At 38.6% G+C, this 277,765-nt stretch overlaps 4 protein-coding genes and 1 long non-coding RNA gene across 7 annotated transcripts in view; 3 read left to right on the forward strand and 2 right to left on the reverse strand.

The window, feature by feature from the left end:
* dsp.S overlaps positions 1-13,944 on the forward strand; it is a 56,692-nt gene extending 42,748 nt beyond the window's left edge. The window contains exons 22-24 of one of the 3 annotated variants that reach the window (XR_005962256.1): positions 5,109-5,207; positions 5,825-8,119; positions 9,963-13,944. This is a non-coding gene — a long non-coding RNA (desmoplakin S homeolog). The remainder of the gene's footprint in view (positions 1-5,108; positions 5,208-5,824; positions 8,120-9,962) is intronic. The other 2 variants (XR_005962257.1, XR_005962258.1) reach the window with 2 other exon arrangements.
* Positions 13,945-28,677: 14,733 nt separating this feature from the next.
* LOC108720058 (collagen alpha-1(IX) chain) lies at positions 28,678-67,511 on the forward strand. The gene is made up of 29 exons (XM_018269423.2): positions 28,678-29,003; positions 36,712-36,817; positions 37,607-37,951; positions 39,190-39,313; positions 40,203-40,596; positions 40,686-40,763; positions 41,191-41,202; positions 41,317-41,418; positions 41,517-41,570; positions 43,810-43,863; positions 44,507-44,560; positions 45,572-45,625; positions 46,072-46,125; positions 47,003-47,056; positions 49,375-49,428; positions 51,015-51,068; positions 52,674-52,718; positions 54,464-54,517; positions 55,092-55,145; positions 55,349-55,402; positions 55,918-55,989; positions 56,153-56,188; positions 58,288-58,332; positions 60,163-60,195; positions 61,363-61,509; positions 62,789-62,965; positions 64,334-64,424; positions 64,515-64,592; positions 66,075-67,511. The coding sequence occupies exons 1-29, from the start codon at positions 28,983-28,985 to the stop codon at positions 66,269-66,271; spliced, it is 2,697 nt and encodes an 898-aa protein (XP_018124912.1). The 5' UTR covers positions 28,678-28,982; the 3' UTR covers positions 66,272-67,511.
* A 43,557-nt stretch (positions 67,512-111,068) lies between these two features.
* bmp6.S (bone morphogenetic protein 6 S homeolog) lies at positions 111,069-202,361 on the forward strand. The gene is given in 7 exon segments (NM_001095921.1): positions 111,069-111,838; positions 162,656-162,848; positions 178,495-178,643; positions 184,638-184,835; positions 194,197-194,273; positions 200,592-200,702; positions 201,851-202,361. Coding segments are annotated over 7 exon segments (1,326 nt in total). The 5' UTR covers positions 111,069-111,390; the 3' UTR covers positions 202,001-202,361.
* A 6,553-nt stretch (positions 202,362-208,914) lies between these two features.
* On the reverse strand, positions 208,915-226,462 carry txndc5.S (thioredoxin domain containing 5 S homeolog). Its single transcript, XM_018269422.2, has 10 exons — positions 226,175-226,462; positions 221,784-221,933; positions 218,145-218,250; positions 217,442-217,547; positions 216,915-217,030; positions 214,616-214,702; positions 213,769-213,909; positions 212,623-212,705; positions 211,531-211,660; positions 208,915-209,850 (listed from the first exon to the last, which is right to left on the reverse strand). Exons 1-10 carry the CDS (start codon positions 226,345-226,347, stop codon positions 209,728-209,730), a joined length of 1,215 nt encoding a protein of 404 aa, XP_018124911.1. The 5' UTR covers positions 226,348-226,462; the 3' UTR covers positions 208,915-209,727.
* Positions 226,463-236,020: 9,558 nt separating this feature from the next.
* LOC121395124 (targeting protein for Xklp2-B-like) lies at positions 236,021-240,180 on the reverse strand. Its single transcript, XM_041567730.1, has 4 exons — positions 239,871-240,180; positions 239,210-239,331; positions 236,879-237,036; positions 236,021-236,798 (listed from the first exon to the last, which is right to left on the reverse strand). The coding sequence occupies exons 1-4, from the start codon at positions 239,897-239,899 to the stop codon at positions 236,433-236,435; spliced, it is 675 nt and encodes a 224-aa protein (XP_041423664.1). The 5' UTR covers positions 239,900-240,180; the 3' UTR covers positions 236,021-236,432.
* Between the last annotated feature and the right edge of the window lie 37,585 nt (positions 240,181-277,765).

A 277,765-nucleotide genomic window follows, 5' to 3' on the forward strand; every position in this document is an offset into this window, starting at 1 on the left:
CTCCTCGTCACGCTGGTCTACAGCCTCATCTGTCACTCGTCGCACGGCACGCTCCAGGAAGAAAGCGAAGGGTATTAGGTCGCTGATGGTGCCTTCGGTGCGACTGACCATATTTGTCACCTCTTCAAAAGGTCGCATGAGCCTGCAGGCATCGCGCATAAGCACCCAGTAACGGGGGAAAAAAATCCCCAGCTGTGCAGATCCAGTCCTACCACCCAGTTCAAAAAGGTACTCGTTGACGGCCCTTTGTTGTTGCAGCAGACGTTCCAACATAAGGAGCGTTGAATTCCAGCGAGTCTGGCTGTCAGAAATCAAACGCCTGACTGGCATGTTGTAGCGCTGCTGAATGTCAGCAAGGCGTGCCATGGCTGTGTAGGAACGTCTGAAATGGGCCGACACCTTTCTGGACTGGGTGAGAACGTCCTGGAATCCTGGGTACTTGGAGACAAAACGTTGGACTATTAAATTTAACACATGTGCCATGCAGGGCACATGTGTTAAATTGCCTAGTCTCAACGCTGCCAACAGATTGCTTCCATTGTCACACACCACTTTTCCGATCTGCAGTTGGTGTGGGGTCAGCCACCGATCGGCCTGTGACTGCAGAGATGACAGGAGTACAGATCCGGTATGGTTTTTGCTTTCCAGGCACGTCATCCCCAAGACAGCGTGACAACGGCGTACCTGGCACGTCGAATAGCCTAGGGGGAGCTGGGGTGCACAGGTGTGGAGGAGGAGAAGGAGGACCCAGCAGCAGAGTAAGAAGAAGAAGAAGACGAGGTAGAGAGCGATGGAGGAGTAGAGGTGGTGGCAGAACCGCGTGCAATCCGTGGCGGTGACACCAACTCCACTGTTGTTGTTGAGCTACCCATTCCCTGCTTCCCAGCCATTACCAAGTTCACCCAGTGGGCAGTGTAGGTGACATACCTGCCCTGACCATGCTTGGAGGACCATGCGTCAGTAGTCATATGGACCTTTGGCCCAACACTAAGTGACAGAGATGCGGTAACTTGGCTCTGCACATGTTGGTACAGGTGTGGTATTCCCTTTTTAGAAAAAAAATTGCGGCTGGGTACCTTCCACTGCGGTGTCCCAATTGCTACAAATTTGCGGAAGGCCTCAGAGTCCACCAGCTGGTATGGTAAAAGCTGGCGGGCTAAGAGTGCAGACAAGCCAGCTGTCAGACGCCGGGCAAGGGGGTGACAGTCAGACATTGGCTTCTTACGCTCAAACATGGCCTTCACAGAAACTTGGCTGGTGGCAGATGACTGGGAATGGGAACAGGTGGTCAAGGTGGAAGGCGGAGTGGAGGGTGGTTCAGACGGGTCAAGGAGAGCAGAGGTAGAGCAGTAAGATGCTGGACCAGAAGGAGTGTGGCTTTTAGTTTGCCTGTTGCCTTTGAGGTGTTGCTCCCAAAGTGCTTTGTGCTTGCCGCTCATGTGCCTTCGCATAGAAGTTGTACCTATGTGGCTGTTGGGCTTACCAAGGCTCAGTTTCTGACTGCACTCATTGCAAATTACAATGCTTTTGTCAGAGGCACACACATTAAAAAAATCCCACACTGCTGACTTTTTGGAAGTGTGCGATCTGGCGGTAACAGTAGAAGTTGGCGGAGTTGGCGGTATTGGCGGCAATGGCGGGTGCGTTGGCCGGCTGAACACAGGTGCCGATACATGTTGTTGCCCTGCTGATCCCTGCGGGCTGTCCTCCCTGCTTCTTCTAAGTCTTATTCTCCTACTGCCTCTCTGACTCTCCGTCTCTCCATCTGAACTACCCTCCTCTTGCTCTCTTCTACTAGGCACCCACAAAACATCAATCTCCTCATCATCATTCTCCTCAGATGCATCAATTTCTTCTGACACATCACAGAAGGAAGCAGCAGCGGGGACCTCCTCCTCATCACTCATTATGTCCATCTCTATCGTGTTCTCTGCCAGAATTAAATCTGGTGTAAGGTCCTCATCTCCTTCATCTTCTTCTGGCAATAATGGTTGCGCATTACTCAGTTCAAGAAACTCATTGGAAAATAACTCCTCTGACCCCAGTGAAGAAGGGGCACCGGTGGTGGAGGAAGTGTTACGTGGGGTGGCCATAGCAGTGGAGGATGAGGAGGATGTTGTGGTAAAGTTAGAAACGGTAGAGGATGGGGTGTGCTGTGTAAGCCAGTCAACTACCTCTTCAGCATTTTGGGAGTTCAGGGTCATTGGCTTTTTAAAACTGGGCAATTTGCTAGGGCCACAGGATTGCATAGCAGCACGGCCCCTAGCACGGCCTCTGCGTGGCGGCCTGCCTTTGCCTGGCATTATTTTTAAAAAAACAACAACAACAACAAAAACTCAGTTGGTTTTTCTGGAAACGATAATACACACAGCTAGATGGCGGGTTGAAGAAAACACTGTGCAAATAATGCCTACAAAGTCAACGTATACACTACTACAGCGGTGGATACGGATTACGTAAAATATATGAATGCTGCTTGAAAAAAAGTAACTCAAGTGGTTTTTCTAGAGACGATAATATTATCAATATTTAGACAAAATGTGAACAAGCTCACACAGCTCGATGGCGGGTTGAAGAAAACACTGTGCAAATAATGCCTACAAGGTCAACGTATACACTACTACAGCGGTGGATACGGATTACGTAAAATATATGAATGCTGCTTGAAAAAAGTGACTCCGGTGTTTTTTCTGGAGACGGTAATATTATGGATATTTAGACAGAATGGGAACAAGGTCACACAGCTCGATGGCGGGTTGAAGAAAACAGTGTGCAAATAATGCCTACAAGGTCAACGTATACACTACTACAGCGGTGGATACGGATTACGTAAAATATATGAATGCTGCTTGAAAAAAAGTAACTCAAGTGGTTTTTCTAGAGACGATAATATTATCAATATTTAGACAAAATGTGAACAAGGTCACACAGCTCGATGGCGGGTTGAAGAAAACAGTGTGCAAATAATGCCTACAAGGTCAACGTATACACTACTACAGCGGTGGATACGGATTACGTAAAATATATGAATGCTGCTTGAAAAAAAGTAACTCAAGTGGTTTTTCTAGAGACGATAATATTATCAATATTTAGACAAAATGTGAACAAGCTCACACAGCTCGATGGCGGGTTGAAGAAAACACTGTGCAAATAATGCCTACAAGGCCAACGTATACACTACTACAGCGGTGGATACGGATTACGTAAAATATATGAATGCTGCTTGAAAAAAGTGACTCCGGTGTTTTTTCTGGAGACGGTAATATTATGGATATTTAGAAAGAATGGGAACAAGGTCACACAGCTCGATGGCGGGTTGAAGAAAACAGTGTGCAAATAATGCCTACAAGGCCAACGTATACACTACTACAGCGGTGGATACGGATTACGTAAAATATATGAATGCTGCTTGAAAAAAGTGACTCCGGTGTTTTTTCTGGAGACGGTAATATTATGGATATTTAGACAGAATGGGAACAAGGTCACACAGCTCGATGGCGGGTTGAAGAAAACAGTGTGCAAATAATGCCTACAAGGCCAACGTATACACTACTACAGCGGTGGATACGGATTACGTAAAATATATGAATGCTGCTTGAAAAAAGTGACTCCGGTGTTTTTTCTGGAGACGGTAATATTATGGATATTTAGACAGAATGGGAACAAGGTCACACAGCTCGATGGCGGGTTGAAGAAAACAGTGTGCAAATAATGCCTACAAGGCCAACGTATACACTACTACAGCGGTGGATACGGATTACGTAAAATATATTATGGCTGCTTGAAAAAAGTGACTCCGGTGTTTTTTCTGGAGACGGTAATATTATGGATATTTAGACAGAATGTGAACAAGGTCACACAGCTCGATGGCGGGTTGAAGAAAACAGTGTGCAAATAATGCCTACAGGGCAAATAATGCCTAAAAGGTCAACTTATACACTACTACAGCGGTAGTAAAATAAAAAAAAGTAAAATAAAAAAAAAATGAATATTAAAAAAAAAAATTAAAGTTGGTGCTGCTGAACTACTAGGAGCAGCAGATTAGCACACCAGTCCCACTCCCCAACACTGCTAGACTAATAGCACTGGGCTCTTATAGTAGTAGTAGTAGTAGTAGTAGTAAAACAACAAAAAAATAAATAAAAGCAGTCCTTACAAGGACTACTGTTATTGCAGCAGTCAGCAGATGAGATCAGAAGCAGGACAGCTGCCCACTGCAGCTACATACAGAGCACTGCAGTAGAAGGTAGATTACTAGCCAGCAAAGCTACCTAAGCTTAAATGTCCCTCAAACCCCTGCAGACTTCTGTCCCTCCAATAACAGAGCAGTATCAAAACGATTACTAGCCAGCAAACTTTCAACTGTCCCTGAAATCACTAACAGGCAGCAGCTCTCTCCCTACACTATCTCTTCAGCACACACAGGCAGAGTGAAAAAACGCTGCAGGGCTTCGGTTTTTATAGGGAAGGGGAGTGGTCCAGGGGAGAGCTTCCTGATTGGCTGCCATGTACCTGCTGGTCTGGGGTGAGAGGGCAAAAAAAAGCGCCAACAATGGCGAACCCAAAATGGCGAACGTCGCGCGACGTTCGCGAACTTCCGGCGAGCGCGAACACCCGATGTTCGCGCGAACAAGTTCGCCGGCGAACAGTTCGCGACATCTCTAGTGGGGTTCATTTATAAACACTGGGCAAATTTGCACATTGTCAGTAACCCATAGCAACCAACCAGTGATTAGCTTTTTTCAGTCCACTGCAGGGTGAACACTGAAAGCAATAACCTGATTGTTTGCCATGAGTTACTGCCCAGGAGCAAATTTGCCCAGTATTTATAAATGAGCCAGTCTCTGTAGGCAAATAGCTTATGCAACTTTTGTCTGGTTATGAACTACCTTTTCAAATACATGTTAAACCTGAAACTTCCTGTAGAAACCAGGATGTATAATAAATGAATAATACGAAATACATTTATATAGATATTGATGTAATAATGTGCTTAAAATACAAGGATTTAAAATAGGCATCTGAATTCCCTTTTGCTACATAAGACATATTTTAATTATATATGATATCCTATAAACACCCTGTAATTTTATTCCATTTGTTTTTAGTCTGCTGAGATTCAAACCCGTTACATTGAGCTTCTTACCAGGGGAAATGATTACTATAGACTTCTGCATGAAACATCAAAGAGCTTGGAAGATTTAAAGGTATCACAATGCATCATAATGTATCATTATGACCCTATCAAAAGGTCATAATTTAGTTTATCTTGTTGGTTTATATTAGAAATCATTTAGGGGTTATATTTATCAAGAATCAAATTTGTGAGTTGTGTGGGTTTTTCTACCTCGGATGTTTGCTTATTTATATAAAAATCAGAATGTCAAATAATGAAAAACGATGGGGAAAAACTCTACTGATTGAATTCATTTCCCAAAAAACTCGAATCGATTGAGTTTTCGGATAAAAGAAACTCAAATCAACCACAAAAACTTGAACTTTGCCTAGTACAACTCCCATTAACTTCTTCATGGCCTCAATAGCTTTTAAATGGCAATTTTTTACATTAGAATTTTCAAGGTTTTTTTTTGTTTATTAACACAGACATTTGAGTTTTTGAAAAAATAACTTGAATGTGTGAGTTTGGGTGCAAAATAATTTGAATTGTTGAAAAGAATCACATTAGATTTTTTGATAAATCTGCCCCTTATTGTACTTACTTATTGACTCCTGTCAATGGAACAGGAAGGAAGTAATTATTTACTAGATCTGCACTCATAAATTGTCTTACAGTGGTGTTAAGTATTTTTATTTGTTTTTTCAGATGAAAAATACTAGAATTGAACTTCTAGAAGAGGAGTTGCGACTTGCAAGAGATGCAAATTCAGACAATTCCCAGAAAAATAAATTTCTTGATCAAAATCTTCAAAAGTATCAAATCGAATGTAATGACTATAAGTCCAGAATCCTCTTGCTAGAGGATATAAAGAGGAAAGCAGAAATGGATGGCAATTCTGCCAAGCAGAATTTAGAAAAATACTACAGCCAGATATCTGAGCTTAATGACAAAATAACTCGATTAACTTATGAAATTGATGATGAAAAAAGAAGGAGAAAGGCACTGGAAGACAGGTGTGACCAGCAGAAAAATGAATTTGACCAAATGCAGAAGAAAAAACAAAATGACCTAGATGCTCTTAACAGACTGAAGCTAGAGACTGAAAAGAACTTCAAGGAGAAGGAGTACGAAATAGAGAGGTTGAAGATTCTTCTTCAGGATGAGGGCCAGAGGAAGCGGGAGTATGAGAATGAGCTATCAAAGGTAAGGAAGCAGTATAATGACGAGATCAGTAGTTTGAGGACCAAGTATGAATCAGAAATAACCATTACGAAGACAACAATTCAGCAGATATCTACACAGAAGGAAGAAGACACATATAATCTTAAATCTCATCTTGAGAAACTTGCTCGGGAAAATAGAGACCTGACTGCAGAAATTACAAGACTAAATGATACTATAGTTCAAATAAATGTGCAACGTTGCAAAGCAGAAGAAGAGGCCTTCCAGCACAAAGCTTCTGGTTCTGAACTATCCCAGAGAAGGCAGCATTTAGAAACTGAGTTACAAAAGTTAATTAATATCCACTCAGAAGATACTACAAGATATAAGATATCTCTAGAGGAAGCTGCTAGGACAATTCAAGAGAGAAATAGCGAGGTTGAAACGTTGAAGTACCAACTACAAGAGGAGACTGCACGACAGAGGCAATATGAAAATGAACTTGCTAAGGTAAGGAACAATTATGATGAACAGCTTATAAATTTGAAAAACAAGTATGAGACAGAAATTAACATCACAAAAACCACAATCCATGAAATAACTGTTCAAAAAGAAGACAATATCAGTGACTTTAGAAAACAGATTGACAATTTAGCAAGAGAAAAAAGAGATTATCTGGCAGAGATCGATAGACTGAAAACCACTATATCACAAATGACAAATAATCTGAGGAAAACAGAAGATGATGTCCACCAGCAGAAATCCTACACATCTGAGATGTCTCAGAAAAAACAACAGCTGGAGATTGAGCTCCGACAAATCAATGATCTTAAAAATGAACAAGAGCAAAAGTACAAAAAATCACTAGAGGATGCTGCCAAAACTATTCAGGATCGTAACAAGGAAATTGAGAGACTAAAAAAGATCATAGAAGTTGAAACTGAGCAAAGAAAAAAAGTGGAAGATGACAATGTCAAATTGCAAAGAACACAATTTGATCTGCAAAAAGTCAACAGCAGTGCCACAGAGACCATAAGCAAACTAAAAATTCAGGAGCAAGATTTAACAAGACTTAAAGCAGATTATGAAAAATTATCTCTAAAAGATCAAGATAAACAAAGTGAAATTTTCAAACTTCAAGCCAACTTGAAAGAATTGCAAACACTGAAACTCAAGCTTGAAGAGGAGATAAGCAGACAAAAGAGAATTGCAACAGATGAACATACAACTAATAAGAAATTAGAAGATGAGCTGGAAAGCCTGCGAAGAACTTGCAGTGAACAATTAAAAAAGATCACACACATAACACAGCAAATAGAACAAATTACCGTTGTTAAAAAGCAAACTGAAGATGATCTGAGACAGCAGAGGGAATCTTTAGATAGTCAACTTAGGGACAAACAGAGAAACATTGATGAGCTGAGCAAATTGGTAGCTGAGGTGGAAAATCTACGTCGGCAGCTACAAGTAGAACAAGAAAACTTAAGGCAGGCTCATGGGCGTAATGAGCATTTGCAAAAGACAATTGAAGAGAGAAACAAAAGCCTAAATGAGTGTAAAATAGAAATAGAAAGGCTTCAGTCTATAACGGAAAATCTGACAAAAGAACACTTAAGGTTAGAAGAAGAGCTGAGATACATAAGACTGGAACACGATGAGGTGAAGAAAAGTAAAGATGAGGTGGATGGTGAAAAAACCGCAACTATTATAGAATTAAAGAACCAGCTGCAAACAAGCAACAAACGCTTATTGGAGCTACAGAGCCTGATAAATGAGTCACAGAAAGAGAGACAAAATTTGAGACAGGAAATTGAAAAATTCCAAAAGCAAGCACTAGAGGTATTCAAATACAAACGCTCTTAATTAATGTTTTGTAAAATTTAGAGATGTACTGCATATTTATTTATCTATTTACTGCTAGAGAAAATTATGATGCATTGATTTTACAACATCTAGGTTTCAAAAAAGAAAATAGTTTATCCTTCGAGAAGCACTTGTCTAAAATGCTCTTTTTGTTGCCCATTGTGTTTTTATGAGTACACATACATTTATTTGTAAAACTAAACACTAGAGTCCGTATCGTTCAATATTCCTGCGATGCAGTTACATATAAGGAAGGGTCAATATTAATGTTAATCACAATTACTTTTAAAACAACATTTATTTTGATTATCCAAAAAGAGGTTTACCACCAGATGAAATTGCAGCAGTTTGCAGACATCAGCAAATATATTAAGATATTAGCCATAGTTATTACAGATGTGGAAGCCATAATCTGTAAACCAATTCTAGAATACAGAAGTTCAATTTCCATAGTTTCCTATTTAAACAAACTCTTTTACTGTAATAATGAGGCAGTGCCTTTTACTTGATTTTACTGGTTTGATTTTATTTTGGCATGTCCTTTAGAAGCCTTAAGCCTTAAACCACGGTACTGCTTATTATGAAAGGATCCCTTATTCAGATATTCCCAGAATAATCCTACTGGTTTGATTTTATTTTGGCATGTCCTTTAGAAGCCTTAAATCATGGTACTGCTTATTATGAAATAATCCCTTATTCAGATATTACCAGATTTTAAGTATTCTAGATAATATATATCTGTATTATGTCTCGATGCCTTATTACATAGTACAAGATTTTTAAATAGTTAAAGTTATCCAGCAATTTGTCTGATAGTGATAAAAGTGATAAAACATAGAAATATAAACTTATTATAAAGATTATAGTTAAAGGTTATCATAAATAGAAGTTAAATAATAGTGTGATTAATTTATAATGCTTATATTTCATTAGGGGCACATTTACTATTAGTCGAATATCGAGGGTTAATTAGAAGTCGAAGGATTTACCGCAATTCGTTCGTTCGAACGATCGTAGGAAAAATCGTTCGATCGAACAATTAAATCTTTCAAATCGAACGATTCTAAATATTTTAATCTATCGATCCACCGATTTTCCTTTGATCCCAAATTGCCTAGAAAGCCTATGAGGACCTTCCCCATAAGCTAACATTGGTGCTCAGTAGGTTTTAGGTGGCGAAGTAGGTGGTCGAAGTTTTTTTTAAAGAGACAGTACTTCGACTATGGAATGGCCGAATAGTCAAACGATTTTTAGTTCAAATCGTTCGATTCGTAGTCGATGGTCGAAGTAGCCAAAAAAAACTTCGAAATTCGAAGTATTTTTTATTCTAATCCTTCACTTGATCTTAGTAAATGTGCCCCTAAGTGTTATGTGTGTTTGTAATACACTGTCAGAAAATCCACAATGATCTTTTAATCAGTTATGTTTGTCAGTCTCCCCTAATAAATTTGTTTACACATATTTTAACACTGCAGTAAGTATATTCCCAAAGCCTAAAACAGAAAAATAATTTCAATAGACATATGTACATTATCAGACCTTGTCTGGATGTTTTCAATATGCATGAAACATTCCATTGTGTATGCACTTGACTGTAATTTTACACTGAATAAAGTCCATATAATGTTTTTGGGCTTTGGTAAATCTAACTCTAGGTATTGCAGTAGCTTTATATGTTCTGAATCTGAAATAGCAAGACTTTGTTACGGATCATTAAACTAACGGCAAACAAACCTTGTAGCTTTCATAACACAATGTAATGTATTCATGTTAATAAATGGCAAAATTCATATTCTTCAAACTTTTTTCTCTTATCTAGGCATCCAGTAAGATACATGAATCCAGTAGCAAGTGGTCTGAAATTGTGCAAGAAAAGGAAAGCCTTCTCGTGAAAATAAAGCTTCTTGAACAAGATAAAGGAAGACTACAGAGGCTAGAAGATGAACTTAACCGAGCCAAGGCATCATTAGATTCTGAAAGTCGAAATAAGCAGCGTCTAGAGGAAGAAAAGAACCAAATCCGAAATGAGTTTAACCAGTGGAAGAGTCAGTTTACTCGCAAAGAAGACGATGTGAAGAGAATCGCAATTGATCTTGAGCGATGTGAAAGAGACAAGCTTGGACTAAAAAGTGATATTGAGAGGCTACAGGCAGAGATAAGGTCCATTGAAGAAAGGTACAAGCGTAAATTAGATGATGCCAACAGGACATGTCAATCAGAAATGAAATCACAACGACTAGCTCTAGAAAGTGAATTGGAAAATCTTAGGAAACGTCCACTTGGGTCAGTTAAGCAAACTCAGACAGATGAGGATATGTCATTTGATCCTTCTAAATTTTTATTTGATGGGCTACGTAAAAAAGTTACAGCACATCAGCTGCTTGACTGTCAAATAATAACTAAAGTGACATTTGAAAAATTAATAAAGGGACAAAAATCCCTTGAAGAGGTTGCTGCAGAGGTAGAGCCCTATTTGAAAGGTGCTGGGGCAATAGCTGGAGTATCTGTTACACCCAAAGAAAAGTATTCCCTGGTGGAAGCTAAACGAAAAAAACTAATTTCACCAGAAAGCACAGTGATGCTTCTCCAGGCTCAAGCAGCTACAGGAGGAATAATTGATATTGAAAGAAATGAAAAGCTAACTGCAGATCATGCCCTGGCTAGAGATCTTATAGAGTACTCTGATAAAGAGGCAATTTATACTGCCGAAAAAGCTTTAACTGGCTTTAAAGATCCATACTCAGGAAAAATTGTTGGTGTTGGGGAAGCCATTAAGAAAAACTTAATTTCGCAGAATGATGGTATTCGACTTCTAGAAGCACAGGTAGCTGCAGGAGGCATTGTAGATCCAGTAATCAGTATCTACATACCATTGGATGTTGCACTCTCTCGTGGCCTGATTGATCAAAATCTGTATAAAATCTTAAATGATCCCAGTGATGACGCAAAGAATTTTATTGATCCAGTCACTAAGAAGAATATCAGTTATGTACAGCTTAAAAAGAAATGCAGAGTTGAACCTCATACAGGATTTTTATTGATACCTGTAATGAAGAAAAGTCTGTCATTCCAGGGTATTCGACACCCGGTTCCAATGGATGAATTGGTTAAATCTGGAATTATACGTCCTGATACAGTGATTCAACTGGAGTCTGGACAGATAACTGTGGAGGAAGTTAGTGAGCGCATTAAAGACTTCCTGCAGGGGTCCAGTTGTATTGCTGGCATTTACAATGAAGCCACAAAAGAAATACTAACATTCTATGATGCAATGAACAAAGGCTTGCTAAGACGTGGGACAACACTTGAACTTCTAGAAGCCCAAGCAGCAACTGGGTTCATTGTGGATCCTGTAAATAATCTGAGACTTCCAGTGGAAGAAGCATACAGGAGAGGGCTTGTTGCAAATGAATTCAAGGATAAATTATTATCTGCTGAAAGAGCAGTCACTGGGTACAAAGATCCAGAAACAGGCAATATCATATCTTTGTTTCAGGCGATGAAGAAAGAACTAATTGAGAAAGGCCATGGCATTCGCTTGTTGGAAGCTCAAATTGCTACAGGTGGAATTATTGATCCCAAAGAAAGCCACCGTTTGCCAGTTGATGCTGCATATAAACGTGGTTTTTTCAACCTAGAGATGAATGGCATTCTTTCAAATCCAGATGATGATACCAAGGGCTTTTTTGATCCCAATACAGAAGAAAATTTGACATACCTTCAACTAAAAGATAGGTGCATTGTGGATGAAAAAACACATCTTTGTTTGCTGCCTCTGAAAGAGAAGAAGAAGGCAGTTCAAACATCCCAAAAGAATACCTTGAGAAAACGCAGAGTTGTGATAGTAGATCCAGATACTAACAGAGAAATGACTGTGCAAGAAGCTTACAAAAAAGGTCTCATTGATTACAATACCTACATTGAACTTTCTGGACAGGAATGTGAATGGGAGGAAATAACCATTACAGGATCAGATGGCTCAACAAGAATTGTCCTTGTTGATCGAAAATCAGGAAACCAGTATGATGTTCAAGAAGCAATAGAAATTGGCTTGATCAACAAATCTCAACTTGAACAATATCGTGCTGGTTCCCTAAGCCTTACTCAATTTGCAGATATGATCTCCAATATAAATCTGAGTGATGATGTGTTAGTTTCTACAAGACAGGATTCACTATCTTCTCCAAGGCTTCGTACCAGTTCATGGTCAAAAAGTGGCTCATATTCAGATACATTAGAGGAGACAAGCCCCATTGCAGCCATATTTGATACAGAAAATATTGAAAAAATCTCTATTTCGGAGGGTATTAATCGTGGCATTGTTGACACAATTACTGGACAGCGTTTACTAGAATCGCAAGTATGTACAGGAGGAATTATTAACCCTGTCACAGGCCAGAGATTATCCCTTCAGGATGCTGTCACACAAGGCATAATAGATCATGATATGTCATCAAGATTAAAACAAGCTCAGAAAGCTTACTTTGGATTTGATGGAATCAGAGGCCAGTCAAAATTATCTGCAGCTGAAGCAATGAAGGTAAACTGGCTGCCTTATGAAGCTGGGCAACGCTTCCTTGAGTTTCAGTACATAACAGGAGGTCTAGTTGATCCAGATACACAAGGAAGGCTGACCACAGAGGAAGCCATCAGAAAAGGTATGATTGATGGCCGAGCAGCACAGAAACTTCGAGATGTGAGCAGCTATCCTAAGATTTTAACCTGTCCTAAGACTAAACTTAAAATATCATACAAAGAAGCAATGGATAGATCTATGGTTGAAGACAAATCAAGCTTGCGGATGTTGGAAGCAGCTTCAGTTTCTTCTAAAGGCATTAGCAGCCCATATAATATGTCCTCTGCGCCAGGATCACGTTCAGGATCTCGATCTGGTTCTCGAAGTGGATCACGAAGGGGGAGTTTTGATGCTTCTTCTGGCTCATCATCTGTGTCTTACAGTTTTTCTCAAAATACATTTAGTAGCAGTTCTTCAGGAGGAATTTAGTGGTTAAAGGGCTTGAATAGTTTCTATATTTTTAGCATTTGTCTGAAAAAAGGAAGGGAGGTTGCTTTTAAGTTTTAATCTTTTATGTTAAATGTATGAAATATGCTTTTAACAGCACAAGGCTTTAATGTTTTTTTCTAGACCCTTCAAAATGGAATTTGTTAAATATATTATGTTTAGAGGTGTCTAATGTGTATTCTGGCATAAACCTGCTGTATCTTTTCTATATGTTGATCCAGTATGGTTTTAAAATACTCTTTTATGATAAATGTAAATTTTAGATATCAGTTTTACAATGCAAGTTTGAATCTCAAATGTATTTAGAGTAACTGCATTATCTTGTGCAAAGACTCTATATTAAATAACTAACAGAATATTATACTCACTGTGCCAGATGCAATGCCCGATGGGGTTCCAGGATAATTAAAACCCTTAAACATCATAATAATAATTTAGGCTGACAGTATTAAGACAGAGTACAGCGTTTCTGAATTCTTATACAGACAGTTGTCCCAAATATCCCTCCTCACTGTTTATATGGGCTGCTTAGTAACCTGGTCTTCCAAACCAGTGACATCATATGCATGTGCACCAGTTACTGTCTGCCCAGGTCATGCATTGTCTGTTAATAATGTATGTCTGTGCCATTATTATACTAGTGCTTTATTAATCTTTTAATATACTGTTTTACTGCAAGATTATATGCTTTCCCCATGGTGTCTTGGGCAGTTGTATATTTTTGTACTCGGCTTGTTTGTTATTTGTCATGCTGGCAATAAAATTTATACCATTTCAAGCACCTGTGTTAAGTATTCATATATCTGTAGGTTGGGATACAGGATAACATGAGTAATTTTTAATGACCTATCATGTCATATTACGTTAACAGATTAGTTTTTTTTATGTATGCCCATTCATACAGTATATACAGTATATACAGTATATTGTTCTAAAATCTGGTTCAAACTTAGCAACTATAGCATGTGGTTAGTGAGAGGACAAATTAAGTTTGTGTATTGTTACTACCAGTGGGTCTCCTGGTAGTTCTCTAGACCAGTGCTGTGCAATTTATATGGTACAGAGGGCCAGAATTTTTCTAATCCACATAGTGGATGGCCGATAATGGAAGCCAGTGTTGGCCACTCCCTGTTTTAGACCACACCCATGTTACCGCAAGACCATGTCCACATTAATAGCACACCAAAAAAATAGATGGTTGGTGCTTACTGCAGCGATCAGGGCTGCAGGGGTGGAATCCCCCTCCTTCACATTCTCCCTCTTGCCAGCAAGTAATAGCTCCTTCTGTGAGGTGCGGCAGTGCAGTGCGACGTGCGTATTTGTGTCAATAACGTCACTGATGCGGTTGGTTGGCAGAGAGCTGGCGGCCTGCTTGGTGTGGCTCGCGCTTGCTGCTCTCAGCCTTGCACAGTTGCACTGAACTGAAGACATTCTTTCTTTCTATTACTGTGAAAGTGTGCAGCTTCCTGCTGGCACAGCCAGTACAGATTTGGGCCCATATGTTTGCTGTTGCTGCTGGGCACTGGCACAGGTACATAAATACTTGGGGGCAATATGATGTGATCAGATTTATTTTTGGCTGCTGCTGACACAGGTGAAGATTGGGGGTAATATTATGGCTGCTGGAGGGCTGTATGATGGATGGCTGCAGAGCTTGCTGGTACAGGTGTGTGGGGGGCAGTATAATGGATGGTTGCTGGTACAGGGGGGGGGGCTGTATTATGGATGGCTGCTGGGCTTGCTGGTACAGGTAGCAGTAACATAAATGATAAAGTGTTGTACATTTTCTTGCTTTCTTTATTTAAAAACCATCATGGTAAGGAGGTAAATGGTAATGCAGGTCTGATTGAAGCTCTTGCCTAGGGTGCCGAACGACCTTGGCCGGCTCTGGCAGGGATGCCACTGAAAACAGTTGTCATATTAAGACATACCCTTAAATCCATATGCCTCCTCCTCCCCTGTGTATAATACAGTACCTCCAACATATGAATAAATACCTTAGGGGCCACTAACAATAATTTTCAAATGCTAACAAACCCCTTGAACAAAGACCAGGCTTATGTTCCATAGGGATCATAGGTCATGTAGAGTATGGCAAACACTGGGTACAAAGAGCAAGCAGAGTATGACACACACAGGGAGCATAGGGAAGGCAGAACAGAGCAGGAGACAGGAATCAGGACCAGTCTAATATCTACTACATACACTGACACAGTGCTGGTGCCCTATTAGCATTTTGTATAAAGTGTGAACAGGTGAACAATGTGGGCAGTTTCAGTCTGGGTCTCCGGTGAACAGTACAGGCCTTTAGGATACAAACAATAGCGGTGTCACAAGTGTGAACAATGCAGGGGAATTACATGTGTAAAGAATACAGAGGATTAGTTTGAATTTGAGGTTTAAACAATGCAGGGGCCAGTTAATCTCTGTAGTGATCCCCTTTAAAGTTTACAAATGGTAAACAGACACAGCAGGCAGTCTTTGATGCGGAGGGCCACATAAGGGGGGGTTGTGGGCCACCAGTTGGACAGCCCTGCTCTAGACATAAGGATTTGAACCAGTTTATTTGAAAGTTACTAAAAAATTTTTTTTTAGATACCAAGCCATAACTAAACTGACCTCGGAGGCTTATTTAGTAATATTTATAAAGGTATTACCCATTACAGTTACCCAGTTAAAGGTGTTCTAACCCCCCAAAAAAATATTTATGTAAACGTAAAGTTCAAAATAGAGTCTCTCTATTTGACTTACACTTTCTGTGCTTTTCAGGTATGACATGTTTTAGACCACTGATGGTCAAAGTGGCAGAGACCCGTAACCCGTTGACTCAAATGATCTCAGAAACTGTTTGTGAACAATATAAAAAAGGAAACCAGCACAGTGTAGGACAAGTGGGCTAACACCCCAACATGTAGGGCAATCACCCCTACTTGTTTTTTTTTTATTATATTGCAACGTTTCAGGGTATGCCCCTGCTCATACTTACTACACTTTACACTTATTACAAAGGTATCACTACAGAGATTAACTGGCCCCTGCATTGTTTCCTCTTTTATACAGTTTCATTTGGTAGGGCCATTTGTGTCATCTTTATAGCGTTCCTTATTCGGGATGTAGAAGTACAAAGCCTCCCACTAGTGACATGACCAGTGATGGTCTCCAGTGTTACACCATATATTACAGACATGACATAAAATTGGGGAAAAAGACAAAGAAATTAAATAGTGAATCTTTGAAAATCACAACAGGGTGGGTTAGAGATAAATGTGCAGATAATGTAATCTGCACAATTAAATATTTTAGGACAGCTAATCCTACATTAACCCAATTTCTGATCATTAGGCCTGGGAGGGGAACAGTAAAGAAAATCCAGGTTTGGTGGTGATGAAAATGTAAATGTGAAAGCCTTACCTTGTCACACTGAGATCAATAAAAGATCTTGCTGTCACAAAATCTTCACCTTCATAGAGAGGAACTGTGGCACCCAAGAAACTTTGTATAGATACAAAAGATAAGTATATATTGAAATTAAACTTTTACTTGGGAAAACAATTGCATGCTCCTTCCAGGTACTCAACATCACAATTATTTATTCATATAGCACCAGTATGTTACATCCTTTTAAGGGTTACAAAATTAAATCCTAGGATTTGCATGTATGCAAGGGCTTATACTCTAAGGGCAATGCCACACAGGGTGTTTTGTCACACATGTGCATGCATTTCAATTATGACAAATTGAAATCACCATGGGTATTCCTGAAAAAACTATTACTTCACACATCCTTGACAATTTCAATGAGCCGCATGGAAGGTCATTTTCAGGTGTCATTTCTTCTGTACAATTGCCCTAAAGGCAAGGGGAGTCATTTTTGCAGGTTGAGAGAAACAGATACACTCCGTGCCCCATCTGCATTCATCTAAGCCACTTCCGCTTACATGAAGTCATGCAGTGCAGCAGAGGTTGGCCAGATAATGACTGCATTTTGTGGGCTTATTATTCAAATCAGCGGAGATGGTGCACTGCTGAGAGAAGCTGAGCCTACACTCTGTGTGCCCTTCCCTTAAAGTAATGGGGAACAATTGACATTGTTTATGGTATCAAATTAGGCTCATAAACACCAAAAGCTAGATGTAATAGAGTATTCTCATGTCTCAAAGTGAAAAACACTCACCAGCTTGGGGAGCGGATAACCGTTTGTAGAAATTGAGCAGGCACTTCTAGGAACCAGGCTTCCAAACAGACTTTTCAATTAAAAAGTATACATTTATTTATTGGAGAACACTATGACACAACCTAACGCGTTTCGTATCAACAGGATACTTAATCATAGGCTACATATTATTCTTCCCACAACATATTTAAAACCAGAGAGGACCAATTGGCTTTGTGAATACTAGAGTTACACATGTGGTGCATTAAAGCACATAATCATTGGAGACCTTCAGTGTGACTTCACTCTAGTTAGACCCACTATTAAAGGGTTGGTTAACCGCCATCTTGGGATTCTCATAGAAGTCAAATCAAAACAAAAAACTTTATACAAAATAACACAATATAATAATAAAACAATATATCAATTATATATATATATATATATATATATATATATATACACACACACATGGATAGCAAGAATCATAATGATAAACACATTTTAGACGAAGTTTAGAGTGTACAATATACACTTTTTTAGGGAGAAATTTAAATATTTGTTGTACATAGAGCAATGCGCAGTGTGTTATACACAATATAGTGTTCTATTTCATTACTCTATAGATATCAACTGCGCATGTCTCTAAGGCAACAGTGAACAGATTCATTAGAAATAACACGTCACATAATGTTCTTTATTTATGCCCCAGGAAATCTAGTACCTAATGTCAAAATCCACCTAAATGTAGAAGTTTTTTGGTGATCTCTCCCCCTCTCTGATTCAGAAAAAACTTTTTCAATACCTCTGATGGAAAAATATTGAAGTTTATTTTCAAAACAGAACTGAAAATGTTTAGCCACATTAGTTTTTTTTTGTTCTTTATATTATTTATGTGCTCACGGGCTCTTTCTTTTAAAGTTCTGCCTGTTTGCTCCAGACCAGAAACTAGATATTACATTACGTGTATTACAGTTAATATATTGCCTACTAATTCTGTGTGTTTCTTTTGTGGTGAGTGATAGAAAAGTGTTCCCCACTACTACATATTGGCAAGTGATGCACTATGTAGTGCCACATTTAAGCCTTTGTAAGTGAGCCATGCTGGTTTTTTTCTTCAGAATGAATCATACTTGGGGACAAGATATTTTTTAACGTTCTAAATTTCCTAGGGACAAATTGACAGCCCTCTCCTAATATCAAAATTTAATGAATACCTATGGACTGTTCTCTACAACATGTCAACTGACAAATCGTCTCCTCAGGAATGTCCTACTTTAAAATAAAATAGTTAAATGTTACACAAAGTGAATTTGGAGCTCCCTGGACTGTGGAGACTTAAAGCACCATAATTACGAGTAATTAGATAGTGAAGGTGGATGGTTTGGAAAGTTTCTTGCAAATTAGCTAGAACCTTATAGATATGTTTTAATTAGATGTTTATACAATTTTACCACATATATAGATATTAATGTTGGACTAATAAAGATATATGAAATGTAAAAACTTTTTACTGATCTACAATCAAAAGGAAAAACAAGAAAGACCAACAGATAAAAACTTTGGTATAGGAGCCTGATGTAAGCTAAGCAAAGAGAATGATTAAAGGTAGCTTGGTGTAAAAATTGCACAAAAATCTTGCATTGCCCTTTAAAGTAAAGATCTGTGCTCCAAAAGATGCCGCAGTACTGCTGATTCACTGCACATGCTCTGTGCTACTGTCACTTACTGAGCTTAGGGACCAATTTAAAATATACAGTACACATAGAATAGAAATGACACAATATAAGTAATTAATACAGATAATTACTACATGGCAGCACAGAAACCAGTGCAACTAGAATCAGAATTTAATAATCAGCCTTATAGCATCAGCTTATATTACAGACCAACTGCTTGATCATTTACAATGACCCCTAAGTTTAGCTTCTCACCAGCTCACTGAGCATGTGAGTGTCGCAGACACTTTGCAAGATGGTGACCCCCTGTGACAAGTTTAATGTCCTGGATCATTGCTGCTAATGAGAAGCTGAAACTTTAGGCTGGTACAATAAGTTCATTATATAAAATATGGCATTTGTAGCCATATTAATTTTTAGGGTTTAGTTCTCCTTTAAGCACAGTTTGGGTATAGCAGTGTGATCCCTTTCTGCTCATGATTCCGCATGAGAATTACATAGGGGGTTATTTACTAAGCTCTGAATACCCGAAATTGCCGAAATCCGTTTTTTTGTGTTATAATAGGCTTTTAAAAAGATAATCAATTTATTTTTAATTTATTAAACCCAGAGGGCTAAAAAGCACGAATATAAAAACACGGCATCTCAAATCTGTCAAGGTTGCATAAAAGTCAATGGGAACAGTCCCATTGATTTCTGGTTGTGTCGGGCAATTTCATGATGTTTTCTGAGCTTTTGGGTGAAAACTCCGAAAAATTCGGAGTTTTCGGGGAAAATTCACAAAAAAAATCATGAAAATCTGAGCTTTTCCCGCAAAGGTCATTTTCGGGAAAATGTAATAATAAATAAGCGTTAAAAACCTGAGCGGCTTAGATCAGAGTTTGTAGCAGCCGATATTGAGATAAATTCGGACCTTGATAAATAACCCTCTACGTTAACGTTGCAAGGCCACAACATGATTCACCTGAAGAAAAAAAAAGAGACTTATAATGCCAGTTAATGAAGATTCAATAAATTAACATTTTATACAGCTTTTCACTTAGCATTTCTATCCAAAATTGAATCCAACGTATGCACCTTAAATTCAGTGTTTGCTTCACCCACGTGACCAGAGTGGAACGTCCTGGATGTTTGGATAGAGCTCCCACCCTGCCCTACATGTGGAGTTCGTTTGTGTGCGCCTCCATGCTTTCCAACTATAGTCATACCTTACTCCCAATAACTGCACAAGGAAGAGTATTGGTATCTAGGGATGGGCAAATTTGACCCATTTTGACAAAAATTGGCTTCTGCTGAAAGTTTGCTGATATGCATTAGTCTATGGCCCTAATGAGTTAAAGGATCAGAAGGGGCGGATTTACATAGTGGACGCCCCTGCTGTTTGTCCCCCCTGTCCCCTACCCTTTATTCATGCAAATTTTCATGGAGATTGTATCTCCTGCGCATCCCCAGTGTTTTTGAACCAATGTGGGTGTGGTTGGCCAGCATGCCGCCCCCCTAAAATCCTGCCACCCTAGGCCCGGGCCTAGGTGGCCTTCCCACAAATCCGGGCCTGACTGTCCGCATGGCTGCACAGGTTGTTATTGAAACAATTGTAGTCTTTTTGAAGTAAACACCTTGTTTATGGTTTTTTGAATTTATCAAGATTTTTGTTCAATAACTCTCCAGACTTTCAGAAACTGGTTCTTACTAGTGATGGGCGAAGTTCTCCCATTTCGCTTTGAAGAAAAATTTGTGAATTTCCCGCGAAATTCGCAAAACGGCGAAAATTTTGCGAAATTCTGACTATTCTGATGCTGGCTATATTGTGATGCCCATTAAAGTCAATGGGCACCTAGAATTGTCGCCGGCATCGAAATTGTCGCCAGCGTCAAATATATTTTCCCTGGTGAATTTTTACGGCAATTCCGCAAATGTATTCGCCGGCGGCGAAATGCAGAAATTCGCCACAAATTCGCAACCTGCCGAATAAATTCGCCCATCACTAGTTCTTACAGAACAGTTTACCTGATTGACCAGCAGAGTGGAAAATTAAGGAGGTGCCTTGAGAAGTAGTAGGACATTCTGTAAAATACAGGGTAATGGCACTTAATATAGGTGTGTATAGCATGGCTACCCGGAACTGGTAGACTCCCATCACAGGATAGGTGACTATACAGGGCTTTGCTTTAGAAAGTACACATCTCACAATATAATGTGATGAACCAAGTCACAGATTTAATTATGTCAGCTTTTTACAAGTACGTCTTGGTACAGATTGGAACACTGGAAGCCAAACTTAGAGAATATCAGTTATACAAATAACCACTTAGCCAGAGGATCCTCACACATCCTAATATGCACGGTGTTCCCTTACCAGAAGCCTCCAGTGTCATTGTCATGTGGGAATGCACTAGCAGAGTGCCACTCCGATAATGCTTATTACCCCACTTTTCTGTTGTGTCCAGTATACAGTGTAAAAGTTTCTCCCAACCCAGCACCACAGAGCGATCCTTTTTCTGCGGTGAGTGAACATAGATCTAGCAATAAAAAGCTGACTTTTTCACTCTACTGAGCATGCATCGGCTCTGGGATTTTGAAGAATGAAAAAATAAAAGAGGTGGATTGCTCCGTGGTACTTGCTGAGAAGAAACCCTGGCCAGGGCACTTTTTAGCTAACAGGGTATAAGATCATATATTATAATCACTTGGGCAGTGCCTAAAATTTGGTATCCCCAAAGCATTTGTGAGAAGAAAAGGAACAAAGAAGAAGCAAATGCCCCAAAAATAGTACTAGTTATCTAATAGTAGATCTGATAAGTAATCTAAAGTACATCCGTAATGTATCTATTGGCCCATCAAAATTATTGGTGTTTTTTTTTCATGAATAATCTTAGAGCCATATACAGTAGAACAAAGTATTAATTGGCTCTGGAGTAAACTGTAGAGCTATGCAATGCATATTTCAACCAAATAATAGCCGTAAAACTTAAAGGCAGACTTGCATAATAATTTCTGTACACATCTCAAATACACTGTATATCTGCTAATTAGTAATGGTTTCAGCATCATGCTTAAAAGCTAAAAGTCTGTAGTTTAGCAATCCAGTATGATTATTTTATTTACTGTTCTATAAGGCCATGCCAGACAAGCAGTCATGACTACATTTGTATATTCCCAGAGCTTCTGATAGGGACATGCTGTAGTCTAATATGTATCCCATGTAGCTAAGTGTATGCAAATCATAAATAAATGCATTGTTTCCTGCTACCTTTCTACTATGATTTGGGTGCTGCAAATAGGCGCAGCACCTATTTTATAGGCATCTCCATTCTAAGATTAAAGAGCTGAACAAGTCAGTATTTTTTGTCCATTTTGGAAGTAAGACTTATGTCAAACAGCAGAAATTAGTGGCTTTATTCAAAACTACTGGGCCGCACCCAGTGTTGAACTAGGACACCAAGGTCCCACCAGAAAACCTGATCTCAAAAGACCATCAGGCAGAGCCATGTTTAAAGGAATTGTTCAGTGTAAACATAAAAACTGGGTAAATAGATAGGCTGTGCAAAATAAAAAATGTTTCTAATATAGTTAGTTAGCCAAAAATGTAATGTATAAAGGCTGGAGTGATTTGAAGTATAACATGTCAGTCAGAACACTACTTGCTGCTTTTCAGCTCTCTTGGTTTACACTGTCTGGTTACCCTGGCTACCAGGCAGTAACCAATCAGAGACTTGAGGGGGGGCACATGGGTCATATCTGTTGCTTTTGAATCTGAGCTGAATGTTGAGGACCAATTACAAACTCACTGAACAGATATGTACCATGTGGCCCCCCTTCAAGTCGCTGACTAACTCAGAGTTATAGAGCTGAAAAGCAGGAAGTTGGCTGTTTTATTAGACATCTGTTCACTCCAGCCTTTATATATTACATTTTTGGCTAACTACTATATTAGAAACATTTTTTGTTTTGCACAGCCTATCTATTTGTACAGTTTTATTTTCACACTGAACTATTCCTTTAAGAGATTCATTGTTCTGATTAATATTGCCCAACAACACTGTCCACCATAAGCCAGTTCACTGAAGTCTCTGTGAAACATTTTATACAAAGAGATATCACAACAATCAATGCAGAGCTTCCAAAAAGACCCATTTAGGGCTAATTGTATATAAGCACGAGCTTTTCTTAGAGATCTTTCATTAGTATTCAATTCTGCCTATCGACGCTTCGTTAGTGCTCTTACACGTGGATTTGAATTTGAATATTAGAGATGTTGGTGCAAATGCTTGAAGTGACAACTTATTATTACAAATGTCCAAGGAAGCATAATAAAGAGATCCTCTAATGCCCTAGACATGAGCCCACCCTAAAACAAATGTGGCATGTCCCTCAAATTGGTTACAAAGATTAACACAAAAATATTTAGACCTTTTGAAGACAATCCCGCTTTAAAAAATTTAAAAACGCCAGCATTTTTTACAACTTTTATGAGATTCCAACATACAGGATATGATGTCACTGACATAAGATTGATCTTTCTAATTCTGTCCTTTCCCAAATCACAGACTGTCTCTCTGCTGTCTCCTCCTGGATGTCACAGCGCCACCTGAAACTGAACCTTTCTAAAACAGAACTCATTATATTTCCTCCAAGATCTTCCCCTGTCCCTCAGATATCACTCACCATAAACAACACCACCTTTCATTCCACCACACAGGCACGCTGCCTAGGAGTCATCTTAGATTCTCATCTGTCTTTTTCACCACACATTCAAACACTTGCAAAATCTTGCCGTATTCAACTGCGCAACATTGCTCGAATACGACCATATCTCAGTTCAGAATCAACTAAAACACTGATTCAGTCTCTTATCATCTCCCGCCTTGATTACTGCAACTTACTCCTCACAGGTATTCCAACAAGTCACCTTTCACAACTCTAATCTGTTCTAAACGCGGCCGCTAGACTCATTCATCTAGCTCGCCGCTCAACATCAGCTGCTCCCATATGCATGTCCCTTCACTGGCTCCCAATCTCTTCTAGAATCAAATTCAAATTACTTACACTCACATTCAAGGCCCTTAATAATGAAACCCCTCCCTATATTTCATCTCTAATCTCCAAATACACTCCTTCACGAAACCTACGCTCTGCTTCTGATCTTCGCCTCACTTCTCCTCTGGTCACTTCTGCCCATTCTCGTCTACAAGACTTCTCTTGGGCTTCTGCTTTTCTCTGGAACTCTCTGCCACAAGCTGTCAGACCTTCTCCTTCTTTCCAAACTTTCAAGCGCTCCTTAAAGACCCATCTGTTTAAAGAGGATTATTCGATGTACCTTAATTAATCATTGCTGTATCAAAAATGACAAAGTGTTTATATAACCCTAATGTCTCAATTGTTCCCTAACCTTTTAGTTTGTAAACTGTAATCTCTAGGTCATTCTAACCCTATTGTACTCTGTAATCCTTGTTTGTCATCCACCATTTATTCCCTGTTTGCTATAACTGCAGTAAAGCACTGCGTATCTTGACAGCGCTATATAAATAAATGATGATGATAAGATTGAGGAGGAAGTAGCTTCAGCTTATCAGATCGTCTGGTCTAAGGTGGTGAAGGGATTTGTGGAGTAACGATTATTCGCCTGAGCAAAAACTCCCCTGGTGATAGGGTGTGAAACTGCACTAGCAATGGTCTCTTGCTCTAGTGAATTGTCATCTATTCCTGTTATTAAATTGGCGATGTCCCTGTGGATGAGATTTCTGGCAAATTTTTGTCTAGCGCTGGCCATTTCGCCCGTTATATCAATCCCCATTGTCTGCAAAGGGTAGAACTGACAGAATGTGTGCAGATGGATGCTCTCTACTGCCTTATTGTTTACAGTCCAGGTTCTTTTAGATAATCTATTAGCTATTGCCCTTTCGTTTAAACTTTATAGATTCTTCCTGAGAAACTCCTCTTTGCCATCCCTGTATAAGGAAAAGCCTCCCTCGATTCTCCTGCTTATCTGTGGCAATAAATTTAGCCATACATTTTTATATATTTAAACTAACTCTTTTCTATCTTTCTCACTGCTGGGAAAATACAAAGCATAACCAGAACCTGGTAAAGGTCAAAAAAGAGAAAGGGGCCATAAAGGCTGTGCCAGTCCAACTTTGTGCCACACGGTATAATTGACTTTAAGGGGGTTATTTATTAAAGTTTGAGTGTCAAAAACTCAAAAAAATGAAAGTTTTTTTTACTTTAAAATCCGAATTTCAGTGGAAAAAACCTTGATTTTTTCGAGATTTATTATAACCGAGGCTGCAAAAAGTCAGAATCCAAACATCCGCCATCTCAGACATGCTGAGGTTATATATAAGTAAATGGGAGAGGTCCCTATCCAAATTGGAAGTTTTTGTGGTCTGCGCTGGATTTAGGCCGAAAATCCGACTATTTTGTGCTTTTGAAAAAATTCTCATGATTTTGATTTTCGGTCGATTTTATTGAGTTTTCCCTTATTCGTTAAAATTGAGCTTTTTAAATAATAAATTAGTTCAAATTGTGGATTCTAAATTTGTCAGACTTTATTTAATAAAATAATCAGAAAAAAATCATATTTTGATAAATAATCCCCTAAATTTTCTTTAAACTGAGAATCGATTTTTTGAAGCAGACCCAATGGTTGCCAGAAGAGTGCTAAAGTGTCCTGACAGATTCACATTTGTAATATACAGGTATGGTACCTGTCATACAAAATTCTATAATCCTTTTGGATTATAATTATTTAGTTGTGTTGCGTTTATTTATTTAGCCAGCACCACAAACTGTGGTAAACAGTTACTACAAATTAAACAGAATAAATGCTTAAGTGCTAGGTGTTTCATCACTCTGTGGGAATGACGTCTTTGCCATGAAGACCTCCCAACATTTTTATGAAAGGGTATTGCCACCCAAAAACTGTTTTGCATAATGAAATCAACATTCCAATACAGGTGTGGGATCCGTTATCCAGAAACCCGTTATCCAGAAAGTTCAGAATTACGGAATGGCCTTACTCCCGTAGACTCCATTCTATACAAATTATGCAATTTTTTTAATAAGATTTCCTTTTTCCCTGTAATAATAAAACAGTAGCTTATACTTGATCCAAACTAAGATATAATTAATCCTTATTGGAAGCAAAACCAGCCTATTGGGTTTATTTAATGACTTTCTAGTAGACTAAATGCATGACGATCCAAATAACGGAAAAAAGCCATTATTCGTAAAACCGTACAAAACCTTTATACATTAATTAAACATTTTCAAATTATTTTCAAAAATTGAAAGCAGCACCTGTATATAGTTTATATTCACTGCACTCTTGGTTAGTAGCAGATTTACACACCTGGAGGAGAACTGACTCCTGCTACTTCTTCTTTGAATTACATTTACAAATAGCTTTAAAACCATGGGACATTTTTGAATGTATACAGAATGCTACTTTGTAAATATGCATTTACAAAACAATCCTACTAGGTATTTTTTGAGACCTAGTGCTCCAACTTATAGAAACACTCCAGAAAATCCCTCTCCTCCAGAAAATATATTACCCACCTGTATAATTTTCAAACCTTGTTGTATTTTACTAAATAGTAGACTTAGTTTCCAGTCTTGGATTGAGATTTGCTCCTGGCATTTTATGACCTGGAATATTTTATGGTAACTGTTTGCACATTCTTTACACTGCAAAACACAGCACATATATATCACATCCAGGCTGGTGCACAAATACACAAAAGTATCAATTGCCTGGGTTATGGTTAAAGATGCCAAATCCCAGCTTTACAAAACATAAACCAAAAGTTGTGATTTACTTTCTGCTACAACACTTGAGCCGTCGAGCCAAAACGTTGAAATAAATCACAACTTTTGTTGTTTTTTCATGAAAGTATCTATCTATCTATCTATCTATATCTATATATCTCTATATCTCTATATCTCTATATATATATATATATATATATATATATATATATATATATACTTGGTGATTTCCTTCAAAGCACTTAATAATAATTTTATACGTCTTTTATGTTGCTTTCTTTTTCTTCATTTTTTATACTATCATTTTTGACATTTTTTTTGTAAAAATTTTTTTTTTGATAATTTTATATACACTGATAGTGCTTAATTTGGCATTGTTTGATGCTAAATTCGTTATACTGTATATACATGACTGTATGACATTATGCTGCTATACCTTAATGTCATGATATAGGAACAGGTAGCAACTGACACACTTGGGGTAAATAGTTTGAGGGAAATATGTTTCTTTACACACATATATTATATGTCTATCTTGGGATGTCTCTGTAACCCCGTGTGGGGTGATGCACCGGTTAATATAACCACACATAATTTTTTTGGTCAATAATGACATTAATGGTTAGGTTGCTATGGGGGAGGTACTTAGCAACAATAGCTATTTGATCACGCTGCAATAGAATATAGACAGCATTTTATCTACCGCTTTGGAGAGAGCATAAAATCAGACCTTCTACCTAGACTCATATTTGTTACTTTGTAACATTACCAGTATTTCCTAGTATTTTGATACATTTAAATAGTTGCGAGTGAGATTTACAACTGTTACAAAGTTTGTTTTTAAGTATCCTCCTCTCTCTTTAACAAGGGGTGTTTTAACAGTGATATGTGTATCTGTATTTCTTAGTATTTCTTAATGTTTAGTATTGATGTATTTTGAGTTATGCTATTGGATGCATTGTGATGATGACAAGGATGACATGTCAGCCAATTAATTTTTCCAGCCATCATGGGTATTTAATGCATTTTTCATTGTCTGTTGTTACTTTGAGAAAGGCCGGAGAGGCCGAAACGTTAGTCTTTTGTTAATAAAACATTATCTAATTTTTGAGTCCTGAGAGTGCGGACCTTCTTTACTGAATATATATATATATATATATATATATATATATATATATATATATATATATATATATATATATATATATATATATATATATACAGTATATATATTAGGGATGTACTGAATCCAGGATTCGGTTTGGAATTCGCCCAGGATTCAGCCGTTTTCACTTTTTCAGTAGGATTTGGATTCGGCCATATCCTTCTGCCCGGCCGAACAAGAAGCATATGCAAATTAGGGACTGGGGAGGGAAATCGTGTGACTTTTTGTCTCAAAACAAGGACGTTTCCCCCCCCCTACCCCTAATTTGGTATTCGGCCAAATCTTTCGCGAAGGATTCAGGGGTTCAGCCGAATCCAAAATAGTGGATTCGGTGCATCTCTAATATACATATATTTTACAACTTAACCCCAGCACTCCAATATATAGCCCCCAGGGAAAACTTATTTTTGCAGAACTTAAAGGTAACATTAAGTAAAAAGAGATACTTTTAGTTAAAAAGTTTGCTCAAAATATGCATAAGTGGATGCACCCTGTACAGTGTCCATGCGCCAGTCCTATCTAAGTGAAAAAATATATATATATGTATATATGTGTATCTATCTATCTATCTATCTATATATATATATATATATATATATATATATATATATATATATATATATATATATATATATATATATATATATATATACTTGTTTAGAGTTAGAGTTTATAGGGTGTTCTTTAAAAAAAATAAAAAGTCCACATGACCAAACTATCTCATAAATCTTGTGTTGCGTGAACTTGGCAATGTAAGCTTAACATATCTGGCAATATTTGCATTCGCTAGGTCAGGTATTTCTCACCAGCCTGGGTTCCTTAAGATACTGCTTCTAAGCCTGTGAGATCAGTGGGACTGCAGTTGAATGAAGAGGGCCCTTGGGATGCTGCTGCGGAAACAAGACCAAGACTCCAAGATTTTGGCTTAAAACTAATGCTAAACTATAGTATAAAATAGTATGATTGCCAAAAGGAAATCTAAAGAATAAAGAGTTTGCAGTGTCGAAAACTTTCATTGTGCAGCAGTAGTCAGAGGCTCACTTCACTGCACTATGTCTTGCTCCAGTTCAAAGGTAAGAGATCCTCTCAATTTTTTCTCTAATTCCTTTTACAATAAAGGCTGAGTATTGTATTGCTGTTTAACTTCTATTTACATAGTTTTAAAATGTATGGTCTCGTAAAGTAAAGAAGTAACATTCAAACATCATAATAATTCTGCTGACATAACATTTACCCTCAAAATGAAAAATAAAGAAAAATGATACGCTAAAATAGTACATCCCTCATAATATGTGAAATAACTGTATTTTTATCCATAAACATATATCGCCATATTAATCAAAGAGTGAAGTTAGAGATCAACACAGTCTGCTAGAGTGAAATTCTGTCGCTCTCCAGTATATATCAATGGGTGAAAGTAAATATGCCTTTAAAAATGCTATAGAAATTAATGGAGAGTGGCGGACTGTTGTGATCTCTACCCGGGGAGGCACATTTATCAAGGGTCGAATTTCGAGGGTTAATAAACGAAGTAAAATCCTTCAAATTTGTATATCGAATTCGAAGGATTTTAGCGCAAATACTTTGATCGATCGATCGAATAAAAATCGTTCGATCAAACGATAAAATCCTTCGAATCGAACGATTCAAACGATTTTAATCGAACGATCGAAGGATTTTTATTCGATCAAAAAAAAACTTAGAAAAGTGCTGGGGAAGGTCCCCATAGGCTAACATTGCACCTCGGTAGGTTTAAAGTGGTGAAGTATTAAGTCTAAGTATTTTTTAAAGAGACTGTACTTCGATTATCGAATGGTCGAATAGTCGAACGATTTGTATTTCAAATCGTTCGAATCGAAGTCGAAGGTCGTAGTAGCCTATTTGATGGTTGAAGTACCCAAAAAAATACTTGGAAATTCAAATTTTTTTTCATTCGAATCCTTCACTCGAGCTTAGTAAATGTGCCCCTCAGTGTTGTCTTCTTTTTTTTACATTTGTTTGGTAGTTTACTGGCATGTGGCATGCTAAATTATTATTGATATATGGCAACAAATGGGCTTCCAGGAAGGGGACTTCAAAGTACCCATGACCATTGTACTCAAACGTAGAAAAATGTGGCATTCACTTAAACCATTAGTAGATTTACTATACTAACCACTTTAAGGGGCAAATTCATCAAGGGTCGAATTTCGAGGGGTTAAATCCCTCGATATTCGACTGGGGAATAGAATCGAATAGAATCGAATAGGCAATTCAGGCGAATTTACGCGCTGGCGAATAGTCGAATTGGCTAATATTCGCCAGGCGAATAGGCGCTCGATCGAATATTCGCTCGAAGGATTTTCCTTCGATCGAATGCCTTTTTATTCGATCAAAAACTTGGAAAACAAGCCTACTGGACTTTCCCATAGGCTTTTAAAGCAATTCGGTAGGTTTTAGGTGGCGAAGTAGGCAGTCGAAGTATTTTTAAAAGAGACAGTACTTCGAATAGTCGCAGCGTTTTTGCGCTCGATCCAGTACTTCGACTATCGAATGGCGAATAGTCGCAGCGTTTTTACGCTCGATCTATTCGAATCATTCTACTCAGGCGAATTTACGCCAATTCGATAGTCGAGGAGCACAAAAATTCGAAGTTTTTTTACTTCGAATCCTTCACTCAAAGTTAGTGAATCGGCCCCTAAATATTTACAGTATGCACAACTTGCAGTGTAAAATCTACAAAATGCAAAAAAAAACCCCAAACAATTCAATGTGTAAAATGCTCAAAAACTGAATGTAATGTTAGTATCTGCAAAAAAGCAAAACAAAATTAAAACAGAATGTGTAAATGCTGTTTTTTTAACAACATGCAAATGTACGTGCAGGTCAAAACGTTATTAATTATTGGACCTATTTTCCAGAATGCTCAGGACCTGTGGTTTTCTGGATAAGGGATCTTTCCATAATTTGGATCTCCATACCTTAAGTCTACTTAAAATATTTAAACATTAAATGACCCCAAAAGGATTGTTTGCCTCCAATAAGGAATAACTATGCTTTAGTTGGGCACTATTTTATTATAGAAGAGAAAAAGGCAATCATTTTTAAAAAATGTAATTATTTGATTAAAATGAAGTCTATGGGAGAAGGCCATCGCATAATTCAGAGCTTTCTGGATAACAGGTTCCTGGATAACAGAACCCATTGCTGTACTTTATGTAATGAAATTTCACAACGAAGCCAGTCACAATGATACAATTTGATCTTTACTGAGAAAAAATATAGTTATAGTGCTAATATCCGAGAACTTTGTTGTCATATTGTGCAGGTTGTAATGAATAAACATAACTGTTCGAGACACACAGCACATTTTCTACTCAAAGAAGAAGTTTGGGAGTTGTAACATTTAGTTAAATTAACACAAGGGTGTAATGCTACCAGCACGTCGGCTGTAAGAACGTTCATACTCTGCATTATCCTTTAATTATATATTGTTAGCTTCCATTTGAAAGAAACATTTGTCATGTAAATATTTTAAACCATCTATGATGGTTAACCACCCCAATTAAGACAAATAATAATAAATGAAACATCTTTAAACATGCATAAAGTACTAGGTTTGCTTGTACATTTCTAATGAAAAAAAAAAAACACATTTCTGCATTGTATTAGGTTAATTATTGAATCATTTAATATATAATGTTATCCTCATAAGGGCTGTGTGTTAGATTTCTGACTTGGTAAATGGAGAACTGTTTGGTCAGTTTTTACACCTAACTGTCTGTTTCACAAGCTGAAGTAAATGAAAAGGCAGCTGAAGCAGCACATTATGTGCCTTATATTTGCACAATATTTGCAGATGCCACTCTGCATGGTGGAATGTTTAGTCTACCTGGCAACTTATCTTCTCACCATACAATGCACTGACCTGCTAATGCCCTTGGATAGTCATGGAAGCTACATAATGAAGTCCCTGTAAGCGTCAGACTCAGATTTACAAGAAGACCACTGTCACACAAGCAGAGATAACATATAGGTACCTTCATTAATCAATCAATCAGACCTTGAAATATATCATTGCTTTGCTAGCTGGGAACAAGGTCTACATGAGCATCTGTTTTAACACTCTGCAGACCCGAAATAATTTGCCATTATGGATAAAATCTGTAGTAGTGCTTCTGGCAATAATTTCTTTTTATTAGCATTATTAGGGTTTCCGTGGCAGACCTGTCAATGTCATTATGATGTGGGAAACATTCATAGAGAGAAAATAGATCCTGTGCATAAAAATTATCAGCTTTGCATTAATTTCATATACAGGAAGAACATTCTTTCTCTGTATCCTTTAATCTATGTATAAAGTGCAGTATTCATTGTATTGTAGTAGAGCAGGCACTCAAAGACCAGACTTGTAAAATGATTTGTAATTTATTGGGTACATTACGATACAGCCTTACGCATTTCTTATCTCACAGACACGTAATCATAGGCTGTATTCATTGCCTCTGCTGGACTACTAAGTGAACTATAATGAGCTACTGTATAAACACGTATATGTATGGAACAAGTTATGCTTTCTCTTTTTATTGTCCATTTATAAATACCTGCATCCTTTAATTGTAGCTAATAACATAACACAGTATATACCAACTGCCATTATACTGATAAAGCAAATATTTGTAAACTTGTCACATGAAATGCTCTTTGTTTTGTAAAGTAATTGCCACAATTGTATTGTTTATAGGGATTATTCCAGGTCATTTTTATCAGTGACCATACTGTATATGAGTATGCATTGGATTGTAAAACATTTCATTCATAATGAAGACTTAGAAGACTTGGTCACCCCAGGACAGAATTGTATCAGAATTGTTTGAAGGAGTTATGCCTTTGCAAAATAAATAAAATGTCCCTTCATCTGTGCTCGGGGAAATTGGAGGCCATGCTTTTGTTTCGGCTTCATCCCTGGGGAAATTACAGTTTTTGACAAGAAAGTATATAATAGTAATTTTGTATTTAGCACTTGCCCAGACAAGCACTGCAGCATGATAGACTACAGATTGGGCATGCTAGTGCCACCACTGAGGAGAGGAGCAGGGATACATTTGTGTCCAGTAGCACTTCAGTCACTCACTGTTGTATATTAGATTAATTCCAGCTGCCTGAACTCAATGCTACTCAGCTGGGTAACAATGGAACACTGCTGCAAGGAGTCACAGCGAGTTTTACAGAGATAACTGATGTTACTGTTGCCTCCAGATGCAGCAAATGCATTGACTCAGAGTAGGTCATGGTAGAAATTTAATGTTAAACTGACCATTCACCTTAAAACTGCTGCATATAGTCAGTTCTAGACATACCTGGGGCCATGAATTTAAAATCTCCCTGAACTACATGTATATAGCTATCCAAAGAAGGCATTTGCTGATTGTTGTAAAACAGATCAGGTTTCTAGTAAGCGACTGAAGGATTTTGGAATGTACAGTATAGAACAGTACAGCTGTTATTATGATATTAATTGTAAAGGTTATTTAAAAATGCAACTTCAGTCTGCAAAGTGCAATTTTGGACTTTTTTGCAGCATTTCTTCACAAAATTCCAATGTAATTGCAAATATGCTCCGAGTTACATCTGCAACTAATGTGTCTTATTCATCTAACCAGATTGTGTTTTGATGCAAAATGGCTGCAAGTCCTGCACAGTGCTCAGTCATAAGATGCAATGGCCCAAAGTCTGCTGCCCCTACTGAATAGGTTGAGAGTGGGCAGGGTAACACTTTGGCAACCATGATCATGAATTGTACCAATATGCACTCTACATTATGTTGATTTTGGAGCGTCCACATTTGCAGGTGTATCTAGTGTCTTTAACAAAGAAGCTAAAAAAGCCTAAATTTTACATCCGCTTATTTTAAGTTTCCCCATATTTTACATAATTTTTTGTGGTCCCACCAATATATAACAAATTTTTCCAGATTTTACACCATTTTGTTCTAGTCCCCTGAAAAACATAAATGGAGTTCTACTGTATGTTTAATTCTTTCTTTGCTATAACAAACTTTTTTATATTTTTCCATTTCTACTAATCTCATAAAGCTAAATTTCTTATATTTACCCTGGGCAATTCTGCATTAGTAGTTATAACCCCGATTACTGAACCACAGAAAAAACAAAGGATCATATCCCCATATTATATCTATAAGGTACCATGACTATCAAACTCTGGAGAGTTGATCATAATGATTCAATCTTCCATAACCTAACCTTTAGCTAAATGGGGGAGTGTGTAAACCTTGGCCTTTTGAGACACACCTCCCTTCCAAGGTTTTAACACAAAAAAATGTTTTTTTACAAATCTCTTAGGAGAAAACCACAATAGATAGAATAGATACAAACAGCAGCTGGGAGAATTCATCTTGACATAATTTGCATTTCTCTTTGCATTTTGCATTTGTCATTTGCTTGACAAACCAGCACATTTCATTGCATGTATCTTCTGACAAGTTAGGTAGCTGCTTTGTATAGTTCCTAACACACGGGGGATACCAGTTTGATTGCCTAGCCCTTATAGCACAACTAGGGGCATATTTATCAAGGGTTGAATTTCGAATTGAAAAAACTTTGAAATTCGAATTCACAAAGACCAACCGAAATTAAGTCAACGTTTTCTTTGGGTCAATAGGTCAGTTTTCGATCGAATAGGTCCATATTCGGCCTAATTGGAATCGTTTGAATCGAAGGAATATCGCATTCGATTCAAAGTTTTTCCCAAACAAAACTTAGATTTTTCTAAAGTCCACCAATTGACTCCAAATAGGCCCCCATAGGCTAAAACAGCAATTCGGCAGGTTTTAGATGGCAAATGGTCAAAGTCGCATTTTTAAAGAGACAGTACATGATGAATTCCGATATTTGAATTTTTTAATTTTTTTCAAATTCGAATGAAATTTGGACTATTCCCTAGTCGAAGTACACAAAAAATAGCTCGAAATTCGAATTTGTTTCATTCAAAAATTCACCTCGACCTTTGATAAATCTGCTCCTTAATGTTACAAGTCTGTCAAGGTCTGAAGTCTAAGCTTAAATTGCATGCCTAATTGTGCCTTATGTGTCTTTTGTCATTTTCAATTTTGAAAAAATCATTCTTACCATTGTGAAAACAATTAAACTGGAAGCTTCAGTTGCGATTTTCCGTGTAGGGAAAAATCACATAACAGGTCACTTCTTACTCCTCTATTCCGCTACCATCTACAGCATTGTTTTAAAACATATTCCTCTGGCAACTTTCTAATGTTTTTGTCCAGTTTTCCTTAAATCTCAATAATCTTTTCTCCCTGTGAATTATGTTCTTCTACATTGCCTTTAAGTTGTCACATTGCAAGGCCCACATAAATCAATTCATAATGGACTTTTTCACATCTGCTCCATGTTAGGTCAGATATGTATGTTATGCCCACTTTTTTATAGGTATTCCTTTTCGGGAAAAATATGCACCACTTCCCTTACAAATAAGAACTGCAACACATTTTTTTCGCCAGGAAATGTTTGACCTTCTGTAAAAGCATCACTTTTCTGTACCTCCAAAAATGTCCCTGGAATTTCTGTTCTGCTAATTCACAGTACATGCTCTGGGCTGCTGTTATCTGATCTTAGGGATTGATTCACAATATACAAGAGATCTGTTGACAGGTCCCATACCTGAACAATATATTTACATCATAAAATCTATGATAGAAGACTGTAATCAATGTTAGTAATTGCATCAGGACTTATTAAGATTCAGACCTTTAGAGCAGCTTTCCCTTTCTGGCAAAGTTTTGATGATTTCCGATGTCCATAAACAGAAAAGATCTTTCCAGTAAAGATTGTTCATTTCAATACACACGTGTGGAGCTGAATTGTCAGATATACAGGTAGAAACAATAGAATTCTACCTGTATCTGACAATTCAGCACTAACAATGGCCGATGTTCGGGTGCCTTCAAAGTGCCCAATCAAAATTTTCCGGCCAGTCCAAACGACGAGCCAACCAATATCCAGGTCTTATATCAATATCAGCTTTCTCGTCTCCCAACAAACACCAAATATTGTACAAAAATGTGTTTTGTATGATATTATCGGTGGGTCTATGGCCACCTTAAGCTTACCATCTCTACATTGGCCCAGAGCACACTGAGCATGTGCAGTGCCACTGACACTCAAATGATGGTTTCAAATGTTCACAATATGTAGAGCTGCTGAAGGCAACTATGAAGGTCTGGATCATTACTTTAATAGGGCTGCTCTGGGCTGGTACAGTAGGTTCAACATTTAAATACAGCATTCCTAGCCATATTATTTTGTTAGACTTTATTCTCCTTCAGTAACTGATATTAAGTATGAGATATTAATATAACCCAGTGCTTATGGATACTTCTAATCATTGTGATGGATAACACAAAGTCACATATTTCATTTATATAGAGATATATCAGAGGGTGAAATTAAAAAAAAATTACTGACATTACATTGACACGGGTCTGTTTATTCTGATGGGATTTTTAGAATCATATTTATCAATGGGTGAAAGTTAAAGTTGACCATTTTATAAATACACTTTTTAAAATCCCATAAGAATGGATAGAATGTGGGGGAGTTTTTCTGTGATGATTTCTAATTTCATACTTTCATAAATCTGCCCATTAGTGTTTCACATCATGTTAACTGTCAATAAAAGAAAACATATTGTAAATCGACATTAAATTGCAGGCAGGGATGCTATCCCTTTAAATAACATGCAATCATTTACACTTATTTGTTTCAGGGTTCCCAAGGTCTAAGGGAGATTGCAGCATGGCTGCTAGTCATCTCTGTTTTTTCTGTGCAGTTTATTAGCATTCATGGTCAAGAGGGATCGGGAGACTATACAGGTAATGTAACCCTGAAAATACACTGTAAATATATGAGCCTGGGATGTCAAAATCTGATTTGACCACTTCAGACCCAGTTGGCAGCTTATTTACCATCGTCTCTCCCTGTCTTTCTTTTCAAAAGGATATATTGCCAATGGCTAATTAATTTAAGATAATTATCATTAAATCATTACATTGTACAAAGTATAGCATAGTATAGAATAAACAATTGGATTAACTGCATATTTGAATTTTAGTTTGTTCATGCTGTAAGAGGCAAACTCAGTATAATAAAAGGTAAATGAACCTGAAGCAAGTATTTCTGAGAAATGGCACTAGTCTTATTTTTACCAGAAAAACAACATACAAAACTTGTTAGCAAAGCCCATAATTTACGTTTATTTGCACAAAACAGAACGTTTAAAATGAAATGTGCATTCTGGGAAAGTTCAGACTAGACAACCCTAAGAACATATATATATGAGAAAGGTCCCTGTTTTGAATACACTTTCAGCTTTTTTACAAGATGACTCAGTGCTGCTGGTCTTTTTTTGGAAATATATATATATATATATAGTATATATGTTCTTAGCGTTGACTAGTCTGAAGTTTTCCAGAACATGTAAGAACTAGTGATGGGCGACAATTCACCGGCGTCAAAATGGGCGCCGGCATCAAAGTTGTTCACATACACATACAAGCCCTAACATATTTTGCAAGATCTTACACAAATCATCTGCGTTGGGAATTTAGGTTTTTTTATAGTCTGGCCATCTCCTTTGAACTTTTCATTTTAATTGTGCTTAGGTTATAATGAATTTCAGGAAGAGATTTATTCAGAGGAGAATAATTATGATGAAGACTCTAGGTACAATGGCTATGTGTCTGGAGATGATGATTTTGCTACTGCTACAGATGTTCCATCAAGCATCACAGAAGACTTATATACAGAGGAAATAACATATTCTGAGTATGACACTGACACTCAGCTGGTGACAGAGGAGTCAAGACTGTATCCATTTCCGACGGAATCCTTTTTTGCGGCAAGGGATGTAACTACAATTACAACGAGGCTTCCATACCAAAGACCAACCACTCCAAGTGAGAATGAGGACATTCTACAGGCTCCAGATATTTCCAACAATGATGAAGGTATGTGAGATAATTGACTTCATGTAAATATCTCATATGCATATACAGTATGGTATCAGAAGATCCCAAATTCCAGGAAGAACATCTCCCATAGACTCCATTGTACTAAAATAATTGACATTTTCAAAAATAATTTCCTTTTCTCTGAAATAATAAAACAATAGCCTCTCCTTTATCCTAACTAAGATATGATTAATTCTTATTGGTGGCAAAACAGTCCTATTAGGTTTAATGAATGTTAGAATCAATATGCTGATCCGAATTATGGAAAACCCAAGATCCAAAGCATTCTGAATAACAAGCAGATTCGCTCATCACTATTAAACACTCAACAAACTATACAATATATAAAATAGTTCAGGACTTTATATTGACATGAGGACAAATGTGTATATACAGGTTAATGTATTATTCTATATCATTATGTTTTAAAGAAGGCAACATGCAAGATGGTGAAAAAGGTCTAACATTTTATTATATTGCAGTGTACAGTGTGACTAGGAGATTAATTACCAATATTGGCGACAGGAGAACAAAACCCCTTAGATGGCCTTAAAGAGAACAGAAGAACACTAGGTTAGCAAGGAGAAAGCAGTCAGGAATTTCTTGGGTCAGATGGATGACAACTAGAAGCAATCCAAGAGCCTGAGGTCCTGGACTCATATACAACAGGTGTACATGGTTAATGAGCTGAATGTCATAGCTCACCATAATGGTAAAAAAGGGTCAGGCCAGCGAGCAATGGCAGCTCTAGCCAAATAGTGAGAGAGGACCTCACCAAATACAATTTTGTAAGGCCATAGAAAATAGTGCTGGGAATATAGGAACCCTCATGTACTTAATACAAGAAGCCCTAGAAAGGTGTCCAGATGTCCATGATAGAAGTGTCTTACAAGGTATTTACCAGAGAGTGAAGTCCCATTGAATGAGGGTACTAGAGGGTACTTGGATTACCTGACAACTGAATCTTTCTGGATTATACATTGTGAATTTTGTACTCCTGGAGCCGTTGGATGGCTTCCTGTGCTGTGATGTCTGGCAAGGTAGATTCTGAATGATCTTGGGTTCTTGCCTTTATTTGCCTTCAAGTAAGTTATCTCTAACTTTGCCTAGTTCAAAGTTGGTTACACACAGATAAACAGCGTATGAAAAATAATTACAATGTAGAAACATGTTTAACATAAACACTTGAATTATATTTTGTGTAACCTAGTCCATTTATGTCATTTGCCTTTCAGTGACCAATTTAATTGAAGAATTTAATATACCCAAGAGTTCAGGCGTGAAGACCATTTCAGGATCAAAGTCTCATATAACTGCATATCAGCTGGGGGGGAGACTGCAAATTAAGCGACTGGCAAGGTAAATAAGAGGCGACTATTTTATTCTTATAGTTACACCACTTGGAGTCTTCCAACATAAATAAGTATAGATTTGAGTAATTTCTTAATAAAGTTTCTTAAAGTACAAAGGGGCATGTTTACTAACATTGGAGATAAATTTCTGGCGAGATTTCTGGAGATGTTGACCATGGCAACCAATTAGCAATTGGATTTAAACAGCCACCTTTTAACTTAGAAAACAAAAGCAAAGATCTGATTGGTTGCTATGGGCAAAATCTCCAGAAATCTCTCCAGATATTTATCTGCAATGTTAGTAAACATGCCCCAAAATATTGATACATTCTGGCTTACTAGTTTTTAATTTGTGTCATGGTGCCTTTATTATAGTGGCAGACTAATGTGAGACCTTTTATTTAAGCCAGAATGTATCAATATTTTGAACTGTATAAAACTTTATTAACATCATACTAAAATCTATACTAAATGCATATGTCCAAAATAACTACTGTTTACTACAACCAGGGGCATTTCTGCTATGTGGCAAGGTGAGTACCTTGCCTCAGGCGGCATCCCCCCCAGAAGTTGCCAGGGGCGGCAAAAAGCCGCTCCTGGTAACTTTAGGAGCCAAATTTCTGGTTTTTAAACCGGCAATTTGGCTTTTCTATTGCAGAGAACGCAATTTCGCTCTCTGCGCTAGAAAAGCACAGCATTACAGGCGGCGTTACAGGCTGGAGCGCGCCTGACTACAACACAGTTATCTGCCTATTATATAGAACTAAGTCTCCTAGAATCTTGTAGTATGTACCATAATAAGACACTTGCAACTCAAATAAATTCAGTTACATAATATTGTACTCATTTTGCTTTTTTTTCACATGAAAAATTGGTTTCCAAACTTTAATTGACAGATTACTGCTCCCTACTGGATTGCCTCTGGAATTCTCCCTTGTTTCAACCTTAAGAATGAGAGAACGGACTCAGGAAGACGTCTGGAACCTATGGGATCTGCAGGCTAGGAATGGGGTTGAACAGTTCAGACTGCGACTTTATGGAGAATTAAATTCCGTAGATGTATATAATGCAGCAGCTACTGGTAGGGAAAAAGTAACTACTTTTAGGAATGTGGACACTTTGTTTGATGGGAAATGGCACAAACTTTCTCTGAGTGTCAGAAGAAATCAACTTACATTATATGTGGACTGTCAACAAGTTGGCACCTCTGCCGTCAATATATATGGCACAGCAAGGGTGGATGGATTCAGCACTGTGGGAAGGAGGATAAAGGATGATACTACAGCTAATGTGAGTATAAAAAGACTTGTGATGCTTGTGGGTATTATCAGTATTGGTTTATTTAATTTGTGATTACCATCTTCTGCTTTTAATTGCAGATTGACATACAACAATTTGAGTTGTTTGCAGATGCAGGAAGATCTGTTGAAGAAACTTGCTGCGATATTCCAGGAGTGGTGAGTGCAGTATAAGCCTCATTGCCAGCAATGTGAATAGTTGTAGTTTGTTTGGTGAATAATGTGCTACAACAGGATTACTATAACTAAGTAACAAAAAAGGCTGCCTTTGGGAAACACAGTAACAAAGATGCAAGGAATGCAAAACAATGAGAACATTTGTTGAAAATTAATTGAGGGAGAGAAATTATGGGAACAATGGAGAGATTCTTTAGGAAATGTGGAAAGAAGAGTATGCTGAACAGTGTTGGTATGCCATGAAGAAGGGAGATAAAGGGGAAAATTCAAGGTAGCCTTTAAAATCAAATAAAACACATAGTCAAAAAACTTGCCAACTGTAGCAAAGTAATCAGCCAAGAATAGACACAATTAGGTATTTAGTAATACAATCAATTCAATATATTTACAGTATCTTTTTTTGTTGCAGGATGATGATAGGGTGAGTAGAACAAAGACTTAAAGCATAAAGCTTATATGGTATGTTATATCCATTCAATGCTTTTATCCATTTAAACAATACATCTATATATTAATAAATCACTTTTTGTTTAAGTGTGTGGATTTAGGTGAAGCTGATTTAGGTGAAGCTATTCTTCCAACTAGCTGCAACTGTTTGCCTGGAGATCCTGGGTTTGAGGGATTCCCAGGAGCAAAGGTAAAAGTTTAGATTTGCAACATTGTAAACATAACTGTGACATCATTTTTTAAATAAATTGTAAATGTATGTAATGTTTTTGTGATGATCTATCTTAGGGCGAAAAGGGCAAGCAAGGTCTTGAAGGGTATATTGGAGTTTATGGTAGACAAGTAAGTAAAATGTCAACTTTTTTTCTTAAAGTCACAACTATTACACTTTCTATAATTTGCTGCAATAGATTAAAGGACACCAGCGGAAAAAAATATTAGAATAGCTGTCATCTTAAATATTAAAGACAGTTCCAGTTTTAATATTGGCTTTTCCTATAAAGGCACACACTAGAGAATTTTATGGCTGAAAGTGCTGGTACTGTCACTATCAAGCATTTCCCGATAAAGTCAACAGTTAGCAGTAATAGGTGATCTAAGTCATGTGACAAAGGCCTATTGTGCCTTAATACCCTTTGAATTCACAATTTATTTAATACTAGGGCTTATCTTTTATTTGCATTTTAAAGAAAGACAGCAAGTAGCTGGTTTCCAGTCATTAAGACTAGGTTGGAGTTAGTAGATTCCCTTGTCTGTGACTTTGGGTCAATGACTCCAGGATTATTTTCAGATTTCACCCTTTTAAAAAAAGGAGGTGCGTGAGGTTGTGTAATGCCTTGCCAGGTGATGCCTATATGACAGATTTTATTAATGTCTTTAAGAGTGGCTTTAAAGATTTCTTGAACAAACAAAATATACGAGACTATAGTGATACTATGATCTACATGTTTGTGAAGATTCTCATTCATGCAGGTTATGGTATATCTGTAGAAATAAATCAAATCAACTGGACTTGCTGTTTTATTCTTGAAGACATTTCACCAGCGATCCAACTGGCTTTCTCAATTCACAATGACTTGTAAATAACATCTTTCTGGAATAAATACCCTAGAATGGTGCTCCAACCATTATAATCAGCATAAGGGGTGTTAAAAAAAGCAATATATGTAAAAACTTAAAAACCTAGTTTGAAAAGAGGCAGGGGATGCGACATCTACCACATACAATGCTGTTTTGGCACCTCTCCCTGGAAGGTTTAATAACACCTCAAACCTCCAATCAAGTATGGGACCTATTATCCAGAATGCTTGGGACCTGTAGTTTTCCTGTATAATGGATCTTTCCATAAATTGGATCTTCATACCTTAAATCTACTAGAAAATCTTGTAAACGTTAAATAAACCCAATAGGCTGGTTTTCTTCCAATAAGGATTAATTATATCTTAGTTTGGATCATGTGCAAGGTACTTTTTATTATTACAGAGAAAAAGGAAATCATTTTTAAAAATTTGGATTAGCTGATTGTACTGGAGTCTATGGGAGATGGCCTTTCCATAATTCTGAGTTTTAGCATACCTCTACAATCAACACCTAAATTCATGACATCAATGCTGATAATGATAAACAGATTAGAGCAACATCCCAGGGCATTTATTCCCGAAATATCTTATTTACAAGTCATTCTGAATTGAGAAAGCCAGTCTGGTAAAAACTTCTTCAAGAAAAACAAAGTCCAGTTGATTTAACTTATTTCTACAGATATACTATGATCGACAATTAGTATCGTTTTTTGTATATGAAGGGGCACATTTACTATGGGTCGAATATCGAGGGTTAATTAACCCTCGATATTCGACCATCGCAGTTAATTCCTTTGACTTCGAATATCGAAGTCGTAGGATTTACCGCAATTCCTTCGATCGAACGATCGAAGGAAAAATTTCTCGATCGATTTGAAGGATTTTAATCCATCGATCGAACGATTTTCCTTCAATCACAAATTGCTAGGAAAGCCTATGGGGACCTTCCCCATAGTCTAACATTGGTGCTCGGTAGGTTTTAGTTGGTGAAGTAGGTGGTCGAAGTTTTTTTAAAGAGACAGTGCTTCGACTATCGAATAGTCGAACGATTTTTAGTTTGAATCGTTCGATTCGAAGTTGAAGTAGTAGTCGAAGGTCGAAGTAGCCAATTCGATGGCCGAAGTAGCCAAAAAAATACTTTGAAATTCTAAGTATTTTTCATTCTAATTCTTCACTCGAGCTAAGTAAATGTGCCCCGAAGTGTTCATATGTAAATGCATAGATGAACTTGATGCACTGTGGTCTTTGTTCAACCCAAATTAACTATGTTACTATGAGAGACAACATTGTATAATTTAGCATTTCTATACATAAATGTAAAGCTACCCATATCCCACTGGCCCTTGTATGGATGCAAACTATGTTATCTCCAACCAATATTTAATCAACAAGTAAATGGATAACATGTATGGCATGCAACATAGTGTAAAAGAGAATGGCATATTTACAATTTAGACTTCATAATGTGATGCAATTTATTTGGTCTTGCTCTACTACTATAGGGTTACAGAGGGGCCAAAGGAGGACAAGGAAGAAGAGGTGATACAGGTTCCAGGGCAAGTATCACCTTAAAATAATTGTATTCAGAGTTAGTCTTGAAAATGTTCTGTAGCTTTGCATGTGAACTTCATATATCATATAATATACACTATTTGGCAAAAAGGATCCTGACACACAATGTAGGCAAAAGTATTTGGACCGCCCTTCTACAGTTGCATGTTTTCAGTTTGGACAATCGCCACCAAGATCCAATAGTATTGCCAGCATTACAACTTTTTGTTTGGTGCATAGGTTTTTTATGGACTTGCAGCCGCCAACATGAATAACATCACCATGTGCAATACCAGGGATTGAGGGGAGTGGTGTAAATGTCACTACCAATAGACTCGGTAGAAGTGTGTTTAAGCGTCACCATAGTAATTTCTAGCTTTCCCAAAAAGCTTTTTTTAATATAGCCAGTAATAAATGTATGCAAGAAAATTTAAAAATAAAAGGTCAAGTTTTGGTAAATAACCCCCCAAGTGTTTGAGAAGAATTTATTTGTTTCCCAGTGATATATCCCCATAGATAATTATATAAATAATTAATTTCTAGACAATATATAATTCTAATGAATGCTGTAAAGAGTGGTAGATAGTTGGATACATAGATATACTCATAAATATACTTATGTTAATATGTTTATATTTTCTACTGCAGGGTGACCCAGGCCCTGATGGTGACGAAGGCCCCTCTGGTTTCACAGGTGATATTGTAAGTATCCATATAATGCACTTGCTTGAAACAGAGTATGCTAAAGCTGATATTATATATATAAGTGCTGCACAGTGGCGGAACTACCAGGGGAGCAGGGGGTGCGAGCGGGCCAGGGCCCGCACCCCCTCAGGGCCCCCTGACAGCTCGCGCGCCACTGAAATGCGGGTCGGAAAATCGCATACGGAAAATCGCTGCGCGTCCCACACCAGGGCCCGCCCCCCTCTAGTTACGATACTGGTGCTGCAAAGACATTTGTCCAATGCGTTTCACTTGTTAACTAAATAGGCTCAAAATATAGCCCAAGACAAACTCTTCAACGATAAAGATGAGTCTATATCAAATTACAATTTACCGGTAAGCAATGTGATCTGTGTTTGGGGTTATAAGACTTACTGGGGGTCATTTATAAAGTTTGCGCAGTGCATATTCTTTTGCAGATGGTTTGTATTGCCCATGTTTTTTCCTGAACTCTAATTTATTGCACTGCTCTACCTGTCTTTCTGGTTTTTGCGAATTTGCATTGTGAATAAATTTTCACAAATGGCGAGCAAAAAAAAAAAGAGAGTTTGTGCGAGGTTGTTGTGCACGAAAATAGCGTTGACCGTAACTTAAATTTGCATTTTGCAAAACTGTTTGCGAATATTTTCTCCACCAGCAAAGTTGGGGCATAATTTAGTCGCAGAGTGTGCGTATAAATATTCGCAATTTGCGTTTTTTGACATATTTAAAAAGCTCTTATAGACATTTGCATTGTAAACATTTTTACGCAATTCTGTTTGCACCACACTTATTCAGGTTTATAAATATAACCATGCACAGAGCAAATATATTCACTTTGCGAACCAATCTGCCTTGCGCGAAGTTTATAAATGACCCCCACAGTGTAATTGTGCAACTTCTGACACACAGCAGTGCTCCTCATAAATGACATATTTGGAGTCACATTTGGTGACACAGTTATTCATTGTAAGATTAACCTTTCCGTAACATATTGTTGTTCCTTTAAAGGGCTATATAGGACTACCTGGAATCAAAGGAGAAGAAGGAAAACCAGGAATTAAGGTAACTCAACTGCCTTAATTTTTTTTTAGATTCAAAATGTGTTATACAAATGTACAATTATAATACAAAGGTTAATAAATTTAAGAAAAATATTTGAAGACGAATGTCGTCCAATTAGAGTGAATGTTTTGCAGATAGCATTTTTTTTATTCCAGTTACATGTCCAAAACTATAGAAAGAAAATACAATTATTTTGTATTGAGCAAAAATATAAAACACATTCAGCAAGTAAAACCCCTGCTGGGTTAAGGGGGACAAATTACTGTACTATAGAGACATTTGCTATACTTTTAGTCACAGATTATTGCAGAAATCTGATTTATTTTTCTATATGATTTCATATAGAGTGGGGAGTAAAAAATCATCATTATAAAATTTTTTGAAAAATATCCAAAATATTGAATTCATCTTACTCAGATATTAAATTCTCTTTCTCATTTTTAAAGGGCGAACTTGGACTGACAGGTCCTAGAGGAGAACAAGGAGAAACTGGAGAGACTGTAAGTAGGTTTTAATATCAAAATATATGACATTTTCATTTTGAATTATGGACCTGATTGACTGATATCTGGATTTGTGAATACGAACAATACAAAGCAACTCTCAACCATTCAAAATATAATTGAAACAATTAGCTAATGCTTTCAGGTGCACTCAAACCTACTTCTCAAACACAGCAAGGGCACCCAGTATTTCTGAAAGGTTAACTACAAAGGCACAAAGATGCTCAGTAACCAGTTATTGAATGGCTTGTCCGGTCAGGAGACTTGCTCTTGCTGCTGTTACTTGTACTCTAAACTGACGACCTACATTTTCTTTAGTAATTAGAATGAAATATGAAAGTTCTTTGGCTCTGAACTGTACTTTCTACTATGAAAAAGACTGTTAATCATGTTAAAGGAATACCTTTTTAGCTGACTTTAGATCTTGTCAGGAATTCTAGATACAGCAGAACCCTGATATTAAATCTTCAGATTTTATGTTTTCCCTTTATGAGTTGATGCCATTTTATCATGGTCCCATTCAGGCAAACTGCATTTTCCCCCTTTGCTTAATGTTTTCCCTGTATTTATGGCATTTTGACGCTATTCATTGGGAAAACTGGGAGGTTCTGCTGTATATACACAGGATCAAAACATTTTCCAAAAGGCTGAGAAGGATCAATGACTCTATCCAAATGGCTCATTACCATTTGCTACATTGCTGACTGGTAGGAAATTGAAGAAATGTAAAACATATGCACTGAACTTATAACTATAATGAAACCAGAACCGCAAATGTGATATAAAGCAAAATATTTCACATAGAGCATCACAATTTTTAAAGTGACAATATTCAGAGAATCTTGAATACCTTTTTTTTTTTGTCTCATCACAGGGTGTTGTTGGAAAACCAGGGAGTGATGGCGTTAGGGGATCTTCTGGTGAAAAGGTATGCAATCCATGTTCCCAATTATAACCTGATTCTGCTGTAAGGAATAGCTATTTCTGCATTATTACTCATTGTATAGAGTAAAAATTAACAGGGGATACCTAGATCTACAACACTATAAGGGCAACAAATGGCCATAATTATATAGTCATCATAAAATAATTGAAGGTACCATGATATTCCACAGACCTGTACTTAATTCAAGAAAACTAGTTTTGCAGTGCATAAAATAGTACAATTTAAGTGAGGAATGCTAAGGGGTTGTAAACTCCCCAAATATTTTTTGCATGGTAAAAAATATTATTCTATTACATATTTTCAGTCCTGCTAGGGGACATGGAAAGTTGAATTCACTTGGAAAAATGATGGAAAAGATAGTGGTAGAGTGCTTAAAGGACAAGGAAAGTTAAACTAAATAAGTAGCTAGAAATGTTGTACATTATGTTTTGGGCTTCTGTACCAGCCCAAGGCAATCACAGCCATTTAGCAGTAAAGGTCTGTGTTTCCAAAGATGCCCCAGTAGCTCCCCATCTTCTTTTCTGCTGATTCACTGCACATGCTCTGTGTTGCTGTCACTTACTGAGCCTAGGCTGATTAGTAATTAATACAGATAATTACTACAATGCAGCACAGAAACCAGTGCAATTAGCATCAGAATTTAATAATCAACCCTGTAGCATCAGCTTATACTACAGACAAACCTCATTTTTTTGCTGGATAATTAGTGACGACCCCTAAGCTTAGCTTCTCAACAGCTGCTCAGAGTCCACTGAGCATGTGAGTGTCTCAGACACTTTCCAAGATGGTGACCCCCTGTGACAAGTTTGAAGTCCTGGATTATTGCTGCTATTGACAAGCTGAAGCTTTAGGCTGGTGCAATAATTGCAGTATATAAAATATGGCATTTTTAGCCCTATTCATTTTTAGGGTTTAGATCTCCTTTAAACAGAAACAACCACAAGCTGGTTCACTTATTGAAGAGGAGGCACTAGTATAGGAAAAAAGTTGAATTCGCTGACCAATTGGCACCCCAGTGGCTTTGACTTTCTTTGTTCTTTAAAGGAATTGTACAGTGTAAAAATAAAAACTGGGTAAATAGATAGGCTGTGCAAAATAAAAAATGTTTCTAATATAGTTAGTTAGCCAAAAATGTAATGTATAAAGGCTGGAGTGATTTGATGTATAACCAGTCAGTCTATACACTACTTCCTGCTTTTCAGCTCTCTTGGTTTACACTGACTGGTTACCCTGGCTACCAGGCAGTAACCAATCAGAGACTTGAGGGGGGGCCACATGGGTCATTTCTGTTGCTTTTGAATCTGAGCTGAATGCTGAGGATCAATTACAAACTCACTGAACAGATTTGTACCATGTGGCCCCCCTTCAAGTCGCTGACTAACTCAGAGTTATAGAGCTGAAAAGCAGGAAGTTGGATTCTGGCTGTTTTATTAGACATCTGTTCACTCCAGCCTTTATATATTACATATTTGGCTAACTAACTATATTAGAAACATTTTTTATTTTGCACAGCCTATCTATTTACACAGTTTTTATTTTCACACTGAACTATTCCTTTAAAGTTATTTGTACATGTAACTGCTATTCAAAGCATCAATTGTCTGTCCCTTGCTTTTCTCTGCACTACTGGCTCTCACTGTTGAAATAATGTAGAGGACACCAGCTGAATAACTGCAAGCAGTACATTGTGGGAAGTGGAGTATTTGCTGAATGAAAGCTGACTTCTGCTATACTATTTCAATAGTCAACACCTACATTGAAGAAAGACAGTTCTCCTACTTTCTATCACTACTGAATATCTCATTACACACAGGCAACCTACCGGAACAATGTCTGTGCTTCATTTACTGGCTTGTCCCTCTTTTTGTGCGACACCCCTTCATATTCTTACTGAGAACTGATAATGATTCCTCCCTTCCTTAAAGAATGCCAGGGTATTCCTGACACAGTGACTTTTTTTTAGCACTATATGTTAAATCACAGTGGGGCTACCAAACATTCTACCACTAAAGAATGGGTGCATCCACCAGTGAGTATTCTTTAGGGTTTAATAAATACTATGGGCCACACTTTGTAGGATTGTCTTCACAATAAATAAATAAGTAGGTGTATTGTCTATTCAAATAGTAAATATTATTCTTCAGCAAGAAGCATTTATAGAAGTTTTTAAAACTACAGCTTTTACTAGTACTGTATATTTTTTCAGTGTGATAAAACAACCACCTCTTTGTTCATTTACTTTCACATTCATAGCAATATTATAATATTTATTCATATTATAATTTTCCACTATTATATAGGGATCAAGAGGTCCACCAGGAAGGGATGGACAACAAGGACCTAAGGGTCAAAAGGTAAATTAGCATTTTACTTTACCTTGTTCTAGTAATTTATGGCATAAAGTGTAAATAGTTAGCCTTGGGCACAAATTTTTTTCTGATGGCCGCTGGAAAATCTAGGAAAGTGATAGCTAAATCAGAATGTAAATCTCCAGGACACAATAAAGATGTTTTTGAAATATATTACCGAAACTTCCAAATGCTGACTTTTTGAACAGACATATTTTCTGTAGCACTGTGGAATGGAGAAGGCCAAATAAGCCAAACTAGCTTGAGATGGCCAATAATCACATCGTTTTAGATCTGAGGACAGATATTTTAAGAATTTCTAGGAAAAAAGCCTAAGAAGTCTTGGATGATTTAATGTGTGACCTGCTGCCCTAACCCAGACAAAACAGGAGAAAAGCAGTGTTGGTTCAGATGATTTTCCCACCTAATTATTATATTCCTCCCATACACCCTGCCAGAAACAGATGCACAGAGACCCTCACATCTAGGGGGTTATTTAGTAAACTCCAAATGCAAACATCACGAGAAATTTTTGATTTTTTTTTTATAAAATCTGGCTTTTAAAAAATCACGAATTTTTTCGGAATTTATTAAACCCAAACCAAATTCCAGCATCTCAGACCTGTCTAGGTTGCATATAAATCAATGGGAGAAGTCCCAATGAATTTTTGATATGCACTGGGTTTCGGGCAATACCCTGAAGCTTTCGGGTGAAAATTATGGAAAAATCATCCTAATATTGCAAGTCTTAAATGGGAGGAGGAAAGTGTTTTTCATAAGAAAGACACACCATCTTCATGCAGTTTCTTGAAGTGCAGATGTTAATTCTACTGCAGTTTGGAAATATTAGTGTACCATTGTACAGAACTAATTTTCATCAATACTTCCCCATGATCTTTCACAATTTTGCCAATTTTTATGAAATATCCCAAATGGGTTTGTCACTAGGTTGTAGGACAGGTTGCAAATTGAAGTTTTCCAGGCATTTTCAAGTCATTTGAGCAGTTGCAATGTCACATTTTTGTCTCCACAAATCAGCATTTTCCCAGGTTTTTCATAACTCAGCCCCTTACCTTTAGCTGATTTGCTTGACCACAACATTTTTAGTGCCCTTTTTTTTTATCTTCTATAGTTTTGCAGAAATAATGGTGGGTTACAATTTTAAATGATTATTATCACTTTTATGCATTTTGACATGTTTATCAACAAACTAAATATACAGGTATGGGATATATTATCCAGAAATATATTAAACACAAGACTATTTTCCATTGTGTCCTAGTTTAACAAACTAATTTTTACCTGCAGAACCTTGTATTTGATGCTAAATTAGACTAAATCTATATTAATTACAGCACAATCCTGTATGATATTTGTAATGTTAAATTATGATAAATTGAATAAGTGTAATGTTGAATTAAGGAAAATTAAATTACAGTTAAATTATAGTATGGCACATTAGAGAAAGATTCATAATCATGAAAATCCCAGTTCCAGGCATACCTGTGATGTCATTTTACTATTATTTGCTAGCACTACTGTCAAATGAAAATAATAATATATTTTTTTATTTTTACTTCACGTGATAACAGGGTAATACTGGCACCTCAGGATTTACAGGAAGCAGAGGGGATCCTGGATACACGGTAATTAATGTATTATGTGTGCTTCATTCTTACTTAATGCATTCAGTCTAGGGGGCAAATTTACTAACCTAGGAATTCACCAGCGACGGCTTTGCTCACATTGCAACACTTCACCAGACAACGCTAATTCACAAAAATTTGAAGTTGTGTCCAGGTCGGCGAGCACTGGCGAAGTATCGCTAACATTACTGCAGCAAGCGAAGTGAAGTTGCGCTAGTGTTGCGTAATTTGCATACGGTGGGAAGTTAAAGTTGAATGGACGTATATGTTGCAGCCAATACATTACACAAGCCTGGGAAACCTTAATAAAATAAAATAGAGTTGTTATATTGCCCTACACATGAGCCCAGTGTATAGTTTATGTGCCATATCTAAGGAAATGTAGGGGGGAAGGAGGGTACCACAGAAAAATTTACGATCATTTGCAGCCTATCACCCTGAAAAATGAAAAGTCGCCAGCGTTTTTTGGGACTTAGAACATTTTTAAACTATTTTTTGAAGAAGTCCTATCTACTCTAATGCACTTTGCCTGGTCTGAGGTGGCGAAAGCAAATCTGGCGCAAGAGGTAACGTTCAGTAAAATCCGCATCTTAGTGAATTTGCGTAGTTACGTCCATTCGCCAGAGCACAACTTTGCCAGGGGTAAGAGAACGAATTACCGCTAGAGTCTATCTCCTTCACTAGCGAAGTTACGCCAGCAACCGTTAGTAAATCAGCTACGTAACAAAATGACGTAGCGCTGGCAAATTTTCGCTAACGTTAGTCACTTCGCTCTTTAGTACATCTTCTCCTAACGATATTCTGTGATAATATTTGCTGTTTAATATTTATTATTTCTATCATAAATTAAAATGTACTAAAATCCTTTTATATTTTGGGGCACATTTATCAAGGGTCGATTATCGAGGGTTAATTAACCCTCGAATTCGACCCTCGAAGTGAAACCCTTCGAATTCGAATATCGAATTCGAAGGATTTAGAGCAAATACTTTGATCGATCGAAGTAAAAATCGAACGTTTCGAACGATTTTAATCGATCGATCGAAGGATTTTTCTCCGATCAAAAAAAGCTTAGAAAAGTGCTGGGGAAGGTCCCCATAGGCTAACATTGTACCTCGGTAGGTTTAAACTGCCGAAGTATGTAGTGAAATTTTTTTTAAAGGGACAGTACTTCGACTATCGAATGGTCGAATAGTCGAACAAGTTTTGGTTCGAAACGTTCGAATCGAAGTCGAAGGTCGTAGTAGCCTATTCGATGGTCGAGCTTAGTAAATGTGCCCATTTATGTGTACCTGCTAAGGGGACTAATGCATATAACAAAGCAACTTTAATTTGCTGTTTCTGTGCCTGCTGTAGATGTAAACTGTTAAATAATAATTCAATGCAATTGTCTCATAGTTTTTTGTTGAGATGTTGTAGAAGATATAGGAGAGTTGCTCAAACCCACTGTCCATATAGAAAGGAGAAATCTTGCATTAATGAGCTTTAATGCTACTGTATTCCCAACCACCGTAATCTGCAGTCTTTTGGTAACTCTTTGGGTGAAATATATTCAGGAATATTATCTTCGTATAGTTGCATATGATGTGTTGGTTTTTCACTCAGGGTTACCTCGGAATTCCAGGAGGTCAAGGAGAGCAAGGATTAAAGGTGAGGGTACAGTATTTAACAATACTGTATACTTATTGCAAATAAATTGTAGGTTTGCAGAAATATGACAGTTTTCAATTAAATACTGTCATAATGATATGTATAAGATGTAATGTTATGACAATTGTATGTTACTGTTTCAATATTATGTGCGCCAAACTAGCACATAACTGCTGTTACCTAGAATTCCTAGAGTCAGCCAAATGATTTTTCATATGTACAGTAATGGGGCCACATATAACCTAACTTGCAGATTTATATTTCTAATAAGTATTCCATTTACTTACACATAACTGCACAATGGACCATTGTTAAAAAGTATTTTGTATGTCACCAAGAATTTTCTGCTGTGAAAAGAAACAGCTTATACAGTAGATTTCCTATATTCCCAAACTGACTTTTATATAGTGGCAATACCCACAATGTATTTCTTCCCTTTGGAATAAGCCTTCAGGTTTTTTTTGTGATAAATACAATCCATCTTGTCAATGCTGTTTTTGAGACTGGCCGACATTTTATTATTTTGTCTAGGAAGTTCCTGTTTGACAGCCTTATATTCTTCATTCTGTTGATTTAGGACCCCAAAAATCTGAACATATGCAGATACTGCTAGATCTCTTTTCGTGGCCAAAACCAGACAGGACTTGTTTCTAAACTGAGACAACTTTAGAAAGAAAGAATAAAAACTGCAGAGCAACTGTTTGGAAGGAACCATCAAAAGATCTTTTTTATGATTGTTTTTTAGCTCAGATAATGCCCACAAATATTCCATATGTTATTTTAAATGATTGTTATGAAGAGTTATGAGTTCCTTGAAGGAATCTAAGATTTAATGAGAGGTTTAGTTATTAAGCTTTAGAAAAATAGTTTACCAGGGGTTTTCAGTTTTGTACTGATAAGCCCAAGTACTGTACATAATGGTTCCTTTGAATACAGATTTCTCTTTATATTCAGGATCTGAGCATTAAATTGATTTAGATGATCATATTCTACAAAGGGTTCAAAGTTGTATACATGGGGCCTTTTATCATACGTTTTCTGGATGTGTGCTGCTGGTATGTGTAGAATATTCAATGTCTTAGTTAGGGTGGTCTTTGGGAAATTTAAACGCCCTTCATACAATTATGAATTAAGTTCAAGTAAATTTTCACATAGTTTGCACTTTTAAACATTTGCCTAATTCCTAGAGTGCTATTTATAGTCAGGGATTTCTGACCACTATCTTAAATTTATACATTCTATAAATATAGCCTTCCATAGAATGCAATAGACTAGTGGGGATTTGTGTAGACAAAAGATTTACAGATATTTGAACACACCAAACAAACAGTAGTAAACGTCTGCTTCAAAGAAGCAATCTTTACAGTACAGAATACAAATTAATGCCAAATAAAAAGAAGATCAGCAGCCTCTACTGGTTTGGATTTGTTGACTCAGCTGGATCCATATTCCCAGATACTATTTAACAGTACTCTTTTATTTGTTCATTTCAGTCTATTCTCTTTCACTTACAATATAAATGGCAATCTTGTAAATTTCCCAAACAGAAAATAAAGGAATTCTTACATATTTGTCAGAGGTTCCTTCCATAATCTATATCATAAAGTTTCTAGATGTGTATATGGATTGTCAAAATGTGAATTAAGCTAACTTTTTGTATTTGAATATTTGAAGTAAACATATAAGAGAGTCATTATGGAAAATATTTTAGTTAATACTCGTAATAATAACTGTAAATTCTGCAGGGCACTAAAGGATTATCGGGGGCTGCAGGCATGCCAGGTATCCATGGAAAGGATGTAAGTTAATTTAAATTATTACTATTTTAAAGGGGTGTTTCACCTTTAAGTCAGCTTTTAGTATGTTATAGCATGGCCAATTCTAAGCAACTTATCAACTGGCTTTCATTATGTATTTTTTATAGTTACTGAATTATTTGCCTTCTTCTTCCGACTATTTCTAGCTTTCAAATGGGGATCACTGACCCCATCTAAAAATAAATGCTCTGCAAGGTTACACATTAATTTGTTATTGCTACTTTGTATTACTGATCTTTCTATTCAGGTCCTCTCCTATTCATTTTCCAGTCTCTCATTTAAATCAATGCATAGTTGCTAGGGCAATTTGAACCCTAGTACCAGTTTGCTGAAATTGCAAACTGAATAAAAAGCTAAATAACTCAAAAAACACAAATAATAAAAAATGAAAAGCAATGGCAAATTCTCTAAGAATATCACTTTCTACAATAAAAGTAAAGTTCATTTAAAAGTGAACAACCCCATTAAGGAGGCAACATTTTTCCCATTCTATTCATTTGTTATATTGCTTCTTAACATATTAGGTGCTCATATTGCATCTTACCTTATTTTACAGGGAAAGATTGGTGTTCCAGGAAGAGAAGGAGAAACTGGAGTATTGGGACTAAAGGTATGTATTTAACATTGTTGAGAAATAGGTTTAAATAAAAAGGAAACTTGTTCTTTTTGAATCATCGAATGCTACATCTGATCTTTTTCATGATTCTTGTAAACTGACATCACCTTCAGGGCCAAATAATATGCCTTCAGAACATTGGAAACACAATGGGTGTTCTGTATATATTAAAAAAATAATGTATTTATTATTTGCAGGGAGACAAAGGAGATCAAGGTCCACAGGGTCCACCAGGCATTGAGGGCATGATGGTATGGAACAGTACTGTATTTAAACAACAGGCAGATTACAGAAAATAAAGAAGTTCAGTAATAGAAGTATGTGTTGTATGGTCTGCTGCAAATGAGCGCACAACTTGCTACAAAATCACAGTCATTAATGCATTTGATGGTTGAATATAAGTAGTGCCCCACCACATAAAGTCCATATACCAAAAAGTCGCTCCAATCTTTACAATTGCCATTTGATTAATATTCATGTCACTGAGGCAATTCAATTACAAATATAATTTGCTACAAGATTTTTTTTATCAGAAAAATATTATATTTTAAGAATTATTACAACAAAAATAATCTAAATTCAGCATTTAATACATCTACATTAATGGCTCATGAACTACTGTTTTATTGCGTTTAAAAAGTTGCATCTGTTTGGAACACTGAATTCCCCCAAGTGTGGCTCTTTAGTACATGTAAGATACATAGGAAACATGACACATGCATTTGATATGGCAGTGAAATATAATTAGATTTATTTGCATATATAGGGACCCAAGGGTGCAAAAGGTGACCCAGGAGTACATGGAGACCCAGGTCCTCAGGGTCTTATAGGACCAAAGGTAAGTATTGCATTTCTATGTGGTTCTTAATGACTCCTTAAACTTTCAGCGTCACTATACTTTACTGTTTTGCAGTAATAGTGAATATTAATTGGCATTAAAACTGGGGTTTGTGGGATATGCTGCTTTCTTCATTGCTGTTGTATTTTTTCTGTTTATGCAGGGCTCAAAAGGAGAAACAGGAGATGATGGAGTAAAGGTAACATGAATGTATCATTTTCCTCTTTTGGTTTCTTTTCTATTCTTCAGTCTACTCTAACACTAAACAAGATTGATCATTCAGCCATGGGCATAAATACTTTTAAATTGTGATAATTTTACTAAAGGTACCATCCTTGGTGACTTGGGATGCAAGCTGTCTGGTAGATGTGGTTAAAGGAATCTTGGAAGTGCTACAGCTACAATGCTTTTAAGAATAGAATTTTAAAGAGAAACTTTCTCCAAGGTTCATTGAAGCATTTTTTTTGGGTTCACTTGGTCACTTGGACATTTGATTGAATAGGTACGACCTGAAATTTTGAATTGAATTTGAATCGTGTTTTCCTACGAAAAAAAAACTTGAATGTCAGGAAGGCAATTAATATCTGCAAATGGTTCAACTGACCTCTGCCATTGACTTCTACATGAACTTGGCAGGTTTTAGGTGGCGAAGTATTGAATTAGAATTGTTTCCAGGGTGATAAATCTCACATTCGAATTCAAATTCGAGCCGTGGTTTTAAATTCGAAATTGTGAGCTTTGACCAAAAAAACAATTAAAAAATTCAAATTTACCATTAGAATCTTAGTAAATCTGCCCCTAAATATCAGCTCCTTTACTCAAAATATTTAAATTTGTTTCAGTGCAATAATCAGCAGCAGCCTTCTTTTCTAACTGACTTGGGTATTGCACTACGGCAATCTCGCCTGGTATAAATAAGCACTGCCTTATAAAGACTACATTTTGCTCATTATAGTAACACAGTGTGGAAATAAATACATCTTGTTGCATAATAAAACTTTTCAATGCAAGGTTTTAAATGCTACTCAAAAGTTGGAAGGATGTGTATCCTGATATTATTATGTCCTCCAAAAGTGCTAGAACACTTTCCAATCTTTACACTGCAGCCATATCTAGAAACCTGATTCCTATTAATTTTGATTAAAATTGATTTTGAAAATGGTTCTCCACTTGACATGTCTAATAATACTTGGGGAACTCTTTGTTGTCATTAAGGGACCAATTTACAAACATTCCTATTTCGCATGTTTTTCACAAATTATAGTTTTTTAGTGAAAATAATCATGGATTATACTAATTACTCTAAACCACGAAAAATTTGTAATTTACGAAATAGAAAAAACATGAAAAACACTAATACAAAATTTCGCCATCATGTAGAAGTCAATGGTAGTTGTCCTTTTCCGGTTGTAAAATTAGTCTTTGATTCAGAGGTTTTTGGGGTCTTCTTTATTTGAATCTGCATCAAAAAAAAATTAGGATTTTGAGATTTCTGTATTATTATTTGGATTAGTAAAGCATTTTTTATTAGGTTGTTTCAATAAATTACTGGCATTCCGGATTTTAAAGAAAATTTGCTTTTTTATGGTTTCTAAAACCACTAAAAGAATGTTAATAAATGGGCCTCTATTTGTTTTATGTAGATATATGGTACATCTCTATAAATGTAATTTCAACCACAACTTGTGGAGCTATTATTATTTGTGTATTTACTAATTTTACCTTCATGAAATTGAGTGTTTTTTTGTTTGTTTATTTTTGGATTATACCACTAAACAACATCAACTACAATAACAAGTGTTTTTGGCACCTCAAGGCTGAAATATTTAAACAATGTTTGGTAATTCAGATTTACATTACATTAATATTAGCTGGATGCTGTTTAAATCTATCCCCTACAACAGGGGTCCCCAATCTTTTTTTTTAACTGTGATCCACACTCAATTGTAAAAATGAGTCGGGAGCAACACAAGCATTGGGGGTGCAAATGATTTTTGTTTCCCTGCACAATGTATTTTACTCTTTTCTCTGTCCATTTATTAGAGTTTTAGCAAAAGATGCTTATGAGTTTTACAATATATTTATAGTGTGTGTATATATGTGGCATTTCCAAATGAAACCCTTTGCTGATCAGGGTAGCAATTAAGGCAAAGGTAAGGTTAGTTCATATAATAATTATAGCTACAGTTATGTGCTGTTGGTCATATATGAAAATACTTTTGGCATACAATGCAGTTTGCTTTAAGCATCATTTTTTATCATTCTTATTTTTTTCATTGTTGCAATGCTTCTTTTTAGGGAGACAAGGGAAAACTAGGATCCAAAGGCAACCATGGCATTACGGTAATATTTTTTCTTTTCATTGTGATCAGTCACTGGTTACTTTTGAACAAGAGGTCTCAGAGACAGTACAATTGCTTCAGACTGAATACATATTGCTACATATGTTGGAAAAATGAGAGTCCTCACTGGGCAAATTTGCCCATTGGCAGTTTACTAGAGCAAGCAATCAGCAATTAGCTTTTTAAAGCCAGCTGCAAAAATGAATGCAGCAATTGGTTGCCCTGGGTTACTGCCTATGGGCAAATTTGCCCAGTGTTGATTAATGACCCCAAGTTGTTTATATTATTGTGATATGATCAAAACATTTGCAAGGTTATAATAGAAAGGCCAGAGTGCCTTTTGAATATTTATTCTAACTTTACACATTTAGTCCAGTCTTTACCTATACCTTAAATAAGTTATCTAGGATCTAATTGGTATTTCGGCAATGTGAATGTCTTTCAGACTCAAGTCAGGATTGGTCCAAAGTATTACATTCTATTCCATTCAGTATTTTAGAGAACATATCAATTTATGTAAAGATGAGAGATGTTGGAATTGCAACAAAAGAGTTGGGCTTAGCCTGCTGTCAAACATCACTATAATAACTTTACAACAACATACCAAGAACAATCTCTTGAGTAGTCGGTAGAGAAAGATACCATAAGTCTTTGCTAGCATAGGTATTTGTTGATTATGCTGCTTCTTTATTTTGATGCAAGTCTCAAGGTGACGTGAGTGCTTCTCTGTGTACCTATTTACAATATTCCCATTATAAGTGAAGGAGGTTTTAAATTATGTAATAAACTGTGCCTTTGTTTTGGTCATTAAAATGGAGGATTTGGTGTACACTGAGAATCATTTACAAGACTAGTAAAATAATGTAATAACACCTCTTGAGAGAGTCCTTTGTTTAAAACATTATTACCTTGCTATACAACTTTTTTTTACTTTTAAACTAGAAAATGTTTTGCCCCTGTTGCCCAACTGCATGAGAAGAATTGAAATATAAAATAGAATATTATTAGAGGGAAGTCTTTCCAGTGAACTGAATGGTGCTTCTATAGTGCAGGGTCCGAAATAAATACATCTATAAATCTACACAAGCGTGTTTTTAGAAAGAAAGTCATATAATTAGGTGAGAAAAATCGGAGCAATTTGCCTACTGCTAAACAAATTAAAATGCCAGTGTGAGAGTAACAAGGTTTATTCAGAAACATTTTTTGACTGTCTGATTTTGTTAGGCTGAAAATTGTATCTGAGTAGGGATGCACCGAATCCAGGATTCGGTTCGTGATTCGGCCTTTTGCATATGCATAATTAGGGGCGGGAAAGGAAATTGTGTGACTTTTTGTTACAAAACAAGGAAGTAAAAATGTTTTCCCCTTCTCACCCCTAATTTGCATATGCAAATTAGGATTCGGATTCGGTTCGGTATTTGGCTGAATCTTTCAAGAAAGATTCAGGGGTTCGGCCGAATCCAAAATAGTGTATTCGGTGCATCCCTAGATCTGAGAAATGAAATTGTGAGTAATTCCTTATCTAAAAATTACTTATCCAACTTTTTCTTTGCAGTTTTACTATAAGCATCTTTTTAGGGCCGATTATAGAGGATTTCATGTAGAATAACAATTTAATGAAGCAACACTAAAGGACAGGATGTATATTGCTAAATGGGACCAAACTATGCATTTTACATGTTTAGTTATGAGTTTAGTTGCCTGCCTTAAAGCATAGGAAATATGAACAAATATCCAGAACTATAGAACCAGCTTATTTAGCATTTATGAATAATCACTTGCATTAATTACACCATGGACTAATTTTATTTGCAATATCTTTTGCATACAGGGCGATACTGGTGACACTGGAGACAAAGGATCAGTGAGTCAACTTAATATGTTCCTTTTTTGTTGAAGAATAATAGTAATAATATTATAATATTCAAATATTGTAATCTGTAATGGCAAAGAGCCACAGTAACCCATAACTATAAAGATCTACACCTCTCAGTTTGTTCCTCATAACTCTCATCATCTGATCTTGCACATGCGTATTGTTATAAGCTACTGATGCCGAATCAACTTCACTGTAGTATAGACTGAAAACATTAGCCCCATTCGGCATATTACCCTATGACATAGAAGGAAAGGATTTGTCTGATTTTTAACAGATGATGTCAAGGTGTCACAGTATAATAGAATTAAGTTATTATTGAGAATATTTCCCAAGAAAGTGAATGCTGCTTCTGTGTAAAAATATCCTGCCCAGAAAAATCTATAAATCCGCATTATAAAAACAAAAAACATATAACTGGATGAGAAATACTGGAGCAATTTCCATTCCATATAATATACCAGCATGAGAGCCCCAATTTCCTGTTCATAAAAGCATCTTACTCTGATTTTGTTAACTGAAAATGGATTGGAGAGACATCAGATGGGGAAAAAAGGCCATGATTGGACTTATGAATTTACATGCAAATTAATCACACGTGTTAGCTTTTTAAATTGGCCCTATAAAATACCCTTGCTCCATGAGTGAATATTCCATGGGTGCATGAAACTGGATGCAGTCCTCAAACTGCATCTAAATGGATAGATTATGAGTCATGCAGCATAAGTATTTTGTAGGAATCTGATCATATAATCATCTTATCTCTTATAAAAGGGGTCTTGCAAGCCAGCAGCTTTTTTAAGCAATGGCACAGCAGCAAGGTCCTACAGGTCCATAAATAACTAGGACAGCAAAGTGGTCACTACAATCTAACCCTACAAATCTACCCCTAACTGCTTACATTTTCAGGTGTGTTTAATAGAACAAATAGGGCTCCCATGAAATGTTATTCAAACTGCCCTTAAGATTGCATAACCCCAGCTACTGCTCTGTGCCCCCTTTCAAATTGTCATATATGTCACTTTTCAGTGTCAAAACTGGGTAAATATATAGTTTCTTTGGTTTTGAAAATTAATATATTTTTAAAGTTTGTCTAAAAATGTAACTTTTCCATTAATGTCCCCACAACATATTAACTGTTTATGTGGCTTATAGAAAGGGAAGCGTGGCCCAGCAGGTCCCATAGGTCAGCAAGGCAGAATTGGCACCCCTGGATCACCAGGTCCAAGAGGTTATCCTGGTCCATTGGGAGAGAATGGAGAGAGAGGGCCTCTTGGATCTCCTGGACTTCCTGGGCCCCAGGTAAGCAGAATTGCAAGGGTTTTGATGAGTGGAGTAAAGTTTTTAGATCATAATCAATTGAACCAATTCTTCCATGCATAAAGCAAATGACAAGCTTTGTTAAGTTCTTTCATAGCATGGTGTCAGCTATGGTTACTTACCTACACACTCATTAACATGCAGAAAGGATAAAATATTGCTGTTTGTAGAATGAATTACCTTAAAAAGGATGTTAGTTGGGTAGTTTTCCTTGTTGTTGGCATTTAATATTATGTAGTATTTCAAAACAATTTTCTATTTAAAGGAGACCTGTCACCTTAAGAAATAATTCCAAATTCTACTTTATGATGTTAGTAAAGCATCACAAAGTTTAAGACTAAAATCTAAGGTCTCTGTCACATGGATTGATAGACAAGGGTCAATTTCATTAGGAGACAATAATTAATTAATATACCTCCCCGTATATTTTTCGAGTGTGGGAGGAAGAATTGAACAGAGGACACCAGCACTGCAATGGGCTTCTATATAAAAAATAAGCTGTTGAGAGGAAGAAAATGTATTAACAGAAGAATATCAGGCATTTCTGACTGACTGCAGTTCTGAGAAATACAAATGAAAATAATTGAGAGAGCATCATAATTAGATTTCAAATACAGCTCAACAGTAGTGATGGGCGAATCTGTCCCTTTTCACTTTGCCAAAAAATTCTTGAAATTATGAAAAATTTGCGAAATGCGGTGAAGTCAATGGGCGTCAAAATAATTTTGACGTGCTACAAATTTTATGCACGTGCCAATTTTGATGTGTAGCATTTGTTTTTTTGTCGTGTTGAATTTTCACCACAGTTTTGCGAATCCATGCCTGTCAAAAATTCGCCCATCACTACTCAACAGGCTATGTGACAGTAATGTGAGAATTGGCTGCAAGGTATCATCATCCTTTACAGCTTGTGCTCTTTGTATCTAGGAAGAAATTATTGACACTGAGACTACAGTTTGGACATTTTTTAAATAATTCTTGTTATAAACGAATAATTTGCTATTTAAAAACATATTTTCTAAGAGCATAACAGAAATAACATGCTGTTGTCACTCTTGCTCTTGGGACGAGGAGAAACTCCACCAACATTGGTCTTTATATGAGTCACATCCACAAAAAAAAAGTTATGTTCCTTACCTTCTGAGAAGCTTTCTTTGATGTTCTGATTACTAAAACTGTCCAGATAGCTTCTCTGGCAGTTATGTTACATAACATCTAAGGCAATGTTACATGAAAACAGGGAACTGCATTTTTATTCTAGGGCCCAGACATGCCTGATCAACTTGTGTATGAGCTGTGCCGTAAAGTTGTTATAGAGCAAACGTCTCAATATGCAGCTGGCATTAGAGGAAAGTGTACTAGCGCCTGTCCTACTGCCAATGTTCAATTGATTGGACCACCAGGACCTCCAGGTGCTCCTGGAAAACTTGGAAAAAAGGTATGACCATTATAAATTTATTAGAGTGCCCATACTACTGTATACACAGAAACCACAAATGCCTTACAAAATATGATTTTCACTTCAGTTGGAGATCACTTATATATTGGTTTGAATAAAATAATTTGTATTATGGCATGGTAATAGCCTGCAATAAAATAATTAAGTGGTGTAACAAGGACTTCTAGTTACTCCGTTTAATTGGGATTGTAAAAAGGACAATAATCCATCAAATTCAAATTATATATGTGTAAATAATAAGCCTAGCAATTGCACATACAGTACGTATACTGTATAGTCCTAGCAATACACTCACATATATAAAACTATATACTGTTTAGGGATCCCTTATCTGCAAACTCATTATCCATAAAGCTTTGAATTACAAGGCCGTCTCCCATAGACTCCATTTTATTCAAATAATCTAGATTTTTAAAAAATATTACTTTAATCTCTGTAATAATAAAACAGTACCTTGTACATGATCCAAACTAAGGTATAATGAATCCTTTTTGGAAGCAGAACCAGCCTATTGGGTTTATTTATTCTTTACATGATTTAAAACCCAGAAATTTGGCTCTTAAAGTTACAAGAGGTGTTTTTTTTACCGCCCCTTGTAACTAGCTGCTCTCTGTTGCCTGAGGCAAGGTTCTCACCCTGCTTCATGGCAGAAATGGCCCTGCCTGTATATATTATGCTTTTCCAAGAAATCGTCCCTGCTAACTCTTAAAGGCATTAATAGATTTAGCCATCACAACATTACGCAGGGGGGGTATTCTAAAACCTCACTGAATACAAAAAGTGATGTGCCAGCTATTGCTCTTTAAAGTCCCACAGGTTTAGACTTGAAATGCATAATAATTAAATTATACAAAGTCATATTATTTTCTGCAATCTTTAAACATGTTTGATCAGGTTTTTTAAGCATTTAAGAAGTTACAGGAGCTCTTCATGATACTGCTGAAATTAGAGTTGCATGAAATATTTTGAAGAACACAGTGCTTCACATGTAAAGACGAAATTATATATTATTAAACAAATTTAGGAAACGTGCATAATCACACATTACTTTCTCATCTAAAAGGGAAGCTATGCTTTAAAACAGAGCACTTGTTGGAGTCCAGCCTTTTGGCCAACTGACTTTAGATTGGAGATATGAAATGATATATTAGTATGCAATTAGTGTGCAAGTATTGATGCCCCAAATTAAATAAACAAATGCCATAAGAATGTATTGCCAAGAGCTTTTGTTAAACCGGTACATTTCAAGTGGTTATTCACCTTCTTATCAAATGGTCTGCATCATATCACTTAGTATAATTCTTAAGGCAATGTTCATTACCTCTAATTCTGAAATTGTTTGAACAGGGAAAAACTGGTACTGCTGGATCAAATGGAAAAAGAGGACCAAGAGGACCAGTTGGCCTTCCTGGACAGAAAGGACTTCTGGGAGAACAAGGTGGCATTTACTGGTCTTGCTATAACAGAACTTACCATCATAATTTATATACTTAAGTGTTTCTAAAACCTTTGTATTATGCTGTTTCAGGTAACAAGGGTGATAAAGGAGAAAGAGGTGACACGGGTATCGGACGTCCAGGTCAAGATGGAATTCAAGGTCCTACAGGTAAAAATAGACTTTCAAAATTTAAAAAAAATGGTTTTATAGAGGAATAGTTAATCAGAATCTTTATGGTGGATTGTAAAAATGTTGCTGCCAAATTTAGTGAAGGGCTTCCATGAATGATTCATAGCTTAGCTGTATTCCTTTTAATGTACATAAATACATTATGAATGGGGGGGGGTCAAATATTGCATGTTACATATGGTTGCTGTGTATTAAAATATTAAAACCTATAAACCAAACTGTTTAATTATGCTAATTATGTCTATGGTAGCTATGTTCTAGAGAAAACTCAGGGTTGTTCACTTTGCTCCTTTGCATTGATCTTGCAATAACAAGCCACTCTTGGCTCTAGGGTTGTCATCTTTTCTGGGGCCAGAAAATGGGCAGGGGGCAGGGTGTAGGACACCAGGGGCATGGCCGGTGACATTGGGGGCAGGACTGGTGACATTGCGGGCAGGACTGATGACATGGCGATCGGCAAATGGCTGATCTCCATGTCATTATTTTCAATGTCCTGTCCGGATTCACTAATTTGGAAATCCAGACAGGACGGTTTCACCTGGACAGCCCTTCCAAATATTGGGCTGTTCAGGTGAAATCTGGACAGGTGGAAACCCTACTTGGCTGGCCACTCTCCCCTGAGAACATGAACCATTTCTCTGAACCCTTACATAGTGACATAGAAGTTCAGCCTTTTTCCCCCAAGTGAATCCATCCTTACTCCTTCTCAATTAAGGTGAAGGTAGAAACATTTCTTCTAAAGCCATCTCTTTTCTCCCTGAATAGAGGTCAGTTAAACCAGTTCTTGCAGCAAAATTGTGCTATGAGTTAATTGTTCCTCCTGGGATGTCATATGATCCATATTGCATTTAGAAGGGAGTACACATAAAACATATAAAACATATACTGATTGATACAGAAGGGAAATAGTGCCCTACTTGTTAGATCAATCATGGTAGGAGTTTATTTCTTATTAATACTAGGCATTCAAATTATTGTGTTGTTTAATTTCAATGCCTAAACCTGTAATACAAATCCACCAGTAAGGAAATACAGGTATGGGATCTGCTATCCAGAATGCTCAGGACCTGCGGCTTTACGGATAATGGATCTTTCTGTAATTTGGATATTCATACCAAAAGACAAGTAGTTAATCCTTTAAACAATAAATAAACCTAACAAGCTGCTATTATAATATTATATTTGCTATTGAACCTCATAACCCCCTTTAACTTTGGTAGTGACAGTTTTATACCTCACAAAAAACAAACGTAGTAGCTTCTGTTCCCCTGGTTTAGCACAAGGGAAAAAAAACCCAAAAACATAGATTTTTCATGATTAAAACAATAGGCAAAAGTATGTTCAACCACAAGTCCTATTCATTAAACATTGAATATTAAACATTTAAGAATGTACTTTAAATGTAAAATGTTTATTCCACTTTTTTTAAATATATATTTTTATCACTATACTAAATTCTAGGATATCTGGGTTACCCAGGAGTTGCCAAGGATGGAATGCCTGGCCCACGGGGCCCACCTGGTTACAATGGTCCAATTGGTCAGCAGGGGCTTGCAGGTCCTCCAGGTGTCCCAGGATTTTGTGAAGCCAGAGACTGCAGTATTAATGCACCCACATTACTGAATGAACAAGGTCTAACGAATGCAAGACTCGACTGAGTATCAAAAAGCAGAATCTGGAAAACAATAAGATGGCAGATGTATGTAGAGTTCTGATAAACAAGTTACTGTTACGAAGAAAGAGTCCTCACTTGTATAGATGCAAACTGAACGATAATTTCTGCCACCATGAAATTCAGATCTTCACTCATTATGTTGTTGTCAAGGACATCTCCTCTAAGAAATATGTTATCTAGTTTGTTTTGACTTTTAATGCCTTTAAAAAGTTACATTTGATATGCCTTTGATACACAGTAGACATTACTGTTGCTGAATCACCATAAACAAACCTCTGATTCCAGAAGACTATCTGATCCACATTGCTCTGCAAATGGTACCTAGTATGAACACAGAAATCAATGGACAAGCAACAAGTGATATGTGGCCAACTGTTTTTTACCAATTGTGACAGTTAAGGGGATGAAATATCTATTATTTTTTTTTTTTTCTTCCAAAGACCCTTAGTCTCTAAACAAAGAAAGACCAGGTATGCTGATTAAAAAGAAAATAAATAGCTCAAAGAAAAATCATTGATTCAATGTGCTGTTATTTGATAATAAAATAACTCAAAATACCAATGTATCGAACATGATTGAACTGCAATAATGCATTCCTTATTCTATTACAATACACAAGAACCTTGAATAACATGTCAAATATATCCCAATATACAACCTTTTGGGTCAGATTTATCAAAATTTGAGTTTGTGGGGAAAAAAGTGGACATAGAAACTTGTGCAACTATTTTATCGAATGTTAATTTTAAATTAAAAAACATAATAAAGAAAGTCACATGCCAGAGTAAAATACATTGGTCAATTAATTTTTAATGAGGCTTAAAATCTATACATCCTTGCCAGTTTTTACTTGCCAAATATTTTTCTGGCGACTTTTTGCATCTTTTTCTGTAATAAATTCTGACTATTCAAGGTATCAGAAAATACTGTTTTTTTCTTCATACTTTTCCTTCTAGTGAATCACTGAATTTCCACTTGGTCACAATCATATCCTTCTTGTTATTGCTCTGTATTACACCCACAGTGCCATTAACTCAGCATTCCCTCAATAAGGACGGTATAAGTTAAAAACCTATTTTCTTAAAATTTAAAATATTATTTTGATTTTCACCATGAGGCTGTCATTGTGATATACATACAGGCATATATATGTATACAGATGTTTTGAAACTCTTGTAGTATATAATTTCATCATACACATACCCAACAATAGTGACGCTGGGCTGGGGGTGGCGCAATCCTTCCATTGACTGATTACGAATGAAAACAGGAATTCAGCCTATGGAAGGATCGCTTCGATCCCAGCCCATCGTCACAGAAGCAATGCAGAAGATCGGTTAGTAGTAGTGTCTGACATGGCGCAAGACATTTTGTCAGTTTCCCAGCTGCCCCAGTCATTTGACTTGTGCCTGCACTTTAGGATGGAATTACTTTCTGGCAGGCTGTTATTTGTCCTACTTAATATAACTGAATCAGTCTCAGTGGGACTTGGCTTTTACTATTAAGTGCTGTTCTTAGATTTTCCAGGGAGCTGTTATCTTGTGTTAGGGAGCTGCTATCTCGTTCCCTTTCCATTGTCTGTGGTTAAGGTGGCCATACACTATAAGATCCGCTCGTTTGTCAAGGTTGCCAAACGAGCGGATCTTAACCCGATATGCCCACTAACGGCTGGAGGCAGCTGTGAAATTGACATATATCTAACCCCATGTCAGATTTCAAAATTGAATATAACAAAATCTGTTTGCTCTTTTGAAAAATGGATTTCAGTGCAGAATTCTGCTGAAGCAGCACTATTAACTGATGCTTTTTTAAAAAAACATGTTTTTCCATGACAGTATCCCTTTAAATGAATATTTGCATTTCACCAGCAAATTACTTACCGTCATTATAGATCCACATAACATGCCACAAAACAACCCTGCTATAAACTGGTGTGCTGCTTTTCTTGGTGGTTTGGGATAGGGTGGTGATCCCCAACCAGTGGCTTTTGAACAACATGTAGCTCACCAACCCCTTGGATGTTGCTCCCAGTGGCCTCAAAGCACGAGCTTTATTTTGAATTCCAGGCAAATTTTGGTTGTATAAAAAACAGTTGTACCACCAAACAGAGCCTCATATAGGCTGCCAGTCCACATAATGGCTATCAAATAGCCACAGTCACAGTCCTTATACTCCCAGGAACATTTTTCATTCTTGTGCTGCTCCCCAACTCAAACTTACATTTGAATAAGGCTCACAGGTAATGAAAGGTTGGGGGACGCCTGGGATAAGACAACATCTAAAGAGAAATAATATATTGATATTTGAACCTACCATTTGCTAATGAATAATGAATAATGTATATTAATTAGCTGGAAAATGGATAACCCTAGTTAATTATTTAATTAATTATTTTTCTAAGAGGTATAAGAAAGCAGAACAATAACCTAGAAGCCATGGACCAAAAAAGAAAGTAGGTAGGGCAAAGAAAATTCATGAATTGTTTAAAGGAAAACAATACAGTGGCGGAACTACCAGGGGAGCAGGGGGTGCGAGCGGGCCAGGGCCCGCACCCCCTCAGGGTCCCCCGGCAGTTCGCGCGCCACTTATTCCCGGCCAGTTCCGTGCGTACGGAGGGGGGCGGGGGGGCCCGGCTGCGCGTCCTGCGCCAGGGCCCGTCCCCCTCTAGTTACGTTTCTGAAACAATAGGTTTAGAATACTTTACCTACATATAATTGTATCATATTACGTGACAAATAAAGGGTACTGGCACACAAGGAGATTAGTCATCCTCAATAAATTCACTATCACGGGTGACTAATCTCCTTTAAATGCTTTCTCACCAGCAATAATGTAAATCGCAGTGGGAAAACGTCCCAAAGTCACCCAAAGTTTGCTAGTGCAGATTTATTTCCTCATGTGGCAGTACCCTAAAGAATCTTATTACTAAATATTGTCCTTTTAACTTGAGCCACCATTTTGTGATATTCTGTGAGACACTCACCAATCACCTGGTAGAATATAATCCAGCTCTGAATTATAGAGGAAGAAGTGCAAAAGTAAAAATCAGAGCTCTGATCATTCATTGGCCAATGTAACCTAACCTATCAGATATGTATGTGCTTGGTTGTATGTAAGTACAGTGTCTCAGACAGTAACAACCACAGGGTAGACTTTTGTACTAGTATAAATCACTAGAATGATATATTTTTCTTGAATATGCTATTTCTATGTAATAGTGTTTTACATACAGTATATAGGCTGCTTTATGTGATATATGTAATGTGATATATTTCTATAGAGACCCACGGTGTTCAGGGGTGTAGTGTCCATTTGAGCAGAAGGATGCTTTCAGGGTTTGGTATTTTTCTTGTATTGTTCTATTTATAAAGGAACATGTATTGGGGCCGGAAACTTAATAAGCTCTGCCTGACGTTTTCTAGAATAGTAGAGAAGAGAGGACATTTTGCTTTACCAACAGACATTATAATGTACTGTAGTCTAATAACACCACGTAATAGTGATTTATGGCTGCCAGGAACTATTATTTTTTAAATGAAACGAAGAAGGTGCATTTTAAAACACTTCTTGGCAATCTGCTTTACTTCCCATTTCCAGTCAACATCTTTTTTATCTTAACCAAAGCAAACATTCAAATCTACATAGAAAGTCTAACATAAGCAAGCCTGTGTAATTGTTACATTTACTGTAAGGGTTACTTTTGTCTAGCAGGCATGATTCAGTAGGCACAGAGTCCTCCTTGCAGATTCATGACCCCTTCAGTAGTCAGTTCTGTTCTAAGTCGACCATCAAGGTCAAGCAAGCAGTTACAAATTCTTCATTGCTGCACCACTGGTGTAACATCTCAAGAGTTGAGTCTTATCAGTACTATGTATGGTTTCATTGTTTCATGGTTGTGGGGCCAGATTGGGAGATACAACTCCTTCAAGGTTCCTATGTACAGGTCCCACACCATTGTTTCATTATTACTGTATTTCTATATTGTAACATGTGTGTTGTATGAAGGGGTATAAAACCCCCATCTTTGTTCTATATTCTGCCTCTTGCGAGAATCCACGCATCTCATGTCAATAAACTTTACCTCAAGTGATCTCCTGTTTCTGGTGAATTCCCACAACAGGATCAACTAACTGAGAAAAACCATTTTGGAAATATGATTCTCCTTTGGGGGCTGAAGTTGTTTTGTATATCCTCCGGTTTTGATCCAGACAGCCTGGTTTTTTGAAGGGCTATTCAATCAAATAGCCCGATTTTCCAAACTAGGAAAATTGGCCGGATTTTCAGAGATCGATGCAGCTATCAGCCGATCGCAATGTCATAGCCCCACCCCTGATGTCATAGTGCCAACCCCTGGCACAGCACTGCCACGACCCCGATGCATCACAGCCACACCCCCATTGCGTCACGGCCCCACCTTCCCCTGATTTCTTTCAGGGAAAAGGTGGCAACCCTATAGAACATATCCAGAGGAATACCTATCAGTGGCGTAACTGCCGGGGGTGCAGGGGGTGCAACTGCAGCAGGAAAGTAAGCAACCAAAAGAAGTTTTAAGCACAGTTTGCGCATACTGGAGCTCCTCATAAGCTTGCAGGCTGATTGTCTGTGCTTTCGCTAAATAAGACTGAAGGAGCGGTCCCACGCGGAGTCTGTGTAGCATCAGCAAGAAGCTGATTGGAGAGTGCCACCGCCAATCTCAGTCTGTGTAGGGAGGAGGGAGCAGGAGCAAAGAGGGAGGAGTAGAGAGGTGGTGGGAACTCTAGTCCAGGCAGCTGTAGACGATTGTGTCAGTGACATTCAGAAGTTATGAGTCAGTGCTACAGCAGCACATTTGTATTTGGATGTACTTATGTATAATATGTATAATAAGATTGCCTATGATAAAATATTCAGTGATGTTTCAACATAATGTTGAAAATAACGTGGTATCTTTTAGTAAAAAAAAAATATATATATATATATATATATATATATATATATATATACACACATTTTTGTTCCGTAGTTCAAGTGATTCGGCCTGGCCCATTTGATTTCTGGCTGTTTTTAACAACCTCGTTCTTAAAAAGGAACAGAGAAGCTGCCCTAGGGGAGAGGTGAGCCATCAGGTGTGGGCATGTGAGATCCTGCTATGTTTCTGGGTGCACAACAGCACATCTTATCCAAATCACTTGTGTGTTATGTATCTGTGTGCCTGCCAAAGAATAGTGTATATCAGGCCCGGACTGGCAATCTGTGGAGTCTGGCAAATGGCAGAGGAGCTACTGTAAGATGCCATAGACAGTCACTATTTATTGGACCCCTGTGGGGCTGTTTGGTCCTCTGTGTATTTGAAATGCCAGGGACTATTTTGACACCCAGTCCAGACCTGCTGTATATTTTCACTGTATGCCTGCCCTAGTATAACTGCATGTCTGTGTGTGTTCCTGCCTAAAAATGTCTACGTTTACAAATTACACTACATCTCCAGGCTTTCATTACTGTTTAACATAAGCTATACATAGTGTTTGTTCAGTTAACATTATTGTGCTATTTGTAAATGTATTCTTTTTTTTTTTTTACACTGTTACATATAATTTATTATGCATGTTATTGGCACTACATTTATACTGTATTCTGGGACAATATGAATCAAGGTGACACTGGCTCATTTATAAACAGTGGATACATTTGCACTTGGGCAGCAACCCATGACAACCAAGCAAACTTTTGCTTTTATTGTTGAACCTGCAGCTTGCTAAAAAATGCTGAGCACAGATTGATTGCTATGGGTTACTGCCCAGGAGCAAATTTGCCATTGTTCATAAATGACCCTGTGTTTTTTTCTACTCTTTTTGTGAATTTTGGTGCTATTTGACTATGAAACAAGCAGTGGAAGATTTACCATTGATTACCCCAAAAAAAAGTAACCCTCTGCCTATACTGGAGCTTTTTTTCCCTGCCCAACTCCCTTTGACAGTTCTTTGGGTGGCTGCTTGCTGTTTATTTATGTTGCCCTATATCTTCAATCATCAGTTTTTGGATAATGTACAGAGAAATTTGAAACTGCCCCCCATCTAATCACAGCAGAGCCAAGCCTGGTCTGCGCAGGGAACAGAAAACATGCAGTATGCCTGGAACCTGTCTTTAGTATTTTAAAGTAAAGCAGGCATGTACAGGGCTTCAGTTCAGGGCTACAGATCTGTATAGGCACAAATCACCACAGGCTAACCTCACTGTTGCACTCCTACTGCAAAATCAGTCCCTCTATCAGTTGAGGTTTTTTGCATGCAGCGGAGGCCCAACTGGAGAGTATTGTCTGTCTATGGTGATTCAGATCAATGCATCTCTGCACAGGATGTAGCCCCCTTTTAAAAACACTACCAGAAAGTTGCAGTGCAACTGGATATTTAAGGGGCGCTTCAGAAAGGGAAAAAAGAACCAGACTAAGGGGAGAAAGGAATATATTTATTCAAGGGTAATGGGAAGCCTCAGATTAGGGAAGAGGAAGGAATTTGGTGGCACAATGGTTAAAAAAACAAGTGGAAGCAGAATAAAAAGCAATACAACTAGGCATGCACTGAATCCAGTATTCAGTTCGGGATTCAGCCTGGAGTCTGCCTTTTTCAGCAGGATTCGACTGAATCCTTGTGCCTGGCCGAACCAAATCTGAACCCTAATTTACATATGTATGACAATTTTTTTTTTGACGTCCATAGCAGTGCAACAAATTTTTTTGTGTCGTTCTTGAGGCAAAACTCTGTGAAAATTTTTGCTCCCTGCTGCCTAGAACATAATCTTCAACGTTTCTGCCCTACTTCTTTAGTTAAGATTTAGTTCTCCTTTAAGGTAAGTGACAATACAGATTTATTGTTGGTTGTAGGGGTTGGAAAATTACTAGATTTTTAAAATGATGTGCCTTATGCAGTGAGTTGGTGCACCAGTGACTTTATCCCTTTGACCATGAAGCTCTGTGACTCCTGAAATGTCTTTCTGAGCTGTTAATACACAACCCAATACTAACATCACCATATATACACAGAATGAGCTGATCAGAATTAGGAGTAAGGGTAATTTTCTTACCCAAGTATATTGCCCAAAGTGCAAGTTCAGATGCAATTCACCATTTTATTTCATCCTAAATGCAGCATTTTCTCCATAATTCCTGTATAATTGTGGCTGCGAGGTTGAGTTGAAGCTGACACAGTTGTGGTCTATTTTTTTAAAACAAACATGCAAATTGTCAATCAGGATTATGTTATTTCCAGCACATGATTCTCTAGGCACAAGCTTGCTGCACATATTGAAGCAGTACAAGATTGTATCCACAATAGTGGAAAAGGGTTTAAGATCAGAAAGGTACATTCATTTTAAAAGAAAAACCCTGTGGACCACCTGCCACATGAAAACCCCATGTCAACTATTGTCACTTTCAGTTATTCTAAGGATATTCTACCTGTGCTTCTATAGTGGTTATACTATATATGATAATTTTTGCACTTTGCATGCTGCTTTTGCCAACTGAAGAACTGCTCACTCCATCATTCAGAAGTGCAAGTTAGATAGCAGGATAGGACACAGGCCACAAAAATCAGCCACTCTCTTGTGCCCCTTATTATTCTAGCACTTGCTTCTCAGGGAAAAGTAAATTAACCTTTCAGACACAATTCTACATCTGCTGGTGCAGCTGCTTTGGGGGAAGGATAGCTAGAGGGTTGGAGAAGATTTTTTATACTAGTCATGGAAGAGGTTATAGTGGGTAATTCTGTGGAGGATAGATTAGATAAGGTAGTGTGGCATAGTAAGGGAAAACAGAGGCAGAGACTTGTTTGGTGGTTGATAATGGCAATGGTTGTATATGCAAAATGTTCAAGGTAGTACTACTATACATTGTATGTGTACTAATAGATGATGATGATGATATAATTGGCATTGCTAAAACATGCTGCCCAGTCAAATTTGGGGGTTATACTCCAGAGGGACAGGGGAAATAGAAAGAAATAGAAAGTCATTATAAAGGAAGTGATGGTGGAAAATGAGGGAGCTGAAGCCATATGGGTAGAGTTTTTTACAGATTGTAAAGAGTGCAGCAAGTAAATTGTAGGGGGGCCTTTAAAGTAAATGAAGAGGAGTAGGCTAAGCTCCTTATGCGAAATAAAGCTCTAGTTTAAGGCAAGTAATTATAATGGGGAAGGGGGGCATGGCTGGGTCAAGCCAAGCGTGCACCCACACAGGGCCGCCATGAGAATTCACGGGGCCCCATACGGCAACATTTTCTGGGCCCCCTGGTCCCCACCCACCACAGATCCTGCCCCCAAGCCCCACCCCCAAAAAACATTTGTGGTCAGGCCCCCCTTCAAGTCAAAAAAATCATTGGTACTCAGGGCCCCCCTATAAATTAAAAAAAAAATATTGGTAGCAGGGCCACCCATAAAAATTGTTAAAAAATCATTAGTGGTCAGGGCCCCCCCTATAAGTTAAAAAAAAAATTCATTGGTAGTCAGGGGTTCAATAAACTAAAAAAAAATAAAAACATTAAGTCCCCCCCCCTGCTCTCAGTGAGCTGCAGAATTGGGTAGGGTGGGCGGAGCTATAGTGTTTAGTAGTCCCGGTAGATCTACACAGGGATTGGATAGGCTTATCCAATAACCATGCGGCTCTAGGGGAACTACCAATAGTTTAGAAGCTGGGGAGGGGAAACACGTGTGAAGAAGCCCCGCCCTCCCCACACGATTCTGCAGCTTCCTGAGAGCAGTGGGGGCCGACTACAGCGTGAGTACAGCAACCGGGCCCCCCTAAGACCCAAAAATCATGGGGCCTGGGACAACTGTCCCCCTAGTCCCCCCTGATGGTGGCCCTGCACACGCATGCACACAAACAAATGCGCACATGTGTATAAACAAAGACACACATATATGCACTTTGCAGGACTTGTTCAGCCATACTAGGGGTAGGCAGCAGGGAAGGTATGTGCCTTGCTCCCCCAAGCTTTGTGTCCTAGGCATGTGCATCTTCTGCCTACCCCTAGTTCCGGCCCTGGGGGTGGGGGGGGATAATTGCCCAGGTATTGACCGTGCAATAGTAATGCCAGGACAGTTTATGGGGGACCAGTTTATGAACTTGTTGCATGACTTTTTTACAGGTTGCCAACAAGTAATCATGCAAATGCGCAAGTGCTTGAACCCTTGGGTAATAGTGACCATAATGTTATATCATTTATGGTGCAAAAAGCAAATATACACTATACACTGCCAAGAAAATGTAAGCTCCTTTTATGCTAAAAACACAGAACAGAAATGGTTGTCATTTTAAATTATATAAAATCATTACTTTCCTCAGTTTATTCTCCTAAGAAGTACATGTAGGGGCATTAGGGCCATCTTAATGATAAATGGTTCAATTCAAAAGTACGGGAGTTAATAGGAAAGAAGAGGGGACATTTAAAACTACAAGTCAGAGGGACCAGAATCTGTGTTAATTAATATACTGTAAACACAATAACAAATGCTGTAAAGCAGCAATCCAGAAAGCAAAGATAGAAAATGAGGAGTAGATTGCAGCAGAAGCTAAGACTAACCTAAAAAGACAGTTTAGTAAAAAGACATGGGTTGAGTGTGTGATAGTTCTTTTATTTAGTGTATACAGTAGAGTAAGAGATTCACGACCCACCCAATAGGGGCACTGATGGCTTAGCTCAGTCTAGTCAGTGGTTGTCGCAGGATGTGGTAAATGAAGTTTTACTCAAAATTAATGTGAAAAAGGCACCAGAGCCAGATGGAATACACCCTCTGTATTTCTGGTATGGTACATATGGATTGGAAGAAAGCTGATGTAATTGCTGTATTTAAAACAGGATTATGATCTCAGCAATTATAGACCATCAAGTTTGACATCCATGGCAGGCAAGTTGTTTGACGGTTTGTTAAGGGATCACATTTAAAATTATGTTCTGGAGAATGGCATTAGCAGCTGCAAGAGCAAAGAGGGTTTTAAGATGTATTAGAGGGGCATAGATTAGCAGGAGGAGAGTGCTGATAAGGCCCCACTAAGAATATGCCATACAGTTTTGGTCTCCAGCATTGTTTGTCACAAACGGGATATTAATGAATTGAAGTCGGTCCAGAGAAGATCAACTAAGCTGGTAAAGGGTATGGATAGTTTCAGTTATGAAGAAAGTCTGGCCAGGCTAGGGTTGTCCATGCTGGAGAATAGGCACTTAAGGGAAGGTATGAAAGCTATGTATAAATATGCAAAGAGATCATATAATAATGTCTCTAATGTTTTATTTATTAGTATGTCCTTTCGGCAAACACAAGGAAGGAAGTTCCATCTAAATATTCAGAGGGTTTTTTTATAGCTGTGAAATTATCTCCATGCAGGGTTGGGCTGGGAAAAATCCTGGTGAGCCCCGGCTCTTGTGGGCCTTGTCAGCCCAGATCCGCTCCCTGTGCCAGAAAATAAAAGTAACATGACGCGACATGCATTCCCACAGGGTTATTGAAAATAGCTCTTAGTACAAGTTGATTCAGGGATTTGAGGAGTCAGGAAGGAATTTTCTCCAAAATGGAGATTCTTCAGAACGGATTTTGTAGCTTCCTCTGGATCAACTAGCAGTTAGGCAAGTTTTATATGGACAGAAAAGAATGAATTAACTTACCATGTTACAATGCTACTATGTAAATACTATATAAATGAATATTCAGAATGAAACCATTGAACTACCAGCCAATGTCTATAAAAACCTCTTTTAAGTCACCAAATAAAGTGAACTATTTTCATGACATAAGAAATAAAATAACGCTTGTGAGTTTTAATTTCATACTGAAAGTGAACCATCCCTTTAAAGTTTAATGTTCCTGTCTCTTGTGTTTCATTCTGGTAACAATTTTACTATTGCATTAAAGTGAAACCTCAATTTTACCGATTTTACATTTCACTAATGTTACACTGTATTTTTGTGGTCTCACCAATATACAGTATATTTTATAATGTATTTCACTGATTTTACATTTCCTGGATTTTACACCATTTTTTTCTGGCCCCCTTAAAAAGGTAAAACTGAAGTTTTAATGTACAGTATGTCTCCCTGCAGGTCCCTGTAACAGACTTAACATCTGGTTGGGGGGGGTAAGTCTTGATAGGTTTAAAGCAAATCCTTGGCTACTGCAACTTAGTGGACATGAAGGTAGAGAAATATTGAGATGTTGGTCTACACTCTACAGGGAAGAGGGGTCATAATTCCAAACTATGATTACTTCATTTGCTAAATGTATTTTTGCTGAAAAATATGGAAAGTGACTACCCTCAGCTGCACTGCACTGATTTCTTGCCCATGCCCATTGAGCATCTACTGTGGTCAAGCTCATATTACACAAAAGGCACACATTTGTGTGAATGCGGGCAGCAACAGAGTTTAAAGACATGTTCTTTATTGTCATGGAGCTGCTGTATTGCTGCTTTTGGGGCACAGCTCTTTGACAAATATACTTTGACAATAACCTTGGCGAAGCCAGTATAATAACAAATTTAGGATTTTAAGTATTATATTTTTGCAGGAAAACAAGGCAATGGGAAAACCCCATATCTTACATCCTATTCACAAAAGGATACTATGCAATTTCTTATCATTGCCTTCACAATTCATTTTCTCTGTAATGACTATGTAGGGGACTGGTAATTAAATATCCCAGTATTATTTAGCAGGCAGTCCCCTAGTGTTATAGACTCCTAAACTGGGTCTTAGAATATATTTAGGAGGGGGACCTGTTTCCTTATTCTGTCTAAAGTTACTATACCCCTGTAGTTCAACTAGTGTCCAGTAGATGACTGTGCTAAAATATATAGTCCTGAGCAGCTATGTGCTCAGGGTCCCTTTTTGTGAAAGCCCTTAACTTAGCAGGCATGAAGGGTAAAGTGGAACCTAGAGGTAAGGTCTAGTCAGGAAAATGACCAGGTCACTATAGGAGTGATAGACAGTGAGGCTATTTAGCTGAGCAGCTTGAGGCTCCGACAAGGAATGTGAGTGATCTCCGCTACTAATTGCTCAGAGTAAGGACTACGTGTACAGAATTATGTAATAATTCCCCTGGGTTCCACTTAGAGAAAAGACTGAAAGCTGGGTGTACTTCATTGCTTCTGTGTATGTTATCTTCCCTGTGGGGACTAATACTAACCACTAGTGTTTGTGAGTATATGCCTAGCTATTGTTGCTCTATGTTCCTGCTTGATCTTTATGTACACTTGTTTGTGGATTATTCTGTTCAATAAATACGTTATCCGGTTAAGTTGCAAGAACCACTGGCGTCTGAGTACAGTGCACTGCACATAGTAACAGTTGTACTACACTCTACCTCCACATCATTGCGAGGGCTTAACCCCTGAGAATTAAGGTCTCATCCGATGCAAAGTATTGGGGTAAAGCTTATAGTTAGAGAACGGTGCCACTCAATTTACTATAGCATTACAACTATATATTTCCAACTCTGTATCCCAACATGTAACAAATCATCTCCTTATTCACTCTATCAGTTTTCTTGACCAGCACCTTGGAACATCTGTGGGACACGCTTTTGATTGTTAGTCTGGGACAAGCTTTATGAAATAATCTACTCTTCAAAGCCACAATCTTGCTATACATAGTAACATAGTAACATAGTAAGTAAGGTTGAAAAAAGACACACATCCATCAAGTTCAACCTTTTTTTGCTAAAAAGCAATCCAACCCCTTCTTAAAGCTATCTAATATATAAACCTGTACAACTGGTTCAGGTAGAGAATTCCACATCTTCACAGCTCTTACTGTAAAAAAAACCCTTCTGAATATTTAGGCGGAATCTCTTTTCTTCTAATTGGAATGGGTGACCTTGTGTTAGCTGAAAATACCTACTGGTACATAAAGCATTAGAGAGATTATTATATGAGCCCCTTATATATTTATACATAGTTATAATATCTCCCCTTAAGCGCCTCTTCTCCAGCGTGAACATCCCGAATTTGGCCAGTCTTTCCTCATAGCTAAGATTTTCCATACCTTTTACCAGCTTAGTTGCCATCTCTGTACCCTCTCTAATAAAATAATGTCCTGTTTGAGTGATGGAGACCAAAATTGTACGGCATATTCTAGATGGGGCCTTACAAGTGCTCTATACAGTGGAAGAATGACCCCTCCTCCCGTGACTCTATGCCCCTTTTAATACAGCTCAAGACCTTATTTGCCCTTGATGCCACTGACTGGCATTGCTTGCTACAGCCAAGTTTATCATCTACAAGGACTTCAAGGTCCTTTTCCATAATGGATTTGCCTAGTGCAGTCCCATTAAGGGTATAAGTGGCTTGGATATTCTTACATCCCAGGTGCATGACTTTACATTTATCAACATTGAATCTCATTTGCCACTTAGCTGCCCAGATTGCCAGTTTGTCAAGATCCTGTTGCAAGGATGACACATCCTGGATTGAATTAATTCGGCTGGATAATTTTGTGTCATCTGCAAACACTGATACATTACTTACAATACCCTCCCCTAAGTCATTAATGAACAAGTTAAATAAAAGTGAACCCAATACCGAGCCCTGAGGGACCCCACTAAGAACCTTACTCCATAAGGATTTCAATTGCTGCTGTTTTCAGAAAAAAAACTTCTTCGCTCATCAAACTCCTTGGTGTGGATTGGGCGACACTGTCATTTCTGGCAATACTGTCACTTCAAGAAGGCTGCACCACTTTTTCTAAGTCACAACAGAAGGGACATAATGGTGTGTACACATATATATACCTGTAGAATTTGGTTCTACGGTCTTTCCACATTCATTATAGGGTGTTTCTATTTTCATGTGAATTCTGCTTTTTGGCCAAAGTAAAGGAAAGCGAGTAAACCACTTTGTCTGCCTTAAGCCACTCTGCTTTATCTCTTTACAGAATGTTCATGATTTGTTATTGTGTTAGTCAAGAGTGGGCTAAGGTTCTAACCAGAAGCTAATGTGCAACTATACAAATGGCAAAACCTTTTTTCAAACAAGCGTCCTTTATATTTGCCTTGGTAAAAATGACAAATGGGATAACCCAGAAACATGGAACTGTTCTCACAATTGGAAGATCCAGAGACAGCTTCCCAGCTCATTCAAGCCTTTAAAGGGGTTGTTCACCTTCCTAAAACTTTTTTCAATTCAGTTGTTTTTAGATTGTTCCCCAGAAATAAAGACTTTTTTCAATTACTTTCCATTATTTTTTTTTTTACTTTTTTTCCAAAATCTAAGTTTAAAGTTGAATCTTGAGTCTGACAGCTCAGTAATTCAGGCGCACTCTAAACTGTTACAATTTTGCAACATTTAGTTGATACATTTATCAGCAGCCTCTCTGGAGTATTAGCAACTATTGTATCAATTCTAACAGCTGCCTGTAATGAAACCCAGAGATTCCCAGAGACAAAGATAAGAAATGTATCAACTAAATGTATCAATTTAGAGCAGTTTACAGGATCAGCGACTCCCCCCCCCTCCCAGAGCTGCTTCAGAAGGAGACACTTTACACTTCAATATTAGAAAAACCGTCACACATAGAAAATAGAAAGTCGTTGGAAAAAGTTGTCATTTCTGGTGATCTATCTGAAACCAACTAGTTGTTTGAAGGTGAACAACCCCTTTAATCAATTTGAGAATGATCCAGACCTGACTGCAGCTGTAATCCATAGAATAGGTACAGACAACTTTTTCTGAGTTTGTGCTGCTGAGTTGAGTACTGCTAAGCTCTAACATGCCAAAAAGCTGAACAGACAAATGCAAATAGATCTGTCTAATTAATATATATATATATATATACACATATATATATATATATATATATATATATATATATATATATATATATATATATATATATAGATATAGATATATAACAATCATAATAATAGCTGTTATCATATTTATATTTATTATTACCTTTGATTTATCTTCTAGGAGGACCTTTCTGTGCTGGGCTTAATTTAAAAGGAAATTGCTCGCAATGCAAGTGCATCTACAGTGAAGAGGAAGATATTTTATTTTTACATCATACAGTGCACCACTGAGCATTCATTTCAAATGAAAAGGTGTAATGAGCCTGTGAATATAGTTACATGTTTAGCCATCTCAGCCAAATAACTAGTAGAATAGCTGTATATAGCCAATAGTGGAAAAAACTTAAGGCTAATGTCATACTGACAGGGCACTTCACAGGCATCTCAGAGTGGCATTTCCATGCAACAATACACTTTTTTACTTATGTGGCTGCTGTGTGTAACATATATATATATATATATATATATATATATATATATATATATATATATATATAACAAAAGCAATAAATAGCCTGTAAATTATATCCTTATAAACAGCTCTTAGTAATGTCATGGAAGCTTAGTGATGTCATTTTTATCACACTACTGATTTATTAAAACTTGTATATTATAATAAATAGAGTACCCCTTGTTGGAAAATATTAAAAGTAACCTTGAAGTTCCATGACCTGCATAAAAGCACTATGATTTTTTATGTTGGATGTTACTGGGAGTAGCTTTTTGCCACCCATGGTATGTTATGTTGTAGCAGGTGCAAAGTGAACTGTGTCAGCACTATAGCGACATAAGACACAGCAAAGGCTGGTGGCACAGCCCATGAAATGTAGTGACATACAATTTAAGGGGACCAAATGCTCCCACCTTGTTTACATTTAAAACAGTAACTGACAGTGTAATACAGAAAATGAATTGTTAGGTAGCAAAGGAATGGCATTTCGAGGTACATTTTACAGTAGCTTTTATACTACACATGAAGTCCTATCAGACTTTGAAATGAACCAGTCCGTTATCAGTGACAATAACCAAATTGTTCACACAGTGAAAGGAATGGGGGCCATCTGGCAGGGATCTGACTGATTTTCTGATAAGCAAAAAGCTTACAGTTTGTTAATATCATAGATCAATATCACAGATACCAAGGAAGAACTATGAACAGAGCACATTCTGGTTACTCTAACAAAATGAAATCTTTGAGAGGTTCAATAGAAAATTCTTGAAAATGATTTTAGGTGGCAATGTTCAGTAACACAAAGGCTGGCAACACAAACAGAATCGTAGAACCTACATGCTGAGACACAAGGGCATTGTCAATAAACAAAAAAAAGAACATTGACACTCACTGGACTTTAGATATGGGCCTTGCTGCATTTGGAGTCTTCCAGCAAGGGCACTGCAAGGAGTTTGTTCCATTGTGTTATCCTTTTATAGTTCTGCTATCTTTTTTTCTAATATGTGTTACCTGCTTTTTACAAGGGACATTGGAGAAAAAAAGGACAAAGGTTCCAAAGGGAAAGTCATTATAGGTCAAATGGGGCTAATTGGTCATTCAAAGCACATAGTGTAGAGGCCCATAAAATATATTTTTGATATTACGGTAACAGTCCTGAAAAACACATTTAAATATCTTGTATGAGTTATAGCTTAATAAATCTAAGATCCAAAATCAATTGCTTTAGAGCTCTTCAAACTCTACCAATGGCACAAGAGAAATTTTGACCACTGCCGTGCTCTCAGGAAATGCCCTGTCCTGCCTATTATCCAATGCAACCATAGCCTTAGGGGGTTATTTATCAAGGTCCGAATTTATCTCAATATCGGCTGCTACAAACTCCGATCTAAGCCACTCGGGTTTTTAATGCTTATTTATTATTACTTTTTCCTGAAAATTACCTTTGCGGGAAAAGCTCAGATTTTCACAATTTTTTGGGGAATTTTCCGGAGTTTTCACCTGAAAGCTCTGAAAACATTGTGGAATTGCCCGAAACCCCCAACACAACCAAAAATCAATGGGACTATTCCCATTGACTTTTATGCAACCTCGACAGGTTTGTGATATTTTTAAAAGCCTATTATAACACAAACAATCACAAATTTTTCGGATTTTGGGTATTCAGGGTTTAGTAAATAACCCCCACAGTGTTACCTTAATGAATAATAATCAGTAGACAGGGAAAGGCATATTTTTTCTCACAGCTTGGTGGCAGTAAAACTCCATAGGCCTAAAGCTGGTTAAACAACTAAAGAGCCTCTTGTCAAGGTCACCAAGTATACGAATGCTTGCTCTCTTTGGCCACATTTGCACTGAGCAAAATTGGGCTGATAGCTTTTACTGGGCCTGTGGAGAGTTGTTAGGGGAGGACCCCATCAACCAATGCATTTCTCGCCCTACAGAATATTCTATGTGACTGATGTTTGTCCAGATATCAGTCAGACAGGCTATCGAAAGGGCCACATACACAGATCCAATTTGCTGCTATCTTGGTCTGGGGGGGGCAAACTGGTAGTTTGTAGAGGCCACAATAAGAGTTCAGGAAGTTTCTCATAGCTGTAATAAAATCTTACCCTGGTGGTCTAGTGGGGGGACGGCAGGGATGCCCGCCGCGACGCGCGCTTCCTTAGTGTGCGCGCGCATGCGCACTTCCGTATTTAAAGGCACTTGCGCGCTGACGTAATGACGTCAGCGCGCAGTGGCACCAAATTCAAAAGTATTAAGGGGCCATTCCCACTGCTTGTCATGCCCGTGATAGGATTGTATTCCTGGTGCTCCTGAGCCTTGTGCTATTGTCTGATTCCTTCTGAACTTGTCTGATTCCTGTTTTGACCCCTGCCTGGCTATTTTGACTATTCTGAATTCTGGATCCTGACCTTGCCTGCTTACGACTACTCTACAGTTTAACCCTTCGATTGATCACCCGGTTTTGACCCTTTTGCCTGTTTGACGATTCTTGTTATCTGCCTGCCTCGACCCAGCCTGTCTGACGATTCTGTTGCCTGCTCCATTTGTACCGTGACCTTCGGCCCAAAAGACTCTGCTACCTGCCGTGCCCCTCTGCTAGCCAGAACATCTTGCCTTGTACCCCTCGTTAAGTCCAGGTGGCACCCAAGTAAGCTGAGGGCTCCTCCCGAAGCCCAACGGTGGTCACACTACTGGTGAAGCCGAGCCGAGACCAGGGTACTTGGCACCTGTTCTGGTATTGGGTGCCGGCCATGACAATAGCACAGCTAACACAACTGGTAGACATGGTTAATATTGTAATATGCAAAACTTCAATAAATACTCTATATAGTATTTTAAGAATTTTCAATAAAAGTAAATTACTCTTGAGCATTCCCAACATTTTCAAATTTGATGTTTACATTCTGCCATTCACTATGGCACCTTGAAAGCTTTTACAACCCTGCATGTATTGCTATTGGAATTTTGCTGGAGATGCCATACAACCAAACACACTCTTTGCAAAATAAAAGGGAATACAACCTTGTTGCTTTAAAGAATGCAATAGGGTAGACACAACCGTCACCATAAAGAATCCCTGAAGTTTGGTGCCCCAATGAAAAGTTATTGCACACCAGGTCACACCAATGAACTGACCTAGACACATCCACATGTTCTCCCACTGTCTGCCCCAGCCTCGCTCACTCCCTGCAAGCCCCACCCATATACAGCCTACTAAAAAGCACCTTGGCAGCTCTTGCGGCCATGAATTTGGAAAATGAACCTCTTGCTTAAAACAATGCAATATGGGGGGACCCAAGTATTAGACAACTGGTAAGCTGGGCCCCTGGGTGGAGAGCTTTGACCACTATTGGCATAGCGCGCCACTGAAAGGACATTGCCATTGCACACAAGGTCACATAAATGATATGCTCAAGACATGCTCTAATCTTCCCAAAATGCCTAAATGTACTACAGTCTCACCCACCTACCCAAATATTATTGGCCAATACAGCACTCACTTGTGGTCACCTGTCATTGCACAACAATTATACAAAATTGCAACTGCTTGCAAGACATCTTAATCTTACCAAAATACTGCACCCAAATTCTGCCCAAGGCGCATCCTGTCCCTAGAAGCCCTGCACATATATAGCCCACCAAACACTGCACTTGCAGTCCAGCATTCCTACTGTTACTTTGCTAGAACTGCCATACAACGGAGTGACTTCCATCGGAATATAGTTGCCGCTTGAATTTTTCTCATGGACAATGGAGAACGTGAAGTTTATAGTGGTGTTAAATAATGGTGTAAATTTCAGCGATCAGGTAGCATAAAATAAAATACATATCTTGATAAATGTGGGGTTTATCATACACAGCCATACCAGAAACAAATATAACTTGCAGGTTTACTATGCCACCTAATGGCCAGTTTTTGATTTAGACAGGGATCCAGACAGTTTTGCTTTCTTTAGCATGTGGCCTCCAGTAAAAAAAAAATGAATTGCAATGAGTATCGTAACCTTACTATTTCACATTTTTGGTATCTGAAACTGGGTAGTATTTATTTAGTCGAAAATAATTAGTAACTGATTAAAATGCAGCATATACTACTTTCCTGCGATTGGAGTTTGAAGATTTAAACAAATATTTTCTTGCACAGAACAAGTATGTCCTTTATCCATATGTCAGATTACAGTGTGATGTAATAAAGTCAAAATTATATAATAATCTCTGTATGTAAGGAACTGGTGTAGCCCAAAGAAACTCACATAGACATGGAGAGAACCAACAAACTTCTTTCAGATATTGTCATATCTGCCATGAGGAAAGATGAGAGCCTTGCCTTAGGCTGTATTTCCCCAAAAGTTAGGGGCGGCAAAAAGAATTGCCCCTGGATATTGTGTAGGGAAGAGCACCAAGCCATCATGCCGCCTAATGGTTGCTAATAATTATTTATTGTGGGTGTTATATTTTCTAAAGTTATGATAAATTATATTTATTAATTAATGCATGCAAATGATCTATTAAAGGACAGCTATACCCCTCAAACAATGTAGGTCTCTATAAAAACATATTGCATAAAACAGCTCATATGTAAAACCCGTCTTCATGTTAATAAACCATTTTCATAATAATATACTTTTTTAGTAGTATGTGTCATTGGGTAATCATAAATAATAAATTACCATTTTAAAAAATAAGGGCAGCCCCCTGGGATCGTATGATTCACTGTGCACACAAACATCACAAACATTTCTGCAAAAGACAGTTCTGTCTTTTGCTTCCACACTTCTTCCTGTTACAGTTAGAGCTGCAGTATTTCTGGTCAGGTGATCTCTGAGGCAACACAGAGATCATCACAAAATGATGGTTCAAGGCAAGAGATGTAAAAGGGCAATATTTACTTAAATATATATTCCAGTTTGATAAGATCCTTTAATATGGCACTTAATATGATATAAAATATCAGTTGCTTAAGTATTCATTTTGGGGGTATAGTTTTCCTTATAATAGTGCTGCTATACCAACATGGAAATGCAGCAACACCTTGACATTGTATAAGGGAAAATCATAAATTTATGCCAGGAGAAAATTTGCCACATGTCTCTCAACAGTCTCCTTAAGGTTTTCAGTGAATATGAGCAGACATTTTTTCATGCATTAAAAATAGGGATGCACTGAATCCAGGTCTCAGTTCCTTGTTCGGCTAGAATTCTGCCTGTTTTAACGGGATTCGGATTCAGCCGAATCTTTATGCCTTGATAAACAGAATCCAAATTCTTAAAATCACGACCTTTCATCACACAAACAAGGAAATAAAGAAATCTTTAATTTCTCTTTTCCCATCCCTGCCCGTGATTAAATATGAAATTATGTTTTGAGTTGACAGAGTTTATCTGATATGGAGCAGATCCAAAGTCAAATCACTTTTAGTGGGAAGAAAGTACAAGGCGAGTCGACATAACTAAGGTGTGACATGCTTTCCTGATGCTGAAGCATTGCCTTAATCTGTATACCCAAAACCCTGACTAGTGTGTGCAGTGTTCGAAGGGATTTGTACTGCTGGAACTTTTTTTGTCCCTGGTGCATGGTGTTATTGTGTTATCAGAGTGACAGCTGTTTCAGACTGCGTCAACACTGCCATAATGTGTAGAATTTGGATACAGGTTTAAACTTATTTTCCAGATATCAATTTCTGTTCTTTCCTAATACAGTGCAAAAGAAAACAACATGTCTTCCAGATAATATATTCTGCATTTTTCAGCTGTTACAACATATACATATATGTGCCTCTATGAAAGTGTTATATTTGAATACAGTACCATTTCAGTCCTTTCTTCTTTCCAATGTAGACCTATTTATTTTGCCACTGTTTGCATGGCTCAGAGAAAAGGCCCTGAATGTCAGGGGCTCTAGTATTTCCAGAAAGTCCAAAATTATTTTCCGAGAAGGTCCCATACCTGCCCTTCTAGTATTTCAGTGATGATAAGTAAGTATGTATGTTTGTAAATATATATTTGTGTGAATATATATACTGTATATATAATACGAAAGAGAGGATCAGCACTCAAAAAAGCAGCTAAAGTGACGTACATACCTCGTCACTAAATCAGCAACCTATTCAAACAAACCGACATTAGTAGTATTAAATAATCCATAAAGTTTAAAACCATCCCCATATGACTATATTAAAAAACTTCATGTCATCTTGTAACATATTAAACACATAAGGTTAAAACCAAAGCAACTTGTAACACTATCTACTTTGTAGCAACCTTGTAACATTCCCATGTAATAATGTATCCTGCATGAACAACTCAATTGCTAGTGTTACGTAAATGCTAAAAGTTGAGAAGGTGTTTTAAGATTTGGCCCTCGGGATACATCTACTGATCTTACATATCGAGATACTTCCTCCAAAAATGACAATATATGTAAAAAATCGTTATTTACCAGCTGAAATGATACTTCCCTATTACGTTCGATTTCTGATCAAACTGATTTTAAGATCCATGGTTCCCCAGTAATACTTATAAGGAGATCCCCCGTCTATTACCACTTTGTGTTTATATTTTTATGTTGTTACCAAATTTATATATCAATAGTTTATGGTCTAGCCACCTCCACATATGATGTCTATCATTACTCCTCCCACCATGTGATACTAATAAATAATTACGTGTGTTGGACAAATCACTCCATGTTATATACACTAAAACATATTAGGTGTAGTATATCTACTCTGCATGCATAATAGCACGTATTAAAACATATTAATAAATAAGCTGCCGAAAAAACAAGGCGTTAGTGTAAAAATATATACGATAATACACCATCATCAAAAATACTAAAGTGCATAAGGAAAAATTATCAGAAATAAAGTAGATCAAAGAAATATAAAAAATAAAGTTCATTTTAAACACCACTACTATGTGTGGAAATCTCCATATAAAACAGTCCTTAAGTAAATCCATAGAAGTTATTGTTAGTATATCATATGTGGAGCTATTGTTTAACTCGATCACACCGTAAGGGATCTCTCCATGCAGTCTATTCCACTCTCCTCCGTGGGCAAAGAAGAACGGGCCTGCTTAGTAACGCTGTACACGGTCTCTCAATGAGTTCACAGTCTATGTTGCATATAGTCTGTTTTAGAGGCAACCAGTGGCTGGAGTTCACATACCTAGGTTTGGCGTTCTGCTGTGCAAGGTGATAGTATATTCACAGGGGCTCACCGGTCCGCGGGTATTCACTGCGTCTGCCATTGTGGACTGCACCTTCCATTGTCGGGACGCCACCCCCTCAGCAGCCACTGTATTCATCTTTATTACAAATCATAATTGTTAATGATCCTCTCTTTCGTATTGTATGCTGAATCTACTGATCGTGCACCTAGGCATCCTAACAGTTTTTTACGTGAGTGCTGGCATCTCTTCTATTATATATATATATATATATATATATATATATATATATATATATATATATAAATATACATATTTGAGAAAGGTCCTAATGAGGACACAAACGTTGGAACTTTATACGATGTTCTGGAAATAAAAATGCAAATATTTGATTCCCGACGTAGGTCCCTGTGGGGAACTGAAATGTTGATCAAAATAAACCATTGGAAGATTGATTCAGCAAGTCCTGTGAATGCAATTCCTATTGCTTGTGTTGTTTCTTAGTTTCTTTCGACTTCGACCATTCGCCACCTAAAAGCTGCCGAAGTGCTGTTTTAGCCTATGGGGGACCTCCTAGAACCCATATGGAGGCAATTGGGGGAGTATATATATACTGTGTGAAAAGAGACCGCACTCACAGGACTTGTCATGAAAAAAAGCCACAAGGGCTGTGATTTTATTCCTCAATGTTTCGGCTACAAAACTTTAGCCATCCTCAGGAAGTGAAACATCACACAAAGTGAGGTCATATTTAACATACAAAAAGTGGCGCCAAAATATATATATATATAGAGAGAGAGAGAGAGAGAGAGAGAGAGAGAGAGAGAGAGAGAGTTATATTCCTATTTGCTTTATGCACAAGTAATAATAATAAATACAGGTATAGCACCTGTTATCCAGAATGCTCGGGACCTGAGGTTTTCCGGATAATGGATCTACCATAAGTCTACTAGAAAAGAATTTCAAAACTAAATAAACCCAATAGGCTGGTTTTGCCTCCAATATAGACTGAATATATCTTTGTTTGAATCAAGTACAAGGTACTGTTTATTATAACAGAAAAAAAAAGAAATCATTTTTAAAAATGTGGATTATTTGGATAAAATAGTAGTTTATCCCCTTTTGCATCCAATTCTGTGTGCCAGTTCCTCATTAGAGGACTGAGCACCAGACAATTGCATTACAGGAAGGCCAGGGAGTGCATACAAAATTTACTTTGACCAGAAGTATATAGTATATAGCCGACGAGTGACTGTGCTTGTGACGAAAATGGCCCATCACTTGCCTGCAACTAAAACCCTCCCAACCTCTTTCTTCGGGTTTTGGCGTGACCTGCCCATCACTTATTCTCACATGATGTTTTAAAGATTCTATGTTTTTAAATTATTGGGTAAACAGATAAGTCCCACATTAGGTCAATTTTTAATATGGGTGACATAATTAAAATGTTTGTTGTTTTTCTCTATTTGAACAAGAGGGAATATACCAAATACTGGTGTAGTATGCTGTAAACATTACAAGTTGTTTCTAAGACCTCTACATTTATATATTTTTTTGCTGCTTCGAAAGTTCAAACTGTAATGAATGTCACTTGCTTCCACGTTATTGCCAAGCAGCCACAAAAGCCAAGACTTTTTTTCCCTTTTAATATAAAATTCGTTATTTGCTTTAGAAGCAGGGCCGGATTTACCCTTCCTGCCCCCCTAGGCCCAGCTACTGTGCCGCCCCCCCCCGTATTTTCTGTGCACGCATGCGCTCAGCAGCTCTTGCCTGAACTTGCTCCCTTCCCAATCCTCTAGACTCTATTTCTAATTACTCTGGCGCCGTGCGTGCCCGTGTGGCGCGCCAAGTGATGTCACGATGAAGCGCGCATGCGCAGTTACATGGTAACGTGGCGAAGTCACAGAGCGCAGACCGGAAGAAGTGGAGATCTGCACCGACACCGCTTGCTATCTACTCTCTGTAGAGTAGAGGCAGGCGCACAGCAGGAGTCCACACAAGCTGCTGCGCCGGGTCAATATGGAAATGTGACGGTCACGGACCGCTCCGCTTTACTATGTTATAGAGAAGATGTTAGGGGGCCTGCTTGCCGCCCCTAACATCTTGCCGCCCTAGGCCCGGGCCTAGGGGGCCTCTCCCCAAATCCGGGCCTGTTTAGAAGAGGTCTAAACACCTACATATATCTATTTCTGAGAACTAGGTTACTTAGTATACCACCACAGTAAACTGGCCTTTCTCCATAAATTCTTGTAGACCATTATAAGGATAATGGAACTCTGTTAAATGCAGCTGATGGGATGAATTAGGAACCTGGAAGTGACCAAATCTGGCTAGGATCTGGAACCATTAATATCTGCTCAAGATCCTCTTGCACCTTATATGAGGCCACATCCTGTTTTGCAGCTTGAGGGACTTGTGGTAGATGGATCTCTTGATCGCTACACTGTATTTCTAGTCATTGCAACTGGACTGCTGTTTTAGATAACAGGAGATATAACTGAATGTAATTTTTACACCAAGTGATGATACATAGATATTTTACTATTTTACATTTACCACAAGAGTATTGTCATGTTCATTTATCAGAGACCCACATTATTTATGAGCGGAGAAGTTATTACCGTCATCTTGATTTCTGCCAAGTGCTGTTTTTAACATGAGCACAGCTATATCAGTTTATCATGGCAGAGATGCAGCAATTAGCAGTAAAAATAGAAACAAATATGTGTAACAGACAATGCCCCTGCTTTCTACTGTAAGTGCAATAATCTAGTCAGTGAACTGAGATGATAGATACAGTAGAAAAAATGGTGTAAAATCCAGGAAAATGTAAAATCAGGGAAATAACATTATGCATAATATATATAATATATAGGTGGGACCACAAAACAACAATGTAAAATGAGGGAAAACTTAAAATCAGGGGATGTAAAATTGAGGTTTCACTGTATTACCAAGAGTTTAAAGAGGTTGTTCATCTTCAAACACTTTTATCTATTCAGTTGGTTTCAGATAGTTCTCCAGAAATAAAGACTTTTGGCAATTACTTTCTATTTTCTCATCCAATATTGAAGTATAAAGTTTCATTTTCACCTTCTAAAGCAGCTCTGAGGGGGGGGGAGGGGCGGAATCACCAACTCTGCCACTTTTCTAAATTGATACATTTATTTGATACATTTTTTTTATCTTTGTCCCTGCTGAGCAGAATCCCAGAGTTTTATTAAAGGCAGCTGTTAGAATTGATACAATAGTTGTTAATATTCCAAACTAATGTAGCCACTAAGAGGCAGAATTATCAAGGGTTGAATTGTAAATTCAAATTAGAATTTTCGAGTTTCAAAATTCACATATTCGAATTTTAATCCCCCCATTCGAATGTAAATTCAAATGTGAAATTTATCACTCATCGACCATGGAAACAGTAATAATTAAAATATTTGCCACCTAAAACCTCCTGAGTTTATGTCCAAGTCAATAGCAGAGGTCCGTTGAGCCATTTGTAGATGTTAATAGCCTTCCTGACATTTGAGGGTTTTTTTCGGGAGAAAAAATTGATTCGTACGAATCAAATATGAACCAAATACGATTCAAATTTTCGGGTCGGAATCATTCGATCGATATTAGCCATTATAATTTTTTTCTTAAACAGCCTCCCAGTCTAATTGTGAGTATATTCAAATTTTAAAAAAATTCACATGAATTCAAAATTTGACCTTTGATAAATGGGCCTCCCCATGTAGCAATTTGTAATGGTTCAGAATCTTCACCTGGATCACTGAGCTGTCAGACTGAGACACCAGAGACAGAAACATTAAACTTTAAACAATAAAAAATAAAAAATGGAAAGCAATTGAAAAAAGTCTTTATTTTTGGTGAACAATCTGAAAACAACTCTGCTGAAAAAACTGTTTGGAGGTGAACCTGCTTGTTGTGTTATTATGTCAATAAAAATTCCATATATTTCATAGATAACAGTAATGCCTGGGAATCAGAACTAGGTAATAAGTTGCCAGAAAGGACTAGTATAAACCCCTGGATAATATAAAGAGCTCACTGAATGTGGTTGTGCAAAGTTCTCTACCACTAGAACTCCTGCTAGGAATGCAAAACTTTTTACAGAGATAAAAATTGTTCAGAGATTGTCCTCTTCTTGGAACTATGGTACATATATTGTGGCAGTACCACTAACTATCCGACTCCAGACCCAAGTTCATAATGTTGTTTTCTCTGTTTTGCAAGTAGATTTAAAATTAGATCCATATGTGTCATTGCTCTTCGAAAAGGACTAACTTAATAAGTATAAGTTTTTGGTAATTGAGTTGTTTGAACCTATTAGAAAGTTTATCCAATTATGGGTTATATTCTTTTGCAATTTATAACAACAAACAAGTCCGAAAAAGATACAAAAGATAAAAGAGATATTTTGACTTTGCGCAGATGTAAAAGTATGTATTATTGTTGCATTGCTTATAAACAAACAACAAAACACTAGTGTCCTTTTTATTTGCATTTCTAGAAATTACAAAAGTGATAGACCAGAGACATGGAACTGTTATCACAATTGGAATTAACAGGCCGGAAGCCAGAAATGCTGTAAATCCAGAGACAGCTTTCCAACTTGTTCAGGCCTTTATTCAGTTTGAAAATGATCCAGACCTGACTGCGACTGTAATCCATGGAATAGGTACAAACTGACATTTCTAATTATATATGATTATTTTTCTCTTTTTGATTTATCTCTGAAACCTGTTTAAGAAATCAAGATATATTTGGATTAAAATCTAGAATTAAAAACAAAAGGTACTATTAAATTAGTACATTAGCCTTTGTACAGCTTCCATGTCCTATTCTCTTTATTCTGAAGGGTTCTGTTTTCAAGATTTTTGTAGCACCTTCACTCCATACTACTTAACAGCATTTAGCCTAAATTATGAGGATTATCTGTCTGACCTCATGCCTGGGTGGATGGGAAAATAAAATAATGCGGAGGTAGTTTATGGACACAAGTAATGTTTGAAGTATTGCATTGCTTTATAAAAAGCCTGGGTTAGCTGTTAACACTGGCTCAACTTTTACAACATCTTTGTTTTATATCCGTTATCCCCAGGACCCAGTATCTTCGGGGTGGCACTTAGTTCTATCTAAAGAGTCCTTTAGAGCTCTGTCAACCTGCCAATACAAATACAAATATAAACATGAAAGTATAGATACAAATATAAACAATTTGTAGGAAATTGGGTCAGCACAGTGACAGGACAATATAAGTGCTGTTCCCCTAAGATCAACATACTAAACATAAAGCTGGATATACAGTAGCACCTTTACTTACAAACTTGTGCATAAGGCAAGACATTTTATCTTTTTTTCAATTTGTTAGAACATCTAATGTACTGGATTAACTAAGAAAATTGTTTTAGCATAACACAGTTTATATGACTGATAGATTGATATGATTGACTTTAAATATCAAATACACTGTTGATTAGGGATTCGAGTAGGGAAAGGGAGATTTTGGTCATGCTCACTTTTAAAGGTCACTTCCACTGTTAAAGTCACAGACACACAACAGTGTAGCTTTTTGTACATTTAATTGGAAATTTGTCATACTAACTGTTCATGAACTGATTAGAGAAACCAGATGATCATGTATTTAAATGAGTTCTTCACCTTTAAATTAACTTTTAATATGATGTATGTATGAATTGCAGTTGCTTTTTATATTTCATTATTTGCGTTTTTGTGTCTTATTTAGCTTTTTATTCAGCAGCTCTCCAGTTTGCAATTTCAGCAATCTGCTTGCTAGGGTGCAAATTACCCAAGCATTCATGCATTTCTTTGAATAAGAGACTGGAATATGAAAAAGAGGGAGGCTGAATGAAAAGATGATTAATGAAAAGTATCAATAACAATAAGGGGTTATTTATTAAGGCCCATTCTGTTCTGATAACAAGTTGCAAAAGTTGTGTTAAAAAGAAATTTTTTCGCTATTTATTATGCCCCAAATCTGTTCCAAGTCCGAATCAGAAGTCATGTAAAAGTCAATAGCAGTTGTCCCCATAACCATTTAAAGATGTTTTAACCCTCAAGCAGAAGCACAAAACTTGCAATTGCCCACCTTAAATACCTTTTCTCATGATGGGACACATTTGCCTATGAAGTTCAAAGCTTAACGAGCTAATCCAACAATTTGGTGTTGCTAGTAATCAGTATTGAGCAGTTACATGCATTCAAATTTGCAAAATTACAAGGGTACCCAAATTTTTGCACAGCCAGTTTTTCACATTTGATTTAATTTCATACAACGGAATACTGCTTCACTAAAAAACTTTGTTCAGAAAATATCCCAGTACTCAGATGTTCCTGGGAAATGAAAGACAATCCACTGTTTGGTTGAAAGTGGAGTAAATTATTATGCAGGCTGAGAGGGGTTCCCAAACTTTTTCATATGACGGTAGGGGCAAATTTACTTATGGTCGAATATCGAGGGTTAATTAATCCTCGATATTCGACTGTCGAAGTTAAATCCTTCGACTTTGAATATCAAAGTCAAAGAATCGTTCGATTCGAAGGATTTTAATTCATCGATCGAACGATTTTTCTTCGACCAAAAAAAGATAGCAAAGCCTATGGGGACCTTCCCCATAGGCTAACATTGACTTCGTTAGGTTTTAGGTAGCGAACTAGGGGGTTGAAGTTTTTTTTTAAAGAGACAGTACTTCGACTATAGAATGGTCGAATAGTTGAACGATTTTTAGTTCGAATCGTTCGATTCGAAGTTGAAGTTGTAGTCGAAGGTCGAAATAGCCAATTCAATGGTCGAAGTAGCCAAAAAAATACTTTGAAATTCGAAGTTTTTTTTATTCTATTCCTTCACTCGAGCTAAGTAAATGGGCCCCTAGATGTTTTGAGTTATTTGTATGTGTGGATTACATGTGTTGCTACTGACATCTGGTGTAAATTTCATGTCAATAGCCCTATTAGACATATATTTATTGAGAAAAATGTTGACGTGTTCAATAATTCTATTTAATTCTCATTCCAGCCATTTTATAGGCCATTTGTTATATCTTGTTTCCTCAACCATCTGTAAAATGCATTTGGCTTCAGTCACTTAGTACCTTGACTGGGACAATAATAAACAGGGCAGTCGTTTGCTGAAATGGAACAGACTTAATACCATAAACTTAACAATAATTTGTTCCTAAAGTGTCAATATTCTATGAAAAGCATATGAGCCTATTAAAGGAACAGCAACACCAAAGCATTAAAGTTTTTTTAATTACTAACAATATAATGTACTGTTACCTTGCACTGGTAAAGCTGATGTTTTTGCTTCAGAAACACAACTATAATTTATATAAACAAGCTACTGCGGAGCCATAGGGACAGCTATTTAAGTACAGGATACACTGCAGATAACAGATAAGCTCTGTAATATTCATAACTTATCTGTTATCTAATGTGTATCCTGTGCTTATCTCATTTTCAGATTTGAATGACTGACCCATGGCAATCCAGAAGCTTGAGTACATAATAGAGTTTCTATAGAGTAACTATAGTAGAGTTTCTGAAGCAAACACAACAGTTTTACTAGTAACACAAGTACACTAGTAACACAACATAACACTATATTTTCATTAATTGAAAACACTTTAATTTTTTGGTGTTACTTTTCCTTTAACAAATATACCACTGTTATAAATCCATTCCAGTTAAAATAAGAATTTGACAGTAGAGGGTTCTTAATTCCCATATAGAAACTCTAAACTGTAGTTTTACACTGTCTTGCCAGGAGCCATAAATATGTGTTTACATTTATGTAACATTATTTAAATAACAAGTTTTTAAGTTTAGTATCTGTATTTATTGTATGCATGTTTATTATGCATGATTATAATCCAGGATTCACCCAAATCCTAGCACTGTTTGGCGAACCGACTCCAAGCCCTTAGTTCTGAACATTACTGAACACATTTTTTTTTTACAATGGATGCAGAATATGTTGAAAATTTATTACAAATTGTAAATTTGGTGCATCCCTAATGTTTATTACAAAAATGTAATCTATTTAACATTAAAAACATTCTTAATTTGTTATCTATTTAGATTTCTTATATATTTATTTTGTGTGTTTATTACAAATAGGCACATCCGCAACAATTATGTTTGAAAATGGTTTCTGCAAAGGTGCGCACAACATCACAAGTAGCAATGGGCTAATTTATTTATTTATTAGCCAGGCATGGCTTCGCTGCGAATTTCCGGATTCCACTGACGGCTAATGTTTTCGTGAAACTGCAGCGAAAATTCGCTGTGAAAAAAAATTGTCGCTCGTAAAAATTGTCACACGTCAAAATTATTCAAACACCATTGACTTTAATGCATTTGGACAAAAGAGTCGCACGTATAATAATTGTCGCATGTGTCAAAATTGTTGCACATCAAAATAATTTTGATGCCAATTGACTTAGGGGCCGATTCACTAACTTCGAGTGAAGGATTTGAAGTAAAAAAACTTCGAATTTCTAAGTGTTTTTTGGGCTACTTTGACCATCGAATGGGCTACTTCGACCTTCGACTACGACTACGACTTCTAATAGAAGGATTCGAACTAAAAATCGTTCGACTATTCCACCATTCGATAGTCGAAGTACTGTCTCTTTAAGAAAAAACTTCGACCCCCTAGTTCGCCATCTAAAAGCTACCGAACTCAATGTTAGCCTATGGGGAAGGTCCCCATAGGCTTTCCTAAGTTTTTTTGATCGAAGGATATTCCTTCGATCGTTGGATTTAAATCCTTTGAATCGTTCGATTCGAAGGATTTAATTTGTACTAAAATCATTCGACTTCGATATTCGAAGTCGAAGGATTTTAATTCGCAGTCGAATATCGAAGGTTAATTAACCCTCGATATTCGACCCTTGGTGAATTTTCATGGTTTTTGCATTCGGAGTTTAGTAAATAACCCCCTTACAGTAATTGAAAAAAGCCAAGAAGCTGTATGAATCTGCTTGGAATCCAGCCTAGTTGTCTAACTTCTATCATTAAAGGCTAATTTATACAACTTAGTTTTGTATCACTTCAGGTTTCTCCAGGTGTCATCGAGAAATAAACATGTATGAAGTATACATGAACCTAAAATAAGCTTACACCCTGTGCAGATGTGGATCAGAATGCGCAATACAACAAGTGTTCTACCCCAAAGAGTTAAAAAAGTAGTTTGAAAGGTATGCGCTTCTTGTAATAAATATTCTAACAAACTTTGAGTCTCTCCCACTATCCACAGGCTTTTAGTGTCTCTTAAGCATGTAGGATTTATGTATATGCTTCTGCTCTTCTGTTTTCCCGGGCAGCAAACTCTCCCTCCAGCCACCAGCTCTCTGCTTGCCAGGACACTCCGGACAACAACACCATGTAGATAAGTGTTCTCAGTATAATCCTGATCACGGGTTATTTCTGCTGCCTCTTGTTCCACCGCTCCACATTCATTGCTTCACTTTCTGGATTCTACATATCACTATGGATCCCCACTAGGGTTGGAATGCAAAGTTCAAGTGCTGCGGGCTTGGAAATCTTTCAGGCAACACAGAGAAGACTCAGATAATTTTATTTAGCTTTTATTACAAAACAAATAGTACACACTTACATATAAAATTCAGATTTCCTGCCTAACGCGTTTTGTGATTGATTCACTTCCTCAGAATATACAGACCCTAAGGCACCCATTTTATAACAATCGAATTTCTATTTTTTTCCACAAAAATGTAACGTTTAAATTATTTTCTAAATCTACTAGAAAATAATTTAAACATTAAATTATCCCAATAGGCTGGTTTTGCTTCCAATAAGGATTAATTATATCTTAGTTGGGATCGAGTTCAAGGTACTGTTTTATTATTACAGAGAAAAAGAAAATTTAAATTTTTTTATTTATTATTTCATTATAATGGAGTCTATGGGAGACAAACATTCCATAATTCAGAGCTTTCTGGATAACAGGTTTCCGGATAACGTATCCCATACCTGTATTCGTATTTTTGTTTTGGATCATTCAGTGCTATTGTTCATTCTTTCATTTATTCTTTCATTTTTATGTGAGGATCGTTTAATATATTCCATGAAATTTGTGGTTTTAGAGTTTGGGTTCAGTAGTTTTTACCGACTCGGAAATTCAAATCGAATTTGGATCGAAAGCGGCTTCACAGCTGGGTCAAGTTGTTGCTATGGGTGACTTCAATTATCCAGACATTGACTGGGGTAATGGGGTTGCTAAGACATAAAAAGCTAGTAGGTTTGTAAATATGCTGAATGACAACTTTTTATTCCAGCTCGTTCAAGAACCTACTAGGAATAACTCTCTTTTGGACCTTGTAATAACTAACAATACTGAACTCATCTCTAACATTTGTGTGGGTGAGCATTTAGGGAATAGTAATCATAACATGGTCTCCTTTGAGATTCTGTTGCAGAAGCAATTCTATAAGGGAGTAACTAAAACACTAAATTTCAGACGTGCAAACTTTGACAGTATAAGGGCATCTCTGCAACATATTAAGTGGGAAATGCTTTTCACAGGGTTAAACACAGAACAAAAATGGGAAGTATTTAAAATGCTGCTTAATAAATATACTTGTCAGTATATTCCACTTGTAAGCAAGGAACGTCGTTGCAAAGCAAAACCTTTTTGGTTCAATAGAAGCGTTGATGTTGAGGTGGGTAAGAAAAGACATGCTTTTAACGCTTTCAAGTTAGCTGGTACAGCCGAAACATTTATAAGGTACAAGGAGGCCAATAAATCATGCAAAGAAGCTATAAGGCAAGCTAAAATTGATATAGAAAAGGATATTGCAGCAAGCAGTAAAAATAATAAAAAAATATTTTTTAAATATGTTAATAGTAAAAAAATGAAGCAGGAAGGGACCCTTACTATCAGAGGGGGGTCAGCTGGTTGATGAAAACAAAATAAAAGCGCAGATTCTGAACTCATATTTTTCATCTGTCTACACAAATGAGGAACCAGTAAGTGAAGGTTTCCTTCTTAACAGTACCAATTCTAGTAATACAACTAATGATGCATGGTTCACACATGATGAAATTCAAAGGAGACTAGAACATGTTAAGATTAACAAAGGTCCGGGCCAGATGGTATGCATCCCAGGGTAATTAGTGAGCTTAGCTCTGTGATTGCCAAACCTCTTTACTTAATTTTTCAGGATTCATTGAGATCTGGCATAGTGCCGAGAGACTGGCGAATTGCTAACGTGGTGCCTCTATTCAAAAAAGGATCCCGTTCTCAGCCTCAAAACTATAGGCCAGTTAGTCTGACGTCAGTGATAGGAAAGCTTTTCGAAGGGTTAATAAAGGATAAGATACTGGACTTCATAGCAAATCATAATACTATGAGTTTGTGCCAGCATGGTTTTATGCGTAATAGATCTTGCCAGACTAACTTAATTTCTTTTTATGAGAAGGTAAGTAGAGACCTCGATTCTGGGATGGCAGTGGATGTGGTTTACTTAGACTTTGCTAAAGCATTTGATACAGTGCCACACAAAAGGTAACTGGTTAAATTAAGGAATGTTGGCCTGGAACATAGTATTTGTACCTGGATAGAGAACTGGCTAAAAGATAGACTACAAAGAGTGGTGGTAAATGGAACATTTTCTAATTGGACCAGTGTTGTTAGTGGAGTACCGCAGGGCTCTGTACTAGGTCCCTTGCTTTTCAACTTGTTTATTAATGACCTGGAGGTGGGCATTGAAAGTACTGTTTCTATTTTTGCAGATAATACTAAATTGTGCGGAACTATAGGTTCCATGCAGGATGCTGCCACTTTGCAGAGTGATTTGTCTAAATTGGAAAACTAGACAGCAAACTGGAAAATGAGGTTCAATGTTGATAAATGCAAGGTTATACACTTTGGCAAAAATAATATAAATGCAAGTTATACACTAAATGGCAGTGTGTTGGGAGTTTCCTTAAATGAGAAGGATCTAGGGGTCTTTGTAGATGACACGTTGTCTAATTCTGGGCAGTGTCATTCTGTGGCTACTAAAGCAAATAAAGTTCTGTCTTGCATAAAAAAGGGCATTAACTCAAGAGATGAAAACATAATTATGCCTCTTTATAGGTCCCTGGTAAGGCCTCATCTGGAGTATGCAGTGCAGTTTTGGACTCCAGTCCTTAAGAGGGATATAAATGAGCTGGAGAGAGTGCAGAGACATGCAACTAAATTGGTTAGAGGGATGGAAGACTTAAATTATGAGGGTAGACTGTCAAGTTTGAGGTTGTTTTCTCTGGAAAAAAGGCGCTTGCGAGGGGACATGATTACACTTTACAAGTACATTAGAGGACATTATAGACAAATAGCAGGGGACCTTTTTACCCATAAAGTGGATCACCGTACCAGAGGCCACCCCTTTAGACTAGAAGAAAAGAACTTTCATTTGAAGCAACGTAGAGGGTTCTTCACAGTCAGGACAGTGAGGTTGTGGAATGCACTGCCGGGTGATGTTGTGATGGCTGATTCAGTTAATGCCTTTAAGAATGGCTTGGATGATTTTTTGGACATACATAATATCAAAGGCTATTGTGATACTAAACTCTATAGTTAGTATAGGTATGGGTATATAGAATTTAATTAAAAGTAGGGATGGGTATATGTATGGATGCTGGATTTTCATTTGGAGGGGTTGAACTTGATGGACTTTGTCTTTTTTCAACCCAATTTAATTTAATTTAACTATGTAACTATAAATTCGACCAAGTTCGATTCGAGTTTTTTCTCTGAAAAAAACTTGAATGTCAGGAAGGCTCCAAACAACTCCAAATTGATCCCTGGACCTCTCCCATTGACTTATACAGTAATGCGGCAGGTTTGAGGTGGCAAATAGTCGAATTCTTAAAGGGTCAGAGTATGATAAATCTCAAAAATCGAATTTGAATTTTTTTAAAAACTCAAATGAATTTACAATTTACAGTATTCAACATTTATGGTAAGGTGATAATCCAGGATACTATGTATTAGCAACACTGATTCAAGGGCGGTCACCATATATGGAACTGGTAATTGTAATAATGGGAATACTCCCAGTTATCACAAACATTCTACTAATGCCTTGCTGTATAAGACTTGAATTTGTACTGTTTCTCTTTTGTAATGAATATCACAATGAGACTCCATGCACTGTTGAACCATACAAATGTTTATTCTTATGAAAATCCTCACAAATAAAAACATTAAAAAAAAATTCCCTAGTCGAATTTGACAGTTTTGACCATAAAAAAAATTCAAAAATTCGATTTCAAATTTTCAATTCGACCCTTAATAAATCTGCCCTATAGGGTGTGATTTATCAACTTTCAATGAGTTCATGTAGAATTCAATGAGATGTGTCTTAAGCAAAATTTTTAAGTTTTTTTCAATCCAAGGTTTTCAATTTTTTTTAAATCTGGTAGACTCATTAAAATATGAGTAGAATGTGATGTTGCTGCTTTCTAGGATTTTTTTCACATTTTTAATCAATCGGGTTATCAAGATTTAGTTCTCATTCAAGTTTGCAACCTTTTAAGTAAATAAAAACGTAATTACTGATATACACATATAAATATTTGATCTAGAAAAGCATGCACAGGTAAAGAGGTAGTGCAAAGCAAATGCATGTTAGTCTTCTAATAAACACTTCTCTACAGTTGGGTAGCATTATGATGAAAGTAAATCTACAATTGTGCTGTAAAAACATTGTTCATTAATGGAAATCTTTTCATCATGGCTGAGCAAAACCATAATGCTATAATTTATGATATAATGAAATTTAAATTTAAAAATCCACTGTCATTTTTATGCATACATCATGCTCCTATATAATTCTTTTATTATTCAAAATAAAGGACTGTTTGGCAATTATAGTCTGGGTGTGTATGGTAGGAATATATATAATTATGCTTAGTAATGCTGAGTACTGCTACACAGTGTAGTATTGTAAATCTCTATAAAACATAAAGCTGATTTCCAAGTATTGCATTTCTGCTAAATATCTGAGACTTGGTTTCTGTAAACAGCTGGTGAAATTCATGTTAGGTCTTTTTAATATTTAGTCATTTCAGTCTGAATGCCAAGCACTGACTCATTACTGCTGCTAAAGAATTCAAAGACTTTGGGCTCAATTTGGAGGATTTTGCTTTCCTCTTATACAGAACAGGCCTTTGTCACACTTTCCAAAAGTCAACACGTGTTGAGAAAATCCTCTATTTAAGTCAATACAATTTTCACATCCCATCATCCACACTGTAGCTGTTATTGCTATTTCCCTCATATATCTGCAACATAAATTAAATGGTCAAAAGGTGAGTTTATAAATGTGACCCAAAGCCTTCTTTTTGTTAATGCCATGAAGGTCGTTTGTGACTACTCAAGAGACCAAAGCAAAGTATTACTCATAATTGGTGGTGCTTGGAAGAAATTATTTTTTTTGAATGTATCACGCCATTTACTCACAGTCAAAACATATTCATATATTTGGAAATATGTCTTTGGAATCTATTACTGCTTGAGGTGTCTAATACAGTCTAATAAGGACCTGACATCTATAACAGCAAATTTTGTTTTTTCTATTATAAACACAAAAAATTTAAAATATGTTGAGAAAGGCATTTTGTTCTTTTTGCTTTTTTCCAGGATAAAACATAGGTTTTGCTGGCAGCCTAAAATTGCTTCAAATTTCAAACTGCTTTCAGATATTAAGGGAGGTCAATAATAACACTAATGCTTTTTCTGAACTACTGCATATTTTTAATCAGCATGATAGAGGCCTCAGCACAACTGCTGATTAAATTCCACAGACGAGGTTACTTGCCCTTTTCTGGCAGCATCCTACTGGTAGCATGGAATGATACAAGTAGGAATAGCATTGTTTGGAATGCCTACACTATTTCATATTAATTCCTATTTTTTAAAGTTTTTTTTACAATAGAATAAAATTATAGAAATCCAATGTAGTTTCATATATAACACCATTTTGTATTTAATATTATGCATGGAGAATGGGTCTCATTATGTGTCATTCAATGTTATATGGCATTCATTGTTATCCAAAAGCCTTCTATGCAAAGGGCGCAAGAAGAAAAAAGGACACAAAATGCAAAAGGCCAAAAAGAAACAGTATAACAAGAAAACCTCTTTCAAGCAAGAAGTTATTTGCATATTCTCATACACCCATATAATCTCTTTTAAAAACGATTCACAGCTTAATTAAATACAATCACATATTGAGTAAGATCTTTCCAATAGTGTTTAGTCCCTAGAATTCTGTTTTTTAAGTATGCAGCAATGCAGTATGAAATAATGAGGGGTATGTATTACAAGATTAAATCATTAAATTAAAATTGTTGTTTAAATAAATTAAATGAGACTTTGGTTATGCTCAAATGGTGTTGTTTATGAAGAGTTCTTTTTATGAAGTGTTCTTTTTTCTGTGCTTAAAGGGATACTGTAATGGGAAAAAAAATTTTTTTCAAAATGAATCAGTTAATAGTGCTGCCCCAGTAGAATTCTGCACTGAAATCCATTTCTCAAAAGAGAAAACAGATTTTTTTTATATTCAATTTTGAAAATCTGACATGGGGCTAGACATTTTGTCAATTTTCCAGCTGCCCCTGGTCATGTGACTTGTGCCTGCACTTTAGGAGAGAAATGCTTTCTGGCAGGCTGCTGTTTTTCCTTCTCACTGTAACTGAATGTGTCTCAGTGGGACATGGGTTTTTACTATTGAGTGTTGTTCTTAGATCTACCAGGCAGCTGTTATCTTGTGTTAGGGAGCTGCTATCTGGTTACCTTCCCATTCTTTTGTTTGGCTGCTGGGGGAAAAAGGGAGGGTGTAATATCACTCCAACTTGCAGTACAGCAGTAAAGAGTGATTGAAGTTTATCAGAGCACAAGTCACATGACTTGGGGCAGCTGGGAAATTGACAATATGTCTAGCCCCATGTCAGATTTCAAAATTTTATATAAAAAAATCTGTTTGCTCTTTTGAGAAATGGATTTCAGTGCAGAATTCTGCTGGAGCAGCACTATTAACTGATTCATTTTGAAAAAATGTTTTTTTCCCATGACAGTATCCCTTTAAGAACCACAACACATAGTCCATTTTTGTTTAAATTTTAATTTAGTATGTATTCACTGTGGAGCTCTTTAACTTTGCAAGCTTGCAAGAATTTTGCTTGGATTGAAACCTGTTGTATGTATGTTGTTTGTTTGTAAATTAGTCAATCCTATCGATGAGCTAATTGTGTTCCTTATTTTATATTGCCAGGGTTAGTTTCATGCAATGACAATGAATTCTTATGTAGGGGATCAGACAAATCCTTCCCCTGTTTTTCTGTCTGTGACATCGTCCAGCCCAGTTACAGGCTGGAGAGCCATCCGATTGGCTGGGTGCACCAGCGCATTCTTGGGAGAGAGGGTGTGCCTGACTTTGGATCCAAATGTACAGGGTCTCCAACAGAGCTTAACAGGGGTTCTATGCTGCATTATCCAGCCAGAACCAGTTGCTAAGTTCCAAAGGGGGAGGTACTTTTGGGAATGGTAGCGCTACCTGGGGTATAAGAGCTCTTTGGAAGGTACATTTCATTTGGACTGAACTGTGTGGTCATTAACTCCTTCCAGAGTATTGGTACTGTGTTGGAGAAACAGTCAGTTACCTAATAGTGAGATAGGTAGGTCCCACGTGTCAACAGTGCAGGAGTGCATTGTGTATTAGATTGCCAAAGTTCTTTCATTACTGTTTTATATAAAGTTTATATCTGTTTCATTTGCAAACTGTGTGTTTTATTTTTCCTAGTGGAAATCCCCTGAGGTGTACTCCTCAGTGTTCCCTAAGTGGAGGCACTGCGCTGTAAATCCCAGTTCCCAGTACTTTTCCTTTCGCAAAAGGGACTCAGGGCCCCTGGATTGCCAAGGGTAAATTGCTATTAAAGAGACAATAACCAAATTAGGGTTATACTTACTAAAGGGAAATATCAAAGCAATTTCATGCTTATTCATCCTCATTAAGTAGGGAGTTACCATTTCTTTCATTACAATGAAATGTAGGATTTGACATTTTTCTTCTAATAATAACCTGATGTTTAGCTGCCTTTCCAGTTGCTTCTAATATGTGGTTATTTTATCATCCAAGGCACTGTATATCAAAGAGGGTCAATGTGTACTAGCTCCATTTATATGAGACAGGTATTACAGACAGGTCTTCGGTACTCCATAATTATACTAATATAAAGGGAAACCAGTGAAAATGACATTTATGATTTTAAATTGGAGGAGCAGCAAAACCAACAATACTGTGTAATTCCATATACACATACAGGACCAGTACAGATTGAGGGCAATAGAATTATTATTATCACAGAAATCACCACGATCATACTAGTCCCTCGGTCACTGTATATGCTATGCAAGGCAAACTTTAGTGCTAGGACAGTAAACTAGCTTGCATAGACATATATATCTAAAATGTATATATCTAAAATAATACAAAAGATATTACCTGTATAATGTAATAATATATAATAAATAATGTACAATCTGTTGTAAACAATGAGGATCTTAAAAATAAATAAATAGGTTCAATGACTTACTCTAAATACTCTTTTACAAAGATCATTAAATCCCTCAAAACATCTAGCTGTAAAGGTGGTCTTTTGATTTTGTAATATTAAACTGCTTGGACCTTATAAGTGCATGTCCAAGTGCATAAAATAGCATGATGTAATTTAGTCAAATTTAATTCCCATTAACCAGCATACTAAATTTGAAATACTAATATCTTCATATGAGAGCACCACAATACAACACAAATAGTAAGACTACAACTGATATAACCTTCAAAATGCCTTGCTGTCAGTATAACTCTGTAATCCTTGCTAGACTCAAAAGAAAATAATAATGGCATTTTAGCTAAAACCAAAATACATGCCTCTCCTAATGATGCCTTAGCAGTAAGAGCAAAAACAGGAAATATTTTTGAGAATAAAGGGCTCATTTAGCAAAGCAGCGGAAAGTGCAAATATTGGCACAATTTACTGTTTTTTTTTCCTGCTGCAACATTAATTTCCAGAATTCCATGGTAATTGCACCCACTGCAGTCAGGCACAGAATTATGCACCGGGAACTCAAAGTGCAACCTTTTATACTGGTTAGTAAATTGTGCCTGTGAGGGCAAGGGTGCCACATGGACAGCGCCTGGTTGCATACTGATTTATTTTGTGCAGTATAGAATGCTCACGTCACATCACTCAAAAAATGCCCAGGAGTTAATTCCTGGTCAAGGCCTGTGTTAGATACAGGGGTTTTACTTTCACACTTGTTTTTTGTGGCCAGACCTAATGTAAATTAGTCCTCATCTTATGTTGCCTATTTTTTCTTTCAGTGAACAAAATACTGAGGAACCCATTTAGTATTCTATCTATCATCAAGGTCAGTTTCATGGCAAATAACATAAGCGGGAAGGGTTGTTCATTGCAAGGTGTATTTCACTGTGTTATTGATATATCTGTGCATGCTGTTACTTTGCCCCCTTTTGTGTTATTTTCCATAGAGTTTTATAACATGTTTATCTGCTTATTTGAATTTCAACCATCAATTTTCATAATGCTTTGATCTTACTGCCATTTACTCTTCTACTAAAAAACCAAACCAGTTGTTACTTTGCCAATATATTGTTTATTATGCCTGTATTGTATTCTATTTCACTTTTGTTATATTGCAAAATAACTTACTTTATAAGATTTGTACATTTTACAATCATCATGCCTAAACTGCGTTGCCTTAATGATTCAATCCCAAAAGTGGATGAACACCCTACCTTTAATTTTCCAAACTTTCACAAATAAAGAAAAACCATTTGTCCTCTGTTGAGATGTGATATTATGGAACCATTCCAGACAGAGTGCCAGTGTGCAGATTAAGCTTCCCAAGTCTGCCATATTTCCACTAGAGATGTCGCGAACTGTTCGCCGGCGAACTTGTTCGCGCGAACATCGGGTGTTCGCGCTCGCCGGAAGTTCGCGAACGTCGCGCGACGTTCGCCATTTTGGGTTCGCCATTGTTGGCGCTTTTTTTTGCCCTCTCACCACAGACCAGCAGGTACATGGCAGCCAATCAGGAAGCTCTCCCCTGGACCACTCCCCTTCCCTATAAAAACCGAAGCCCTGCAGCGTTTTTTCACTCTGCCTGTGTGTGCTGAAGAGATAGTGTAGGGAGAGAGCTGCTGCCTGTTAGTGATTTCAGGGACAGTTGAAAGTTTGCTGGCTAGTAATCGTTTTGATACTGCTCTGTTATTGGAGGGACAGAAGTCTGCAGGGGTTTGAGGGACATTTAAGCTTAGGTAGCTTTGCTGGCTAGTAATCTACCTTCTACTGCAGTGCTCTGTATGTAGCTGCAGTGGGCAGCTGTCCTGCTTCTGATCTCATCTGCTGACTGCTGCAATAACAGTAGTCCTTGTAAGGACTGCTTTTATTTATTTTTTTGTTGTTTTACTACTACTACTACTACTACTATAAGAGCCCAGTGCTATTAGTCTAGCAGTGTTGGGGAGTGGGACTGGTGTGCTAATCTGCTGCTCCTAGTAGTTCAGCAGCACCAACTTTAATTTTTTTTTTTAATATTCATTTTTTTTTTATTTTACTTTTTTTTATTTTACTACCGCTGTAGTAGTGTATAAGTTGACCTTTTAGGCATTGTTTGCCCAGTTTTTTTGGCCGCAGCCACTGAAGCACAGAGGCCAGAAAAAATATGCCATATAAATGCTGAAAATAGTCATTTTTTGCCATACGTTGACTCAACGTATATGGCAAAAAATGACTATTTTCAGCATTTATATGGCATATTTTTTCTGGCCTCTGTGCTTCAGTGGCTGCGGCCAAAAAAACTGGGCAACAATGCCTACAAGGTCAACGACGTTGACCTTGTAGGCATTGTTTGCCCAGTTTTTTTGGCCGCAGCCACTGAAGCACAGAGGCCAGAAAAAATATGCCATATAAATGCTGAAAATAGTCATTTTTTGCCATACGTTGACTCAACGTATATGGCAAAAAATTACTATTTTCAGCATTTATATGGCATATTTTTTCTGGCAACTGTGCTTCAGTGGCTGCGACCAAAAAAACTGGCAAACAATGCCTACAAGGTCAACGTATGGCAAAAAATGACTATTTTCAGCATTTATATGGCATATTTTTTCTGGCAACTGTGCTTCAGTGGCTGCAACCAAAAAAACTGGGCAAACAATGTCTACAAGGTCAACGTATGGCGAAAAATGACTATTTTCAGCATTTATATGGCATATTTTTTATGGCAACTGTGCTTCAGTGGCTGCGTCCAAAAAAACTGGGCAAACAATGCCTACAAGGTCAACGTATGGCAGTTGTTTAAAGAGAACAGTAGATTACTAGCCAGCAAAGCTACCTAAGCTAAAATGTCCCTCAAATCCCTGCAGACTTCTGTCCCTCCAATACAGAGCAGTATCAAGCAGATTACTAGCCAGCAAACTTACTATCATCTGTCCCTGAAATCACTAACAGCTCTCCCCCTACACTATCTCTTCCAAGCACACACAGGCAGATTTTTCAGATACATTTTTGCCCTTGATCCCCCTCTGGCATGCCACTGTCCAGGTCGTTGCACCCTTTAAACAACTTTAAAATCATTTTTCTGGCCAGAAATGTCTTTTCTAGATGTTAAAGTTCGCCTTCCCATTGAAGTCTATGGGGTTCGCGAACCGTTCGCGAACCGCTCGCATTTTTGCGCAAGTTCGCGAATATGTTCGCGAACTTTTTTTCCGACGTTCGCTACATCCCTAATTTCCACAGATGAGGCTAAATATTTAAAGATCAGAGCTGCTATACAGATGATTACTACAATGCATGTTCACTAGAGTAGTATATAGAGGAGCAGTTTAAGTAGTTGTTATATATGCAAAAGAAAGTCATTTTTCTGAAGAGGAAGGGAAATCTACATTAAACGGCATTAATTTAGGACAATTTATGGAAGTTTCCTTAGAATAACAAAGGTGTAATAGAGGAAACATTACACATCTCAGCCGCTGACCTTGGGGGTATTGCTGTGGAACATACACTTCCGTGAGGTGAACACGTTCCTAGAGTCGTAAGATTTCCTGCAGAAGGCAAAATATATCATCCTTCCCACAGATGTGCATGCTCTTTAACAGCCTACAACTATAATTTATAAAACTATAAATCTTTTTAATGAAGAATGAATTTCATGAAATAATATGTTCTTGGCCTTCATTATTAAAGCAAAATATTTGGGTATCATCTGTTTGAATCTCTTTTGGTATAATAAGATGAGTAATCTTTTAAAGATAAAATATATTTTGCAACTTTCTAGTATGCATTAATTAGCAAAGTATTTTAAATGGGTTAAAGGTATTTGTAAATATAATTACAATGGAAATCAGTATCTGTCTATATATAGATATATAAAGGCCCTAAGGGGGCCAAAACATTGGACACATGTTTTTTGTTTTGTATTCTCCTGACGAGGATCCTTGTAAGGGATCGAAACATTGATTCTTCAATAACAAAACATTTTTGTCAGCACAAGAAGAGTCCTTTGAGTGTTGCTTTTCCCTTTCATATATATATATATATATACATATTTATATATGTATAAATGCATCCAGTCTTTGTAAAACTATGGAACATCTAAGACACTTACCTGGATTTCTTTCCAGCCAAATACCTATATTTCTGACACCCTGGATTAGATTTATTAACGTGATACATGGATAATTTGTTTAACTGGCGCCAGCGCATTCAGCTACCATACTGTGTACTGCAGTGACTTAATAACAATTAGGAGTTATTACCATCAATGTCATCTTAAAACTCCCCATACACAGGCATTTATTGGCAGGCACCTAAACCACTCTTCAACTACTACAGGGATCTTGAACTACAGGTATCTACAACCTGTGCAGCCTCTGTAGCTGACAATGATCTTCCTGCAAACTCCAATCCTCAGGTTAGGACAAGTGGGTAAACCATTCTAATCCTCAATACAGACTGGATGCAGTATGCAAAGTCACCAGTAGATGGTGATAAATGACTCACCCGAGCAGAGAAGACGTGAGTAAGTCGGTGAGAAGCCGGGGAAGCGAGTCACATAGACAATTATGAAGTTTTCTGTAAAGCAAAAGCTGCGTGACACAGAGGAGACGAGGCCAGTTTGGGTGATGGTAAAGGATAATCTCTAAGGCTTTTCGAGTCCTCCCATCATAGCTATGTCCAGTGTGCAGAGTGGCAGGCACATGGATATTCTGGAATGATGCTGCTGCAAGTTTGGGGCAGAAGACTTACCTGCATTTCCACAGCTGAGTCGGGATACCACATAGGAAAAGAAGAGTTTTATTTCCATCAGGTCTGCAAGAAAGGAAAAACACTGACAGGTTGCTTCATTAATTGTTCCAGAATTGTATTATCTTTACAACCTATTGAAGAGTAAGGCCATCATCAAAGAGCAGAGGGCAGGGCACTCCTTAGCCTTGTGAGAGATGCTGGATCAGGTGGGCACCTTGTGTGGCATTCAGCAGCAGCAGCACTGAAGAAAGCCTCGGACCCTTGTGTCTGCATGTGCTTTGTGACAAAGAGCATGTGGAGAGTGGCATTGCCTCTCTGGGGGGCACTTTGGCTCTTCTACACCCTGCTGAGCCTGGCACAGGGCACCTTGGTGGACAGGAGATCCAGCATGGACAGTGGATTTTTATACAGACGTCTCAAGAACCACGAGAAGCGAGAGATGCAGAAGGAGATCCTGTCCATCCTGGGGCTTCTCCACAGACCCAGACCCATGCATGCACTTAGCCCTGCCCAGCTAAACCAGCCTGGAAAGCTCAACTCAGCTCCCCTGTTCATGTTAGACCTGTACAATGCCATGTCTGGCCAGGACCAGGGAATGGACTTGAAAGATTGGTCACACAGGGCAACTTTGCACAGTCATCAACTCAAGGTCAAAAACCTACTGGGCAGTCATTTAGGCAGCACTCAGGACAGTGCCTTCCTCAGCGATGCAGACATGGTCATGAGCTTTGTCAACTTGGGTGAGTTCTGCCTGCAAGGGCTAGTGGTTAAACATTGGGCTGTAGAGTTTGGTCTTGCCAATGGGAGCTGCAGCTCTACTGATGTCCTCTCTGTATGCCAGTCTGTCTACTGATTTCTAGCTCCCATTCACTGTCTAGTGGTAAGGATTATGCATTATATCAATTACTTGCTTAATGCACCTGTCTCTTCCCAAACACTGTGCAGCTGGAAACATAAAGATGCATTTTATTTTAAATACAATGTGCTGACAAGAGGGGATGGTATTACAGGTCATTCCCTTCCAGCTGCTTAACTTCTAATACCTTTATGGAAAGGTAGTCCTACTGGTTCCCTTTTCAGAAGCACAATGATTTCCCAGTTGTATGGTAACTTTTGTAGCAATCCAAAAATAGAACATTTTTTGAGATGCAACAAAGAAACCCCCCATCTGTAAAAGCCTTATCCTTCTCCCAGCTTTATGTTTGGGAGCTGATTTGACAGTATACATTCTACCTGTTGCCTACCATGCCTGGCTTCCTTGCTGTAACCTCTGTGTTGTACAAGTTTAGTCTAACTGTGCCTCATGTCTGCTTTACATTTAGTCTAACTATGCCTTGTGTCTGATATACATTTAGACTGACTAACTTAATAACCCAGCCCTACTGGGCTTCTATACTGGGGTGCAGGGGGGGGCACAAAAACCACAGCGAAAATTGTCTTGGGAGGGGGTTGGGAGGAACCCGACTGCATAGCCTGCACCCGGGCCCCATACCATAGCTTATAGGTTCCTTATAGAAGCTGAAACAACAGTACATATATATGAGGATACAGAGGTGTTGTGTATTATATTGATCAGTCACGAAAACAATAGAATTTCTATATAGCCTTTTTGATAAGTCAGACTCCCATGTTAGGAATAAGGCAGCTCAGAAAATAATCAGTTGGTTAACCAAGCACATGTAGCATCTATTTGGCTGTATTTAGACAAATACCCACTAGTATGATAGAGCATTGGCTACATGCAACCTACACAACAGGGTCAGGGCTTCGCCAGGTGGAAGCTATCCCTTTAAGATGTAGTATAACTACATAACACAGGCTACTGTATATAAAAATAGATTGATTGGATGCCAGGAGGTTCTTGATGGCGAAATAACAGATGGTTTATTGTAACAAATGCAAAGTACAAGTGACCACAGGTTTACTCACACAGGAGTTGATGCAGGTGTAGCATATAAGAGAGGAGGGAGGATAGCAGAAGATGATACAGCACAATGAAGACTGTCACTCCCATAAGGCATAGTAGTCAATCAATTCCCAGAAGACAGATATACCTCTGTGGGGATCGGGATCACCAGTGGAGTAGTTAGAGAGACGAAGTCTAAAGCCCAACACCCTATCCACTGAGTCCCTGTACTAAAGGCAAACAAGAAGCCTTTGGGAAGCTACTCCCTACTACTATCCTTGATGGAGCACACAGCTGCTCATGCTATATAAAGCTGACTATCTCACTCTCCTAGAGAGTCTATTAAAGATCTGCCCTTATGATAGCTAACCTCGTTCACAGGGTTTCCTGTTCCCTGACTTAATCACCAAAGGTACAGGTCCCTTTGGGGTGAATGGCTTTACTGGGGCCTTGGTGATCCCAGGCTCAATGGGAAACACCTAGCAGCACAGACACCAGGAGCCAAAGAGGAAGAGGCCACTCCATACCCACAATATATAGCAGTGTGGCAGAAAATGGTATTACACCCTTTGACCAATAACTAATGGTGTACTAAATGACATGTTACATGTTAATCCAATAACAATAGAGTAAAGAAAAAGGGTAGGAATTTAACTCTATAGGGCATAGCAGATCCTATAGGTCCCTACACACACATCATTGCATTTTCATGACACCGGAAACAACTTTTTACCAGGATATCTACGAATGAGGTTTAAAAGGGTGATCTTATGAGGAACAATGTGACTGATGCCATTCAGATGAATATTTATATATATGTGTGTGTGTTTATTTTAGGGAGTGTTTTTTATTTCTCCGATCATTTATAGGTGCTTTCTATTTCTGTCTGAAATTACTGCACAATTGCCAGAAAATCAGCTCTCCAGTCAGCTGCACAATTTTGTATTACACTAGATTATGGCAAAGATTTCTGAAACTGTCCATCCATTCCAATGCAATATAACAATAGATAGAACATTAACATGTTAATCTGACATGTTTAGCTGGAAATATTTGTTGACCTTAAAACTGGAAATCCAAGAATCTCTCTATTGGTCTGTAATGGGAAATTCCTTAATCACACTAAGATCATTTTTTTCTGTATTACTTCCCCTTTATTTAGTTTTTATCTTAATTTTATTTATTCGTGAGTTGCATGCTGCGATTGTGAGGAATAACATTATCCATAGCAAAGATCATGCTGTATTTAGAAACTCCAGTAAGCAAAATTGTGAGCAATGATTAAATTTGTATATCAATATTTTGACTAGAATAAATTATATCATATGGGACCCTTTATGCTTGGGGCCAGGGGTTTTCCAGATAAGGGGCATTCAGTAATTTGGGTCTCCTGGAGGTGCATATAAGTGACTATATATGCAAACAAAAGCTTAAAGCGATACCGACAAAATCATAGGAACGTATCAGTATCAAGTATGTGCTGCACCAGCAATAGCCCCCCTCAAAACCCCTCTCAAAGCCCCCCCCAGCCCCGCGAATCTGTGTGCAGCAGACTGGCTGACACTACATGATTTTTATAGGAATGTGTCGGTATTGCTTTAATTCTTTTTGTTCCTGCTATGTGTAGATAATTATTATAAAACACAGCAATAAATTTGATTATACTTAGCTTTATTGACGTGTACATGGTTGTTAGTTGGGCTTGTAAAATCTCAGGGAATGCCAATATCTGGGCAGACGGGCTCCAATGGAAATCAAAATTCGGTCAATACAATACATCCACAAAATGTACAAAAACAATAGTAGTGGTGTGAAGAAAGAAATCTTAGAAAAAAAGGGTGACATTCCAAGAAATAATACTCGAGCAAGGGTTTTATACCATCTCACAGGGAGCGGGCATAAAGGAAGACAATAAAGATTCACAGAACTATAGACAAAGAAATACAGGAATCTTTGGACATTTACCAGCTGTATGTTTTGATTCATGGTTACATTATAGATACCCTAGCATTGTTAGTGTATGATAACCAAAACAGAAGAGAAGGAAAAAGCTTTGACTGTTGCTATTTAACCCCAGGTTTTCAATGGGGTTGTTCTTCACAAGTTTAATTGTCATTAACCATTTAATGAGTAGCTTGAAAGTATCTTGTAAACTAAATTTTATAAATGGTAAAGGCGTTTGAACTAATCTTATGGAGAATGTGTCTTAGATAAGCATCTGATAGGCAGCCATATCATTTTACTTTGCCAGTGCAGAGCTTTCATGGAATAGCATCTGCAGCTACATTGACACCTTTTCCTTAGAACAGTATTGGGTGTAATTTACATTTTTCAGTTTCTTTCTTCTCAGATGAACTTATTTGTGGGTAGAACTCTTTTTTTTACCCTTGTCTCCTTAATGGTGGCAGGCTTGCTTAAAGAATTGAGGGTATGTTGCTTAGCTAAACTATGGCTACAGCATATGGTTGTAATACAATCACTTTGTTACTCCTGGCCATATTAAAGGATGATGGCATTTACACATCTATAGACAGCCAGCTCTATATTCAGAGACACCATTGCATGGGATATGACATTTTACTTTCATAGAGTCTTCTGCAACTTCTTCTGCAACTGAAACAAATATATTTCCAAGCAGCTGTTTTCTCATTTAAATGAGAACTAAAACCCCCTACCATAAGCCCCCTAAGCTTCCAGGCTTTGCCCCTCTCCCTCCCTGTGATGGGCTTTAGTGTAAAAAAATCTCACCCTTAAATGCAAGAAAGCACAGCGGAGCTCCCGGTCACCATAGTGTTGATCTTTGTGCAGTTTTCTGGTCTCAGTGCCAATTTGTGTACGTGGAGTTGAAGCCGATTCCTGACTTGGCCCAACTGCACATGTGCCAGCAGGCTTCGTGATGGCCAAGAGACCCTTGGACTACATTAAGATGACGGGCGGGTGCTCCGTTGCGCTTCTCTGCATTTAAGGGTCAGAATTTTTATAAGGGTTTTTTGTAACACTAAAGCACATCACGGTGAGGGAGAGGAGGCAATGCCTGGAAGCGTATGGCTTATAGTAGGGGGTTAGTTCTCCTTTAATGACTGGGAAGAAAATTCTATCAAAATCATTTGCAGTGTCACTGAGCTCATATTCTGTTGCATTTTAGATATATAAGAACTCTGTGGTGTAGTAGTTCTCAGAAACAGGTAGCTACGGGAGAGTTAAGAGCATTCATATCCACTGCCACTGAAATCTTGGAAACACTAATAGAGTTGATATATCTCTGTTTACTACAATTAGTGGAAAACTGCTCTGTTACAAGGTTCTTCTTTGTGAGCACCATGGAGCAATCCATGTGCATGCACAGTAGAGTCAAAAGCCGTTTATGCATGCTTTGGCCCCTGGCTTTTAAAAAAGAAGAAGGGGAAGAAGAGAATCACTCAATGGTGCTCGCTTAGAAGATGTAACGATCGCCGCCCGGAGCAGGCCCAGGAGCTCCGGGCGGCGCGTCCATCTTCGCCGGCGTCGCTCCCAAAATGGCAGCGCCCATGGCCTCCACGTGGGTAGCGGCGCCGGGCGATGACGTCAGCGCGCCGACGTCGGCGCAAGAGCGTCAATGACGTCAGAATGGCGCCAAATTTGAAAATAAAAACGCCAACTAGACGCCAGAATGGCGCCCAAGAATAGGATTACTTTCCTGAAGCATATCCTGGGTTTCCTGTGTGCCTTATTGCCTAATCTTGTTCCTGCCTTGTATCCTGACCCTTTGCCTGGACTTTGGACTTTGTTTGTATTCTGCCTGCCTGTGAACTCTTGCCTGATCCTGACTATTCTCCGTTTAACCCTTTGGATACCGCGACCTTGTTCCCTCAAGAGGGCTTCCTCCTTGATCCAGACAACCTCCCTGGAGGGAGCTCCCGGCTCCCTGACATTATTCTTGGGCCATGGATCCTTCTGAGGAAGCCACACCTCATGTCGGACGAGCGCTCCGCGGACTGGCATCCCGCATGGAGGACTACGAAAACCAGCAGGTTCGCATTGGGCAAGCACTCGATGTCCTGCTGGCTCAAGTGCCTTCTGCGTCCTCCACTGCTCCACCTACTGGGGATCCCCCCATGGCGGCAGCCCCCACGAACACAAGCTACCCGACAGGTGAGCCTCGCATTCCACCTCCCCCTCGTTTCAGTGGGGACCCACAAGCTTGCAGGGGATTTGCCACGCAATGCCAAATTCAATTTGAGTTCCAACCCACACAGTTTCCAAGCGAGCGTTCCAAGGTGGGGTATGTGATGTCTCGATTGGAAGGCAAGCCACTGGAGTGGGCAACGTCTCTTTGGGAGAAGAATTCCCCGCTGACTTTTGATGTTAAAGACTTTCTCCAAGCTTTTCGTATAGTCTTTGATGCTCCAGGTCGGGTTACGAACGCCCCTGCCCGTCTCTTGCAGCTCCGGCAAGGAAGCCGCAGTGTCAATGAGTATGCTATAGACTTCCGAACACTGATGGCGGAGACTTCCTGGTGTGATGACGCTTACAAGGCTGTATACTACCAAGGCCTATCCATCCGCATCAAAGATGATCTCGTCTCCAGAGAGACTCCTGACACCCTGGAAGGGTTGATCGCTCTATCCATTAAGGTGGACACTCGTCTCAGAGAGCACCAGGTGGAGAGAGAGCGCAGTAGACGATTTTCTCCCATGTTGGCCCCTCGCTTTCAAAGGCCGATTCTGCAAACACCCGCTGTTCCTGTGACCCATGTGTCGACGTCTCCCTTGGAGGAACCCATGCAAGTAGGAAAGACTCGCCTCTCCGAGCAGGAAAGACTCCGAAGACGTATGGCAGGTCTCTGTTTATACTGTGGTGGGCATTCCCATTTTGCCAACGCCTGTCCTGCCAAAGCCAAGAGTTTTGTACCCCGAGGTATGTCTCAGGTTTCTCATGTAGGGGGCATCACTCGAGGTTCTCTGGAGAAGTATCAAGAAAATTCACGCAGGCTTCTCCTTCCTTTGCAGATTCACCTGGCAAGTAAGTCTATCTTCGAAAGGGCCTTCCTCGACTCCGGAGCGGATGGCAATTTCATGGATGCCTTTTTTGCCGAACGCATGAAGATTCCTCTGCTTCCATTGTCTTCTCCCCTGCGAATTACTGCCATAGATGACAAACCCCTGGAGTTTGAATTCGTCACAAAGTTCACGGCGGAACTATCTGTACAAGTTGGGGCGCTGCATCAAGAAAAACTTTCATTCTTCATCATCCCCTGTCCTTCTACTCCAGTGATATTGGGTCTTCCATGGTTACGTCTGCATAACCCCACCATAGACTGGTCCACTGGGCAGATCTCTCGTTGGAGTTTATTTTGCCTGCAACATTGCCTTCCGCCAAAACCCCTCGAGAAGGTGAATGTCTCCTCTGCGGAATTAAAGACTTTGCCCTCCACTTACAAGGGATTTTCCGATGTGTTTTGTAAAAAGTCTGCAGAGTTCCTTCCCCCACATCGCTCCTACGACTGTCCGGTTGAACTCCTGCCTGGAGCTATGCCCCCCAGAGGGCGCACCTACCCTCTCTCTCCTGCAGAGACTACCGCTATGAAGGAGTACATCCAAGAAAATCTCCAGCGGGGGTTTATCCGCCCTTCTACCTCTCCTGCAGGGGCTGGGTTCTTCTTCGTGGAGAAGAAGGACGGAGGCCTTCGGCCTTGTATAGACTATCGGGGTCTGAATAAGATCACCGTGAAAAACAGATACCCTCTGCCCCTGATTGCCGAGCTCTTTGACCAGCTGAAAGGGGCAAAGATTTTCTCCAAGTTGGATCTCCGGGGGGCCTACAACCTCATTCGCATCCGGGAGGGTGACGAATGGAAGACGGCATTCAACACTCGGGATGGGCACTATGAATATCTCGTTATGCCCTTCGGCCTATGCAATGCCCCTGCCGTCTTCCAGGAGTTTGTGAATGATGTGTTCCGAGATCTCCTAGGAAGGTTCGTAGTCGTATACTTGGACGACATCCTGATCTTTTCCAAGGACCTTGAAAGTCATCGCTCCCAGGTGAAGGAGGTACTCTCTCGTCTGAGGAAGAACTCTCTCTTCGCCAAGTTGGAGAAGTGTGTTTTCGAGGTATCCAAGATCCCCTTCCTAGGATACATTATCTCTCCAGAGGGATTTGAGATGGACCCCGTGAAAGTGTCGGCCATCCAGGAGTGGCCTCTCCCACTGAGTACCAAAGCAATCCAGAGATTCATCGGATTTGCTAATTATTATCGACAGTTCATCCGGGGGTTCTCTTCCCGCATTGCACCTATCCTGGCCCTCATCCGAAAAGGGGGTAAACCCAGCCTGTGGCCTCCATCTGCTATAGAAGCCTTTCAGTCCTTGAAAGAGGCCTTCACGTCCGATCCTGTTCTTCGACATCCCAATCCTGCACTACCCTTCTGCATCGAAGTTGATGCTTCTGAAGTCGGAGCCGGAGCTATCCTGTCTCAGAGACATTCCTCTGATGGAAAATTGCACCCCTGTGCGTTTTTCTCCAAGAAGTTCTCATCCGCAGAGCAGAACTATGACGTCGGGAATCGAGAACTCTTGGCAATCAAGCTTGCCCTTGAAGAATGGCGTCACCTCCTGGAGGGTTCTGAAATTCCTGTCCAGATTTTCACTGATCACAAGAATCTGGAGTTCATACAGTCCCTCAAGAGGCTAAATCCCAGACAAGCCAGGTGGGCCCTTTTCTTTTCCCGATTTAACTTTGTTTTGACTTATCGCCCAGGTTCCAAAAATCTGAAGGCCGACGCCTTGTCTCGTAGCTTCACTCCGGTGGACCGTGACCCTGAGAGACAGGAACCAATCATTCCACCAGTCAAGATCATTGCCTCTCTGTATCCCCAATTTGCCGACCAGATTCTGGCTGGGCAGTCCTCGGCTCCTCAAGATACTCCGATTGGCATGGCCTTCGTCCCTCCAGAACTTCGCCTGGCCATCCTGCAACAAACCCACTGCTCCAGGCAAGCTGGACATCCTGGTTCGGCTAAGACCCTTGAACTCTTGAGGCGCCTAGTCTGGTGGCCTGATATCCGCAAGGATGTAAAGGACTTTGTGGCTGCTTGTAATGTCTGCGCCACTTCTAAGCCTAGCCATTCCCGCCCCAGTGGGTTGTTACAGCCTTTGCCGGTACCCTCTCGTCCATGGACGCACCTCTCTATGGACTTTATTGTCGAACTTCCTCCCTCCGGTGGGAATACTGTGATCTGGGTTGTTATTGACCGCTTCTCCAAAATGGCCCATTTCATCCCTCTGAAGAAGTTGCCCTCTGCGGTGGAGTTGTCCCAGCTATTTATCCAGTACATCTTCCGCCTGCATGGTTTCCCGGTGGAGATCGTCTCCGATAGAGGCACCCAGTTTACTGCCAAGTTCTGGCGTTCCTTATGCAAAGACCTGGGAATTGTTCTTCAGTTTTCATCTGCATACCACCCGCAAACGAATGGGGCAGCTGAACGTGTCAACCAAGCCCTGGAGCAGTTCCTGAGGAACCACGTATCCCTCTGCCAGGATGACTGGTCTGATCTCCTCCCATGGGCGGAATTCGCTCATAATAATGCTTGTCATTCCTCTACAGGAAGGTCTCCGTTCATGTCGGTGTATGGTCAGCATCCTCAAGCTTTTCCCCAAGACTTTGTGCTATCTGACGTCCCGGCTGCTGACGACTCCGCAGCCCATATGTCTGCTATTTGGGCTGCGACCAAGTTGAACCTAGAGAAGAGTGCTCTTGTTCATAAGACTTTCGCGGATCGTCGTCGAAGATCCTCTCCTCTCTACAAGGTGGGTGATAATGTCTGGCTCTCTTCCAGGAATATCCGGTTGAAGATACCATCTCCCAAGTTGGGTCCAAAATTCGTGGGACCATTTCCCATCTTGGAGATAATCAACCCTGTGGCTGTCAGACTCCAGCTTCCACCAGAGATGAGAATCCCCAACGTGTTCCACGTGTCTCTGGTGAAACCCGCCATCACCAACCGGTTCTCTGGCGGTCAGTCTCCTCCTCCTGCCATCTCAGTGGAGGGTCAACTCGAGTACGAGGTGGAGAAAATCCTAGACTCCAGAATCTCCAGAGGGTCCCTTCAGTACCTCATTCAGTGGAAGGGCTTTGGCCCTGAAGAATGCTCCTGGGAAGGACACCGTGATGTTCACGCTCCTCGTCTGGTGAGGGAGTTCCATTCCAAGTTTCCCCAGAAGCCAAGTCCTGGTGGTCCAGAGGCCCCCCGTGAGGGGGGGGTACTGTAACGATCGCCGCCCGGAGCAGGCCCAGGAGCTCCGGGCGGCGCGTCCATCTTCGCCGGCGTCGCTCCCAAAATGGCGGCGCCCATGGCCGCCACGTGGGTAGCGGCGCCGGGCGATGACGTCAGCGCGCCGACGTCGGCGCAAGAGCGTCAATGACGTCAGAATGGCGCCAAATTTGAAAATAAAAACGCCAACTAGACGCCAGAATGGCGCCCAAGAATAGGATTACTTTCCTGAAGCATATCCTGGGTTTCCTGTGTGCCTTATTGCCTAATCTTGTTCCTGCCTTGTATCCTGACCCTTTGCCTGGACTTTGGACTTTGTTTGTATTCTGCCTGCCTGTGAACTCTTGCCTGATCCTGACTATTCTCCGTTTAACCCTTTGGATACCGCGACCTTGTTCCCTCAAGAGGGCTTCCTCCTTGATCCAGACAACCTCCCTGGAGGGAGCTCCCGGCTCCCTGACAGAAGAACCCTGGGCTAGCTCTCCTGTTAGCACAAAACTGCACTGGCCCAGGGTTCTTCTTAGTGACAATAGGTACCAGATAAATGGATACAATCACCGGGGGAGCCTAACATTTGGCACCCCCACCCCGGTGATTTACACTTTCCTTCTTCTTTAACCTAATTAATGATTTAAAGTTAGGCTATTCAAACTAATAGGTAAAAAATGCATTGAGAAGGATCAGAACCTGGTTACTTGGAGATGGATCTGCTGGAAATGAGGATACAGGCTAATAGCAGTAAACACGGGCAGGAAACAACCCACCATTAGATACTTTAATTGAGTTCTGTCTCAAGTATAACCTTGCTACAAACACAAAGAAAATTTAACTGTAATCACGTTGGAGAGGAAACATAGATTTATTAGAGTTAACAACTGTTTCAATGTGGCATTTTGTCCTGGTTTACTCATTACAGATAACTCAGGAGCAACATGTGTATTTGTGCTGGCATTACACCGGTGCACCTCACAGGACTGGTCACTCTTGGCCTAGTTATATAACAGAGGACCAGGTCTTGGAGCCTGCACAAGTTTGAAATGATGGAAAAGAGCCGTTTAGAAGGTTGGATTTCCATTACATAAATTATGGCATTGCTGTAGCCCACATGTTCTCCTTCAAATGGATGATAAGTTACAATCTCCACTTGTGTGATGATATCTATGCCACTGCTCACTTTGAAAGAAACTGGAATCATATCAATAAAATGTTTTTTTTAATCAACACTGATGCAAAACATCACTTTTCAAATATAAACATGATGTCATTGTTTTGCTGTAACTGTTTCTTTTTTACTAATGCTTGGCAAGAGTACCTGTAATTTACAGCATTTACTCAACTTCAGACTTAAAAATAACTGCAGTAGCAAAGGTTGTTTTGGTTACTCATTATTGGTCTTTATTTGTTTATGGAGCTACATTCTACAACTATCCCCTGGGCTCTGGATTTTGAGGGAGTAAATACAACTGTGTTTGTCAGTGACCATACAACGTGGAGGTCCCATTAAAATGTTTTTTTCCAGACCATTTTAACCTTGAGGTGACAATAAATACCATAAAGGGTGTGTTGGAGCCGTGAACATTACTTGAACATACATCAACCCAATGAGTTGAGAAATTGAAGCTATATACTTTATGATATTTGAGTTTTAGGGAACTTTTAACATTGAAGGTCCTACTTATCCTTCTGTGATGTGGAATGTAAGGGGATGTTGAAGGAGAAAACTTTTCATACTATGCCAGTGTAGGATTGTAAGGTTTTCCTATACGCCAAGAAATGTAGTAGCCAGCTAGGCTGGGTCCTTTTTCCCATAGGGAAGGGGAAATAGTTCCCCAGAGGTTATAAAAAGGGATGCAGCCATGTGTTCCCTCTCTTTCTAGTGCACCCACTCGCTGGAGGAGGTGGTGTGTGGCTGGGAGGGCCTGAGGTGGAGGTAAGCCTTAGTACAGGAGCAAGCCAGTGTCAGGTCAGCAACTGTAATAGGTCACCATAGGAGTGACAGATAAGTTTAGTGAGCAGCCCAGGCTCTAACGAGGAGTTAGTGAAGGGTTAGCACCCTGCAGTGACAAGGCCACCAGGTTAGGGACTCAAGTGGTTAAGTTGAGGGATAGAAAGATCCTTGGAGTGTAAAACCAGCTGTGAGTTACCTTCAATGGGGATTGTGCACCAAAGGCAGGAAAGGCGGCTCAATTCACAAAGCTGACTAACAAAGGATCAGACAGTATCCGTGAGTAACATATTGTATGTAAATGACCTGCTGCCACTACTTGCTACTTATATCATCTGAGCACACAACTTGAATAAGTGACTGAGTATTGAGAAGTGTACCATCAGTTCAATAAATGTTCTGCTGTTTAAAAGAACCACTGGCGCCCAGAGTTTATTTGATCAAGAGTGAATACTGTGTGCTTATACCAAGTGGTTATCCCTTCCTCCATACCATAAGCAGGGCCCCACCTAAAGATAGAGTCTAATTATATTGTGCCTACCGGGAGTTGGTGGGAGTTGGACTCCTTGCCCAAGTACCGAAACCAGTGCATAGGATCCAAGGGGGGGTTTAGGAAGACCCTAACCCATCCACCCGTTACACCAGCATTTTTTTAATACCTCCTCTGATATAAGGAAGCTGGAAAGTGTATTTTTGCATCTATTCCCTATGTCTATTCCCGTTTAATGACTAGTGCCAAATTTCTAGCTTCCTCTCACAACTTAGTCTATTATGGGTCAATGAACACTGTTTGTTTGCTTAACCGAATATAGCTTGGCCTGTAATTCAGTTTGAGATTTGTATATCTGTTATTGTGCTGAAACCTAACCTCATATCTTAGTAGCAGTAAGGGGATAAGGTCCTTACAAAATTCAATGTGGCCATGGGTGTCACCTATTTTGACTTCTGTCAAAATTTTTAATCTTCTAACTTTATTAATGCAATTTATTACCATAACCCAAATGAAGGTGATGTTTCACACAAGTGCTTTGAGTCCCTTCAGGAGGCAGGCCAGGGCCAGTTATGTATGCAGTACGCATGATTTCCTTACCAGCATCCGAAAACGCTGTCATGCTCATAGACACAGTTGCTGATGCTTTTTTATGTTTGGGACAATCTGCTGTTGAACCCAGACCTTTATAAAACTTGAATCGGAGCTGACACTCAGAGAGATATTTTCAGGGGCTGTGTGTTACCTAGTGGATATTTTAGCAAACTGGAGAACACATACCTTCACTATGGCTGGAGTCACTAAATATACTGTATATATAGGGTAGAAGCCACAGTAACACTGTCAATTCCTGATTCTAAAATACATCAGCATTTATCATAAATAATAGTAACAGCCTAACATTATCATCTCTTACAGATTTTGTGCACCCGAAAACTCAGACACTTGTGTGAATATGTACAACTTAAAAAAATAAAAATCATCTTTCACAATTTTTTTTTCCATATAATAGAATACAGTCCATTGACAAGAAGGGATGTAGTCTCACAACCTGAAATACTAAACCATCATTTTCCAAGTAGTCCTCAAGGAGTTGGAACAGTCCATGTTTTCAGGACATCTTCAACTGAGAAGGGGTGGGGGGCTGGAGGGTTGGATGTGTCAGAATGATTAATTTGCTGATTGATTCACCTGCAGTTATTTGAGGACAACTGAAAAAATACCTAAGCTCTTAGGGACATGGGAGCTTCAGCTAAACCAATGTATGCTTAAGTAGCAATGAATTATACAGTTTATAAAGACATGCTGATTAGGGTATAAACTCTTATGTAAGACTGGAAGTGCTTCCTAACTGTGGACTTTCTGGATACTAACAAACAACTGCAATCCAGTGCAATGAATAAGGGTACATATTTTCCAGAATATATTAATGTACACAGTTAATGCTTACAGTTTATTTACTGTTACCAAATACACAGTACAGATATATGGCAGTTCTTGATTTAGGCTTGCTTTGCACAGTTTTCAGCCCCAGTGTTCTAGATATATTGTAGTGTCTCAAAGGGAATGATCTCTATCCAAAGTCTCTATACATTGAAGTCCCTTCTTTGGTCATACTAATTGACTAGCTCACACTCCTATGGTCTGCTAGAACAGGAGCTATAGTACACTCACACTAACTACAAGCCCTCATTCTCAAGGTTCCTGAGACCTTTTGCCTCAGGTTGTCCAGCAACACCCAGATTTTGGACCCCCACCTACCCTAGATTGGTTAAGAAAAATTACCCCTACTGGCAATGAATGAAGCTGCTCTTTGGAAGCATTAAAGCAAGCAATTGTGAGCATTATTTGTTTATTAAAAGAGTGGTTCACCTTTAAGTTAAATTTTAGTATGTTTTAGAATGGCTAATTCTAAACAACTTTTTAATTGGTCTTCATCATTTATTTTTTATAGTTTCCACCTTTTAAATGGGGGTCACTGACTCCATCTAAAAAACCAATGTGCCACCTAATATGGGACTGTCCTATGGTACATAATTACTCCACGGAGGTAGTGAAATACATCAATGACCAAGTCCTGCTACCTGGTATTCTGGCCCCGGAAGTGTGTTTGCTGGTAGTAATAGAGGACACAGTTCCACTGAACCCTACTAAAAACACTTCTATGCTAAAAAACATGTGGCAATGAGCCCTCTTCCTTCATCCCCCCCCCTCTCACTTCCTCCTTGTGTTGTGAAAATGTTAAATAAAAACCTTTTAAAAAAACAAAAGCGCTGCAAGGCTACAACTTTATTATTATTGCTACTTTATATTACTCATCTTTCTATTAAGACCCTCTCTTATTTACTGTACATTGCAGTCTTTTATTCAAATCAATGCATAGTTGCTGGGGTAATTTGGACCCTAGCAGTCAGATGAAATTGCAAACTGGAAAGCTGCTGAATAAAGAAACAAAATAACTCCACTACAAATTATACAAAATAAAAACGAATAGCACATTATATCACTCTCTATATCATAACAAAAGTTAATTTAAAGGAACAGTTCAGTGTAAAAATAAAAATGGGGCAAATAAATAGGCCATACAAAATAAAATAATTTTTTCTAATATAGTTGGTAGTCAAAAATGTAATCTGTAAAGGCTGGAGTGACTGGATGTCTAACATAATAGCCAGAACCCAAGATCAAAGATTTGAACGGGAGCCCACAGTTAACAAACAGTTTTGGCCCATTTGGCCATTCATTCTAAGTATGTGTCCTATAGTGCTCATGCAAAAACTTATACCTGTTGAAATGGCTGCTCTACATACAGTAACTCACAGATAAAACATGTGTTGCGCGATGCGTATCACAATGGAGGGTTGCTAGAGGTTACAAACTCATAGATTGTGATACTCCTTGCTATTAGGTGTGAGTAAGAGGTAGACTTATCCTTCACTAATGCAGAATGAATCAGGTTACATTTGAGCAACTTGTGCCATAAGAGTGAAGACCTTCCCATGTCTGGAAATACTATCATTACAGAGATGGTAGACTTCAAGTATTTAGGTAGCATAGCTCGCATTAACAACACTAAAATGCGCCACTAACCTTTTCATTGTTAACTTGTTAAAACCCCAATCCCTGTCTAGCAGCTGTGTAACAGTCATGCCCTAAATGATTGTAACCCAGGCACTATCTTAAATGTAAATTGAGGTCACACACCATGGCTCTTCTTACCCCCTGCCACAAAGCAGGCTTTAAAATACTTAAGACATTTCTTATTAGGTTAGGACAGACCATGGACACAGAAGGGAAAACACAGAAGGCAACTGTGAATTAATTAGAGACTTGCAGAGACAAACATCATGAAAGCAAATATTTCGGAAAATCACAAACATGTTGTGGGATTACCCATTATATAAATAGCAGATCTCATTTATCCTCCTTTCCACGCCAGAGGGACTTTGCATCATTATGTGCTGTGTAGAATGTTTCCTTCGTCCAGGCAGAGTTTCAGAATTCTGGTTTTGGGTGAGATCTGTGCTGAAAGGGCAAGAACATATAACCATGACAGAATTATTACAAAAATACTATTTCCAATATTTCCAGATAGTATTTATTATATGGTAGCATAGTGAGCACACAGTGAGCTATACCCATATGGTATTTTTAGCTGAGGCATATTTAACTTTACAGAGTGCACAAACAAACCAGGTTAGGCCACAGTAATGATCATTTACATGAGCCATACATGTATTTCTCAAATATTCCAGTCAAGGACCAAAATAGTTTAAGCAGCTTATATTTAAAGGAGAAGCAACTTGAACTGTAGTGTAGCATTTAAACTACAGGTATGGAACCGGTTATCCAGAATGCTCAGGACCTGGGGGTTTCCCGGATAATGGATCTTTCAGTAATTTGGATCTTCATACCTTAAGTCTACTAGAAAATCATAAAAACATTAAATAAACCCAACAGGCTGGTTTTGCCTTCAATGGGGATTAATTATATTTTAGTTTGGCTAATAAAACAGTTAGGTACTGTTTTATTATTACAGAGAAAAATATAATCATTTTTTTAAATTGTGGATTATTTGGATAAAATGAAGTCTATGGGAGATAGCCATTCCATAATTCGGAGCTTTGTGGATAATGGGTTTCTGGGTAACGGATCCCATACCTGTATTTATATTTGAGTTTAGATCCCTTTAATCACAACAAGTCCCTTCATCAAATAAAAATTGGATAAATCAGCATTCCTGAGAACTGCCATTGCTTTCACTTAATCTCTTACTGGCCTGCTTCACAGCTTGGAGTCACATTCTGTATATTCCTACTGAATTACAGCTGCTGTAACTTTTTAAATTGTTCTTATTGGAATGATGAGTTTAACTGGTAACATGAGAACAGGACATGCCAAAAGAAAGGCTCACATGGTGTCGATAAGAGAAACCCTCCAACCACAAGTTACTTGTTTCTGGACTACAAATCCCTCTGTCCTCTTCTCTGAAAATCACACAGGGTAATGGGTACTATTCTACTATGCACTTAACTGCCATGGTGTCTCTTGTTAAAGGGATCTCCTGTGGCTGCTCTGGCCAGTGAGCATGTGCTGTAGAGTAAAAAAAGAAGTGAATTCCAAACTTTTATTCTTTTATGCATTTGCAACACCCAGGGCAGCTGAGATGACTGGTGCATTTTTCAAGATTAATGCCAGCCTGGGGAAAGGGATTAATAATTATAATAACTGCCAAACAAAAATGTAACCCCAGTGATGAACCCTTTCCTTGAATATCAAAGCAGTATTGCAACATTAAGGGGCCGATTCATTAAGGGTCGAATTTCGAAGTTAAAAATACTTCGAAATTCGACCCTCGAATTGAAATCCTTCGACTTCGAATATCGAAGTCGAAGGATTTAGCGCTAATCCTGCGATCGATCGATCGAAGGATTTTTCGTTCGAACTATTCGAAGGATTTTAATCCAACGATCGAAGGAAAATCCTTCGATCAAAAAATCACAGGCAAGCCTATGGGGACCTTCCCCATAGGCTAACATTGACTTCGGTAGGTTTTACCTGCCGAAGTAGGGGGTCGAAGTTTTTTTTAAAGGGAAAGTACTTCGAATATCGAATGGTCGAATAGTCGAACGATTTTTCGTTCGATTCGTTCGATTTCGTTCGAATTCGAACGAATTTAACCAATTCGATGGTCGAAGTACCCAAAAAATACTTCGAAATTCGAATTTTTTTCATTCGAATCCTTCACTCGAGCTTAGTGAATCGGCCCCAAAATGTTATATTAGCTTGCCAGGGTAAAATGCTAAAGAATCCTCCACTTAAAATGTCACATGATCTGTGTAATTGTGGTACCATGTTATTTGATTCTGCAACTGGACTGGAACATTTAAATACAACTGTTCTATCATAGAAGCAACAAAAAAAAGAAGTATTTCCCCAATTTCTGATTACAGTGTCAAATCCTTAAGTCAGAAATAAACAATCTCCATATGTAAGATAACAGCAAGATGACTGACAGCATTCTTTTTGGTGAATTGTTTTGCATCCGTAATCCTATTTTTGGTCACATTGGTCACTATGGAACGTTGAGATTCCCTTTAAAGGGGAACTATATGTAAACTTAAATGGGAACTAAAATTAACTTTCTAAATACAATGAATTAAAAATTCTGCATTGTTTCTGAAATAATCAAGTTTTATCTTCACTATTCCTCTCTCAGCATCTGTTTCTCTTTATTCTGTCTTTATGCAGGAGTTGGGTGTCAGATATTCATTGACAGATATATATCTGCTCGGAAAGGAAGCCCCCTATAATATATATATATATATATCTTATAGGAGGGCTTCCTTTCCTAGCAGATGCATTTAGAGCTAACTCAAATAACCAATTCCAGACAAACAAAATCTAACAAATAAACTGCTTTTTGCACAAATCCTGCATGTAGAGAGACATGATGTCTGGTGATTTTAATAGAGTGAGCTCTAATACAGTATATCTTAAAGCAAAAGGAGTCCCCCTATAAGATATATTGAATCATTCATTTGACCAGGACTGGATTTACAGGCACCCATAGGCCCGTTGCCGTTCATTGCCCCCCTCTCCTCCACTTCCTTTGTGCACACAAGCAAATTTTCAGCATCAGGTTAAGAGTACTGGGCATTGGTGCACAGCAAATTTTAAAAACTATTGTATCTCATGCGAATCCCCAGTGCTTCCTAACCAATTTGTGTGTCTGGACATGCTGCATCCATAAAAATTCTGCCACCCTAGGCCTGGGCCTTTGTGGCCTTTCCACAAATCTTGGCCTGCATCTGACACTTAACTCCTGAATGAAGACAGAATGAGGAGAAATAGACGCTGAGAGGAATAGTGAAGATACGGTATTTATTTATTATTTAAGAATTTTTAATTGATTGTTAGTAATGGGCGAATTTATTTGCGAGGCGCAAATTAGTGGCTAATTCCTGCGCGAAAAATTCACCAGCGTAAAAACTTTTTTACATTTTTCGACGAATCGAAACGCCCCAAATTCGCCCATCACTATTGATTGTATTTCGAAAGTTTTTTATTTCAGTGTGCTGAAGCTTAGATTACATTTTAATTTTCTTGATAGTTCCCCTTTAAGCATGGATGAACTAAACAACTATATATGAAGACAAACAGTCTTTCCATATGTTAGTTAACAGCAAGATGGCTGGCATGATGCTGGTAAGCAGGATTTATACTGGTATGACGGCTTGGCATATCGCAGGAAGGGCAGGGTATGGCAGCAGGAAGGGCAGGGAATAATTTTTCTGCATGCATGTCTGGTTATGCCACTGAGAATTTATGCTAGCAAATCCTGTATGCAACTGTTTTTAAGATTGTAGTCTGCATAAATCCTTAGACACTGTTGTTTTTTGAAAGGAAAAATCTCTTGCTGTCTCCTTCACTTTCTAATTATGCCAACTCCAATTATGACTGTATGAAGAGCCAAATTATGGAAAGATCTGTAATCTAAATAACGCCTGATCCCGTGCATTTTGGATAACGGGTCCAATACCTGTACTTTGTATGCAAATACTTCTAAAACCGGCAGCCTTAGTATCCATAGTTTACATACAGTTTCAGTTTGCAATTAGGCTATAATTTTATTGAGCATATGTTGATATGAGGATTCAGCTGAAAGAAGACAAAAGATGTTGACCTTCCTTTTCACCCAGGATCCTTATGCCATGGATTTTATTATTGTAATGCTTCCTGCTTTTCATATTTAATTGCTGGGATTCAGATCTTATCATTCTTTCTTTGCACAATAACCAAGTTGTTTACAACTTCAATAAAAACTGAAGTTGAAATATTTTGCTGGGCATTGGAATGGGAAATTGCATCAACAGTAACTTAAGGTTCTTGAACCAACCAAAAGACTTTGCCTGCTGAAGACTCTTTTATCAGAAACATGGCATAGTTATCATACAGTATGTTCTTGTTTGTTGGAATAGTGAATTGAATAATGTAGAATACTTTTAGTCAGTATCATATTACTCTTATAGGGGATTTAAAGGGTTGTTCACCTTCAAACACTTCTTCCAGTTCAGCTGGTTTCAGATAATTAACCAGAAAGATTTTTATCTAAATACTTTCTATTTTCTATTTGTGACTGTTTTTCTAATATTAAAGTGTAATTTTTCACCTTATGTCTTGAAGAAGCAGCTCTGGAGGGGGGGGGGTCTCTGACTCTGTAACTGTTTTTAATTGTTATACTAGTTGAAACATTTCTTATCTTTGGCCCTGCTGAGCAGAATCCCCGAATTTCATTAAAGGCAGTTGCTAATATTGCAGAGATACTGCTGACAAATGTATCAACTAAGGGGATTATTTATCAAAGTCCGAATGCCAAATACTCAAAAATAATTCAAACTTTTATCACTATAAAATCAGAATTTTTAGTGGAAAAAAAAACATGAATTTTCTGGATTTATTAAACCCAGAGGCTGCAAAAAGTCTGAACCTGAAAATCCGGCATCTCAGACCTGCCAAAGTTGTATATAAGTCAGCGGGAGAGGTCGCTATCTTATTTGGATGTTTCTGTGGTCTGTGCTGGAATAAGCCAGAAAATCGGACTATGGCTGACTGTTTGGGAAAAAATCCCAAAAATGTACGATTCTGCAAAAAACTCCCCGGAACTGATTAATTTGTGCTTTTTAAATAATAAATAAGGTCATATCGTGGATTCTATTAATAAATTAATTTGATGTAGCAAATTGTAACAGTTCAGAATCTGCACCTGGATTTTTAAAAAATAAAAGTCGGAAAACAACTCAACTGAAAAAAAGTTTTGAAAGGTGAACAACCCCTTTAAACTAGGGAGCCACCAAACCCGCTTTTCAGGGTTTGGCTGAATCTCTGAACCTAGGGGTACAGATTTAGCCAAATTGGAAACCCTTTTTCTGCACCACAAAGTAGGTACACACACGCACCAATTTTCTTTTTATTTATATAGGGTTGAGATGTGGTTCAACCAGGCTCAAATCCAAATCCTGCTAAAAATAGATTGGATTAGTCTGAATACTGAACCAAATCTGGAATTTGGTGCATCATTAATTTAAACCCAACAATAAAGCTGTCCAACTTTACCCCCATGTCCCTGTGGAAGGTCACGCAAGCAATATTAAGGGGCAGATTCACTAACTTCGAGTGAAGGATTCGAATGAAAAAAATTCGAATTTCGAAGTATTTTTTGGGTACTTCGACCATCGAATTGGTTAAATTCGTTCGAATTCGAACGAAATCGAACGAATCGAAGTAAAAATCTATTCGACTATTCGACCATTCGATAGTCGAAGTACTTTCCCTTTAAAAAAAACTTCGACCCCCTACTTCGGCAGATAAAACCTACCGAAGTCAATGTTAGCCTATGGGGAAGGTCCCCATAGGTTTGCTAACCTTTTTTTGATCGAAGGATTTTCCTTCGATCGTTGGATTAAAATCGTTCGAATCGTTCGATTCGAAGGATTTAATCGTTCGATCGAACGAAAAATCCTTTGATCGATCGATCACAGGATTAGCGCTAAATCCTTCGACTTCGATATTCGAAGTCGAAGGATTTCAATTCGAGGGTCGAATTTCGAAGTATTTTTAACTTCGAAATTCGACCCTTAGTGAATCTGCCCCTAAGAATACAACCCTGATGATGTAGAGAAGGGGAAGTGTACTCATTTTCCAAATCTGGACTAATCTGCACCTGTGACCCCATTTGCCCCCATGCAAACCAATGAGCACTTTGTGCTTGTATGCACCAAAATAGTTACAGCCAATTGCTAGAAGAATTTATGCAACATTAGCAATATTGTCACCTTGCCTCATCTCAAACCATCTCCTACAAGGTAAATATACTTTCCCTAAGTCTGACACTTGTCAGTGAGAAGTACCCTTACCAGAGCTATCAGTCACCTTGTTGATATTGAACATATTGGGCTTTACATGCAGTTTTTTACATGCAGTATCTCAGTAACTATTGCATTGTACTGTATTCATTATAGTCCTTCAATTTTTTGGAGAAGCGAAACGGGAGAAAATCGCCCATCATTACCAGTAATAAGAAACAAAGTCAACTGATTCATTTATACTTTGTCTCTGATGTCTTGATCTTAAGAAAATATTCAGTTATGTTTAGGATAGCTGCTTTGAAGAACTATGGGGCAAAGGGAGAGAGTACTAGGGAATGCTGGATAGTTGCATGGTAGAGGTTGTGAATTTGAACCCAGACAGGCACTGTGATTGTTTTTCAATTTGTTAACTTTGAGAATTTAGTTATATTTATTAAAGCTGAGGTTATTAACTCTTTGTTGCTCATATTTTATTATATGGACTACATTTAGAATTGAGTGTTGCCCAGTGGGTTTCTGTCATGAGGCAATATGAGAACCTTGCCTCGGGCCCAAAATTATGTAAATTTGGCTTCTCTAGTGCATTTTTCAGGAATGAGCATTAACGGGCATGCTCCTGAACCTGTTACCTTATCCTATTTTCCTGAAAAATCTTACCTTATAAACAGTGCTCTAGTTTAAGACAAAGGTAGGGCACAAACTGTGACAAATACAACAAGCCTGTACAAGGTAATCTGTATAAAACCAATATGACATGGGAAGAACCCAAATGTGAGCAAAAAAAACACAATGTAAAAGGCATCCTTTTCCATAATTCTGTTTTACATTGTAGTGAACTCTCTTGCATCTACAATTACGGTTTTGGTCAGTGGTGAATTCCTCAGTTTTACTTCAATTTCTGTAGAGAAGTAACGGGAATAGTGGGAGAGATATATGGTGGAGTTTAGATGCCCTTTAACAGTTGCTTTTTAGAAAAGTATGTATATTTTATAAAAGTATTGCTCTTTAACCTACTGATTATTTTGAGTAATGAAGAATTACCAAGTATAGTGTTCCCATACAGCCGTCCTAAAGCATTGTCACAGACGCAAGTGCTCAATCAATTCAGTATCCCAGCACGTGTGCCTAAAATGTTTTATTTTGCCTATTATTTATAAACCATTAAAATGTGTTTGCCTTCAGTCCCCCTTTAGAATAATCTTAAGAATAATAGATCTTCAAGCAACATTGACGTTTCTGTTAAGCCTAAAGGGCTTGGAATATGGCTTTCTTAAAGTATTTATTTAAATATATAAGGGCTAGTGGGAATAACCTGCTCTTTCATATGCTAAGTTTAACTCAGAGTAGATTTTGGGTTTGGTTACACCTTTACCACATGTGATATTTGTTCTGTAGTCTCAAACCATTTCTTGCTAAATCTTCTAAGTGTTATATTTGAACTCTTTGAGCCACCTAGATCAAAGCCTCTTTAAAATAAATAACTCCCTCAATCTTTCGCCCATCCTAATTATGACTTTCTAGCTAAAATTAATTGCTTGGTTGACTTGGCATGCATTTTTTTCCCTAATGACGTGCTAGTGAGAGCAAATCTTAGTCTTTTCAGTGGGTTCCCTGTAGATGTATTTAGGATGATGAAGTTCGTTTTTGCTTCAGACGGCAGACTTCAAGTATAGCTGTCTCTATTTATTTTAAATACATGCAGCTTCTTACACCATCTTGAGCAAATACAGGTTATACATATATTTTTTTAAACTATTTATTAAAGGGGGTGTAAACTTTATATGATAGTGTAACTTTGCTTGGATATGGCTGGGCTAGCACTAGCACTAGCACTTTAAAGTAACTGGGCCAAACTTTATAGGTCTTGTGTAGTGGGCAAAGTGCAAAATAAAGGCAGCAAACAGCAATTTTTTGTGCATAAGATCCAGAGCTCTACGCAACCCCCTGGGGGGCACAAGTGCTTGTAAATTAACACTTAATGCGATACTCTTATTACTTAGGCTAAAATATTCATCAATAAGAAAACAGGTCACTAATGCAGTGTCAGAATTCTATCTAAGTCATCTGGCCACAACAAACTGGTGCACACAAGGAATATTTTGTAAAAACAAAACAAAAAAAACGTATTCTGACCCTCTTGTTTCCTCTGCACCCCATCTAAAAAGACACTAGATGGCATATTGTTGTCAGTCATCATTTAACATACAGAGATTAATGGGCACATTTTAGCTTACTAATATTGCACTGTAATCAAACATAAGGAGAGAGGACATACTGCTATTTAGTTGATCTGTCATAGAAAATTTGAAGCTTGGAATTTCAGCAGCTACCTAGTTGCTAGGGTGAAATTTACAGTTTTTTTTTATACTAGGCACAGTGACACCCCCCCCCCCATTTGAAAGGTAGAAAGAGCCAGACGAGGAAAGCAAATAATTCAAAAACTATAAAAAATGAAGACCAATTTAAATATTGCTAATTATAGGCCATTTTAAAAAATACTAAAAGTTAACCACAAGTTGAACCACCCCTTTAAAGCTTTGCACTCTGGTTGCAAAAACAATTAACATGAATTGAGTAGATCAGGTAGGATTCTCACTGGAGAATTATATCATTTTAAGGGCAGAGACACACGGGCAGGTTCGGGGAAATTAGTCGCCTGGTGACAAATCTTCTCTTCTTCGGGGCGACTGACACCAGAAATTAAACTCTTTTTTTACATCTATCATTATATTGCCTTTGACAGCAACTTATAGCTTTGCTATAAAGTATTTGCCCAATGCTTTTACATTACCTGTCTGATGCCCCATGTTCCTGTATGAGGGGGCTGCCATATTTGTGCAGCAGGAGTCCGTTAGCATTAGAAACTTTAACTGAGACAGTCAGGTTGGCAAAACAGTCAGGTTTAGAAACTTCAACTAACAATAACTTAAATAAACAAACGATCAACATGACCTATAGGTAACTTTTAATGTACATTTATATTTTAACAACTAGTTTTTTAGAGTCAGTATCTCTTTAATGTGGTGGTGCTGGACTTGCAGCATTGGGGAAAAGTTTAACCTGTCCTTGCACACACATTGGAGTTGACAGCTGGATGCTTTTAAAGTTCTTATCCTACTATTACACAGCTGTAGAACATTATTCAGTTTGCAATTTTAAATCACAGACTTCATTTAATTTTAGCTAGTATTTATATGGAACATTGGCATTCTGTTTCCCATGATTATCCCTTAATGTGCCTTTCTATTTAATACATTCTTCTGTGCATTTTGCCCCTGTTTGGAAAGTATAAGCTGGATGGCTCAGCTATTTATCTTACATGAACAGCTGCATAAAACTGGGAGGAGCAGCGAACGATCCCCATTTTGTTCATGAGCACCAGTTTGAATAATTCTTCCTGAAGGTGCAAAATTGTGTCCTTATCTTCTCAACATTGGTATTACGCTTGCCTGGCACAAGATATTTAGGTGTTAGATGTTATGTTGAGGGGACATAATGTCTATAGAAACAAAGTCACTGGTGACTGACAGGGAGCATTGAAAACAGAGAACAGATCAAAGTTGTAAGAATGCTAGATTCAAGCACTTAATTTGCAGCAGCAGAAGAGGAATCAAGGGTACCATATTACGTGCTGTGGGATTCATATAAATAAGCCAGATTTAAATCATGTACTGACAAACTTACTAATGAAGAGCTTCCCATTATTTGGTACTACCATAAATTATAACCTTCAAACAGCACGTGCAACCCGCTCTATATTTATAGTGTGCCCTATAGCACACAAACGACACAAACAGCCAAGAAACAGGCCAAGGTACCCTTTAAAAAAAACACTTTTTATGATGTTAAATGCATCTTCATAAAATAAATTCAAGTGGGTACAACCAATAAGGCTAATTTCACATGATAGGTTTTTTCTGCCGTTGGAAATACGTCAGACAAGAGAACACTGGTGCTGCCCCTGTGTGTAGTAATAGACATGTGATCTGCCTGTCACTGCTCACACGGGGTGGATTTAGCCAAACCTATACTTTGCACCATGTATGCAGTGACAAGTCCTATTCATGTATTTTATTACACACAAAGGGGGCAACAGAATTTGCTAAACTGGTGTTTTTATTCTAACACATTAGAGGTCAATTATGATCACAAGCAAAGTTGCGTTCGCACAAATTTCCCCACAATCAATTGTATGTAAAGCCCCAATCATTAAAGATACTCCTTGCACTTCCGTACAGTAGTGCTCACCACTGCTGCCTTCCTTCTGTTCACTGCTAAATCTATTGATGCAGGGGAACACTGTAGCTACCACCACCTCAAAACCAAACAGTAGCTCCAGGGTACCTTCAGCACCTTGCATCAGTCGGTACTGCACAGATGTGCCAAAAGTATGGGGTGCACATGTCATCCTCATGGTGAAAACTGCAAATTACCGTACTTTAAAAAATGATTAGCAAATGATTAGCAAATTGTGGCAGTTTCACAGAAAAAGGACAAACACAATCAGGAGCAGGAGCAACTCTTCTTTCTAATGCAATGGCACTGAAATTCTGGGTTAAAATGCTGCATTTTGGATTACATAACACAGGAATAGTGTTAGAAAATGACACTTTGCCCACTATATTGACATTGTCTCTTTTGTTTTAATTGCAAGATGTATCTCCTCAACATTTTAATTGCAGTTAGCAAATGGGACCTCCGATTGCATAGATCACAAAAGTCCAGCTGCAGCATATAAACCACACATTGCCCTCAGCTGCTCTTGGCTCTTGATAGTTACACAAATCAGGCCAGGAATAAAGTGGCATTTTCAGTAAGGCTGATCTGAATCTGAAAATGATTTTAATGGAAATGACATTGACATTAAAGTGACAAAATAGTATTATCATGTTATCAAGTATAATCATAAAGAGGCTGCTGGCTACTATACTGTTTTAAAAAAGAAAATAAGAGGGCCTAATACCGGAACTCCAATCACATAATTAAAGGGGATAACTTAAAGGGATACTGTCATGGGAAAACATGTTTTTTTAAAAATGCATCAGTTAATAGTGCTGCTGCAGCAGAATTCTGCACTGAAATCCATTGCTCCAAAAGAGCAAACAGATTTTTTTATATTCAGTTTTGAAATCTGACATGGGACTAGACATATTGTTTCCCAGCTGCCCCCAGTCATGAGACTTGTGCTCTGATAAACTTTAGCCACTCTTTACTGCTGTACTGCAAGTTGGAGTGATATCACCCCCCCCAGCAGCCTAACAACAGAACAATGGGAAGGTAACCAGATAGCAGCTCCCTAGCACAAGATAATAGCTGCCTGGTAGATCTAAAAACAACACTCAACAGTAAAAGCAAAGTCCCACTGAGGCTGATTCAGTTACATTAAGTAGGAGAAATAACAGCCTGCCAGAAAGTAGTTCCATCCTAAAGTGCAGGCACAAGTCACATGACTGGGGCAGCTGGGAAACTGACAATATGTCTAGCCCCATGTCAGATCTCAAAATTGAATAAAAAAATCTGTTTGCTCTTTTGAGAATTGGATTTTCAATGCAGAAGTCTGCTAGAGTAGCACTATTAACTGATGCTTTTTGAAACAAAACATGTTTCCCATGACAGTATCCCTTTAGCTTTTAGGGGCAGAAGTGAATTTGAGGGAATTTTTGAAGTAAATAAATTCGAAATTCGAAGTAATTTTTTGGATACTTCGACCATCGAATAGGATACTACGACTTCGAATTTACTTCGACTTCGATTCAAAGTAAAAATTGTTTGAATATTCGACCATTCGATAATCGAAGGACTGTCTCTTTTCTAAGTCTTTACACATCGAATAAAAAACGTTCGATCGATCGCCGAAAAAACTTCAAATTCGATATTCGAATTCGAAGTTTTCTAATTCGATGGTCCAATTTCGACGTTTTTTGTACTTCGAAATTCGACCCTTGATAAATCTGCCCCTTAGTATGTTATAGAATGGTCAATTCGATGCAACTTTTGATTTGGTCTTTATCATGTATTTTTTTTTATAGTTTTTGAATTATTGTCTTTTTCTTGTTACTATTTCCAGCCTTCAAATGGGGGTCTAAGGCTACAAATGTATTGTTATTACTGCTTTTTATTATTCATCTTTCTATTCAGGACCACTTTTATACATATTCCAGTTAAAATCAATGCATGGTGAAACTGCAAACTGAAGATGTGCTGAATAAAAAGCAAAATTATTCAAATACTATAAATAAAAACCAGTTGCAAATTGTCTCAGAATATCACTCTCTACATCATTCTAAAAGCTAACTCAAAGGTGCCTTTAAAGAGGTAAAACTCCTTTATTTGTGCCCATTAGTTCAGCTGATCGCATCCCTAAAGAACACATATGACAAAGATACAGTTTTGTAATCCGTATATACTGTAGATAAGAGGACCAATTAACCAGACAAGACTTTAACAAAAAACCCTCTCATTTAAATACACCTTTGGGGGCAGACAACAGGGCAATGGTATTTTTCAAATGGCTCCAATTAAAGGGGTAGTAAATCTTCAAATCAATCTTTAGTATGATGTAGAAAGTGTTATCCTCTGGCAATTTATAAGTTATTTAGCTTTATGTTCAGCAGTTCTCCGGTTTTGGAATGTCAGCAGCTACTTGGTTGCTAGGGTACAAATTACCCTAGCAATGAGGCAATTGTTTGAATAAGAGACTGGAAGGTGAATAGGAGAAGCCTGAATAGAAAGATAAGAAATAAAAAGTAGCAATAATGTAGCCTCACAGCACAATCATTTTTGAATTCCTCCTAAATTTGATACCATTGGATGCCAAGGATTGGGCGTTGAAATCACTTGCATGCCAAACACCAAAAATGAAGCTAGGTGGACTTCCGGGCAATTGTATCCGATTTGCAACTTAATGTGCACGCAGCAATTGCACCATGCACTTTGTAGACATGTTTAATTCATTTTACGCTGGAAATATCTTTTTTTTTATCATTTGAGCCATGCATTTATTTTCAGTGAAATACAATAAACCTTGTTCATAATCATTGAATTGAAAATGATTCTGGGATTTGTTACGACAACTGGACTTTCTGTGACCTTTTGAAAAATTGCACAGACCAATTAGACACCTTAATAAGACTTAGGAATGCACATTATTGTGTCACTCCGTATTTACCATCTACTGTGGAAAGACAATTCAATAACCAGAATGAAAGGCTTTTATTTCCCTGCCATTCACAGGAGCGACTGCTTTCATAATCATATCCTTTTATATATGATGATTAACGGAAAAGTGAATGCGAATAGGTAATATGACTGAGAAGGTACGGTAAGTGGGAAGGACTGCTAAAATGAATATGTACCATTTGCTCAGTCAGTGGAAAAAGGAATTTTGAGTCATGGGGATCCTAAATTAGTAGAGAATACAAATAAATTCATATAATTACCGAGAAGGAGAAATCATTCAATGCAAGAATATCACTTATCTGTATATCAGAAAAAAAACAAAAAAATTGAACAATAACAAAAATAACTTCATAAAAATAAGCAGGCAAGAAGCAAGCACAGGTGATTAGTAATAATACTCCTCAGTAAACCATTACATGTGCTATATTTAGTAAACATAAACTGATGTAGATGCTATACTACTGTGCCATGTCTCATCACTTATCTCAAAAAAGAGCAATACTTCCCAGTTCTGATATGTATAAATATCAGTATCCACATTTGATTTACTATACACATTGGAATTCATGGAATAACATAGGTTCTAAATTACAGTTAGTACACTTCCAATGTTGCGCGCACTCCACGGATCAGCAGACAGCGGTGACTTATTAAAAAAACAGCTTTGTTTACACGATAATTCTCCTAACGTGTTTCGTGTGTCACATATGTATTCATAGGTATGCCTATGAGTACGCGTGAGACCACACTAAATGCGTTGGGAGAATTGTCTGGTAAATAAAACTGCTTTTTTAAAAAGTCACCACTGTCTGCTGATCCATGGAGTGCGCAGCACCCAGGCCAGGAACGAGAAGCAGTGAGTGACCTGTTAAAGTGATACTGACACTAAAAAACTACTTTTAAAATATATATGTACATTATAAGTTATCTATAGGTCATGTTGATCATTTTTTGCTGAGAGGTTTGTTTTTAGTTGAAGTTTCTAAACCTGACAGTTTTGCCAACCTGACTGTCCCATCTCAGCCTGTCAGTTAAAGTTTCTAATGCTAAGGGACTGCTGCTTCACAAATATGGCAGCCCCCTCATACAGGAACATAGGGGATCAGGCAGGTAATGTAAAAACATTGTGCAAATACTTTATGACAAAGTTATAAGTTCTTTCAAAGGCAATATTATGACAGATGTAAAAAAAATATAATTTCTGGTGTCAGTATCTCTTTAATATTGAATGACGTATGTACAAATTTAAGCGACAGGTTTGAGGCATTTGTATCCGGACCCACTCAGTTATAGGTTGAGCACTGTTGTTAATAAGTATGTTTTCAATTTGTTCATAGAAAAGGGGGGTAGGGTTTGGGCGCATCCAAATTGTTGTATTCTGTTACCTAAGCTAAAATTACAATTGCCATTACAGTTGCATCGCGCAACAACTGATTAGACTATTGCAACTGCAAGACTTCAGTAGTGTGACGTAACTTGGGAACATTTTAAGCTGATATCACAGATGGTTTTACTTAAATGGAAGCCAAATTGCATTCATTAGTTGGTGTTTGGATAAAATCCGATAAAAGGCTTCCATTACAGAACCAAAATTGCCCTGAAGTTTGTACTGAACAGCATTTTTGGAAAGCAGCTGAGCTCCTTCAGATGCCCGTAGTGCACAGATGTGCTAAGGGACTTGTTATTCCCTGTGTTGGAGACTATGAGTCAGGTCACTTGTGCCAAAATGTTTCTGTGAAATCATTTCTGAGTCATAGATTTGCATCATATACAACCTGTTTTACAATCAAAACAGTGTGAGATTCAGCTGTCAGCTAATGATTTTACTGTGTTTTCCAACACAGCTCTCCAGCATCAGAGGGATGCACATCGCTTCCATTGACTAGTACCTTGGTTCTTGCTACTATATAGTGTCATTGAATTGTCTGTTTTCAATCACTGACTTTACTTGCCTTGCAACGAGCTAACTAATGGCTAACTAATCTCAAGGTAAGGAGGGCTGTAATTGTACACAACAGTTTAAAGATCTCTTTTTACTGTCCCAGGTATGAAAGCCCTCCACTACATGCACAGCTTAGGGGTATGAAGGAGGGTCAAAAGGATCTCACTATAGAGTCTGAAATCAAATTAAATTCATTAACAAGTATTTTTAAAGTGTCAACATATTCCAGAGCACTGTACAACATATGGGCATACATATCAAAAGTACAAACTATAAAGGAAAGAGGGTCCTGTTTATTATAGCTTTCCATCTAAAAAGAGAAGAAGTTGAGACACAAGAGGGCTTATTTACAAATGCAAGCAAAGTATTCAAAATCCAATGCCAGAGTCAATTTGCTATGTTTTTTTACCCGGAATACAGTGTTTCCTACAATTCTAGTGCAGTTCTCGTCCCGGTGTGATTTGCATTGGATACAATTGTGCTGAAGATTTTCATGATTTCCTGAATTTAGTGTTAAATGATGTCTGCACATGATTCATTAGGGGCAAGTTGGCTGTGCCTATTGACGTAAAGAGAAACCTGGAATTACCACCAGCTTGAAGGTCTTGGTAGCTTCAAGTTTCTCCTGTGTCAATAGGTGTATTTTCCTGGGATGCATCTTTGCCATAAGAGGGGAATTGATTCCTTCTGGACTCCAAAACAACAATAAAACCAGTTCCAAGAATAACTTCTTACTAGAGTATTAATACGTTGCCTTGTATTTAGTGATGGGCGAATTAATTTTTTTCCGAATTCCGCCACTGGTGAATATATTTGCGACAATTCTGACTCTGCATCCTATTTGTCACCCGTGAATTGACACCGTGAATCTGTGAATTTTTCACAAAGCAAAACAGAACAAATTTGCACATCACTGGTATTTTCTCATTTACTAAAATGGCAAATGACCCTGTTTGAAAGTATGTAATGTATCTGCCAGTACAGCTCCTTTAGGGAGAGAATTTTACAGGTCTCCAATGGAACCTCATTTTTTTTAATCTTGTGTCTCTATCAACAGGATCAAAAAACTTGTCTGGATCATGTAATTCCCTAGCGATTTTGCTAGGTCTGGGTTTGGGAGTATGTTGTTGGTTCTTAGCATGCTTTTTCATCTTTGCAGGTTTCAAATGCAGGTTGTTAGGTGCTCACAGGGAGAGTAGACAGGGAGACTATGCTGCCATTCAGTGCTGACGACAAGCCACGCCCCTCTCATTTTTTTAATCTTATGTTCTTTGTGTTCAATTATGCCCTGTAGGTCTATCTGAGTTTGATGCTGAATGCAAGTATTTAATTGCCCTGGTCTTCTTGACTTGATATCCATATTAGTGATAGCAGTAGCAGTCTGATTGCAGTTTCCAAGTTGGAAATGAGAGCTCCCCATACATGAAATTGCTATAAAACAACATGCTGACCACATAGTATGACGATGTTTTACTCAGTACTGTGATGCCAGCATATGGATATTAGCTCTTGGACATTACCAGTGGCAAGTTTATGGATGGGAGCATAGTTATAAAGTGCGCTGACTGTTCCAAAAGGCCACTGGAATCTGTCCATTAGTCTGTGTTAATTTCGAACAAACACAGCTGCTGAGTGTTGGAACTGTGCTTAGAAGAATTAGCAAAGCACAGTCATAAGTCTCCCAAAACCTAAAGTGACATAAGCGTATGCATCATACCCTCAACAACCATTAAAAATGTTCCAATAACAATGATGAAACCACACAATTACAAACATACACGTACAAACTTCTATTAAAAAGCTCAAATGTTTTAAATTTTATTGGTAACTAGTGTAGTAGGCAGTAGCCTGTACTGTAAAGTTAACGCCTGAATCTCCTCAGTTTAAATTCATTTTCCACACTGGGACGAAAAGAAGTTAAAATGTTTTCTCAAGACAAAGGTGAAATGGAACAGTTTTATTAGTATTGAATATTTATTAGTATTGAATAAGACATAATATTTCTGCTGTAATTAGAACTGCAAAGTTTATTCTTTGGGTCTTCCTTTTGTTTAAATTATCATAGAAGTTAAATTTAATTAAATTAAAGGAACGACTGTGCTCAGACAAATTAACTATTTCCAGATTAACATGCACCATTTATGTAATCTATAGAAAAGATGAGACAGATTTACATAATTAAATTAGAATAACACGTATTAAGGTTGCACATACCACATTTATTTATAGTTATAGTTTATTAGTTATCGTTTATTTGTAGTTATTTTGACCAGATAATGCACATGCAAACACTGCAAGATTGATATACTGTATATATATATATGTATTTATGTATAAGTATAGGATCATATAACTGGTATGCTCTGGACTTTTTTTTTTTACTAAGGAGTTTTTTTGGATCACAATACCTTGAGGCTACTATAAAAAATGTAAACATTTAATAAAAGTATTGTTTTACCACCAATATAGCTTCATGTAGTTTAGTTAGGATCAAGTTAAAGGTACTGTTTTATTGTTATAGAAAAAAAGGAAATAAAAAATACTATTTATATAGTGATTTGAGCAACATGGCTCACTCTCTGTATGTTTAACTTCATTAATAAAGTATGATTAGCATGCAATTGGGAAGATAAATATGGACAGGTTAAAGATGTCTCTAGGACCATACAACTCACTCACACTCACAAAAGCACATGAAAACAAATTCCTATGGTTTTGAGATTTTTCCCGTTTCCCATTTGATTTTCCTGTGGTTTTGTGAAAGCAATAGAAGATAAATATGTGTGCTAAGAGGCCTCTAAACAATTTGGTGCCCGATATTTATCAGATGTGAACTTGACTTTAGTAAAGTGGTTACTATTATTTCCATATTTAGCATTGCTACCATAGCTACTATTGTTTCCATTGCTGCCATAGTTACTATTGTTTCCATAGTTACCATTGCTACCATAGTTATTATTGTTTCCATTGCTACCATAGTTACTATTGTTAATATAGTTACCATTGTTACCATATGTATGATTGTTTCCATTGCTACCATAATTACTATTATCTTCATAGTTACCATTGCCACCATAGCTACAAGTGTTTCCATTGCTAACATATCTTCTATTGTTTCCATTGCTACCATAGATACTATTGTTTCCATTGCTACCATAGCTACTATTGTTTTATTGCTTCCATAGTTACTTTTGTTTCTATAATTACCATTGCTACCATAGCTACTATTGTTTCCATTGCTTCTATAGTTACTATTGTCATCATAGTTACCATAGTTACTATTGATTTCATTGCTACCACTGCTACTATAGTTACTATTGTTTCCATAGTTACCATTGCTACAATAGTCACTTTTGTTTCCGTTGCTACCATAGCTACTATTGTTTCCATAGCTACAATTGTTTCCATAGTTACTATTGCTACAATAGATACTATTGTTTCCATTGCTACAAAAGTTACCAATGGTAAATGTGGAAACAATAGTAACTATGGTAACCATGGAAAAATAATAACTGGTGGCATTGGTAACTATGGTTACAATAGTAACTATGGTAGCAATGGAAACCATGGAAAAATAATAATTATGGTAGCAATGGTAAGAATGAAAACAGTAGTAATAATGGTAGCAGTGGTAACTATGGAAAAACAAGAAATATGGTAGCAATAGAAACACTAGCAAATATAATAGCAATGGTAACTATGGAAACAATTCCCACAACTCCAAATGCAACATGTTGTAGAATCTTTGATCTGTGGTGCTTACAGCAGGTTCTTCTTGCCACTGATGTAAATTTTATGATCCACAGTATTAAAGATTTCCAGAAGATGTAAACACTTGCACAGACATACTTTTTCTAATTTTTATGGACTATTACTTAACAGATTATAGTATAATATAGTATCAAAGGTGAAAATAGACTTTAGATAGACTATTAGATAATTTACACTTTTTGAATGATTTTACACTCAGGTACATTTGGTGCCCTGATTCAGCCTATTTTTTTCAACTCGTCTGCATACACAGATCGAGCCATTATGCAGAGACCTGCAAACTTAATTTAGAAGTCAATTTGTTCATCCTGAATTGCAGGCAATAACGCTCAGCAGCCAGACAAAGGATGTCTGCAACAACAGCTGTTACTATTCTGGATTATAGGAGAGTAACTAAACCCGAGAACCATAAAGATTAGGTTGACGTGGACCTTGCATGAAGTATGTGAATACCTGCTGTTTAAAGGGGCAGTATGACACAACCCAAGTGTTACTGAACTGCAAAGGATTACAAAATATTATCAAGGGTTAAATGCTTTTTATAGGATGTAGTCCAGAAATGTAACAGAGGGGGGCAGGAATTTTCCTGTCTTTAATGTACAATGGAGGTCTTTTTGGCTCTTTTCATACTAACCCCGCCTTTCTGGTTCTTTCAGGGACCCAACAGAGCAAAACAAACTATGAGATCAAATCTACTTGTTTTGTTTTTTAGACTTGCAGTATTTTCTATTTATTTTTTTTTTCTATAAAACTTTTTTCCCGTGATAAAGTGTAAGTTAGCCTTCAAACCCTTTAAAAAAAAAAAAAAAGCTTATTATTGAAATCTTACCTTTTTAAACTTTAATTGAATCTTGGATCTAGAGAAATTTAATGGAATTGTAGCGCTACTAGCACAGCATTCATTCCTTTACTCTCTCTTCTATCTCTAAGGCACTGAGGATTTGTTGGTTTTATAGCAAAGTTAGCTCTCCTTACAAGACAGTTAAATGTAGTAACAAGACCACAGTCCTTAGTGTTCTGCCTTTCTCCCACTTGTGGTGTCCAAGGGCTTAGAACAACGCAGCTAGTTTCTACGGGACAACTCCACCTCTATACTATTTTCTGATTTCTAACTTTTATTCATGAATTGCTGACGCTTTATTTTTAATTGTTTGATACCATGAACTCACTTTAAAATTATAACTATAGCATTAGCACCTTATTTAATTCATATAAGAACCATGAACTTTTAGATTATTCATCAATTGTGTGTAGATACATTTTATTGCCGGTCACATCACTTGATTTGTAGCACTTGAGCACCTTAATCATTTTAATAATTTATATATAACACAATCGATTGAAATACCATCAATTGTACAGTATGTTGATGCTAAATTTCATTGAGAACTAAGCCTATGTTTATAATAGCACTAAGCACTTATATAATTAGATCTCAATTAATTTTAGTAGGGTAGTGTGGGGTTTTACTGCTTTTTCTTGTTTTTAGTATCCCTATTCTGGTTTATATACCTCTACACAGACTGAAATTGGGTAATACAAGTGAACATTAATTACAAGTAAACTATATATATTTTTTTAAAGTATTTCTATATAGACATGCTTCTGGCAAATGAAATATAATTAGAACGGTTAAGCATAAGCATAAAATCCATATTTCATATTTAATGTATACAGGTATTACCTGGAAACAAAAAGCTCAGAATTATGGAAAGGCCATCTTCCATATACTCCATTTTATACAAGTAATCCAGTTTTTTAAAAAGCATTTCTTTTTTCCCTGTAATAATTAAACCGTACCCTGTACTTGATCCAAACTAAGATATAATTCATATTTACTGGAAGCAAAACCAGCTTATTTGGTTTATTTAATGTGTACATTATTATTTAGTAGACTTTTGGTATAAAAATTATGGAAAGATCTGTTATCTGGAAAACCCTAGGTGCAGAGCATTTTGGACAAAAGTCTACTACTCATGCGCTGGAAAGCGTCATAAATAGTCGAAGGGAAGAGGATCCGAAGTTACCAAAGATGGTGATCATAAGCTCCACTGTGCTACTTTGCATGGGAAGGTCTGTGCGACTTTCTGCAACAATTTTTTAAATTGTGGACTATGCAGGGAGAAAGTTGGGTGAATGGGGGCTATTAGATGGGGACTAGTTTTTCTTTAAGAGTTTAGAAATGTAAGCTGCTAAGAAGCCTTGATTGCCTGCTTATGGCGGATTTACAATAGACGGGTTCTGTGCACCTGACAGATATGTGATATGCACATTTTACTCTCTATACAGTTCCTTATGGTACTCTGACTATGATCTTACACATCATATGCTATCCAGGGTGCGCATGATGCCTGGCAGCACAAGAAGACATAAGGTTATGCGAGGACACTTATTTATAGATTTAAATAATACAAAGGCTGCTTATGTTGGAGAGGTATTCTTTTTGTTTCTGTCTGTAGAAACTTACCAAACTTCTAAAGGTGTGTCTCCATGGTACCCCACTGTTTCGGTTATTCTATGTAGAATGGACACTGACCAAAAATAAGAAATCTTCATATTTTATCACAGTGTATACTTTGGAGGCCCCAAATAGTTCTTTATAAGAGTACTAGTGAGAAGAGCACAAACAGTGACTACAGCTCTGCCTGTTAACTTGAAAAAACAAAAAGAATTCTGAAAATGAAGTCATATTTTCTATTTTCATGAAAAACACTAAAAACTGTTGCTTACCTAATGGTGGCTGGGCTATAACTCTCACTATCTTCCAACATAATCAAGGGTGGAAGTATATATAAATCCGTAGCCCAGCAACATCACAATATACTATATACAATAATATATACTATTACATATATACAGTATATATATATATATATAGTCATACTATTAACCGGCACTCACCACCAATCCATCAAGTCCCGGGTGCTCCTCAAAAAGAGCATGTATAAATGTAATTAGGAGCACTCACGGGTATCGTGAAATAGAAGTTTTATTGGAGTTTTACTGACTACCTCACATCAACACGTTTCGGTTCTCTCTGAACAGTTCAGAGAGAACCGAAACGCGTTGATGTGGGGTAGTCTGTAAAACTCCAATAAAACTTCTATTTCACAATACCTGTGAGTGCTCCTAATTACATATATATATATATATATATATATATATATATATATATATATATATATATAATAGTACATATATATATATATATTATACACAGATTACTGTATATTTGGGGGGTTATTTACTAAAATCCAAAAATTTCTACTTTCTTAAAATCATATCGACCAAACTATCGTCCACATTTTACCATATTTATCAGTAAAAAAATCTGGTGCTGGAAAAAAAAAATCTTATATTTGATTTGACACCCAAAAACTCCGATTTTTTTTGATTATTGGCCCAAAAACCTTGAATTCTTCTGATTATTGTACAAAACCCAGCAGAAATCATGACTTCTTTCTATATGACCTCGGCAGGTTTGGGATGGGGTTTTTTTTTTTTGGTTTTTAAGCAGCCTCTGGGTTTAATAAATGCCAAAAAATCGGACTGTAATAAATAACCCCCTTCATTTTGAAATCTTGAGGCTAAACATGTTGTTAGTTTCCCAGGAGCCCTCAGTCATATGACTTGTGTACTGATAAACTTCAGTCACTCATTTCTGCTGCACTACAAGTTGGAGTGATATCAGACACATCCTTTTCTCCCACCCAGCAGCCTATCAACAGAACAATGGGAAGGTAACCAGATAACAGCTCCCTGACACCTGCATTGCTAGAAGATCTCATGCCCCACCTACTGGTAGATATGATAGTAGCACTCAATAGTAAAAATCCAAGTCCTGCTGCTAACCCAAGTCACAACTCACTCAATTATTTATATTATATTTTGGCTGAGATAGGTTCACCCTATATAGTTACATAGTTAAGCTTTGTTGAAAAAAAACAAAACAGCTTCCATTAAGTTTTATCCCTTTTAAATGATCAGACCTATCTATTCACATATATAATTATATATAACAACATCTGTACTAACTGGCTGCAGATTGTTAGATTGAAATAGCATTGGATATTAAGCTTGTTCAAGGAATCGTCCAAGCCAGTCTTATAGGCATTAACAGAATCAGCCATCACAACATAACCAGGCAGGGCATTCCAAAACCTAATAACCACCCCGTTACTTTTAATAAAAGTCCAATTTCTCTAATCTAAAGGGGTGTGTTGATCTTTTCTAGGTGAAAAAAGATCCACCCGGTAGCTGTCCATTATGTCCTCTTAATATGTCAACATCATTTTTAGACACGTCATTAAAAAGTTTCATATCATTTTTGTTTTGAGTTGAAGCTAGGATTCTGCTTGCTTTGTGTTGCTGGCACATTTTGTCCTGTTCATAAATATGACTGATGAAAACACGTGAAAGTAACACTGTTAGGATTATTCACTTATGTGTCATTTAATATGATTCTTCAACAATTGAAATTATAAAGTTAAATTTCCTCCCCGAAAGAGTGTAAGAAAACAGTTGAGTAGTGCTGAAATATGACTTTTACAACTATGTCCCCACAGACCTCAAGAAAATCTCTCTTTCAGATTCCTCTTGATTTTGGTGTAGGTGGATTGTGGCTCTTTACAGATGTTAATTTACTTTCCAGACAGCTGCAGTTCTTTTCTTTTTCATGATTTTTTTTTTTCATATTTGTCAGGTCTCTGTGGAATTTTTGAGCAATAGAAAAAGATTCCTCCACGAATATCGCAAGTATCATTTAGTATTGTGCTTATGGCTGGCACCTGTTAATTAACTGGGTTATCTATTTAGCATGTTGCTGTTGACATTAAGGGCAGGACTACATGACTAAATGCATGCGACGTGCCGGATGTTTTACATATAACGGAAGTGAAGGAGAAATCGCATGTTACAACTACATTGATCTGACTGTCTAATGAAAACGCAAGTATGTAAAACAGCGTTTCGTGTTCTCACAACACTTAATCATAGACTATGATTAAGTGTTGTGAGAACACGAAACGAGTATGGCTGTTTTACATACTTGTACTTCAATAAAGATCTGTTTTTACTACTGCTGCCTTGAGTACTGAGTGCCTACCCTTTAAACAATACGGTAAAGGTCAAGTTAGTCTTAAAGACACTGAGGCATTTGCCAGAATGGAGTAGATGCGCTATGAACAAGAATAAATACAAGTTGACACATGTTAACACTAGAGAAAAATCTCCATGTTATGTTGATTGGACTGGAGAGAAAAACATAAATGAGACCTTAATGGCAGTTCTCTTTGTGTGAGGACCTATAAAACTGAACATCCATACTTCTGGCTACATGAACAAGTGCTGTTCCTAACAGAAACCAACAATGAACCCAAAAGAATCAGAAAAGAATGTGCAGCACGAACATTGTTTTTCTTTGTGGTCATGTGCAGGCGGAAAAGGATGAAATGTGGTTTGAAAATTAAATGCAGACAACCATTGCTCTCTTCTGAGGTCAGAAGGAAAAACATTTAACCCCCACACATAGTGGGGTTTCCCCACTGGTATAGGGTTAATAATTTGAACACAATCGAGCAGCATTTGAACTTCATGCACTGAATGTTACTGTGGTATCATCTACTACTGGATGAAATGAGAGGTGCCATTTCCAGCCAAGGACTTCCAAAATTGTTATCAGAGAGATTATTATTATCAATATTAGCAGAGATATTATCTGAGAGTTTGCATTGAAACAAGGAAGCAATCCATTTGGAAATATTATGCATTTATGAACGATTATGTCTTCTTTAGGGATGTCGCGGACTGTTCGCCGGCGAACTTGTTCGCGCGAACATCGGCTGTTCGCGTCCGCCGCAAGTTCGCGAACGTCGCGCGACGTTCGCCAATAGGCGTTCACGTCAAAATCGTTCGATCATTCGACCATTCGATCGCTAAAATCGAACGATTTTCGTTCGATTCGAACGAAAATCGTTCGATCGAACGATTAAAATCCTTCGATCGTTCGAATCGAACGATTTTCGGATGTTCGAAGTTCGCGAACTGTTCGCGAACTGTTCGCAAATTTTGCCGGTGTTCGCGAACGGCGTTCGCGAACACATTATCGGCGGTTCGCTACATCCCTAGTCTTCTTTTAAAGAGTGCCACCTGTGTAACAACTTCAGTAATCAAGAATATGCCAAATACAGTTTATTAGGAGACCTGCACCGTCCAATAGAATATATTGCCGCTGCAATAAAAGCACTGTAGACATTAGGAGTGGGCCAGAATCCCCTCTTTCACCTGCACCCTGCCCCCAACTTGCATAGCTTTCAAAATCTCTCATAAGGTGCAAAGTTCAGCAGTGTTCTAAATGTAAATTATGTGTAACATGAGTTCTAATTGGCATGATTGTGTACCCCTCAGTGCTCTAGTATTTGAATCGAGAATGACTCCTTTAGTTTCATTTACCTTTCAGTTTTTTCAACGAAATATTTTGACTACTTTTCTAAAACGAAAGGAGCTCCATTGGATACAACTATCCAATTAAGAGGAATGAGAGAGAATACTATTGCCCAGGCTTACTTTATCTCCTAATTAAAATAATTATAACTCTCATATACCTCTCGCTTTCTTGTCTCAATTGCATTGCTAAAGGAACATGCTATATTTAATTATAAAACTATATTTCAACATTTGAACATTATGAATTAAAGGAGAACTAAACCCTAAAAATGAGTATGGCTATCAATGCCATATTTTATACTGGATGCTGAATTTTTTGAACCAGCCTAAAGATTCAGCATCTCTATAGTAGTAATGATCCAGGCCTCACATGCTCAGTGGACTCTGAGCAGCTGTTGAGAAGCTAAGCTTAGGAGTTGTCATAAATTATCAAGCATAAAATGAGTTTGGCTTGTAATATAAATTGATGCTACAGCAGGGCTGATTATTAAGGCCTGATGCTAATTATGCTGGTTTCTGAGCTGCCATGTACCCAATAATGTGAATTATTTTATAATACTCCTCATATTTTGACATTTATGTTATATATATTCAGTAAATTGTGAGTTGGTCCCTGAGCTCAGTAATTGACAGCAGCATAGAGCATGTGCAATGAATCAGCAGGAAATAAGATGGGGAGCTACTGAAGAATCTTCAGAGTCACAGATCTTTTTTTCTAAAAGGCAGTGGTTGCCTTGGGCTGGTACAGAAACCAGAAGCATAATGTACATTTCAACACTACTTCTTTAATTAAGATTTAGTTCTCTTTTAACCTGGGGAAGCTGTATCTGGTATTGGCATCTTCCTGATGTCAGGACGTAGCACCTGCCTTAACTTCACTCCTTACTGTACTCTGTCAAATACCTATATATACAGTTAGGTCCATAAATCTTTGGACAGAGACAACTTTTTTCTAATTTTGATTCTGTCCATTACCACAATGAATTTTAAATGAAACAAATCAGATGCAGTTGAACTGCAGACTTTCAGTGTTAATTCAGTGGGTTGAACAAAAAGATTGCATGAAAAAAGCAACTAAAGCCTTTTTTTAACACAACCACTTGATTTCAGGGGCTCAAAAGTAATTGGACAATTGACTAAAAGGCTATTTCATGGGCAGGTGTGGGCAATTCCTTTGTTATGTCAAACAGATAAAAACCCTGGAGTTGATTTGACAGGGGGGTGCTTGTATGTGCAAGAATTTGCTGTGAACAGACCACATGCAGTCAAAAGAGCTCTCCATGCAGGTGAGACAAGCCATTCTTAAGCTGCAAAAACAGAAAAAACCCATCTGAGAAATTTCACCGTTGTGTAAAAACAGATGAAACCAAGATCAACCTCTACCAGAATGATGGCAAGAAACAAGTATGGAGAAGGTGTGGAACAGCTCATGATCCAAAGCATACCACATCATGTATAAAACATTGCGGAGGCAGTGTGATGGCTTGGGCGTGCATGGCTGCCAGTGGCACTGGGACACTAGTGTTTATTCATGATGTGACACAGGACAGATGCAGCCAAATGAATTCTGAGGTGTTCAGAGACACTGTCTGCTCAAATCCAGCTAAATGAAGTCAAATTGATTGGGAGGTGTTTCATAATACAAATGGACAATGATCCAAAACATACAGCCAAAGCAACCCAGGAGTTTATTAAAACAAAGAAGTGGAATATTCTTGAATGGCCAAGTCAGTCACCTGATCTGAACCCAATTGAGCTGCATTTCACTTGTTGAAGACTAAACTTAGGACAGAAAGGCCCACAAACAAACAGCAACTGAAAGCCGCTACAGTAAAGGCCTGGCAGAGCATTAAAAAGGAGGAAACCCAGAATCTGGTGATGTCCATGAGTTCAAGACTTCAGGCTGTCATTGCCAGCAAAGGGTTTTCAACCAAGTATTAGAAATGAACATTTTATTTTCAGTTTTTTAATTTGTCTAATTGCTTTTGATCCCCTGAAATGAAGTGATTGTGTTTAAAAAAAGTCTTTAGTGCCTCACATTTTTATGCAATCTTTTTATTCAACCCACTGAATTAAAGCTGAAAATATGCAGTTCAACTGCATCTGAGTTGTTTTATTTAAAATTCATTGTGGCCTGCTGCTGCTTTTTACACCTGACTTTTTCTGCTTGCTTAACGCCTTTTAAATGTGGTTGATCCTCATAAAAGGGCCACTGTTCACAAATCAACGTGAGTGCTATCCAGTGGCTGCAGGATGCTCCTCATATTAAGTAACCTTCCATTATAAGGAAATAGCCATGCAAGTTTTCTGCCATGTATTCTATGCAGTTCCATAGTTCATGTTATTGTTGGAGTGATAAAAACGATGGTTTCACCAACAGGACCTCTCTTTGGATTACATGGCTACAGAAGATAATCAGTTTTAGAACTCTGTCTATTATTGTATATCATTTGTGCATCAATAAATAAATATCAATTCTTCCCAATTCCATGAAATGTCATTTGCTGCAACCAACAACAGCCCTGCTTGTAAAGCACTGAAGAATATTTAACAGGGCTATCTGCTTATCATGTACATCAATGAACCCATACCTTTTGCATTTGCAATTATTTGTCCAAAAAATGTTACCCAGATCATTTCCATAAAGTAAACCACAGTTAGACCAAAGTTCTATCATCCTGTGTTGTGTTTTTTATGAATGTCTAAAAAGCACTTTTTAAAACCAGCATTTACCTAATGTTTTGTGCGCCACAGTAGCAATTGTAAAAAACCTTTACAGAAATGATTAAGGAATGGAACTGAACACAGTAATGATCTACTCTTTCTGCTTCTTATTTATACTTCCATAACGTAAATTTTGGCACATAAAATTCAAGAAATTTCATCCCACAGTTGTTGACATTCTTGCTGCATTTGTTATGATTTAGATTTGCAGCCCAATGGAATTATCACTATACATTTTACTCAGGCAGTACAAAATACAGAGTATATCATGTTTAATGCAGAGCAAAGCTAAAGGAATGCCTCTAGTGGCAGCACGCAGGCAATGTATTATAACAGGGCAAAGAGGTAGGCTCAAATGGGTGGATAGATTATGAAAATACAGTAGAAACCCAATATTTTTACATTTTCCAGGTGACCAAATTAAATTGGTGTAAATTCGAGAAAAAAAGGCTCAATCCAGGAATGAAAAAACTCAGCTTGCCTGAATGGGACAGCAACAAAACAGCATCAATTTTAGGGAAATGTAAAATCCAGGAATGTAAAATCAGGAATCTACTGTAATGGAAAGTGTGAGGGACAGTGACATGAACCAAAGGTAGATAAATAGGGCTGAGTAGTCTCTAGACCGGGGGTCCCCAACATTTTTTACCTGTGAGCCACAATCAAAAATAAAAAGAGTTGGGGAGCATCACATGCATGCAAAAAGTTCCTGGGAAGCCAAATAAGGGCTGTGATTGGCTATTTGGTAGCTACTATGTGGACTGGCAGCCAACAGGAGACCAAAAACCAAACCAAAAAAAACCAAAACATCCAAGTGGTTGGTGAGCAACATGTTGCTTGTGAGCTACTGGTTGGGGATCACTGGTCTAGACAGTTCCAGCTTTGGCAAAACAGTGGTAATTTGTGTTTGTAGGATGCACAGAAAATAAACCACAGGAAAATGCTGAAGTTCTTCAGAAACAACCTTCTTATTAAATTCTCTAATAATTGCTTAAACTCAGTATATTGCTGATTTCTATACTATATGATTATTAAACATGTTATATAGTATTATAAAAACAGCATATTGGTCATATTCATTAAGAGAATGTTTCCTGCCTTAAAAGTCACAAAGTTCTTATTAATGATATTGTGTAAAAAGCTAATATACAAGGTCTTAGTTATAAACAAAAGCTGGCCATTCTGAGATTGCACTGACAATGAGTATCTTAAAGGGGTTGTTCACCTTGGAGTTACCTTTTAGTATGATGTAGAGAGTGAAATTCGGGGAGACAATATTATTTGTTTTTAATTCAGCAGTTCTCCAGGTTGCAGATTCAGCAAACTGGTTGCTAGGGTACAAATTACCCTAGCAACCATGCAGTGATTTGAATAGGAGACTTAAAGAGATATTGACAACAGAATACAACCTTTTTTATTATCTATCATAACATTGTCTTTGAATGCTATTTATAATTTGCCATAAAAGTATTTGCCTGATGCTTTTACATTACCTTTCTTACTACCCTGTTCCTCTATGAGGGGGCTGTCATATGTGTGCAGCAGTAGTCCGTTGGCATTAGAAACTCCAACTGACAGGTTAAGAAGAGACATTCAGGTTGGCAAAACAGTCAGGTTTTGGAACAATTACTAACAAAAGCAGAACTATCAGCTAAAAACAATCAACATGACCTATAAGTAACTAAAAGTAGATTAACATTTTGAAAAGAAAAATGTTAGTGTCAGTATCACTTTAAATATGAATAGGAGAGGGTCTGAATAAAAAGGAGCAATAATAATGCATTTGTAGTCTTACATAGCATTTGTTTTTTAGGTGGGGTTAGTGACCCCCATTTAAAAGCAGGAAAGTGTATGACGTCACCTTATTATGTTATGATGTCGCAAAGCATGAGATCATCACGCCACATATCAGCGTCAAAATGTGAAATAAAAAAGTGCCTGTAAATAGGTATTTCTTTGTAAAGCTCCTGGGTGCTCCAAAATTCTTTTCGTGCTTGATTCATGGGTCCCTGAACTCCAGCTTTGTTCCTGATCAAGTTTTCCTCTGCCTGCCCTGACCTTTTTGCCTGGATACGACTATGAAATCTCTTAACCCCTCTTACAGCTTCCTCCTTGGTCCTGACCCCTACATATTAGTGCAGCTAGGCCTTGACAGAAAGAGTCCGAAGAAAAAGGCAAATCAAAAAATTATTTCAAAAAATGAAGACCAATTGAAAAGTTGCTTAGAATTGGTCATTCGATAACATGCTAAAATCATAGTTTGTAGACATCTGAAAATGTTTTAACAGCTGTCAGGTCACATTTAGGGGGTTATTTACTAAGCTTCGAATACCCAAAACTCCCCGAAATCTGAAAAATTTTAGATTTTTTTTATAAAATCAGACTTTTAAAAAAAATCACAAATTTTTCGGAATTGATCAAACCCGAGGGCTAAAAAGCCAGAATATAAAAACACGGCATCTCAAACCTGTCGAGGTTGCATAAAAGTCAATGGGTACAGTCCCATTGATTTTTGGTTGTGTCGGGGGTTTCGGGCAATTTCACAATGTTTTCGGAGATTTCGGGGGAAAATTCACGAAAATATAGTGAAAATCTGAGCTTTTCCTGCAAAGCAAATTTTCGGGAAAATTTAATAACCGAGCGGTTTAGATCGGAGTTTGCTGCAGCCGATATTGAGATAAATTCGGACCGATATTGAGATAAATAACCCCCTTAGTATAGGATAGCATATTACGTGATGCTAAATTGTTGCATTATTTTGAGTAACAGCAGGAACGGTACTCACATGACAATTTTATTGAGCCACAGGCTGGCTTGTGATAAAATTGAACATTTTGGGGCATAACCCTTCCTTTGTCAAGAATAACATTTTGCTACATGGTAATGTCATGTACAGTTGATTGTTTTCTGTACTGCTATATTTTGGGCGCATGGCTAGATTTTAGTCTGAATTTTAACAGATTTTCTCATAGTCTCTGTATTTTTGTATCATACGTCAAACCAGTAGGGGGGGAGGGTGGGTATAGGAGGAAAGAAGAAATGAGGGTAGGGGTACAAGATTTAGCACAGGTTCCATAGAGACTGCTAAAACGGAGAAAAATACGTTCATTATAATGGGCATCCATCTGGAGGTGGGGGAGCTTAGATTCATTTTGAATGCTATTTTGTCCCATAAGTCTAGTGCCTGACGCGATGTAGGCATGAGATCCGGGGGGGTCTTCCTGGTTTTCTTGGGCATCCAAAAAAGGTGAGCTAGATTCAAAGGGGCTGCATAATAATTTTCTATTTCCTTCCAGGGCTCTCCCGAATGCGTATGCGTGTTGACCATAGCCTCCAGTCTGCTTGCTATATAGTACCGATATACATGGGGAACTCCTAAGCCTCCCGCCGATTTGGGTTTTGTCATAATAGTCGCTTTAATGCGCGGGCGTTTGCCTCCCCATACAAAGTTGGATATAGCTTTCTGTAAAGATGTGGCCATTTTCTCAGGGAAGTGGATTGGCAGAGTTCTAAATAAGTATAAAAGACGCGGTAGCAGCGTCATTTTGACCGCCGCTATTCTGCCAAACCACGAGAGATTGTATGTATGCCAGGTGGCTAAGTCTTTTTTGAGCTTATCTATTAGTGGTGGGTAGTTGGCTGTGTATAGTCTGTCATATGTAGGGGTTAGATGGATTCCCAGGTATGCAAGGGAGTTAGTGTCCCATTTATAGTCAAAGTTAAGTTGCATTAGTTTTAGTTCTGAGTCAGACATTTGCAGGGGGAGGGCGTGAGATTTTGTTGGATTAATTTTGTAGCCCGAGATTTTTTGAAAGCGTTCCAGTAGTTGTAGGAGGTTAGGTAGAGTAGATTGGGGTGATGTCAAGGTCAGTAAGATTTCATCAGCAAAGAGGTTGATTTTGTACTCTTTATCCCCTAGTTGAAAGCCTTTAACGTTAGGGTTGCGTCTGATAGCGTGGGCTAAAGGTTCTAGCGATAAAGCAAATATTAATGGGGACATTGGGCACCCTTGATGTGTACCCCCCTTAATTTCGATGAGGTCTGATTGGAGGCCCATGATAGATACTCTAGCCGAGGGTGCTGTATAGAGCTGTTTAAGTCCCTGAAGGAATGGCGTAGGGAGATTCACCTTTTCTAGGACTGCAAACATGTATGTCCAGTCTAATCTATCGAACGCTTTTTGCGCGTCCAAGGAGACTAGAAGGGAAGATGAGGTTGTTCTTGGCGCTAAATGGACTAAGTTTATTGCTTTACGAATACTGTCCGCTGCTTGACGGCCTGGAACAAAACCAACTTGGTCAGGGTGATAGTCTCTGTATTTTTAAAGCAAATTATGTTATTTAAAAATACTGTCAAAATATGGACATGTCAGTAAAACAGGCTTATATTGTATGTTTTGTATTACCCTTAACAAAAAGAAAACATGCCAGCCAAAGATAATAATAATGCACTGTTTTTGAACAGCCTATTCTCTTTGGCTGTTTAACAAAGTTGCAGAGCATTGCAAATCTGTGTGTTCCAGGCATCTGTGTAACAGTAGGAAGGATCTGTGGAATGTTCTCCATGCAGGGATCACTTTCACCAGTAGTAAAGAGAAGCCTGACTGTGTTCCATTGGCAAAATAATCTATGAGTTAATTCATTTGGAAAAACAAGCACTTTCTCCACTACAGGTATGTCTGATAGGTCAAGGGACGTATTGTAGGGTGTCTAATATGATCCTAGTGCATAAAACCTGCTGAAAGTGTGGCAGATTATACTCTTTCACTCGGAATCAAATACAGTAGTTTGTTATTTCTTTTCATTATTTTAAACATCTTATAGTTAAACGGTTAAAGGAGAACTACAGACTGAAAATCAGTAAGGCAAGGAATGCTGCATGCTGTAAGTTACTGTACCAACCCATAGGTTCAACGCCCCTAAAACTGTAAAGGTCCATGCCTTCAAACTTTTTCTACAGCAGTTCCTTCTTTTCTGATTTTTGGGGGTTGGTGAGAATGCCCATGATCACTGTGCTCTGGGTTATTGTCGAAAAGCTAAGCTTAGTGGTCATCACTATAACTGTATGCTGCAATCTAATATAAGTCTGAATTAATTACTAACTGTAGTTCTTCTGGTCACTATAGCTTTGGATATTATTCTTGTCCAAGAAATCAACCAAGCCACTCAAGTTTTTGAATAAGCATATTCAACTAATTTGAAATCCTCAAAAATTAAAAATGAACACAAATTACTGTCTGTCACACTTAGGGCTTTTACACATGGGCATTTGTTTTGCAAACGCATGCTGAGCGAGAAAAATGCATATATTGCATTTAAACACAACTAAGCATGTTTTTTTTCTGTTCCAAATGCAACCCTCTATTCTATTTATAGCTGTACACAAGCCAAGTGCAGGAAAACCCAGCATGCTGTATTTAAACAAACGCACTGAAACTCAAATAGAGTAAAATGCAACTCAAAACGCTCATGAGTACAGCCCGGCAGAATATAATGGAATCTTTAGCAAATGCTTTTATTTGCGGGCAAAACCTACATTTAAACGTGCATAAAATGCATAACAAAAAGGAGTCCTTAAGTTCTCTTTAAACCAAGGAGAAATTTTCAGATGTTTGAGAAACTGGGACTATTGAAGGTTCTAGACAATCTCCTGACTTTACATAAACATGTTTATATTATTTAAATACAGGGTCACACTGGAGCCTTGGGGCCCACTGGGGCTGCAAAATAAAGGGTCCTCCTTGCAGTCCCCGGGGGCCCCCGACCTCTAAACTCCCTGCGCACATGATCGAAAAACACAGAACCATGCGCATACGTAAAAAAACGCTGCACGGCGGCATCAAAAGCTGGTCAGCCAGGAGAAGGTCTGGGCCGACTGTATATATATATATATATATATATATATATATATATATATATATATATATATATATATATATATATATATATATATATATATATATATATATATATATATATATATATATATGAATTGTGATATGGGGGTTACAATTTGGCATGGGTATAGCTTTTTGGGGTTTTGCACATTCCTTGTGGTGGGTGCTTTATAGCTGGCTCTGACACTGATAGATATGAATTAAGTTATATTTATTTTCTTCTCTCTTCTTTTCCCTTGTCTCTGTTTATTATTTTATTCTTATGTTTTTTGGACCTATGTGGTGTTATTTGCCCCTGTATAGTGGACTACCAATTAGGGTCTTGTATATGTAAGAGGTGGCTGACCCCATGCCATGCCACATATGGACCCCCAGTCTGTTTGTCCGCTGATAGAGTTGTATATTTTCTGTACTCATTGTCTATTTGTATTATATTGTCATATGCCCCAGTTTATTAATGGACTACTTACATGCCCAGGTCCTGTTAATATATAATAGGTGGCAGACCCCATGTAAAATCCTATGCTATTTTCACCTGTTAGTTGGTGCGCCCTCTATTATGATTATAAAAATTCTGAATTTATCGGCTATCCACATAATTTGGATAGTAAATTAAAATATGTGTTGCACCTTAGACATACTATAATTGTATGTCTCTTGAAGTTGATGCTAAAAAATTTATTTTTTTCCTTTTCTTGCACAGTTCTCATTCTGCTCTGTGTTGTTAACTTTGAGTATTTCATTGCACAAGTGGTAATTTTATTTTTTCCACTCACTTTTTCTATCTTCTTATGTTTAGTATATTCTGGCCTGGCATTTTGACAAGGTAGGGAGTTGCTACTAATAGTAGTCCATAGCAACTGCTGCAGCTGATTCTCCCTCCTTTAATGATATATGATGACAACGTCCCCATGCCTTGACACAGACCCCCCAGGACAGACTCCATGATCCAGTACCGTAACTAGAGGGGGGCGGGCCCTGGTGCGTGACGGCAGCCAGGCCCCCGCCCCCCTCCGTACAGCCCGGGGGGCCCTGAGGGGGTGTGGGCCCTGGCCGCTTGCACCCCCTGCTCCCCTGGTAGTTCCACCACTGCCATGATCTGTTGTGAGCTAATGTAGACTGCAGTACCATTTTCCTTGAAGGAGAAACAAACCCTTGCTACTATAATCCTCTACCCCCCTACCCTACATAGACTCCCTTCCCTGCTCCCCCCAGCCTAAGTAGTACCTTTGCTAAATGGCCCTAACTCTTTACTTACCACTCAGTGCAGATTCTGTCCAGCGCAGCTCACAGGGCGACATCTTCAGCTGCTTCGGTAATCTTCAGGTCTTCTATCGGCAATTTCCGTGACTTTTGGCACATGCTCAGTTGTCGCAAAAGAGAAAATTGCTCCAACTGCGCATGCGCCAATGTCTTACTTTGGTCTAATTATCTAATTATTGCACAGCAGTAAATGTTTTTCAATTTGATAAAGTGCTAGCCGAAACATCAGTTCATTTTAATAAATAATCTTTTCCCTTTCTAAGGCCTGAGAGTGTCGAAATTGCTGTTTGATTTTATATATATATATATATATATATATATATATATATATATATATATATATATATATACTAAAATATTGTCTTCTTTTTTTTCTAGTTGAACATGGCAAGGAGTTGTCACCACGTCTTTGGCACCATAAAGAATTCAAGTTTAATATATCCCAAATTCCAGAAGGAGAGGCAGTGACTGGTGCAGAGTTTCGGATATACAAGGACTGTGTCCTCGGCAGCTTTGAGAACCAAACTTTTCTAATTAGCATCTACCAAGTCTTAGCTGAGCACCAGAACAGGTATGTTTCATAGCAACTTTGTAACAAATAAGGTCATTTTCCATTGTTTTTGATTGTAAACACACATGCCCATGCCGGAGGTCATTGTAATTAGTGATGCAGAAAAAGCCTAATATTTAAGTCTCATGCTTCTGAACTGATGATTTGGTAGGTTGAAAACTCTGACACAGTCAGTTAGGAATAACAATTTTGAATGTAAAAGGAGTTTTTTTCCCCAGAATACCACAAATAAAGCAACTTGCTTCCACAAAATCTCAAAGCATAATGGATCCTTCCCATTCTTAACAGTTGGCAGGGAGTTTTTAACTGCTCCTTTTTATTCGGCAAACAAACCTTTGGTGATTGTGGCCAAAGACTTATATACTTTATCAGTCCACAGCACTTCCTTTCAAAAGGCATCTTTCTAGATACTGTATTTGTGGTGTGTTTGCAGGAAAGGCTTTCTCCTGATTAATCCTTCATGCAGACTATGTTTGTAGACACAACTTGGTGAAACGCCATTCCTGAGCCAACCAAATTTTCCTGCAGGTCTTTAACTGTGATAAAAAAGTTGGCCTTTTCCTATCTAGACATTCTCTCTGAAAGTTTTCTTGCTTTTCCAGATCTTGCCGTGACTTCCACAGTTTCCGTTAACTACAATTTCATGATGACATTATGGACATTACAAATTTTTGTGCTTGAAGTGTTTTGCAATCTTATATCCTTTCCTTGCTTTATCACATCAGTTAGCTTTGTTTCCAGAGCCTCACTCAGTTGCTTAGAGGCTTTAAGAGGCTTGTTGAGTAACAGCCCAAAGTTTGGTGTATCAGAGATTTTATTAATCTTCACAATAGCCAATAGGTGACAAATCTTAATGGCTAGTGATGGGCGAATTTATTCGCCAGGCGCGAATTCGCCGCCAGCGAATAAATTCGCGAAACGTCTGTGAAAATCCACCCAAAAAAATTCGCGAATTTTTCGCAGTTTCGCGAAACAGAGCAAATTCGCCCATCACTATTAATTGCTATTAAGGCCTAATGAGGTAATTAGGGTCATTGACCTTTCAAAGACATTGTCTATAAGTGGAAGGCTGTCCAAACTTTTGTTCTATTTTCTTTCTTCCTATGAAAAGTTTGTGATATAAAATGTAACTGTGCATTAACATTTGCAAATATGTTGTTTTTTAACACATTGGTTTTTGCATTATTTTGTCTGACTTTTTACTTAAAAAATTGACAATTGAGTATGGAATTTGGCAAGGGGTGCCCACATTTTGTATTCAACTATACTTCATAGGGATTAATTTTTTTTATATACTCTATCCTTATGCAACTGAAAGTTTTTCTAAATGTATGATCCAGAGTACCTTTTGTGGCAGAGATGTGTGTGATCACTTTTAAAGAACAGCAAGGGGCAACCTCAGCCTGACTGGTCCTTCATCCTTGTAATGTATGTTTGTAAGCAATGACATTTGTTATCAATGTATGCTCTATTCTTGTCAACAACAGCAGCCTTCAACAGCAGCCTTGGACCTGTGCAGACACATTTTATGGAAATGGTGTAAAATCATGAGTACCCAGAGCAATTTAATAGCAGCCTTCAAAGCCCTTCATGTCTGTACTATGGATAAACGATGCTAGCAACCACAAACCCACACCGTCACATATGAAATGTCAAAGTTTAGCTAATGTACCCTTTAGAAGTGTGTCACCTCATATAAACAAATGCCACATGGAACTTGTTACATCATACAATTTATCCCAAATTATTTCCCAAACAGCAGCAGACTCAGCTATTTAAACACCAGATAATTCCAGGAGAATTTGAGGATTTCACAGTCTTTCTCATTAGTGGGAGCAGTGTATGGAAAGCATCATTTATTTTGATGTTTATATATTTATATTGAATTAACAGGGATGCAGTGCAGCAGGGTTGATGGCCTTGTGCTGTTATTTAAAACCAGTCCATTTTATGATTCATTTATAGTCAGGGTTGGACTGTGCCAGCGATACACCAGGAAAAAACCCAGTGGATCCCGGACCTCATGGGCCACATCAACCCAGACTCACCTTGAACCATGGGTGCATGTGGAAGAAGTAGGGGGGGTGCAGTATTGGAGGAGGACCTGATGACTATGGGGGAGACCCTGGGGTTAGTGTTGGGGCCCCTGGCTTCCCCTCATGATCACAGCAACAACACAGAACATGTACACATGGAGGAAGGTGGAGGGTGCTCTGGACACCCCATTCTGATACTGCTTATAGTAACCTTTATTTATATAATGCTGATATATTCTTCAGAGCTTTATAGAGATTATATAGCCAGTCACATCAGTCCCTGTTTCACTGGACTTTACAATCCAAGATTTGTGTTGTACGTACCAATCACCACAAGACTGTTCATCACTATACCTGAATTTTCGGTTATTCATCGTATTGCGGAAACCATCGTCCTTTTCTGTATATTCTGTATATTGTTTCTTTATCTACAGCAGACGTGAATTATTTTGCAGACGGGCTAGCACATACTAATGAAATTATAGTTGGAAAATGGCCAAAGTAAAAAGAAATTGCATCATGTGTGGCCAGCTTTTGGGCTGAATGACTTCTTGGGGCTTTGGATTTCCTACCACTAGTGATTAGTCATATGATGCAGAAAGGGATCTGCTTAATTAACCCAGTAATCAGCACTTTAATGTAAATGTTTGCACTGCTTTACAATTACCTGCCAGAAATAAGGAATTTATCAAAATTTCCAACAATTTTGTAAACTTTCTATTTATTTCAACTTTTTCCATTGAAAAGGTACAATAAAATGGAAAGGAAAAAGAGAAGGAAAAAGAAAAAGAAAGAAAAGAAAAAGATAAGGAGAAAGCAAGTAATAAACGGAATCAATCCACTGTGTGTACGAGGTATACCATTCACTCACAATTTTTACCTTTAACTGCAAGCTATTGTCATAAAGCCCAGATATCAGACTCACATATTCTCTAATAAAATGAACTCTGCCCATTGCCCTGTTCCAACTTATAAGAGTGTAAAAGTCTCTCTATTAAGAATCGATGTGTCCCATATCTCTGTATATTTCTCCAACTGGCTATCAATTTGGTATTTCAAACGCTCATTAATTTGTATGAACTCTATCTTTTCCAAAACTTTAAGGAAAGAGAGGCAAGGTGATTTCTACTGTGCCACAATATGAATCCTCGCTGCCATGCAGATATGTTGTGTCAAATGTTGTGCCGATTGATTCATGCCTTCAAGCTTATGTCCATGGAGCATGTCTTCTGGACATGGATTAATAGGGGTATAGAAAAGTTTAGATAATACCCGAGATATCTTTTGCAATAGGGTTTGTGCTGTAGGACAGCTCCACCAGGTATGCCATACCGTCCCTCTAGTTGAACAGTTTATAAAGCATTGAGGTGAGATAGTTGGATATATATATATAAGATGAAGTCACTCTGGAACATACTATGCTCTATGAAAAAGTTTAAGCGAGGTTTCCACTATGGTACATTATAGCTCCCTTTGAAAATTCTCAGGTAGCTTTTGAGCCATATTTCCGGGGAGAACGTTTTCCCCAAGTCTTTTTCCCAGTCCAGCATGTGTTGGAGTTTCTCCGGTACAACAGCATGATTTAGATGGCTATAAATGGCTGATAAAACATGTCTACCCATCGGGGAGGTCATACAGGTAGCTTCCAAAAAAGTTCTAGAGATTTTTATTCAGAAATGTGCGGCAAAGTTGCATCGCCTGGTAGCTTTCAGTAGTCGGGACCTCATATTTCCGGATAAGTTCCTCCATATGTAGCGGCCTAGATCCATCAGTAAGCTGATGAGTGGATGTCACTCCTCTGTCTTTCCACCAGTTAAAGGCTGAATCAGACAGGGGCAGAAAAAGGGTGTTTCCATGTATTGGTACCAGTCCAGAAGGTTTAGATGCCAAGCGATATTTGAATTTAAGTATGTTCCATAGTTGTAGCATTATATCTAAGTTTGGGTTCCAGAGTAAGTTCTGTAGTGAGAAAGGTTGCACCATGTTTGTCTCCATGGCCACCCACAAAGGTGCGTGAGCTCCTCCATGTATCGGGGGAATTTGAGCACAGTGTGCTGCTCTGTAATAATGAAGTAAATTTGGGACTTCCATCCCTCCTCTAGTCTTGTGAAAAAACATAATTTGTTTATTGATCCTTGGTCTCTTGTATGAAGGCCATATGTGTTTGTTTGAAACTTATCAAATCCCTTCTCAAGATGGCAATGGGCGGAGGTCTGAAATAATACAACAACCTAGGCAAAGTCATCATTTTGATACAATTTATCCTCCCTATCCATGAAATCTGTTTCAGCCTCCATTCCTGTAGTTCGTGTGTCAGTCTCCTACACAGTTGAAGGTAATTACTTTTATACATTGTTTATATTAGTAGTGAGATGTATACCAAGATATGACAAATATTTTTCTCTAATTTGGAACCCAAAGTTGAGCTCAATAAGTTTACTGGTACTCTTGGGAATGCCACAAGGCAGAAATTCACACTTATCCTGGTTCAGTCATAGCCCCAAGACCTTAGAGAACTCTTGAATGATTTGGAGGAGGTTGGGCAGGGTGGTTAGAGGCTGTGTAACAGTAAGCAATAAGTTTTCTGTGAAAAGGGATACCTTATGTTCTATATTAGCTATAGTGTAGCCCTTAACATTCTGGTTACTCCTAATAGCCTCTGCCAGCGGTTCCATTGCGAGGACAAAAAGGGCTGGGGATAATGGACACCCCTGTCTCGTACCTCTTTGTATTGCAATAGTTTGATGGGAAGAAGTGGGTAGTTTCAGGGAGGCTGACGGGGTAGAGTAATACGTTGAGAGTATTGTAGTTAAGGGTTCACTGATCTCAACAGAGCCAAGTATTGCTCTAAGATATTGCCAGACGAGGGAATCAATTGCTTTTTCTATATCCAAGGCTAATATGCCCAGTAGTGTTTTGGTAGATTTGGCATGTTGTATAATATTAAGGACCTTCCTCACATTATCTCCAGCCTGTCTAAATGGAATAAATCCAACCTAGTCCTTATGTATTACTTCTGGCAAAAGAGACGATAACCTCCGTGCTAGAATGCTAGTTAAGATTTTTAAATCGATATTCAATAAGGAAATGGGGCAATAATTTTTTGGCTGTAAGGGGTCCTTATCCAGTTTAGGGATCAGTGTGATATGTGCTGAAAGTAATTCCTGAGGGATGGATTTACCATCCCGAATATGGTCAAAGGGATTTAACGTGAGGAATTATTATATTGCAAATACTTTATAATATTTAGCTGATAGGCCATAGGCCTATCAGGGGCCTGGTGCTTTCAGGGCCCGGTGCTTTCACGACTTTAAGGTGCTTTATCGCATAGGCAATGTCCTCCATTGTTATTGCAGCATTTAACGTATCTATACCTGATTTAGAGAATGTAGGTAAGGGATATTGAGAAAGGAAGTTCTGTATACCATGAGAATCTGGCTTATGTATTTGTGCATAAAGTTTCCTATAGAAGTCCAAGAATGTATCCCTGATTGTTTCTGGATTAGAGGTAATGGTGCCCATCACAGTTTTAATATGGGGTAGCTGATTAATCTGAGATTTAGTTCGTAATAGGTTAACTAAGTAAGTGTCTGGTTTGTTACAGTTTTTATAATACCTAAACCTGGTCCATCTAATGGCTTTATCTACCTGTTCCATTTGTAAGGTATTCCTGTTTAACTGCCTTAATACGCTTAGCCAGGTGACATGACGGTTTATTTTGGTTGAGCTTTTCCAGGGAAAGTAATGAAGCTTCTAGATGGCTATACCTTTCCTTTTCCTGTTTTTTCTTCCTAGCCGCATATTGTATGAGAGATATCCTCATATAGTTGCCTTATGGGCCACCCATACAATGTCCGGAGTTACATCCGCCGTGATATTTTCCTTGAAATAATTAGTAAGTGTAGATTTCAACTCTTGCATGACCTGGACGTCGCTGAGTAGGCGCTCATTAAGGCGCCACCTAGAGGATCTAGAATGAGTACCCTGTATCATAACCTTAGCTACCATGAGATCATGGTCTGACCATGGACATACTTTAATAAAGGCATCACTTAAGTTGGGCACCATTGCCATATTGAGTAAGATAGCATCAATTCTAGAATATTGTTTATGGGGGGCCAAATAAAAAGTGTATCCTCGTGCCTTAGTGTGGAGTACAAATGGGGATGCGTTGAGAACATTTTTGGTTGTTCTAGCGGCCTTGGGCTCCTTAAGAAAAGGTATTGCAACTGATTTATCTAGAGAGGGAAAATTAAAATCTCCGCACCACAGGTTCACATCTAAGGGTTGAGCACTCAATTTTCTAGCTGACTTGCTAAAGAATTCTTTGGGAGTAGCATTTGGGGAATAGGTGGATGTTATCCTAATAGATTTTTCGAATATGGTACCAGCAATGGATAAGTACTGCCCTTCTTTATCGGCACCTATGTCCGTTACTACAATCGGGAAGTTGTTATGGATCAGGATAGCAACACCTCTGTTTCTTTTTGGGAGTGGATGCTAAAAAATATCGGGAATATTGGCGATGAAAAAATTTAGGGAATGACTGCCTAGTGAAGTGAGTTTCCTGCAAACAAATCACATCTGGATGTATACGTTCATACCATTGGAATGCTTGTCTACGCTTCCGAGGAGAGTTTAACCACTTTACATTATGGGAGATTATTGTAAATGCCATTATGGAATGGACCTATGAAAAAACCATTATAGCAAAACATTACCCCGCCGCAAAGGGGAGCATAACAGGCAGAATGATATAGGCCTAGGTGTGGGAGACAGCAGGAGTGGCGGCCAATCGTCTCTAATTGTCAGGTATTGCTGGGATTAGAGCCAGGGACCTTTGGGTTTCTGGCTCAATGCCTTAACCCTTTGACCAGGTGAGCAGCCTGTAGGGTTGCTCGCTATGTGTAACCTGGCCTCTGCAGTCCCAGCCCAGCTGCAGCCTGACTGGCCTCTCCAGCCCCAACCCAGCTGCTGCCTAGTTGTAATCAGCTAATCAGGGCTGACTCTTCCCTATTTAAGGGCAGCACTTGGAACACTCCTTGCCAGAGCATTACATTGTTTCTCCCTAGTACTGCGGCAGTGCCCCTAACTAGGTAGTTCTAGCTCTTGCCCCTTTTCCCTTATTCCTCCTTGCCTTGTCTGCCTGTCCTTGTCTTGCTTTACCCTTTCTTGTACATTCCCGACCTTGACCTGCCTTGCTTGTTCCTGATTTCTGCTTCCTGTTCCACCTTGTACCTTTCACTCTCTTCATCTTGTTCCTGCTTCCTGACCTGCTCTGCCTTGTACCCTGTCTTGTTGCTCCAGTCTCCCTCTCTTGCTATCCTGCTCCAGTCTCCTTCTGCACTCTATCCCCAGTTTGATCTGATCTACGCTCGCACCGTCCTGTCCCATCCAGTCTGTTCCGGTCCTGAGTCGTCGCCCTCTTCATCCAGCCTAGTCCAGTCCTGTTCTTCGCCCTCTCCGTCCTGTTCTGCTCTGTACCTGATCCAGACTGACTCTTCACCCTCATCAACCTGTTCCTTCCTCCCCTATAAGTGTTCCCTAGGCACATACAGCTCCTGCCTCAAGGACTTGCCCTTTCCCTATCAGCCTCCACAGCACCCGCTACCTATCCTTGACACTAATAACATGTTATACAAGTATGGCAAACATTCAGGGACATGAAGTTAGGCATTAGCTGCAATGGGAAGAAATTGTAAAAGACATACAAAAGGTACCATAAACAATTGTGCATACAGTGGATCAACCTAAAATGAAAATATATATATCCATATTATATGAAACATAGAGTTCCTGAGAAAAAGCCCCAAATTTGGGGAAAATGTCCTGGCCATACAGTGTCTCTGTAGTGTTGCCACAGGGCTGGGAAATGTGGGCAGCATCTATTCCCAAGCCCATTTACACAATCTCAACGCATCCTGCATAAATGTGTAGAAACATGGGGTATAAAATATACTTATCCGGGCATCTCCCTGCTATCAGGCATCATTTGGGATCGAAGCCTTTGTGGTTTGGGAATGCTGGAGTTTCGACCCAGGTGAGAAGGTGAGCGTGGGCCAGCCACCACTTGCCACTCTTTTTGAGGTCTCGGACTGCTCCCTGCTAATGGTGTCGGTGAGAGAGTGAGAAGGCCCTCTTTCTGCAACACATGTAAGGCTGCCTCCGTTGTCTTAAAGGAATACAATCGGTTATTGATGGGCCAATGGAGTGCAAAGGGGAAGCCCCATCTGTACTTGATCTGTACCTTCTGAAGCTGAGTAATTTCCTCCTTTTTGCAGAGTAGTAGATGCCAAGTCTGCGTAGATATCAGCCGATAGCTTGTTATCCTGGTCCCTTGGAAATTGGCGTGCCGCCTGCAATCATGCTGTAGTTTTCGGACTATGTCGCTAGGCGTATCTGTGGAGCGAGGCCTAGCTAACGCCTTATGTATTCTCACCATCTGCAGTCTCTCAGGCGGTGTCTCTGGGAGTAAAGTAGTAAAGAGATTCATTGTGAATTGCTCTAGGTCCATCTCAGTCTCTGGGACCCCGCGTAAGCGGATATTAGCCTTTCGGGATCTGTTTTCGAGGTCTTCAATCTTTTCCTCCATTGCCGCCATCTGTTCCTTTTGGAATTCTATAGCGTCACTGTCAACATGTAAAGCCGCTTCAAGTTCCTCTGTGCGGTCCTCCAAGGCACTCGTACGATTGCCCAGTTTCTGAAACCCCGGAGGACAGTCCCTGTTGTTCTGGTTGGGAGTGCATCAGGTCAGCTCCGCATCTTGTGAGGCCTGCAAAGATGGCGGAGGCGTGCCTGGGCTCCTTTGCTGAAAAAAACGTATGCATGCTCAGCGCTGCCCCTCTTCTCTTGGTCGCCTGCTGTGGCATAATGTTATCAGTCACCCTGAATATAGTTTAGACTTGGTGGCGGAACTTTTATAGCTTTGGTTGCTATATTAAGTGGGCTGAGATATGGAGCTCACATCAGGTGCGTCTTCTCCTGATGGCACCGTGCATGCGCCCCCAATTTCCAACAATTTAAAAGCCCCTTTTGAACTTTATTAAATCCTGTCATTTCGTTTGCTGAATAGCATCCAAGATGGATGTCTGATAAAGTTATTCATGGGGTATAATCAATAAACAGTATAATAAACCAACCATATTTTAATCCTATCACAATAAGTGATGTTTTAACATCTGCAGGAGCTGAGGTGGCTGCATTTCTGAGCTTCTCCCCGTGATTCATTGGGAATGTCATTTCATTTTTCAAGGGAGCAAAGCACATCACAGGCTTGACAAAAGAGAATTCCATAACAGAGGCAGCAGGTTTTCTATTTGGAAGATTGTGTTCTAGTTGATTATTACTGGCCAACAAACAGCAGCTGCTAGGTACAAACAAGGATACAGCATCTGAAATATTGTGGTATATTTAGCTAAATGCTTTAAAACACATTTTGGTTTCTTTTGAAGTTAGAAGATATTTATATAGATTGAAAGCAGTTATCTGGCACAATTATGCTTTTAGAATGCACAGTCAGTAAAATAGCTAAACTGATAGAAAGACCTGCTGTGTAAATATTATCAGACTAATGTTGCCCCACAGCTGTCCAGGGGATAACAAAACAAGGGGTCAGGTTTGGAAAAAAAACTCAGATGGACCCAGACCTGCAACCTTGCCTTCCCCCGGCCCCAATCTTGGCCACAACATGATAAACTAAGGTATGTGGGGGGGGGTTGCAACTGGGACAGGGAACCGGGGGCCCAGGGGCAGAAGGGGGGGTTGTTGTTGGGGCAGGGTCCCTGGACCCCTGTGGCTACAGTCCCAGTGGGCCCGGACCCCCCAGTCCAGTGCTGCGAGGGGCATAGAACAGTAGCTGTTGGGGAACCCAGAAGTAAAGCGGACCCAGTAGGTTCCTGACTGAAATGGAATTTCAGTATAGGTTTATTAAACACATCCCTGAAGTTTGAAGTGCCCTAAAATAATGTGATTAATGGGCTCAGTGACTTGTAATTATACTACTGTAGAGAATGTCTGCAGTTTATACTTTACTAGAAAGTTGTCATTGTGTCTTTTACAATTCACAGCACATAAAAGTTTAATCGTGGTTTTATGGGGCGGGGGGTGTTGTTACACTGTTGGTAGATCATTCTATTGCCTTCCACACAATTGGGGCTCATTTATAAACACTGGGCAAATTTGCACCTGTACCTAGTAATTCAGCCACTTATAAAACAAACAAAGTGGCAGCAAAAAATGTTAAGGGGTGGGAGCTTGAGACTCCCTATGTCAAACTGATATGGGAACAATACCTCCAAGGCAGTTGCATGGCACAAGCTTGATTTAAATGCCAAACTAGCACCCCTGCTGCTTTGGGCCATGAAACTAGTCTTCATTAGTACACACAAAAAGTTATATGGTCATGGTTTCACGGCTGCTTGATATAGTGTAGAATTTGCATTGTTGGCACTGTACTGTATAGTTTCTGTTAAATGCAAGATTATTGTAAATAATTTAGGGTCTGCAAAGTATACTTTTAGCAGTTCAGTCACTGCTTTTTAGTCAAACAAGCAAAAATGCAGAAGAAGTCAGCAGATGTGGGTTTTAACCCCGGCAGCACTACCATTACCCAAAACATGCAATGTTTTCCTTTCATACCCTACAATCTGCAGACCTTACTGCAAATTAATATGAAATGTTTGAAGGGTTTAAAAACATTAAAAAACAGCTGTAAATACATAAAACAGGGCATGTTTTTTTTTTGTTTCAGAGGAGAGTTCCTTCAGTAAGGCTTTTATTTTAATTTAAAGAATGCTGTTGTTCAGTGTTATTTCTGTTTGTGGACCTTGATGAGAGATACTGTAACAGCTTCCTTGATGAACATGGGTCACATTTACACTGCCCCTGCCTAACTAACTATGCCTGTACCTCCACTACATCTTAAGGTACTTATATATGCCTCTGTAATATAAGTGGTGTGTCATGGTAGTGGTTATACCCATTATCAATTACCCTATTTTTTTTTACTAAATGTCATCAGAGTCAATGTGTAGACTACTTATAATCTATACACAGCTAATGTAGCCATCAGCTAATCCAGTTAGTTCTAATACCATTTTCATTATGTTGAAGCAATACTGTTCTGTACTACTGCACCTGCGTCTCTCAGAACTGAAAATTGAACATTATTGATGTAACATAATAAAAGGATCAAAGTTTGCTGCAGGCCTAGTGAAGGGGATCAGACGTGCCTTTCCCCTGTTCTGACTGTGAAATCACTGAGCCTTTGTTACATGCAGGAAAGTGACCGATTGGCTGGAAGCCCCATCTGGGAAAAAGAGGATGATCAAGGAAGAGCCTGGGTTTACAGCCACATGCACAGGGTGGACTGGCACAGTTTATAAAAGCGCCCCTGCTGCAGAATCCAGCCAGAACCATTGTGTGTGCGAGGCTGTACAGGAGTGCAGACCAAGTGTAAGGGTTCCTGGGAGGCAGCAGGGACACCTGCCTTCCTCCTACTTGCGTGCAATCCTCTTCCGGTCGTGTGTCCATTCGGTTTGACGAGTGCTTCAATACGCATGCATCTTTTCGCATGCAGAGCAGGAAAATGTAAATATTTAAAGGGGGCATGTCCTGATTCCTTTGCCCAATGTAGGTCTATTTTCTGATAGATCCTGGGTATGCTTTTTGTCTAGTTTTTCTGTTCTTGACCCGTGCTTGTCCCTTACCTCTGCTAATTCACTGCATGCATTTGCCTGTTGTAGACATTCTTCCAGATCTTGACTTTGTACTGCATTACTGTTTGGTTTGACCTTGGCCTGTGTCCTGACTTCTCTCCTGGTTCCCAATTCTGTACTGCACTGATTGGTGTTGATCCAGCCTGTTCCACGACTAAGCTTATGGTTTCCCCATCATTCCTGTCACATTCATGCTTCCATTGTCTGCCCAGAACTCTCACCTTGGTTCTCTCACATTAAGACCTGGCAGCATAAGAGTAGCGGAAGGTTCCTCCCAATGCAAAAGGTGGCTGTTATAGGCAGAAGTGTGAACTGAGACCTGGGCCTTGGCGTTACTTCTGTGTTTTGAGATACCATATGTGACACCAAGATGTAAAGAGAGAGCCCACCTTGTTTCCTGCCAAGGTGCTACAGACACAGGACGTGAAAGGTGCCACTGTTGAGATTAATCCTGCTCCAGAGCTGACTGTAATCTCCAGTGTGACTGCCTCTGAGAGCACCCGGTGAGTGAGCAACTCAAGGGAGGATATTGGCAAGGATATAAGTGTGGGGCTGTCTAAGTGTGAGGACAGGTCCTGTTTGTAACCTGTAAATGTCCAAAGGTAAAGGTATTTTGGGAAAGGTAGTGCTACCTCTGGTATAAGTGCTCTTAGGAAGGGACATTTAGTTTGAACTGTGTGGTCATTAACTCCTTTAGATGTGATTGGGACTATCATAATAAAAAGGACTGTATTAGAGAGAAGTGTGATGCCTAATGATGAGATAGTTATGTCTCCAGTGCAGGAGTGCATTGTGTATTAGATGCCTGTTTTCTTTCTGTATAAAAGTTATAGTAGTTAATGCAAACTGTGTGGTTTATTTTCCTAGTGGAATTCCCCTGAGGCACTGCATTGTAAATCCCAGTTCCCAGTATTTTTCATGCAAAAAGACTCAGGTGACCTGATCACCATAGCAACTGCACCAAAGTGTACCAACAAAGGGTTACATTAGTAACCTATAGCAACAAATCAGCATGTAGTAAAACTGGAGTGGTCATCTGTTTGAAAGAAACACCTGTTTGCTTCAGGTTAGAAGACCTAGGCAAATGCATCTTTTATTACATTCCCCCCATTTAGCAATACTCAAGATCCGATTTTCGCAAACTTATAGCATTAACTGCCATCGGTATATATAGACACCTTATTTTCAACACCATCGATATTGTAATTAATAAAAAGGATGCCACATATCACCCAGGTTCTGTCTATAAATCAGAATATCATTGCAGCATGCATGATTAGAGTGCTGCTTGTGGCATTAATCTGTCTGCAAAAATCCAATTGTCAGTTGTGTTACTTGTTAAGTTTGTTTAGGAAGATCTGATTTTTAACAGACATTTACTCTTTTAAACTTTAAACTTTCAGTAAGACTTCAGACCTTTCCACAGACATTGCTCCCTATTTGAGGCTAAATACAGTAGTTTCTATTTGGCAAAACAAGTAACAAAATCAGTAATAATAATACAGAATAACAGAAATGTAATAATTCTTCAAAAATGCTTTAAAATAGTATAAATGAACTGCATTTTATTAACATTATACAGGTATGGGATCCCTTATCCGGAAACCAGTTATTCAGAAAGCTCAGAATTACGGAATGGCTCCCATAGACTACATGTTATTCAAATAATCCAAAGTTTTAAAAAAAAATTACTTTTTCTCTGTTATAATAAAACAGTAGCTTGTACTTGATCCAAACTAAGATATAATGAATCCTTATTCGAAGCAAAACCAGCCTATTGGGTTTATTTCATGTTTAAAGGATTTTCTAGTAGACTTCAGGTATAAAGATCCAACTTACAGGAAGATCCATTATCCGGAAGACCCCAGGTCCCAAGCGTTCTTTATAACAGGTTCCATACCTGTACAATGTTGATATTTCTATTTGCATATGAAAAGTGATTTCACTTTCCTTCATCAAAGTCAACAGTTTTTGATGCTTTAAAAATAGGCAGCTTTACATTTAGAAGAATCAAGTGCATCAAAAAAGATTTCAGATCTGCTTACGTGGGTTTATAAACAGAATCCTAAATCTGATTGTTTTTCTTGCATTTGAACTGCTTGCCTAGATTTTCATGTCCTGAGGATGCCACAATCAGTGTAGCAAAGTAGACACATAGGATTTAAGGGAAGTCATCACATATTCATGTATTCAACTGGTATTTGACCAGTAATTATTTTTTTTGCATGGCTATCCAGAAATGCAACCTGAGAAAGAAAAGTGTAATTAAAGTAAGATTATAACACCCCTCTCTTTCCTCTGTTTGATGTAAAATAAATAGACGGCTTTAGCAGATTATGTTTTTATTATCAGATTTAATTAAAGCCCTGTTGTAGAGCCATTGATGCAGATCAGTCAGTTTAACACCTGCTTAATTAAAGACTTTTGGCCTACATATAATTTCATTTTGGAATGATTTTTTTTCTGTGATTTTTCTTTCTTACAAATTAACCTGCAGCAAGACAGATTTAAAATGAAGGGGGTTATTAATCAAAATCCAAAAAGTTCTCACTATTTCCTGAAAACTACTCCAACCAAATCCTTATAGACTCCCCCCCCTATTTATCAATAAATTTTTCCGAAAATTTCTAAAAATTCAGAAAATTTAAAAAATGTATAAAATTGTTGAAACGCTTGAATTTTTCGGATTTGTTGCCCAAAACCTGTGACTTTTTCAGATTTGTCACCCGCAAACCACAAAATCTTCAGATTATTGGACAAAACTCAGTGCAGATCAGGAAATAAATGGGACATCTTCCATTGACTTCTACATGAACTCCAAAAAATATATCCCAACACCAATTCTGAGGTTCTAAATTAGTATAAGTAATTTCTATCCGCTTGATCCTCTATAACACAAAGATTTATGGCGGTTAACGTCCGCTCACCATTGGTAGTAATTGGCCCGGGTGCACCTGCCCCGAGCCCTGCGTTTATTACACAATCCTTCACACGTTAATTCCAACGGTTATTTGCACTCATCGATAAATATAAGGATCAGCTTACCCTCTCCACGGGGTGACCCGGGTGCTGCCGCCCCGAGTCTGTCGCTAAGGGAGACGTTTTCTCAATACACATCCAAGTCGTTGCAGCGCACTCCAAAGTCAAAAAGATCGCTCAGGTAGATTATCAGTTAAAAGATCATCCTTTATTGATTTACATCAGGTTAAAAAAGAAATGCTAGCTCATGGTCTACATGAACTCGGCTGAGTTGGAGTCGATTTTATTTCTGACTTTTTCTAAGAAAAAATTCTGATTTTTCCCCTTTAAAAGTCCAACCAGAAAAAATCTGACTTTGAAAAATAACCCACTATACTTAGAATTTAAATTGTTCAGGCACTGTACAACATAAAAAGTGAAGACCAGTTACAGTTTTCTCAGTATCAATGTCAAGGCGAACTTACAGTATGCTAGGAATCAACTAAATGTGTCTTTTACTAGTAACATCTGACTAACACTAACACAATCTGACATTTTTTTGTACATTGCACCTCTCATTGTACCTCTCTGCTTTGAAAAATTGCAGGTTGGAAAGGGAACTGTCCTTAGTGAGTGCCCTATGGCATGTGTTAGGGACAAGGCTGGCCTTCATGTGCATGGGACGGCTCCTTCCCCCTTGCATGGGGTATAGGAAGTGTACCTCTGATCTTACTACATGTGTTATAGTGCAGTCAGTTTATCTCTATTTTAGATGTTTCCTTGCAATCCAATTCACACAATCTGACCAATTGCATTTTTCTGTATTGTACACATTTCACATAAGACCTATTATGATAAGCTACTGTTATATTTATAAAATAAATCACTCTTTTGACAATTCAGTTATTTTTCCCATTTTTTTTATGATAACTGCAGGGAAACAAATATCTTTTTATTGAATACCCAAACAGTATGGGCTTCGGATGAAGGCTGGCTGGAGTTTGATATTACTGCAACAAGCAACCTATGGGTTATGAACCCTCGGCATAATTTTGGACTGCAACTCAGAGTGGAGACAAAAGATGGTAAGTTCCGGATGAGTAGCTGGATTTATACAGTGATTAGTATTTCTACAACTCACAAATCTGTTGGCTAAGCAAGTGGGGGATTACAGTAACGGTAACAGTAACAGGAGTTACAGTAATTCAGCACCAGAGTGTCAACTTTTGTGCAACTATAAGGTTTCCTTTTATATTTAGTTAAACTTGTGCAGTAAACAAAAGCTCTATTTGTAATAATGAAGTTACAGTAAGTACTTCAAGGCTGAACCTCATGAAATATTGTCTTGTTTTTCTAATTCATGAAATATATAAGACTGTTATATAATGTACAGTTTCCTCAAAGTATGCCTAATGTACTACCCATTACTGACCCATTACTTTGGATATCTGCTTGCTATATACATTAGTTAAAGAAAATGTAAACCCTCAAATCAACTTAATGCAAAATTGTTCAGTTTTCAAGATAGTTGTACTAGTTTCTATGATGCTATTATAATGATTTTGAGACAACAGTGCCACTGCTGCTTATTGTGGGTCCCAGTCAGCAGAAAATGAAGTTGGTGAGAAATCACAAGACTTTCCACCTGTTACTAACTCAACAAGATTCGTATTACATAGCAGTTCTGAAACCAATACATTCTATATTAGAATTGAATCATTTGTCCTTTAGCATCAGCTTGACAGACAGCTCATTTTCTGAATTATGGTTTCTGATGGCCCTTAATAATAGCTTCTCAACAGGTGCCCAGAGTGCATTGTCTATGTATATTGTCAGCAATATTTAAAACATTGCCTAATAAGATTCAAAATGGCAGGCTCTGACCTGTGGACAACTATAAAGGCTTGGATAATTAGCAGGTTGCTGAATTTCTCTGCTAAAACAGTAAGTTTAGTATATTAAATAAAGCATTTCAAGTAATTTTTCAGACTGTAGTTCTCATTTGAATGGTTTCAGTAGTTTAGATTAGTTAAGGTTTGGTGATCCAAATGACCAAAATACCCCTTATTTGGAAAGTCCAGGTCCCAAGTGTTCCAGATAATTGATCCTGCATACCTGAGGTCAATTCCATACCTGTATCGGAAATACGCTGAACTAAATCAATGGATTAAATATGAGCTGATGGAGCATTTCCAGGCATAGGTCTGCACTCTGTTGTTAATTATAGTGATGGGCGAATTTATTCGCCAGGTGCGAATTTGCGGCGAATTTGCACGATTGGGCGCCAGCGAATAAATTCGCGAAACGCCCGCGAAGATTCGCGGAAAAAATTTGCCGGCGTCAAAAATTTTTTTCCGAAAAAACGGACGCCGGCGCCAAAAAACGGGCACCGGCGTCAAGAACGAGACGCCGGCGCTGTTTCGCGAATTTGTCGCCGTTTCGTGAATTTCGCGAATTTTTCGGCGAAACGGCGCAAATTCGCCCATCACTAGTTAATTATACCTGTAAACTGTGTTTGTCATTTGTTAGATAAACTGGGAGGACATAATAGCAGATGAAACAGAATGTTTATTTGGTGAATAAGATCTAGCCAGCAAATGCATTGGGACCTGAAATGGATTTCCTAGAACAGCAGTTGTTCATTTGCAAATGTTGAGTGGAATATTCTCAAAATATGTCACTGCTTGTTTGAAATACTGGGAACTGCAGTGCCTCCTTAGCTGAAGACCCACAAATCAGATGTTCAGAGGCCAAATTATAATAAAATATTGATGTCATCCATGAGGTCACTGAAGCTTCTCCACAGTTTGGGGACCATACAGATCTCTTGTGGGACAAGCCAGATGTGGGCAGCAGTGCTGTACCTGGTACCTATGAAAAAGATTCAGCAGCAGACAAACAGGTGAAATTGTTGCTGCCAAAAGGAAAACCCATCAATAACCTTTCTGGTGCATTCATTTTGTACTAGATGTATGTTTTATAACCTTCAAGAACTTGACAAGAAGTTTAGTTTGCGGTAAAACCTGTTAAACCTGTATATAACTAACTGATTTGGTGTCTGAATACTAAACCCTGTTGTAACTGTATTAACCTATTCACATTCCATACTGGGTGCTTCTGGTTTTATTTAAGGGAAATATGCATCATGTCAAATATATTTTACATATTTGCTTTGAAAAATCCAGTGACAGAATACAAATGTTCGAGCCTATAAAAAAATTAAAACTTGAAAATGATCTTGGTGCACTGCACACTAATTTAACAGATGTTCTTACATTGTATTCCTGTTTATTATTTTGACCTTAATTTAATTATGCAAATATGTTGGCCAAAATGAAACATTTGTTTATGTTGGGTATAAAAACTTACACATTCTCACTGTAGCAATATTTTTACATGAAGTCAAACGCAATTGATTTCAAATTGCTAGAAAGTATATAGAACGTAAAAATGTTCTAATATCTTAACACACCAGGTTAAAAGTGGATTTAGCAAAGTTTGGATTTTGTTTTGATGTTAACTCCTAAGGCTTAAGGAATTCAGCACTTAAAGGAAAAGTAAGGCCTAAATATAAATATATATATATATATATATATATATATATATATATATATATATATAGCTAGAAAGGCTGTATTTTATATACAGATCTTACTGTAGCAGCAGAAAGGATTAGCAACCAGATAACAATAATTATGCAGGCCTTCAAATTTATCCTCAGGGCTTCACCATCTTGGATCTTGTTAGGTCCTGTGCTCTGGGCAGCTGTTAAGAAGTGTTGTTCAAAACAACTTGATCAAAACACATTGTGTGCCTATCAATATCCAGGTTGAGTGGTGCCAGGCAGACTATTACCTGTGCCGCTGGCTACCATTGTTTTCTACTGAATGGCTTAATGGCAGAAAATGTCCTATGTGCCATAAACCTAAATGGTACAAGGAATATAGTAAATACTTGTAATCCAGGGAATTAAAAGAATAAAAACCTCAATCAATATACATAATGCCACTAACAACAATTTACTATCAAATGGGAATAAATCTTCTGATGGCATCCTGCACTGAGCAGTACCAGTCAAGCTAAATTCCATGCTCTTAAGTAGTACTATATGTCGTATGTAAATGGGGAATGGCTGACTGGTTTCAGACTGTAAGGCTGTTGTAATTAAATCTCCCCCTCCCCTGCCCATAATTCATTGTTCTTAAAATTTCATTACAATCAGAGCATAGCTATTATGCCAAAGTTGTTGGTGGGATTTTGATTTCTTGTAATGCCAGCAGTATTTGGTTTCCATACTCATTCTTTAAAGGAGCACATCTGGATAACACATTGTAGGGAGCTGCAACAGATTAAAAACTCCTTGTGCATGTTTAACAGAGCTCTCTTTGATAGGTGTCAAGGGTTAATAAGCATTGTATGGGCTTAATGCATTTAAGTGATTGCAGTCTATTCAAAGCATCTCAATGATATAGGCAAGATACCCTTATACTAAAGGCATGTTAAATGAACTAACTGTGGGTTTTAAAAACAGTTGTTTACGGTGAATTTTGAGAAGAACCACAAAGGGTAGTTACTATACCTCATGCAGAGAAAACTGTCTCATCTGAAAGAAAACAGATATTGTTGACATACTGCCCATAACTCATTAGAGAAAGCCTTTAGTCCATTCCACTGCAAGCAATCTGCCTTGCAGAATACCTCATTCTGCTGGTTGGTCTGTTCCACTTCTTGTTGGTCTGTCCAGGGGGGTACTGAAAACACCCCTGAACTGTAGTGTTATGATTCACCTGAGAAATTAAACAGATATTTTTTACAACTGCTATCATGCAGATTAGTGATGGTTCTACTGTATATACAGTAGAATGGTTTTATGTAAAAACTAGTGCATTTAGTAGCACATCCCTGAACTTTTTGCAACCAGTCATGATATAAAGTATATCAAAATGTGTCCATTTATATGGAAATCCTGCAAATAAATTGAAATATATAAATATATTATCTAGCTGAGTGGTTCGGAATATGGCGCAGATCCAATTTAGATTGTAGGCCAGATAAGACTAGAGTTGTTGCTGTGTGCTGTTATGTTCTCCAACCAGCCGGGATTTTTATAAAGGTCAAATAGTTTTTTTCCTGGAAAATTTTATGTTTTTCACTTTGGACAAGCTAAGGGATGGCATACACCGACTGTAAAGATAAAAGCACTGAACATCAGTAAGCATCATATTTACAGAGCTCAGTTATTTTTTTATTAGCCTTTTTTGCACTTTGTTCACAAGCCTTGAAGGCCAAAAATAACCCCCACTGAGTGTACGTTGTGTGTACGTTGTACGATTATTTTATGTTATATGTGAACATACCAAATTTTTAAATCTATAGTACAAAGGGAAAATCAAGCAAAAATTTGTATTTAGAAAAAATAATTGTTAAAACAAGCCATTCTTGTTTGAAAGTATATTTTATACCTAACACAAATGCTGAACCTACGTCACTACCTTTGTTAATATTTCAACCTCTACTCTATTTCTACCTGATTTTTAAATTTTAGGCCCACCTTTAAGTGGTCAGTATTAGACTAATCCAAATTTTTGGTCTTCTGGACATGGTCTTGTGAAGGCTGTCAATATGAGGACCACATCAATGCAGAAATGCTGTACCTGATCCAGTGGGAAAAACAAACCTGCCCAGTGCCCAATCAATATCTGCCTGATTTATTTTGTTGGCTGGCACCAAATACTGGTCTGGAAAGACCAAGTCGCCATCTTTTCTCGTCCCCTGTCTGGCCACCTTTGCATGGGTGCAGCTGCCCTGAAATAGGACCTGTCTCTAGGAAATGGGGACTAATGATAAACATACAGCAAAAGTGTTGTTATGTACCCTGAACTCTTAATTATCTCTTAAATCTCTGATTACTACACAACCAAACAACTATTAGATTCAATTTTCTTGATATCTATACACAAATTCTGGTCTGGTCAATTTTATCTACCATCTACTACTAATATGCCTTGGGTGAACAGGAGACAAAATAAATCTGCTATAAAGAGCTTACAATCTGATGTTTCACGGAAGAATAGACATATTTGGTTCTTGGTCATTATTTATTTAAGGAGAGCTACAACCTAAACACGAATATGTCTAGAAATTCTGTATTCAATATACTCAACTTACTATCCCAGGCCAGAAATTTAGCAGCCTTCAAAGTTGTACAGAGCAGCTCTTAATTGAGGATCTTGTAATGCCAATTGTTTAGGGTCAGTGACACTTATTGTGCAATTGGCTACAGTTGCACCAGAATGTGGATGTCCATCCCCATGCACTGGTTACACAATTAAATGGTAAAGAGAGTGGGGACTGTGGGGAGTGCTGTGATATATAGTAACTTCTGAATGGAAAGTGAAAGTAATTGCCTGCCCCGCCTCTATGCCTAAGGCATAGAGGAGGTGCAGGCAATATTTGATTGACAGTTGAGATTTTTAGAATAGATTACAACAGTTATGAATGCTTTAATAAAAAAAGAATTAGGATTTCATGTTTAATTTGAAAAGGACTTTTATTATACAGCTTTTTATGTCTAGGTGATAGGTCCACTTTAACCTTAGGGGTTATGAAAAATAATCAGAACAGAAAAGAGGTTGATACAGAAGGCTAACTGATTATTTTTATACAGAATGCAGATATTTCTATGCTGCTATGTAATGTAATTTGAATTATTGTAATTATTAATCAGTTTTGAGTTATGAATGTTACATTGTGCTATATGTATACAGTATATAGTGTGACAGGAGCAATATAACTGAGCAGAGAAACATCAGAGAATGCTTTCTACATCAGTAACTTGAACGTTTACTTTTCTGCCTGGCCTCCACCCTGACAAAACAGCAGGGGGCAGCTAACATCGGGAAATCTAAAACATGTTTACATTTTTCAGAAGAGTACTCTGAGCTATTTTATATTACATTATAATCATGAGTATATGTTTTAAGAGTCTAAAAAGGACCAAGCGATAAACATATACATTTTAATTTAAGAAAAGACCACCTTGTTATTCCAGACTTAATCTCTTTCTGCTTCTTTTTCAGGCCGAAATATAAATACGAAGGCTGCAGGTTTGGTTGGCAGGGATGGTCCTTATGACAAACAACCATTTATGGTGGCATTTTTTAAAGCCAGTGAAGTTCATTTGAGGACAACAAGATCTGCAACAAGCAAACGTAAAAATCAGAATCGCAACCGCTACACACAAGCTCAGGATGTGTCCAGGGTATCCAGTATAACTGGTAAAGTGGCTTTAGCCCTTTAACATTTTAATCCAAATTCACAAGTCAATTATTATTGTTACAACATGGATTTGACACAGACTGTTAGGGTGATTTATCAATGTTTAAATTAAAAAATGTTCCCATAATTTAATTTATTTTAACTAAAACTTCCAAGTTCAAATTATGGTTTCTAAAACTTGAATGTTCAATATTTATTAAGCAAAAATAAAAATAAATCTGAAATATAACACTTTGCCATCTAAAAGCTTGCAAGTTTGCATAGAAGTCAATGCCTAAACAAAATGTATGCAATTAAGGGTTTTAAATTGTTTTCATATTTTGTAGACCCTTTGAAAATGAAGGGTAGAATACAAATTAGATACATTAAAGTTTTTCCCGCTGTTTAATTAGACAGAGTTTTTAAGATTTCATTTCTTAATATCAAGTTTGGAAAAATATCAAATTTAATGTGATTTACAAACTCTAAAATTCCAAAATTTGTCGGGATGCACTGAATCCATAATTTTGCCAAATCCACGCCTTTTCTTTAGCAGGTTTCGGATTTGGCCTAATCCAAGAGCCTGAACGAACCCAATCTGAACCATATACACAAAGCAAAAAAATTGTGGGTTATTTCTCCTCACTCACTGGCTATTTCCGGGGGCATCTAGTATTAAGATTCTTTTCAGTATTTGCCCCAGGGTGGGACTAAATCAGAGGGTTTAGTGCATCCGTACAAATTTGATAAATGAGCCTACCCATGTTAGAGATGTTAAACGAGGGGTATAAACTACCCTACTGCAGGCTTAGAAGAGGGATTGAAAGAGGGACAGAAACAAGGCATATGTTACTTTTCTCTCACGCACTGCCATCCATATATATAGTAGTTCTTTCTGCATCATCCTCACTTCTGTTTCATGGTTTCCTTTCTGGCTGAAGCTCTGATTTAAGTCTCTCAGCACTTTTCCATGCTTCCCTATCATCTACCTTCAATGCATCTCTGTGTCCCTCTCACCAGCCAGCAGCCTTCTCCATAAGCATCCCTTCTAGGCTGTATTTCACCAGCAGGGTCACTGTAGGACTTTGAAGAATGGTATTTCATAAAAAGTCTCTAAACTTTCAGTTGATCTTGATCTACAATGGTGATGACCACCAGTAGCTAAGGCACAACAGGTTCAACAGGTTTTGTATAACAAATTATTACCCACTCATTATAATTATTACGGTTTAGGTTTCAGAAAGAGACTGGCATTATATTTAGCAAATGGACGTAAAAAAAGAATTCAGTAATTATATTAACCTAGTTTGGTAAAATAGTATAGCGTTTGATTGGGTGCCAGGGGTCCACCAGAAAACCGTAGACCATGAGCACATTGACCAAGCTTTTTTTCTTCACTTCTAACTCAAACTCTTTATTTTTCTTTGCATGATGTACTCTATTCGTCAATATATTTAGCTTCTTTGTTCTCTTACAGAAATTGTAAATGAACATGAAATAGGCCAGATAGAAGCAGGAGGGTCCACTGTCACATGGGTCCACGGGGGTTTGTTCAGGTATCTTTTCAAATTAATCTAGCTAGAAACAGTTTTCTGAGTTTTCTAACTGTCCTCAAAATTATTCAGTGATGCACTGATTGAAAAATAAGTAAAATATAATTGCAGAATTATGCAGTCCTCTTTGCACCTGCTCATTATTAATCCATATTGTGGAGGCTTAAATCTTTTTTAAACAAAAATGCAGCCATACACATTTTAACTTAGATCTCTCTACTCTGCTTCTCATTAGAAAGAAAACATGGAAAGCACATCTTGGCCGCATGCTCAAAATTAAATTCTGTTAAAGCAATACAAGCTTGTCAGATTTTCAACATTAACCTCTGCATACCTCTCATTAACCCAAGCTTAACAAATATGGGTTTCAAATGACAATTATGCACATCTGATCCTGCCATGATGCCTTAAATCCATCCTTGTGCATCAGGCCCGGGATTTGAAAGATTTGATTTAATAATAGAGGATTACAAAAAGATGATGATTTAAAAAGTACAATGGTTCTGCCCTGTAAATGTATTGCAGATGTGTGACATAGTAATTGAGGGTTGCATCAGTTTCATCCCTCACATGAAAAAAACAGAAAGATTCTCTTATTTTTACAAAGTCCCAAAATAGCAAGATAGTCATAGCGCACATATACACTAGAGTGTTATTTTAATATTGAGCTGCAATAATTTATTGTTTCCTCTGTGAATCCATTAGTAAATTATCATACTAATCATTTCCTTCATGTCTATAGCACAAATATTGCCCTAGTGATATTGATTCATATAGTCTGTAATCACTTCTGCTGTAGTTTTGCTTTTGCAACATTACCTCCAAATGCAACGATGGATGATTCTCCGATGTTTCACATTTAATGATTCAAGATTGGAATAATCAGATTTCTCTCATTAATGGTGCTACAAATCACAAACACTAAGCCAAACCACTATAGTACAAAAGGGAACTGACCAAGTTCCCTTTCCTAGGACAGCTACTTGGTCCTCCATATTATATAATGTGTGTATACCAAACCTCTACTGCTTCTGCCTCCTAATTTGGCATCCTTCCCATGTAAACCCAGAGCTCAGCCAGACCCAAGGAGCAAGTGCCCTTTAAAAAAGCATGCCCATTAATGCTATGCACCTGGAGTCAGAGTAAGTGACCCCTTTGCCTCTCTGTTCTTTTAATGAAACTAAGTTTCAAGTTAACCTAAGCAATCATCTCAATTACACAGGAAAACATGTAAATTGCTATTATTTGACAAGTAAAGGTCATTTAACATTGTAGGGTAGGACTACATGGATGTTTTCGGAGTGATTCGGCGCGTTGCAACAAAATGCTGGCATCAAATCACATGCGACAGAAATAAGAAGTGAATGCATTGTCGCATGGTGTCGCAGCATTGATCCGACGTGACATGACTGTCGGATGCAGACGCTGCACATTGCGCTTGCATCCAACAGTTGTGTCGCATCGGATCAGCGCTGCAACTTCATGCGTCATTTCCATTACTTACCTTATTTCCATCGCATGCGATTTGACACTGGCATTTTGTTGCAGCGCGTCGGATCGCACCGAAAACGACCATGTAGTCCTACCCGTAGGTTGTTGAAAATGATTTGTTACTAGTACAATTATGGGACCTGTTATTCAGAATGCTCAGGAACTGGGATTTTCCAGACAAGGGTTTTTTTTTGTAATACAACTCCATACTACTACTAAAAACATTAAATGAAACATTAATAAATGAAACATTAATTAAACCCAGTATGATTGTTTTGTCTCCAATCATGATCAATTATATCTTAGTTGGGATTAAAGGGATACTGTCATGGAAAAAACATTTTTTTCAAAATGAATCAGTTAATAGTGCTGCTCCAGCAGAATTCTGCACTGAAATCCATTTCTCAAAAGAGCAAACAGATCTTTTTATATAAAATTTTGAAATCTGACATGGGGCTAGACATTTTATCAATTTCCCAGCTGCCCCTGGTCATGTGACTTGTGCCTGCACTTTAGGAGAGAAATGCTTTCTGGCAGGCTGCTGTTTTTCCTTCTCAATGTAACTGAATGTGTCTCAGTGGGACATGGGTTTTTACTATTGAGTGTTGTTCTTAATCTACCAGGCAGCTGTTATCTTGTGTTAGGGAGCTGCTATCTGGTTACCTTCCCATTGTTCTTTTGTTTGGCTACTGGGGGGGGGGGAAAGGGAGGGGGTGATATCACTTCAATTTGCAGTACAGCAGTAAAGAGTGATTGAAGTTTATCAGAGCACAAGTCACATGACTTTGGGCAGCTGGCTGACAATATGTCTAGCCCCATGTCAGATTTCAAAATTGAATATAAAAAAATCTGTTTGCTCAGATTTCAGTACACTATTCTGCTGGAGCAGCACTATTAACTGATTCATTTTGGAAAAAAATGTTTTTTCCCATAACAGTATCCCTTTAAGTACAAGGTACTGGTATAAACATTTCAGTTATTTGATTAAAATTGAGTCTATTGGCTTTCTGGATAACAGGTCTCTAAATAACAGATCCCATACCTTTAAATGAGCAAAATCATTCCGCTTAGCTGAGAAATGCATTAAAAGTCAATGAGAAACTAAATTGATATTGTAGTTAAGGTGGTTTTGGCTGATGCATCGGGTTTAGCGCAGGTTCTTTAGCTCTCTCTCATTGACACTTGGCAGTTGGCATCAAAATGCAGATGTGGGATGTGCGGATCTTGACACAGGGATGTCAGGAAAGTCAATCATGAAGAAGGAATTTGAGGAAGGTGAGTCAGTCTTAAAACATGGATCACATTCAACTGAGTGAATCTTGATGCAGGAATATGGCAGGCAAGGCGATCCTGATGGAGGATGTGGCAGACGAGTTAATCTAGATGCAGGGCAGTTGATTTTCCAATAAAATAAACCACATGGCGAAATCCGTGAAAAAAAATATTGCCTCTGGAAAAATGCTCAGAATCTGTACCACACAAAAAAGTTTACCCCATTCTTTCAGTTACTATTCAATAAGAGTGGTAGAGGCTTTGTGAAACCGAGTTGAATTCTTCTAAAAAAATAAACGCTTTATAAAAAATTTTTTTTACAATTGTGGTTAATTTTACATTCTATAATCACCTCTTAGAGTAGAAAGCCACGATCCTATATACGGTAGAAATATGCTCTTTATTTTTTACTTCCTTGGGGTCAGGTTTTGACCTTCCTAAAACCCTTTAGCTTCTCTGCCAGTATAAAGATCATATTAATGCATGTGTTTGTGTAGACTTGGAATTGGCTTAATACATTCGAACCAGCTTCACAGCACATCAGATTAAAGTAAGCTCTAATGCAAGAGGACAGCATCCCTAACAGTTTCTTTATTCAGTTTTCCCAGCCTTTCATTAATGTTAATATTAGTCAATCAGTAATTATAATCCCAGATGTATGTTTGCAATAGCTGTCAGTTATGGGAAAAAGTTCCTTACTTCTGAGTTGCTTGAAGACATCATTTGATGCTTTTGCCTCTGGGTGTTTCCTCATACCACCTGGCTGTTAGCGCTTACATATAGAAATTAAGACTGATATAATTCACTGCAGTGTAATATTCCATTTGTTATGATTTTGTTCCCATGGAAATTCACCCTTGATAAATATTTATGTCTTCTTTGCCAGCACTTAACTTAGGGAAAAGCTGTAGGAAATCTGAAATTGCCTCAGATGTATATGTGGGAGGGGAGAAAAAACATGGGGTCAGAATTTGTTTGGTTTAAAATAAAAAGCAAGTGTCACTGCTAAAAGAAACAGATGTGACCTGTCATTAAGATGGTTTCCTAATTGAATCCTTCATACTAAGTTGTTTCTAAATACCTGGCTCTTGTTTGAGCCTCTGAGGCCTAAACTGATCAACTGATGGGTAAAAAAAAGTCAGACAAAAATGGATTTCCTGTAGTATGTTATTTCTGTAGCTGCACTGGAGAAAAATGGCAGCTAATATGCTATAATAATGTTTCCTTTATTTTCCTTAAATGTATACTGACATATGCAGAAAAATGTCCCATACATATAGTCCTTATAAGTCACATAAACCTTCTCTAAAAGCCCCATAAATTGCTCCACTTGATCTCTAAATTAAATTTATTCAAACTTCATTAAAAATGCAAGGGGATCCTCCAGGGGCCCATTTACTTAGCTCAAGTGAAGGAATAGAATAAAAAAAACTTAAAATTTCTAATGATTTTTTTGGCTACTTCGACCATCAAATGGGCTACTTCGACCTTCGACTTTGAATCGAATGATTCGAACTAAAAATTGTTCGACTCTTCGACCATTCGATAGTCAAAGTACTGTCTCTAAAAAATCATTCTAAGGATTTAATCGTTCGAACGAATTTCGGTAATTCCTTCGACTTCGATATTCGAAGTAGAAGGATTTAACTTCGACAGTCAAATATCGAGGATTAATTAACCCTCAATATTCAACCATAAGTTGTCAGCGGTACATGCTTTTACCAGAAGGGAACAATTGCACTCCTCCTGAAGGGGTGATCTACCTTAATCCTCTATCCTCCATAGGGCCAGGAAGCTTGAGGTGGTGTGCTTCCAAGGTTGAATCACTGGAGGTGCCTTAATTCACTTTGGAAAATCGGGAATAAACCATTTCACTTTATGCATTTAAGGTGTTCTTATTTCTACACTCTGACCTTCTGGCTAACTGGAAAGCAGAGATGTGCAACTAAACTGTTTAGGGGATGGAAGATTTAAATTATGAGGGTAGACTGTCAGGGTTGGGATTTCTGTCTCTCTGGAAAAAAACATACGCTTGTGAGGGGACATGAATTACACAAGTATATTAGAGGACATTATAGACAAATAGCAGGGGACCTTTTATCCATAAAGAGGATCACCATACCAGAGGGCACCCCTTTAGACTAGAAGAAAAGAACTTTCATTAGTAGAGTAGGTGGTTATTCACAGTCAGGATAGTGAGGTTGTGGAATGCACTGCCAGATGATGTTGTGATGGCTGATTCAGTTAATGCCTTTAAAGAAGAAGGAAAACTACTGAGGCAGTTTATTACCAATAGATTAGCCATAATAGTGCAAGCTAGAACACTATATTTACTCTGTAGAATGTTTTACCATACCTGAGTAAACAGCTCTAGAAGCTCTCCCTGTTTGTTTAGGTTAGCAGCTGCCATATTAGCTTGGCGTGACATTACTTCCTGCCTCTCCCTGCTCACTCATAGCTCTGGGCTCAGATTACAATTGGGAGGGAAGAGGGAGAAGGAAGGGGGATAGGGAGAGAGGAGCAAACTGAGCATGCTTACACCCACGGCAAAGAGGTTTAAGTTGAAGACAGGAAGTCTGATACAGAAGTCCATATATACACAATAGAAGGAAAGAAATTTGATGATTCTTTTGACAGAGGACTCAGAGCAGGATTACTTTGAAGGTTTATTTGTGTATTTATGATAGAGCTTACTTAGTTTTAACCTTTCCTTCTCCTTTAAGAGTGGCTTGGATGATTTCTTGGACAAGTATAATATCCAAGGCTATTGTGATACTACAGTCTACAGGCCATTAGCCAACAATTAGCATAGATATTGGTATATACAGTTTGAGTGTATGGAGGGGTCGGTGTGAGTGTGTGTATATATGGGTGCTGAGTTTCTTCTGGAGGGGTTAAACTTCATTGAGCTAATGGGCGGATGATTACAGCAGCCCATAATTGTCCATAAACTTTATACTGTAAGTTTAATGTAGTAAAAAGCATTTTAAGTGCAGCTATTCTTGGGAAATGTCCTAATTGACCCTATATGTTAATAAAGCCTATAATTTATTATTGGGAGATGCACTGCCTAAAGCTGTCATGGTGGTGACAAGTGGACTACCACTAATGCTCTATTTAATATTTCTGAACATATCTGTTTAATTCTAGACATTTACATTATTCATGAGGTCCCTCATAAAATAACTTCACTGAAAGTAGTCCTCACATTTAAACAGTGGAAAAGAGCCTTGTTAACAATGTAGGGCAATGTCTATACTATTGCAGAGCTAAAAACACCTTTGCTGCAATGTAATTTTGCCTTCCCTAGTGCATCTTGGCAAATTTATAGTGTTCAAGTTAACAAGGGAGCAAAATGATTTTTTGCATAATATTGAGAAAGACAAACAACATCATCCCACTATATATGAAGAATAGTATTTAGATACTTTACTTTTAAACATGAGCATCTTTCTTTAGTAGTTAGGCTAGTCTCCTGGACTATCATAATAGTCTTGTTTTGCAATGGTTGTTTGAAAATTTATGCAAATTGTAGGTTGTATTATTCAGGTCCTAGAAGCCAGCAAAAACTCAGAAACCTGATCTAAGCAGGCAGTCCTTCGTTAAAACAGATGTTTCTACACTTCAGTGCGGTTTTAGCGGTAGACCTTTTGTCTCGTCTTTAATGCTGTGTTGTGGTAGCAGATTCATGTCTAGCAGAACTCGCTACTGAAGGCGAGGTTGGAGGTGACACACTCTACACATGTTAAGGATTTAGTCATGACTGTTTATACATCTTGATTATGAACGTTTCTCTAAGAGTGGACACTACTAAAATATATGAAACGCAATAAACATATATCATTCTACAACTACTTTAACTATTCTACAACTATTTTATGGCAATAAAGCAAAATACATAATGGGCATATTAGAGTCTGACTTTTATTTTTACAACTTATTAATTGTAAGAAATGGTGGCTGGAGGTGACCTAAAATTAATATGAATTAAAATACCTACAATCTAATTCAAACATGTTGAAGCTGTTGACTGAAAAGGGCATGTAGTTGATCAACTGCAAAATGCCATCTTTATTTTCATTAAAGGAGCATTTAACCCCCCACTAATAAAAACCCCTACCCCCTACCCTACATAGTCCCCCCTCCCCGCAAAGGTGTTTAAACCTGTAAATGCCCCTAATCCTTTAATTACCTCTCATTGCAGAGTTAGTGCAGCGGAGCTCACGGGCACCAACTTCGCATGAACAGTTAGAGCAGTCTTCCGATTCATGACAACTGGGCATGCCCCGAAAGTAACTCAAATTACCGCAGGGAAGGAAGAAAACTCAAGAATACTGAAGAGCCGGAAAGATTGCGCACATGAGCTCCGCTGCTCTGACTCTGTAACAAGAGGCAATTAAAGGATTAGGGCCATTTACAAGTGTTATCACCTGTGCGGGGGGGGGAGCAGGGAGGGGGACTATGTAGGGTAGGGGTAGGGGTTTTAATTAGTGGGGGGTTGGGGTTGGATTTTCCTTTAAGGACTTACAGCAAATAGAGAAAAGTCAAATTAATCTTGTGGTATTCTTCCAATTCTGTTGCAGCCTGATGTCTTTGAAGGGAAAATTCCACTGCTGGAATGTAATACTCTCTATGCTGAAATGTTATTTACCTTGTAATGTATATTTTATACTGTACACTGGTCTATGGAGTACTCTGAGCTAGGACTAGATAGACTTATATCCTCCTTCAGGGAAGGCAATGAGAATGGTTGGCTTTATAAAAATGTGTGTTTAGTAGTACAATCAATCATGGATAAAGTTTCTAGGTTAAATGATATGAATAAATGGAACATTCACCTAAACACAGTGCACAGTTAGTGACAGCTGTTTGTACACAGCTCTATGCACACTGCTATTGTGTAAATTGTATCCAACAGATCAAGAAATGAGGGGATTTTTTCTAAGTGAGAAGACTTAATGATCTCAATTTGCCTTTTTTCATCAGATTCCAGGTTATGTCAGAAGACCCGTATGATTTCCATTGCAATGCTCTCAAAACATATTCTTTTTCTTGTCTCCGCCAGATTACAACAACCGTGAGCTTAAAACAGCATGCCGGAAGCATGAATTGTATGTTAGCTTTCAAGACTTGGGGTGGCAGGTGAGTAAAATATATATACATTTGTATGATCTATATAAAATGATGCAATAGCATTGGGTTCTGGGTATGTCATGAATGATCCGTATGGCTATAGTTGGCCCCAGTACTTCCCTGTCTTTAACGGAAACTAGAGGCAAAAAATTAAGTTATTCCAAAGATGAAAATGTACTGTACATACTGTAGGTATGGAATCCCTTATTTGCTTACCCGTTATCCAGAAAACTCAGTAACCCATATCCCTTTTTAATCAAATAGTTCAAATTGTTTTCATCTGATCATATACAAAATGTATATAATTCCTGCTGCTTGGCTAACCGCTGCCTGTGTTTGTAGCATCATTTGCATTTAAAAAGGTGTTTAGTGCTGCTTTTTGACCATAGCATACTGATCTACAAAGTTCTCAACAGGACCTCGCAGGAAACAGCCTACACATGTTCTAGATTGATAATGGCAGTCAGCTCTTTCAGAGTTGCTAATTAATTTTGCCCAACATGTTGATGCAATGTGTCATGATCACGTACTGTCCACAGCTGTCCCTGGTTAAAGGAGCCTTTCCTGTAGATATCAATACCAACAAAACTCAGGCTAATGTTCCTGTGAAAAATCAACAACTTGAGTAAACTTCCTCTCTGTTGAACCTTGCCAGACATGCTCTGACAGTTACTGGTGTCGTCTTGTGGGCAAAATATTATGGAATTGAGGCTGAGCATTTTTAATTAATGACCCTAGCCACTGCTTCATTAAATCAAGTACAGCATGTTGTTCTGATTTCAATATCTTCCCTTGCCCTTTTTCTGGTAAATGTTTACTTTAATTTGTCACTGAATTCTTCTGAATAGTAATTCTTAAAGGGGTAGTCCACCTTTAAGTTAACTTTTAGTATGTTATAGAATGGCTGATTCTAAGCAACTTTTCAATTGGCCTTCATTTTTTCTTTATAGTTTTTGAATTATTTGCCTTCTTATTCCAACTTTCTAAAAACGAATGCTGTATAAGGCTGCACATTTATTTATTTGATTTCTCAACTTTCTATTCAGGCCCTTCATATTTGAAGGATCCTAAAATCTAATTATCAACCTTTTATAATGATACCCCTCCATGTTTGCTAATAAAGTGTGAAGTTAGACATGTAATTCTGAGGCCTATCTTTCAGGGTAGGATCCATTGTATGGCAATGTATAAAAACAGCAGAAACCTTCTTTAATTTGCTTGAAAGAATCCCTAGCTTGCAATCTGATAAAGCCATCATTAATTTCCCACTATATCATTCTTTATTATTAGGATTTTGCATTGAAAACCTCTTATAATGCACACAGCAGATCACATGCTAACATTAATTTAAAGCATAATTGCAATTAACCAATCAAGAGCCTATTTGCCTTCTTCTTCCAACTTTCAAATGGGGGTCACTGACCCCATCTAAAAATGAATGCTCTACAAGGCTACACATTTATCTAACTGGTTACTCATCTTTCTATTCAGGCCCTAGCCATATTTCAGTCCTTATTCAAATCAATGCATGGTTGCTGGGGTAGTTTGGACCCTACCAATCAGATTGCTGAAATTGCTAAACTGCAAACTGCTGAATAAAAAGCTAAATAATTAAAAAAAACACAAATAATAAAAAATGAAAAGCAATGCAAATTGTCCTAGAATATCACTATATTGATATTCTATATATCAATATAGAGAACAAGAGGTGTTAGAGGTGAACAAGCCCATTAAAATGCTGGTCACCCACTGACTACAACACCAGTTTCACAAAAGCCGCTGTAATCACAGGAATAAAAAACAGCAAGCATTTTATTGTTGCATATTTAAACATAAAATAAAAATAAACTGCTCATAACACCTCTGCAAGAAAAATGGAAATTTGTTTTGGAAATATGTTTCTAGGAACAATTGCACAGACATTTCTTGGACCTCATTTCTTTGTTTCAAAATGTTGGAAAGCTGATTATGGTATATCATTCATGTTGGCAGGTTTGCTTCTTTTAAAACACTAGTCCCAACCTACACAGCAGGAAGAGAACTTATTTAAAACATTCCTGAAATATAAAGTGAATTGTGATGTTAAAAATGATATATATGCTGAGAATTGATTTCCTACTGTGATACAAGATGTTCAGCTAAACTTCAAGGTCTTTCATTTCTTCATCAGTGCTTTCCGTCACTTGCATAAATCCCCATTTAATATCCTCGGCGGTCTTTCATTTCACAGTATGCCTTCAAAAACAATATTGTGCACTGTGTGAGGAAACGTGGTCAAGATATCATTGAAGCAGCAGCCTTCCTGAATAATGGAGCTAACGGTCAGAATGAAAGCTGCTCAGCTAATCAAGCATTACCACTCATATTCTCTGTAAATTATGTTCCCCTACAACTGGATGTGGCTTCTTGCCGTATCATGGCATTCCATTCCGGACTCAATTATACTTCCATAACACACTAGGACAAAAGCAGTAAAAGTAAATACAGTAGAAAAACATGAAGGGAAATTGGCCATTTTGGAAAGACTTTAACCATTTATGGAAGTAATGATGGCTGTAGATAAAATATACAAATCAAAACCAAGACAAACACAAACTGGGTGGGTGGTTTCATTTTATTTTGAAAATATTTTAGTAATTTTCATGTTAAACAAGTAATAACAGTATGACAGCAAATACTATGCAGATGAAGAAAGACTTGTTGTAATCAATATAATGGCATAGTGTTATTAAAAATAGATACCATTTTAAGAGACTGACAACAAAAAACTGAAAATAACTAAAATTAACTAAGCCAGTGGAAGTAAACATATTAAAAGAAAGAAAGAACAATGTCCATTGGTTGACTGGAATGACTTACAAATGGAGAAACCGTCCTATTTGTTCACCTGAACTAGAGTTACAAGCTTCAAGATAAGGAGACCAAATCAGTTTAAAAGAGTTTATGGAATTATTCCCTTTGGTTTTGGATAATAAGGCTTCTTGCCAACTAAGCTGGTTCATAAAAGAAATAGCATCTGCTAACGAGGGGGGTTCTTTTTGTACCCAAGAATTAAATAAAGCTTTCTTGGAAGCAGCTAGGAAAAAAACTGTCAATAATTTATTTTCATGGGAAATAAAATTTGTGCTAGGAATTGAAGAAAATACTATTATCTAGATCAGGGGTGCCCAGACTTTGTTACACTGGGATCTACTCTCGACACCTGGCCCCCATCAGGAGATCTACCTTGATAGTGCGCGGCAATTTAAACCATGCCCATTTTGTGGCCACACCCCTAATTACCATGTTCATTTTACAAAATTTGGCAGGTTATAAAAGTATGAACACACTCCCTTCCCCTCCGTGCTTGCTGCTCTCAGCCCTTCTTCCCTTCCCCTCCGTGTCTGTGCTTGTTACAGCCCTTCCTTTCCCTCTGTGTCCGTGCTTGCTACAGCCCGCCCAGGGATGGATTTACATGGCAGGTGCCCCTGTGCCCGCTGTCGTTCATTGCCCCCCCCATCCCTTCCCTTTTATTCTCTCAACTGGAGCAATGGGAGGCCTCTCCACAAATCTGGACCTGTTTACCCCTCCCAAAAAATGTTGTAGTGTAGTGATATGCCACCTGCACCTGGAGAAATCATCTGATGTGAGCAACCATGTTTACTGAAATAAACATGCATTAATGAGCAAGCTTGGGAACGCATTTATTATGTGCATGACCTAGTGCAGGTGGCTTTACACTTGTGAGAGGCAATTTTTTTTAAAAAAAGAAAACCTGCTTGATGTGCTAACTTTTGATGTTAGGTTTCCTTTTCCATATCAGTTTTTGTGATCTAATTTAATCTGATATTGCCCCACTTCTTTAAGGCATGGACTACTAGTTATAAATGGTAACCTTTTAACAACCACATAACAAAGGGAGTCGAGCGTTTTCCTCAAAACCCCCCATTAGAAGGCTAAGTTTCTTCAAGAAAATTTTTTATTGGGAATGCCTGGGGGCAGCGGTTTCTGACCTTTAATGCTTACATATTCTGGAATCATGTATAAGGGAGACTGGCAAAAATGCTACTTTAATGGTGGACCAATGGTGAATGCTAATCGGTTGTACTTAGTATTGTCCCGCATATGAAAGTAATCAAATTACAGGACACATCGTTAAATACAACGTTTTCTATCTCATCTCGCGATACTTCTGACGTCACTACCAGGAAGTGCCGTTTAAAACTTCGGGCAGGTCGCGGTCTACCAGGAAAGTAACGGGGATCGACTGGTAGACCGCGATCGACGTCCTGGGCACCCCATATCTAGATGCAAAAAAAAAAAGCACGGAGACAATTTAATCTTTATCTTCAATTGATAATTCAAAAACCCAGTGATTTCCCTCCAATATTGATTAATCTTTGGACAGGGATGGGTGGTTTCAAAGAGAAGAAGACCATTTTGTCACTGCAGGATACTGTGGGTGCCAGTTTTCCCTTCCTGGATTTTCTGATCGATAACAATGTGCACTATATAGATATATTTGAGACACATCTGAATTGGTGCTATACCGTATCCATTGGCTAAATGAGACAAACATTTTCTACATCTCTTTATAAATAGCACCATCGAGCTATAATAATAAAAACACATCATAAATTTAATGAGTTATATGTTTGATGGATTTATGTCCGTAAATGATCTTAAATAAAACAATAGGAGCTGGATTTAGTGAAAAAACAGGAGCCCTCCCTTGGATGAATCTGAAATGTTTAGCATCTCACGCCCTATTAGGAATAGGAAATGTATCAATATTTCCTCATTTTCTAATTCTGCTCTTAAATGGGTTGCTCAACTTCAAGTTAACTTTAAGTATGTTATAGAATGGCCAATTCTAAGCAACTTTTCAATTGGTCTTCATTATTTATTTTTGATTTTTATTTGCCTTAGAATTATAGAATTATTTGCCTTTATCTTCTGATTCTTTCCAGCTTTCAAATGGGGGTCACTGACCCCATCTTATAACAAAAGCTCTGTAAGGCTACAAATTTTTTCTTATTGCTACTTTTTATTACTCATCTTTCTATTCATGCCCTCCCCTATTCATATTTCAGTCTCTTATTCAAATCAATGCATGGCTGCTAGGGTAATTTGGACCATAGCAACCAGATTGCTGAAACTGCAAACTGCTGAATAAAAAACGCAATAAAATCCACAAATAATAAAAAATGAAAACCAATTGCAAATTGTCTCAGAATATCTACTCTCTACATCATACTAAAAGTTAATTTAAAGGCGAACAACCCCACTAGGATTTTTTTCCAGATGAATTTCCATGGCAAACTATGTTGATAAACAAAATGTTTACAATGAGAACTGTATATAGGTATAGGACCTGTTATCCAGAATGCTTGGGACCTGGGGTTTTCCGGATAAGGGGTCTTTCTGTAATTTGGATCTCCAAACCTAAAGTCTACTATTCTAAAACATAATTTAAACATTAAATAAAGCCAATAGGATTGCTTTGCTTCCAATAAGGATTAACTATATCTTAGTTGGGATCAAGTACAAGGTACTATTTCATTACTACAGAGAAAAAGGAAATCAATTTTAAAAATGTGAATTGTTTGATTATAATGGAGTCTATGGGAGAAGGCCATTCTGTAATTTTTCAAGCTTGAAAAAAGGCTCTGTGTAGCCTGAAACGTCGCTTATCCAGGTCCTGCCAGTGTTCCAATGAAGGCATTTTTATCTATAAGAAAAAAATTTTTGTGGTGCTGTACTTCAATCAATACTTGTGAAAAGGATTGGAAGGTGGCCAGTCAGGGTACGTGCACCAGGACCCACAACTTGACAAAGTTTGGGAGCTGATTCTACTATACAAGCAAGTATTAGTCCGGATAACGGATCCTATACCTGTACAGTATACCTCTATGTTAGTTGTATTTGTGTAAAGACCCTGTGAAATTGAATCTACAAGAAAACAATATTTCCATGCAGTAAATGAGGGCTCAATTTATTACCTGCTAGTAAGTTCCATGCAAAGCCTGCAAAAAGAAAACTGCAACCTTCAATGTTTATAGATTTCCAAGACTTCACTACATGTTTAATTATCCTATAAACTGCAGGTTCTCACAAACTGGACCCTGTACAACTCTTGTTTCAATCACTGTCAATGTATTTCCTACAGTATAGCACATTCCTGAGCAAAGGCACTATCTGCATAAACGTGTTATGAATGTGGACAGCTGAAATATAGTTTAATAAGGAAACTGAAGAATTACAGGTTGAGCACTGACAAGCTTTTAATTAAACGTAATGTATTGGTTAACACTGGATTTCTATGAATTGTCCCATTTTGTTTCATAGGACTGGATTATTGCACCAAAAGGATATTCAGCCAATTACTGTGGTGGAGAATGTTCATTTCCGCTCAACGCTCACATGAATGCTACAAATCATGCAATTGTGCAGACACTGGTAAGTACACCTTAATACAAATAATTATACAATTTTCATACTTTGTGCACGTTCATCCAAGCCTTCAGTACTTCTTCGAAACACAACAGCTCTGCCAAGTAGGGCTAATTGAGTTATTTTCCACACCACCAATATTGGAGTGCATGGGTCCATGAGGAAAGTTGTGCCATTAAAGGCGAAGGAAAGGTTAAAAGGAAGTAAGCTTTATCAGAAAGGTCTATATAAATACACCAGTAAACCCTCAAAGTAATGCTGCTCTGAGTCAAAAGAGTCAAAATAAACAATGCATTTCTGTCATTTTATTGGGTACACAGATGCTTGTGTATCAGACTTCCTTTTTGCAGCTTAAACCTTCAGGGCACGGGCTTGAGCATGCTCAGTTTGTTCCTCTCTCCCCCCTCCAATTTTCCTCCTCCCCTCCCTGATATAATCTGAGCCCAGGGCTATGAGTGAGCAGGGAGAGACTCAAGCAGGAACTGATGTCACACCAAGCTAATATGGCAGCTGCTATACTAAACAGAGTTTGTAGAGCTGATTACTCAGGTATGGTAATTCTACAGAATAAATATAGTGTTCTAGCTTGCACTGTTGTGGCTAATCTATTAGCAATAAACTGCCTCAGTAGCTTTCCTTCTTCTTTAAGAATGATTGGAGTTTCTAAAATGTAAATTTAATATATTGTCACCTGCCCTAAGACCCCCATGTCTTCATATTTGAAGAATCCTAAAATCAAATGATCAACCTTTTCCTATGATACCCCTCCATATTTGCTAGTAAAGAGTGAAGTTCGAATTGGAATTCTGAGGGCTATATTTTGGGGTAGGATCTGTATGGCATTGTATAACAACAGCAGAAACTTTTTATTTGCTTGAAAGGATCCCTAGCTTGTAGTAAGATAAAATCATCCTTGATTTCCCACTCTATTTTTCTTTATTATTAGGATTTTGCATTGAAAAAACTATTATAATGCAAACAGTAGTTTACATGCTTTAAAGCATAATTGCGATTAATCAATAAAGCCAAAGTGTATCTTCCGGTACCTGTACCAACATTTTTGTCAGGTTGTACAAAAATAATAAGTATTAAACTGTGACATTTAGACTTTATTTTGTATATACTTTAATCTTTTTTTTTTTTTTTTGTAATAGGTGCATCTTATGAATCCGGAGTATGTCCCAAAGCCATGTTGTGCACCCACCAAGCTGAACGCCGTCTCAGTTCTTTACTTTGATGACAATTCTAACGTCATCTTAAAGAAATATAGGAATATGGTGGTTAGAGCATGCGGCTGTCATTAGGAGAAGTCCAGCAGAAGACATTTGCAAAGACATCTGATTGCTTTCAAGCTGCCAAATTATGTGGAGAGAAAGGAAGGAACTGTATCCTGAACTGGTTTATTTGAAATACTAGGGATGGATTTCACATAAACTTGTTTTTCATTCCCATAAGATATGATTTTTTTTCACTAAGATGGACAATTTTAAGGTGAAAAGAGAATCTTCCAAAATAGTTTTGCAAATTTCCATCCATTAAATAGCTTGGATCAAGCTGTGCTTCGCTGTCTTAAGAACTAATATATATTAGAGTGCTGGGGTTAAGTTATGTAGAATGTATTACAAGCCACACCTATGTGCACCCAATAAAAAGGGATGAGCTGCATTTTAGTGTGTTTTCTGTATTATGGGGAGGTGGCCCTCTCCTCGATGCTTGCTCTCATAACCCCAACTTAATGGTTTCTTTTGAAGAGATCATGCCAAATAAAGGGAAAAGCAGGTATGGTCTTTCTCCCCCCAAAGATAATATTCTCTTTTTTCACTTAGATAGGACTGACACATGAGGGCAGATTTATCAAGGGTCGAATTTCGAATTTGAAAAAACCAACTGAAATTAAACCGAAGTTTTCTTTGGCCAAATTGGTCCATTTTCGATCAAATAAGTCAGTTTTCAATCTAATTCGAATTGTACGATTCAAATTTTTGGCCTATATATATATATATATATATCCAGTTCCAAAGGTGCACTCCGTAGACCAAGGCAGTACCTGGTTGCTCAGCAATGAAGGTAGATAAAGTTTTGCAAATAGCGGCACTCACAGGGTTTCTTAGTGCAAATAAAAGTTATTTTATTTGCACTAAGAAACCCTGTGAGTGCCGCTATTTTGCAAAACTTTATATATATATATATATATACATATATATATATCCACAGGAGAAGGTGAGCACTCACAGGTCTTAAAGATGAAAAAAGTGACGTTTATTTGAACAAAAGAAAACAATAAACTCTACACGAGAAGTGCCGGCCACACACGGACTTTGTATATATGTATGTATGTATGTATATATATATATATATCCGATAGCTGCTTTGATCTCCGGCAGTGGGTCTGCTATGTTCTCAAAGGAAATAGTTCTATGATTCCTGAAATCATTTGTAAGTTGGCTTGAGACCAGCAGTACTTGTTACTGATGGCAGAATCGGCATAGCTATAAGCATACTGGGCATACTGGGCCTGGAAACAATATATAGGCTCTATTGTGCATTTTGACTTTACTATCACATTTCTTTTTCATTCAAATAACACCCATCTAATAGATTTTTATCATCACTATTTATCAATCTTGAAAATCTTTAAAAGGCCAGGATTAGAACTGGCACTGTGCCTAAAACTCCTGTCCGGAATGGTGATTCTGAGATACTGTACACGGTAATCTGCATAGGGACACAGCCTGGGCATGGCCTGCTGTATCCTGTATTGAACAATGTATTGATGTCTGCTCTGTGCAACAGTGATCATTTGATCCCTCTTTAGCACCATTATTTTATGTTTCTGTACTTTTAACACACTATATATAACTGATATTTCAAACCTTGGACCATCATCAAAGAGAACAACTGGTTTACTATTTCTTGCAATAATAAAACAAATTCTCTCTCTTCCCAACAGAAATCCGGATTTATTATTATTCACTATAGGAAAGAGCATTGTGCAACCTCTCTTACGGGACTTACATGAACATTTAAGCAATGTTCTTGTTGCCACCCATCAGTCAAAAAGGCCTGTGACACACTGAAACAGTCATAACGTCCTCTCCCTCCTGTAGCTGTTTTGCATTAACATGAATGGAAAGTATGCTTCCTATGGCAGACACAGGTGCAGTCAGTATTGGGGATCACTCTGGAATGCGCACTTGGGCAGAACAGTGAAATTGTCTGCCACACCATAGGTTTAAATATAACAACAAAAATAAAGATCATAAAATTAGTATTAATTACATCATTCTGATTCCTAGAACAGAACTAATAAGCACAGATTATTTTTTTAATTTGGCCTAAATATTATTTCAAGAGATGAAAACTAATAGCAAACATGAACAACTCACCATTCACTTGTCAAAAGCTTTGCAACTGTGCAAGTCTCTAAATCTCCTCTCCTATGAAGCAAGATAATTACTACACTGTTTCATAGATTTAAAGGTGAAGGAAAGGTCTTTTAACTTGGGTAGAGCTTTAAGAACCAGAACATGATTCCATTGAGGTATCCTGGTCTCAAAACCATACAACAACAAAACCAGCCAGCAGTAAAATCCTTAGCCCTCCAAAAATCTTAAGCTCCCACTTGTAGGAGAAGCTACAAATCTTTGAGGCAGAAAGTCTAATATTAACTTACCAGGAGCGAGGACAAAACATGGTTATCACACCAGATGTAAAACATCTGCAAACTCGTGATAGCTTCTGTAGATGGCTTAACACCATACAGAAAAGTATCAAGACAATTTCAGTTTTTCATAACTGTTAATTTTTCCAACTCACAGTGAAGAACTTGACCTTGACTAAATACATCCAAGCTAAAATACACTGATCTCACTTTGAATTATCTTTAAAACTTGTGGCCATTAAATCCACCTTTGTGGCCCTGCAGGGGTGATACAGTAAGCTGAATGAAGTGAAAAATCTGCTGGCAGATACTCCTCTCTGCGCAGGAAATATGCCTAGTTATTTGAAATACTGGATGTGTTGTCAACTTAACTTTTTGAGACTTCACTACACGCAGAAGATGTACTTGATAATCCACATTCTTGTCCCACACCAAGAGACTTAAAACATATTAATTACCCTCATGAAATCCCATACCGAAGGTGCTCCCTATATGGAGTAAAACATACCCAGATGTTTCCTCTGTATGACTTGGAAGTCATGTATAGATAACATGGAAACCACATTTTCTGAAAGGATAGTATTGCCACCTAGCAACATCTCATAGGGTTTTGTGACAATCTTGTGCAGATACAATGGAAAGATATTTTTTTTTACCATTGCAGCCATGTTTCTGCATTCCCATTTTGATGTGATTGTGCCTTTAAAGAAATGGGAACAAGCAAGTTTGCTTAGTGTTAATTGGACAGTGTGACATTATAGGAAGGGTAGCTGAACATGGAATTTCGATTTTTTGCAGGGATTCTGCTGGATGATAATCCTAAAGATCAGGTAATGTTCTTGAAAAGAGCAGAGGCAAAATACACATCAAGAGACAAAGAAGCAGTTACACAGTTAGATAGTTAAGTTGGGTTGAAAAAAGACCAAAATCAAAGTTCAACCCTCCAAGTGAACGCCAGCACACATACATACACACACTCTTACTGACCCTTCCATACACTAACATAAACTATATATACCAATATCTATGCTAATTGTAGATATTAGTATCGCAATACCCTATGATATTATGATTGTCCAAGAAATCATACAAGCCACTCTTAAAAGGATTACCAGAATCAGCCATCACAACATCACCTCACTGTGAAAAACCACTTAAGTTGCTTCAAATGGAAGTTATTTTCCTCTAGTCTAAAAGGAAGCCTCTGGTGCAGTCATCCTCTTTATGGGTAAAAAATATCTATCTGTCTATAATGTCCTCTAATATACTTGTAAAGAGTAATCAGGTCCCCTTGCAAGCATCTATTTTTCCACAGAAAATCTTCCATCCCATTAACCAGTTTAGTTGCACGTCTCTGCACTCTCTCCAGCTCATTTATATCCCTCTTAAGGACTGGGGCCCAAAACTGCACTGCATACTCCAGATCAGGCCTTACCAGGGACCTATAAAGAGGCAAGATACCTTACGTGCCCACTAGAAACTTAGAAGCTAATGTGTTTCTAAAGATAGTTGTATTTAGCCGAGTTGAAATAGGACCAAAGTGCATCAAGTTCAACCTCTCCAAATGAAACCTAGTGCAAATATATACACATTTAACCTGTACCATATAGCCTTTTTTCAATTTCTGCCATTGCTACACAGCAGCTTGTTTATATGAACTATAGTAATGTTTCTGAAGCAAACACATCAGTTTTACCAGTGCAGGGCAACACTACATGATATTTTCATTACTTTAAAACATTTTAAGAAGACCATGCCAGATAGATCACAATAGCCTTGGATATTATGCTTGATATTATGCTTGTTCTAAAAATCCTGTGGTACCCCACCAACAATGTTCCATTTACCACCACTCCTTGTAATCTATCCTTCAGCCAGTTCTCTATTCAAGTACAAATACAGTATGGTATTCATATCATACCAATTTTCCTCAATGTAATCAGTAACCTTCTGCGTGCTTTTGCAAAGCCTAAGTAGATCCCACGCACTGTTATCCCAAAGTCTATGTTCCTACTCACCTCCTCACAAATGGCAATTAAATTCATCTGGCATGGTCTTTTACACATGCTGCCACAACCTTATAGTACTGTGATTTGAAATGAAGTATCTTATCTCTTATTAGACCTTTTAAAAGCTTTCCTAATTTTGAGGCTGAGAACGGGATCCCCTTTTGAATAGCAGCACTTACTACATTAGCAATTCACCAATCTCTCAGTACCGTGCCAATCATCGAATCCTGAAAAATTAAGGAAAGAGGTTTGGCAATCACAGAGCTAAACTCGTTTAGTACCGTGGGATGAATACCATCTGGTATTAGACCTTTGTTTACTTTACATGTTCAAGTCTCTTTTGAATTTTCATGGATCAATAGTTTTATTATTAGAATTGGGTCTATTAAAATGGAAATCTTCATTAGCTGGTTGCTCAGTTGTGTAGACAGATAAAAAGATTTTTAGACTCTCTGCTTTTTTCATTTTCTCATCCACCAATTGACCTACAGTTATGTTCAGAATAATATCAGTTTGACATGTCTAACCTGATCAATCACCGTTTTTAGTAGAAATTCTATTTCTACATGGTGTAGTAGAGTAATAGAAAACCTACCCAACAGTCATGAAATGCATGCTGCTGATTCTGTGTCAGTAATTTAGGCTTGTTCCAAATAATAGCAGTGTGGAGTTCAATTAGTGAGGTCATTCATTCTGTAAAAACAGTTGACAATTACGGCCCTTATTTAAGGAAGGCAGCAAATGTTGTGTATGTTGGTTATAATGCATTTCTCTCTGAAAATCTAAGTATAATGGGTTATTCCAAACATTGATCAGAAGAACAGCGTACTTTAATTAAAAAGTTGATTTGAGAGGAGAAAACATAGAAAGAAGTGCAGAAAATGATAGGCTGCTCGGCTAAAATGATCTCAAATGCTTTAAAATGGCAACAAAAACCTGAAACACGGGAAGTAAACTACCATTCAGATGGATAGAAGAATATCCAAAATGGCAAAGACTCAGCCGATGATCAGAAAGAAAACTACCATTCAGATGGATAGAAGAATATCCAAAATGGCAAAGACTCAGCTCCAGGAAGATCTAAAGTTACCTGTGAGTGCTGCTACAATTGGGAGACACCTATGTGAAGCCAAGCTATCGGCAAGAAGCCCCCGAAAAGTCCCATTGTTGGAAAAACTGACTGGCCTAAAGAGAAATGGAGCAACATTTTGTGGACTGATGAAAGAAAGAGATTTTTTTGGGTCTAGGGGCTGCAACAGTTTGTCAGATGACCCCCAAACACTGAATTCAAGCCATAGTACAATGTGAAGACAGTGAAGCATGGTGGCACAAGCATCATGATATAGGGATGTTTCTCATACTACGGTGTTGGGCCTATTTATCGCATACCAGGGATCAGGGATCAGTTCAATACATCAAAACACTCAAAGAGGTCATGTTGCCTTATGCTGAAGAGGAAATGCCCTTGAAATGGTTGTTTCAACAATACAACACACCAGTAAAGGAGCAACATCTTGGTTACAGACCAATAAGATTGAGGTTATGGAGTGGCCAGCCCAATTCCCAGACCATAATCCAAAACTTGTGGGGTGACATCAAAAATGCTGTTTCTGAGGCAAGACCAAGAAATGCAGAAGAATTGTGGAATGTAACAGGTGCCAGAAGTTGCTGGACTTGATGCAACACATGTGTAGAGCAGTTCTCAGAAGCAGTGGTTATATAACTAAGTATTAGTTCAGTGATTCAAAGGAAAGCTCCATTTTTAAACATTTTTCAGTTTATACAGTGAATGTTTGAGATTGTAAAGAAGAATGCAAACACTGCTATTTTTTGGAACAGCCTAGTACTCCCTTTTCTTCACTTTCTGTAAAGGAGTAACACAAATTTGAAAAATTTTTCTTCATGATTCGATTTGGAATAGAATGTGCAGTGTTCCCAATGCATTTGCGTGTATGGAAATAAAAGCTATTACAAGGATTTTGAGCTTCATTTTTTTGTTATTCTGAACACTGTACCTCTAATAAGGGTTCCACCATTTTTTTTTTTACGGTTTACAGATTTTAAAAAAATATTAGTGGATTGATTTAATCCCTTGCTACAATACCCCTCTCCACTACCAAACCATATAGGTTTTGCTTTGAGATGTCTTTCTTTGCTTACAAGTGGATATATCTTAGTACATTTATTAAGCGGCATTTTAGAGACTTTCCATTTTCCTTTCGTGTTTAAGCCTTTCCCAGATAATACATTGCCGAGATTCCCATATAGAGTGGTCTCTGTAACAATGTCAAAGGAGACCATATTATAATCACTTGTCTATAAATGCTCATCCATGCAAATGCTAAAGATGAGTTTGGGATAACTGGCCAAATGGAGCACTGTGGGAAAACCTAGTAAGCCAGGCTTGGCATTGGGAGGGAGGGAGGGCAGTAGACTGTTATCGGGCGCCAGGAAAAAATGATGGGCCTCATGCACCCCAGTCCAACACTGCCAGTGTAGGTATTCATCCATACAAAACTAAACCCTGTAAAAAAATGTGATGGTATAGTGACGTGTTAACAATTTTATTATCAAAAGCAATTTACACATAAGGGTTCTCCACTTAGATGTTCTAATGATGCAGTTGCACTGCCAACTAGAAAATGTTGGAAATGCTGAATACAAAATGACCAAAGAAATACATTTTGTAAGGATTTCTGATCACATTATTTCCATGAGGTAAAAAAAGGTTATTTAATGATATACACAATAGAAAATGTATTTCTTTTTTGCAGTATTGTTTTCTATGAGTCATGTTATGCACAAAAAAACCCCCAAAACAACCACCTTCTTTTAAACCCTGTTCCACCAAATAAGGCACTTCGACATATTCCAGATCCACAGTAAATTAAGAAGAAAAAATCTAGACGTGCGATTGGAAGGAATGTAATTGTTTTGGAGAATACCTGTGGATCTTCATTCCCATTGAGAGGTACGGTCCTATATATAGTGGTATGAAACAAAATCCTGAGAGGTATTTTTGTAGAGGTCTCTCCTTGACTATAGTGTAAGACCAATGACACGCCTGGTGAATTTCTCAATTAAATGTTCATTTTTAAAGCATAAACCTACCTATAACAGCTGTGACAGGCGTTTACCTTAAATTGGCAGTTTTAGGCATCTCTGCACTATTATATTATATTTGCCTAAAAGCTCTAACAAGGTAGAACAATGACATTGTTTTTCCGTTTCTCTGTGTTGTACATCACTAAGATAACTCACCCAATTGAATGTATTTATTAAACCCCATACTGCATATAAAAAAATTCAGTAACTTTGTTGCCCAGCAAGGCATCTCAAACCCATAGGGTTCAGGATGGGTTTAAAGTTCATCCCTGGAATGACGTAGGACAAAGTTCTGTAGTGTTTCTAGATCTCTAGCGCCTTCATGTTCACCAATTCTTTCCCCTGCACGGAAAAGCAGCAATGATGGGTAACCACGCACCTGTAAGAGAGAGCGAGAGACATATACATTAAAAAAGGCACTGGTTGTATATACAGGTTTGGGATCCGTTATTTGGAAACCCGTTATCCAGAATGCTCCAAATGACCATCTCACATAAACTCCATTTTATGAAAAAAAAATTTTGAAATTTTTTTTTAAAAAATGCTTTCCTTTATCTCTGTAATAATAAAACAGTACCTTGTACTTGATCCAAACTAAGATATAATCTTTATTGGAAGCAAAACCAGCCTTTTGAGTTTATTTAATGTTTATGTGGTTTTCGAGAAGACTTCAGGAATGAAGATCCAAATTACAGAAAGATCCGTTATCTGTAAAACCCCTGGTCCCGAGCATTGTGGATAACAGGTTCCCTACCTGTACCTAAACTACAACATCCTCAAAGTCATGTCTATAGGCTGCAGATCTACTACAAATGCTCAGAATTTTCCAGATAAAGAATCTTTCTGTAATGTCTATCTCTACGCTTTAAACCTACTAAGAAAAATCATTTAAACATTAAAGGGGTGGTTCACCTTCAGGTTAAAATTTAGTATGTTATAGAATGACCCAATCCGAACCTTAAAAATCATGTGACTTTTTGTCACACCAACAAAACTTTCAGCTGCATGTGCAGTACTCTTTCACCCCTTGTTTCCTATTTCGCTACTCTCCAAATCCTATCCCCTCAGATGTCATGTTCCAATATGTTGCACTGATGAGATCTAAAAAGAATGAAACAGGCTGTCTGCAAGTTTAGATATATGGCTCTGAACTATTAGTCTGTATCTGTGCTATAAAACCAACGGTTCTGGATGCATAGTTGGCCAAAGAGACATAAAGGAGTGATGCCTTATGGGAGAATTAAAACTCATTTTTGGTATTAAGGCAATGCTGTGTGTATGGCATGAGACAAGTAAATAACTTCTGTTTTTAGAAGGCTTCACTTTGTATGGAATTGCTTGTGAAGGGCTTTTTGGTTCCTTTTAGCCCATCTCACCCTGACCAGGTTCGGTTTCCTATACCCCTTGTTTCCCTAATTTGTATATGCAAACAAGGATTCTGATTCATTTTGGTATTCGGCTAAATCCTCTGTGCATCCCTAATAATGGTTTTGTTTATTTAACCAAGATATACGTAACAATTAATGATGCACTATTCTTTCTAAATGATTATGCTCATTTCAGAACATTGGCAAACCGCACTAGGACAAGAAAAGGAAAACAGATTTCCAGTGCAATGCCTTATCAGTCCTTTCATTTTCTGCCAGTGCTAGGGGCTATAGGAGCACAATAAAAGACTACTAGACTAGAGTGTGCTGCCTCTTAAGCCAGCTCATTTTTCTACCACGAAGAGCTATAGAATGTTCTCTTTAGAAGCTCCCCTATAGCCATGTTTTCACATGATTAATTTCTATTCTCATGTTCATGTTCTTCTTTTAAGATTTGTAGTTTGTCCATTTCCCTTATGTTTTAATATTTCACTTCTGTAAGAGTTTATAACCATGTAAGTTGAAAGTGGAAAGTTTTTCTGGCCAAAGCAGAATACAGGATGTAACCTTGGCCAATTTTCTTTTAAAATTACATTAGGGCATCAAAACAATTTCTGTCCATTAAGGCAGGTATGAATGAAAAACATTTCCATTTGTTTATCTACAGGCGTAATATATTGGGGCTCACTTACCGAGAATCTGCTGCAAAGTGAACGCTCAGCTGTGCAGTCAACCTTGGCAATTTTAACATCACTCATACCAGAAAATTCTTTTTTGGCGAGATCCTCCCAAATCGGAGCTAGGTTCTTACAGTGACCGCACCTAGGAAGATTCATTTGTAGGCATATTACAAAATAAATGCAAAATAAAAATATCCTTAGAACTGCTAGTTCTATATCCTTATGGTATTTAAAGAACCATATGTTGCCTAATAACTCTTTAACTGCAACTTCCAGCACAAAATTATAAAGTTGGAGAAACCCACTTTGGACATAACAAGCAAACTGTATGTTTATACATAACCTATCCCACACCAAAGGCCCATTCTCAAGTGCCCAATATATAATCAGTAGCTACTTAAAAGGTTCTGAGCAAATGCCAATGTGGTGCTGGAAGTTGTAGCCATGCAAGTTGTGGATGTTGCACAGTCATGTTTAAGATTTTAGTACTAGGAGGAGGCAATCTAAACCCCTAAAAAACAAATTAAACTTACTCAGAGTGCTTTTCTGAGCATGCTTGTAGAGAGAATTTGGAGATATTTGCAGTATCAGCCAATTCCAGACTTTCATTCTGCAGCTTCAGGATATTCTAAAATCTAAAAATATCTTTAATTGGCCTGGTAACTTATTTATCAGATCACTACGGAATTACACCCATTGGCTGATAGCACCATACACATTCAATGTGTTTGGGGTTACAAATACACAGACTGATGACCCTTCAGCCTGGTTAGACTTTAGTGTATATAATCATCTTTTATTGCTAGTTTGGAAAATGCTAACTGGGTACAAACAAAATAGAGTTTGCAGATATTTAGGCAACATTACAAACAATATATTGTATAAAGAATACTGTAATAATATGTTAGATTCTAATATTATATAGGATCATTTGGAAAGAAAAGAAGGAAAAGGGAAAAATTTAAACAGTGAAACCAATTTTGGGATACAGATTTATTAAACCCAGCTTGAAATGACCTGTTATAAAACATCTCCCCGCAATAAATACAGTTTATTGGAGACGTTAAATGTCACACTAATCATTTCCAGAGCCAAAATACTCACCAGGGGGCATAGAATTTAATAAAACTGACACCTGCAGCAACAGTCTGGTCAAAGTTGCCTTCGCTGAGAGACAGGACTTTGGACTGAAAAGAGAAGGTGGATTTTCACAGTCAATCGGGATGTCTGGTACTAGCTGTTCATTTCTTAATGTGTGTCTGCTGGTAATGCAGTTTCTTTCCCCCTCAACTACTCAGAAAAATAAATGCTCTGTCCAGTTCACAGCAGCATGAAGGAGACGGGACAACTTCATTCCCAGCATTCCCATATGCTTCAATTAACACACAAATAAGAGTTCATGTATGAGTAATTACATAAATAATCACACCATAATGAGAGGAGTTTGTTTTCCTTGTAATGGGCAACAGGTGAGTTTTTCAGATGGACATGCTGCTATTCTTTTTGTCTGTACAAAACGCTCATTATTTTCATTTATTGGTGAATTATGTTAAGTCATGGCATTGCTGGTAAAAAAATCATGCCATCATTATGCTTTTAAGACTTGACCCTGGGGAAAAGGGCAATATATGTGAATTAAAGAGCAGTGTTTATTGTAGTCATTTTGTATGCAAATGAAAACCAAAGCAAAATCTGACATGGGGCTAGACATTGACATTGTCAGTTTCTCGGGTGCCCTCGGTCACGTGACTTGTGCTCTCATAAACTTCGGTCACTCTTTACTGCTGCACTGCAAGTTGGGAGTAATAAAACCCCCTCCCTACCCCCCACAACAATCCATCAGCAAAACAATGGTAAGGCAACCAAATGGTAAGGTAACCAAATAACAGCACCCTGACACAAGAGAACAGTTCCCTGGTAGATATGAGAATAGCACTGAATAGTAAAAATACAAGTCCTACTGCAACTCCTTTAGTTACATTGAGTAGGACAAAACAATAGCTTAATCTGAAAACAGTTCCATTGTGAAGTGTTGGCTCTTTTTGAAAGCACAGGATCAGACACAATGACCTGAGTTGGCTGCCTACACACCAATATTGCGGCGCAAAAAAAAAAAAAAAACAACAACACTTGGTGGTTCAGGAATAAAATGTTATATAGTATAATCATGAATCCCTTTAAACAAAGTGCATTGAACTAGACCGACTTCTTGGCCTTGTGTTTAACAAACAAGGTAAATAAATTACACACCTCTACTGCCACAGGCTCTTCTACTCGAGGTGGAGTAGCCTCCTTCTGTTCCTCCTCTCTCTTTTCTTCTGCAGGTTTCAATTGGCTTTCAGCATATTCTTTCAGAGTATCCAAATCTCGCTTTCCTTTATACTGGTCAACCTAGCGTGTGAGAACAAAAAAATATAAAATTTAAAGTGGGAGAATCTGAAGGGGTGGGAAGGGATAAACAGTTATTATTTTAAGCAAATACCGATTCTAATTGAAAAATTTATTTTGTTTTTATTAATATAATTTAATATAGCAAATTAATTTCTGCATTCTAAGGAAACTGACAGATTCCAATGTCTTAATCCCTTAATATTTATAAAGTTATTGAAGAAATATAATAAAAGCCACTAATAGAAATGCTATGTACAACAAGAAAAAAAAAAACTTAAGGCATGTAACAGAACTAATGGAAAAGTAATTATAAGCAATACATACCTAAAATCAAACAGTCTTAAAACCATATCCTTTTTTTCTTCTACATTTTGAGAATTGTTGTACATACTTTAATTTAACTATAGTTTTGGTCTCCAGTACACAAAAAAAAAAACAAAACACATTTTAAAACTAGAAATGGTCTACTGAAGGGGGACTAAAGCAATGAAGAGGTTAAGCAGATGCCCCTTATGAAAACAAGTTGCATAAGTCAGGATTCTTTACATGACAGAAGAGTGTGTGGGGGGGGGGTACAATTATCCTGTGAATTATTTAAGGAAATCGTAAAATAAAATGGGTGCTCATTAACCAGTACCAAGAATGTTCCTGGTGACAAAAAGCTCCACGTGAGGTTTTATCGTCATATGTGAAATAGTTTTCCTACCTTTTCTCCATTTCTAAACCACAGCAGAGTAGGATATCCACGCACTTGGTAGTCAGAGCAAAGCCCATTATGTTGAGTGCAATCAACCTTTTAATGAAAGAAAATGTATTTTTAGCCATGGATTTTCTGGACAAAGTACATAATAAAATCCAACTTAAACAGTAACATAATGTGACATTCCTCAATGCATCAACTGCACTAACCATAGGTTTTTAATTAAATGTTCTGCAAAATGCAGTATATTGCCAAAAAATGCCAACTTACCTGAAATAAAGCTTTTTTTTGGTGAATTCTAATATCCTTAAATTTTAAAACAGAGGCAACATTGTTCGCTTTATAACATAATCCATTAAGGAGGTTATTAACTAAACCTCGAATATTTCTAATTGGGCTTTTCAGGGGGAAAAAACACTTGAATTTTAAGAGGTTTATTATACCCCAAAGCTGCTAAAAATTCAAATCTGAAAAAATACTCCAGCTAAAACTTGCCAAAATCATGTAAAAGTCAATGGCAGATGGTCCTTTTAACCTTTGGAAAATGTTTTATGCCTTTATAATTCTCGAAAGTTTCAGGCATATATATATATATATATATATATATATATATATATATATATATATATTAAAATATTATGCATTCCCACTGTAAATAACAGCAATTAAAAAAAGCTCAATGACTGTATAAAACACTGGTCTGCAAACCCCCTGCATTTAAAAGCCCAATTTCAAGCAAGAACGCTCCAATCCTGCCTGCATTAAATGGTCACTAAATTCAGTAAGGGGTACTCCACAAAAACATCACTTAAGCTTTTTGAAAAGTAAACACAATTTCAAGCAACTTTGCAATATACATCAATTAAAAAATATGCAGACTTTCATGATTTGTAATTGTTTGGGACAGTTCCCTAAACCTAGCCCCCTGCTCTCCGTCAGATCTGTCTGACTACTTTGTCGAGCTGGCTGACTACTGTTACTTTGTATCAACAGCATTCTGTCCTCAGCTTACATCCACCAAACCCACAATTCCTTGCAGATGTGATTTCAATAAGGAATGGAACATCATAGTGCAATGCATTGTGGGTTATGTAGTTCCTGCATGCTGTCTGTAAACTGTGGAGAAGTTGTTACAATTTGTAACATCAGTGTTTTAGTCCCTCCTTCCCTGCCAGAATTTCAAATGATGCAGAAAGAAAAGAATTGTTTAACAGCTGGATTTCAGCATAGAAAATGGCATTTATTCATACTTTTTGAAGAAACCGATAACAATGATGGGTATATTAGTGGTTTCTCTGTTATGTGGGCCTCTTTATCAAATTTTGGTTTGGAAGCTGAAGTTCCCCCCTATAACAAAGGATTAAATCAAGGACAAGGTGGTAAATGTCCTACAATGTCCCAATCACAGTCCTATTATTAGTCCTGCTGAGCATCTGTAGTAACATCTAACTAATCTGAACAACATGGAACAACTATCCTTTGATTAATGGGCCACAATCTCTATTCCTTGGAGATGTTTCACTAAATTTAGTTGCAATACCTTTGTATGAAATATAGTAGTGAGCACAACTTTCCCTTGTTTGTTATAGTTATACAGGAGCAGTGACCAGCTCCATGTTGTAGCTCCCACCCCTCCCAGCTATAGTCAGGTGATCCCACTGGTGTCTAATAAAAGGGCAGCCAAGTTTGGGAGTTTTACTTTGAAAGCAGCTAGTAAGTTGCAGGTAAAACTTAGTCCCTTTGTAAAATGTATAATTAAGCAATTGAATTCTTAATGAATCAGATGAAAATTAAGCATAGGACTGGCCAGATATGGGATGACTTTGACGTAGTTGGCCAGCTTAAATATATTGCAATATATGGACAAACAATCCCTGTTTTGATTAAAGGGTAAGGCATTTTTTAGTAGCAGTATGCACAAAATGTCGCTGTCTTAAATATATTGATAATGGGTTGAGTGCAGAGGACCTCTTGTAGTTGACTATATGTATTTTGTGGTCACACCCTCATTGCACCCCCGCCTAATGGTTTTAAAAAATAGTGGTGAGCACAACTTTCCCTTGTTTGTTTTAGTTGCAATACCTTTGTATGAAATATCATTTCACCTTTGTATGAAATATCATTTCACCCCATTCAACTAATTTTCTTCTACAACAGAATAGCACAAAAAATGAATATGTGCTGGTACACCGATATGGAAAGATGCGCAGAAATGTCAAATCCCTAATATTAATCAGCAAGAAATTATAAGGGCCAAAAACTTTTTTTTCTTTTATTCATCCAGGTAGAAGTCTCTGCGCTTTACCTTGGCAATTTTAACACTTTTAGAGTCCTGGAAAGATGCTGCGAGCTGTTCCCATGCAGGAATCAAAGCTTTACAGTGTCCACACCATGGCGCAAAGAATTTGATGAAATGGTTTCCTACAAATAGAAAAATAGATATGGATATATAAGCACCAGGAAGGTTAAAAAACAATGCTCAACATGTTTCATACACGCAGGTATGTAGTCATAGGAAGTTTATTGCATCCTCTTACGACTGTTTTGAATAAAGAGCTAAATTTGGGACATGTGCACTAGGGTCTATAAAATTGCAGTTTGAGTTTTCCACGTGTGCTGATGGTGTTTTATCCAAAACTAAGCAGTACAAATACCTTTTTCCAAACTAGATCTTTTCTGGCCACCCCCTCAAGAAATCTGCTTGACCCAATAAAATACTTGCCTAACTATCTTACTTAGGCCAAAAAAAGTGTACGTATAAGGTGACACGCTACCATCTAACTGCAGCATAACCACACACCTTCTCAACAGTATGCACAAACAATAACATACCTTCTGCAACATGCTCCTTAAAGTTGGCTGCAGTAAGCTCATACAGGCCTTGTTTAAGTTCTGGAACTTTAGCAGGTTCTTCAGCCTTTTCTTCAACATTTGGTTTCTAAGAAAAAGTAGGAAAAAGGGAAGACTGAATGGTGATGGAACTCATGCAACTCTGAATTAACTTTATTGTTGAATGTTTTATGTTAAGATGCAAAATAAAAATGTAGAAAAAAAGTTATGGCATAAAAAGGAAAACAAATATATGTGTTACAAGCATTGTGGGTTATAGGTAGCTCGAAGTATTTAGGGGTGTACAGGGAACTGTGCTTGGAAGGCTGTAGATAACTAAATAGCATGGATGAAGGTGGTTAACATTTTAACATATTGGCTCAGGTTGTGCCACTTTCCTTCCACTTTGCCCTAGTGGATTTAATTCCAGAGGAAGCCCATAAGCCCATGGGTAGAAGTTGCTGTGTAATTAGACCGGCTGCCCAGTTAAAATGCTGCATGTTGAAGTCATTAACCCAGAGCTTCTATCTACTAAAATATCACTGACTGTGTTTAAATCAATCACATTTCTAAAAACACAAAAAAACTAGCATGCAATACTGTGCTCCCCACAGACAAAGCCCCCCCCTGTGACAGTAACCTTCTGACAAGGGGTTAGTCATAATTACACATGCCATTAAAAAGCAAGGATTTCCTGTATACTTACTTCTGGTTCAGCATTTAGAGTCTGCAGCATCCAGTTTTCCAAACTCTGCAAGTCCCTGGGTCCCTGGTACTTCACAGCTTCTTGGCCTGGTTTAAACAGTTTCAGCCTGGGAAGAACAATGGAGCGGAAACATATTAGACTAGACAGGCGATTTACTATTGGGAAAAGAAGGCTTCAACAGAAAAACAATTAAGAGAGATTTCAGGGGCACAAGGGAAACAGAAGGCCAGTTCCAGTCAGCCTACACTTCATTCTACAAAGTTTCTTTACAATAACACTTTCTGTGCACAGGTCAAAGTTTTGCATATGGGAAGTGCCAAGGATACAGGAGGGGACTGCTTGTCACTTGGTCCTAAGAACAAGACAAACAACTGGTACTTATGCCAGAAAAATCCTTCTGCCAACACAACGGCTATCATTTTAATTGAATGTTTGCTGACTTAATATGCCTGCCCTACACCACATTCTATACACATCCACGTCAATTTAGTATCTAGTTATTAAGTTAAAATGCAGCTAACTTAGTGGTTATTGGTCTGTACTGTTAAAGTGTAAAGTTAGTGATCTGTACATCATTGTGTGCTTTGCAATTCAGTTCACTGAATTATTAAAAGGGTTGTTCACCTTTAAATGAACATTTAGTACGATGTAGAGAGTGATATTCTCAGACAAATTGGTTTTCACTTTTTATTATTTGCGGTTTTGTAGTTATTTAACTTTTTATTCAGCAGCTCTCCAGTTTTGCAATATCAGCCATCTGGTTGCTAGGATCCAAATTCCCCTAGCAACCTTGCACTAATTTGAATGAGAATAGGAGAGGCCTGAATAGAAAGATGAGTTATAAAAAGTCGCAATAGCTATAGATTTGTAGCCTTACACAGCATTTGTTGTTTTAGATGGGGTCAGTGACCCCCCATTTCAAAGCTAGAAAGACTCAGAACGAGATGGCAAATAATGAAAAAAATATAAAAATTAAATAATGAAGACCAATTGAAAAGTTGCTTAAAATTGGCCATTCTATAACATACTTATAACATTACACTTTACAAGTACATTAGACGACATTATAGACAAATAGCAGGGGACCTTTTTACCCATAAAGAGGATCACTGCACCAGAGGCCACCCCTTTAGAGTAGAAGAAAATAACTTTCATTTGAAGCAACGTAGGGGGTTCTTCACAGTGAGGCCAGTGAGGTAGTGGAATGCACTGCCGGGTGATGTTGTGATGGCTGATTCAGTTAATGCCTTTAAGAATGGCTTGGATGATTTTTTCTACAGACATAATATCAAAGGCTATTGTGATACTAAGCTCTATAGTTAGTATAGGTATGGGTATATAGAATTTAATTAAAAGTAGGGAGGGGTGTGTGTATGGATGCTGGGTTTTCATTTGGAGGGGTTGAACTTAATGGACTTTGTCTTTTTTCAACCCAATTTAACTATGTAACTACTGTATATACTAAAAGTTAACTTAAAGGTGAACCACCCCTTTAATATTAATAGTGCTGAAGACCATCTACAAGCAATTAAGAGCTTCCTAAACGTATGCAACTGAAAACATTAAAGGGATACAGTCCCAAAAATATAAAGTACATATTTGTCATTTAAAAAAATGGAACAATGAAAAGCAGAACTACCGCAAAAAATTAAATTTAATATGAGCTTCAGCATACTGAAGTAAGAAACTTTCTAAATACAATCAATTAAAAATTATACGTAATTTCTGAAATAATCAAGTTTATCTTCACTATTCCTCTCTCAGCATCTGTTTCTCTTCATTCTGTCTTCATGCAGCAGAATAGTCATTGACAGTTAGATCCAATATATCTTATGGGGGGGTTCCTTTCCTAGCAGATGTATTAGAGCTCACTCATATAACTGATTTCAAACAAAATCTAACTGCCTTTTGCACAAATTCTGCATGAGAGACAGTGGGGCTCATTTATCAACACTGGGCAAATTTGCCCATGGGCAGTTACCCATAGCAACCAATCAGTGGTTAGCTTTTTAAAGCCAGCTGCAAGTAGAACAATGAATGCAACAATCTGATTGGTTGCCATGGGTTATTGCCCATGGGCAAATTTGCCCAGTGTTGATAAATGACCCCCAGGATGTCTGGTGATTTTAATAGAGTGAGCTCTAATACATCTTCTTGGCAAACCCCCCCCTATAAGATATATTGGATCATTCATCTGACACCAAACTCCTGAATGAAGACAGAATGAGGAGAAACAGATGCTGAGGAATAGTGAAGATAAACTTGATTATTTCAGAAAGGGTACAGAATTTTTAATTGATTGTATTTAGAAAAGTTTCTTATTTCAGCATGCTGAAGTTAATTTTAAATTTTATTTTTCGCGTTTTAGGTCCCCTTTAAGAAGAAGCTATTCAGTTGCGTGAGAAAGTCAATTTTTTTGCTGACCAAATTAAACAAAAGGGAGAGGAGTATTAATCTCACCAGTGCTTTGTTGATTCATATGATTCCCAAGGGCCCAATGATCCGATACGGGCGGGCGAATCGTGGGACCGCATACATGCAGCCGCGATCCAATAGGATTTTATAACCTGCCCGATCGAGATTTGCCGGACTTTCAGACAGATATCGATCGGGGAAGCCCGTCGGATGGCCCCACACAGGCCAATAAGCTGCCGACACGGCCTTTAGTTAAATATGCAGTATACCCCAACAAGTATGACATGAGTGTAATAAATGTGCTGAACACACTTTTTGCCTATTGTTGAACAGGGAAATAGTAGTTTTTCCAGGTTTGCTCCTCCCAAGGTAGATAACTACATAACCAATGTGCAACCCTCCCTTACCTTTTGTTGTGACTGTTTTGCAAGAAGAGGGACATTATACAGGGGGTTATCTTGCCAGGAAAGAACTAAACATAGAGTAGCTTTAATTTTCCCGTTTGCTCTCAAAAGACGAAAAACAACACTTTTTATAATTAAAATGATAGGCACAAAATGTGTGCAACACAAGCCCTATTCATTAAACCAATTGTTAAAAAGGGGGTATACAGCACATTTTAAGTAAGCAATATAACTAGGAGATGCTTTTTTCTTGGGCATTTTCTAACTGGGCTCAAAATGTTGAGGCTGTGTATTATAATTATAGTTGCCATGAAATAGGCACTGCAAGTATTCTTACAAACAAGAAATATTCTGTTTGTGGTTACAAATTAAGTAGATCATACACAAATGGGTTGTGTATCCTTTAAAAAATTGTAATATCCAATATCAAAAAAAAAAAAAAAAATATCACTGCTTCAATACTTTTTATATAATAGTTACACTCAAAAAAATCCTCTTTTAGAGAAATAAAAAAATGACCACGCAACCATTTTATTTAAATAATAACATTACAGTTGCTAAAATAGTGCTGTGTATTTTTGTTAAATTAGAAATACAGTTGTAATAATATTATAAATAGCATTTTAAAAGGACAGATAATTGAACTAAATAGCTTCTAGTAACCTTAAGTTTCCAGAACTCAGCATAACTCTAGCAGATTCGTTAGGCAAAGAATGATGTACATCAGTATATATGATCTCAATCATCTCAAAATCCTCAGACTTTTGACAGAAACCCGAATGAGACAAAGGCAAAGTGTCATTGTAGCATCTTAACTTACGTGGGGTATCCTCTGACACCATGTTCAGTACATGTGGGCATATCTGTAGTACAGTCAACCTTGGCAATGTATGCTGGAGTCTGTGGCTTATTGTTGTACTTGTCCCCCAGCTCATTCCAAGTGGCCTGCAAACGCTGGCAATGACCGCACCTGTCAAAAACAAGCATCAGAAGTCTCATCAGATCATTAAAATTTTTACTTTCGCAACAGTATATTTAATATGCATATCTGTGAATATATAAGCATTTAAAAAGAAAGCATATTTTGATATACAGTTTTAAATTCTAACTATTATGTCCATCTACATATAAGACACAACATTAGGTTGGTTACTATGACTTACTGAACTTTAATAATTTTAGGCAAATCCTGCAACTTCACAGGGTAATGAATAACGTGTTTTGGGGATTCTCAGAAGATGCCTGTGCCTCTCCATGTATAGTTGCTAGTTATTTACTTTGAGATTTAATGAATCTACAGATTAAATAACTACCCATGTATTTGTAACATTTTATTGATTAAAAACATCGATTGATTACTTTACACTATTCACTAATTTACCCCCCTCTGAAAATTGCATTTGGGGAAGACTAAATCTCCTGGCCAAAAAAAAACCAATGCAAGCGGTGTTATTTACACCAATATTCATGTTTTTTAAAATCGGGATGTAAAAACACCAAGTGTGCCCATGCCGTTAGACTTAAAACTCTACTAGATACTAGACAGCTCCAGATCTAAGCAAACAAGCAAGTACAAGGTATGGGACCTGTAATCCAGAATGCTTGGGACTTAGGGATTTCCGGATAACGGATCTTCATATCTTGTCTACTAGAACATTATATAACCATTTAATAAACCCAGTAGGCTGATTTTGCTTCCAATGAGGATTAATTATATCTTAGTTTGGATCAAGTTCAAGGTACTGTTTTGTTATGACAGAGAAAATGTCATTTAAAAAAAATTTGAATTATTTGGATAAAATGGAGTCTATGGGAGGTTTTTATTCCGTAATTCTGAGCTTTCTGGATAATACGTTTCTGGAAAACAGATCCCATACCTGTACTATAGCTTATGCAAATGGAAAAACATTCTGAAAAATGATGGGCCTACCTACCAAATATTCCCTACTTTTCACATCTGTCACACTTTACTTGTCAAATAACTGTCATTGTCTGTAACGTTTCCACTTCTATCACTTATTTCCTAAAAATGTAATAAGTTGCAGTAAACCAGATATGTGTAGCTTATAGGTTAAAAACAGCGTTCTAATGCTTTGAAATGTTTTGAAACTTTCCTCTAGAACTGAGAAACTATTTTTTTCTAGAGGGAAAAATAGGAGGGCAATGCTTTGCTAAATGAGCCCGACTGGTAAAAAGAGAACATTAGCTGTTTTAATGTGAAAATACATGAAAAGCTTTAAGACAATGCATATCTATGCTATCTAAGTCCTGCACTCAACTGTTTTCACTACTATGGAGGAATGGTAAATGTCGGAAGATTACCTGAAAATTCTACATTTTTTATGGGCGATAAAACGTTAAAAGGAAGAATATTTTGCATACAGTTTTTAAATCTGTTGTTTTTGGGAAAATCTACAAACGATGATAAATGTGGGACAATTATGGCATTTTTTTCGACAAACGGTTTTTTTCACAACTGCTGAGAAGTTTGCCTCTATGAGTCACAAATATAATAGTGCAAAAATTAAAAAAAAACTGTGGTTCATACATTTTATTTTTATTCTTTAAGCTTTCAATCAGATGTAATGCTGTGAGACAAAAATTACAAAAGTTGCCAAAACTTTTCCAAAACCAGTGTAGCTAGTAATGTTGCTTAAGCTACTTCAGTTCTTACACAATTCTAACTAAACTGGTTTGTATGCAAGCTTCCTTCCCATACAATTTCGAGGATTTCATAATGAATTTCATACCACGATCTTTCATAAAGAGAGCACCCAGAACCTTTACATAATAAATGTACCAAAAGGTACAATTAAATTAGTTATAAATAGGTATTTCATTTTATACCAAGTATTTTGGTTTTTGGTTTAAAATTAAATATATATGGGCACATTTATCAAAGGTCGAATTTCGAGTTCATGGGAGTTTTTAAAAACTCCCATGAACTCGAAATTTGACAAATCGAAATTTATTTTAAAAAATCCAATTTTCAAACCTGAAAACTCGAATCAAATACGATTCGAATTTTAAAAAGTCGATTTGAGTTTTTTCTCCGAAAAAAACTTGAATATCAGGAAGGCTGCAAATAATTGAAAATTGATCCCATGACGTCTTCCATTGACTAAAACAGCAATTTAGACAGTGTATGATAAATCTCACTTTTTAAAAAAAAAAAAACTCGAATCGAATTTTAACAATTCCCTAGCTGGATTTAGCAGCTTTGGCCATAAAAAAAAACCTCAAAAGTTCGAAATTTCACTTTGACTCTTGATAAATCTGCCACATAATATATATCTATATAAAATATATATCTATATAAAATATATATCTATACTCTATATTTATTACTTAACCAGACTTCAGTCAAGTCTAAGTTGGTCTGGACCTTGTTCGCATTACGTTTTTACACTAGTAAAGAGTAATGCAAGGTAGTCAAGCTAGGCAGATCTATACTCAGTCTGGATGTCAGAGGTTATAGCTTTGCAACATCTTGCGTATGGAAGTTTTCCTGTGCTGCTATACAAGTTATATATAAGTTATACTGTGCCAATGCACTGACACACATCTCTGGTGTGCAAGCAACTAAAGGAAACTTCTCAACACAACAAGCCTTTTAGTCCTTTGGCCATTGATATAAAAGATTATCAGTATTTGGCTAGAGATAAAATAAGTAAATAAGACTAGTTAGAAAGTGGAAGTGAATTAACACCTCATAATCACACAGAGTTGGGCTGCTGCTCAGAATTGCAGATTGCAGTTTCATTTTTATGTTTTAATGAACATTCCGAGGCTCTGAGTCATGTTCCAGGGGTTACTCCATGTTTACAACGTTGCTTACTTACACACAAGCCTGAAGTGCTTCGGCACTCGGTGTAATTGAGCCAACATGCTGCAGACTTACATGTCTGACCCTTCCCTTTAGTCCAGCATCTCAGTTTACCTACATCCCGCCCCAGAGCAAGCCCCTAAGTAAATGCCATGAATCCTAAGCCACGTCAGCAAACTCACTCCCCCATAGCTGAGAAACAGGACTGCTCACCAAAGGGTATGAGCCTATGCAAATCTATATGCACAAGTCTCCTAATAAGAATTTGCATTCTACGCTACATCATTTCAAACATGGGGGGCCTTCTGGTGTTGCTGAACTGCAAATCTCAGGACCCTCACCTACAAGCTAGTTGAGGATGCCAACTTGTGAGGGAGCCACAGGCCTCACACCCGCTTTATTCCGTCTCCCATCTAAACAGGATTCATGTGCCACAGTCAGCAATTATGTTAGAACATGTCAAAACAAATCATTAACCCCTTGCCTGCCAGACACATGAGATTCAATAGATTGCAAAACACAAGACTAGACTTTGCCCTACAGCATCTAGCTTTAAAACAAACACAGTAACTAAAAAGGTAAATTCTGGATAGTTATTATACCTAAATGAAAAATAGGTTCAAAACCATTTCTTTGTAAAAGTGAAGCCCTTTTGTCAGCACAGAGGAAGGAGATCCAGAGCAGTAACAGCATCTCCTTTAAATAGCTACATGTGGAACGTGTTAGAGACCCATATTAGGAGCAATTCACAAGGGTTCTGGGAGGAGTGCATATAATTTGGGGATACAGGGATTTCAACACAGCCCTACCGGATATTCGTCATAAGAACAGTTTTTTTTAAAGGGAAAGTTGGTAAGTATTTTGTAGTTTTTTTTTTTTTTTAAATAATTTTTGATCCACTTTCCTGATTGCATGAAAAATGGTCTATATATTTGCACTTTGTAGGCAGTTAGTAATCATTGTACACTAGCCCCTTGTACATACTAAATTAAATACTATCCACTGTCCATGGATACCTAGGGGCCCATGCAGCACTGTTACTTTAAATCTAAACTCTAGATCTAGAAGTAGTGATATAATATTATGTTTAGGGGATTTCCACTGCTGTAAGTAGGCCTAATAACTCGTATAGAATTAACGTGCTGTAGCTATAACATGATATCTGGTTAAAGTAATATGATTTAACATCAGTATATAAAAAAGTGCTGTTCATATAATACAAAAACACAAATAAACAGCAAGAACCGGTGGTGCTGGGCCTCATGCTACTAAATGCCGGCCCTTTGTATGATGACAGTGCTGGGAACTGTAGTTCAACACAAGCCTAGGTTGGACTATATCTGATTTCATATCACATTTCCCCATTGTATCGGCGATCGCTTTACCAGGGAGCGAAGAACATGATGAAGTGCGGCTCCTGCTTGACAGCGTGATCGAACATATCGGCCGTGTAGAGGTTCTTGTTGTGCGGGTCTTCATCTGCCCCTTCTTCCCAGGGCTCCCCTGACACCCTGACCAGCAGCGCAAACAGTAACACAGCACTCGGACACCGCAACATCTTCACCGGCTTACAGGGACAGAGAGTGAGGCCTGATCAGTCAGGGGAGGAGGTAAAGCGGAACTCGGGCCGGAGAGCAAAGCGAGCAGGAGGGGGAGGGAGGAACGTACCACCGGTACTGAGGGATGGGGGAGGAGACAGAAATCATTCATCCTCGTTAGTAGGCTTTTAGGAATAAAGTAACGAAGTTCACACATATCATATTTCATTCATTCATTTATGTATGTATGTATGTATTCATTCATTGCAAAGTAAGGCAAGAAAAAAAGAAAGGGCCATTGCCTTGAATAAAATAGAAAAGGACAATGTTGTGCAATTTGCCCCCACAAACCAGGCAAATATGTCGCATGATTTTTCAAATTATAGTTTAAATCAATAGAGGTATTGCACAGTGTGAGGGCCACACTATCCCACAGAAGGCAAGGTGGGCAATATCTGGCCCAGGGCCTACATATAGACACAAGCAGTAAAGGGAAACGTATAAAGGTAAAGACACAGTACTCGGCTACTTTTTGAGGCTACAAAATACCCTGCCATAGACAATAATGAGAATTGTCTCTGCTAAATGACATGTAGCGTCTTAGTAAAGCCAATTATCACTTGTCTATTTTGTAGCAGTGACAAGAAGCTGCTACTAGTAGCTCTGTGTCTTCACCCTAAGGGGCATATTTATTAAAGAGTGAAGTTAGAGATCACCACAGTCCACTAGAGTGAAATTACGCCACACTCCATTCATTTCTATGGGATTTTTGAAAGAGTATTTATCAATGGGTCAAAGTGAAAGTTCACCCTTTGATAAATGTGCCTTTAAAAATCCCATAGAAATCAATGGAGAGTGGCATAATTTCACTCAAGTGGACTGTGATGATCTCTAACGTCACTATTTGATAAATATACCCCCAAGGGTTGGGGCAGACGGGCAGATTCGGGGAGATTTAGTCGCCTGGCGACTAATCGCCTCTTCCGCGGGGCGACAATATCCCCAAACTGCCTTCCGTATACCTTCCGCCTGTCACCCCGCAGAAGAGACGATTTGTCGCCAGCCTACTAAATCTCCCCGAATCTGCCCCAAACCTAAATGTTGGTATATGAAAAAAATAAAGAGGTTAAAAACTGCATACACATACACATGCGCTCCTATGGGTTATCTTCCATTCAACCCATCATTCAGGTCTGTGGAGTTAGGAGTATCAGCATTTTAGTTACCCCTAGCCTTACAGGACTTTCCCAAAGTTAAGCACGTTACCCCCAGTCTTTTCAGGTGCCCCTCAGTCACTGTGTGCCACTGCCACCTGGGTCTTTGCTACGGTTGCCACCTGGCCAGTAAAAATGATGGTTGCTCTCAATGTTATTAATAGGGAAAAAAGATAAATATATAAGAAGGCCGGTATTTTTTTCCAGAAAATGTGGCAACCCTAGTCTTTGCTCAACTCTGTTAAGCTAGCCATAGACGAAAAGATCCTTGATTCTTATGATTTTCGGACCATGTGTGGAGTGTCCCGACATTTTTCGTGCCATGGCGATCGGTTGTTCGCAGGGTCGGAACTAGGGGTTGGCGGAAGAGGCAGCTGCCTAGGGCGCAACGATTGGGGGGCGCTGGGCAGCTACCACTTCTGCCTACCCCTAGACCAGACTCACCTGGCATTGAACGCAAACGAACGCCGATCAGCGTCACCACGCATGCGCAAACCACGTCATGCGTGGACGTGCGCCACGTCACTGCGCATGCGCAAGCATGCGATGGTGGAAGTGGGGACGGGCTGGCTGGCTGGGTTGCCTAGGGCGCCCAGCTGGCCTGGCCCGCCTCTGGTCGATCGGACAGGTTAGAAGATTTGTGTTGGCTGCCGATAATATCTCTGCATGTATTGCTGATCTGACGATTTTTAGTGGGAGACTGTCACTACATTTGTCTGACATAAACTCTCGTACGATTGCTGTCAGGGGCAGAACATTGGCTGATCTGTTCTTTTACTACTTTATTTAAACTGAAGGTTAGTGGCAGGTCGGAAGATGGGTAAGTCTGATCAATCGAGGTTTCTAACGATCGGATCTTTGCGTCTATGGCCAGCTTTAGGCTCTCTGCAATACTGCAAATAAAGATTTCAGGTGATTTCTTTACCCTTTACCTGCCATAGTTTGTAACATCAGTGGTACTGGTTGTCAAGTACCTGGCTGCAGTGCCAAACATTGACAGTTCTACCATTCAGGTCCTTCACTGTTCTGTGTGTATGATATGCACAGTGACTGCTCTGGCTTGTGTTCAAAAGGTTAAACGCACAGTCATTAAATGCCTAAAATCATCCTCAATAGTGTATTGTGTCCAGTCAGTCAACTCTTAAATCACAAGTGTGCTTTCATTTTTGTAAGCAATGGAGGGAGAATTGTGTGGAGATACCCTTCAACTAGGCTCTTTAGTTGAATACTGTCTTGAAATATATTTTTTAATCTAGGCTTAGGGCCAAGAAATATACTGTACTTGGTACAGAAATAAATACAGGCAGAAGCATCCAGTAGCACTATGGCTTAGGTGCAATAGGCACTACAATATTATAGTATTATTGTATTTCCACCACAATTATTGAAAGATAGTTTGTAACAGGTCATCAGATTTCAAAGCTATCTATTAACCTATCTATTAATTTGTTTAATATTGTAAGGGGCATATTATGTCTAAGTGTTTTTACTTCCCCCCTTCTTACAGTATTTCTCATTTTGCAACTGAGGGCCTAAGTATACATTGAATTTGTGCAAGAGGAAATGTTGAAAGCTTACAAAGCATTAAGCTTGGTATGGAGATGAATTGTCAAATTGCTTACTCCTTTGCTGCAACTATTTTATAAGCCTGTCATTAAAGTTCTACGTTTTACCAACATGCCCTTTTAGTAATGGGTACCTGAATAGCCAGATGTACTGGGTACAAACATACATTGCATATTTTAGATAAGAGCAATTAGTGTGCCACTTATTAAGCCCTAACCTTATTTAGATAACTAAAGTCTAATTCATTTAACTGACATTGCAGCGTTTTCCCTAGAGTAACTGAAGAAACACATTACATGCATCTACTAAAACTTGCAACTTGTCAAGCACCTTTTGCATACGTTGATGCAACCCACAAAGGGAACCCTGGAATTACTGGCAGGTCCATGCAGCTGGTAATTTCAGGGTTTCTGTCATTTTGTTATTCAATATGTTTTTGTGTCACTAATTAAAAATAGTTTTTCCACTTGGCCCAGGGTAAAAAAATAAAAGGAAACAATGACACAGAAAAACTATTAATATTTTAATATTACTTTATCTGAAACATAAGCAAGGGAAGCAAAGTAGTGTGAATGCACAGCCCATATCAAAGATAGTGGCGTGGGCGCTCACATAAAAAGTATTGTGGGCTGCTGCATTTTTCAGAGACACTTGCTTTCCAATATTAGCAATTGTAGTAACTGGGGGCTACCTGCCCAGCCCCCCCCATCATTGTGCCTTAGGCAGGTGCTTCTTCAGCCTATATCTAATTCTGGCCCTGAAAATAGAATTATTGCTCCTAAAGGAGAACCTTTGTGAAAACGAAAATTGAATGAGCTTCATTTATCAATATAATCCTCATATATAATCACTATCCTTTTCTTTTCAGTGTGAAATCAGGTATGCCTGTGCAAAAAAAGAAATTGCATAATTCTTTCTGGAACAGGAAACAATGACAGAATAACTTATCAGCCCCACAGTTCTGAAAATTCTCAGATATATTATTGCCCAACAGAAAGGCAATTTGGCCCAGCTGTTGCCTAATAGAACTGATTTAATGATAACTGATATCTACAGAGCACATCCACTTTGTTAGGCAGAACTAAGTAAAACAGACAGGAATAGCTAATTAAACTGACACAATTCAGTTGCTTACTTGATGCCGCAGTACACAATTGCACAACATTTTGTAACCCCCAATTGAAATTTTTGCAGTGTTGCACAAACAGTTCCTGATAAACTCCTTAAAAAAGAGCACCAGCAAGGCTTGCATCTTTTAAAACCAGTTTTTTTATTTAAGCCATTTAAAACAAAAAGCTTTTACAGGCATGTCTCCATACCACACGCTTGATGCGTTTCGTAGCTGCCAGCCACTTTTTGAAACTTGTTGAACTACAACTTTTGCAACCCCTTCCATGTACAGTAGAGGGTTGCTTGTATTTTTTCAACTATGGCTGAAGTTCTATGCATCACTCCAAACTTCACAAAATCCAAAGCTCATCCTTTCACATTCCTGCGTGAATGCCTACAAGACAAGAGCAGGAGTTAACAAATGGCCAGGGAGTGAAGAATGGGTAGAAAGATTTACAACAAAATGAACAATATACTAACCAATCAATGTTCCAAGCAGCATAAATATCTTTAAAATCACTAAAGGAGACTAGTGGGCAACATACAGGACAGGACTAACACATTTGTGGCTACAGTTTACAGCAGAGTTGAGAGCTACTTGTTGGTGCCATGATGAATTTCTAGGGCTTATAAAGAGATCTTTCAAAATCTTCTGTTCTACTATCAGATTGAACTTGTCGGATGGCCTGGCCTGTTGTTTGAAATCTTCTTTACTTGCTGATGATATTGCATACAGTGGAATCATTGCTATTCCATTATTTCATGAGCTTTTTAAAATCCTGTTCCAGACTCCAGGCATTTATAACATTCTTTGCAAACCTCTCATAAAGCTGTTTCAAACTAGACTCAGAGATATCATGCACTTCAACAACAAACCTCAAACCAAATGAAGTAACTTAAGGTTTAAAAATAAGACAGATTCCTCGAGATCCTCTATAACAATGTTCTAATTATTTGCACCTGAACTGGTGTCCCTGATAATTTTTCCTGTCTTAATTTTGGACAAGACAGGAATAGAGATTTCTCTGTTCCTGTTATTGCCATTCTTCTGTTTAAAACAAAAGCAATGGCTTTAGTGATTACAGAGGCATGCCAGAATATTGAGCTGGTAAGAACTTCTTCTAAAAATGACAATAATTGTCTTAACATGCTAAATTTACATTTATGTTAATTTAAATCATACAATGGACTACAAAATGTTTATGATATTTGTTGCATTACATGTCTTTATCTGTCAATACTTATGAACGAAGAACAAATATCAATATGTTGACAAAACTGTTGTCAGAACTTACCTTGTATGGGGTGCCGTTTGTCCCAAATACATTCTGTATACAAAACTATCCCTAATACACACAATGAATGTCTCTCATATTATATAAGAATTTGTGACCATACACAGAGAAAAAAAATATACAAAAGACCTATTTCTATTAAAGAATGAAAACAAAATCTGGTTAGTGCACAAAAGGATGTCATTATATCACAAACACCATTCTGTACAGTTTAACAAGCAATCTGTCTCACAAATGTATAACCTCCATGTAACGGACACACTTATGTGCAAAGTTACTTACAGAATGAATTATGTAAAAGCAAAGTTGGACATAATATATAATAGTGTAACTAACTAGTGCTTGTCAAGCTAGATTTGAATGACAAAATAGATATCTGTGACAGAAAGCAAGATTTTATAGCACAGGATTCATTCTTTCCACAAAATGACAGTTTTGTTCACAAAACAGATAAAATAACCATTCTGTGAAGCAACACTGTCAGTCACATTCCTGAACCAATAAGAACAAAGCTTATTGCCATATACAAACAAGATGAGAAGTGGCCAGCTCTGCTCCACATGGCAAAGTATCTGACCTGCTATAGAGTGTGCCCTCTAATGTCCCCTGTGCTGCATAGTAATAAACATGAACAAACCTTTCCTAAAAGAGCTGCTGTTAAACACTACAGGTTCATAAATGGAAGTTTTTACAAACGGCTGAGAAATATAATGCTGTACTTATGATTGTAGAAAATAAAAGTATGCAAAACATAAATATGATCATTTTAGGTGATATGGCTATTCTTATTGTAGTAACCTGCTTGTGTGGCCATTTTGGTTAAGGGCATTCCTGCTGTTTTGCCATTATCTTATGACTCACTCCTGTTCCTCTTCCTGTCTAAACTGAGAGCAATAATGGGACAGGCCACACCCACCTGCCATCTTCTATTAAATGTACCAGAAGTTATTGTGCTTGTCTGGCTGCTTTGCCTGACTCTCAGAGTCAGTTATAAGTTTTGTATATGATAGTTAGACTCCAATGTCTCCTCCTAGCTGTAATCTTGCACCAATTAGCTTGTAGTAGTCTCTTAATAATGTGCTTACCTATAGTTTAACTACTACATAATAGCTTTAGCCAGAGACTTGGGACTGATCATGTGCACACATACCTCCCAACTGTCCCTTTTTCAGAGGGACAGTCCCTCTTTTGACAGCTCAACCCGAGGTCCCTCATTTGTACTGGAAAGTCCCTCTTTTCTCTGCACTGAACAGCCAGAAAAAGAAACAAAATTTCTAACTTACAAGAAGTCATCTGTATTGTATTTCAATGTGGTAAACAAATTACTCACCACGTAAGGGAAGTGGCCCAGGTGCACTGCCCTGAGCCCTCAGCATAGGGGGCGGACAAACCGAAATGTAAAAAGGAGCAGGCACTCAATGTATGCAGACTTCCAGCAGGCACCAATTCAAATTGTAAAGATCTTTATTGTGTCCAAAATTTCTAACTTAATTGGCTTTTGGCAGAGAGGCCAGTACAGCTAACAGGTGCAACTAAGATACTTTGTAACAATTTTGAGATAAAAAAATAAGTAATTTTAACAGTTTAGATAAGGAGAAATATTTTCAAACTTTTATAACCTGCCAAACTTTGTAAAATGAACATGGTAATTATGGGGTGTGGCCACAAAAATGGGTGTGGTCAAAAAAAATTGCCGCGCTACATGACAAAAATTTTTTTGTCCCTCTTTTTACTTATTACCAAAATGTTGGGAGGTATGACCACGCATTCTGTATAGTATGATGTGTAGGTTATATGAGCAGCCACTCCTGAGTACTGTGTGTAAACAAAAGGGGGTCATTTAGGCAGGGGCAATTTTAGGGGATCATAATCTATTTATATAGAAGCAAGAAGCTATACAATGCTTTATATTTATTTATAACAAAAGACTCTAATGATGCCGTCCCCTTACCTGCCCAGTGCTTAACCCTTTCACATCAGAGTGAGTCAAGGGGGGCACAACACTAGAGCAGAGAGCACAACTGCGCCCATGTCACATGCATGTCCAGGGCCGCCAGCAGGGGGGGACAAGTGTTCCAGGCCTGAAGGGGGGCCCATAAGTGCTGCATTTTTCAAAGAGCCGGGTCCCCTTTAAGAGCGCCCAAGCCGTGCGGCCATTGCACATATTACCGAATGCGGAAGTGCCGAAAAGACGAAGCTGAAGTCCCGAAGCGGTGAAAAGACCCGAATTCACGAAAGGAGGTGAAGTTGAAGTCCTGAAGCCTTTTGTTTACACACAATACTCAGGAGTGGATGTTCATATAACCTACACATCATACTATACACAATGTGCGATGCACATGATCAGTCCCAAGTCACTGGCTAAATCTATTATGTAGTAGTTGAACTATAGCTAAGCACATTATTAAGAGACTACTACAAGCTAATTGGTGCAAGATTACAGCTAGGAGGAGACATTGGAGTCTAACTATCATATACAAAACTTATAACTGACTCTAAGAGGCAGGCAAAGCAGCCAGACAAGCACAGTAACTTCTGGTACATTTAATAGAAGATGGCAGGTGGGTGTGGCCTGTCCCATTATTGCTCTCAGCTTAGACAGGAAGAGGAACAGGAGTGAGTCATAAAATAATGGCAAAACAGCAGGAATGCCCTTAACCAAAATGGCCACACAAACAGGTTACTACAATAAGAATAGCCATATCACTTAAAATGATCATATTTATGTTTTGCATACTTTTCTTTCTCTACAATCATTATAAGTGCAGCATTATATTTCTCAGCCATTTGTAAAAACTTCCATTTATGAACCTGTAGTGTTTAACAGCAGCTCTTTTAGGAAAGGTTTGTTCATGTTTATTACTATGCAGCACAGGGGACATTAGAGGGCGCCCTCTATAGCAGGTCAGATACTTTGCCTTAGCCATGTGGAGCAGAGCTGGCCACTTCTCATCTTGTTTGTATATGGCAATAAGCTTTGTTCTTATTGGTTCAGGAATGTGACTGACAGTGTTGCTTCACAGAATGGTTATTTTATCTGTTTTGTGAAACAAAACTGTCATTTTGTGGAAAGAATGAATCCTGTGCTATAAAATCTTGCTTTCTGTCACAGATATCTATTTTGTCATTCAAATCTAGCTTGACAAGCACTAGTTAGTTACACTATTATATATTATGTCCAACTTTGTTTTTACATAATTCATTCTATAAGTAACTTTGCACATAAGTGTGTCCGTTACATGGAGGTTATACATTTGTGAGACAGATTGCTTGTTAAACTGTACAGAATGGAGTTTGTGATATAATGACATCCTTTTGTGCACTAACCAGATTTTGTTTTCATTCTTTAATAGAAATAAGTCTTTTGTATATTATATTTATCTGTGTATGGTCATAAATACTTATATACCACGAGAGACATTCATTCTGTGTATTAGAGATAGTTTTGTATACAGAATGTATTTGGGACAAACGGCACCCCATAAGTCTCTGTATCTGTCTGTCTGTATCTGTTCCATTTAATCACATGACCTTACATTTTGGGGAAATATATTTTCTGAGGTGAAGGCTTCCACTAGATTCACAAAATGTATTTCTGACATACTAAGTTATTATACTTGATGTTTACTCTGCATTTATTTTGCTGTGTTTGTCAGGGATGTTATACACTATACATGACACTATTTTATCTCGGCTCTTACTGGATTGTATAATGTATAAAAGTTGGTATACAAAACACACACACATATATATATATATACTGTTCAAGAGGGTATTCAAAAAAATGTATTGCAGCATCACTGTGCTTTTGTGGAAGCACAGTGATGTTGCAATAAATATTTGGTGAATTTAAAAAGATCGGTGTGCTGGTCCCTCTTCAACAATTATATACATTTACTTGGCCAAGCACCCGTAAAGTGGAAGTCAGAGACAGAGTGCGGGTACCTTCCGTATTAATATATAATACACAAAAGCCATTAATATCTTGTAAATGATATCCTTATAAATGGTGAGTTCTGATATCATCAGTTATAAATGGTGAGTTCTGATGTCATTTCTGTCACATGACTCTGAAACTGAAACGGAGAGAGAGTAAGAGAATTCATGCAGGGATACTATTGACCATAGCTTTGGTTTAAAGGATGCCTATAATCTAAAAAATGTTTCACCAACTATAGATACATTCCAGATGGGGCACACAATAATAATTGTTTTAAAGGAGAACTAACACTTAACTAAAGAAGTTGGGCAGAAATTTTGTACATTATATTTTGGGCTTCTGTACCAGCCGAAGGCAACCACAGCCCTTTAATGGGGAAGATCTGTGTCTTCAAAGATGCCCCAGTTCCCCGTCATCTTTGTTTATTCACTGCACATGCTTTGGGCTTAGGGAAAGACACACAATATACTATAATTATATGTAATATATATATATTTATATTACAATATAAGGCTGATTAGTACGTAATTCGGATTATTGGTACATAGCAGCACAGAAACCAGCACAATTAGCATCATAATTTATTCACCAGCTTCGTAATATCAGTTAACAGTCTTACCTATTTTCTGATTTGTGAAAACTCCTACGTTTAGCTTCTAAACAGCTGCTCAAAGCTCACTGAGCATGTGCGTGTAAAAGACTTTTAACAAAATCAAAGATAGGGAGTTCCTGTGACAAGTTTGAAATCACTGCTATAGAGATGCTGAACTTTTAGGCTGGTTCAATAAGTTCAGCATATAAAATATGGCATTTTTAGCCATATTTTGTTTTAGGGTTCAGTTCTCTTTTAAGAAATCTATCAAGCACTGTGGCTTGTTCACTGGGAGGGACCTCCTGGTATGGAAGGCCTCATTGGGGCACACACATTTTCTTAATAAGGTGACTATAGCACTCTATAGGGGACTTTGCTTTAAAAAATGCTATTGTTTCCCCCAACTGCTCTGAAGGCCTGCACCTCCGGTAGGTGAAATTTTTTTTGCTGATCTTTGGTTAGCCTTCCCAAACTCAAAAGTCACCCTCCGCCTATGATCCACTTGTCTCTTTTCTAAAAGTTTGGGTTTAAATAGGACCCTGTAATGTGGCGTACGAGTGGCTTTGATAACAGGCACCTCCTCTTCCTCGAGCTCCCTCTGGTGGCCATGCAGGCAATAAGGTGCGGGAGTTCTTTTGGAGAAAGATATAACCTTTTCAGCACTGGATTCCAAAGCCTCCTCATGCTTTCGTTTTTTTCCCTGTGACAGGTTGAAGGGTTTTGGGATTGTGTATCCTCGTTTAGGAATCTGAACCTGTGGGTACAGCCCAAGTAAATTACATTTGTGCTCCCACACAACAAATCCAATGATAACCCCCACACTGCTAAACTCACCGATAGCGATTGGTGTCTCCTTAGTGATGCAACAAATTTCACCATGTTACAGTCATTTCTCTCAGGTTGATTGGAACCATGCTCAAGTTGATCATTGGTTTTACAGAGAAAATCCACTGGTTTTGTGACTGGAGGGTCACCATTATTCAAAGACTGACCTGAGACACAGAAGGGGGGGGTGAAGCCATGCAATAGACACAGAGCCAATTAGTTATACCCTCATATTGTACTGTCTAAAACACTGTGGTACAGAGGCCCTAAGTTTTACCAGTGTTTAATCCATATCCACTTTAAATCACACCCATGTTACCACAAGAATTTTTAAGACCATATCCAAGTTCAGGGTGGTAGCACATCAAAGAACAAAAAAACAAACGATTGGTGCTCACTGCAGGGATATCACTCATCACGAATATGTGAAACATTAAAGTCATTTTAAGACATACCCTTAAATCCATATGCCTCCTCCCCTGTGGATAACACAGTACATGATTAAATACCTTAGGGGCCCTTAATAACTTCCAAATGCTAACAAACCCCCAGAACAAATGCTACCAGGCTCATGTCCCACAAGTAGCATAGGGCAGGCAGAGTATGGCACACACAGGGAGCATGGGGCAGGCAGAGTATGGCACACACAGGGAACATAGGGCAGGCAGAGTATGGCACACACAAGGATCATAGAGCATGAAGAGTATGGCCGACACAGGGAGCATGGGGAAGGCAGAATACTGCAGGAGACAGAAACCTATCAGGACCACTTTAAAATGAACAGTTAATACAGTGCTTCACAGTACTGGAGGCCCTCCAGCAGTTTGAATGAGATGTGAACAGTGCAGGGCTTTACAGGTGTGAACAGTACCGGACTGTGAACAAAAGAGGTGTTACAGATGTGAACAATACAGGGGGATTACACCAGTTAGACAGCATTGGTCAAATGAGAAAAAATATGGCTCCTGCCTACCATATGTACAAATACAAAAGGAATGTTCTGAGTACAGTATGAGGGTACAGGGCCGCCATCAGGGGGGGACAGCGGGGACAAGCGTACCGGGCCCGGGCATGAAGGGGGGCCCGGCAGCGCTGCATTTCTTGAAGATCCGGGCCCCCCTTACGAGCGCCCGAGCCGTACGTCCTGCCTCTTGCGTGCAGAATGCGGAAGTGCCGAAAAGTCGAAGCCGATGCGCCGAAAAGACCCGAAGTCACGGAAAAAGCCGAAGTCACGAAGCGCCGAAAAGAACCGAAGTCACGAAAACAGCCGAAGCCGAAGTCCTGAAGCAGCGCAAAGACCCGAAGTCACGAAAACAGCCGAAATTGAAGTCCTGAAGCGGTGAAAAGACCCGAAGTCACGAAAGGAGGCGAAGTTGAAGTACTGAAGCCATGAGTTCAATCCTACTGAACACCAGTTTGTGGTTTTTTTTTTTTTAATCCCCTGGCCACCAATGTATTATTTTAATATTCTATAGGCCCCTGCCACCAATCTTTTTTTTAAAACTTTTTTTTTGGGGCCCCAATTTTTTTTTTAACTCGTAAGGGGCCCCTTGCCACCATTGTATTTTTTTGTTTTGTTTTTTTTAAAAAAAAATTAATTTTCTTTTTGGTGGCCCCAAATTTTTTTAACTTGTAAGGGGGCCCCTGCCGCCAATGTTTTTTTTTTTTTTTCAAAAAAATTTTTTTTTCAAATTTTTTTTGGGGCCCCAATTTGTTTTTAACTTGTAAGGGGGCCCCTGCCACCAATGTTTTTTTTTTTTCAAAAAAAAAAATTTTTTTTCAAATTTTTTTTTGGGGCCCCAATTTGTTTTTAACTTATAAGGGGGCCCCTGCCACCAATGTTTGTTTATTTTTTAGTTTTTTTAAAAAAAATTTTTTTTGGGGCCCCAATTTGTTTTTAACTTATATGGGGGCCCCTGCCACCAATGTTTTTTTTTTTCAAAAAAAATTAATTTTTTTTCAAATTTTTTTTGGGGCCCCAATTTGTTTTTAACTTATAAGGGGGCCCCTGCCACCAATGTTTGTTTATTTTTTAGTTTTTTTTAATTTTTTTTTTTGGGGCCCCAATTTTTATAAGGGGGCCCTGACCATCAATAGCTTTTTACAACTTGTGTGGGGGGGGTTACTTTTTTAGCGCTGATGTCTGTGTGGTCTTTTAACTGCGATGTGGAGTGGGCGGAATATGGGGTGGAGCTTGGTCGTCAGTGTGGGCGGGGCCCAGGGGGCCCCAAAAATGTTGTTGTACGGGGCCCCGTGATTTCTAATGGCGGCCCTGTGAGGGTATATCTTATTTTGTACACAGTCAGGAAAATATAGTCACTCCCACCAACAGGTACACACCTGCTCTAGTTATGGCAGCTTTCATGGAATGCTCATTTTTCTTGAGATTCTTTTGAAGTTCTTGTATCTTCTCAAGCTCTTGCTGTTCTGCAATTTTAGGCTTCACCAGCACATTCCTACTCCTGAAAAGAAACTTGTATGACATATGTAAATAGGCAATGACACATATCTACTGGGAACCAATCCATTAGGCTCCAGCACTGTACAACTTGGTGGTTATTTTACAGTAATAATCATGTAGTCAGGAGCAGTGCTGAACTAATGTTCCCCTCAACTTGGATGGAGACAGCTGTAATATATTCTCCACAAAGGTATAATAGGATCAGAGAAGATATATGGATGTATTTAGGGTAATATAGATAGACAAGGCTGTGACTCACATGAGCCTTTCAAAAGGGCGATTCTTTATTTGCATCCAAGTTAACAGCCCAGCAGCCTTTTCCCATAAAAGGGCAATATGGATCTTGATATCAGTGGTGTGTAGCTTTGCTGAGCATTAAACCCCCACCGCACCATACATGCATGAGACAGATATTCTTTCCTGAGCAGGTTGAGTTACTGGGCCCCAGCAGAGAATGGTAACAAATCATTTCTACAGACTTCAGCAGGAAGGAAAGTGGTCAGTCACTGGGGCTGATGAAGTTTCAGTAGCCATACATACCCCTTTAGTTTGCACAGCTTCCTGGACATGAGCCTGGTTGATCTGTTGGAGGGAGAAATGAGGATAGGTGAGAAAAGCAAGATAACATGGCATAGCAGAAATCGGATTTCACTGTATTGAAAGGAAACAACCCCTTAAACATTACAGGTTTCAAAACATAAAACAAAATATATGTAAAAACGCTGCTTTATCTAAAGGAAAAAAAATAGGGTACAGATGGATAAATAATGGCATAGCAGAACCTATATGAAGAGGGAGTGTGTTAAAAAACATGGGACAGAAAGAGGAAAGAAAAAATCAAAAGCAGAGAAAACGCCAAAGGGAAAATTAGTCCTTTAAAAGAGAAGTAAACAACAGAAGGAGCAGCAAAATGAGAAGTGCTTGTGTGCCAGTACCCACTGCTTCTCATTGTATAATCTTTTTAGTGCAGGAACACTTTAAGTGTTTGAAATGTAGGCCTTTAAGTAACACCAAAAAAATTTAAGTGTTTTAAAGTAATGAAAATATCGTGTACTGTTGCCCTGCACTGGTAAAACTGATCTGTTTGCTTCAGAAACACTACTATAGTTTATATAAACTAACTGCTGGGGTGGAGATTGAAAAAAGGCTATATGGCACAGGTTAAATAGTGGATAACAGATAACACCATTATGTTCTACAGCAGGGGTAGGCAACCCCAGGCTCCGGAGCCTCATGCGGCTCTTTATCCTGCGGCTTTGCTTGACATGTCATCTATACAGCCCTCACACCTGCTGGCGGCTTCTTGAGTGTGCGACCGCGGTAAGCTAGCGGTCAGCTTACCGCGGTAGCACACTCAGGAAGCCGCCAGCAGGTGCGAGGGCTGTACAGACGTCCCCTGGAGTGACAGGCAAGACCGAGCCGCAGCAATATGATTCATCATGGTCCTTACCACGGTCACACACTCAAGACAAGACACGCAAGACAACAGAGGGAAAATCATCATGGAGCTTCAGAAACCGAAGTCACATTAAACAGATGAGAACAGTAGCATTTAATAGGGCTATTCAGTGTTTAATTTATTTCAAAGTAGGCCTACACATACACACTGCACTTCTGTTTGTTGTATTCTGTTGTTGTAACAGTTAACATTAAAAAAAAGGTTACAACTTTTAAAAGTTTATAAACTGTGTTATGTTTTGCGGCTCCAGACTATTTTTCTTTAGTGGAAGAGGGGGCAAAATGGCTCTTTTGATAGTAAAGGTTGCTGACCCCTGTTCTACAGAGTATATTTGCTATCTGTTTGTGTAACCTGAGCCTTTTCTCAGGTTACTCCCCCATTGCTACACAGCAGCTTATTTGTATTAGGATGCACCGAATCCACTATTTTGGATTCGGCCGAACCCCCAAATCCTTCGCGATAGATTCGGCCGAATACGAATCCTGCTGAAAAAGGCCGAATCCCAAACTCAATCCTGGATTTGGTGCCTCCCTAATTTATATAAACTATAGTAGTGGTTCTGAAGCAAACACAGCAGTGTTACCAGTGCAGGGCAACACTGCATTATATTTGTATTACTTTTTTGATGTTACTGTTCCTTTAAACAGGTGTAGTCTTATAATCTTAATCAAGATCAAAAACATCTGCTGCTTATTCTATTCATCCAGTGTCTAGTGTTTCTAATGAATCTGTAAAATATGACAGATAAAGCAAACTACTGTGACACAGGTACACAGCATTGTCCCCAAGCCCAAAAAAAACAAAAAACAACTTACCGGCCATTGACGGAGATTTCACATCACAAAAATGTATAGTACTCTTGGAGACTGCCTCCTTTGAAAGGGTTGTCAACACCTTGCGCTTGTGTTCTGTTAAAGGAAACAGACCTTGTTTAACTGGAGCAGCCTAATGCCCCCTGCCAATTGTAAGGCTGCTTCTTTAGAAACATGCTAATATATTCATGCTGCACTGTAATCAGCATTGGGGTCCCTTACACTCCCAGCAGAAACACATTTATTTGTCACTTACCAGAATTCACAGCAGAAGTTTCAAAGCGTGGCCTCTGGTTTGGGGGAGTATTAAGTGCATTGGGTCACTCTGTCTGCAAGAACAAAAATTGACAACAGATTACATATGTGGTATAAACTGGTCCTCAGGCCAAGTCCACCAAGCCACTTGGATAGATGTCCAGTTAGGGGGTGAATGCCATTTGATTTTATGCTTCCAGGAATATCTAGAAGATCAGAGAGTGGGGTCTGGAAGTGAGCACTTATGTTGCTGGAACTATGGGCGAATTCCCAATTCACCAATGTTTTATATATCAAATCTTAATGTCCAAAGGGCCCTGACCTCCATGTGGGGCTTGAACCTAAAAGTCAGACAACTACTATTAGCGAAGTAGCCCAGGAGCCCATGCCACTGACACTCAATTACATCATGCATTTGGAGCTAGGTTACAATAAAGACATTAGGGGTGACCCTTATATCATTGGTAACCAATCAGAATGGGCAGACTATAGAGTAGATGTTCCCACGCTGTACGGACATGGAAACAACCTTGGAGGCATCATCAATTGAATGAAGATAATTTCTCAGTGGCTGTGTCAGTTTTTTTAACTTAATTTCTTGGTTCAGGCTATTTTGTATTGGTAGCTCTTGCCTACACAAGTAAGTCCTATATGCAGGCAAGCAGTACTGTAAAGAGAAGACATGGAAAGAGAATAAGGATTGGAGAGTAGGGTAGAGCAAGTGGGGATTATTAGAGAAAACCAACAGAGATCAAGAGGGCCTAAATGTACAAATGAAAATGGCAGAAGAGGGGAAGCTCCAGAATGAGATGAGGGGCCCAGATGTGTTTAGGTAGAGAGAGAGGTACAGCTATGCACCTAGCAATGCTCCTATTAGAAAATAAAGGGCACACGTGGGCACTGGAAAATCAGAAACAAAGGACATGGCACACACAGGAGTTAACAGCTAAAAGGATTCTACAATACAGGGGCGCATAGAGTCCCTCCTTACAACATATAAGTATGTTGGTGTAGGGAGCCTGCCCAAATGTTAAGCAACTCAGGGAGTCTGAGCAAAGAAAATCTGAGCTATGCAAATGTGAGGGAGGAGTCAAGGCACTAGAGAGGCTGCCACACGGAGAGTTCTAACCCAAAGAATGAAACAAGGGTGCACTCAAAACAGCCAGGGGAAGGCTCACCCCAGGGGGATAGTCTGCACCTCCAGCAGCACTCATGCTAAAACACTTCATCACATTCAATATACAGATCCCCCCAACCCAATTCCCAGCCAATACTTGACTCTACGCCCCTCCCATTCTAGATCCCCAAGGAATCTCACCTAACCAGGAGTCAGCATTGTGATCCTCATGGAAAGAACTAAAGTTAATGTATGTAGAAGGGGCATCAAAGGTGTAGGGATCCAGCATGTCTGCCATAGCAACTGGGCCACTTACAGGAAACTGTCTCACCATTGCAGCTGTACCTTGAGAAGATGATGCCAAACCGGGCATTACTGGACTGACAGGGGATTATACCAGCAATTCTACTATTCCCCTCCGCACATCCTGAAATAGCCCTCGTACGTGTTTACTCTAAATTATCCACCCAGAATACAATATCCCTGTATTATCCAGTCGGCACCCATATTATGTATATGCCAGTAAGCAGCCCATATGCTTGTATATTCAGTCAGCATCCCATTTGCTTATATAACCCAGTCAGCACCCCATATCATTATATATATCCTAGTCAGAACCCCATATCCGTACGGAACCAGTCTGCATCCCATATCCTTATATAACCGAGTCAGTACTATCCTTATATACCCAGTCAGCACCTTTCATTATATGTCCCAAGCAGCAACCCATATCCTTAAATAACCCAGTCAGCACCACATATCCTTAAATAACCCAGTCTGCATCCCATATTCTTACAGAACCAAGTCAGCACCCCCTATCCTTATATTACCCATTCAACACTATCCTTATGTAACCAGTCAGCAGCCCCTATCCTTCTATAACCCACTCTGCACCCCATATCCTTATATAAGCCAGTCTGCATCCCATATGCTTACAGAACCAAGTCAGCACCCCCATCCTTATATTACCCATTCAACACTATCCTTATGTAACCCAGTCAGCACCCCTATCCTTCTATAACCACTCTGCCCCCATATCCTTATATAAGCCAGTCTGCATCCATATGCTTACGAACCATCAGCAGCCCGTATCCTTATATAACCAGTCAACACCCATATCCTTAAATATATACTAGTCAGACCCATATCCTTACAGAACCAGCTGCATCCCATATCCTTAGAAACCGAGTCAGCAACCCATATCATTAAATGTCCCAATCAGCAACCCATATCCTTAAATAACCCAGTCAGTACCCCATATACTTATATAACCCAGTCTGTATCCCATATGCTTACAGGACCCAGTCAGCACCCCATATACTTATATGTATATCCTAGTCAGAACCCTATATCTTAACAGAACCCAGTCTGCATCCCCTATCCTTATATAACCCAGTCAGCAACCCATACCCTTAAATAACCAGTCAGTACCCCATATACTTATATAACCCAGTCTGCATCTCATATGCTTACAGAACCCAGTCAGCACCCTCTATCCTTATATATATCCTAGTCACAACACCATATCCTTATAGTACTCAGTCTGCATCCCCTATCCTTATATAACCCAGTCAGCAACCCATATCATTAAATGTCCCAATCAGCACCCCCTATCCTTATATAAGCCAGTCAGCACCCCATATCATTATATATATCCTAGTCAGAACCCCATATCTTTACAGAACCCAGGCTGCATCCCATATCCTTAGATAACCCATTCAACACTGTCCTTCTATAACCCAGTCTGCATCCTATATCCTTACAGGACCCAGTCAGCACCCACTATCCCCTGCACCCCACATCCTTCTATAGTCAGCATCCCGGACGAGGAAACAAACCCAACCCACGCAGCATAACACAAACACTCCATACCTTCGTTACCAGGTTAAATAGAGAACGCCGTCAAACAGACCAATCGCCCCACTTGACGTCACCGAACGCTCCGATTGGATGCAATTGGACGAATTGGAGGGCACGCACACAGGTTGCTAGGAAATGTAAAACAACTAGATAGCCGGATAAACATCTCTCGTGGTTCATTAGAAGATTGTGGTCGTTAGCTATATTGTATATAGAGCTATATTACATTAAAATTACTTGTGGAGGATGGGAAAATGTAGTAAGGAAGTTTCCGCAACCCTAAAAGATTGTTTTTTTTTTTTTTCCTTTTGATCCTGATCATGATAAAAGTTGGGATCTTGATTTTGTTAGAAGTGTCAGTGGCCCAGCACATGCTCCCTGTGCTTTGGGCAACTGTAGGGAAGACAGTGTTGGACTGGGATGCCAGAGGACCACCAGAAAGCCTTAGACCTTGGCTCACCGAAAAACCTAAGACAGTGGACCGTTCCAAACTATTATTCCTCCTCTCCTCACTCAACCTCTTTATTTTCCTACTTTTTTATATATACTTACAATATGTCCCATTATTAAGCATTTTCCCCAAAAAGAAATAGGGAATGACCATGAAATAGGCCAAATGTTTAGAAACAAGAGGGCCCACTAACACCTGGACCCCCCGGGAGTTTTCCTGGTATCCCGGTGGGCCAGTTCGACACTGGCTGAGGCAGTTGTACATAAAAAAAAGTGTTCAGTGGGTATCATTTGTGAATCTGCCACTATGCCATTCTACTATTAATTCTGGGGGTATTATACATGGAATTGACTCTGTGCCATTTTACTATGAATTCTGAGGGTATTATACATGGAATTGCCTCTTTTTCATTCCAATATGAATTCTGGGGGTATTATACATGGAATTGCCTCTGTGCCATTCTAATATTAATTCTGGGGGGTATTATACATAGGATTGCCTCTGTGCCATTCTAATATGAATTCTGGGGGTATTATACATGGAATTGCCTCTGTGCCATTCTAATATGAATTCTGGGGTATTATACATAGGATTGCCTCTGTGCCATTCTAATATGAATTCTGGGGTATTATACATGGAATTGCCTCTGTGCCATTCTAATATTAATTCTGGGGGTATTATACATAGAATTGCCTCTGTGCCATTTCTAATATGAATTCTGGGGGTATTATACATGGAATTGCCTCTGTGCCATTCTAATATGAATTCTGGGGGTATTATACATGGAATTGCCTCTTTGCCATTCTAATGTGAATTCTGGGGTATTATACATGAATTGCCTCTGTGCCATTCTACTATGAATTCTGGGCTATTATACATGGAATTGCCACTGTGCCATTCTAATATTAATTCTGGGTATAATACATGGAATTGCCTCAGTGCCATTCTACTATGAATTCTGGGCTATTATACATGGAATTGCCACTGTGCCATTTTAATATGAATTCTGGGGGGTATTATACATATAATTGTCTCTGTGCCATTTTAACATGAATTCTGGGGGTTTTATACATAAAATTGCCTATGTGCCATGATTCTTCTATGAATTCTGGGGGTATTATACATGGAGTTGCCTCCGTGCCATTCTAATGTGAATTCTGGGGGTATTATACATGGAATTGTCTCTTTAACAAACAAGGGAAAGTTGTGCTCACCACTATTTTTTAAAACCATTAGGCGGGGGTGCAATGAGGGTGTGACCACAAAATACATATAGAAAAATACAAGAGTCCTCTGCACTCAACCCATTATCAATATATTTAAGACAGAGACATTTTGTACATACTGCCAGGGCCGCCATCAGGGGGGGACAGGGGGGACAAGGGGGCCCGGGCATGAAGGGGGGCCCGGCAGCGCTGCATTTTTTTGAAGATCCGGGCCCCCCTTACGAGCGCCCGAGCCGTACGTCATTCCTCTTCAGTGCCGAATGCGGAAGTGCCGAAAAGCCGAAGCCGATGCGCCGAAAAGACCCGAAGTCACGGAAAAAGCCGAAGTCCCGAAGTCACGAAGCGCCGAAAAGACCCGAAGTCACGAAAACAGCCGAAGCCGAAGTCCTGAAGCAGCGCAAAGACCCGAAGTCACGAAAACAGCCGAAGCCGAAGTCCTGAAGCGGTGAAAAGACCCGAAGTCACGAAAGGAGGCGAAGTTGAAGTACTGAAGCCATGAGTTCAATTCTACTGAACACCAGTTTGTGTTTTTTTTTTTTTAATCCCCTGGCCACCAATGTATTATTTTAATATTCTATAGGCCCCTGCCACCAATCTTTTTTTTAAAACTTTTGTTTTTGGGGCCCCAATTTTTTTTTAACTCGTAAGGGGCCCCTTGCCACCATTGTTTTTTTTTGGTTTTTTTTTTTTTAAAAAAAAATTAATTTTCTTTTTGGTGGCCCCAAATTTTTTTAACTTGTAAGGGGGCCCCTGCCACCAGTTTTTTTTTTTTTTTCAAAAAAAAATAATTTTTTTTTTTAATTTTTTTTGGGGCCCCAATTTGTTTTTAACTTGTAAGGGGCCCCTGCCACCATTTTTTTTTTTTCAAAAAAAATTTTTTTTTTCCAAATTTTTTTTTTGGGGCCCCAATTTGTTTTTAACTTATAAGGGGGCCCCTGCCGCCAATGTTTTTTTATTTTTTAGTTTTTTTTACATTTTTTTTTGTTGGGGCCCCAAGTTTTTTTTAACTTATAAGGGGGCCCCTGCCACCAATGTTTTTAAAAAAAAAAAAAAAAAATTTAAATTTTTTTTTTTTTGGGCCCCAATTTTTTATAAGGGGGCCCTGACCATCAATAGCTTTTTACAACTTGTGTGGGGGGGGGGGTTACTTTTTTAGCGCTGATGTCTGTGTGGTCTTTTAACTGCGATGTGGGCGGGATATGGGCGGAGCTTGGTCGTCAGTGTGGGCGGGGCCCAGGGGGCCCCAAAAATTTTGTTGTACGGGGCCCCGTGATTTCTAATGGCGGCCCTGCATACTGCTACTGAAAAATGCCTTACCCTTTAAACAAAACAGGGATTGTTTTGTCCTTATATTGCAATATATATTTAAGCTGGCCAACTACGTCAAAGTCATCCCATATCAGGCCAGTCCTTTGCTCAATTTTATCTGATTCATTAAGAATTCTATTGCTTCATTATACATTTTACAAAGGGACTAAGTTTTACCTGCAACTTACTAGCTGCTTTCAAAGTAAAACTCCCAACTGGCTGCCCTTTTATTAGACACCAGTGGGATCACCTGACTATAGCTGGGAAGGGTGGGAGCTACAACATGGAGCTGGTCACTGCTCCGGATATAACTATAACAAACAAGGGAAAGTTGTGCTCACCACTATTTTTTAAAACCATTAGGCGGGGGCAATGAGGCTGTGACCACAAAATACATATAGACAAATACAAGAGTCCTCTGCACTCAACCCATTATCAATATATTTAAGACAAGAGACATTTTTGTGCATACTGCTACTGAAAAATGCCTTACCCTTAGACAAAACAGCTCCCACCCTTCCCAGCTATAGTCAGGTGATTTCCACTGGTGTCTAATAAAAGGGCAGCCAAAGTATGGGAGTTTTACTTTGAAAGCAGCTAGTAAGTAAAAACTTCACTTTGTAAAATGAAGCAATAGAATTCTTAATGAATCAGATAAAATTGAGCGTAGGACTGGCCAGATATGGGATGACTTTGACGTAGTGGCCAGCTTACATATATTGCAATATATGGACAAAACAATCCTTGTTTTGTTTAAAGGGTAAGGCATTTTTTAGTAGCAGAATGCACAAAATGTCTCTTGTCTTAAATATATTGATAATGGGTTGAGTGCAGAGGACTCTTGTATTTGTGGAATTGTCTCTTTGCCATTCTACCATGAATTCTGGGGGTATTATACATGGAATTGCCTCTGTGCCATTCTAAAATGAATTATGGGGGTTATTATACATGGAATTGCCTTCTGTGCCATTCTACTATGAATCTGGGGTATTATACATGGAATTGCCTCTGTGCCATTCAACTATGAATTCTGGGTTTATACATGGAATTGCCTCTGTGCCATTCTAATATGAATTCTGGGGGGTATTATACTTAGAATTGTCTCTGTGCCATTCTACCATGAATTCTGGTGGTATTATACATGAAATTGCCTTTGTGCCATTCTTCTATGAATTCTGGGGGTATATACATGGAATTGCCTCTTTGCCATCTACTATGAATTCTGGGGGGTATTATACATGGAATTGCCTCTTTGCCATTCTACCATGAATTCTGGGGTATTATACATGGAATTGCCTCTTTGCCATTCTAATATGAATTCTGGGGTATTATACATGGAATTGCCTTGTTGCCATTCTACCATGACGATGATCATCAGGCCCTAATCTGGGATATTCAGCAGATGCCAAGATCCATTGAGGGTCCCATATTGGCATACACAGCAGAGAAAGAAATCAATGTGCAGTGGACAAGCACCCAGCTTGACTGGATTGCTGTTTATTACAAAGGGTCTGGAGATCCTGCATGTGTGACTCTATTTATCCTTACTCTTTTAGCCCACTCCGCCTGCCCCTTTCCTACAGGATCTTCCGCTTCTCAAGGCCTACAGTTTTTATACATCCAGACTTTCCCATCTTTGGTCTAAGCCAGAAGATCCTCATTCTACTCCCAGAGCCTTTCACTACTAAACATTATTGTCCAGATAAACCAAGTCCTTCTGTCTGGTTGACAGTATATGACACAACTCTGTTACATGGAGGAATTAGTGCTACTTAGTAAATCAGGCCCTGTTTTTTAACCTGCAACATTAAAAGGGATTCCTTTCCCTGGTCAGTCCCCTGTACTTAGCCTTGAGTGTATTTCAGTTGTGGATTATGTGGGTGGGATGGTAACTATTGTACTGTAAAATGACTTGTGCCTACTATCCCACATATTTGTGTGTATTTGTAGTGCTAACATGTTATTTCTATTTATTGTCTGACGTTAAATGAGTATCAGGTTCCCTCCATTGATTAGCAGCAATGATTTCACATATTGCTTTTTTAGATATGGACTCTGTACTACTGGTTGCTCTTTGGATGCTTCTCTCCTGTGTCTCACTTGCAGCTTGTATTTGGGCAAGACATATCCCTAATGGAATGATAGACCCTATGAAAACCAGGAGAAAAGATTAAAGGGGACTATTGCAAGTGGGAGAAAAGGGGCCTGCATTTAGTAGTCTGATATGCAGATTTTCTCTTTATCCCAGGGTCCATGGTCCCATTTTCTTATTGGTTGCTAAAAGTAGCTAAAGGGCTGTATGGACATATACATTAGATGTTCCCCCACATTAGGGATCCCTCCATCTCTATTCCTACTGCAGCTTCCCAGATAAGTACTGCAGTATTTTTGCACTTGGCTTTCATTGAAGTACAGTAACAACTACAAATTGTATTGCATTAAAGATGTAGTGAGAAGCATGTTAGATGGGAACAGGGGCCTCTAGAGGAACAGAAATCGTCGCCTTCATTTTGGCTGAAAGAGCTTTGGTGACTTGTCAATCAACTAAGCAATCCGAGAAAGGGAGGCACCCAAGCTACAAAGAAGAGTGAGGGGTTTGGCAGAGAACTTAAAGGACCAGTAACATCAAAAAATTTTTTTCAAAAATTCGTTAGTACATAACGAAAAAATAACACCAACACAAATTAAAATTTAAAATAGCAAAGCCTTTATTAAGAAATAACCTTACAGAAACTCCACTTCCTGTCCTCTTCAGAAAAGGCGACCATCCTTCCTGCAGCGCTCGATTTGTCCTCCCTGGCTAGCTCCAATATTCTACTGACAGCGTGTGAAGTGAGGTGAAGAGAGTTGAAGCTGCGGATCAAGACCCTGCGGGACCGACACATGAAGACCTTTCTGCTGTGACACGACGGGGAACTTGTAGAGGAGACGCGTATAGAGCCAGTCGAAGTGTTTTTGTAGCGGCGGTGAACCTGTAGCCCCGTGTGACTGGGAGGAGTCGGTACGAGATGTATCTCTTTATGCCCTTGAACTTGGTCTGCTTCGTGGGCTTGTCTATGTTACAGCGGAACGGGTAGGGATTCTCCTGCCACTCAGGCCCGTCCGGCCCCTGCCACCAGACACAGCTTGTCCCCGTCATGCACGAACCCCGCCGCCTCCCCCAGTACGAAAGCCTCCCTGCCGCTCTTCACGAAGGCCGAGAAGCGGTTGAGGTTGCGGCTGACCGTGGCTGAGCCTTTGCCCGGGGCTTGTGAGGAGGCGATGGAGGCGGAGGTGGAGTAAGGGCTGGGCGGCAGGTCGGAGCGGGTGGATAAGCGGAATCTGCTGCTGCCGGAGCCTTCGCAGTCATGGTAACCGCCCGAGTAACTGCCACACGTCGGACCAGCTGGTTCCTCGGCCGCAGTGGAGCTACTGTCGTCCCATTCGTCCGTCCATACTGGGATCAACTGTGTGCAACCGGGAGGGCATGGGGACAGAGATCCGGAATCAGGACTGCGTCTCTCAACCGGAACCTGAGTTTTTCCTGAAGTCGCTCTGCCAGGTTCTCTTCTCAGTCAGCCGGGTGACACCTCAGCGATCCGCTGCCTGTGGAGGGTGAACCGCTTGCTCCCAGGAAACTGTCTGCATCTTTGGCTGCCTGCACCAGTTGGTTTTCTTGCACTCGTACAGCAGAAAGGTCTTCATGTGTCCGGTGCCACAGGGTCTTGATCCGCAGCTTCAACTCTCTTCACCTCATTTCACACGCTGTCAGTAGAATATTGGAGCTAGCCAGGGAGGACAAATCGAGCGCTGCAGGAAGGATGGTCGCCTTTTCGCCGTTTCTGAAGAGGACAGGAAGTGGAGTTTCTGTAAGTTATTTCTCAAAGGCTTTGCTATTTAAATTTTAATTTGTGTTGCGTGTTATTTTTTTCGTTATGTACTAACGAATTTTTGAAAAAAAAAATTTGATGTTACTGGTCCTTTAAAAAAGACTCTTGCCTGAGAACTGGAAATCCAGCTCTGTTTAATCAGTGCCTGTGATAAAAATGACCAATCACAATTTTTTTGTTACATTTCAAAACACCAATGCTAAACGCAGTTACAATAGGAACCAGATGAAGGCTCCCTAAGTGCTACATGATCCAGAAGGAGGTTAAAACCAAATGTCCAGAGCCATTTTTATTTCCAGTCGAGAGAGAATTAAATTCCTTCTTGGTTCCAATGGGGTTATGTAATAAAAGGCATTACGTTGCCCAGGGCAGTAACCCATAGCAACCAATCAGCAGGTAGAGTTTACTGCTCCTGGGAAACTTAGTGAATTTTTACATATGGGGGCAATCGGACCAGTCCCTGGATCAACCTGTACTGAGCTAATGTCAGTAACCTTACATTTCTCACTTGCTAAAAAGTCATCCCACCCTTTCTCAAAGCTATCTGATAAATCTGCCATTACAACTGATTCTGGGAGAGAATTCCACAACTTCACAGCTCTCACAGTAACAAACCCTTCCCAAATGTTAAGATGGAATCTCCTTTCATCTAATCTCAGTGGGTCCCTTGTGTCTGCTGGAAGGATATACTGGTGAATAAAGCATCAGAGAGTTTATTGTATGGTCCCCCTAGTATATTTATACATAGTTATCATGTAACTATGAACAACCCCAATTTGGCCACACCGGATACCATCCATTCTCTTCATCAGCTTAGTTCTAGTTCTACTGCAATAATATCCCTTTAGGAGCTCTAAAACTGTCACTAGGTGGCACAGTGTGGCCCCTGTCCCATTGTTCCTGTTACAAGACTCTGCATGATATATTTTATTGCTGCTATATTAATATTTGCTTGTTACTATAAGCTGTTATAGATGGCCTGGGCAAGGAGTTCTTACTCCCAGCAACTCCCTAATCCTAAACTCTGCCTAATCTTAAACCTAACCTTTCAGTTCCCCTCTGGGAAAAAAGGTCCTACTCTGGGGAAAAAAGGACCCAGCCTAGCTGGCCAACTCAATCCCTGGGGTTTAGAAAAAACCTCACCTACATATGCATACCTCCAAAATGTCCCATTTTTAGAGGGATAGTCCCTCTTTTGACAGCTCAACCTGCAGTCCCTCATTTGTACTGGAAAGACCCGTTTTTCTCTGCACTGAACAGCCAGAAAAATAAACAAAGATTCTACCTTAATCGGCTTTTGGCAGAGAGCCCAGAACAACCACAGCAGAAGATAAGATACTTTTGTAACAATTTCTAGATAAGCAAATAAGCAATTGTAATATAAGATAACAGGTCCCTTGGGAAAAGTTAGACTCACAGCTTAAAGGGCAATTCACCTTCATTAGCAAAACTATAATAACTGTAAAAATTGAAAACTTTCGTAACCTGGCAAATTTTGTAAAATGAACATGGTAATTAGGGGCGTGGCCACAAAAACAGGCGTGGTCAAACACAATTTTGGCATGTTACATGCGCCAAACTTTTTTGTCCCTCTTTTTATTTCAAAATGTTGGGAGGTATGCATATGTCTAAGTATCGGCTATGAGCAAACCTAGAAAATAGCTGCTTCTATACCAGTATGTAGCTCATCTAGCTGGGGTATATCTTGCTTGTGAGCTTAACCCTGTCCCCTGACATCATGAATCAGAAATGAATACAGTGTATATGAGGAGCACTGCTGCCCTGCAGAACTGGGGTTGAAGGCTCAATTCCATCCAGAAAATGATCTGCAACCCCCTGTTCTAGACTTCTAACCTCAACCTGGGTAAACCAATCAGTTTATACCTATACCACTTTTATATTTCCCATTCTCTGTATTTAGTTCATGCATTTCAAAAGGTTTTCTGCCATTGATGCTTTTAACTGTGCTTCTGATTGGGGCTCCTAGTGGGCGGGACTGTTACTGTTGGCAACCTCAGCTTTTCACTGTGAGCAGTGAGAGTTGGGAGATTGGGAGAGACAGATCAGCTAGTGATTTAGTTTTCAGGAGATTTTTCAGTGACCCAGGCAGCCATTTATTGGAGTAAGTTAAGGGTATATCATGTGGGGCAATCTTATTAATATTCCATTAACACAGCTATCTAAATTAATAGGTTTCCATCCACTGCTTGTTTTAACTGTCCCTCTGAGTTCTTAACCAATAATCTGCTTGGGGCTCCTAGTGGGCGGGACTGTTACTATTAGCAACCTCAGCATTTCACTTCCTGAGGATCAGACATCAGTGACAGTTTGGAGATTTGGAGAGACAGAGCAGCTAGTGATTTAGAGAGAGAGAGTTTGCAGGAGATTTTTCAGTGACCCAGGCAGCTATTTATTGGAGTAAGTTGGGGGTATATCATGGGGGAGCTTTTCTATGAGATATTAAAGGGGACAATGTTATTAATGTTATCAGGGGACTTTATTTACAAAGTGTAGGTACCAAGCACAGACATACAGACTAACTGCAACATCTGCCCATGGATAGAGATATGAGTTGGCATGATTAACACACAATACAGAGGTTGGCAGCTACATGCTTCAGCTTGTGGGAGCCAGAGATAGAATGAATGCCGGGGAGAAGTAGACAGTTTCATATTTGTGTGTGTGTGTGTGGGGGGGGGGATAAAAGTTCCAAAAGTATGTTGCAGATTCTCTTTATTCCATTAATTGAACACACTTATCTAAATGTATTAAGTTTCAATACACTGCTTCTTTTAACTGCGTTCTGATATATTTGGGGCTCCTAGTGAGTGGGACTGTTACTGTTGGCAACCCCAGCATTTCACTCCCTGAGTAACAGACAGCAGTGACAGTTGGGACAGTTGACTGTTGGAGAGACAGAGAGTAGCTACAAGTTTAGAGAGAGAGAATTTTCAGCTGACCCAGGCAGGAATTTATTGGAGTAAGTTAGGGGTATATCATGGGGGCTTTTCTATTGGATATTAAAGGGGACAAAGTTATTAACATTCCATTAATTGAACAAAGCTATCTAAATTTATTAGGTTTCCATCCACTGCTTTTTTTAACTGTCCCTCTGAGTTCTTAACCAATAATATGCTTGGGGCTCCTAGTGGGCGGGACTGTTACTATTAGTAACCCCAGCATTTCACTCCCTGAGGATCAGACAGCAGTGACAGTTGGGAGATTTGGAGAGACAGAGGAGCTAGTGATTTAGAGAGAGAGTTTGCAGGAGATTTTTCAGTGACCCAGGCAACTATTTATTGGAGTAAGTTGGGGGTATATCATGGGGGGGCTTTTCTATGGGATATTAGGGGACAATTTTATTAATGTTATCAGGGGAGGTGTAGGTACCAAGCACAGACATACAGACTACATCTGCCCATGGATAGAGATATGAGTTGGCATGTATATCACACAATACAGAGGTTGGCAGCCTCATGTTTCAGCTTGATGGGAGCTAGGGTTGCCACCTGGCCAGTAAAAATGATGATCGATCTCAATGTTATTAATAGGGAAAAAAGATAAATATGTAGGAAGGCTCGTCATTTTTTCCAGAAAAGGTGGCAACCCTAATGGGAGCCAGAGATAGTATGAATGCCGGGGAAAAGTAGACAGTTTTACATTTGGGTGTGTGTGCGGGGGGGGGATAAAAGTTCCAAAAGTATGTTGTAGATTCTCTTTATTCCATTAATTGAACACACTTATCTAAATGTATTAAGTTTCAATACACTGTTCTGATATATTTGGGGCTCCTAGTGGGCGGGACTGTTACTGTTGGCAACCCCAGCATTTCACTCCCTGAGGAGCAGACAGCAGTGACAGTTGGGACAGTTGACTGTTGGAGAGACAGAGAGTAGCTACAAGTTTAGAGAAAGATTTTGTAAGAGATTTTTCAGTGACCCAGACAGGAATTTATTGGAGTAAGTTGGGGGTATATCATGGGGGACTTTTTATGGGATATTAAAGGGGACAATGTTATTAATATTGTCATCAGGGGACTTTATTTACAATGTGCAGGTACCAAGTGCAGACATACAGATTATCAGCAACATCTGTCCATCAATAGAGATATGCATCTTGTATCAGTTTTTGGTAACTTTGTATCTAAACCTGTATCAATCTGTTGGTGCTTTATAAAAGGGGTGGTTCACCGTTAAAGTAACTTTTATTATGTCATAGAATGGTGAATTCTAAGCAACTTTTCAATTGGTTTTCAATATTTATTTTTTATAGTTTTAGAATTATTTGGCTTTTTCTTCCCCCTCTTTGCAGCTTTCAAATGGGGGTCGCTGACTCCCTTCTAAAAAACCAATGCTCTGTAAGGTTACTAATTTATTGTTACTTTTTATTACTGATCCTTCTATTCAGGCCCTCTCCTATTCATATTCCAGTCTCTTATTCAAATAAAGGCAGGTTGCTAGGGTAATTTGGACCCTAGTTACCAGATTGCTTAAGATGCAAATTGAGCTGCTGAATAAAATGCTAAATAAATCAAAAACCTTCAATAATAAAAAATGACAAAGTTACAGTAGAAGTAATTCCACCTTCTTCCTTTCTCTTTCTAGGAGAGCCAACCTTGCTTGTATATATTCCATCTGTACAGGCTGTGCTGGTAAGTAGGAATAGTGGGAGAGAAGGGGGCGAGGAGAGTGGGGGAGTGGTTTGTGGAGAGTAGATAGTGTAGTGTAGAGAGTGGGGAGTAGGGAGTGGAGTGTAGAGAGTGGGGAGTTGAGATGGCCCTCCATAAGGTGGACAGGGTAGAGGACATGGATGTAGACGTAGTGGATGAGGTGGAGGACATGGAGGTGGATGTAGTGGATGAGGTGGAGGACATGGAGGTGGATGTAGTGGATGAGGTAGAGGACATGGATGTGACGTAGTGGATGAGGTGGAGGACATGGAGGTGGATGTAGTGGATGAGATAGAAGACACGGAGGTAGAGGAGATAGTGGACATTGATTTCGTAACGGTTTCATGGATTAAAATTGTTAGCATGTATTGTTGCCCTTCTTCTAAACCCCCCTTACCCATGCATCCTCCCTCACTGCCACCCCACAGCTTACCCTTGCTCTTACCCCTCCTCTCACCCACCTACCCCTAACTTTCACCACTCTCCTCTCACCCCTTATACTTGCTCTCAGCCCTCCTCTTACCCCCCACCTCTTATCCTTGCTCCCACCTTTTTACACCAACTCACCCCTTACCTTTGCTTTCACCATCCTCCCCTGACCTCCCCACTCCTTACCCTCGCTCTCACACCTTCTCTCAAACCTGTACCTCTTTCGCTTGCTCTCTCACCCCCCCTTAGCCTGGCTCTCATCTCCCTCCTCTCACGTCCCCCACCACTTACCCTCACTCTCACCTACTCCTCTCACCCCTCCACCCCTTTCCCTCGCTTTCAACCGCCCGATTCTTACCCCCCCTTTGCTTTCACCCCCTCCCCATACTCTCTCTTTCACCCCACCCCTTACCCTCGCTTTCACCCCCTCTCACCCCCTCCAAATACCCTCTCTTTCACCCCTCCTCTAACCCACTACCCCTTACCCTCGCTTTCACTCCCCTACTTTTACCCCCTTGCCCTGGCTTTCACCCCTCCACCCCTTACCCTCACTTTCTCCCCCCTCCTCTCACCCCCACCCCTTACTCTTACTTTAACCCGTCCCTTGCTTACACCCCCTACTCTCACCCCCAACCCTTACCCTCACTTTAACCCACCCTCCTCTCACCCCCTCCTCCCCTTACCCTCACTTTCACCACCTCCTCTCACCCCCACCCCTTACTCTTACTTTAACCCGTCTCCTCTCACCCTCTCACCTTACCCTTGCTTTCACCCCCTACTCTCACCCCCAACCCTTACCCTCACTTTAACACACCCTCCTCTCACCCCCCACCCCTTACCCTTGCTTTAACCCGATCCTCTCACCCCCCCACCCCTTACCCTCACTTTCACCCCCCTCCTCTTACCCCCACCCCTTACCCTCGCTTGAACTCCCTCTTCTCACCCCCCACCCTCGCTTGAACTCCCTCTTCTCACCCCCCACCCCTTACCCTTGCTTTCACCCACCCTCTTCTTACCCCCACCCCTTGCCCTCACTCTCACCCCCCCTTACCCTTGCACCCACCCCTACCCGCTTATCATGCACCCACATTAGTACTCACATAAGCACTCACACATGCACATACATGCACCCTCCCTCTCAAACATACATATAAAGCCATGATCCAGGGAGCAATACCGATTGCCATTTGGAGTCAGGAAGGAATTTTTCCCTTTAGTGCAGATTGCCGAAGCACTCTATGGTTTTTGCCTTCTTCTGGATCATCAGCTGTTAAGGATGCCCGAACCCAATTGACTTTTAATTTGAATAAATCCTGTTCCCACGAACTGGTTTCCCCATAAATATGTCTCTGTGTTTTTCTTGAATCTCTATGGCAAATATTGAGGGAGGGAAGGTGCTCCTGTGCCTCATTCTGATCAAGGTAACGGACCAATAGTGTGATTTAATACTGCGGAGGGGCTGCTGAAATGTGCAGGTGCAGGGCAGGGTGGGATATAACTCAGCAGTGGTATTGATAGAGTCTTAAAGATCTGTATGGTTTTATATCTATGCAGGTTTTTTTAGAATAGGTACTGCTCTGGGAATTCATTGGTTAATATGAACATCATGGGGCTGAAATACACGGGGTCAATATTTGTGCAGGGGGTTTGTTAGAATGGGTAATGATATGCAATTTCATTGGTTAATAATTAAGTGATGGGGCTGATAGACACAGGGTCAATATCTTTTCAGGGTTTCTATGCAATATAATAGAAGGGGTGATGTTCACCTCTTTCTTCTTTCTGTGCCACCCCCAGAGCTCTGGGCATCAAGCATGATTGTACCACGAAAGTCACAGGACAAGCTCATGTTATCTATTAAGGTGAAAGGCCCATCCTAAAGCTTGACATGGGTAAGAAAGCCCAGGATGGAAAAAACAAACAAAATTAATCCTAGCACCCACACAGTGCCCTCGAAATATACCACAGGCAAAACACCGTGCCCCTATACCCATCACTGACAAAACAAATCATATATAGCGAAGTTACCCTTAAAGCTTCACCTACACTAAATATCTGATTTAGTGGATCTGATAGGGGATATTTTCCAGGCAGCGTCTCTCCAACTGTTGTTTGACTACCACTCCCAGCATCCCCAGGCACACAGCTACAGGGCTGCACACTGGATATCTCTGCTATACCTGCAATAGAGATATAATAAAGATCCGTTATCCAATAAAACCCCAGGTCCCGAGCATTCTGGATAACAGGTCCCATACCTGTATTTCCATTAGGTAACCACAAAGGATAAAGAGAGGGATTACAAAAGAAAACATTCAGTTTCAGCGGAGCCCAATATTAATACTATAAGCCCCTCCCCTATTTATTGTTCAGAAGGGGCCCAAATACCCTGGGAAATGAAAAGATCAAGGGTTTGTATGATCCAGATTTGGTAAAAAAACACCAGCATTATAATGGAGTAGAGGCGCCCTCTAGTTTGTGGTAAAAATGCCTACATCTCAGAGCTCACAACAGACAAGCAGATTATTATAGATACTAACAATGTCTAAGGATACAGTGTCCCTGCAAAAGGGTGGGTCACCTTTAAGTATGTTATAGAATACCTAATTCTAAGCCAACTTTTCAATTGGTTGTCATTATTTATTTTTGCATAGCTTTTGAAATATTCACTCACTGTCGTTCATAGCATTATTTAGGCCCTGGTGGGGTGCCAGGCTGGCTGCAGTAGGAACATCCTGGGTGCCATCTGTGAGACCTCATGGCTTTTCGTGATCTCTGAAGGTGCCACTGGCTGGATTTCCTTGGCTTGGAGGGGGCTTGGGGCACAGGAGAATCCCCATCCCCACAGACATCCCCATTCATCATAGTAACATAGTAAGTAAGGTTGAAAAAAGACACATGCCCATCGAGTTCAACCTTTTTTTTTATTTTTTTATTAACTACCTATCTGCCAGTTGATCCAGAGGAAGGCAAAAAAAACCCATCTGAAGCCTCTCCAATTTGCCTTAGAGGGGGAAAAATTCCTTCCTGACTCCAAAATGGCAATTAGACTAGTCCCTGGATCAACTTGGACTATGAGCTATTTTCCATAACTGTGTATTCCCTTACTTGCTAAAAAGCCATCCAACCCCTTCTTAAAAGCTATCTAATGTATCAGCCTGTACAACTGATTCAGGGAGAGAATTCCATATCTTCACAGCTCTCAGCGGAAGGGTTTGCATGGGAGGAGCCTTGAGTTTGGGATTCCCCTGGTGACAAAGCTGCAAATAAAACACAAATATAATGATTAGCAACTCTAATAGGTTATATTTGCCAGAATTCTAATCTCCGGGCTCTGATTGGCTGCAAGTTGATCTAGCTCTATTGCTCTAATTGAAAGTAGATATGAATAGAGAATGGGCCAGGCACAAGTAATACCTACCTTTCTCTCCTGGAACAGCTATATGCGTTCTATCCAAGGCAAGGGGTTGGTAAATGTCTTCCCCCATTTGTTGTTCCAGGTGCCCCAGGAGGTGGATAGGGTGTGGGCCCTAGAGGTGAGGGGTAAGCAGAGCTTGGAGGACCAGCAAGGGATGAAAGTCTCTGCATGGCTACCATCTCCAGACTGTCCATCATGGAGCCAAACATATCCTCCCATTGTACACTGAGTCTGGTGGTCTCACCATGCGAGGGTCCATAGGCAGTGCAAAGTGTCGGGGCCTTGGAGGATGGCTGCTCAAATTTAAATGGGAAAGAGAAAGTTTCCGGAGGGATAATCCTACCATCTGGGAGGCCAGGTCTCATCTGGGGCATGTACCCCATGGGGTATTGTCCTTGGGGGTACAGACACTCACCCTCCTGTGATGGGGTGCTCATTCTGGCAAAGTGGGGTGGGATATGGGGACCCTGGGAATGTCTGAAATTGGCTGGGTTACTGTTCGATGCTTCAGGAACACAGCACCGGGGATGGTAAGTGGGGCATCTTTACCTCAGCTCTCCAACCATATAACATCAACGTCTGTATAGTAAAGAGGAGGTTCCCGGTTCTGCTCTATCTGAGTTCTGTAGCTTTGGGTTTGCTGTACAGGATCTCCAAGTTGCAGTTCTGGAAATCGAAGTGCTCCATAACCAAGACCAGGCTACGAACTCCTCAGAGGCACATGCATCCCTGGGGCCGACCCTACCCTACATAGACCCCCGTCCCTCATCTCCCCCCAGCCTAGCTGCTACCCCAGGGCAAATGCCCCTAACTTTTTATTTACCCCTTAGTGCAGATTCACAGCATCGGAGTTCATGGCAGCCATCTTCTTCTCTTCGGTATTCATTGGGAAGCAAGTTCCGTATCGGCGCATGCGCAGTTGGAGCAGTCTTCGGGTTTTTGTCAGCTGTGCATGTGCCGAAAGTCACGGAAATTGCCGAAGTGCCAGAAGAAGACCCAATGAAGACCGAAGAAGAAGAAAACTTAGGGGCATTTGCCCAGGGTAGCAGCTAGGTTGGGGGGGGGATGTAGATGAGCCTATGTAGGGTAGGGGAGTAGGGTTTTTTAATAAGGGGTTTACTTCCCCTTTAAGTGCTAAAAGCAGTGCATACTGTAAAAGGCTCACATTAGCCTATCTAGCAAGCTGAGCAGTTTCCCTTTCAGTCATTAACATAATAGGTTGGACTAATCAGTTGCTTGAGGCTACACAGTTGCTAGAGGGGGGGGGCACAGCCCCCTCTCCCCCCTCCCCGTGTGCACTGAGAGAACTGACCGTAAGTGAGCCTGCCCAGATATGCAGGCAGGGTTAGAACGCTGTTATTTAAGCTTTTTATTTTCCAGTAAATGGACTGTCCCTAAGCCTTTACCGTGAGTAAGGATGGTAGCCCTTAAAGAGTTGGCAATTAGCCTGCGAGACATTGCTTACCATAGCCCTTGGATGTAGATATTGCCGGGGCATGCCCCCATAGTGCAGCTGGTGAGGGTATGATGATGCCATAGCAGAAGGATCATAATGCCTCTCCAGCGCAGATTCTAATTAATGCACCGCCTGAGGCGGTTCCTTCAATGCCGCCCCCCCTCGCTGGCAGGACCACTATTGAGACAAGCGCAATTGCGCTCTTTCACAATAGTAATGCCGAATTTCTGGTTTAAAAACTGGAAATTCGGCTCTTAAAGGTACAAGGAGCGGCTTTTTGCCGCACCTGGATACCTCTCCTGCGTTGCCGCCTGTGCCTCTCACTCTCCTCTGGTTTCGGTATGGAAGGACTGTCCCTGCTGCTTTCGCTTGATTGCCTTTTCCTCCCACTATCCTCTCTGCTTTTCCACCAGCCCCCCACCTTTGAGCAGCCCTCTCCTCTTTTATGTGAATACTGGTTTCTCTGTCAGATTCCCCCTCATCCTCAGGAAGGTACATAATGAGTCATGTGTATAGGGAACCCCAATGTGTACTGTGTCTAAGGGAAACAATATGGCAGTTCCCAGAGAAGGAATGTTCTGTGCGTTCTTTTGAAAATTGGTCTCCTAAGATAATATTCGGAAGAAATATTTCCCTTAAGGAAAAAAAACTGGTTACAATATATTTGATGTGAGCTGGAATTCTGGTCTAATCCTCTTGTCTTACCACCTCTTCCATCTTCCTTCTGTTCTAAGGGGCCGTGGGTTTGTGGCTTTTTAGGGCTATTTAGCCTCTTTTAATTGATAGGGCAAGTTAAGTTACAAGGCCACAGCTCCGGTTACCCTGTCCTGCCTTTACTTTGTGGTGTCCCAGGCCTTAAAAACAAAAATAGGCAGTTAGATTTTGGGACAACTCCACCCTCTATATTTTCAATTTTCTATGAACTCTATCTATGGATTGTGAACGGATGACTTTTTAACCCATATGGAATTTTTGGTCAATTTTTAATTACTCCTTTTTAACTAGTTAATTAATTAACCAAGTCTCATTTTTTAGCCTATTTATTGCACTGCACTTTACTGGTGGAACTTAATTGCAATATTAATTTGCTAATTCTATTTGAATAATTGCCCCTTACTAATTAATTAATGAATGAATTTATTGATTAAGGGGTGGTATTGGAATCTATTGGTGGGTTAATATACCCTTTTGATTTAGCAGTAATCAATTATTTTTTATCATCAGTCTTTGTGGCTGATTGATTTCACACTATTTATTTGCACTAGCACTTTACTTAAGTTATTAGACAGCACCTCTTTATTAATTATTATTATCAATATTAATTACCTGAGTTTTGCAATTTAAGGTTTGAGTTAACTTGGTATAGATACAGTATTAACTATTTGGTGGGGTTTCTTTCTCTTAGAAAACTGGATTCTATCCCTTGTTAGGATCCAGACTTACCTTGAGGGTTTTTTTATTGGACAGTGTTTAGCTTTATCTTTAGAGATTGGACTCATTTCTATCTTTTCCTTGTACTTCATCAAACACCACTAGAGGTTACTAGGTCATTTCCTTAGAAACCAGCTCACTACCAAATTATCATTTTTTTTCCACTACAGAGACGGTCCTTTCAGAGGATAGGAACTGTCTTGCATTACACCATAATGCCTCTCCAGCGCAGTGAGCACCAACCATTTGGATTTTTGGTGCTACCAACGTTAATGTGGATATGATCTTAAACGTTCTTGTGGTAACATGGGTGTGGTTTACTGTGGGTGTGGTTTTAAAAGGGGAGTGGCCAACACTGACATATTATCAGCCCTCCACCACATACGCCAGTAACATTTTTGACCTCGGTACCACAGAAGGTGGGGGGGGCACCTTGCAGGGTGAAGTAAAGCAAGGCGCTTGTTGGGGGAAGGGGTTATAGGAGAACATTTGGAGTTTGCACACACAAAGCACCGTGAAGTGTCAAAAAAAGCATCTAATTCAATCCAGGTGAAAACAGAACTGAGCAGACTGCTGCCTAATGTAGAGGAATTGCCAGTGGATGGATATCAGTTTTGCCTGCCATCTAGAATTCTGAGTACATTTTGGAATATTCTGCAACTGTATTATTGAACCCTGGTGCAGTCCGATGTACAGAGATCTGCTATATTCTGTAATCTCCTGCTGGTTCCTCCAATCTCTGCGTCCAGTGTAACCCCCGGCACATCTCCATGTATAGTGATTTAATAGATTCTAAATTTGAACTCCTGGTTCCCCAACTGTAGGGTCTACTTTAACCGTGCAAAGCTTAATGAACAGAGCTAAACTTGTTGTATCCTGTGACCCACTGCTGCCGCACCCAAATGTTCAATGAGTGTGACCCTGATAGTTTCTGTTCTGCAGCTGCAAGAAAGTCTCCAGCTGAGCACGGGTTCTCTGCTTGTGGGGTCTGCAATTGTGTCACTTCTAAATTGGTACCCCCAGCTAGCAAGAAATATACTGCAAGAAAATAAATTTGCTCAGAGACTTCTGGGATATACTTAGATAAGAACCCAATTTGTGCAAAGGTGCAGAATTAGATTGAGCTTTATAAATCGTTAGCAGTTGTAGTAACTGTGTAGTCTGTGCTGTTATTGTAAGGCCGACTAATTCACAGGCACTTTAGGGGTGATCAGTATGGGGGTTCCCATTGGGATAGTCGGGCCTCTCTCTCACCCTCCCGGCACAGTTTCCTTCCTGGGAGAGACAGACTGATACATCCCTGATTCCCTCGTATCACTTGTCTGGTCCCAATTCTACTAAATGGACATTCGCACACAATTCTGATGGGGGGGTGCACTTTTTTCCTATACGCTGCAATATTGATTCTCATAACATATACTGATATGAACGTTTTTAGTAACTAGACCAGTGGCTGTGTTGGCCTTTGTGCTCTCTACATTACCAATAAAGATTTACACTTTCCTCTTTATGCTGTGGGGCATTTCCTGAGGGCAAATAAATAATTTATATCCATACCTGCTGTATTAGACAAACAACTTCCCTATGAAGCCTATTAATACGCAGAGGTGGAGTTGCACTGGGAAATCCGAGTATCACTGATAGGGATAATGTAACACCCTACTGTAAATTATAAAGATATTCGAGGGGTTCTGTGACAATATAAAGGCACAAGGCTGCAGTTCAGTTGCTTAATGTGATATTTGTACCCTGAACCCATCATTCGGCCCATAGGATAAATACTACGGATAGGGTTGCCACCTTTTCTGGAAAAAAAAATACCCGCCCTTCCTATTTTTTCTCGTTTTTTCCTATAAATAACATTGGCATCAAGCATCATTTTTACCGGCCAGGTGGCAACCCTAACTACGGAGCATTTCATGGCAAACACAATGGAGCCATTTTGATGATTTGGCTATTTTTTTCTAGTAAACAGGTCTTGTTCCACTCTCCTTATCCACCCCTCACCAATATAGTGCAACTGATTGCCTGTCACTGTTGTTTAACTGGAGCAGAGATAAGACCACAAGTAGTTTGTGTGGGGACTAAACTAACCAGTACAAGTGCCCAGGAAAAGGGGCAATGGATTGAACTCAGGGCTTGGGCAGGCTAAAAGAGGTTGCATCAGAAATGACAAGCAGCTGGAATGTGTGTGGGACCCCTGATTGGAGTCCATCATCTGGGAATGTACAGTTGCCCATCACCCCGAGATTTATTTACAGATTAGTTCCCCGTGGGATTAAAGACTGCACACAAGTGAAGCACAATGGAGGCTAGGATAATATTGGCGTCTTACTGGGAGCTCTTATACTTTGATTTGAAACCACTTGAGATATTTCAGCTGTCCATAGAGAAGATATGCATTCCCTACTTGAATAATCCTCGGTAGCCTCAGCTCCTCAAGCAGTTGCGGGGGACTCGTCATTATAATATATAGTGTATTCATACAGGAGCAGACTCCCATTTGTCTGCAAGGGCTCTGCATAACTAGTAGCAGCTCCCATCAGGATCTGTGTAACCAGTCTCTTATTAACAGGGAAATACTGAAATTGTACATACATCTCCAAGGGTGACGGACGATTGCCCCAATCAGGGGTCCCACACACCTTCCAGCTGCTTTGGACTTAGGATGCAGCCTCTGCAGCTTTTTGCCCATGCCCTGTTCTATCCATTGCCTCTATTTTGCTGGACACTGTGCTGGTTATTTAGTCATTCCATAAACTACTGTTGCTCTGACCTCAGCAGTGACAGGTGATTGTGCCATATAATAACAATTTACATGGAAACGTAGCAGAATTGCCAAAACAGCCTCAGTGTAATGACATGAAATCCTCAGTACACAATTGTACAAATAAACAGTTCAGGGTCAGTATTACATAGCAACCAAGGATTGGGAGTGGTTGAAAAAAACCTTTGCCCGAGTGACACCTGACTGCTAGCCAATTTGGAGAAAAATCTGCATCCAAATTCTCTTCAATGTGCCGTTTTGGAGTCAAGTCTAGAAATCCAAACTCTTTGGCTCTTACTGGATGAAACACTGCCCATCACTATAAGATGACAGTGGAGAAGATGGTTGACCTCTTGCTGCAGCGGAACATACAAGCCCCCTTGGACGTTGCATGACTAACATGGCAACATGTGCAATAGCCTGATGGAAGGTACCAGACAGAATCAAGAAAATAGTTCACTTAAATTTTATTACAAGGTATATTTATCTTCTTTACCGTTTTTACAAGGCATAATAGGCCATTAATTAGGGATGCAGCGAATCCAGGATTCGGTTCAGGATTTGACCAGGATTTTCAGCAGGACTCGGCCGAATCCTTGTGCCTGGCCGAACCCAAATCCTAATTTGCATATATAAATTAAGGACGGGTAGGGAAATCGTCACAAAAGATGATCTGTTTTCCTCTTTTTCCTTCCCTGATTCTAATTTGCATATGCAAATTAGGATTTGGTTCGGTATTTTGTCAAATCTTTCACCAGGCATTGGGCAGAATCCCAAATAGTGGATTTGGTGCATCCCTACCATTAATATTTAGTATTTACATAACACCCCTCCAGGGCAAAAACTATGGGGTGCCGTTTGTCCCAAATACATTCTGTATACAAAACTATCCCTAATACACACAATGAATGTCTCTCATGTTATATAAGAATTTGTGACCATACACAGAGGAAAAAAATATACAAAAGACCTATTTCTATTAAAGAATGAAAACAAAATCTGGTTAGTGCACAAAAGGATGTCATTATATCACAAACACCATTCTGTACAGTTTAACAAGCAATCTGTCTCACAAATGTATAACCTCCATGTAACGGACACACTTATGTGCAAAGTTACTTACAGAATGAATTATGTAAAAGCAAAGTTGGACATAATATATAATAGTGTAACTAACTAGTGCTTGTCAAGCTAGATTTGAATGACAAAATAGATATCTGTGACAGAAAGCAAGATTTTATAGCACAGGATTCATTCTTTCCACAAAATGACAGTTTTGTTCACAAAACAGATAAAATAACCATTCTGTGAAGCAACACTGTCAGTCACATTCCTGAACCAATAAGAACAAAGCTTATTGCCATATACAAACAAGATGAGAAGTGGCCAGCTCTGCTCCACATGGCAAAGTATCTGATCTGCTATAGAGTGTGCCCTCTAATGTCCCCTCTGCTGCATAGTAATAAACATGAACAAACCTTTCCTAAAAGAGCTGCTGTTAAACACTACAGGTTCATAAATGGAAGTTTTTACAAACGGCTGAGAAATATAATGCTGTACTTATGATTGTAGAAAATAAAAGTATGCAAAACATAAATATGATCATTTTAGGTGATATGGCTATTCTTATTGTAGTAACCTGCTTGTGTGGCCATTTTGGTTAAGGGCATTCCTGCTGTTTTGCCATTATCTTATGACTCACTCCTGTTCCTCTTCCTGTCTAAACTGAGAGCAATAATGGGACAGGCCACACCCACCTGCCATCTTCTATTAAATGTACCAGAAGTTACTGTGCTTGTCTGGCTGCTTTGCCTGACTCTCAGAGTCAGTTATAAGTTTTGTATATGATAGTTAGACTCCAATGTCTCCTCCTAGCTGTAATCTTGCACCAATTAGCTTGTAGTAGTCTCTTAATAATGTGCTTACCTATAGTTTAACTACTACATAATAGCTTTAGCCAGAGACTTGGGACTGATCATGTGCACACATACCTCCCAACTGTCCCTTTTTCAGAGGGACAGTCCCTCTTTTGACAGCTCAACCTGAGGTCCCTCATTTGTACTGGAAAGTCCCTCTTTTCTCTGCACTGAACAGCCAGAAAAAGAAACAAAATTTCTAACTTACAAGAAGTCATCTGTATTGTATTTCAATGTGGTAAACAAATTACTCACCACGTAAGGGAAGTGGCCCAGGTGCACTGCCCTGAGCCCTCAGCATAGGGGGCGGACAAACCGAAATGTAAAAAGGAGCAGGCACTCAATGTATGCAGACTTCCAGCAGGCACCAATTCAAATTGTAAAGATCTTTATTGTGTCCAAAATTTCTAACTTAATTGGCTTTTGGCAGAGAGGCCAGTACAGCTAACAGGTGCAACTAAGATACTTTGTAACAATTTTGAGATAAAAAAATAAGTAATTTTAACAGTTTAGATAAGGAGAAATATTTTCAAACTTTTATAACCTGCCAAACTTTGTAAAATGAACATGGTAATTATGGGGTGTGGCCACAAAAATGGGTGTGGTCAAAAAAATTGCCGCGCTACATGACAAAAAATTTTTTGTCCCTCTTTTTACTTATTACCAAAATGTTGGGAGGTATGACCACGCATTCTGTATAGTATGATGTGTAGGTTATATGAGCAGCCACTCCTGAGTACTGTGTGTAAACAAAAGGGGGTCATTTAGGCAGGGGCAATTTTAGGGGATCATAATCTATTTATATAGAAGCAAGAAGCTATACAATGCTTTATATTTATTTATAACAAAAGACTAATGATGCCGTCCCCTTACCTGCCCAGTGCTTAACCCTTTCACATCAGAGTGGGTCAAGGGGGGCACAACACTAGAGCAGAGAGCACAACTGCGCCCATGTCACATGCATGTCCAGGGCCGCCAGCAGGGGGGGACAAGTGTTCCAGGCCTGAAGGGGGGCCCATAAGTGCTGCATTTTTCAAAGAGCCGGGTCCCCTTTAAGAGCGCCCAAGCCGTGCGGCCATTGCACATATTACCGAATGCGGAAGTGCCGAAAAGACGAAGCTGAAGTCCCGAAGTGGTGAAAAGACCCGAATTCACGAAAGGAGGTGAAGTCCTGAAGCCTTTTGTTTACACACAATACTCAGGAGTGGATGTTCATATAACCTACACATCATACTATACACAATGTGCGATGCACATGATCAGTCCCAAGTCGCTGGCTAAATCTATTATGTAGTAGTTGAACTATAGCTAAGCACATTATTAAGAGACTACTACAAGCTAATTGGTGCAAGATTACAGCTAGGAGGAGACATTGGAGTCTAACTATCATATACAAAACTTATAACTGACTCTAAGAGGCAGGCAAAGCAGCCAGACAAGCACAGTAACTTCTGGTACATTTAATAGAAGATGGCAGGTGGGTGTGGCCTGTCCCATTATTGCTCTCAGCTTAGACAGGAAGAGGAACAGGAGTGAGTCATAAAATAATGGCAAAACAGCAGGAATGCCCTTAACCAAAATGGCCACACAAACAGGTTACTACAATAAGAATAGCCATATCACTTAAAATGATCATATTTATGTTTTGCATACTTTTCTTTCTCTACAATCATTATAAGTGCAGCATTATATTTCTCAGCCATTTGTAAAAACTTCCATTTATGAACCTGTAGTGTTTAACAGCAGCTCTTTTAGGAAAGGTTTGTTCATGTTTATTACTATGCAGCACAGGGGACATTAGAGGGCGCCCTCTATAGCAGGTCAGATACTTTGCCTTAGCCATGTGGAGCAGAGCTGGCCACTTCTCATCTTGTTTGTATATGGCAATAAGCTTTGTTCTTATTGGTTCAGGAATGTGACTGACAGTGTTGCTTCACAGAATGGTTATTTTATCTGTTTTGTGAAACAAAACTGTCATTTTGTGGAAAGAATGAATCCTGTGCTATAAAATCTTGCTTTCTGTCACAGATATCTATTTTGTCATTCAAATCTAGCTTGACAAGCACTAGTTAGTTACACTATTATATATTATGTCCAACTTTGTTTTTACATAATTCATTCTATAAGTAACTTTGCACATAAGTGTGTCCGTTACATGGAGGTTATACATTTGTGAGACAGATTGCTTGTTAAACTGTACAGAATGGAGTTTGTGATATAATGACATCCTTTTGTGCACTAACCAGATTTTGTTTTCATTCTTTAATAGAAATAAGTCTTTTGTATATTATATTTATCTGTGTATGGTCATAAATACTTATATACCACGAGAGACATTCATTCTGTGTATTAGAGATAGTTTTGTATACAGAATGTATTTGGGACAAACGGCACCCCATAACCTTGGGGTGTATTTACTTTTTTCACGTGACTGTAGCCTGTAACTTTGTAGCACCTTTTAAAGCAACTTGACTTGTGGAGTAAAAAGTTGAAAATGTTTCATGGCTCATCTGAGCCTTTACTTCAGTTCAGTTCAACTGAACACTGAGCGGTGACAGATGAGTGGTGAAACTTTCCAAGGTTTGTTAGCAAGTCCTGGTTCTTTAGATTTACAGTGGGGTGTAAGAGATCAGCACTGCCTCCCTGCTTTAACACTTACTTACCCCTGTCAGGAGAGGGCTGACCTGTGCTGCACTGAGCACTTTGCACTGGATTATTTGTGCCCAAGTGTAAGGGGGTTATTTACTAAAATACAAATATTTCTCATTATTTTATTTTAAACCACTTTGACCAAACTCCCATCTACATTTTTACCTTATTTATTGTAGCATGGTTGGGAAAATCATAGATGGAAAGTATATCCCTCCCAGAATCCTCTATGAAGCAGTGCAGAGGGATGTGAAAATGAGGCTCTGAGTAGCAGGGAGATGATTAGCCTCACCTGGAGTAAAAAGGTGGGGGCTCAATTAAGGCTGTTCTCTGCCCTGGCTGAGAGAGAAAGGAGAGCTACTGGGGCTGTGTTACAAGTTTTCAGTGTAACTGCATGTGACCTGTGTTGTTGAGCATAAGGACTGCATTGCTGGACACAAGTTTTGTCACGGAGACAAATTCTCCGGTAGCAAGGACTGGCTACCAGCTACTTCCCTAAAGTGCTTGGGAGTGAGCGGCTTCCAGGAGAGAAGCACAGGGAATCTCCAAAGGACTGTGAGTTAACAGTTAATTTTGTTTGCTGGACTTGTATTGCCCAAGTGGGGCTGTGGATCCTTTGGGAAAAGGACATTTTTCTTTACCAGCACATGTGGAACTATTTTGTTTTCTGCCTCCTAAAAGATTATGAACTTTTATGTTGGTGTGTAAACTGGTGTGTGGAATAAAAATAACATACAAAGATCAGCTGGAAACCTGTGTACTATATACTATCTGTGTGAAAGGAGTTGCTGCTGTTACTACCTAAAGAGTGATTCCCCACAATATGAATAAATTAACTTGAAAATTTCTGGTGTGGCAAAATACTTGAACTCAGATTTCTTCAGATTATCACCCTAAAACCCTAACCAACGTATTAAAAAAAAAAAAATTATGTTACAGGTCCTTTAACAAGCCTTCAAATAATTTGCCCTACAAAGATTTCAAATTTACTGGCCTATAATTGGCAGGCCCAAGATTGCAACCCATTTTTAAATATTGGAATTATATCAATTTCCCTCCAATCCATAGGTACCAGACCAGAAGCTAGTGTGAGAAAATCAGAAATAGAAGCCGGTCTAACACTGAACTAAGCTCTCTAAGTACGCGATGGTGTATGCCATCTGGCCCTGGTGCCTTGTTCACATTAATTTTTAGTAAAGCTTTATTAACCATATGCTGAGTCAGCCACTGGTTAGATTGAGTGAATACATATGAGGTGGGTCATAAAACTCTGACTCCTCTATTGTATACACTGAAGAAAAGAACTGATTTAGAGCATTTGCCTTTTGTGCATCTGTTACAACCATATCGCTACCATTATTTAAAGGAGCAACACTTTTACTTTTTACTATTAGTATACTTAAACACTTTTTGGGGTTAGTCGGTCTCAAAGAGCTCATCATTTTCTTACATTTATTATAGTGTTTATATTCATTAAATGGAGCTTCTCTCCCCACATATGTGTAGTTTTAAAAGCCTTTCTCTTCTTTCCTATTAACTTATTTGCTTCTATTAAGTAACATAGGGTGGTTCTTGGTGCTTCTAAATTTACTTCTTAGGGAATAAATTGAGAACAGTAAAGATTTAATATGATTTTAAATTACAACAAGTTCTGGTCTTTGTTTTTAGCAGAAATCTATGCTCTGAAGGGCAGCCCTTAGGAAGCTAAAATTAGGTGTTCTGAAATGCAGGGTTTTTGTTGCCCCAATATATATATTTGTTTTTGCACCAGACATTAAAGGGATCACATTGTGGTCACAATAACCCAGGGGTTCAATTACTTGCACATTTGCTATACATGCTGGGCCATTAGTGATCACTTGATCCAGTATAGCATGGTTTGTTTGCTTCTCAACAACCTGTTATTATCTACAAAGATGTGGGACGGCGAAGGAGGCAGAATATGCCCTCTCTTAAGCCAACCTCTATATGGGGTGGTGGGAGGAAACCCAAATTACAGTAGAAACAAGGACACATCTTATAATTTATATATATCGATAACCTACTATGTATTTGGCATGGTACACAGGAGGATTTTGATGGCTTCGTTCAGAATATCGCTAAGAATGATTTCAATTTAAGATATACCAGCCAGTATAGTTTGAGAAAAAATGCATTTCTGGAGCTTTTGGTGATAGGAGACGATGTACTACCGTATATACTCGAGTATAAGCCGTCCCGAGTATAAGCCGAGGTACCTAATTTTACCTCCAAAAACTGGGAACGCTTATTGACTCGAGTATAAGCCGAGGGTGAGAAATGCAGCAACTTCTGGTAAGTTTCAATCTCGTTTTTGGATAACTATTCTTAGGCGCCGGCTACTATTCTTAGGCGCCGGCGAATGTTCTTGGGCGCCGGCTACTATTATAAGGTGCCGGTGAATATTCTTAGGCGCCGGCTACTATTCTAAGGCGCCGGCGAATATTCTTAGGCGCCGGCTACTATTCTAAGGCGCTGGCGAATATTCTTAGGCGCCGGCGACCGTTTTTGCGCTTGACCCGAGTATAAGCCGAGGTAGAGTTTTTCAGCATATTTTGGGGGCCGAAAAACTCGGCTTATACTCAAGTATATACGGTAAATCTATTGCAAAACCTGTATTGGTAATACTCTTCTGCATGCCTCATCATGCCATCATAGAAGACTTGTAATTTCTGGAGAGAGGTTATAAATAAAAAACAGTACAAAGAGCTTTTTAAAAAGCGGCAAAAACTGATAGACAGAATTTATTGGTAAGTAAGAAAAATTAATGAGAACAAACAGGATTGGTCATAGAGTAAGCAATTTCCGGACATTTCAAGAATAGTGAGAATTTTTTACCGATTTTGTATGGTGATGACTACTTCTTTAAGGTGTTGAGCTCAGGTATAAATATCATCACACCTTAAAGCTGGCCATAGATGTTGAGATTTTTAAAAGATCCGATCCTCCGATCCTCATCGTGAGACCACGATTTTCTCTGAACGATCGTACGATCGTCCAAATTGACCATCATCTAAAAAGACGAATTTGCAAACATAGATAGATTGCACTGGGACAGACAAAGATTTTTTAACCTGGCCGATCAATTTCCTGACAGTTGTCGGCCGAAAAATCGTAAGATGTTCGATCGTTCGAATCCCACTAACCGCACAATAATTTTCGAAGGATTGGTCGGACTTCGCTAAAATCGGTCGTTCAGCAAGAAGAATCGTCGCGTCTATGGAGAGCTTTAGAGATATGCTGTCGCACAGTTTGTTTAGGGGAGAGACAACTAAAAGAGATTAAGGGCTCTTATTTACTGGCATTTTGACCTGCGCTCCCCTGCGTTCCGTTTTTTGGCGTTCAGCCGCAGGGGAGCGCAGGAATAGACGCAAGTCATTATTTCAAATGGGGCTGTACTCACTCAGGCGCGTGTAGGCGCCGAACGCAGAAAAATGCAGCATGTTGCGTCTGAACCTGCGTTCGGCGCCTACACGCGCCTGAGTACAGCCCCATTTGAAATAATGACTTGCGTCTATTCCTGCGCTCCCCTGCGGCTGAACGCCAAAAAACGGAACGCAGGGGAGCGCAGGTCAAAACGCCAGTGAGTAAGAGCCCTTAGGACCACTAAAGACAGCCGGTAATTATATTAATTAATTAGATCGCCGTAGATGTATGACACATGAAGGTATCAAAGAGTTTTGAATCAACAGTTACATGCAAGATATTTGAAATGAAAGTTTATGGGAACTGCAACACTCCACTTGGGATCTATTAGATCACATGTTTGAATGTAGTAAGCAATATGTAGGCTGTACAAGTAAAAAGCTAAAAGAGAGGGTGAAAGAACATTTGAGCCAAATTAGAAACCCATGAGCAGCTGAGACATTTCATACAATGTAATGGTGGGGACACAATGTATTTCTCTGTTCAAGGGATAGAAAGGGTAAGGCTAGGAATGAGAGAGGTGTTTTGGATTTTTCATCTACAAACAAGCTTATCATTAGGACTGAACTATGAGTTTGAAGTTACATGTTACATTTAAATATCAAAAGGTACAAATAAAGGTGATATACAGGATATTTGGGATACATATATGAGTGATAATATCTATATTGGAGATGATAATATATAATGTTTTAAAAGTACATCCATTTGTAGTTTTAATATATCAATTTTGACTGAAATTGTTCTATATTTTACTGATTACGTTTATTGGATGGATTATAATCTATAGGGATTTGAAATATACTATGAATGCCAATTTTGTTATTAAAGTATTGTGATTGGTCACTTTAAATATTATATATTAATCAGCCGGATTTCTATATACACGTTATAGGAAACAGTACTAGCACTCCGTAAAGGCATAAACTAAATGATGCAAAGAGGTTGGTTCAACTTTATTGATTGGTTTTAAGTAGGAATGGGTGGGATCATCCTGGTTTTGTGACTAATGTGATGTTGTCAAAGGCACCTGTGATTAAGTACCGGAGGGTACGAAATGCATATGGTGGGTCATATGGAGTCAGTATGTACTATTTCTAATATGCTTATTAAATAAACATTTGTTATTTTATAACTGGTCGTTCACTGGATTTTGTAACTATATTATAATAGATTGTGGTCTATACAATGTCTAAGAGTTTATGTTGATCTATGTCCTGCTGTTGGTGTGATATCATACAAAAAAGGGGGCTCCACACTACTAAGTTAGCAGGGCCCTCCCCTGGGACCCCCAATTATTAACCTTGGAGGTGGGCCCTGCCAACAAGTAGAGCGGGGCTAAGCTGCCTATACACTCACAGCCATGCCCCATTATGTCAACACCCGCCTATGATCTACCCAAACCTATCAACTCTCCCACAAGCCCTGCTCCTTTTGTAAATGGTGTATCACACTTCTCATGGGGCCCCATCTGACACCTGCCCTTGACTGCAGTACTTCTGAACCCCCCTGAAGTTTGCCCTGTGCAAACAAGCATTTTAAACCATAAAAGCAACGCAATCATTTAGTGTTTCAGTCCTATCACATTGGCAAGCCTATACTTCCATTGGTGCAAAGTACAACCATTTCTTAAGTACTGCTTATGTTGACACCCTTTTATTCTTCAACAAGCAATAATGTTGTTCAGACATGATGAGCTAATGGTTTCTGAGCGGTGGTGGAATAGCAGGGTATGCAAGGATAAACATATGAAGTGTCCAGAAATAATAGAGGTCTCTTTGGGTTAGCTATGTGCATCTGGTAAAGATCCCTGTAATAATAACACACATAATGTGCACTGAATGACTCAACCCTGGAAATGTATAAACCATGTCTGGTGGTGGCCGATAACCCGCAGGTTCAAATAAGGATGTCAAATCACAGAACCTATCTTATCTTTTAGCCAACTGTGAGCTGAGGAAAATATTCAGCACTGCATGGAATTGTCATTTATATTTCTACATGAACATATTTACCAACTGGAGAATGTGAATGATTGTGCACAATAACATCATTAGCTAGTTGCCCAGGTATGTGACTTGTATGTAATTATAAGGCGTGATTTATATATTCCAAGACCAATAGGGCTTATTTACAGATATTGTTTTTATTTCTAGTTAAATGAAAACAAGTTTTATATTAGTTACAGATGCAAATAAGAGAGATAATTAGCTCTCGTAAAACATGTTGTGAACAGACTTATTAAGAATTATATGCATACATTTTATGGAAGCACATGTACTTATTATTTCTAAAAGGAGAAAATATGTTTATAAACGAGAAATAGAAAAGAAAAATAAATTGATGTATCAATAAAAAAATGTTCATTGAGGCTAACAGCAGTCATAATGTTTTTCCACTGATTTATTTCAGCTCCTAAAACCATCTATGCTCCAATACACATGTTGTGGACTTGAACCACCTATACCAGGGGTCCCCAACCTTTTTTACCCGTGAGCCACATGCAAATATAAAAAGAGTTGGTGAGCAACACAAGCATGTAAAAGTCCCGTGGCATGCCAAATAAAGGCTGTGATTGGCTATTTGGTAGCCCCTATGTGGACTGGAAGCCTACAGGAGGCTCTACTTGGCACTATACATAGTCTTTATGCAATTAAAACTTGCCTCCAAGCCAGAAATTCAAAAATAATCACCAGCTTTGAGGACACGAAGAGCAACATCCAAGGGTTCGGAGAGCAACATGTTGCTCGCGAGCTACTGGTTGGGGATCACTGACCATCACTGTCAGCTTTTTCCACTGAAATCAATAGAAGGCACATTGCTGGTCTTGGGTATTTCACTGCCTACGGAAATATTTAAGAGGAAAATGCACCTGTGTGCCTTTTGTCTAAGGAATTTTTTGGGGCTTCAATTTCTGGGTGTCAATGAATGATTTGAACTTTGGAAGTGCAATATTTGTTTTTATACTACATTAGAGTAAGGTTTTGCACAATACAGTGCTCTTTTCTGTTTTTTGCTCTTATAGTAAAAGTTGACCTGCAGTAATATCTGAGGAGTTCTACTAACAATGCTAATCCAATTACAGTTTGTGATGTGGCTGTATTCTACAGGGAAGTTAATAGGAAAGAAGAGAAAGACATTCAAAAACTACAAACCTGTTGGGACAGAAGCTGCAATTAATGAATATAAACACGATAATAAATGTTGTCCAGAAGGCAAAGAAAGGAAATGAGTGCATTGCGGTGGAGGCTAAGATTAACCCCAAGCTGTTTTTTAAATATATTAATAGTAAAAAGATGCAGGTTGAGAGCGTTGCCTTATTAAATAATGGTACCAGTATGGTTGTAACAGATACAGACAAAGTAAATATGCTAAATCAGTTATTTTCTTCAGTGTATACAATAGAGGAGTCTGAATTCATAGCTGCACTGATGGCTCAGCTCAATCAGTCAGTGGCTGACTCAGTATATGATCCATAAAGCTTTAATAAAAATGAATGTAAGCAAGGCTCCAGGGCCTGATGGCATATACCCCCGGGTTCTAAGAGAGCTTAGTTCAGTTTTAGACCAGTCCCTATTTCTGATTTTCTCAGATTCGCTTTCATCTGGTATGGTACCTATGGATTCGAGAAAATCTTATGTCATTACAATATTTAAAAAGGGATTACGATCTCAGCCTGGCAATTATAGGCCAGTAAGTTTGACAGGTGGTGGGAAAATTATTTGAAGGCTTGTTAAGAGATCACATTCAAAAATGTTGTCCTAGTGAATGACATTATGAGCAGAAATCAGTATGGTTTTATGAAGGATAGGTCATGTCAAACTAATTTTATTGCTTTTTATGATGAGGTAAGTAAGATGCTGGACAGTGGGAGGGCAGTAGATGTGATCTATTTGGAT

Source organism: Xenopus laevis, chromosome 6S (genome assembly GCF_017654675.1).
Source record: "Xenopus laevis strain J_2021 chromosome 6S, Xenopus_laevis_v10.1, whole genome shotgun sequence".
In the NCBI taxonomy this organism is placed as follows: Eukaryota; Metazoa; Chordata; class Amphibia; order Anura; family Pipidae; genus Xenopus; species Xenopus laevis.

Coding starts and splice junctions, on each gene's coding strand:
- txndc5.S (XM_018269422.2), bottom strand. CDS start 226,347: ATGTTGCGGTGTCCGAGTGCTGTGTTACTGTTTGCGCTGCTGGTCAGG. Junction 218,251..221,783: donor GGTGTCAGAGGATACCCCAC/GTAAGTTAAGAT, acceptor TGTTCTTCCCAG/GCTGAAACTGTTTAAACCAG. Junction 217,548..218,144: donor CTCTAAATGCTGAACCAGAA/GTAAGTATACAG, acceptor ACTTTTTCTTAG/AAACCAAATGTTGAAGAAAA.
- LOC108720058 (XM_018269423.2), top strand. CDS start 28,983: ATGTCTTGCTCCAGTTCAAAG. Junction 41,571..43,809: donor TTGGAGTTTATGGTAGACAA/GTAAGTAAAATG, acceptor CTACTACTATAG/GGTTACAGAGGGGCCAAAGG. Junction 61,510..62,788: donor CTGGACTTCCTGGGCCCCAG/GTAAGCAGAATT, acceptor TTTTTATTCTAG/GGCCCAGACATGCCTGATCA.
- LOC121395124 (XM_041567730.1), bottom strand. CDS start 239,899: ATGTCCAGGAAGCTGTGCAAACTAAAGGG. Junction 239,332..239,870: donor AAGCTGTGCAAACTAAAGGG/GTATGTATGGCT, acceptor GTTTCTTTTCAG/GAGTAGGAATGTGCTGGTGA. Junction 236,799..236,878: donor GGAGACACCAATCGCTATCG/GTGAGTTTAGCA, acceptor CTGTACCCACAG/GTTCAGATTCCTAAACGAGG.